The following is a 288,358-nucleotide window of genomic DNA, read 5'->3' on the forward strand; positions in this document are numbered from 1 at the left end:
TTTATGACGTTATGAAATATATTTGACTCCAGGGAAAATGTCAATGGAGAAGTATATTTACAATAAGTTGACCTTAGAAGTATCTATCTATACTAAAATATGTTTGAAATTAAACTTTCCTAAATCCGAAATATTTATGTTTTATCAACATTTTACAATTCTTTGGAGAAAAAACTATTTCTAGCAGACATTACTGTAATACCTGGCACAAGTACTTATATTTGTAAAACTTCTTTCAGAGTTGCCATTGGCATAAGGGCCTCAGAACAAATTTGAACGACATAGTTTGGGAAAGAGATGCCAACAAGTTAAAAGTAATTCACTCTTTGAAAGCTCATTTGTCACAATACTTTTAAGAGAAAGGGGTCCAAAAGAAAATCTCCATTTAATATTACCCATGGAAAATAAAATACCTTTAAGGCTAACTGCTCTCCACAATAAGCACTGGCTAACATTAGAACGCTAACAAATAGCCTTTTGGATGTATTGCTTGTATTGTTAAAATTATCTTCCCATCTAACATTTTCTGCAACCATGGTCTGTCCCTTGTAATAGTTAAAACTATTTTCTGTTTGACCAATTATAATCTATATAAAGCTCTTGGATAATCTATGTATAATTTTTACAAGTGGCCTAGCACATAAGGAACATTCAGTAGATATTGTGTATGTTGTTATTGTTGCATTGGAACGTCCATAGGAATAGATGGTATTCTCAGTGTTTCATAGCACCAGATTCTTCCTAAGAGAAACTGCATCCCAAGAGGGTCTGAGTGCAAACTCTCAGGTTACTGGTTTCTATTTTGCAAATAATTCATGCAAAATAATTCACTTCACAGAATTCATTTCTCCAATAATTTAGATACCAACAATAAATTTATGATAATTCAGGTAACAATTGTAAATATATGAGTTAATATCAATGCAACATCATTATATTTTTTCTTATTATAGAAAGTTATATACCTCATTGGTTTCAATCGAACCTAAACATAAACTATAGGCTTCAATGTTTTCTAAACTGCAATATATGAAATGATGATATCTGTTTAAGAACTATTTATGAGCATTTACTATGGTTGTTTGATTCTGATTGTGTCTGTATATGCGTGTGCAACTTTGGTAACTAACTTGTTGCCCCAGACATCTAGTAAGTGATGAAACCTTGGCTTCTTTCTGCCTCTTTCACCCAATTTTGACTTTCACTATTCATAGTCTTTAGGTGACCTCATCTTGATTCTTGCCTTTAAACTACCTCTTCTGTCCCAAGCTTAATCTGATAATTATCTCGTATTTTGACTAAATTATAAAAATATGATGACATTTAAATATGGTAAAGCAGGTATTATTCCCCGTTTTCACACTTAATCAAAAGGAAAATGAGTTATAAGATCTTATTTATAAAATCACTTCAGAAATTTAAAAAACAAATTAATATAATTACTCTTAAAATATATGTCCTATATCAGAGATCTGCAAACTTCTTTTGTAAAGAATTGGTTGTGGATATTTTAGGCTTTAGAGACTGTATATGGTCTCTCTTGCTGCTGCTCCTGTTTCTGCTTTGCTTATTCTTATTACTTTTTTTTTTCAACCATTTAAAAATATCCTGGGGGCTTCCCTGGTGGCGCAGTGGTTGAGAGTCCGCCTGCCAATGCAGCGGACACTGGTTCGTGCCCCGGTCCGGGAAGATCCCACATGCCGCGGAGCGGCTGGGCCCGTGAGCCATGGCCGCTGAGCCTGCGCGTCCGGAGCCTGTGCTCCGCAACGGGAGAGGCCACAGCGGTGAGAGGCCCGCGTACCGCAAAAGAAAAAAGTAATAATAAATAAAAATAAAAATATCCTGTAATTCAGCCCTTGATCTGTGTAGTTCACGAATCCTTGCCCATATATTATTGCTTCTTTTGCTGATTATTACATTTTGGACGTTAATTTTGAAAAAAAAAGAAACTTTATACTTAATAATCTGTTCTTTATTTAATAATAATAATTCTAAACCTCTATTAACATATATTCTGATAAATTATGAGAGATAACTTCTTTCTTGCGCTATTTCTGGCCTCCAATCCATCCATTTTTCAACATTAGGGAATGTGTCCTGGGGCACATGGGATCTCTCCACACTGACTGTGAAGTTGATTTTCTGTCTTTTATACTCTATTTAATATAAATGACAGCAATACAATATTTTTTAATTTATATAATTCAAGGTATTTTTATAAGCATAATATTACAAGGGCTTTATTTTTGAAAACATGGTAAATTTCTTATCTCTCAAATTCCTTTTCTTTGTCCTTAGGCAATTTAGTCATTAACTCCTCATTTTTAATCATGAATTGTTCATACTTAAACTTTCCCATCAGGCTAAGGTGAAAGGCAACATTAACATGTTCTCTTCCAGGAGTTCACATCTCATATTGTACACTTTGACTTCTAAGAAAATATCCTCTATGGATCACAAATGTAGAGGAGCAGCTATAAATCTAAAATTTTATGAGACGTAAAAGGGAAACAATTTAAAAAGAGGAAGTAAGGTGGACATAAGTTTTACAAAAATCAAGGCATAGTAAGTAAAAAATCAGAAGAGACTGGGACTAGAAACAACCATAATAAGCACAAAATGAAGAAAAAGAACTGTCAGGCATGAACTGTCAGATATGAGCGACATCGTCATTATGCTAGATCTTTTAAATGTATTATTCCATAAAATCATACATACAATATAAAGAAGGAATTTTTATTCCAGTTTTATAGGTAAAGACAAACTCACAGATCTTATTAAGGACAATAGGAATTAAACCCAAACTCTACTTGAGTCCAAAGTTCACAGAGTGTCCATATTTCTATATTATCTCTCAATTATACAAAACCCAGGAAAATTAATTTACATATTTTAGTTAATATGAATTAATTCATTATGAGTTTATTTTGTCAATTGTCTGAAAATAATTCCAAATTAGTTCTACATTATCAGAAGTATAATGAAGAGAATGAAAATTGGAAATGGTGCAGCCAATCCTCTAATTTTACGGTCAGGAACAAGCGAACAGCATGTTCAGTACAACTGATATTACTCGATGCCATCTCAAACACCCATTCACACAGCGTGGTCTTGATAAGTCCTTCTGACAACAATCCTTGTGCTAGGTACATAGTAGGTATCCTGATTGACTCATTTAAATCTTTGGTGCGGACAGAGCAACAGCAACTCTAGTCCCATTTGGTTACTCCCCTCCCTCTTTCTTCCTTCTTCATCTTCAAAGATCCCCTGATATTCACTGAAAGATCATTTTAGGGGAACGTAAACTGTAATAGATCAATTATAACACTGATAGATTATCATAACTCCAGTAGAGCACGCTGATGGGCAATGATGCGATTAAACTTCAGTACCTTCAGATATTCCTCTTTTTTTATTTTATAGTTTGGGAAATACCTCTGTAATATGTATTTGCACAATTGCATTCAGTATTGTAAAATGATTAATGCCTACTTAAATATGTAATTGACCTAGAATAGACATTGGCAAATATTTTATGGCTAAGATATAGAAATGGGATAATACATAGGTACAGACATACCTCGGACATGTTGGGACTTCGGCTCCAGACCACAATGAAGAGAATATCTCAATAAAACAGATCACACAAGTTTTTTGGTTTCCCAGTGCATACAAAAGTTATGTTTACACTATACTGTAGTCTATGAAGTCTGCAAGAGCATTGTCTAAAAAAACAATGTACATACTTTAATTAAAAATACTATATTGCTGAAGAATGCTAACCATCATCTGAGATTTCAGCGAGTCATAATTTTTTGCTGGTGGAGAATCTTGTCTTGATGTTGATGGCTGCTGACTGATCAGGTGGTTGCTAAAGGTTGAGGTGTCTGTGGCAATTTCTTAAAATAAGACAACAGAGACCTTTGCCATAACCTTTCATGGACGAGATATCTCTGTAGCCTGCAATGCCATTTGATAGCATTTATCCACAGTAAAACTTCTTTCAAAATTGAAGTCAATCCTCTCAAACCCTGCCTCTGCTTTGAGCAACTAAGTTTATGGAATAATCTAAATCCTTTGTTGCCATTTCAACAATCTTCACAGCATCTTCATCAGGAGTAGTTTCCATCTCAAGAAATCACTTTCTTTGCTCATCCATAAGAAGCAACTCGTCATCCATTCAAGTGTTATCATGAGATTGCAGCAATTCAGTCACATCTTCAGGGTCCACTTCTAATTCTAATTCTCTTGCTATTTCTACCACATCTGCAGTTACTTCTTCCACTGAAGTGTTGAACCCTCAAAGTCACCCATGAGGGTTGGGATCAACTTTTTCCAAACTGTATTAATGTTGATATTTTGACCTCTTCCTGTGAATCATGAATGTTCTTGATGGCAGCTACAATGGTGAATCCTCTCCAGAAGGTTTTCAATTTACTTTGCTCAGATCCATCATAGGAATCACTGTCTGTGGCAGCTATGGCCTTACAAAATATATTTCTTAAATAATAAGACTTGAAAGTCAAAATTTCTCTTTGATCCATGGGCTGAAGAACGGATGTTGTGTTAGCAGGCATGAAAACAACATTAATCTCATTGTACATCTCCATCAGAGCTCTTGGGTGACCAGATGCATTGTCACTGAGCAGTAATATTTTGAAAGGAATCTTTTCTTCTGAGCAGTAGGTCTCAACAAGGGACTTAAAATATTCAGTAAACCATGTTGTATAAACAGATGTGCTGTCATTCAGGTTTTGCTGTTCCATTTATACTCTGTCTGTACACAGACAGAGTAGCTTTAGCATAATTCTGAAGGGCCCTAGGATTTTCAGAACGGTAAATGGGCATTGGCTTCAACTTAAAGTCACCAGCTGCATTAGCCCCTAACAAGAGAGTCAGCCTGTCCTTTGAAGCTTTGAAGCCAGGCACTGACTTCTCTCTAGCTATGAAAGTTCTTGATGGCATCTTCTTCCAATATAAGGGTATTTTGTCTACATTGAAAATCTGCTGTTTAGTGTAGCCACCTTCATGGATTATCTTAACCTGATGTTCTGGATAACTTGCAGCAGTTTCTACATCAGCATTTGCTGTCTCGCCTTAGTACTTTATGGTATGGAGAGGCCTTGTTTCATTAAACCTCATGAACCAACCTCTGCTAGCCTCAAACTTCTCTTCTGAAACTTCCTCGCCTCTCTCAGTCTTCATAGAATTAAAGAGAGGTAGGGCCTTCTTCTGGATTAGGCTTTGCTTAACGGAAAGTTGTGGCTGGTCTGATCTTCTATCCAGACCACTGAACCTTTCTTCATATCAGCAATAAGCCTGTTTCACTTCCCTATCACTCCTGTGTTCACTGGAGGAGCACTTTTAATTTCCTTCAAGGACTTTTCCTTTGCCTTCACAAATTGGCTAACTGTTTGACACAAGAGGCCTAGCTTTCAGCCCTTCTCTGTTTTAACATGCTTTCCTCACTAAGCTTAATCATTTCTAGCTTTTGATTTAACGTGAGAGTGGTACGACTCTTCATTTCACTTGAACGCTTAGAGGCCATTGTAGGGTTATTGATTGGCCTACTTCCAATGTTTTTGTGTCTCAGGAAAGAGGGAGGCCTGAAAAGAGGGAGAGAGACCGGCAAAGGACTGGTCAGTGGCGCAGTCAGAACACACACATTTATTAAGTTCACTGTCTTATATGGGTGTGGTTCATGGTGCCCCAAAACAATTACAATAGTAACATCAGAGATCACTGATCACAGATGACCATAACAAATATAATAATAATAAAAAATTTAAAATATTGTGAGAATTACCAAACCGTGATGCAGAGACACAAAGTGAGCAAATACTGTTGGATAAATGGTGCCTGTAGACTTATTTGATGCAATGTTGCTGCACACGAAAAATTTGAAATTGAACTGAGAAACTGAAGAATTTCTAAAAAATGCAATGTCTGCGAAACGCAATATGACAAAACACACTAAAATGAGGTCTGTCTGTACTTATATGAACCGGTTTCCACAATTTCTTATTAATGAAATTAAAAAATAATAATAATTATTTTTTGAAACACAGATCCACTGAAAATAAAGAGATTCTTTTTAAGGAATATTTTACTTGGTTCAAAGTTAGTATTCCTTACCTTCAAGATTGATTGTGAGTGCTGTTAATGCTGATCTGTAGTGACAGTTTACACATTTCATCTTTGAAAATGCCTATTGCCCCAGATTGATACGGCCAAGTATTGATATCCATCTATAAGCATATGCTATCAATAAACCACATTCATTGCATGGTGGGCACTGATAGAACTCTATGAGAGTCTTCTCCTGAGAGTCTTGACAAGTGAGTTACAATTTCTTACTATTATCAATTATTCGATTCTCCAGTTGTCTCAGAGTTGCCCAGTGGGAACACCCTTCTCTTGACCCATCACTTTTTGAGCACTTCCTTGTTTCTGGTAAGAAATATATACATACCGTGAATTGCTTGTTCTTTCCATGCCTCATGCCCTGGAATCAAATCAGCCCTGTCTATAAGAAACCCTAATTTCTTTTGTTGGAGAATGTTATTTAGAAGATAAAAGTGGATATTAGCCAAGCTCATTGCTATTGGTGTGCATCTGCTACCAGGCCCTCTCTGCAAACAGAGCTAGAGAATGTGGATACACACACACATTTCATATATATATATATATATATATATATACACATATATATGTATATATATACACATAAGTATGTGTACATATAGGTATATGTATATATTTATATATAGATATATATAGGCATATGTGTATATCTATATATAGATATATATATATAACTATACAAAAAATATACACATTTACAGCTGAGGTATTTTCAACCATTTCTTTATACTGAAGACAAGCATTAAGAATACTTCCAATTCCTATCCAAATCCACAGTGCTCATTCATACTCAACACTTGTATGCATTGCGCAAAGATCACCACAATAAGTTACCATCTGTCACCATACGAAGCTATAATTTTTTTTCTCGTGATAATTTTTAAATTTTACTTGCTTAGCAACTTTCTTAGCAAATTTTCAGTACAATGATATTCATTACTCTTGCATTTATTTATTTTATAAATTGAATTATTAGTATATTTAATTATTAATATTTTTTCAAATCACCATCCACGTATTATTAATCTTCCATCAGCACCGCCAGTTCCTCCTCCCCAGGGACGTCTCGCCTTGCTCCAGCTGCAGGACACCAGGTTCTGCTGCCCCCTCATTTAGCTGCCTCCCCAGCCCTCGGGTTCTGACCCAGCTCGCTAGGCAGTCTCTGCTCCCCGACCCCCTTTCCTACAGGCAGGGCGTGAGAAGCAGGGTCAGGCTGCCCTCGTGTGGTCGACCTCCGCCACACACCCTTGCCTTCTGACATCCTCTAGTGGGTGTGTGTCTCACCTCACATCTTCTCTGAAATGTCACTCCAATACCCTCCCCTCCAGGAATGTTCTCTTCAACCCACCTAAACTCTGACATCGGTGCTGGGCTGCTTCACGCCATCCCCCAGATCCTAACGAACAAGGGCACCCATCGTGGAGATGCCCTTCTTCATCCTGCTTGGATCTAAACTCCCTAACAGGACATCCCCACCACAGCCCGGACAGCCGCCCTTCTAAGGACAGCCGCCCTTCTACACACACTCATCACCGCTTCGGCTCTGGGACCCCAGGCCAGGCTAGGTCTCACTCACTCTGCTCAGGCCGCCAGCTCCCCTCCCCTCCCCACTCCTTCCCTCCTCCCCAAGATGCCTACATGCTTTCCCCTATTTAAAAGATTGAATGTTTCAGGCACAGGAGAGAAGGGAAAGAGAAAAAGTTTAGCACAGTTTCAAAAGTATGAGTTCCCTAAAAGTTTTTTCAATCTATTGAATTTTCCCCTTTGCCTTTACATGTTTTCTTGGGAGAAGGAGGTGGAACGATTCTTATCTATTTTCAGGATTTCAACGATCTCTTAATTTACTAAATTTTCTCCTAACTAGCTTGTTCTGTAAGGCTTCATCCCTTAACCCTCAGATGTTAAATCTGAATGTCAGTTTCATATATATTCTGTGGATATCCCAGGCAAATCTCAACACTTTAAAACCTGTGATTCTGTGAGTCACCACTGACATGTGTGACATCATCTATTCCCACCCCTAGAGCATAAAGTGCTTCTTGTTTTACATGCATTCTAACCACATTTTTTCTCTTTTCCTACATGGAGTCTTCAATGGCTGGAAAATTGCCCAAAATGGCAAAATTGTTATTTATATCCAGATCTTAATGAGTTCTTAAAAAATACATATGTTGGTAATTGCTTTGAACATAGTAGATTCTCTCCTTATCTCCTGATGCTTCCTCCATCACATTTTAGCATTAGAGGTATTTAATTGCTTATAGCAACATGGACCCACGCAATTGACCCTTCACTCATGGTGTCTATGTTTTCTTTATCTTCCTCTCTCCCATTTATTTCTGCTAATTTTAAAGTCTAAAGTCAGCGATCACTTTCTTCAGAAGTTACCCTTGTAATTTGAGAATAATGCCGTTTCTATCTTTATATTTACTGCATTGTTTTAAAATGATTGTTCAGGTTTCTTTTCCCTAAGACTGTATTGTGAATTCCTTGAAACCGGGACCTTACCTAGACTGACCAGAGTAAAATCTTGGTTTGCAGTAGGTTCTGGATGAATACTTCGTAAGTAAACTGTTTTCTACTGTCCTTGACAAGCAGTATTTCTGTATTTTGTCATACTTGCCAGTTGGCCTGACTGACAGTTCAATACTTAACGATGAATTTAATCTTGGCTCAGGTTGGTCTGTTTTGCTACAGTGTATTTTCAAACTATCTCTTAGTGCTCCAAGTTCTGACTTGCAATTTTGTAAGCTCTGTACATGACCTCCTCACTTCCTCTATAAGTGACAGACGTACCTCGTATATAAACAAATGAATGAATGGTCTTATGTTATATCCCGTGAATCTGAAATAAATGGGTGTATTTTTAAGAGAGAGAGAAGGTATGTATTCTAGCATCTTGGTGGAATTTTAAACACTTAATTTCATTTTTGAAATAAGCATCTTACAAACAAGAACTACCTTTGCCACTTACTTTACATATAATACCATTTAATTTTCGTAACAAGTTTCTGAAGCTTTTACTATTATTACTGTTGTTTTTTAAATGAGAAAAACAAGCCTGGAGAGGTGAAGTGATTCGATCAGAATCGCACAATTATGATTCAAACTCAGAACTATCTGGATTTAAAGCTCGTGTTCTTAATTTACACTACTCCAGAAAACTCAGATGTATGAGGACAAAAAGCATGTGACTGGATTTGTGGATTTTTACTATTATTATTATTTCACATGACAGTTAATTTATTTATTAAGTAAACTAGTGTTGCCAGATTAGCAAATAAAAATAAAGAATGTCAAATTATATTACATGAAATATATTTCTACTAAAAATCGATTTGTTTTGTATATAAAATTCAAAATTAACTGTCATGCTGTATTTTATCTAGCAACCCTAAGATGGATACCAATAAATAAGCATGCTGAGAATTTGAGGAATATCCATTGTTGAATGGTGTCTGTGTATGAGACCTGGGCATTAGTTGGGCAGACACTTTTACATTGGTAAAAATGACTGAATCGTCTCAAATAGGGGTGTATGAAAGAAAGAAGGATAAGAAGAAGAAAAAAGAAATGATGGCAATTATACATGGAAGGAAGGAAGGAAAGAAGGAGGGAAGGGAGGGAGATAGAGAGGGAAGAAGAATGAAAATCAAAGAGAATAAAAAGAGACAAAAGAGAGATAAATGAAAGAGTATCATTGAAAATAAACATTAAAAATGCAGCTAGTGTTGACACTTAGAAATAATACTGTTTCTGAGTCCTCTGATCCCTCAAATGTTTAATAAATCATAAACTTGAAAAGATTTGGCCCATCTACAAACTGAAAATGAATCAAAACTCACACTTACGTTCTTTCCATCTCTCTCACCATTGTTGCTTATTTCAGTTAATGTCTTTCCTTGTTACACCATGTTACTTCTGCATCATTATTTGGATCACATCAATTCCCATCTTTGGCAGGAACTGAGGGTATGTTTATATGTCTTTTGTGTCCTTGGATCTCATCTTGAGGTCTTAAATGATTACTTGCACGGTGCTTTTCTGCTTAAAGCACAAGACATGTTGAGCAATTTTCTATATAATCATATCAAGATCATCTCCTTTACATCTTGTGGAAATTGCTAATAGTACTTTTCTTGCCATGTTAAAATCACAAATAACTTACTCTAAAATGCACTAACTGCTTCATACCCTGCTAACACAGGCCACAGAACAAATTTTTTAAGTTAATAACTTAGATCATTGAAAATATTTTTAAAGTTAATATTTACTTTATTAGAATTCATTGGTACCTTTCCCAATTTTTTTGTTTGAAAAAGAGCCTTATAAAGAAAGTTTAACATTTCTTATTATAATCAAAATATAGGTTATCTTCTTTTTTCTTTCTGAAAAAATAGATTTGTAATGGAATAATAGGTTAGTTATTTTTGCTTTATACTTAGATATATAATTATGACAGAGAGGCTACTAGAAAAATTTAGAAATTCAAGAAATTGAATTAAAAAGTCCTGTTATGCCTTCTTACGTGAATGTATTAAGATGATAATTCCAGAATTTCCACCAGCTGTGTGATGCCAGTTCACTCACTTAATACCTCTGGGGCTCTGTTTTTAGATCTAAGAATTAAGATTTTTAGGTAATTTTTTTCTACATTGTCTTCCCATGTCAATTAATTTTGGGATTTTTAAAGATACAATTTTTACATGTTTACACATTTTTTGTTTAATATAGTCGATGTAGATAATTTGGGGGTCTTACCTATATTAATTTTAGCTGTGAATTTACCCAGTGTATCTTAAGAGTAAAGCAAGCCACATTTAACAGAGAGCAGAGAGATCTTGGAGAAACTCTTTAAATTCCCCGGCTTTCAGTTCCTTCTCTTTAAGTAACTTTGGTTGTGGTGGAGTTAGACATTCAGGATGCCTTCTTGGGCCATAAATGAAATAGACAAAATATGTAGTTGCCAACTCACCGCTGTATTTGGTGATACATGGACTCAGTCATTAAATAGAAGCACAGCATGAAAGAAATGATGCACCCTGAGGAATGATCCATCACTGAGGTGACGCAGGCCACCTTAAATCTGAGGAAACGGCATTTTCAACAGTGAAATCGAATAAGCCTGAGGTTCATAAAATAACTGGAGGAAAGCCACGTAAACAAGGAGACGAGCAATTTAGACGTGGAAAACCTACGGATGCCGAAGCGTTCGTACACTGGCCAAGCAAAGAAAATCATTAGGTAGTATCATAAAACTTCCCCAACCCATAAAATGCTACTATTTTATTCCTACAAACAGCAATTTCACCCTTTTTTTTCTTGTGTATTTTACAGCATGGGATTCCTATATGGTGCCATCTACATTTAAATCTCGTTTCTTTAAAGATTTTTTTCTCATCTTTTATCTTTTGAAAATACTACAGCTCACAATGGAATAATCAGTGTTTCTGAAGCAAAAAATTCTCCGTTATATAAAGTGAAGCGTTTCAGAGCAAAAGAAAATGCCTGTTCAATATAAGATATCATTGTGATGTTTGGAATATAATAATGAACTCAATGTTTTAATGTCTACTGATTTATTCAATAATTGCCATATTTGTCTGGTGTTTTTTCAGGTATATTTTCCTCATTTGCTTTTGAGAGGGTTTGCCAAAGGTCCTCTCCCCTGATGTTTATACATCAGGTGGAAAATTACATACAAGATAGAAACAAGCAGGCTCTTTTTTCTTAAACAAATATTGAAAATATGTAGTATTTGATCAATTAATTTGTGAATCAAAAATAATAGTCCATGCTTTTGGATTACAATTCTGTACATTTTGAACAAGTATATCAAGTAAATGATAGATTAACAATAAAATAAAAGGAAGAGTTGAACTAAGTTTCTAATTACCAGCATATTCATTACCATTGTTAAATAACACATCACCACAACATTTAGCAGCTTAAAAACTGGACATTTTTGTCTCACAGATTTTGGTGGGTCAGGAATCCAGGAGCAATTTATCTGGGTGGTTCAGGCCCAGGGGCTCTCAGCAGGTTGCTGTTAAGCTTTCAGCTGGGGCTGGCTTTATATGAACCTTCACTGGGACTCAATAATCCACTTCCAAGCTCATGTGTGTGGCTATTGGCAGGCCTTAGTTCTTCATCTCTTAGGTGATTCCATAGACTGAGTAAACTGAGTAAACCTACAATGTGGCTCTTGGCTTCTCCCAGTGTCCTCCTGGGATGCCAATGTTAGTTTATTATATTTTTTGGATTAAGGTAGAAGTCTTAGAAACGATGGTGGCAGAAAAAACATCTGAGTGACTTGTGTACCTTATTTTCAGTGTCTTGGTAGCTATTGTACACATAACTTCATTGAAACTTTAACTCTTTGAGTCAAGATCTCCTATCATGTCAGTTTAAAAAAAAACAAACAAGAAAAACTTTACAAATACTCAACATCTACCTTGACACACTTGCTCAAAAGATTATTTCTTTCAGAAATATCCTCTTAGGTGAATATGTTTATTGCTATTAATTTCTTGCATAATTTCTTTGATATTTATTTATTTCATCCTATTCAATTTTTCATCTCTACTAGGTTCAAAAGAAGTAGGATTCATATTTTAAAATCTCACTAATTAAAAAATAATTTTCTCCAGATATTTACTCTGAAGATTTTTTTATTGTCAACATATAAACAATAGTCTCTTCAACAAATGGTGCTGGAATCACTGGATATCTGCATATAGAACAATTAACCCAGACACAGGCCTTACATTTTTTATAAAAATTAACTCAAAATTTCTCTTTTGTCATTTTACATCTATCAAAACCCATAGAATATACAAAACCAAGAGTAAACCCTGATGAAAACTATGGACTTTGGGTAATAATGAAGTGTCCATGTAGGTTCATCAATAACAACACATACACCACTTGGTGCTGCAGGATGTTGACAGTGGAGAGGCTGCATATGTGGGAGCTGGGGACACATGGGAACTCTCTGTGCTTTCTGCTCAATTTTGCTAAGACCCTAAAACAGCTCTAAAAATTAAGTTCTGTTTTAGAAAAGAAGCCCTCAATACTCAGTAGTGTACAACAATAAGCATTTATTTTCATGTATTTGAGGATTTTGTGCGGGGGGGCCCTGCTGATCACAGACATGCTTGCTTGAGCTGAGGCTGGGATGAGGGAGCTTACCTGAGGCCGTGCTGCTTCTCTCACCTTCCTCCTAAGACCACCTGGCTAGTCTGGGCATACGCTTCTCTTGGAGGTGACCAAACAATGAGAAGGGAAACAGAAACAATGCCATTTTGGCCCTGGGCACAGGACAGATAAGCTGTTATTTCCATCTTATTCTGTAGGCCAAATCAAATCAAATCACATTACTCAAATATCAGAATGGGGAGACACTGAAAAAGCATAGCAAAGTGTTGAAGAAATGGGGCCATGAATGCCATCTACCACTCAGCATGAGAGACAGATTAAAGAAATTCACTGCAAAAAATAAAACGGATTTGATCTAAATCTTCCTAGAATGGGTTATCTTAGTTCTGTTAAGTGAAAAATAGTTATCTTTAATAAAATTGCATATGAATAGCAAAAGATTACAATTTTAAATAACAAAGCCATAATATAAAATATTAGAAGCAAACCTCACTGACTTGAGGATATTAAATTATAATTTAAATATAAATCCTTAGAGACATCCCATGGTTATGTTTTTCTACATTTTTAAGAGAAAAATCTGTTAATATGTAGCCAAGAAAGGTAGAAATCTCTCAGTTCTGTCCAAAGAATGAATTATATTTTCTAATGACATTATGTTATGAGACCGTGAAATGTAATGCTCAAGAATTCTTTGTAAAGAAATATTTCTGTTAAAGGTCAGAGGATATATTAAAAGAGCTATAAGCAAAATATATAATATTTACATGAATGTTAATAAAAAAGAAGCAAATCTTCACTTATGTAGATTTGCATATTAGACAAGGAAAATTTTCAAATGGTTACTTTTTATGAATACGTGCAAAAATGAAAATATTTTTATTAGTCACCAAGTAGTTTAATAAAAATATTTTCAGTGTAATCATGAATTGGTGTGTTATTATAGCAAATGCATGAAGAAAAAAATTGTCTCTTAAATTTATAAAATAATTGATCAATTTCTTTAACAGGTGTTATCATAATTGTCAACGTTTAATAAAAATTGTAAATTTTGCCAAGAAATATAGTTAACATAATTTTTCTACAATAATCATGTAGTCATCTATTAATTTATTTATATTTATTTTATTACTGTTTTACTTTGATTTTTTTAATACAAGAAAGTGATAAAAATAAAAAATATGCAAGAATATTCAGTGAAAAATAAACCTCTCCTTGAAACTTGATGCCCTTGTATACAAGGCAACAATTGGGTTGGCCAATAAGTTCATTTGGGTTTTTTTTGTAACATCTTATGGAAAAACCTGTCTGAACTTTTTGACCAACCCAATACTTCCATATTATTTTTAGATTTATACATATACAAATATTTACATATATAAGTATTTGTAAACATGAAATTATAAAATACTTAAAAAGCTCTGCACTTTAGTTATCTTCTGTGAAAATATATATCTGGGAAACCATTTCAAGTCAGTACACAGACATTCACCTACATTCCTACAAACCATGCATTGATGTGTCCATTCTCCTACCTATAACTTTTTAAACTATATTCTATAAATCTTCAAAGATGAAATACATAGAGAAAATAATATCATGACATTAAATTCAATAATAAAGACATTTAAATGTCAGAGCATTTAGACTGCTTGTCTTAGAGAAAGTGCAAGAGACTAATTTTAAAATATTCATGTCTCAGAATTTGGCAAATCTGTGATCTGAGTGGTTAGGAAAGTTCATGAATTAGGATTATGAAGCAGAATTCTGTCACCAGTCTGGTAAATTAACCCATTGTTCTTGATGTTATTACACTTTGTCCAACCAACATTTTTAGATTTAGAACATTTCTCACCATTTCTCTTAATCATCAAGATTCTAGATAATAAACAACCTCTTTCTTGAGATGGAGGTAAAATTTTGGCAAAAAAAAAAAAAAAAATCAGCTAACGGCTGAAGACCTAAAACCCAACCTATTTCTCATCAATAATAACAGACACTCTTCACAGGGAAAAGCAGGGCACCTGAAGATTTCTTAACTTTACTTATTTTCTTTATTGTGTGTTAAGCTATTCCTGTTGTTGGCCAGTAGATTTAGGTATAAAATGTTGATGCTTAAAATCCATCTATGTGTACAATGTTGGTTCACATAATTCTTTAAAAAGTACACATTTGTTGTTATCATGTTGTGATGGACAACCTGTAAAATCGCTCACAATGACCCAGCCTCCTCTTATTCATGAACTTGTGTGATTGTCTCTTCTTGATTGTGGACTGGACCTGGTTACTTGCTTCTAATCAAGAGAATATGGCAAAAGTAATGAAATGTCATTTTAAATTAAATTTTAAAGGACTACTGCTTTCCTTTTGCTTCACCCACCTTCCACCCTTCCTCTTTCCCTTTCTCTTTATCCCTCTCTCCCTCACCTCACTCTGGAGGAAGCAAACTGCCATGTTGCAGGTAGTATTATACAATTATAGAAAAACAAGGACAGCAAAGAGCTGAATCTCATCAAAAAGCAAGGATTGACCTGAGTTCTGTCAACTGCCACTTCAGTGAAACTGGATCCTTCCTTGTTCGAGTCTGCAGCCTGGTGTGAGCCCCAAACCAGAGACACTCTGCTGTCACGTGACCCACAGAAACTATGAGATAATAAAGGCATTTTGTTTTAAGCCACTAACTTTTGAGGTAATCTGTGAGGTAATCACAGCAATAGACAACTAGTATACATGATAACAGGTGTTCTGACATTCTTTGGAAACAGTATATGAAAACCTGCAAAGTGACCATTTGATCGTGAGAAAAAAGTAAAATATAAAACAAATAAAATCATGTGTGACAAATCCAAATTAAAAATGCATGCTAATTTGAAAAAAAAAAGCAGACATACATTACAACACTTTTCAGTTAATTTAACTATTAGGGGGTAAAGTGAAGCAATTATTGAAGTCAACAGAGCTAGTAGGTCTTGCTGAAGCTTGTTTAATATCTTCTTAGTTTAATATCTATGAAAATCCAGAGAAATCCAAAACCAACAGCTAAAAATGCAGAAATAGTTGGATCAAAAATATGCCAGTTAGGATTCAATTTATAATACAGAAAAGTTCTTAAAAAAAAAAAAACAAAAAACTGGGAGTACTTCTCATTTACCAACTAAACTTAAAAATGTCCAAAAGATAGACTCCAATAACATCAGAATGTTTTGCTCTAAAAAAGTACAGTTTTTCATTAGTGACACTAAGTAATTTTTTTTTTGCTTATTAAAAACTCATTTACAATAGGTTCTTAGAAGGCAATGAAAAATAAACATAACTATTACACAATGTACAACATCCTTAAATTTTTTTTTGTAAGTTATACACAGAGAGAGATAAACCTGAGTATTTTCTTCTATGTGGAGCATTTGAAGCCATTTTTATTCATCTTGCATTATCCATCACACTAGCAACAGTTTGGAAGAAAGTTATAAATGACATTTGTTGAATATTTGTTGACTGAATTAATAAGCATACATACTCCCATTAAAGTTTATCTTTTCTTCTTTTTTAAGTGGGACTGGAAAGCTCATATTTCCTAAAAATATTTTTTTAAATACTGATTATACATATTAGTTCATCATTAATTGTTTTCCAGAATTGTTTTTGTCTTTTTATTGTGCTGATTTTTAAATGAGCCTACAGTAGGTAATATATGTAAAAGTTTTCACTTGATTTCCAAATCGGCACAATTTATCTATAATACATTTCGATTCTGGAAGGCAGCACCCTAACTTTTACATTTCCCTTACCTCACACTTCTTAACACAGATCATTTAGCAGTATGTTTTAACATAGTAAATGTTCCATAAAAGAGAATATATACACTGTTATCAGTAGACAATATAATCCAAAAAATTTCTTTTTGTGGTGTCATTCATAAATATTCTATCAAATAAACTTTTAGGTGACAATGAAATAAAAGTGGATGTGAGCAAACTAATACTTCTGGCTGGAAACAATCTAATATCTAATCTTTAATTATAATGAAATTGTTACTACATCTATTTTTATGTTTTTGCATCTTCCCTTGCTGGAACACCCTCTCCAAGGACCTAATGCATTGCTCTTCACACAATGAACAGTAAGTGTTTGTAAACCAGTCCACCCTAAGATGCTTCATCAAAAACCTAATTGCATTTTTGCCACCATACTGTCACCATTAAATTGAGTCCCAAGAAAAAAATGAGTGTAGCCTTAAGTGAAAGAAACGTTCTATAATTATCTGATAAACATGAACAAAACAGATTTCCAATTCTGTTTTTTCAGTCCTAAATTAGGTTTTGGTTCCTAATCTAATTTAGTATTCTATTTCAGTAGAAATTTTCAGGATAACATTTCAACTCTCTACTTTGCTGAGTCTATCAAGTCCCAATCTTATCTGTATAACAAAGACCAGACCTATTCGAGCACATCACAATTGGATAGGGCAGAATAATCTTTTCTTTTTGCTACTTGTCTACATGATAGCACCACTCAGTAGGGACCTAGTAATTCTAGTCATGCAGTGCATCCTCTTGTAATATGAAATTCAAATTCAAATTCAGGCAATGCTTTGATACAGCTAATCTGGCTGCGGTTGTAGAGACAGCTCCAGAATTAACCTACCAAGAATATTGTAACTTCACTTCTCTTCCAAATATTCAGTTATTCGTTTCTTCCATTTTATTGATAAAAACTATCCACTTGAGTGATACCTGAACTCAAATTTAATGTTTACACATGCACTGCCTTGAATAATATCTATTGACACCTCTTAAAGATATTTATTCAGTTTTCTAAAAACTCTGAATATTTGCAAATGTGACTGAATTTTATTCAACTATTTGAATTTCTAACTGTGGCATATTTAGGTTGTGTATTATGCATTTGCCAGTTTCCTTTTGGGGGATGTTCTCTGTTCTATTGTGTACAGTATTGGTAGGAAAATAGCTCTGGCTTACAGGATCCATTTTTCCTCTCTCCAGCATCCCCAGTACAGGTGAGCTGTATTGACCCATACTTGCTTGACCAAGCAGACTCTCTTTCTCCCAGGACTTCATAACTTGTGAAAGTAGCAAAAGGACCTGAATGAGATATGCAGGCCATTCATCACAGTAGAAGTGAAATGACCAGATTGTATCATTACAAACTTACCTGTACTATTTCCTGTTTCTTACACATTAGGAAAGTCCTGCCTAATCCTAAAACTAAAACTCCAAATCCTCATCTAGTTTTACTTCCTTGGTATATTGCTAATAATATCCACTTTCAGAGACACTAACTATTGAATTTAACCAAGAAACATAATTGATCTAGAATGTGGTTGTGAATCGTATATTTTAATGCAACAAATTTTCTATTTTTCTTCACTGTGAAGCAAATTTGAAATTGTGTGTCACATCTTGATAAGACAATGACACCTGCAAAAGGACACCTAAAATTTTGAGAATTTTACTGACATAATTTGAAATATATGATTAGGAGAAGAGTTAACATGATGGTAAATTAAGGGGAATAATTGTATATGAAAAAGGCCTAAAATGATATAAAATAGAATAAATTTTAAAAACTCACCTTGACATATATATTATAAAATAGGCTTGACATTATAATGTATACTAAAAATAAAGAGAGGTATGCTTGCAACTGGGATAATAGAAACAGGAAGATAGGGAGTTCAAAAATTATATAAGTGTATTAATATTTAAAAAACAAACTCAGCTTAATGAAGAACTTCCATTACCTTTTTTTTTCATTTTTTAAATTTGAGTATAGTTTATTTACCATGTTGTGATAGTTTCAAGTGTATAGCAAAGTGAATCAGTTATACATATACATATATCCACTCTTTCTTAGATTCTTTTCCCATATAGGCCATTACGGAGTACTGAGTAGAGTTCCCTGTGCTATACAGTAGGTTCTTATTAGTCATCTGTTTTATATATAGTAGTGTATATATGTCAATTCCAGTTTGCCAATTTACCACCCCCCCTTAGCCCCTGGTAACAATACAGTTGTTTTCTACATCTGTAACTCTATTTCTGTTTTGTAGATAAGTTTTAGATTCCACAAATAAGCAATATTTTTTTAGATTCCACAAATAAGCAATATCATATGATATTTTTCTTTCTCTGTCCGGCTTACTTCACTTAGTATGATCATCTCTCTAGTTCCATCCATGTTTCTGCAAATGGAATTATTTTGTTCTTTTTTATGGCTGAGTAATATTCCATTGTATATAGGTACCACTCCTTCTTTATCCATTCCTCTGTTAATGGACATTTAGGTTGCTTCCATGTCCTGGCTATTGTATATAGTGTTGCAATGAACACTGGCGTGCATGTATCTTTTCGAATTATGGTTTTCTCCAGATATAAGCCCAGGAGTGGGATTGCTGGATCATATGGTAGTTCTATTTTTAGTTTTTAAGGAACCTCCATACTATTTTCCACAGTGACTATACCAATTTACATTCCCACCAACAGTGGAGGAGGGTTCCCTTTTCTCCACACCCTCTCCAGCAATTACTGTTTGTAGATTTTTTGATGATAGACATTCTGACCTGTGTGAGGTGGTACCTCACTGTAGTTTTGATTTGCATTTCTCTAATAATTAGTGATGTTGAGCATCGTTTCATGTGCTTTTTGGCCATCTGTATGTCTTCTTTGGAGAAATGTCTTTTGACATCTTCTGTCCATTTTTTGATTGGGTTGTTCGTTTATTAATATACCTTTCTTCTTTTTACTCAGTTTTTGCTCCCTGACCTTAACAGAAATGTGTGTGTGTGTGTATAAATATGTAGAGGGAGTGTATATATCCACAATTCATATAAAATTAATTATTTAAATTAAGGTTTATGTTTTATTTACAATAAATGAATAGAACTATTTACAATATATTTGCATTTGCCCATGTTCGTGACATATGCTTTTTAAAAATCTTAACTTTGCAAAGTCTAGTTTCGCTTACATCTACTGTTGTTGTTCATGATTGTCTTCCTATTTCACTGTATAGAGAAAATACTTAAATATGCCCTATTAACAATTCAACATACAAATACTGTTACACACATTATGGATCAATTTTCTATGATACTGATATTTTAAAATTTGCTTAAACCTCAAATATTATTTCCTCATATGATGTTCTATGCAATTGCTCTAAACAATAAGGCTAATTTAAAAGATTAATTACCTAAGAATACAATTATGTCATATCATTTTTTTGAATTCATTGTGCCAAATGCAAAGGATGTTAGACTGAGTTGTGTTTTTTTTCTAACAAGCTTTTCTGGAATCAGGGAGAAATTTGTTAAGAAACAAGCTTCTAATAGAGTGATTTACAAATTATTTGTATATCACATCATTCCATATGATTAGTCAATGCTGCAGAAAATGTGGTTTCACTTCAAGTTATTATTCAACTTAAAGTAATTATTTAGATCTACATCTAGAATGTTTTAAATGTCACAACCCTTTTCTTGCTTAAAAAAATGAATGTAAAAACTAGAATTTCCCTAGCAGTGGGAAATATATGTATTGCAAAGTGGATTGAAATGGAGAACAGTGTTCAAACTGTTCCACTATACCAAAGCTGGCTTACTCGGCAGTAAACTTCTTCCACAAAAATCAATTGTGTGATAGAAGCTGGTTATGAATTAGAAAAAAGGAAAACATGTGTTTCTTCATACCAATAACTAATGGTTTATTTTTAAAACATTTCTAAGCAGTTTGAAGAATCATAGTGGTGTAAAAACACACAAACGAGACCATAGAATTTCTGTCTTTGAAATGCAACCGACTCTGTAGCACCCACCAAAAAATGATTTTCTGTTGTTCACTGTGTCAAATAAATAAAAAGAAAATGTCTTTTCCTACTGAAATAATTTTTTAGAGAATTAAGTATATCAAACACCTTATATTCATACTAAAAAAGCATCATTTTTCATTCTGTGCTCCTCAATATATAGGCATCTATTTAGGCTTATACAAATTTAGCTATATTTGAAAGTCTTTATCCTTGTGGCATATATGTAGTTAACTATTTTCAGTTATAATATGATTACTTATAAAAGCTCTTTATATTTTTGAATACAAACTCCTTATCAGAAATATAGTTTGCAAATATTTTCTTCCATTCTGTATGTTGTGTTTTCATTCTGTTGATGGTTTTCTTTGTGGTACAGAAGCTTTTTAATTTAATGTAGTTTCATTTGTATATTTTTGCTTTTTGTGTCATATCCAAAATATCATTGCCAAGATCAGTTTCAAGGAGCTTTTTCCCTATGTTTTCCTCTAGGTGTTTTATGGTTTCAGGTCTTACGTTTAAGTCTTTAATACATTTTGAGTTGATTTGTGTGCATAAAATAAAGATGTAAGGGTCCAATTTCATTCTTTTATTGTGGATCCAGTTTTCCCAACACCATCTATTGAAGAGATTATCCTTTCCCTATTGTGTATTCTTGGTGCCTTCATCAAAACCTTCTGCTATGAAGGTTAACCTTCTGCTATGAAGGTTAACCTTCTGCTATGAAGGTTATTTTTAAAAATTGGGCATGGCTGGGTTATATTAATCTTCTCCTAGTATCCCCCTCCTTATTTTATTTATATAGTTTTCCTACCTGAGGTAATAATAATAAATTCAACTATCTGGTACAGATCTTGTAATCAAACACAAAAAGACCCTATCAAAATTTTCACGTCTTTTTTTTTTTTTTGCTTTAGGAAAACTTTAAGTATAAGATTCAATTTTGGGGCTTCCCTGGTGGCGCAGTGGTTGAGAGTCCGCCTGCCAATGCAGGGGACACGGGTTTGTGTCCCGGTCCAGGAAGATCCCACATGCCGCAGAGCGGCTGGGCCCGTGAGCCAAGGCCGCTGAGCCTGCACGTCCGGAGCCTGTGCTCCACAACGGGAGAGGCCACAACAGTGAGAGGCCCGTGTACCGCAAAAAAAAAAAAAAAAAAAAAAAAAAAGATTCAACTTTGTTCCAGATTGGAGTTTAAATACAACTTCTGTAGATCTGTAGATCTTCTTTCTGGACTAGTATTTCTAAGAGATTATTGTGCCATGATGTGCTTTTTCTTTTTTCTAAGAAAAACCTCAAGGTGTATTTAGCTCATTTGGTTTTCATTTTTTTAGGGGAAAAGATCAAAAGAAATAGAATCTTTGTAAGTAGATGGGGAACTTAAGATGGAGAAAAATATATATAGCCGGAGAATTACATACAGTGGGCCTTGGGTTGCACACTCACAGATTCAACCAATAGCAGATCAAAACAATGAGATTTTAAATTAAAGAGCTTGCTCAGTATGTTAAAAAAAAAGATATAGCGGGCTTCCCTGGTGGCGCAGTGGTTGAGAGTACGCCTGCCGATGCAGGGGACGTGGGTTCGTGCCCCGGTCTGGGAGGATCCCGCATGCCGCAGGGCGGCTGGGCCCGCGGGCCGTGGCCGCTGGGTCTGCGCGTCCGGAGCCTGTGCTCTGCAGTGGGAGAGGCCGCAGCAGTGAGAGGCCCGCGTACCGCAAAAAAAAAAAAAAAAAAAAAAAAAAAAGATATAGCAATAACTTCAGTGGGTGCATTAGAAAGAGTAAAAGATGCTGTTGTTCATGTACATTATTTTTTTTTCTGACTGTAAGCATAGAAATACTAAGTATGAATGAAGCAGGATGTGTTTCCCTGGCTTTAATGTCAATTTCACTTTGCTTAATATGTGAGAAGAATTGAGGCTGGAACCTTAGGGGGAAGATGAAGTAGAATTGAGGTGTTCAAAAGCATAGGAAGTGAAGATCAGAAAGTATTTTAGTGCAGGCTCATATTTAATAAAATGCGAAAGAAAAAATGCATTAGAAAGGAACTGTAATAAAAGGGAAGATATTCTTCCAAGCTTATCCTCAATGATATCTACTTTTTAAGGATTCAAGTTAATGTAATTCAACCTGAAAAGAAATCTTTGCAGTATCTCAGGTGCCATTTTAAAGCATTACGGAGAAAAATATATTTTCTAAGGGATCTGATACACTCTACCTCTGAAAGCTCTTCTGCGCTGCCACTTGAGACTTTATTAGGTAACCCTGGGTCAGTCCAACCCCTAGGCCCTGGAAGGCTATCTTGACTCAAGGCTGACTTCAGTCAGAAGGAATTAAGAAGCCTTAGGTTGCTACCTCAGGTGAAATACTAAGTCATCCTTGCAGACGTTCAGGATGTCTTTGTTTCCTGATTCTGGTAATTGTTCTTAGGCTTTGTTTTGTTGTTAGCCATTTAATTGTGTGAGAGAAAACCTCATTTAAGTTATTACTCTTAAAATTTGCTCAGGCAGGGCTTCCCTGGCGGCGCAGTGGTTGAGCGTCCGCCTGCCGATGAAGGGGACACGGGTTCGTGCCCCGGTCCGGGAGGATCCCACATGCCGCAGAGCGGCTGGGCCCGTGAGCCATGGCTGCTGAGCCTGCGCATCTGGAGCCTGTGCTCCGCAACGGGAGAGGCCACGGTAGTGAGAGGCCCGCATACCGCAAAAAAAAAAAAAAAAAAAAAATTTGCTCAGGCACCCATTCTAACTTGAATTGTGTTCCTGACTATCTCTTGGAAAACTCTGAACTCTGAACTAATGACATGTGACTTAAGCCCTCCCACCTAGTGGACAAATGCCCGTGATGTTAAGTCTGAACCTATCTGTCTGGCTGTCCCTGCACTGTCTATTGTGTTATATCAAATAACATCCTACCTGTCTCCACTGACACCCTTGTATTTAACTCTTCTAGAACCGTGCTGATGCTATCTATGCAGAGTAAAACCTTTCTTCCCTCATCACGTACTCTTGAAACCATGATTTACTCTCAGGCAAGAGGATATCTGTGCCTGCTTCAATTTTCTATTTGCCATGTCTGCTCCTTTCTTGGTCTGAAATTTATAATTATGACCTAACTCCCAAGGGCACTCTTCAGAGTTACTAACCCAAGGGAACTAATTATGTTTCAAGTATGTATGTTAAAGAGGTGGAAATATTATGATGGTGCCAAGAATGTGAATGATGAAAGAAATTTAAAAAGTAAAATATCAAGTGTTACAAGAGAGAGAAAATTCTTATGTGTGTTCAAAGGAAGAAGAAGCTACATGTAATTAGGGGACGACAGGATGACAAAAGTTCTGAGGTAGAAATTTTATAACCAGGTCATATAAAACTATTCCAATAATGTTGATTTTTGAGTTTTATTTGGTAACACTAAAGTATGTGAAGCCAGAGTTCCTGATCCTAAATCTGCTCTCCTGTGTGATCTTTGCCAAGTAACTTAATACCACTTAGCATAATTTACTTTATCTACAAAATGGGTACTTACCCTAGAGTGTTGATAAATCAAATTAGTTACTATATTCATAAAAATTTAAAACTACCTAGGTATTAGTAATTATTGTCATCATCTCATTATTATCACCATCATTTTATTAAACAAAGTGGTAAAATAAGACTCTTAGAGACAAGAGGGGTTTTGTTTGTTTATAAAACAAGAGTTAAGGTGTGTTTGGAAAGAGACACAGAAGATAAAATAAATGGTAGAATATAGTGTGTTAAAAATAATTTTCAGTAGAAATGATAAAGTTGATACCAAATTACTTGAGCCTGGTTAATATATTAGTTTTTCTTACCTATTTGTTAGGAATGAAGAGGCACATACATGTTTGAGGAGAATGGAGACAGTTCAGTGTCCTGCTGAATTTTGCTGTGGTTAGCTTGGAAATTTCTTCAGAGGAATCGTACTTTAAATATTAAGTTTTGTGGATGGAGTCAAATGTTCTCAAGACATTAAGCTTTTACTCTAAGTGAAATTGTGATAAACATATTAATAAATTTATCCAAGGGTTTTCCTATGAATGAACAAAGAGGTAAGAAGCAAACAATTTTTAAAAATTAAAAATGTACAGAATCTTGAACATGATGGAGAAAAAAAGGAATTTATATAAAAAATATCATTTATATATTTGATCAAGGATCAAAAATAATAAGAATTGTCATTTATGAAGTTTACATCAACTTAAGCCATTCTGGCTTTCAACAATTGTCAGCTTCCTTTTGATGTCTCAGATAATTATAGGTAAGTGAAATTTTAGACCTTCTTAGTGATATATTATAATAAAAGTGTTAAGTATCCAATTTTGCCACAAAAAGTCATACAGCCTGTTTCCCATCTCCTGCAAAGATTTTTGTCTCTCTTCTTTTCTCTTCTTTTGTTGCTTCAAAATTTTACTTGAAGGCTTTATTGTGAGACAAATGCAACATATTCTGACAGCAGAATTAACTACCTTTCTAGTCAGATCAGTGATAAATCCTCCAGAGGCTGCAAGGAAGATCAAACCTAATGTACAGTCTGAAGATTCTACCCTCCACTCACCCAAATGCAGAGGTGTGAAAATAATCTTTATCAATTGCAAAACATGAACACTGCTATTCAATCCAATGACAAAGCATTTTTAACGTGCCTTATGAGAAGTAAAAGTCTCTTTAGTCAAGATTTAGGTAGCAGTATTTATTGCCTTATCAAACTCTAGAACAAGGGCTTCAGAATATGTAGTTCATAGTTAATTTGCAAACACAAAAATATGCACACATATCACTGTGAATACTGTGGTATTTTAACGTAATTTCCAGAAATTGCAACATTGTCTCATGTGGAAAAGGGCAGACAGGAAGAAACTAGACATAGAATGATAAGGAGAATATTACAATTATTTAGGTTAGAGTTAATAAGAGCTCCAAATTTGGGAGTGTTGGGGAGAGTACCGGTACAGAGCTCACTTGTAGGTGAGGGCTTACCTGGTGAGGGAAGTCTTCGTGTCCAAGAGTATCCTGCTATGTGGAGCTGGGCAACTAGAAATAGAAGGAAAAACAAATGAATAAGCAAAGACAGTTTGGAAAGTTAATGAGCTCAGCAAGCATCTGGAAAATGAGTCTATTTAGCCCACGAGGAATTCAGTGGTGTCACTTTTTTGTATCATAACACACCCCACAATAATATTTTTATCAAAATGTATCGCCAGTTTTTCTCACAGTATGGCAATAGTCCTAAATTATTTGACCCATATTGTTTGTTGATTTTGATCCAATTTCATTATTATTTCATTTATTTCTGGCAGCTATGCATCACACAGGAGTGGTGAAAAGAAATGCTTTCTTCCTCGATCTGGGCATACCTTTCCCTCAAGTGATTCCATTCTCTACACTGTAGACTGATCCACTGTGGTCCTTGGGTAAACTCTTTAACTTCATTACAAGGGTAGAGCAATACTTCTTTTTTTTAAACATCTTTATTGGAGTATAATTGCTTTACAATGTTGTGTTAGTTTCTGCTGTATAACAAAGTGAATCAGCTCTACATATACATATATCCCCATATCTCCTCCCTCTTGTGTCTCCCTCCCACCCTCCCTATCCCACCCCTCTAGGTGGTCGCAAAGCACCGAGCTGATCTCCCTGTGCTATGTGGCTGCTTCCCACTAGCTATCTATTTTACATTTGGTAGTGTATATATGTCCATGTCACTCTCTCACTTCGTCCCAGCTTACCCTTCCCCCTCCCTGTGTCCTCAAGTCCATTCTCCATAAAGTCGTCTTCTTTATTCCTGTTCTTCAGAACCTTTTTTTTTTAAGATCCCATATATATGTGTTAGCATACAGTATTTTTTTTCTCTTTCTGACTTACTTCACTCGGTATGACAGACTCTAGGTACATCCACCTCACTACAAATAACTCAATTTTGTTTCTTTTAATGGCTGAGTAATATTCCATTGCATATATGTGCCACATCTTCTTTATCCATTCATCTGTCGATGGACACTTAGGTTGCTTCCATGTCCTGGCTATTGTAAATAGAGCTGCAATGCACATTGTGGTACATGACTCTTTTTGAATTATGGTTTTCTCTGGGTATATGCCCAGTAGTGGGATTGCTGGGTCGTATGGTAGTTCTATTTTTAGTTTTTTAAGGAACTTCCACACTGTTCTCCATAGTGGCTGTATAAATTTACATTCCCACCAACAGTGCAAGAGGGTTCCCTTTTCTCCACATATGGTCTTTTAATAATATGTCTGAGGTTGGGTATTTTAAAGTAGGTGCACTTTGAATTTGAGGTTGAGTTGAATGCTGTAGAGCAATACTTTTGATAGATTTAACTCAACCTCAAATTCAAAGTGCACCTACTTTAAAATACCCAACCTCAGACATATTATTAAAAGACCATATTCTATAAGAAAGGGTTATTTTTCTAGATATAACTAGAACCTTCAGACAAAAAAGAAAACCAAGCAAAGCTAAGTATTTATTGAACAGTTACAATTTTTCCAGGTATTGGGCTAGATATATTAATATAATATTTAATCATCACAACAGGAATTAATATCCATCTTAAAGATGTGGAAGTAAAGTGTTAGATAAGATATACTGTCCAAGCTTACATTTTCTAAAAGTCACACTTATTTTTTGAAAAAAGTTTAGTTAATTGTGAGAAAATAAGTAAACTGGCTGAACAATGTTTATTTTAGAAAGAAAAATATTCAGGTTAGTAACATCATACATAAGTATTGAGAATCAACAAGAGTATTCTTCTTATTGGCAACAAGTTGGCTCAGAATCTAGTATAAATAGAATTCCCAGATAAGTGACCTTTTCTAATTTAATAAGAAAACATATATTATTTTTCTATTCTAATAGAATGGATACAAGGTCTCACACACACACACACACAAACAGATGAGATAAATATCAGATAGTAGATTTTATTATACATGAATGAATCCACTTTTTAGAGAATGTCTACTAAATTTTAAACTACACTGCAACATGTCTTTAAAATATTCTTTTGCTGACAGATGCATTTACTTTTATTATCAGTGAATGCCATTTGGGGAATTTTGAAAATAGTGAATGAAGTTAAGGGAAAGTGAAATTTTAAGGACAGGGATTTGAGTTTGCTGTTTTCTTTGAAAATTTTAGTTTATTAAATCTGACACATGGGGATGAAAAAGCAGTGAGAGAGACCATGGAGTGGAATATATCTGTAATGTTCATATTTTCTTTTGGAGATTCAAGCTTTTTTGTATTAAAAGTCTGTAAAGTCCCTTTTGAGGAAATTTTAAAAAGCACAATACCAAACTCCTTTCTTAAAAACTACTTAGAAGATTGTCAGTGGTTATTTTACTGTTTTGGATGGTTTGCTTCATAAAATCTAGAGCTATTGAGTACTGAAACGTTGCAAAATTAGCTTTTTAACAACATTATTGAGATTTAATTGACATAACATAAAATTCACCCATTGTAAATATATAATTCACCAAAATCCAGTATTAGAGTATTCTCATTACTCCTAAATGGTTCCCTCTATTCTGCTGTATTTGAATCAGGACCTGTGCCCATCAATGCTCCTCTCATCTCAGTGAGATGGAAACTCCACTTGAGGCCTTATGCTATCAGAGAGGCATTCCTTTTTTATTAGTAGTAGTAATATTATAATAGTTTAAAGAGGCTTCTGCAATAAATCATGTTATACTGTTACTCAAGTAGCAACAGACAGGGTTATAAAATCTGAACCAGAAACTAACAGAAGTGGAATATAATTGTCCTTCAGTATCCCCAGGGGTACTTGTCCCAAGCCCCACTCCACCCCCCAGATACCAAAATCCAGGCATGCTCAAGTTCTTACATAAAATGGCATAATATTTGCATATAATCTACACACATTCTCCCATATGCTTAACTTTAAATGATCTCTAGATTACTTATAATTCCTAATACAATGTAAATGACGTCAATGCTATGTAAATAGTTGTAAACATAATGTAAATGCTATGTAAATAACTATTTCCTGCTCACAGCAAATTTAAGTTTTATTTTTTGGAACTCTCTGGAATTTTTTTTAATATTTCCAATCCTCTGTTGGTTGAATTAGCAGATGCAGAACCAATGAATATGGAGAGTCAACTGTAATATGAAATAGAAAATAGAAAAATTTTAAACTTGTTGCCACTCTTTATATCAATTGATAGTTTAAATATAAAATTTTTACCTTCTCCTATTTAAAAATGAGTCCCCTGAAGTCACAGATAATTCCTTAAAAGAAAATAACTTCTTCTGTGTCCTTTAGAAAACTTATAATTTCAAAATGTACATAATATCTCTCTTCTTTCTATTGCTAAATTTTTTAGACATAAGCACTTCATTCATTTTGCATGGATAAAGTTGGGCTACTTATTTAGCACCTATAACCAGTATTTACTCTGTATATTTACAAGTTCTTATTTTTATTTTCTCAGTTGGCCCTTAATCCTCACATCTCAATGATAAATGGAACATAATTTTTCACTTGGTTCAAAGTCTCTCTTGTCTTTTGTGAGTAAAATAGTCAACATTTCTGACCATTTATCACTGGGCCCCCTAAAACAATAAGGAGTTACCGTGTTTCCTTTAAATGCATAGGCTTACTACAAATTGCTTTTGGAGTCAAGAGACAGAGGGAAAAAGATCTTCTTTCCTATAACGTAAGACTTCCACCAAGAAGCCAAAGTACATAAAATTTCCAGTGATTTCTTCAAAGCTTATTGTAACTCTTATGACATAATTGTCTGTATGAAGGTCAGATATGCTGTACCGTTCTTGTACAGCATGTTCTGTGTCTACATATTTCATTTGATGTAGACAATGCACAGTGAAATCTCATATTGCATGTATTTAAAATTGTATCTCCCTTGCTCATTATAGAAATAACTCTACTATTGATATGGAAAGAAATTCCCTTGCAGTACTACAGATTTCCAGAAAGTTACCAGGGTGAAAATTAGTCAAATTTTGTATTTGATACAATTCCACATTTGCAAAGTTTCCAACTCCTGCTCTTCTCTCTTTAATTCTCAAAATCCAGAAGCATTCAAAAGATTTCCTTGCCAAGGTGCTGCTTCTCAACTTTGTGCGTTCAGTTTCCCACTGCAAAGAAATGTGTCTTATGCTTTCTGTTCCTGCATCAATGTTTTTATATCCTCAGCTTTTGAATTTCCCTGGTCATATTAACCTCATGGTTATCACATACACATGGTACTTAAAAAAAATTCTACAGCAGATTGGACTTCCTCAAGGGGTAAAATGACAGTCCCTCAGCTCTGAGGTATGGAATGGAGGATGGGGATGGTTAATAAACTGCATGCCACACCCCTCATGATCATTACAGACAACGTATAGATATATACAAACCAAAGTTCCATCCACTTAGCTGATTAACTTTGTTATACAGCAGAAACTAACACAACATTGTAAAGCAATTATACTACAATAAAGATGTAAAAAAAATTTTTTTAATTAAAAAAATAAAAATAAGAAATGTGAACTTTGTGATTAAACATTCACAGAGATTTTTCTACTAACGGGGGTGAAGCACTTTCCTTCATTACGTGCTTTCCTTTAAAAAGCTCAGCTAGTTTATCTGCAATTTTAAGTTTAGAAAACATCCTTCTCTGAATAAACAAGCTATGATATCTCCTTTATTATTATATCCAAATATCCTTGGTATATAGTCACGTTTTGCTGAAAGTATACTAGGTAAAAGTTGGTTGAGAATTAACAAATTTCATTTAAAATATGAATCTAAATTTTAAAATCCGTTCTGCCATAGCCACAGTATTTCAACTCCCAGTGTATACATGACTGTTTGTATTTCTTATACAAAGAAGAATGCTTCCCTAAACCTAATGGAGCCCCTCTATTGAGTTAGTTTGTACACTAGGTGAACATCTTTCTTTGTCTTCAGGCTGTATCATTTACAGAGGAAAAATTGCTTAAAGCCTAAGTTGTTGTTTAAACTAAAGATAAGACAAACTTAAGTACATTGAAAAGGGAAAAGATTTGTTAAATTATATGTTACTAAACCAAAGCAAGGGAAACAGAATAAAATACCTATAATAAATTATTAGAAATTATACCTTTGTGCTTTTATATTAATTTAATGAACATTGTAAAAAGAAAGCTATTTTTGAAGTCTCTTCAAGTTTTGTAGATAATATTTCATTAGCCTATTTCTTGTAAAAATGTCTCTAAGAATTTTGAGATTATATATATCATAGGAGAGTTGCATAATATCATTACTTTAGTTCCATGATTATGTGTAGAATTTTTTTCTTTATTTTTTCCAGTTTCTCATTATACATGGTATAAATAAATCTATAACGTATAAAGCTCTTTTCAAGATTTCTCTGAGCAAAAATAACATATTGTTCACACAAAATTTTACACATAAATCCAATATATAAAAACTTAAATTGTATTTTTGCCGTTCACTTATTTCGTAACATTTACTTCTTTATAACATTATCAGAGAGAATGGTGAAGATCTTCTGTATGATAAATGTAACATTTAAAACTCTACCAAATACTTAAAATCTGAAACTATTAATTTATGGTGTTTAAACACTCATGGATACTTAAAATATAACTACGCTTTTCAAATGTTCAAATAATACAAATTAAGTGAATCAATTAAATACATCTCCACATTTAGTACATCACAATGTTTTAAAAATTATATACAAAAATAAAAAGCAAAACTTAAAAAAAAAAAAAGCAAAACTTAAAACTTATCTTTGACAATTCTCATGTATAATCTAAGTTATATACTGCATTTAGCTCTTTCTCATCAAGGCCAAAGAAATACATTGAAAATATCTAGACCACCTAGTAGTCAATTTGCACTGTAGATTGATCCATTGACATGTGGGAAAGAAATATTATGGTTTCTCTTTAATATTTCATTAATAATTTTTATTTGTTTTAAATTGTTTTATGATGTACATGATACCTAAATATTATCTTAAAATAGAGAAATATACAAATGATTTGTAAATAAGACTTTTCTATCTAAAATACTGTGATTCTCAAAAATATATCAATATGAATATATAAAAACTGAGCCACAAAGCATAGTTTTCTCTTGGCAGTTATATTATAAAAAAGAGTGAAATCATATGGGTATTTGGGCAAAGATGACACATAGTGTCCTTTGCAATTCTGAGATTCCATGATTCTTTACCCACAAATATTCTTATTTAAAGAGTATCATTGAATCTCTTTTAACCTGCAAACTTTAAGGCTACTGACAAACCAAATTAACTTTCTTTCCATAAAAACAAAATCCAGGGCTATACATAGTGTTTAAATATATATTTTCTTTATATTCCATACTTTCCTAGACGTTATTTTAAATGGGGTTACATTTTATGATTCTCACAAATATCTTATGAAACAAAAATACTGTCTATGATTTAGAGACCTGGAAATAGCCTTGAAAGAGACTGCTGTAGCAGAAACTAGTTGAGGCACCCCCATTATGTTAACCCTTAATCAGCTCTTATTCTTTTCAGCCATTCAACCAGTCTCCTATAGATGTTTTTTTTTTCCTTCTCTTTTTTGCTTAATTGAACTCTGATACTGATTGCCCTCTAGCTAAAATTGTACTATGCACCTGATGTTTACTTCTCCAAGACAGCACTCCCTAACACTCCTTTCCTTTGTGAGCATTATTCATTACAGAAAGAAGATCACGGAATTATAACCTTGAAGACCACCAGAACCTATTTGGGAACCACCTGACGCCAGCCCTAATGATCGCAATCAATGTCTCCAGGAGGAAACAAGAATGCAAGACTACTTCAGCCCCAATCCTAAGAGACCTAATTTCCACCCTGAAACTATAAGACCCCTTATTTCCAAGGAAGGGGGGCACAGTCTTGAAGGCATTAGCCTGCTGTGGCCCCCTTTGCCTGGCAAAGTTATAAAGCTACTCTTTTCTACTCTTCCAAAGCTCTGTCTCCAGGTTTCTATTTGGCACCGGTGAACAGAGGCTGGGTTTTCGGCAACAAGATTGAAGAGTTTTCCAAGGTTACCTTGATAGCAAGTACGGGTATCAGGATTTAAAACCATTTAGTGTTAGATAGCCTTAACCAGAGGGCAGACAGCAGAAGCAAGAAGAACTACAATCCAGCAGCCTGTGGAACAAAAACCACACTCACAGAGAGACAGACTAAATGAAAAGGCAGAGGGCTATGTACCAGTTGAAGGAACAAGATAAAACCCCAGAAAAACAACTAAATGAAGTGGAGATAGCATCCAGAAAAAGAATTCAGAATAATGATAGTGAAGATGATCCAGGATCTTGGAAAAAGAATAGAGGCAAAGATCGAGAAGATGAAAGAAATGTTTAACAAAGACCTAGAAGAATTAAAGAACAAAGAAACAGAGATGAACAATACAATAACTGAAATGAAAATTACACTAGAAGGAATCAATAGCAGAATAACTGAGGCAGAAGAACGGATACGTGACCTGGAATAAAGAATGGTGGAATTCACTGCTGCAGAACACAATAAAGAAAAAAGAATGAAAAGAAATGAAGACAGCCTAAGAGACCTCTGGGACAACATTAAACACAACAACATTTGCATTATAAGGGTCCCAGAAGGAGAAGAGAGAGAGAAAGGGCCCAAGAAAACATTTGAAGAGATTATAGTTGAAAACTTCCCTAACATGCGGAAGGGAATAGCCACCCAAGTCCAGGAAGCACACAGAGTCCCATATAGGATAAAGCCAAGGAGAAATACACTGAGACACATAGTAATCGAATTGGCAAAAATTAAACACAAAGAAAAATTATTGAAAGCAGCAAGGGAAAAATGGCAAATAACATACAAGGGAACTCCCATAAGGTTAACAGCTGATTTCTCAGCAGAAACTCTACAAGCTAGAAGGGAGTGGCATGATATACTTAAAGTGATGAAAGGGAAGAACCTACAACCAAGATTACTCTACCAGGCAAGGATCTCATTCAGATTTGATGGAGAAATCAAAAGCTTTACAGACAAGCAAAAGCTAAGAGAATTCAGCACCACCAAACCAGCTCTAAAACAAATGCTAAATGAACTTCCCTAAGTGGTAAAGACAAGAGAAGAAAAAGACCTACAAAAACAAACCCAAAACAATTAAGAAAATGGTCATAGGAACATACATATCAATAATTACCTTAAACGTGAATGGCTTAAAGGCTCCAACCAAAAGACACAGGCTTGCTAAATGGATGCAAAAACAAGACCCATATAAATGCTGTCTACAAGAAACCCACTTCAGACCTAGGGACACATACAAAAAGTGAAAGTGAGGTGATGGAAAAAGATATTCCATGCAAATGGAAATCGAAAGAAAGCTGGAGTAGCAATACTCATATCAGATAAAATAGAATTTGAAATAAAGGATGCTACAAGAGACAAGGAAGGACACTACATAATGATCAAGAGATCAATCCAAGAAGAAGATATAACAATTAAAAGTATATATGCACCCAACACAGGAGCACCTCAATACATAAGGCAACTGCTTACAGCTATAAAAGAGGAAATCGACAGTAACACAATAATAGTGGGGGACTTTAACACCTCACTTACACCAATGGACAGATCATCCAAAATGAAAATAAATAAGGAAACAGAAGCTTTAAATGACACAATAGACCAGATAGATTTAATTGATATTTATAGGACATTCCATCCAAAAACAGCAGATTACACTTTCTTTCAAGTGCGCATGGAACATTCTCCAGGATAGATCACATCTTGGGTCACAAATCAAGCCTCATTAAATTTAAGAAGATTGATATCATATCAGGCATCTTTTCTGACCACAAGGCTATGAGATTAGAAATGAGTTACAGGGAAAAAAACGTAAAACACACAAACACATGGAGGCTAAACAATATGTTACTAAATAACCAAGAGACCACTGAAGAAGTCAAAGAGAAAATCAAAAAATACCTACAGACAAATGACAATGACAAATGACAATGAAAACATGATGATCCAAAACCTATGGGATGCAGCAAAAGCAGTTCTAAGAGGGAAGTTTATAGCTATACAAGCCTACCTCAAGAAACAAGAAAAATCTCAAATAAACAATCTAATCTTACATCTAAAGGAACTACAGAAAGAAGAACAAACAAAACACACAGTTAGCTGAAGGAAAGAAATCATCAAGATCAGAGCAGAAATAAATGAAATAGAAACAAAGAAAACAATAGCAAAGATCAATAAAAGTAAAAGCTGGTCCTTTGAGAAGATAAAAATAAATGATAAACCATTAGACAGACTCAACAAGAAAACGAGGGAGAGGACTCAAATCAATAAAATTAGAAATGAAAAAGTAGAAGTTACAACAGACACCGAAAAAATACAAAGCATCCTAAGAGACTACTACAAGGAACTCTATGCCAATAAAATGGACAACCTGGAAGAAATGGACAAATTTTTAGTAAAGTATAACCTTCTAAGACTGAACCAGGAAGAAATAGAAAATATGAACAGACCAATCACAAGTAATGAAATTGAAACTGTGATTAAAAATCTTCCATCAACAGAAGTCCAGGACCAGATGGCTTCACAGGTGAATTCTATCAAACATTTAGAGAAGAGCTAACACCCATCCTTCTCAAACTCTTCCAAAAAATTGCAGAGGAAGGAACACTCCCAAACGAATTCTATGAGGCCACCATCACCCTGATACCAAAACCAAAGATACCACAAAAAAAGAAAATTACAGACCAATATCATTGATGAATATAGATGCAAAAATCCTCAACAAAATACTAGCAAACAGAATCCAACAGCACATTAAAAGGATCATACACCATGACCAAGTGGGATTTATTCCACTAATGCAAGGATTCTTCAATATACACAAATCAGTCAATATGATACACTATATTAACAAATTGAAGAATAAAAACCATATGATCATCTCAATAGATGCAGAAAAAGCTTTTGACAAATTTCTACACCTATTTATGATAAAAACTCTCCAGAAAGTGGGCATAGAGGGAACCCACCTCAACATAATAAAGGCCATATATGACAAACCCACAGGAAACATCATTCTTGACGGTGAAAAACTGCAAGCATTTCCCCTAAGATCAGGAACAAGACAAGGATGTCCACTCTCACCACTGTCATTCAACACAGTTTTGGAAGTCCTAGCCGTGGCAATCAGAGAGGAAAAAGAAATTAAAGGAAAACAAATTGGAAAAGAAGAAGTAAAATTGTCACTGTTTGCAGATGACATGATACTATACATAGAGAATATTAAAGGTGCCACCAGAAAACTACTAGAGCTAATCAATGACCTTGTAATGTTGCAGGATACAAAATTAATGCACAGAAGTCTCTTGTATTCCTATACACCAATGATGAAAAATCTGAAAGAGAAATTAAGGAAACACTCCCATTTACCATTGCAACAAAAAGAATAAAATACCTGGGAATAAACCTACCTAGGGAAACAAAAGACCTGTATGCAGAAAACTATAAGACACTGATGAAAGTAATTAAAGATGATACCAACAGATGGAGAGATATACCATGTTCTTGGACTGGAAGAATCAATATTGTGAAAATGACTATCCTACCGAAAGCAATCTATGGATGCAATGCAATCCCTATCCAATTACCAATGGCATTTTTTACAGAACTAGAACAAAAAATCTTAAAATTTGTATGGAGACACAAAAGACCCCAAATAGCCAAAGCAGTCTTGAGGGAAAAAAATGGAGCAGGAGGAATCAGACTCCCTGACTGCAGAGTACACTACAAAGCTATAGTAATCAAGACAATGTGGTACTGGCACAAAAACAGAAACATAGGTCAACGGAACAAGATAGAAAGCCCAGAGATAAACCCACACACCTATGGTCAACTAATCTATGACAACGGAGGCAAGTATATACAATGGAGAAAAGACAGTCTCTTCAATAAGTGGTGCTGGGAAAACTGGACAGCTACATGTAAAAGAATGAAATTAGAACACTCCCTAACACCATACACAAAAATAAACTCAAAATGGATTCGAGACCTAAATGTAAGGCCAGACACTATAAAACTCTTAGAGGAAAACATAGGAAGAACACTCTTTGATATAAATCACAGCAAGATCTTTTTTGATTCACCTCCTAGAGTAATGGAAATAAAAACACAAATAAACAAATGGGACCTAATGAAACGTAAAAGCTTTTGCACAGCAAAGGAAACCACAAATAAGATGAAAAGACACCCCTCAGAATGGGCGAAAATATTTGCAAATGAATCAACGGACAAAGGATTAATCTCCAAAATACATAAACAGCTCATGCAGCTCAATATTAAAAAAACAAACAACCCAATCCAAAAATGGGCAGAAGACCTAAATAGACATTTCTCCAAAGAAGACATACAGATGGCCAAGAAGCACATGAAAAACTGCTCAACATCACTAATTATTAGAGAAGTGCAAAATAAAACTACAATGAGGTATTACCTCACGCCAGTTAGGATGGGCATCATCAGAAAATCTACAAACAACAAACGCTGGAGAGGGTGTGGAGAAAAGGGACCCTCTTGCACTGTTGGTGGGAATGTAAAGTGATACAGCCACTATGGAGAACAGTATGGAGGTTCCTTAAAGAACTAAAAATAGAATTATCATATGATCCAGCATTCCCACTACTGGGCATATACTCAGAGAAAACCATAATTCAAAAATACACATGCACCCCAATGTTCATTGCAGCACTATTTACAATAGCCAGGACATGGAAGCAACCTAAATGCTCATTGACAGACGAATGTATAAAGAAGATGTGGTACATATATACAATGGAATATTACTCAGCCATAAAAAGGAACGAACTTGGGTCATTTGTAGACATGTGGATGGATCTAGAGACTATCATACAGAGTCAACTAAGTCAGAAAGAGAAAAACAAATATCATATATTAACGCATATATGTGGAACCTAGAAAAATGGTACAGATCAACCGGTTTGCAGGGCAGAAGTTGAGACACAGATGTAGAGAACAAACGTAAGGACACCAAGGTGGGAAAGCCACGGGGGGGTGGGGGTGGGGGGGGATGAATTGGGCAATTGGGATTGACATGTATACACTGATGTGTATAAAATTTATGACTAATAAGAACCTGCTGTATAAAAAAATAAATAAAATTAAAAAAAACCATTTAGGATTTCTTACACGGCCTTGCATTGTGCTACATTACATATAATTTAAAAATAATTCTAGTCACGTTTATTTTTCACTGATGTAGAGGGTTTGTAGATAGAGTACCCTTAATAATGTTTGTGACAGAAAATATCACTTTATCAGCCACATCAATCATTGAAAAAAAAGTGTAAAAGAAAAAAAAAAACACAACACTTCCCATCACAGCAAAGCTTACTGTTACCTAATGTTAAACTGTTCCTCCTGCATTTTCATATAGAAAATTACGGTATTTATAAGACTCTTTGTCTTCGGCTCTTTTACTTCAGGAGATTTGGGGAGATACAAACTATTTTCATCCATTTACAGTAGACAATTTATTTTAAGGATCATTTCTGGGAAGATGATTGTAACTCTAATTAAGTAGCTTGTCAGGAAAGCATTTGCCTTAACAGATCTGTTGCCATCATAATATCAGCCAGATGTAAAACTGACATGCTGAAATGTTTGTCCTGCGTTTTTATCACTGCCACATTTTTTCCTCTCTCGCTTTAATCTCCACCAGGTTTGTAATTTCAAGAAAGCAACAGTATATCACAGAAATAACTTTATCTAGAAAAATAATTACAATATATTTGCATTATCAAAAACCTAGAAAAAGAATTAATGATATTTAAAGATGTTTACAAGTTAAACTAAGATCTGATTAAAAGGCCAGGCTTTTTATAGTTGATAATCAACAGTTTTGTGGTTAATATTTTTAATTAAAGGAATCTAATTTATTCTACATAGCCTCATCATTATCCATATAGGTAGCTTACAGAATGTTTGATTTTTCTAAAGAAGTCGGATTATTCTCTCAATATTTTCTCCCTTTTACTGTAAAATTTGAAGGGACCAATGAATATTATGGAGGTCCAATATAAAACATTCTTGTTTTGCACCTCAATCCTGAATCATTTATAAGTAATAAAAAACAAACTCATAGGTACAACAGAAATATCAATTTTAATATTGTTAAATATGAACTGGAAATCATGGCTAGTAGTTTTCCTATAGCTAAACTCTCAGAATGCATATCAATGCCAAAGTGTCTTAAAATACCAAATTACTTCACAAAATGGAGCCAGCCCCTCACATGAAGAAGCAAAGTAGAATGTGTATTTACTTCAAGCAGCTTGATTCCCAAGGAGAAAAATGAAAGAGCCAAACTGAAAATATCCCAAATTTATGTCCCCCTCCCAATGTACCTAGCAGAATATTTACTCCTTTATTATGAAATTTCTTTTAAGCCAAAGGAAACATCAAGAATGGGGTTGCAGCACTATTCCCAACAGATATCTAAGTGCACTTTTTGTAAGGCCAAACTCTAAACGGCATCGACCTATTGACTTTCTCTTCCCTGTTCTATCCATCACCAGTGACAACTGCTTTCGAGTTCTGTGTCCTTTACTGTGTTAATAAAACTTGTTTGGAAATCATCAATTCAATCATTTATGTATGTATTTGCTTTAATCAGTTACCTCTGAAGATGAGATCGTTTTAAAATCATGTGATTAAAAAAAAAACAACAAGAAGAAAAAGCTATTAACTTTAGGCAAGGATGACTAAACTAAGAAGCCACTTTTAGAACAGTCTAAACTTGCCTTAAAAAACGATACACACACATTTATTTTTTTCTTTCTTTTAATCTCTATTTATCAACACCTACTAAGTATCATACCAAATGATATATGCTGTGAATTTTTGAGAATGCAAAAGGACAGCTTAACTATCTGACAGTTTCTTAAAACCTTCAACATACATCTGACATAAGATCTAGTCATTCATCTCTTAGAGAAATGTAAACATATGTTACTATAAAGACATTTAAACTTCTGTTCCTAGTTGTAGCTTTATTTACAATAAAGCGAAAACTAGAAACAACACATATGTCCGTCAGCCGGTGCGTGGATAAACAAATGGTGGTGTATCCATACAATATAATTCTACCCAGGACTGAAAAAGAATGAACTATTGATCCCAACATCAGAGATGTATGTCAAAGTTATTTTGTTGAGTGACAGAAGCCAGACATCAAATAATACATGCTATATGGTTTCATTTACAAAAAATTCTGTAAAATGCAAAGTAGTTTATACTTACTGAGCACAGATCAGTGGTTTCTTGGGGTGAGGTGGGATGAGGTTACAAAGGGCCATGAGTAAACAAGGGTGATGAATGTGTTCACCATCTTATTGTGAGAGTGGTTCAAGGATGTACACACGTCAAGCCTACCAAGTGGTGTACTTGAAAAAGATGCAGCTTATTGTATATCAATTCTACAACAACAAGGCAGTTTTCTAAAAAAGAAAAGCATTTCTGATAAAATTTCACACACTTTCAAAGTAAAAAAAGAAAGCTAAGATGTACATTCTCACTACTTTATTTCTATATTATATTGGAGAACACGGCCAGTGCAATAAGAAAAAAAAAAGGAAAAAATTATAAAATGAAATAGTAGACAGAGTATGGAAAGACAGAAGTAAATCTGTCTTTATTTATAATTATATAATGTACAAAGAAGGTACATATAATTTTTAAAAAGCTGAAAATTAGTTAAAAATATATCTCAGGAATTAAGAAAATAACAGCAAAAACAAAGCCAAAGAATGTATAAGGATGACTTAATATGAAATAATAAAATTTAAAATAAATAAATATGAAATTAAAACCAAAAATATGTAATAGTGTGGGTCCACAAAACCAAAAGTTTGTTTTTTAAAAACAACTCTAAATTTTACCAATAATCTATGGTAGTAATCATGAATATTAAGGGATAACAAAATCACGATTTTAGTCATGACAAATAGTTGAAACTACAGTTACTTAAATGCTTAAGAAATATTAAGGGGAGTTATGTACATTTTGACAATAAACTTGATCTTTTAAACAAAAGCAGACATTTTTGGAAAGAAAATCTCAATAAACATGAAGCCAGAGAACATAAAATTAAACTTTATGTTCTATAACTACTAAAGAAGCAATACTTTTCAAATACATTTCCTCAAGCAAAACATTCTTAGCACAAATGATTTTACCAAGAAGTTCTACCAAATGTGTGAAGAAACAATATTGCAATCTTACATAAACTTTACAGAGATGCAAGATGGCTTGGAAAGGTAGGTGACAAATGGAATATTTGATGAGCATTGCTGTGAATGCTATACAATTGAAAAGATTATTCCAGGTTGATTAAAAACATAAATGTGGAAACATAAAAATTATAAAACTTTTCAGAAGATAATATCTTACATGAAATTTAAAAAATGTTAATAGGTGGCACTTTGTCCCTAACAATCAATGCAGAATTAACAGGCTGAGGTAGCAGCTGAAGGCATTCTTGCCCACTACTTATCGGGAACTCTGAACAAAAGCCTGCTGGAAGCATGGTTAGGCCCAGGATGGCTATACTGTTTCTTCACTGCTCTCTTGGTTTTCAGCAGATTCAGAATTCCCCATATGCCATAGTCAGGCACAGGGGACCCATCAAAAAACTACAGACTCTTACATATAGAATGGATGGACAAGATCCTACTGTGTAGCACAGGGAACTATAGACAACATCCTGGGATAAACCATAATGGAAAAGAATATAAAAAAAAGAATGTCTATATGTGTATAACTGAGTCACTTTGCTCTTCAGCAGAAATTAACAAAACATTGTAAATTAACAATACCTCAATTAAAAAAAAAAAACTACAGACTCAAAGAGACATTATACAGGTGACTGGTTTTCAGAGCAAGATAACCTCATAGGTGTGGACAATAGTTAGGGCCAGAGTCATCAGCACCAGCGGCTTTGTCCCACACCTCACAGCAAGGACTGCTCTTTCCTAGTAAACTGTGTGCCATCCTGGGTTGGAGAAGGAGGTGTGGGGAAAACAGTACTAGAGGCAGTTCACGTCTAAACTGAGTAAATATTTATTTAAAAGTAACTGCCTTAAAGCAGAGTAGATGGTTATCATCATTTGTAAATGTAAAGTTATTCCAAACCCCATCATGAGACAGAATTAAATGACATGTTACAGGAAAAACTGTATGCACAGAAGTATTTCTATATACATATTTGTATTTCTATATACATGTACATCTATATGTAAATACAGTTACATACATATGTGTGTATCATATATATGGATATCAGATGTCTTTCTAGTGTACACATTTGTGTATGTATATATTATGTTTCCCCAAATCTCTAAAATCTTAACACTTATTACCTATGAATAGTACCTTATCAAACAGTTATCTTTATCTATACTGTTTATATTTTTAATATTTCCATAGATAGGTCATTTAATATTCCCACAGTTTATGATGAATAAAAAGTAAGTTCATTCAAATGCATTTAAACAACATAAAATACCTTACTATTTTTTTTTTGTTTCATTGTACATTTAAGTGTGATTTAATCATGTTGAGTATCAGTTATCTCTTAGAACTACTGAGGAATGAACAAAGTATGTTAATAGTTGGTAGAAGTGTTTGTGTGTTTCTGAGTATATATGCATTCAATTTTATGGAGATTATTTACAACAGGGATCTACTTACCTTGATTCCTTCTTTTGACAGTCATTGTTAATACAGCTTGATAATAAATGTGTTTAATCCCAAGTTGCACAGAGGATTTTGAGTAATAGTATATATATGACTTCCAGCTCCCAAACACAAACATAAATTCACAATATACGTTCATACACACACACACACACAAGTACAGTCATATTTCACATGGTAAGAAAGAAAGCAACAAATACATATTTGGAATTCTCAAAATATTTCAGAACATATACCTAAATAATGAATATAATAAACATATTAGAATATTCCGGGCTAGAAGGAAGAGACATACAGATCTTATTTATTTAATGAACATAAGTACACATGTTTAAATAATGAAGCACCTTAATCACTCTAGTCTCAGAAACTCAATACTAGAATATATAATGTGTCTCCTAGGGAAAAACACTGGAAAAAGTGGGTCACAAACTTTTGAAATATAATAAAGTGATCTTGAAATCTAAGACCTCTAGTAATCTGAGACGTTCATTGCTTTTATGCACTTGAATATTCTGTAATCTCGTTTAATCATTTTTCCTCTCTTCCTTTCTATAGTTTTTTTAAAATTTTATTTCTTCCCTGATATTTCTATTTCTGCTTCTATGTTCCTCTCTTGGTATCTCTTATTCATAATCCGCCAAGAGGAGGGAAATTAATGGTTCAGTTAGTGTTAGCCAAAATGTAGTTTGCCAAAGGGGGGCAACTTCCAAATTTTAGCTCTGTGTTTAGATCATCTGCATCACTACCCACAGTATCAAATTTTATTTTTTACCAGTAAGTGCCTCTTGGTCAGCACCTGAAGTGGGCTGAATACTAAAAGGTAACATATATTGGAATATGACCTTTGCATTCACTAAATCAACAATTATTTGTGAGAGTTTACAATATGCCTGACACTCTTTTAGGCAACTGGCATACATCAGTAAACGAACAAAATCTTCTAATTGTTTAGTTTAAATCTTTGCTGTCCGATGTGGTAGGCACTAGCCACATGTGATTTTATAAATTTAAATTGAATTAAATTAAATTAGAAATTCATTCCTCAGTCAAACTAGCATCATTCCAAGTGCTCAACAGCCACATGTGGTCAGCAGCTACCATATTGGACAGTACAGATTACAGCGTATTTTCATCATCATAGAAACTTCTGTTGTATAGGAAGGCAGTTGTCTAAGGGATAGGTTGCCAGCCTTCTGCATACTTGCCTATATGCAGTTGCCTTTAACTAGGATCAATGTCTACTCTACTGCTTAGTAAAAGTATCAGGGTTTTCACAACCATAGAAATTTAGATCAAAAACCACACTGAAGAAATTTCCTCTGAAGGAAGATGACTGTGAGTCTTATAAATTAAAAAGATTATATATTGCAAGTGTTTTTCAACATGTTATTATTAAACTCTTTTTTAAAACTCAATCTCTTGAAAACTGTCATTTCCTCTCATTAACTCTGGAATGTGGATGACTAAAATTCAGGATAAAATCACCTACTATCTGGGGACTAACGTACGTAATGATTTGAGCGTCAGAGAGGCTGTTTTCAGAATCTATTTCAATTAAGAAGGAAAATGTCGGACTAAATAACATACTCTACAGCATGGAAACCAAGGCCATCTAATTAAGGCCACCACAACAGACCACTCCAGAGAGCTTCATTCCAATCTTTCTTTTTATTAGTACTTGAAAACTTCCAATAAATGTTCTATTTTGTAATTGTATAATAGGATGGTGATAATATTTTCAATAATCTTTCAAAATAAAAATTTAAATACCTCTTCAAATTCATGAAGTATTCTACCAGGCACTTTTATTAAAATAAAATATCTGTTTTTTCTCAAGAAAAATTGTTTAAATCATTATAAGGATGATTAAATAACAAGTATTTGTAGAAACTGCATGTTAGAACGACTATTCTGTTTTCTTTGTTTTTCTTCTATAAAGATATATTTAGTTTGGATTATAATTCTTAGCAATATAGTGAATTTCCATGACCCCAAAAGAGGGTGAGCTAATATTGACAGCTGGCTTCCTTCATGAACACTTTGAGAAATCCACGGGAAGAATGAAAATGGGTCGTTCTTGTAGGTGAGGGAGAATTTTTCAGAACAAGATGTGGAAACTCACTGGTTAACTAGTGCTCATTCTAATCTACTGAGCTACAGAGCACAAGGATGAAGTGATTGCAATGGAAACACCATGCTTTTTAAAAACTTATCGTTACTTTGTGGAGGTATAAATCTTCGCTCTTTGCCTTGAGGAGATCCCTCACCTCCCACACCACTGCCCCTTCAGCTCTTCTAGAAGGCACAAACTGGGTCTGAGGACCAATTTCTCCTCTTTGTACATTTTGAGAAACAATTTATGATTGTAACTGCAACAGACGGAGAAAAAAATCTGAAAAACCAGACGAAGCAGATGGAATAAACAAAAATAATTATTTTCAATGTATCATGTAATATCAGAAAACGTGACCATGAATTACTTATGAACTAAAATTCAAAAAAGGTTAACAAAGCTCAGACCATGATTTCTGATCACATGACAATTTGAAAATAAAAATCAGAGGATAATTATAAATATTCATGTCTGAAAATGAGAAAATTCAAAATTAGTACAAAGTGAATTTAAAAAAATAAAACTTGGATAGAAAGAAATATAAATATGTATCAAAACCTTTGTACATCCTCAAACCCCAGGCACTGATGGCTTTACAGTGAACTTTAATGTATTCTCCTGGGAAAACAGCCCTGACCATATACAAGTTTTCTAAAAATAGAAAGATATAAAAGGCTAATACACTCACTTTATTAGGATACTGTAACTAACTAAAATATAATTAGAGCAGGAATGCCAGGATAATTTAGCCAAGAAAGAAAAGAAACAAAAAGAGAAAAAATACACTCACTTTCCATGTGATTTAACACATCAATGACCTTAAAGAGAAAACTGATATGGTAAGCTTAAAAAAAGAGAATGAGAAAATCATCTGGAAAAGTTCAACATCTATGTTTTATAAAAATTCTTGGAAGCCAACACTAAAAATAAACTTTCTTAACTTCATAAAATTGCACAGCAAAAAATCTACAATTATTTTCTACTTACTGAGAAAATCTGGGGTATGCTTGCCTCATTACATGACCATATTAAGATTCCCCTGTCACCACCATCACCATACTTGTCATTATGTTCCAGCACAGTTCTAATACCATGATCAATACAATATGACAGGAAATAAATTAAATGGATAATTTTAATAGTAAGGAAATAAAAGACATAACATATTTATTATTTGCAGATATATATTCTACTAGAACAACCAGTAGATTTTTCCCTTAAAGTTTTAGTTGCATTTTTCTATCATTGAATAGAATGAAAAATTCTAAGTCACCCATATTAGCACCCTTACTACATGTAATTGTTTTATGTATATATATAAAACACTGTGTATATATATATATACATGCACATATATGTGTATATTTATGTACATATAATTTTGCACCGATATGTATTTAATATTACCAGCAGCATTTTCCTTATATTGTATTCACAATAGTTATTTTAGTTTTTTATTTAAAAAAAATGTTTTCCTCCAGTTTTTTTTTTGAGATGTAATTGCTATACAGCACTGTATATATGTAAGGTGTACAGCATAATGATTTGACTTACATACATCATGAAATGATGACCACAGTAAGTTTAGTGAAACTTTACCACCTCATATATATACAAGATAAAAGAAAAAGAAACAATTTTTTTTTCTTGTGATAATTTTTAGGATTTACTCTCTTAACTTTTGGAGATAAGATACAGCAGAGTTAGTTATGTTAATCATGTTGCCCTTTACATCCCTAGTACCATACAAAGATAGTATATTATTCTTGACTATATTCCCCCTGCTGTACATTTCTTCCCCATGTCTCATATTTTGCAACTGGACTTTGTACCTCTTAATTTCCTTTGACTATTTCACTCATCCTTTTATCCCCTTCCACCTGTTTGTTTTCTGTATCTATGACACTGTTTCTGTTTTGTGTTTGTTCATTTGTTTTGTTTTTTAGATTCCAGGTGAAATCACACAGTATTTGTCTTTCTCTGTCTGACTTATTACACATAGCATAATACCATCTAGGTCTCATTTCCTACAGCCCTTTGGCTCTCCCATTAGCAAGCCCCACCAGCCTTCAAATTCAGAAGTTCTGGGGGCTTGTTTTCCCAGTGTAAGTCCCCTGGGTTGGAGAGCCTGATGTGAGGCTTGGACAGCTTTGCTCCTTAAGAAGAACTTCAGCAGTTAGGATTATCCCCTTGTTTGTGGGTCGGAGGTGTGGGTCTTGACTATAAAGCATCTCTGCCTCTTCTACCTGGCTTGTTGTAGTTCCTTTTTTATATGTTTAGCTGTGGAAAATCTTCTCCGCTGGTCTTCAAGTTGTTCCCATCAATAGTTGCTCTGTAAATAGTTGTAATGATGTACCCGCGGGAGGGAGGGAGCTCAGGGTCTTCCTACTCTGCCATCTTGGCCACATTCCATAAAAAAACAAGTGGATTTAACAGAAAAGTTCTATAGCTTCAATCCTCAAAGAAAGAATCAGAAGAGAGCCTGGAATGTATAAATGAGAGAATAAGCAGAAGTCTATTTTTTCTCTTGAAAACTGAAGAAGCTTGAAGAAGATGGGAGTGGAAATAGTTTTTGTAGAGACTGAGCCTGAGTTGATGATAAAAACATAGAAACATAATAAAACTGTAATATTGAAGCTTAGGTTGATGGTATTGTCTGGGGATTTTTGGTGAAACAAATATTTTAGTTGTGTGATTTTTTTTCTAACTGCTAATGGTAACCAGCGGGTCTAACGGTGATCAGGCTAATGGTGGGCATACATATTGGAAGATGTGCTAAGGGAATACAAGGAAAGGCTAAAGGACATGGTAGTTTGGTAGTTTGACAAAGGGTTATTTTAAAAAGTGAATCAAGAAATTTATGCTGGATAAAGAGAAAAAATACAGCAGAAATAAATTCCCAAAATAGTATATCTAAGCACATTATTTTCAAATTATAGAAAATCAAAGATAAAGAAAAATCCCTAAAAAAAGCCAGGAGTCAGGGGGAGAAACACCTTACTTACAGAGGAACAAAGGTAAAAATTACTTACAGCTTATCTTCAGAAAAACGTGCAAGCAAGAACAGAATAGAGTGAAATATTTAAAGTGTTGAGGAAAAAACCCCACCATATATGAGACCCAATTCATAGGGGAAAAGGAAATAAATTAATGGCCTAGAGGTTCTGATAATTTTGGCTAAAAGGTTTAGTGGAAATAATAATTTCTTTCACTGGAAGAAATGAGAAGTTGTGTTTGGAATGTGAGTGGTGAAAACTTAATAATCTAAACTCAATAATATTCTGAAGAAATAGAAATCTAAGTCAAGAATTTTAAATCCATGCCAACTATGAGAACAGTTGCTGACCTGCAGAAGTTGTTATGGGCTATTGTATACAACATTCATCAACTGAGAACATGCAGTAGCTGAGCTTAAGGACTATGATAAAATAATATGTCTTTATCCTTTAGAAGTCCTTGAATGGAAAACCATAATGACAAGATGAAATAATTTCACACAGGTTGTAAGGAATGGGAAAAATCAAATATATTGTTGATGAATGTGAATTGCCTCAGATAGGACTTTTTATATATGTCTTGGTACTTACTAACATGGAGCTCCTTTGGCTGTATTAAATGTTGTCTCCAAGCAAAAGATGTACTACATTTAAGATATGCATATGTTCTTTATATAACTTTACAGAAATAATCATTGTAATATGGTCATTTCATATTCCTACAGGATATAGTTCCCAAAAGAGCTCCATTTTGCATGTCATACTCATAACCTTTTACATTAAAACCTGCTTTTGCTAGGTGATTAGATGTGATCTGAGATGCTATATCAGAGCCAATGCAAGCTATCATAATTTTAAGGGAGAAGCTCACATTATGATATTATAGCCCCTATAAAACACATTTCTGTTTCTATTCTTTTCATTAAACATAATTCCTGAAAAATTGTAGAATTACCAAAAGAATTACAACTTACTTTTCAAAGAATATACCTTGTATGATACAATAACATGCTATGAACCTTTTGTGTTAATTACCTTAAAAATCTGAATTGAGGCATTCACCCTCTCTTCAAAGGATGCACAATTTCTTTATAGGTTTTCTTTTTTTAACTTTCTATAATCAAATTTACTTTCTCTGGCTTTTTCTCCTTCCCTTTACATGGATAACTTTTTTTTCAAGTTAGCCTCTGAATTAATTATTGAATGAAAGGAAGTGTTTTTTAAAAGAGATTTTCTAAATTCTTTCTCTTACAAATACCTTACCACTGTTCCAACATGGCTTGAATGCAGATAGAAAATGGAAAATGCTGTTTACCCTCACAGGGGGCAGTCGTTGATTTAGTGTAATTGTTACCACATGCTCTCAACTAGAAGGACAAATACATAAGCAGGACATAGTTCTTTTTTAATGATTTGTCTGTGCTCCGTTATTTGAAAAGTGGATTGCTTCATATTGAATTCAATGGCATACACTGTTAATGGCCTGCATTGTTTTCTTTTATTTAGAAACACAACCTACATCTTTGTGGGCAGCAATAAACTAAGTTAAAATGAAATAAAACAAAATAACGGGGAGAGTGAGTAACATATTTTATTCTTCCTTTCAAGTGTTTTATGGGTTGGTAATGACATTTGAGCTGCCTTTCAGTGGAACTTCTAAGAAAGCCCCTTAAGTGGGGTTTCCTGGGCAAGTCCCCTTTAATCCCTCCCTTTACTCTTTGATAACAGAGCTAATGGAAGGGATGCTGGAGAAGAGTTAAAGAAGAGCTGGATCAATGAAACTTCTGACACCTTGGACTGCCTAATTTCGTACCTTTTTTTCTTCCTTGAAAAAGCATATTTGTAAACTTCTATTTGTCACTATATTTTGGATGTTCTTACATGAAGCGGAATGGAATCCTACATGAAACAGTCTAAATAAGATAATTTCAGAAATAAGCAAGAAAATTTTTAAGGCCTATTTGTGAGAAAAAATTCCAAATTTTGAATATAACATGGACAATCAGAAAACCATAAAATGTAAAGCAAGTAAGGTTATCAAACTAAAAAATCTCAGGTCTTATAAAGTATCATATTTAATAACATAGATCACACCATGACTGTTTAAAAACACTTTTTGAAGATATATATATATATATATATATATTTTTTTTTTGCGGTACGCAGGGCTCTCACTGTTGTGGCCTCTCCCGTTGCGGAGCACAGGCTCCCGACGCGCAGGCTCAGCGGCCATGGCTCACGGGCCCAGCCGCTTCGCGGCATGTGGGATCTTCCCGGACCGGGGCACGAACCCGTGTCCCCTGCATTGGCAGGCGGACTCTCAACCACTGCGCCACCAGGGAAGCCCCAATTTATATATTTTTAAATGCCAATTATTACATGAAGCTAGAGATGGTTAATAACAGAATATTGGAGGCAGTAAAAAAAAAAAAAAGAATCTAAACAAATTTTTGAGCAAAAATACCAACAATATCTGCTTTTTTGGGTCATGATAATAATAGCTTCAGTATCAAGACATGTCCAGCCTCTGTAGCTGCCAGGATTCGAGGTAGAGGGCATGATGCACTTTGGCTTCCAGAGACAAATTTGGTCCCAATGGTGACCAGTAAAAACCATCATAACTACTCTATTGTCATGCCTACTCTATTGGACATAAAAATTTATGACATATTAAGGAGCAGAGGGAAAGAAGAATAGAACCCCTTCTAATTTGGACAAGGAGGGCTTGGAATTGTTATACTTTAGAATATTCATGCAAAATAAAACTGAACAAAAATGAAACTAAATATATAGATTAACTTTTTACCCACACCTGCTGTTGAGTGACCTGCCAAGAAATAGGAGAAGAAAAAAAAAGAAATAGTAAAGAAAAAAAACTCTCCTGTGCTTCCCTGGTGGCGCAGTGGTTGGCAGTCCGCCTGCCGATGCGGGGGACACGGGTTCGTGCCCTGGTCCGGGAAGATCCCACATGCTGCGGAGCGGCTGGGCCCGTGGGCCATGGCCGCTGAGCCTGCGCGTCCGGAGCCTGTGCTCCGCAGCGAGGTGGGGGGGCCGCAGCAGTGAGAGGCCCGCGTACCACAAAAAAAAAAACCTCTCCTATTCTCAAGCACTCAAATGCTAAAGTACTTAAAATAGATTTATTGTATTATTTTTATACTTGCAGCATGCAGTGTCTCATTAACTCATCTAATTAGCATCTTCTACTAATGAGGTCTAGATTAGGGACTTTCTTTTTATATGAACCAATTAGTTTTCATTTCTAACATGGACTGTTTCACTGAAACTGTATCTGGGCATTTTGAAAATTCTTATAATCACCAATGGGTATGTACTGATGTATCAAAGTATCATGCTGTACACTCTAAATATATACAATTTTTACTGTCAATTACATCTCAATAAACTTGGAAAAATGTGTAATTCTATTGGTAGCTACTATTTATCACAACGAACTATTATATTTTATCACGATAAAAAGATATACAAATATTTTAATTATATTCAAATCATGATTACAGATACGAAGCACATGATACTTTAATGGAATATTTAGCTCAATAATGCAAAAAGAATATGTTTCTACATATTCTTCATCCATTACAAAACATTCATATAGTTCTTAATTCTTCCTTTATAAATAAATCACGTTTGTTGTTACATTTGTATAAATAGATACATACAATTGAAATCATTTTGTATGAGTATTTATAGATTATTATTATTATTATTATAGCTTGAGTACTCCTCTATCTTTACCCCAGGAACCACATTCTATCTATAGCTTTACTGACCCATGAGAGAGGAAAAAAAACACAGCGGCTTTTTAAAGTTTCTATTATCGTATGGTTTGCTAAAAAAGGTTATATGGCCAAGCCTGTCGCCAATATTTCAGCTAAATATTCTGCATAGAAGAGCACAAAAATTTGGGGAACAATAATGCAATCTAGCTCATTTAGTGGATACATTTTAAAATCCTCAGCTAAATGTTAAACATCTTATTCAAATTGCCTGGGTTATTTATTACTTTCCCCAAACATATATCTATGTAAAGCTATAATAAAACTTAAGTTTCCATTCCATTGATAACTAAAGCAATGGCATCAGACTTTTAACGTACAATTGTTAATATGTTTGGGGTTATGCTTATTCGATTATGTGAGATCATGGTGCGCCTCTGTATTAATCTGCTCAGGCTGCCATAACAAAATACCATATACCAAGTGACTTAAACAACAGACGTTTTATTTTTCACAGTTCAGGAAGTAGGAAGTCAGAGATCACGGTGCCAGTATTGTCAGTTTCTGATGAGGTCTCTCTTTCTGGCTGGTTAGCAGCAACTATCTCCTAGTATACATGGAGGGAGAACAAGCCCTCTAATATTTCTTCCTATAAAGGCACTAATCCCATTAGACCAGAGCCCCACCTGCAAGACCCAAATTATCTCCCAAAGGCCTCCAAGTACCATCACATTGAAGGTTAGGCTTAAACATATGAATCTGAGGGGGGACACAAATACTCAGCCCATAAGAGCCTGCAACTTCTAATTCCATGCCTCCTTTTCCTTTTTGCTGCTTACTGTTTAAATCTTATTGTTGTAAGAAAATTCTATCTGAGTAGATGTCTCCGTTTGATGCTTTTGAAGTACTGATTTATTTTGAAGTCTTTATAATCGTAGTCTTCATTTTGATGTATTTGTGTCTGTGCATTGTTGCCCAGGAGCCATACCTGCTCTCAGTTCTCATTATGAGGACTCAACACTATTGTCAATGCTCTGGATTTCACCTCATTTGTGAAAGAAGTTGTGCTCTCTCCCTTAAAATATGGAGATGAGCCTAGATTATACAGGTGTGCCCAATGTAATCAGAAGGGTGCTTAAAAGTTCAGGAAGAAGACAGGAGAGAAAGTCAGAGGAAGATGTAACTATGGCAGAAAATCACAGAAAGAGGCAAAGTTGCTGCCTTTGAGATAAAGGAAGGGGCCCGCGATGCCTGGAATGTTGGGAGGCTTTAAAGGCTGGAAAGAACAAGAAAATGGATTCTTCCCTCCAGTGTCCAGAAAGGAACTCAGCCCTGCTGACACCTCAATTTTAGCTCAATGAAGCCTGTGTTGGACTTCTACTCTATGCAAGTATAAGATAATAAATATGTGTTATTTAAGCCACTGTGGTAATTGGTTACAGTAGTTATAAAAAACAAATACAAGTTTTCAGAAGGAAAAAATATAGCATTTCATATCTAGTTTTGGACACTTAGAGTATTTCTAAACCTGTGAATAACAGGTTACACTAATAAATTGTAATGTGTCCTATCACACCTACAGTGACAATAAACAGGAATTAATTCCATGTATAGGTGAAAATTGCATTTGGGAAATTATAACCAAAACAGTATGTACTAAATAAAAGTGTTCAAGCTAATTTTTTTGTCAATATCTTAGAAATTACTACTTTCTTGGATAATATTGAATATTATTTGCTGAGAGTGGGGAATGGAATGTCAAGTTAGTGCAGACAAGACAGTGATCAAATTATATCTATTAGAGGTGGATGGACCTAGAGTCTGTCATACAGAGTGGAGTAAGTCAGAAAGAGAAAAACAAATACCATATGCTAATACATATATATGGAATCTAAGAAAAAAAAAATGGTCATGAAGAACCTAGGGGCAGGATGGGAATAAAGGCGCAGACCTACTAGAGAATGGACTTGAGGGGAGAGGGAAGGGTAAGCTGGGACGAAGTGAGAGAGTGGCATGGACATATATACACTACCAAATGTAAAACCGATAGCTAGTGGGAAGCAGCCACATAGCACAGGGAGATCAGCTAGGTGCTTTGTGACCACCTAGAGGGGTGGGATAGGGAGGGTGGAAGGGAGGGAGACACAAGAGGGTAGAGATATGGGGATATACGTATATGTATACCTGATTCACTTTGTTATTAAAAAATTATATCTATTAATACTTTTATGGAATTAATGAATTTTGGTCATTATTTTCATGAAATACTTAGTAAGTAAAAACATTTTCACACTGTTATGAAACTACGGGAAACTACAGTTTAAAAGTGCAAAAGATTAATTTCATCCTTGAAAAGATAAAGTAGAAAATAACAGAGACATTCTATAAAATTATAGGTAACATTTAACTTGCTACAAAGAAGAAACAAAAAGAATGTAAGCCAAGATTAGCATGAAGCATAATTGGTATGGATAAAAAAGAGTCATAAAAATAAATTCAATAATCCTTAAAACAGAGATCATGGGACAATTTCACTATTGCACTCCTTTATTTTAAAATAATAAATTATAATAACTGTAAACATTTTAAAAGAGAAACTATGTAACAAACCACCAACAATTACCCAGAGTTAAGGAGAAAGATTTAATCATATTTATTCATCTACCTTTTAAAAATTTTTCTAATGTACATTAAAATAAGTCTCAGATATCAAAGTCATTTCACCCTTACAAACTTAATAAGCATATCTGATAAATATAGATACTGTTTTATAAAATCACAATCCACATTCACAAATACAAAAATAATGACTCTGATATCAACTAATGACTCCAAAATAAAATTTCCCTATTCATCTACCAAATTCATATTTTTAGTTTTTTAATTTAAATTAGAATTCAAATGAGTGCCACACATAAATTTTGCTATTATGTCTCTTAAGTCCCCTTTAATTTAGAGCTAATGCATCCCAATTTTAATACGTTATTAATTAATAAAATGGATGCACGTTATCTTGCAGAATGTCTTAAATTCTTTGTTTCTTTTGCTTCCTTGTGCTGTCATTAATTAGTTCTCCCCCCCGACCACTTTGTTTGGTAAATGAAAGCTAGCTCTAGAAGCTTGATTAAGCTCAAATGGTATTAGATGCTCCACATTACATCATATCAATGACACAAGGTCTAGTTATTGGACATTTAATGAAGTTAAGATTGATCTGTGGCTCATATGGTGATATTATAGTTCCTCCATTAGAAAGATCTCCTAAAGTATTTCTATACTAGTTTTATAAATTGATGACTCTTCCCTGAATCACAGATTCCACTAAAGAATTATTCCTTTCACAATTGTTAGCTAAAACTCCGTTTATAAAGAGAATTTCTCATCAACTAGGGCAACTGCCCTGAAATAGATTTCATACAAAGATTGAATAAATTGTTAATTCTTTTATTTTGCTTGACAATATTCAGGGCAAGGAATTTTTGCCTCAGATATTATCAGTAGTGTCCAATCTTACCCTTTTTGTTTTGGTGGGGGGGTGGTGGTGAAGGTATGGTAGATTGCTTTATTGATCTCATTAATTCCTCTTTCTCCTACAAGAAAAATGTAAACATACACCATTTGCTAATTGATTTACAGTGTCTCCCAGTATACAACATATATTTTCCCCTCAATAACAAACTTGGCTCTGTAACTTATTTTGGTCACTGAATGTATGAAAACTTTACTGTCCAAATAGAACTTTATTATCATATGAATTAGCTGAATCTCTTGTGTTACTATCTTCTATAATGAGATAAGCATGTCATATAGGGGCTACACCTTCTTCCTCAGCTCTAAAACGTGAAGACATCTGAAGCAGAGCCCAGCAAAGCCCACCTGAGCTGAAATGAGCTGCACAGATTTCCTCTCTACCAGCTGCAGCCAATCCACAGGCACACAGCCAGACACATCAACCACTAGTTCGGGAGAGTGACCCACCCATATAGGGTTAGTTTATAGACCACCGTATTAGGAAACCTATTTATGCCTATCCCTTTGAGAGCAAATGTCTGGGGCATGACTTCAAGAAGCTAACTTCAGTGAATCAAGATGGTAGCGTGGGAAGCCACAGAGTTCACGTCTCCCCACAACTAGGGCTCCTGCTGGATGATGGTGGGGGACCCTGATGCCAAAGGACACAGGAAGAACCCCCAAGTGAACCGGTAGGATGTGGGGGAACTGAGAGGGGAGGAGAAGTGGAGGCCAGACAGGACCAGTGCCCCTGAGGGGTGGCTGGGCAGGGAGGGTTTCCATGCTTGGAGGGACCCTCAGGGGCTCAGATCAGGGGGAGCGGGTCCAGCGTTTCCCCTGCCCAATGGACCAGGGAAGTCTGCCCAGCTCTCAGGCCAGGTCCTACGCCCTCAGAGGTCCCCTCCAGGCTGCGTTGGTACTAGGCAGTAGGAGGGAGGCCAGGGTAGAACAGGAGAGGCAGGCGGGAGGGGCCCTCCAGGAGCAGGAGAGGTGCGGAGGGTGTTTGCTCCACCCACTTGGGCACAGGGAGCCTGCTGGACTCCCAGGTGGGGTCCACCACCCTCTGGGCCCCTTCTGTCCTGTTGAGCCTAAGCCCCACCCCACACAAACCCCCGGTCTTTGCCAGCCTTGTGGGTCATAAGCATAGGCCCTGCCCCACCCAAACCTCACCCTGCTTAGGCCCTGCCCTCCGCAGGCAAGGGCTTTTCCTCTGTTTTTTTTTCTCCTCCTCTTTTTTACTATTGTGGTTCTGTTTTACCTTCCAGTTGTTGTTTCATCTATATTTATATTTTTTCTAACATAGCTGTTAATTTCCTAGTCTAATCTTATTTTTTACTTTGTTATTGTTCTGTTTTTATTTTATTTATTTATTTTTTGATGCTCTGTGTAGCTTGCAGGATCTTGGTTCATGAGCTGGGGGGTCCGGCCGAAGCTGCTGCAGTGGGAGCTCCAAGTTCGAACCACTGGACTTACTTCTAGAGAAGCTCAGACTCCAGGGAATAGTCATCGGAGTGACGTCTCACGGAAGTCCTCACCTCAGCACCAAGACCCAGCTCTAACCAACAGCCTACAAACTGCAGTGTTGGAAGCCTCAGGCCAAACAACCAGTAAGACAAGAACACAACCCATTCATTAGAAAAAGGAAAAAGAAAAAATGAGATGGCAAAAAAATATGTTGCAGATGAAGGAGCAAGGTAAAACCCTACAAGACCAAATAAATGAAGAGGAAGTAGGCAATCTACCTGAAAAAGAATTCAGAGTAATGATAGTAAAGCTGATCCAGAATCTCGGAAATGGAATGGAGGCACAGATTGAGAAAATACAAGAAATGTTTAACAAAGATCTAGAAGAACTAAAGAACAAACAAACAGAGATGAACAACACAATAACTGAAATGAAAAATACATTAGAAGGAATCAATAACAGAATAACTGAGGCAGAACAAATAAGTGAGCTGGAAGACAAAAAGGTGGAAATAACTGCTGAGGAGCAGAATAAAGAAAAAAGAATAAAAAGAATTGAAGGCAATCTCAGAGACCTCTGGGACAACACTAAACGCACCAACATTTGAATTATAGGGGTCCCAGAAGAAAAAGGGAAAAAGAAAGGGTCTGAGAAAATACAGAGATTAGAGTGGAAAACTTCCCTAACATGGGAAAGGAAATAGTCACCCAAGTCCAGGAAGCACAGAGAGTCCCGACAGGATAAATCCTTGAAGAAACACACCAAGACACATATTAATCAAACTAACAAAAATTAAATTCAAAGAAAAAATATTAAAAGCAGCAAGGGAAAAACAAAAAATAACATACAACGGAATCCCCATAAAGTTATCAGCTGATTTTTCAGCAGAAACTCTGCAGGCCAGATGGGAGTGGCAGGATATACTTAAAGTGATGAAAGAGAAAAACCTAAAACCAAGATTACCCAGCAAGGATCTTATTCAGATTCGATGGAGAAATCAAAAGCTTTTCAGACAAGCAAAAGCTAAGAGGATTCAGCACCACCAAACCAGCTCTACAACAAATGCTAAAAAAAACTTCTCTAGGCGGAAAACACAAGAGAAGAAAAAGACCCACAAAAATAAACCCAAAACAATTAAGAAAATGGTAATAGGAATATACACATCAATATTACTTTGAATGTCAATGAGTTAAATGCCCCAACCAAAAGACACAGACTGGTTGAATGGATACAAAAACAAGACCCATATATATGGTGTCTACAAGAGACCCACTTCAGAGCTAGGGACACATACAGATGGAAAGTGAAGGGATGGGAAAAGATATTCCATGCAAATCAAAATCAAAAGAAAGCAGGAGTAGCAATACTCATATCAGATAAAATAGACTTTAAAACAAAGACTGTTACAAGATATAAGGAAGGACACTACATAATGATCAAGGGATCAATCCAAGAAGAAGATATAACAATTATAAATGTTTATGCATCCAACACAGGAGCACCTCAATACATAAGGAAAATGCTAACAACAGTGAAAGGGGAAATTGACATAACACAATAATAGTAGTGGACTTAGTGGACTTTAACACCCCACTTACACCAATGGAGAGATCATCCAAACAGAAAATAAATAAGGAAACACAAGATTGAAATGACACAATAGAACGAATAGATTTTATTGATATTTATAGAACATTCTACCTGAGAGTGGCAGAATACACTTTTTTCTCAAGTGCACATGGAACAGTCTACAGGATAGATCACACCTTGGGTCAAAAATCAAGCCTCAGAATATTTAAGAAAATGGAAATCGTATCAAACATCTTTTCCTACCACAATGGTATGAGATTAGAAATAAATTACAGGAAAAAAACTGTAAAAAACACAAATGCATGGAGCTAAACAGTGCGCTACTAAATAACCAAGAGATCACTGCAAGAAATCAAAGAAGAAATAAAAAAATACATAGACACAAATGACAAGGAAAACACAATGACCCAAAACCTGTGGGACAGAGCAAAAGCAGTTCTAAGAGGGAAGTTTATAAGCAATTCAATCTCACCTCAAGTAACAAGAAAAATCTCAAATAAACAATCTAACCCTACACCTAAAGCAACTAGAGAAAGAAGAAAAAAGAAAACCCAAAGTCAGTAGAAGGAAAGAAATCATAAAGATCAGAGCAGAAATAAATGAAATAGAAACAAAGAAACCAATATCAAAGATCAATAAAACTAAAAGTTGCTTCTTGAAAAGATAAACAAAATTGATAAACCCTTAGCCAGACTCATCAAGAAAAAAAGGGAGAGGACCCAAATCAGTAAAATTAGAAATGAAAAGGAGGAAATCACAACTGACACCACAGAAAGGATTATAAGAGACTACTACAAACAACTATATGTCAATAAAGTGGACAACCATGAAGTAATGGACAAATTCTTGGAAAGTTACAAGAAGAACCAAGAAGAATTAGAAAATATAAACAGATGAATCACAAGTAATCTAATTGAAACTGTGATTAAAAATCTTCCAACAAACAAAAGTCCAGGACCAGATGGCTTCACAGGTGAATTCTATCAAACATTTAGAGAAGAGCTAATACCCATCCTTCTCAAACTCTTCCAAAAAATTGCAGAGGGAGGAACACTCCCAAATTCACAGAGCCACCCTCACCCTGATACCAAAACCAGAAAAAGATATCACAAAAAAAGAAAATTATAGCGCAATACCACTGATGAACACAGAGGCAAAGTCCTAAACAAAATACTAGCAAACAGAATCCAACAATACATTAAAAGGATCATACACCATGATCAATTGAGATTTAGCCCAGGGATGCAAGGATTCTTCAATATACACAAATGAATGTGATACAAAATATTAACAAATTAAGGAATAAAAACCATATGATCATCTCAATAGATGCAGAAAAAGCTTTTGACAAAATTTAACACCCATTTATGATAAAAACTCTCCCAGAAAATGGGCATAGAGGGAAACTACCTCAACATAATTACCTACCATAAATGACAAACCCACAGCGAACATCATACTCAATGGTGAAAAACTGAAAGCATTTCTACTAAGATCAGGAACAAGACAAGGATGTCCACTCTCACCACTATTATTCAATATAGTTTTGGAAGTCCTAGTCACGGCAATCAGAGAATAAAAAGAAATAAAAGGAATACAAAGTGGAAAAAAGAAGTAAAACTGTCACTGTTTGCAGATGACATGATACTATATATAGAGAATGCTAAAGATGAGACCAGAAAACTACTAGAACTAATCAGTGAATCTGGTAAGGTTGCAGGATACAAAATTAATGCACAGAAATTTCTTGCATTCCTATGCACTAAGAATGAAAAATCAGAAAGAGAAATTAAAGAGACACTCCCATTTACCATTGCAACAAAAAGTAAAAAATACCTAGGAATAAACCTACCTAAGGAGGTGAAAGACCTGTATGCAGAAAACTATAAGACACGGATGAAAGTTATTAAAGATGATACAAACAGATGGAGAGATATACCATGTTCTTCATTGGAAGAATCAATATTGTAAAAATGACTATACTACCCAAAGCAATCTACAGATTCAATGCAATCCCTATCAAACTACCAATGGCATTCTTCACAGATTAGAACAAAAAATTTTACAATTCATATGGAAACACAAAAAACCCGAATAGCCAAAGCAATCTTGAGAAAGAAAAATGGAGCTGGAGGAATCAGGCTCCCCGAGTTCAAACTATGCTACAAATCTATAGTAATCAAGACAGTATGGTACTGGCACAAAACAGAAATATAGAACAGTGGTACAGGATAGAAAGTCCAGAGATAAACTCATGCACATATGATCACCTAATTTACAACAAAGGAGGCAAGAAAATACATGGAGAAAAGACAGCCTCTTCAATAAGTGGTGCTGGGAAAACTGGACAGCCACATGTAAAAGAGTGAAATTAGAACACTCTCAAATACCATACACAAAAATAAACTCAAAATGCATTAGAGACCTAAATGTAAGGTCAGACACTATAAAACTCTTAGAGGAAAACATAGGCAGAACACTCTATGGCATAAATCACAGCAAGATCCTTTTTGACCCATCTCCTAGAGAAAGGGAAATAAAAACAAAAATAAACAAATGGGACCTAATGAGACTTAAAAGCTTTTGCACAGCAAAGGTAACTGTAAACAAGATGAAAAGACAACCCTCAGAATGGGAGAAAATATTTGCAAATGAAACAATGGACAAAGGATTAATCTCCAAAATATACAAGCAGCTCATGCAGCTCAATATCAAAAAAACAAACAATTCAATTAAAAAATGGGCAGAAGACCTAAATAGACATTTCACCAAAGAAGAGATACAGATGGCCAAGAGGCACATAAAAAGATGCTCAACATCACTAATTATTAGAGCAATGCAAATCCAAACTACAATGAGGTATCACCTCACACCAGTCAGAATGGCCATTATCAAAAGAATCTAGAAGCAATAAATGCTGGAAAGGGTGTGGTAAAAAAGGAAACCTCCTGCACTGTTGGTGGAAATGTAAATTGATACAATCACTATGGAGGACAGTATGGAGGTTCCTTAAAAAACTAAAAATAGAACTACCATATGACCCAGCAATACCACTCCTGGGCACATACCCAGAGAAAACCATAATTCAGAAAGAGTCATGTACCACAATGTTCATCGCAGCACTATTTACAATAGCCAGGACATGGAACCAACCTAAATGTCTATCAACAGATGAATGGATAAAGAAGATGTGGCACATATATACAATTGAATATTACTCAGCCATAAAAAGAAACGAAACTGAGTTTTTTGTAGTGAGGTGGATGGACCTAGAGTCTATCAAACAGAGTGAAGTAAGTCAGAAAGAGAAAAACAAATACCATATGCTAACACATATATATGGAATCAAAAAAAAAATGGTACTGATGAACCTAGTGGCAAGGCAGGAATAAAGATGTAGACATAGAGAATGGACTTGAAGACACAGGTGGTGGGAGGAGGAAGCTGGGGCAAAGTGAGAGTGGCATGGACTCTACACTACCAAATGTAAAATAGTTAGCTAGTGGGAAGCAGCCGCAGAGCACAGGGAGATCAGCTCGGTGCTTTGCGATGACCTAGAGGGGTGGTATAGGGAGGGTGGGATGGAGGCTCAAGAGGGAGGGGATATGGGGATACAGGTATGCATATGGCTGATTCACTTTGTTGTACAAGAGAAACTAACACGGTATTGTGAAGCAGTTATACTCCAATAATGATCTATTAAAAAAAAAAAAGCAGCTAACTTCATAGGCTACACTTTGGTTTTCCAAGTTTGCACTCTTTTCTTAGGTCTGGGTCACATGACTGGGTCTTGCTTTTTGCTTGCCAATAGATTTGCTCTGATTTATTATTAGCTATTAATGACGTTTCCAAAACATAAGAATTTAAATTGATCCTCATTATAACAATGGAATCCAACAGTGTTTATTAATTACTGAGTGATGTGCCAGTATATTATTTGGAAATTTGTATGTGTTTGATCAATAACCAAAAAAGTTCGTATTACAACATTTCAGACTAGGGTCTTCAGAAAAATTTATTGGCATTTTGCCAATTATAAAATTTAACAAATTAAACTTTGACTTTGAAGTATGCTACAATGCTCATAGTTATTCTCTCTTTGTCCTTGGCCTCTCAAAGATGAACGCACAGCTATGATGCCAGTGCTCAGAAGTTCATAGGATGAGAGAGTGACAGCATAGGAGTGAAATAGTGCAACAGAGCATCCATTATTTTGACTGCCTTTTATAATTACTAAGAAGTTAATTCTGGGATGGACTCTGCCAGAATGACAAATAATAAAATAATCCTAGAAAATTTTAATATTATGTTAACGTACTTGTTGCTGATGTTGGCAATTGAACATCTTTAATTACGTAAAACACTGCCATTAACACGTTTAAGATTTTTCATCTCTAAAAATATTACTTAATATATTAATTGTTTTAATTTCCTTAACTACTGTCTTGAAGGGAACTTTTTCTTTTCTTAATTAAAATTTAAATTGATTTCAAGAGAGAATGGTTATATTGAGTATAGAACTGATTTAATTACTTAGCAGTTTTACGTGTGGATTATAGTCCTGCTTTAGACCATATATCAAAATAGTATCACATCCTTCTGTCTTAAAAGAGTAAATCACCAACAAAATTGTACACAATCTAAATTCAGTGTAGTATTTGTAATAATTTACAGTTTTTGAATCATGTTATATACATTTTAAATAAGAAAGGAAGAATTAATAGAAATGCAAAAAATAATTTTTGACATGAGAGAATAATTTTTCCAACCATCCATGCAGCTACTGGAAATAACTTTAAAAAAATTTTTGCTTCAAAGATAAATATGTTGAATGAGTGAAGTATGTAAATAAATCTGGTGAAACAATTTGGAAGTGATTGCTTTTGTCTGGATGGATATGAAAATATACTATGAAGAGGCAAGATGGGAGGAGAAAAACAAAACTACAGAAAATAGGATTGTGAGAAGAATTTTTGTTTGTTTGTTTTTTGTTTGTTGGTTTTTTTGTTTGTTTTTCTGAGGGGAGGAATGGATAGAGCGGGACTGGCTCAAAATCTGAGGGACTTTTATCACTAGTAAAATTTAGCAGAACATATTTCAGCAAAAGGTATGAATACCAATAATGAGAAATTAATTTCATGTAAGTGGAATGGCAGATCATATAGAGGTAGTACAAGAATAAATTTTATAATATTTCTAATGAATTTGCCTTCATATTGACAGAAGGAATCTCTAAAGTAGAAGATATTAAACAATGAAAATTTAATTGTCTGCAAGGGTTATACAATATGAGAATATATACAGTTGGAATTTGTGAAATCTTCCATGTGAAGTAAAGCTGATCTAAGCTGGAAAGTAAAACTTTTTATACTTTTTCGCTATCATTATCAATATTTTTAAGTTTTTGGAATGACATTATATAAGGGTAAATCTATTTTGTACAATTAGAATTAATAATAGGAAAACTACTTTTTTGCATTGGCTGTGAGGATTTAACAAAAAAATATATTTATTTACTCTGAGCTTATGAAATTATGACAACTGTGCTGTGTGTGATTATTTTATGAAAATAAGATGATGTCCCATACTATATGTTTAACTTGCTAGGATATATATTACTCAATCACATTTAAGGATGAAACAGTCTAGAAACAGAGTTTAAATTATGGATTTTTAAGGTTATGCTAAGCATTGCAATGTGGTACTAACCTTTTACACAGATGGAATTAAGTCTGTCTGCCATTTCAGCACCTGCCCTTCAGGGTGTTTATATCTGATATTTAAAGCAGAAGTAAATGCAGAAAGGAAATTTCATATAGAATAACCAATAAATATGTGTAAAAATTCAACTCTATAACTAAAATCCCATTACATATCTATTTAATCTTATTTTGAAGGAAATGCTTTTTTTCCTAGAGCAATAAAATGCTACATTTAAAATCAATCTGTGCGTAACCCACCAACATGGATTAAAACTCTAGCTTGTGTGACATTTTTAGCAGACTGTACAAAGTGGAAATGTCACCTTTTCTTTTGGGTGAAAGTCTTTTGGCTTTGCCTAGAATAAAATATACAGAGTTTAACATTAGCTTTAAAAACGAAAAATTCTCTGTTAACCTAAAAGTTCACCAAAATGTTAAGTCTGCAAAACTATTACTAAATAACAGAATGTCTAAGGGTGTATCCTTGGCCAAAGACGATAATTCTATTTCTTTGTTTCTTATTTTTCATTTGAGGAGTAATCCGAATAAACCAAAAATAATTTTCCTAAGACTATGTATGAAAATCTTCATAAACTACATTGTGTATCCACTCACCAATTTCCTTTGAAGTGTCATTTTGAAAGTTAAAGATCTATGATTCTTGAGTATACCAAGTCTACTGACGGGACCAAAGTAAATTAGAAGATGAATGTTACAGAGATCCTGATGTCTTGGCACTTCCTTTATGAACTTTTATATGCTGATGAGATGATTTCCCGCGGCCTTGAAGCCTTCAACTGGTTTTACTGATACATAGGTTAAAAGAGTATTTTATTACAGGATATTTGACATCTGTGTATCATGAGATAGAAGGATATTTTCAGTGAACTCAATAATTAATCTATTATGGTAAGAGTTTATTTGAAAAAAATGTATACATTGTCATAGGTATGACAATTTTGTAGTTTTTAAAATAAACATCAAGAATATGATTTTGAGATTATTCAATAAAGTATTATTTTTAGGACAAGGGAAAATATTGTCCAGGATCTAGGACTTAAACCAAATAGCTGACATAAAAAAAATCATAAAAACAGAGGAATGATACATATTCTTACAACAATGTATTCTGTAAATTTAAAGGAAAAAAAGAGTCCAATTTTGATAGTTTAAAAACATGCCTTCTTTCTGTGGGTAATTAGAAATGAATATTCAGACGATCTATATCAGTGTGAAGAGAGAGGAATCACTATTTAAAATTGCCTTTATACTTGTATCTTCATTCAAATATAAAAAAAAAATTAGAAATGCCATATAGTCTTAACTTAAGGATATGGTATGTGTGACAAGGATATAGCCTTAAATTAATCCCTTTTGTCTAAAATAATCATCTTAAATTTTAGCTTTCACATTTATGCTTAGTTAAAAAAATAATTCTCCTTTCCAGGCTTTTACATAGTTTGAGTAATTCTGACCCTAATAGTTATAAAACTTCGATAGGACAGTTTTGAGGGACATAAGCAAAGTATACCTGAAAGACTTCAGTAAAGCAAAATCCATAATTGAATATTCATCTACTCAGTGTTAATAATTCCACTTGTAATTTTAATTACAAAGGAAAATAAATTTCCTGAATTAGAATATACAACATGGCACACACAGAAAGAAAAAGCTTATACTAAACTGAGTCAAGTTAATAGGAAAAGCTTTATTTTGTGACAGTGATTATTAAAGCTTATTCCATTTTTTGATATATTTGAGGACATGTATAAAATGTAAATTTTATATTCATACCAAAATATCTTAGCAAAACCACGTAACAAATTAAATTTTAAAATCTCACGAAAAACCAGAAGTCAAAAAAGAATGTCATACACATACATACAAAATAATTGTTATAAGATTTGTGAAAGGTCTATGTGGCAGCTTCTAAAATAACTCCCAATGATCTTTGCCACCTGGGGTGGGTGTGTGAAACGCTTTCCTCTTGAATGTGTGCTATACTTTGCATTGCTTCTAAGCAGAATAATAAAAGTGATGAGATATCAAGTTACCAAAATACTGTGACTTAAATCCCTTGCCATCTCTTGCTCACTCTTGTCCTCTTATATGCTTCCTCTAATGGACATCAGCTGACATGTGGTGAGTGATCCTATGAGAAGGCTCCAGCCAGTGAGAAACTGAGGTCCTCAGTCAAACAACGTATGAGTAACTGTCAACAGTCACTTGGATGATCTTGGAAGTTCTCCCAGTTGACCCTCAAGATGATTGCAATCTTGATTGATACCTTAACTGCAGCTTTGTGAGACTCAGGGCCATAGGACCTAGCTAAGCCACATCCAGGTTCCTGAGCATAGAAAGTATGAGCTAATAAATATTTGTTTTAATAATACATGAAATTTTGGGAATATTTGTTCTGCAGGCATAGAAAATCAATCTAATCTTCCTAAACACAAAAGCAAAATAAAGAAGATAAAGCTCAGACATAAAACATTAAATCATGTATATATTAAGAATGACAAAATAAAACACTTGGAAAAACATACTCTTCATAAACATGTAAAATGTTAATATTCTTATATAACAACCTCTTAAAATCTTAAAAACACAGAATATCTTATGATAATGGTAAAAATGTATATATTACTTATGTATATGCAAATATATCTGTCCAATAAAAACACAAAGGAAGTTATATCTTATTAATAATAAAATCAATTAACAAATTTGATAACTTTTTAAAGATTTAATTTTTTTAGAACAGTTTTAGGTTCACAGCAAAATTGAAAGGTAGAAATATTTCCCATTAGCCCCTGTGCCCACACATGCACAGCCTCCCCCATTATCAACATCCTCCACCAAAGTGGTACATTTGTTATAATTGATGAATGTACATTGACACATCATAATCACTCAAACTCTGTTTACATTAGGGTTCATTCTTGGTATATTTTATAGGTTTGGACAATGAATGAGAGTTCCTATTGCTCCACATCCTTGCTAGCATTTCATGTTCTGGATTTTGGCCATTCTAATAGGTGTAGAGTGATATTTCACTGTTGTTTTTATTTGTGTTTCCCTGATGACATATGATGTGAAGCATCTTTTCATATACTTATTTGCCATCTGTATATCTTCTTTGGTGAGGCATCTGTTAAGGTCTTTGGCTCATTTAGTAATTGGCTTGTTTTCTTGTTGTTGAGCTTTAAGGGTTCTTTGCATATTTTGGATAATAGTCCTTTATCAGATGTGCCTTTTCAAATGAGGCCTTTCTTTTGCATTCCAGTAGGTGTCGCTATAGCAGAAGATTTTGGTTTCTCTTATCTCTTTCTTTTCTCTTATCAAAAACTGCCTCAAATTTTGAGAGTCTGCACTTTCCACCCTCCACCCGTCTCTGTCAGAGGTGTTGCCCCAACCCCTCTTCATAGCTTCTTTTGCCTCCAGGGGTTTTGGTGTCTTACTGCTACCAAGGTCGCTGACCTTGTTGCCTGGGGCACTGGGATGGTAGGTTCTCCAGCTGCCTCTGGGATTTCCTATGTCACAATCTCTGCTGTCACAGGGGAGGGAAACAGTGGGGCGAAGACAGGGTCATGTGGGCACCTCTCCAGTGCCCAGTGTTGCAAGTCTCTGCCACTGCACAGGGGGCAGGTAGAAGGCCAGAGTGGCAAGCAGAGCACCTTAGCAGCTGGAGGACAGGGTCCCAGGCCCCAGTGCAACTACTGCCTGTTGCCCCAGATGTTCCTATGGCTGGGAGGCCTGGATTGTATGTATGTACCAACTCCCCTGCTGTTACCCGTTCTCTGAGGCTTTGAGCCTGGGGGAATATGATATTTTTTCTTTCATAAGAAACTCACAGAAAGATTTTTCAATTCATCAGAAAAGTCCATGAATACCAAGTATTAAAACCAAGGCAGAGACAAGTGATCGACAACAGTTCAGCAAGTTCAGCAACATTCTTTTGCTTTATATTCGAGATGTGCTGCCTGTAGCATAAATTAGTTTCAAACCTTTGAGTTTTTGTCCTTGTACTTTAAATAAGTGGTAACTGTAATATTTATGCCTTGCCTTATCTGCATAAGTGTAAGCTATGACAATTAAGGAACACTCTGCAAATAACTACCTCAGTTAAGGCTTCTGTTTACTAATTTGGGGGTCTTTAAAAGAGGATGGAAGAAATTAGGTTTTAAAATAAGATGTGTAAAATATGCCATTGTACATTTATTGAAATTTCCAATTGCTTATTTAAGTTTAAAATGCACTAATAACTGACACTATACTAAGAACATGTGATTTTATCTTAATCATCCTGAAGAAGCCATTAAGACATCTGTCATTGCACTGTGTTGAATTTTTTTATTTATCTTATTGTCTCTCTCACTATAATATGAGCTCAGTGAATCCAGGTAGTAGGCTACATTAGTATTTTTATTGTCAGTAGATCCATGGCATATATAATACTTATAATTAACTTTTTTGCTCAAATAACTTAAAATAAAGAGGGTGAGAAGATTATAAAGATGATACATAACTAGGAAAGTAAAAAATATTATTTTTATACTTTAAAGTACAGTAAAAGTTTTTAGGGCACATACATGCTTTAGTCTAGATTGATCAATCATTTCAGACTTGAGTGCTAGAAAGTTAATTTTGATTCTCTCCCATTAGTATTTACATTTGCCTAAAGCAAAAGATAAAGTTATTTTTAGTAAGAAAAAATATACTATATCCAAAGGCTAAATCATTAATATTGCATTTGACAGTTTCACATTCAGAAATGAACTTAATGTGTTTACATTCACGTATCTTCTTTTCAGTCCACCCTATACTGAGAAGTCTGAGCCCAACCCCAGAAAGTCTATTGTAATCGACTATACAGATTTGTTCTCTCTGGGTTAACACCAAAGTAGATTCCCAAAGTGAAATTTTCTTCTCTTTTGTAATACCTTTTTTTATATTGAGATGAATCATTGTGTAACTATGACAGACAATAATCATAGGTGGAGGAAATGGCTGGCTAAGGACAGGTGCCATGATGTTTTCTGGCAGTACAGGAAAATGTACATTTGACATACTCAAGAAAATGACACTGATTGAAGTGTTCTCTTCATTTAGCCATATTTGTCTGTTGTATAATTTCATGTGTTGATAAATGATCAGTCAGTGTCAACAGTAAAGAAAGATTATTAGCATATATATGAATTGAGCCAAAGCTAATTATGTTGAAATGAAAAACTCAGATATTTTGATATTAGTATTTTCAGAGTGTAGTTAAAAATGAGAAAAAAATCTTCAGATAAAGATAAGTCATTAAAGGCATATCTATTCCTGCTCTTTTCCCTAAAGTCAATTAAAAAACAAAAAAAGGAAAATCAGAGAAGAAAATTCAGCCTCAGTGAAAAGACAGTTACAACTATACAAATTATTAAAAAAAATCTGTCATAGATAGTGAAATTTGGGCAAAGTTTTTTAGATAGGTAAAAAAAGACACACATTTCTACAGAGATTGACTGCAAGTATGTGTGCAATGAATGCATCCTGAGAGCCCAATCATCAAGGTCTTAACATGAATCAACAAAATCCTGAACCCAGGGCAATGTAGGAGTATCACTATCACCTTCTCACACAGCAGAATAACAAATGAGGACCAATTTGCAGCAGACTGTGTGCTGCCTCCTCAGCAATGATTTTCAACTTTCCTCTCCTTTTGAAAAACTTTTAAGGGTCCTGAAATATAGACAGATATATATCACAATTCCTAACTGGCCATTGTAAAATCCAGTCAGCTAAAGATCAGTAAGTCTTAAATCTCCCTAAGCTTTTTAACATTTTGGAATTCATTTTGAGCTAAACATACCTGAGTTGAGTCCATGGTAAACGTGATATGAATGTATTCTCAGGCAACAGGCTTAACTGTCCAAGCTTCAGTAAAGAAAACAAACACAGATCAACAAAAGGGAAACACAAATCACTGAGTGAATAAAGGAAACAAATGAATTTTTAGAGCCAAAATAAAATAGAATGCAAGCTAAGATTGATTTAAATTCCCAAAGAAATAACTTTGTCAATGCCTAAAACTACTTGTGTTTTGCCAAAGCAGGAGGACTTTCAGCCAGAATTTAAGAGCTTTCTAGCATTGATATCCTCCTCCTTACTTACACACTTCTTTTCTAGCACTCAATTGCACACTCAGAGATGTGGGTCTGATGGAAGTTCTTCTAATGCATATTGAGCTTTTACTTTGGGCTCTAATCTGTTTCTGTCACTTTAAAAGCAATCTCTAACTCTTTCTCTTCTGCTTCCTTATGGCTCTCACTCTCATTTCATTCAGGTTACACTCATTCTTCACATCATCAGAAAGTACTTACTTCATCATGCTACTTAAATGAATAACCATCACACTTTCCTTTTGGCCTATTTTATGTTCTCTTCATAGAATATTCATGACAATAATTCTATACATAAATGTAAGTTTTATGAGATCAGGGTCTTTCTCTTATTCATTGGTGTATCACAGGCACTATTTATTTCCCTCCCTGGGAAAAATTATTTTAAGCAGAAATGGTAATACATGTGATCCAGTTATAATAAAAATATATGTGACTATTAAAGAATCTGATGTAATAAGATACTGATAAAAAAGACCAAGTTGAGTGATTTGCTTAAACATATCATATTTTGGAGGGCAATAATTGAAGAGTGATTTTATTACTTTTGTTTATAATATAGAAGAACAGAAAATGATAAAATTACTGTGACAGAGTGACTGATTTTACAAAAAAGAGACAGTTCTACTATTAGAGGGAAGAAAATTACCAAAAGAAGCCATCTTTGATGTAATTTATCATGAAGACATAGATGAATACTGGAAAGAGTGTGAGAGAAAGTACTTCAAAAGAATGAGGTAAGATTTTTTTCCTAATGGATTAAACACATTTACTTGATATTCTTGAATAAATTGTCAAGTTCACTTTATGCTGCCAGTCAACTCTTGATTATTCATGTTATTTTAAGAACACATCAGCACATAAAGGCAAAGTTTAACGTGGGAGTAGTTGTCGGTTATAATTGATGCACAGAGAGAGTGGAGGGAAGTCTGGCCATGATGAGTAATGGGGCAGAGACAATTGATCACTGTTGATCATACTGAAGACTGGTTGTCTGGAGAAAATCTTCAATCCTCAGTCTTCATTATTTAGGCATGGCTAATCAGAAGTTGATTAATTTAGATAATCTAATGTCTACATTTTAATTCATACCAAAATATGAAAACTTTTCTGTGCCAGGCACAATCATTGGTAAGGAAATGATCTACAGCTTGCATGGGCATTAGAGTCTAGTGAGTGAAAGAGAACAATTAGGTAATTACTCAAAGAATTGTTAGGGTCATTCTGAGATGCTAACCACTAGTGCCTATAATAATATATTTATGACTGAAATTGACTAAAAGATGCATTCATTTCAACAAATATTTTAAAATCTGCTTCTTACGTGCGTAATTTAAATTTTGAACACACCCAAACCAACTAATATTCAATGAGTTCATTCTAGGTGAAATTATTATATTAATTAGAGAATAAGATAAAAGAAACAAGAAAATCAAAGTTATCTCAAGAAGAGTTAATAAATTAATTTTATAGGGGTTTCCCTGGTGGCGCAGTGGTTAAGAATCCACCTGCCAATCCAGTAGACCAGGTTCGAGCCCTGGTCCAGGAAGATCTCACATGCCATGGAGCAACTAAGCCTGTGTGCCATAACTACTGAGCCTGCGCTCTAGAGCCCGTGAGCCACAACTACTGAGCCCACGTGCCACAACTACTGAAGCCCGTGTGCCCTAGAGCCCGTGCTCTGCAACAAGAGAAGCCACTGCAATGAGAGGCCTATACACTGCAACGAAGAGTAGCCCCTGCTCGCCGCATCTAGAGAAAGCCTGTGCACAGCAACAAAGACCCAACAGAGCCAAAAATAAATAAATAAATAAAAATGAATTAATTTTATAAAGAGAGAAAAAACTGCATTACATTATATGTGCTTCCTCCATCTTATTTATGGAAGTGGTGATAGGCACATTATTTTTATTCTCTCTTCTGTTAGGTATTAATGTGGGCGTTTTATGAAAAGCTTTTTACATTTTTTTCATTTTTATTTTTAAACACAACCAGTTTCTAAAGAGAGGTTTGAGGTCACCAATTCATTGTATATATTTTGAAGTTATTCTAGATTATTTAATACTTATTAAACTATTAGAGTATATAATTTTAATTCAAAATATATTTTTACCATGCAGAATGGAATTAATTTAGTATAACAATTACTGATTATAATATCAAACAGAGTGGCACTGAGAGGGCATAATTTTCTTTTAATCATACTGTGAACATAGGTTCTTGGCCACCTTTCCAAAGTTATCAGTTTTATCTGTTTTATTTGATTGTCCTAATTAGCACAGGAGAATATTCTAGGGTATTTTATTTGAAAAACAAATAATTATCATTGATCTCATGCTCCCTCAAGCATTCATAGGCATAGTCAAGTTCTAGTATCTGGGGAGGCAAGCCTCGGAGCAGAGTCTAGGAAGCCTGCATAGCTGGTTGATAGAAAACTTAATGCAAAAAAATGTTTTCCATCTTGACTTCAGTTGTATATTTCACAATGCTCCTTTTAACATCACTTTACAAACTCTTAATAATGATCATTTCAAAATATTACATTAAAACCATAGTTAGAGATGTAGTGATTCCAAGTGGTATTTACACTAATGTGTACACTTGGTGCATATTTATGCTTTGTGTATTGTTCAGCATGTATGTTGTACCTCAATAAATGGTTCATTTAAAAATGAGGAATCAAAAAGAGTTTTAATTATACCTAAGAACACGAAAGTAAAACTAAGAATAGTTGTACAATTAAATAAAATCAGGGGGCATAAGTCAAGAGAGAAGAAATATATAAATTTATGTTCATAATAAAGAATTACTGGATAATCTCTAAACTTACAGAGACTATTTCTAATAAAATATAGCTCATTTATAATACAAGCCTTTCTAATTTTAAATTTATAATAAAATCACATAATTAAGAAAAGGAAGTACAATGTAAAACATTTAAAGAACAAAGAACTAGAAATTATAAGATAAAATAATAATAATGAGATACAGAAATAGTATTACACATATCTATCATAGTTACATATGGGTGTGAGAATGGACTAAACTCACATACTTAAAGAAAAATAGCTATCTGATTTAATAACAAAATAAAATATGACTTTAAATTATATAAAAGCAACAGATCTAAAATAAAGGCATTTAGAAGACTGAAAAAAAGAGGAAATAAAAACTACATATGCAGAGTTAACACAAATCAGTTTATCAGGGATCCCAATTTTCTATCAGAGACATTTAAGTGCATCTGGAAATTATTAACGTATATTAATATAAATCTTTAAAATGCTAAAGGATCAAATTCACAATGAAGATATACTAAATAACATCAATATTTACAATGAAAATGAGTGCTAGGTAAACTGTGCATTAAAATTAGACTTTGATATGTCACTAGTAATGAACGTTTTACCAAACTATACAACGTTAATATAAGGTTATATTTGAGGCCTTTAAAAATCTTCCAAAAGATATGCACCAAAAGACATTGCAATTCAAGAGACAACAAGCAGCTTGGTCCATTATTGTTTAGCTCTTCCTCATTTATAATTGAAATATTCTTAGCTTTGCAATTTGAAACAACATAGGGTTAATCTACTCTCCTTCTCACAGGTCATGCCTATTTCCATGGCTGTTATTGACACAATAACCAATGAATATGTGTGGAGGGAAGGAAGGAAGGACGGAAGGAGGGAAGGAAGAGATGGCAGCTAAGTATTTAAACATTTTTCACACCTTGCCTTGAACTGTGTCTTCTAAGTGTGTAGTTATTTTGAGTGTCTGTGTGATGTGTATTTCTCATCTCTTTAATTTGCACTGTTACCCTAAATGCTCTTTAGGATTGAAGTTCAAAATTTTTGTGGAGTGTTTACTATGAACTCTGGACCATGTGAAGTTCAAAGATTTAAAGATAAATAGCATGTTTTCTATTAACATGCAAAATCCTCTTGGGGTTGTTTTATACCACATGGATTGCTGTTAGGTGATTATTTTCTGTGATGTTGTTTATACTACATTAATGCAAACAAGATTATGTCTGCTATTTTAGCATCTGCTTTAAATGATTGACTCATTAAACTTTCCAACAACTGATACCACTAGATCCTGACATCATTTTCCACTGTTTTGTTGTTAATCATATCTCTCATCTACTGCCATGTAATCTTGTTTTAAAACATATATTAAAGGTTTTTAATAATCATTACTAAACTTTAAAGCTTTTATTTTATCCAGCATTATATTTTTGAAACATTTTAAATCCAATTCTGTAAATCTAATAACATAATAATAATAATGATATTTACTCTTTTAGTTTTCTGTTACAAAAAGGATTAAGCATTCATTAATTGCTTTCATCCAAAGTATTATTAAGGGTTTTAAAATTGGCAAAATATAAAATATGCTATTCCATTAAATATCCCATCTTTTTGAGCCATGTGCCCACAGAGCTACCACAGAGCCCAGCTGAATGGTAGGGAAGGCTTGTCAATATCCTGGTTGAGAGCTGCCCCTCTCCCACAAACATCATAGACTCTAACAGAACTTTTTATGAAAAAAAATGTTCTATATCTATTCTCTCCAATATAGTATAATACAGTTGCATGTGTCTGTTGAACACTTAAAATATAGCCAGTGAGAAAATTAATTTAATTTTATTTGATTATAGCTAATTTAAATATACACTTCAATAGCCATATTGTATAGCAGGGGTCCCCAACGCCCCGGGGCCATGGAATGCTATCGGTCCGCGGCCTGTTAGGAACCGGGCCGCACAGCAGGAGGTGAGTGGCGGGCAAGAGAGTGAAGCTTCATCTGCCGCTCCCCATTGCTCCCCATCGATCGCATTACTGCCTGAACCATCCCCCACCCCATCCGTGGAAAAACTGTCTTCCATGAAACCGGTCCTTCGTGCCGAAAATGTTGGGGACCAATGGTATAGAGCAGTTCCACAATATTGGCATGTAAAAAGTGACACAATATAGTGAGTTTTATGAGCAGTTTACAAATACTTTTGGAAACAAAGTGAAAAAGTATGTTTTTATGAATCCAAATTAATACAGCTCTACCTGTACATATTATGAGTGGATAACTCTGGATGATGGGAATTATGGTGATTTTCTTTTTTCGTGTAAAATTGGAATATGTTACATACATATGTTATAGACATATTTACTCAGAGAATGATCACTAGTTTCTTTTAATGGAATGACAGATATAAGAATAGAAGATGACTGTCAAGATTTTCTGACTGAATGGGTACATGGTTCAAATGAGTATGATTATTCAAATTATAATTACAAAACTCTAATCATATGTATGTGTCAAAGATAGAAATTTCAAGTCTACAGGAGGAGCTGGAAGAATAATAATTTTATATGGATGTTTTGAATTTGAAATTCTTCATGGTTATGAAGAAACGCAAAGTGTTGATCATCATTCCAGATTGATATACCACAGCCATGTGTACACCAGTTAATTCTGAAGAATAATAGTTACTGATACAGTTGACCCTTGAACAACAAATGGTACCAAAACCAGCAGATGCTTAAGTCCCATTGTTAGTCCTCCATATCTGTGGTTCTGTATCCATGGATTCAGCCAACCACAGATCGTGTAGTACTGTATATTGAAAAAAATCTGCACATGAGTGGACCCACACAGTTCAAACCCATGTTGTTCAAGGGTCCACTGTATATTGATCACCCATTATTTGTTAGACACTGATCCAAATTTTTTACCTATTTTGTCTCCAAGGCAGGCATATTACTGCCCCTTTCTTTTAAATAGATGAGGAAACCGAGGGGGTTAATAAACTTTCCAAAGTTCATAGAGATAAAACTGGGATTTAAATGCAGGGAGTCTAGCCAACTTTAAGAGCCCATACTTCTAACCACTATACTATATAACCTCGCATAGGTAGTAACCTACATATGTATATAACCTATATTATTATGTAACCTTATATATGAAGGCTCTATGCAAATGAACAAAAAAAAAAGAGCACTGTGACAAAGGGAGAGATTTATGCAGGGAAAAAGTAGGAAACAAAAAAGGATAGTTGGAGTTCAGATGAGAATTTAGAGATGCATGTGTTAAATGAGACTAAGAAAGTATGACAACAGTAGGTGTTAAAAATACAAGGCTACGTATTGAACTGATACATCTTGGCATGTTAATAAACCCATGGAAAAAGACCTGTGTTATATTTTAGGATTAACTAGGATTAGTGTAGCAGTTAAGAAAAATGAGATAGCATACCCAAATGTTTGCATAAGTCGATGAAATTAAATGCAAAAATAATCAGTAAAAATAGCATTGAAAACACATTCAAGGACATGTGTTATGCTTCACCAAACAAAAACAAGGCATTTCCATAATGTGAGCATAATGAGAGCATCACAGAAGCATTTATTTAGTCTGTTAGCAAATACTTACTAACTAGGGATATCAATATGTATAGAATTTTATTTTGTTTTATTTAAGTTAATTTTCTTATATATGAAAACAAAAATTAAATTGTAACATTCAAAATTTTTGTGCAGTGCATTTGCACTGCTAAATTTTATGGAGCAAAATATTCCAGAAATCATACAAATTTAACTTTCTATTTTTAGTTTTATAACAAAGAAAATGGTAATTTATAATATTCATTGTTTGGAGCAGATAGATAAGGATTTCAATATATATTTTTAGTTTTTAAGTGATGAAATAAAGTAAATATATGGGAGAAATTTGAGAATTTCTCATTGATATTTTATATAGAGTGTCAGTTTTCTAAAGTCTGCTCAGACCCTGCTTTAAAAATCCTTGTCAAAAAATGGCAACATCTGATTCATCATGATGTTGGTATCAGTTGATTGTCTTTTCTTATTCAAGTGGTGATTTTCTTGTTTCTTTTTATGACATGATTTTTAAAAATCGTATCTTAGATGTCTGATCTATTATGTTAAGACTCCCTTAGTTCTATTTAAATCTTTTACGTTAGCAGATAGTCGCCCTGTTTTGGTTCAGTTTGTTAGTCTTGGCCTAGTTTGGGGACTGTGGGTGCAATGGCAGTTTAATTTTCAGAATCTTTATAGTGCTATTTTGGTCTACTTGGCTTATCTGGTGCCATGTGGCTCCCACCAGGTTGTAGAGAAGGAAAGCACAGAGTTTATTGCAGGCCCAAGCAAGGAGAATAAGCAGCTCATGCTCAAAAGATTCTGAATACCCTGATGGCTTTTAAGAAAGGGTTTTTAAAGACAAAGTGAGGGAGAGGGTCATGGGGTATGTGTTTAGCTTGTGCATAATTCTGATTGGTGGGTGGTGAGGTAACCATGTGAGGTCAGAGGAGTCAGCATTATTAATCTTCAGGCTCCAGCCAGTCTGGGGGTCATGTGTTAATGGTCAGCATGAGTTAAGGTCCTCCACCTGGTGGAAGTTTTAGTATCTGCAAAATAACTAGTGGATGTGGCTCAGTATATTATATATAGCCTTTGAGGAGGAACTACAAATCCTTGACTTTGTTTTATGGCTAAACTATTATTATTTGTCTTCTTTTCCACTGTGTCTATATTTTCTCATTTCTCTAATTAAGTTTGCTTTTTGGAATTCAGGGAAGGCCTAGGAGGCTAAAGCTTTTCTACAAACAAGAGATGGGGGACATGGCTGCGGAGAGAGGGGTTTGTCCGCAGGAAGGCCTGCAGGGTCCTGCTTGGTTTCAATATCAACAATCTTACTGGAATTGTTTTCTGTATGTGGTTTGAATTAGAGGACAAGAATTCAACTTTTAAACATGGCTACCCATTTGATTTAGTCACACTTATTGAGAACAAAATCAATATCTTACTGTTGCACAATACTGCAGTGTTATATTTTATCATAAAACACACAATGGGCTTTCCAGATAACCCCTTCCCAGTTTAAGAGAAGTAATATTATCACTAATTTGAAATCTCTTTGGATCTATCCCTGACTGCAACCTTTATTTTCCTTTGCTGTTTTATAAATAATGTCTATGCTGAATTTTGCATTTATCATTTCCTTTATTTTCATTAAAGTCTATGATATATATTTATTTTCTTAAGCAGTATTATACTTTCCAGGGTTTCTAATCTAACAAATTATGAGAACAGAATCTTATGAATATTTGAAAATATATTTTTCAGTTAAAAGTTATGTAAATACAAACATATTTAAGCATTCCCTTAATTATACTAGTAATACAATGATAATGTTATTCACCTATCCTTATAAAGCTTTAGATTCAGATGCATATATTAATATTTCAATATCATTAAGTGACTAATAATGACTATTTTAAAAATTAAAAAGGATGGCATAAATGTCACATAAAAAGGAAAATGACACAAATCAATAATAAGGAAATTCTTTTTGTAGTATATTGCAAATATAGCCATTAATTTCCCCTCCTCTTACTTTGTTGGTACTTTTTCAATATGACACTGTAGCTCCTCATAAAAAGGGTGGAGTCTTTTTAATTAACTGTTGAATCTGCACTTGACCATGTGACTTGCTTTGACTAATGGGATAATAGTTAATATGATGGAAGGAATGGCTTAAAAATTCTTGTTCATTTGGGTTTGCTCTCTCTTGCTGATCTTGGGATCATTGATATATCAGAAGAACCCCTTACAGCTTCCCAGGGGAGCCCAGGGCAAACTACTGACCCATGGAATCCTCAGATATATAAATGGCCTATTTTTTAAGTTACCAAATTAAAAATGTTTTTTTACTCTGCAAAATATAGCTGACAAAATTTCCCACAAATGGTATAGACTATTTATCCCGCAAACCTATCTCCTACAAAATACTTAAATACTTGATAAATATAGCAATGTATATACTTTGAAATATATAAATGGACTTGCAAGAAAGGAGGGGAAATTATGAGACCAAAAGAGTAGGATGAAGACAAACAGAGAATGCAAGTCAGCCAAAGCCAACACCTACTACGAGGGAATTTGAAGATCTCAAGGAATTCAGTGGTTTACTTTTTGTTTGTTTGTTTGTTTGTTTTTTACAGTCTTACCTTTTGATTTTATTTATTTTTATTGAGGTATAGTTGATTTAAAATGTTGTGTTAGTTTCAGGTATACAGCAAAGTGATTGAGTTATATATGTATATACATATATATAATATATATAATGTGTATATATATATTCTTTTTCAGATTCTTTTCCCTTATAGGTTATTACAAAATATTGACTATAGTTCCCTGTGCTGTACAGTAGGTCCTTGTTGGTTATCTATTTTATATATATTAGTATGTATGTTAATCTCAAACTTCTAATTTATCCCTACCCCCCGCCTTTCCCCTTTGGTACCATAACAAACCATCAGTTTGTTTTCTATGTCTGTGGGTCTATTTCTGTTTTGTATATAAGTTCATTTGTATCAATTTTTTAGATTCTACATATAAGTGATAAGATATGATGTTTGTCTTTGTCTGGCTTACTTCACTTAATATGATATTCTCTAGGTCTATCCATGTTGCTGCAAATGGCATTATTTCATTCTTTTTTATGGCTGAGTAATATTCCATTGTATATATATATATACCACATCTTTATCCATTCATTTGTCGATGGACATTTAGGTTGTTTCCATGTCTTGGCTATTGTGAATAATGCTGCAATAAACACTGCTGTGCTTGTATCTTTTTGCATTATGGTTTTCTCTGGATATATGCCCAGAAGTGGGATTGCAGAAGCACACAGTAGCTCTATTTTTAGTTTTTTAAGGAACCTCCATACTGTTCTCCATAGTGGCTCTACTAATTTACATTCCCACCAACAGTGTAGGAGGGTTCCCTTTTCTCCACACCCTCTCCAGCATTTATTATTTTTAGACTTTTTGATGATGGCCATCCACAGGAGACAATCTACAAGCACTTGAGCATGCAATATGGAGGACGGTTTTAGTGCAGAGTGACCAAGCATAAAACTGAATTCCCAAAGATCTGTACCTTCAATGAAAGATAAACTAAATTATAGTCCTCCTTTGGGAGATGTGACACCTCTGAGAATTCATAACTCCGGCTGGTTTTCACATAGGATTTGATTTGTATTACATATTATGGTGTAAGTAATTACAAACTTAGATATGACTTTAGTACCAAGTGGCTTAGTGCCCTCATGTGTCTCACAGAACCAAAAAAAGCTCTCTATCAATAAATTTAGCCTAAAACCAAATCTTATGGTAACATGTAAAATAACAGTGAATATGACTTCAGCAACTTAGTCTATGAAAAATCAAGAAGAAGGAAATATGACTGAGAGTCAGAAGACAATCAAACAACAGAATCAGACTCATGAAGAATCCCTATATTGGAACCATCAGTTATAGGATATATTTATGCTTATCATAATTAAAAAATTAAAAAAAAAATGGAGGTAATAAAAAACAGAAGCAAGGCATTAAAAGACTATTAAATATAGGCATGGATATTTGAAAAAATAAAATTTCAGAAATAAAATACTAAAGTTAAAATGAATAAAAATAAAAGTAATAAAAATTAAAATCTTGTGACCTTGTGCAGAAGGCTTTGGTTCCTCAGCAAGGAATTAAGCTGAGGACCCCTGGCCCATTTGCAAATCTTTATCTTGATTAATTTGTATAAACTCCCCAAGAGATTTCAGGTCAAGGGTGTCATTGAAATCTCTGCCTCTTGGCTTTTTAAATTTCTCCAAACTTGGATACAGTGAACAAAACTGGGAATCTTTAATGTTGGGGAATGAGAAAGAGTCCTTTTGGTAGTGCTGTAGGAATACCTCGTGTTAATCTTACCAATGTCAGTATCATATATGAACCAGTGAATGGAGTCATGAACCAAACCAGCAATGGCTGGTTGAGGCTTCCTCACATCTCATCACTCTGACACTGATTTTTCCATCTTTCTCTAGCCTTTATAAGAACCCTTGTGATAATGTTGCACTAACCAGGAAAATTCAGGATAATCCCTCCAGTTCAAAGTCATTTTATTAGCAAACTTAATTCTATCTGAAGCCTTAATTCTCCCTCACCATGTAACATAACATATTCACAAATTCTAGGGATTAAGACGGGAACATCTGAGGAGTTGGGGAGGCCATTATTCTGCCTACAGCATACAGGAAGGGACTAACAGTGAGTTCTAGGTAAAGAAAGGCCAGGCATTATGAGTCATTTAAACTGAAGCACCTGACATCTACTTTAGTTAACACAATAATAATACAATTTCAAAATAATAAACGAATTCACTCTTTTTGAGGTACAGAATCATGGCTCCTATTTATTATGAGAACTCTACTGTTAAAAATAAGAAAAATGGCACAGTAAAATTTGATTTGGTTCAATAATTTATTAATGTGTTCTATGAATTTCATTCAAGATAGGCCATTTGGAAATGAATTTAGTTGTTTAAACACTGGATAATTATCATTCGCAGGACCTTCAATTCCAGGGGCCCTAAAGGTCTCTGTGGCTTTTCTTCTTGCTAAAGAGGCTATGCTAATCACCTCTGGTGATTCAGAGCAGAACAAGAATGAATTAAAGCCCAGCTATTTTTGATATTAGTGGAAATAGTGTGATGATTCAGAAATAAATAATCCATAGTACTTTTGGATGGAGTGATAAATATGTTCGGTTGAAATAAGAGTTCTGAATAGGAAAAAAGAAAAACTTTATAGTGAAGGGTAAAACTTATAGGAGAAAACATCCTTTTAAATTGAACTTGTGACCAAGACAGAGTAATAAATAGAAGACTGAAAAAATAAAAATATTCAAATACAAAAAGCAATTAAACCTATATCCTGAAAAAAAGAGGAAAGAATACAAACATAATGTTTAAGCATAAGATCAGACATCCTGTAAGAATCACAGATATGTGTGGAACTAACAATCCAATTTAAATTCTTTCCTGGAAGAAAAAAATCTTTTTACTAGAAATTTTTAGTAAATGTAAAATAATGTACATATAGATTAGAACAGGTAGCTTTAATACAACATAACTTAAAGTAGATTTTTAAAAAGGTAATATTAAAATCCCTCATAAATTTAAGTTACAAAGAGATGGTGAAACGTGCAGAGTATATCCTGCAAATTTGAGAATTTATACTCAGTGGATATTGTTTGACCACAAAACTTTTCAATATTACCATGGCTTGGACTCTAAGGTGGGAAGACAGTTTACTATCAGTTTCAAGGATAGTATATGATTTTCTTTTATTCTATTGTGTATCTAAATAAGTGTACTCATGTATATTACTGCCTTTAATATTTCTTGGATTTTAAATTGATTAATTTACCTTTTCAAATATTCAACATATACACCATTAATTCTCTTTGTAACTCAACTTTGATAGAACATTATAAATTATGTCAGGCATAGTTTAGTACTGTAATAATTAAATAATTCTGAACCATATACACATTAACTACTTTTGATGAATGATATTCAGCTCTTGGTGACATTTATAGCTGGTGTACTGCATTTTTATATTAAAATTACATTATCCAGTCACTAATTTAAAATATTTTATCTTGGTAATTTTTTGAATATCAGTATGATTTTTCTAATACTTTTCTCATGAAAAAAATAATTCATAGCTTAAAATTATTATCTCATTGAAAAGTTTCTGATGTATTTATAAATGGCAGATAATATTATGAACTATACTCACTGAAATCCATTAGAGGTTTCTACTTCCATATAAACCAGCTATAACCCTGATCGGTTTTGTTGATTCAGCATATGTTTCCAAGTAATATTTAATAATAAAATGTGGAGAATTTTCCCATTTTTACAAATTAAAAGTAATATGAAAATACTTACAATAAACACAAATCAATATAAACATAATTATTAGTTTAATTCACCTAAGAACTCACATTTCCTAGTTAGTGAGAAAAGACACATTTTTTCCTAGATAAAGATGTAGTGTAAAGAATTGTTTTCTTTAATAGACACCGTAATTAACTAAATGATTTTGGCTTTCTGAGGTTTTGGCAAACTTTTAAAAAATAATTGCCTGAGTATCAGATTCAAATATCCAAGCAGTCATATATATAGAAATAAGAAGAAAAGTTCTAATGACTACATGGATATTGATCTGGGGATCAATTTCCAAAATATCCTGTTAGAATGCATACAAGATGCATAATTTGAAACTCCTTTGAATCAAGGAAATGAGGGACTGTATAAAACTAAAGTCCTTTTTCAGAAAAGAACATTGCTTTTCAAAATGTCACCAGCCCCAAATAAAACGTACTATTAGTTTGTTAATTAGATATCTTTAGAAGAATAAAATTAAGGAAATAGAAAGGCTAAATGTGATGGCAATCGAGATACATACACACACATGAATGCACACACATACAAACACACACACACACACACACACACACACAGGATGACGCATTAAGCAAATAAGCAATTCTGGATGAGACTACAGTGAGTACTTCTTGGTGGCTAGAAAACATTTTAAAAGGATCTGGTGTGAGTACTCAGAGAAAAAAGGGAGACAAAATAGAATGAAGATAGAAGTACCTTTATTCAAAAAAATTTTTTAATTTTGCTCAAATCTCACTCTATACTTTAGTATTCATTCATTAGTTTGTGTTTAGTACATTGTTATAAAAAATGACTAAGAAATAATTAAACACATCTGGAAGGATAACTCTTCTCTATTTGAAGTTGTATTTGAGGTTGAAATAAAGCATTATTTTGCATAGGTGAAACAAATATTTCTTTAAAAATTACTAAAATCGGTTCATAAATAGTTAGTTTGGGAATAGGATAATTTTTTCCAATAGTTGATATGGAAAACATCAAGAGGGTAACCCCATATCTTTCTCTTTTCTCTCTGTTCGATCTCTCTGACCTTGAGTGACTAAAAATAGCTGCAGGATCAGAGCCAAACATCTTCTATAAAGAGGGACCAGAATACTAGAATCCTAATGTAAGAAATTAATCATTAGAGTGAACCTATTAGCTATTAATTAGAAATTATGCATTAGGGTGGGAAAATTCCTTATCACTCAAGTTCCTAAAGAGATGAATCTGATATTTCGATACATTATAACTGTGTTTGATTTTGTAATTGATAAAAGTATTTGTATTTTCCATTGGAATGATGAAAGAATGAACTTAGTTTTTGTTTTGTTTTTGTCAATGGAATCAATCTCTTTTTTATTATTTTAACATCTTGATACTATAAAATCTACTTATATCCCTGAATCACCCACAGTTAAACAAAACATTTGTTAGACATATAATATTTTTATTAGTCTAGCAAGATATCATGCAAATATCAGATGTCAATAAATGTTTTTTAATGAATGAACAGATTAATGAACAAATGAACCAAATTTCATAATAGACTTTAAGTGTTACTACACTGTTGTCTAAATATTATTTCTTCGAATACATAAAAGGAACAACCAGAAAAAATAAACCTATGATATCTACTTCATAAATCACTAGAAAACATAAATATCTAAAAGAGAAACATCATAAAATAGAAAAAACAAAGTAATCCTAACAAAATAATAATAATGAGGCAGCAGGCAAAACAAATATTTTGACTGGGGCAACCTTGATTTTCATAAGTTGTTAAAACGTAAGTCAATTATTTAAACTGTACTAAAAATTGGTCACAAAGTATGCACAAAGATTATTTGAGAAACAATAGTCATGCCAACAAACCAAAACATACCCCCAAATTTTGGGTGGAAATATTAATGTCAGAAAAAGTAAAGACCAGAGCAAGTCAATGTTGGATCAAGATCTCTTTTGAGAAACAAGGGGTGAAATGATTGATGCAGTGCAATTAAAGCTGACTGTACTAAATTATTGCATATCCAGGTTTGACATGGATTTCCACAAGCAAAATAACAGAGACATTGGAATCATATTTGTCACTTTATTAGTACACTGTAGAAAATGGGGAATTCACTTAAATCATATCACAGCTTTTTAGCAGTTCTTCATTTTCCTATTTAGCAACACTGGTATAGATTTAAGCTTAATAATTGTAAGGTTAACAAAAGCCTTGTAATTTGCATTATGGACAAAACGATAATAGAGGTTTACAATATAAGAATGTTATTTTTTTCCACATCTTTAGTGGAGTGTAAATGTTTTACAATGTTGTGTTAGTTCCTGCTGTACAACAAAGTGAATCAGCTATATGTATACATATATCCCCGTATCTCCTCCCTCTTGTGTCTCCCTCCCACCCTCCCTATCCCATCCCTCTAGGTGGTCACAAAGCATGGATTGATCTCCTTGTGCTATGCAGCAGCTTCCCACTAGCCATCCATTTTACATTTGGTATGTCAATGCTACTCTCTCACTTCATCATGTTATTTTCTTGAATGACAAATTGTTACAAAATTTCTTTCATAAGACTTGTACATTTTTACTGTATGTTTGTATACAATGTATTTTCCATTTTTTACAATTATCATCAAAGAAACAAAACTGTAACAATTTATATATATGTATACATACATATATATATTTACACACACACCTATATACATATAATTATATGCTTGATTTTGTGGAAATAAGATAGATTTTTAAAGGTATTTTTTTATTTTATTTTTTTTTGCGGTACGCAGGCCTCTCAATTCTGTGGCCTCTCCCGTTGCGGAGCACAGGCTCTGGATGCGCAGGCTCAGCGGCCATGGCTCACGGGCCCAGCCGCTCCTCAGCATGTGGGATCTTCCCGGACTGGGGCACAAACCCGTGTCCCCTGCATCAGCAGGCGGACTCTCAACAACTGCACCACCAGGGAAGCCCTAAAGGTATTTTTGATAAATATTTGAATAGTGTATACCAAACTGACACAAGTTGCTGAAAAAATAGGATCAATACTTATTTCTACCTCTCAGCTCATTGAGTCAACTCTTTTTTGTTGCTGTTCAATGTTTTTCATTTTTGTACCTACTAAACATTAAGCAAACTCTTAAAAATTGAGACAAAAGCCTAAGCGCCTTCATATTTCAGTATTTTTCTTGACAAAAGATAATTTAGCGGTACAGCAGTGTCTCCTCTGGCACATAGGCTAGTGGGATTTACAACAGAAGATTCCTAACTTTAATAGGCTGCTTACTTCAGATCAGTCAGTGATTTGTTTTCCTGTTACAAGTTTTCCTCAGTGATATTGTACAGGAGCATCTCACTTCTTCAAAATTACTGAGGAAAGAAACTTAAACCTATTTTAAGACTCTGAAAGAAGGCTGAAGTTTTTCTTCACTTTAAGTGCAAGTCAAGAAGAGTTTTTGTATGTGAATCATTATTAAATCTGTACTTTTTCAAAGAGAAGAAGAGGATCTATTTTCTTTTCACTCTTAAGTGAAGATTTGAAAAATTCTGTTATCAAACACTAGAGAGCAAACTTTCCAAAGTGTAAAAAATTTGATGCTAATCTCTTTTACTGCCTTCCAAATTTTACATACTAAACAGGGAAATCAATTCCTTACCGCTCAAGGGTTACTTCTAAATTGAATAGCAATAAACCCCTGTGGAACTAACAAAATAATTTTATGTCACTGTTCTTTTAGACATATAGACTATCTATCTTCTTCTTTAAATAATGGAAATGCTAATAAATTTTCCCTGGATTTACTTTAGCTTTGCAAGTGACCAGTTTGAGGGCCTCCCACAACTAAAATAGCTATGTGGTTCCTTAAAAATTTTAGCATTTTCCTTAGTTTCTGACATAATGTAGTATTTGTAATAGTTCTTCCTGAATGAGAAATGATCTAATCTCAAAATCCTTTACTAATAACGTAGTCTATGTGCTCAATCCTTTACTAGTAATGCAGTCTCTATGAACTCAAAGAGAAAATGCTATTTTATATCATACTGCATAGTACTTATTAAGTATAATGAATAAATTATATAGTTATGATTTATACATATTTAGTTTATTTATAAATATATTCATATCCTCTTTTTAAGGTAATTACTATATTGTATTATTTTCCTGTAACAAGCTGAAGGTTGATAAGCAATCAGACCCTGCTGCACTGCCAGTTACTGCAATAACATTTAAACAACAAACTTTCTCTCAGAAACATAATTTAATAGTAACAATCAACATAAATTGAAATGACAACATATTAAGATCCAAATATTATTTTTTTAAAAAACTGAAGAGTTAATTCTTTAGACAAAATTTGCCCTCTAAATTTGGCTTTTGCGGTAATAATGGCTCCAATAAAAATAACAAAAGAAGTTATAAGTAAAATATGACATAGATTGAATAAAGAATCAATCAACCAGATTTAATTTTATTTTTAAATGGAAAAATTCATGCCAAAAATGTGTCAATGAAATAGGAATCAATAAATCACATAAATGGAATTTTGCTAGAAAGGAGTTTTTCAACAAATGTATATCAATATCAAAAACCATAATTCACAAAGAGTCATGTACCACAATGTTCACCGCAGCACTATTTACAATAGCCAGGACATGGAAGTAACCTAAGTGTTCATCGACAGATGAATGGATAAAGAAGATGTGGCACATATACACAATGGAATGTTACTCAGCCATAAAAAGAAACGAAATTGAGTTATTTGTAGTGAGGTGGATGAACCTAGAGTCTGTCATACAGAGTGACTCACTGGTCTTTGGCACAGGTGACCAAACTGGCTGTTCCAGAAACAGAGACTGCGCAGATCAACATTTGAGAGACCGCAAAGATGCACAACATAAAAACCCTAACTATCAACCAACCAACCAAACACAAAACACATACAATTGAAAGAACCAGGCATAGATGTGTAACATCTCTTGGACTTTGTTTTATTCAAAACAACACCACAAAACATAGACCTACTCACAAAAACTCTCCTCATTAAAGTTACCACCCCCTATCGTTTTGGGTGTAAACTACTAGTGCCCTTTGAAAATATTAGCATATGTGTTATTTTTTTAAATGAAAAGTATAATATACAGAGAGAGTCATGAGTTTCTACTTCTTATTCTGCACAAATGATTTGTTAATATGTTTTACAACATGGTTTCTATATCAATACGTATAGATCTGTCTCACAAATTGCTTTTGCAATTAATTTTATTTCCTGTTAAGGCAGACCTTCATTAGTCTTCCTAATTGATTTTTAATTAAACATTTTATTTTGGAATAATTATAGATTCACATGCAGTTGTAAGAAATAAGACACAGATATCCCTACCATTGACACAGTTTTCCCCAAAGGTAACATCTTTCAGTAACCCTGTGGCTACTGTTTTATAGCCATACACACCTCACTTCCTTCCTGCCCCTACTCCCGCCTTAGGCCCTGGCAACCTGTAATCTCCTCTCCATTCTATAATTTCATCATTTCAAGAAATGTTATGGATAAATGGAATAATACAGTATGTAACGATGTAGAATTATTAGTTTTAATGCAGCATAATTCTATGGAGTTTATTAGGAGTTTTGTAGGTATCAGATTGTTGAAGGTCTGCATTTACCAGTTTGTTTACCCATTCATTTGTTGAAGTGATTCCAGATTTTGGCTATTACAAATAAATGTGCTATGAATATGTATGAAATATTTTTGTGTGAATATAAGTTTTCATTTACCTGTGATAAGTGTGCAATGGCCAGATCATATGACAGTTACATGTTCAGTTTTTTTTAAGAAACTGTCCAGTTGTCTTCCACAGCGGCTATTCCCATGTACAATATGAAAATGATCCAATTTCTCTGCATCCTGACCTGCATTTTGTATCACTTTAAAAAAACATTAGCCATTCTGATAAGAAAGTTGTGTAGTTATATTTAATTGTGCTTTTAATTTGTATTTCTTTGAACGGCTGATGGTGAATTTCTTCCAAGTGTTTACTTGCCATGTGCACAGACTTGTGATTGTTAATTTTACGTATCAACTTGACTAAGCCATGGTACCAAGATATTTGATCAAAGACCAGTTTAGGTAACACTGAAGGTATTTTTACATGAGATTAAAATTTAAATCAGTAGACTTTGAAAGAAGCAAATTACCCTTCACAATGTGGATGGATCTCTTCCACTTCGCTGAAGTTTAAAAAAAAGTGAGGTCTCTTGAGGAAGACAGGATTCTGCCTCCAGAACAACTTTGGACCCCAGTTGTAATAATATCAACCTCTTCCCTGGATCTCCAGTCTGCCAGTCTGCCCTGCAGATTGTGTCTGCACTTGTCAGGCCCCAGAATCACACGAGACAATTCCTTACAATAGTTCTCATTCTCTCTCTCTGTCTCTGTCTCTCTCTCTCTCTTCCTCTCATATACACATACTACTGTTTCTATTTCTCTGGAGAACCCTGAGTAATACAGTTCTCCTCAGTGACATATCTGTACTCTGCCCATTTCCTAATCATTCAACTGTTGAGTTTTTAATATATCCTATAAACAATTTGCTGTAGAATTGTAGTTTGCAACATTTTCCCCAGGATGTAACTCATCTTATCATCTATCTATCAGGATATTGTGCTGTTTTATTGATGAAATCCAACTTATCAAAACAACGACAACAACAAAACCCAAACTCTTAACCCAGAATTCCATATCTAGTAAAACTACCCTTCATATGAAGACAAAATAAAACCTTCTGTAGATAAATAAAACATGAGTAAGTTTCCAGCCATCAGAGCTGAACTGCAAATAACAGTAAATAGGTAATTTGAGATAAATTAGACCAAATAGAACGTTAGGTGTAGGAAGAAATGAAGGGCATGCAAAACTGTAAATATAATCCTGTGTTGTGTTGTCTTTAATGTACATAGATGTAATATACATGAAAACTATTGCACAAAGGATGAGGGCACTTAATTGTACATATCTGTAGCAAGACTTTTACATTTTATGTACTAGATCAAGGGGGACTGTAATAGGTTAAGGGCACATTTTAAAAAATTTACTTCTCATATTAAAGTATTGTTGATTTAGAATATCATATTCATTTCAGGTATAATATAGTGATCCAATATTTTTTTATAGATTTTACTCCATTTAAAGTTATTATAAAATATTGGCTATATTCAAAGGATTAATTCTTTAATCCCTAGAGAAATAACTAAAAAGTGTAAAGAGGTATAGGTAAAAAGTCAATAGAATAAATAAACTAGAATAGTTTTTCAAAAACCAGTAGATAACTCAAGAAAGAACCCAACAGTAGGACAAGAAGGATCAGTAGAGAGGATTGGGGAAGTAGCAAGTAGTAAGATAGAACTCAGTCAAACAATTTATATTAATTTTGTTTACAATTAATGATCTAAATATTCCAAGTGAGAGGAAGTTAGGTTGAATTCAAAACAAGACCAAAGCATATGCTCTCTACAGGGTCATAATTTGAATTTAAAACACTGATAGAATAAAAGAAAATGATGGAAAGAGATTTATCAAACAACAGTAAATGTAAGAAAATGGTAGGGTTATAAAAATAGTGGAAATATTAAGTATCAAGACAAAGACTATCACAGAAGATGATAAAAGTTTCAAATGTCAGGAAGATATAAATTCCTGGTGATTTACATGGTAACAGAATTTTTAAAATAAATAAATCAAAAGCTCACAGAAATTAAAGCAATAGGGTTAAATCCAAAAGCATAGTTGGAGATTTTGACAAACATCTCTCTGGAATTGATAACTAGACAAAAAGCAGTAATGATTTGGAAGGTATAAAAACAGTCAGTAAATTACCCTGACTGGTTTTACAAAATGCTATACCTAATAATTACAGAATATTTATTCCTCACTCAGACTTTTCATCAAAATAAGCCATATGCACCAGTCTCAATAGTTTCAAAGACAGAAATATTAAAAAGTATATTCTGACCATACTGGTCTTAAAATAATAATTAATTATAAAAGGCATTTAGAAATGTCCCATATATTTGGAAATTTTAAAAATCATCTGTAAAGAACTCATGGATTAAAAAAAAGTAATCACAGGGGTAATTATAAAATATTTTGAAATTAATTATGTTAAAATCTCAATGTATCTAAATTTGTGGAATAGAATTAAAGCAGTGATTAGAGAGAAACTTATAAATGCTCATATTTTAAAAGAGTAGAAATAAATCATCTGTCATAAAAAGAGTAGAAATAAATCATCTGTCATAAAAAGTAAAAGTTGAGTAATTTATATCTGATGCAATTAGTAAGAAGGATAATAATAGTGATAAGAGCACAAATAAAAGAGAAAGTGGAACAGTAATAGTAGAATTAACAAAGAACAGGTACATTAACAAGATGATGTGAAAGAAAGAGAAGGAGCAAGTGAGAGGATAAAAATTACCTACATCAGAAATGAAAGAAAGAATATCAATACTGATCATCCCACAGACAATGAAAGGTAAAAAAGATTTTCATGTACAACCCTATGCCAAGAAATTGGACCATCTCCCTGAAAAATCACAACTTACCACACTTGTCACAGAATTGCCCTCTCCCAATTAAAGAAGTTAAATTTGTTAGAAACATTACTACAAGGAAAACTCGAGACCCATATGCTTTCACAGCTGAGTTCTCTCAAACACGTTTGGAAGAACTGATAGCAACCATATACTATATCTTTCATAAAATAGAGAAGAAGAAAAATTCCAAACTTAGGGAGGCAGAATAACACTGATATGAAAACAAGAATATTAAGGGTTGAATTGCATCCCACAAAAGGTATGCTGAAGTCCTAACTCCTAGTACCTTTGAATGTGACCTAATTTGGAAACAGGGTCTTTGCAGGTGTAATCAAGTTAGTCTGAGGTTATACTGATTAGGATGGTCCTTAATCCACAGAACTTGTCTCCCTATAAGAAGAGGAGAAGACACAGACTCATGAAGAGAGAAGACCACGTGACCAGGGAGGCAGCAATGGAAGACCAATGTAGAATCACGAGCACTTGAGTCAGAAACGTCAATCATTTCACTGTGAAATTTAATCTTTATTAAATACAAATGGTGATGAAATGGCAACAGTAGAGGAGGAGAGGGTGAAAACATATAGACACAGAGTATCAATAGTGAAAGTTCTCTGAAAATGGAGGAGTCCAAGAGATGCAGGTTAGTATAATTATGATGACAATAACTAGCATTTATTGAAAACTTTATATATGCTTAACACTGTATAAACAAGCAGCAAAATCATTAAAACGTTCAATGAGGCCACTTTATTTTGCACAAATTAACAAATAATTAGGTAATGAACTAATAAAACCAACAAATAGCTGTTGGTTTTTGGTCATGGTGAATTCATTCAAATTCATGTACTTTCATTCCTTGAAATGTCTGGAATCAAAACATTTCTAAAGCTGTATTTGACAAAAAAAATACATTAATTGAGATTTATTTGAGTTTGTTCAAATATTAAAAATTGATTTAAATTTTTTGGGGGGGAATCATAAATGAAATCTATTTTCATACTATCATAAGATCCTTTAAAAGTTTTTCCCAGTGGTATCACATATGTAAAGTATAAACAGCTACAACAGGGTAAAAAGCATCCTGTATTTTAGTTTTTACAAATTCTACAGCAAGAGGCAGGAGAGTGGAAGAATGTATAAGTTGAAGTTACTTATATTTTTGAGTCCTTGTTTCTTCTTGAAAGTGATGCCAAAATATTATAAATTTCTCAAAAGACCATTTTATAATAAGGAATTCTTGTATTTACCTATAAAAATCCAGTGTCAGATACGTAATCTCTTGTACTGAACATCAGAAAGACGAGATGTGCTGTCAGACAGTACCTGTGATGGTGAGGATGAATGGAAAAAAGTCTCTTGGGCTTTTTTCGTCAGTTATTTCCAAGTTTTTCTTAGTTGTATCTGACAGTGTTATAAATCCATTCATCTTGTTAAAGCTTTTGTGGAAACTAACTTGTTAAAACTACTACTTGACTTTGATAAGTAAAAGGGTAGTAATGCTTTATAACAGCCTTTTATTTCAAAACATGATGCACTTTGTCAATTTTTGAATAATGACTTTGTGGTCTTGGATTTATGATTAACTCATCATGTTCATTGACAGGTTATTGTATTTTGGAGGTGCAGAGATGTCCATGATATTCTGAGCTGCTGTAATTGATCAAAACTTCTTAAAGGGAAAGAAAAAATATTCTTTTGATAAAATGCAATGTTAAAAAATATAGTCACTCTATGGTGACTGGCCCCCCCCTTTTTTTTTTTTACTTCTCTGCTTTTATTCTGCAAAGAAAGGGATAGTAGCAGCTTTTACTCTAAATGATTTAGAATTAGCCACATAATTCTTATGCAGAAACATTATTTAAAGAATAATTCTTTCCCCTCCCTAAATATACCAAATTTCTATTACAAGGTATGTAAAATTTTACAGTATTTTAAATCTTATGTTTTACAAATTATACGAATCAAGTATTTTACTAGCATCAGATAAATATCAAGTACGTCCCAAACCTGCTGATAAACCATGTTGAGAAACAAGTATCTCTCTGGACTTCTCACTGGTAAACAGAGGCTGTAGGCAACATGGACTGAAGCGAAGAAAAAGCGTAGTATCCAAGCAGTTTTCTACCTGTAACCAGGCCTCCAACCAAGGTGGAAATCTCCTGTACTTGGTGCCTTAATAAAGCTGATAAGCAGCTGCCAGGAGACCTGTCAGGTAGACCAGGGACAGCAAAGTAATGGCAACTATAGGCAAGGTTTTATTCACAATCTCAATAGGAATCTTGTAAAAGTCACTCTGCTGGTTTCTAGCATATGGATGAATCACACCTCGGACAAAAGAATAACGAAAGAAAAACGTGGCCAGGCTACCACCACTGGCCCTCTCCAGAGAGTAAACAGTCGCAGGGGTAAATTTTCCATCTCCCTAGCTGATGAGAATGATCCCAAGTCAATGGGAATTAAATTCAACTGACCGGCAAGTTCAATAACCTGCTGTCAAGCTTGAATGTTGTTGCTGCACAGATAAACCTGCCGGCTGGCAGCCTTAGGTCCTAACTGAAGTGCCCAAGCTGAGACAACATTAAATCCTTTCACAATCAAGGAGTCCAGGAATAATGAAGCCAAATACTCCACATTGGATTCTGGGTATTGGTTTATCCTCATGTTATTGCTCACATCAATCAAGGATTTTACCCATAAGCAGATGTCTCAGGTCCCACCGGGAGATGTAATGTTCTCCATGTATGGCAACATATATTATATTTATTTTTATTAGAGCATCTTCATGGTGAGTGACATCTACTACATGAGGAAAAAATTCAGAAGCAAACTTAGGATTTCTGCTTCCTATGACCACATGATAGCCACATCTAATAAGTCAAATGGTCAGGGATTTAGCAAAATCCCCACTTCCAATTACACCTACAGAGACTTTCTTTGCACCTTTGATACCACTTACGCCATTAGGCAAAAAAGTTTCGCTAAGGTTCTTGGGGTTTTCCATCATAGAGATCGATTCCATGATACGGACTCTTCCAAGATCACCACGGATATCCTGAGAATCTTGTTCAAACGCAGATTCTGATTCAGTAGGTCTGGAGAGAGGCCCGAGATTCTGCACTTCTGATAAGGTGGTGCCGATGCTACCATGGGCCCCTCTTTGAACAGCAAAGCTCTCCGCGCCCTCTGCGGGGGGCAGAGGTGGGTCTAGCAGCTCCCCTGGAGCAGTGCCGACTCCCCCGGGGCCTCCCCAGGGGCCTCCCAGGGCTCTTCGGCCTAGAGACCCTCCCCCGGCCCACGGCTGGCGGCTTCCCCACCTCCGACTGGCCCCTTTCTATAATGCCCCCTGTCAGTCTCTCCCTTCTTCCTGGGTCACATCAGAAAACTAGATGACAGCACTTCAGAAGCGGTCCCACTGCTGCTGCTGCTGCCACTCAGAGGATGTGAAAAATGTACAGCCAGTAGTTTGGCTCAAGCAGCGGGAGGTAAAGGGTGCATTTTCAATGCAGTGATGAGGCAACAACAAACTCTATAGCAGATGAAATGACTATTTTATGGACATGCAATGGAAAAAAGTAATATTTAAGGGGGAAAGATAAAACAAGACAGAGAAAGCGACAGTATTAAAAGAATGGAATCAAGCACAAAGACAATTTCTGTGGCTGAAAAACTTGACAAGCAATTCAGGAAATATCTGGAAAGTCCCATCCCTGGAAGCATTGCTCTATAGCTGTGTTCTCCTCTCTTGCTGCTGTGGTCATCAGTTTTAGAAAACAGTTCTTTGTGAATATTTTTATGTTCCCTACCAACTAGTTCCTGCCCCACTGGGTGACATTCTAAACTGGCCTCTGTACAAGGAGGGCAAGGAGATACCAAAGAAAGAGGCAGACCACTCCAAATTGGTAGGTGGCAATTTAATAAGCAAGGGGAACTTACATACTTGTCTTGAGCAGCTTCAGGATGAGTAGATCTCCACACCCATCTGTCAGAATCTTAAATGTTCATACAGAGGCCTTAACAGGGTTTGGTCATTTACTATACTGTCCTAATTAGGAACCTAATTAAACTTAAAAGTTTTTGCACAGCAAAGGAAACAATAAACAAAATGAAAAGACAACCTAAGAAGGGGAGAAAATATTTGCAAATGATGCTACCAACAAGGGATTAATTTCCAAAAATATTAACAGCTCATATAGCTCAATATCAAAAAAACAAACAACCCAATCAAAAAATGGACAGAAGACCTAAATAGACATTTCTCCAAGAATACATACAGATGGACAAAAGGCACATGAAAAGATGCTCAAAATCGATAATTATTACATAAATACAAATCAAAACTACGATGAGCTATCACCTCACACCAGTCAAATGGCCATCATCAAAAAGTCTACAAATAATAAATGCTGGAGAGGCTGTGGAGAAAAGGGAACCCTCCTACACTGTTGGTGGGAATGTAAATTGGTACAGCCACTATGGAGAACAGTATGGAGGTTCCTTAAAAAACTAGAAATAGAATTATCATATGAACCAGCAATCCCACTCCTGGTCTTATATCCTGAAAAGATGAAAACTCTAATTTGAAAAGATACATCACCCCAATGTTCATAGCAGCACTATTTACAATAGCCAAGATGTGAAAGCCACCTAAATATCCATCGACAAAGGAGTGGATAAAGAAGATGTGGTACATATACAGAATGTAATAGAATATTACTCAGCCATAAAAAAGAATGAAATAATACCATTTGCAGCAATATGGATGAACCTAGAGATTATCATACTAAGTGAAGTAAGTCATACAGAGAAAGACAAATATATGATAGCAATCATACGTGGAGTCTAAAAAAAATGATACAAATGAACTTACTGACAAAACAGAAACAGACTCACAGACATAGAAAACAAACTAATGGTTACCAAAGGGGAAAGGGGGGGAAATAAATTAGGAGTTTGGGATTAACATATACATACTTTATACATAAAATATATAAATGACAAGGACCTACTCTATAGCACAGGGAACTACATTCAATATCTTTTAATAACCTATAATGGAAAAGAATCTGAAAAATTATATATATATATATATATATATATATATGAATCATCTTGCTGTACACCTGAAATTTACCGAACATACTAAATCAACTATACTTCAATTTGTAGAAAAAGTTCATATAGAGGCCCTAATGGGGTTTGGTCATGTATTACATGGTCTAGATGATCCCAATGCCTTACTCTCTCAAGGCTGTGTCCTTGAAACAGTCCCTAGTGCGGGAATGGTGGGAAGAAGGTACATTCCAAGATAGTGGATAGGGTGAGGAGCCTCCTATTGCCTGGGTCCAACTAGTGGGTCAACTGCCAGTCACAGCATTTTGGTGACCTCCTCCAACAGTTGTTCACTCTTAGACCTGAAATTTATGTTACAGTATGATCTAGTAGCTTAAGGTAACCTCCGAAACCACCTTATGTCTCATTTCTATGGCTGAGGTAACACCAATCACTTTGCCTTGTGTGTGCTTCACCCATTTTCATCCAATCAACTCCCACTCAGCCTCTAGGATTCAGCCCGCCTGTCCCTCCAGAGGTCTTCTGAGGCCAGATTTCAGTGTTCTTATTTCTGACTCCAGAACATAATATTATTTTACTAATTACACAAATTTTACTGTATACATACAAATAATTTTACTATATGCATTTTTTAAAGTTGCTCTTGCTTATTGAACTCCACTTCCCTACAAAACCTCCTTGTTGAATTTACAGTACTTAGCACATTTCCTAGAACAAGGTAGCATTCCATAAGTATTTGTGAATTCACCATTTAAACTAAATAGCCTATTACGAGCAATTTTATGAATGAATACACTTACTAAAATTCAAACTCAAATGATTGAATGTAGTTACATTACATTTTTTCTCTTTTCATTTTATAACAGGCAAGCAAATACACCTAATCACCGTGGAGATCTCTAGTTAGATTGTGACTTCATTTCAGAGAACTGCAGTCATCACTTGAATGTGTTCAGTACACCTCTAAAAGACACATACTTGCTATTAAGTTAGAAGCATTTGATCTCAGAAAATGCAAAGACTACTGTGAAAGTCATTTGTAAGAACGGTTCAAACTGCCCAAAACATATTTCAAGTATATTTGCTTTCATAAGACCTGTCAAACTCTACATGGATTATATTTTACTTATTACAAGTATTTTTCATAGTAGAAATATGATTGTAAAGGGGATTTCATTGTAATTATTTTAATTTTATCTTATACACATAATGTGTCTATGTACTTATATGTTATAGTAATAAAGCACACAATGTGATATGTACTACATATACATCTCAGGAAAAGCTATGCTTCTGAAGTAGGCCGATTATTCTATTCCCTGTGACTGAATATGACTCTGAATATATTCTATGATTAGTTATCCATTTCTTATTAAGTGAAAATAGAAGACTAAACTTGGATCTAAGATGGAAAATACAACCCATAGGCTGAAATTTTATTATAACAAATATAAGATGCCTTAGTTTAATCGGTAATATGACAACAAGTGTTTTCAGATAAATAGCTAGGTACAAGTACTGGGGTATAAAAGTAAGTTAGATACAAAGGTGAAAATGAGAAGAAGTTCACGATTTGTGGAAAAGGTAAAGCTGAAAATGACTACAATACTATATGATTTATGCTACCATTAAATTAAATGAGGGGTGATACTTGCTGTAGAATGGATGAGCTAGAAAATTCTATTTTGCCTGAAATTCACTATGGGCAAGACCTGATAAAGTCATATTCATCTCCAGATAAGTCATATTTATTCAAGTTGTACCTTCTCTCCAAAATCAAATCCTTTTTGGCTGTATTAAGTGTTCCTATTTTTTCTAGGTTGAATTAAGTCTTCTTAATTTTTCCTAAGCTTTTCAAGTATCAGTTAGACCAAGGTATAGTAATTTTGTAATAGATTTTAGTTACAAGCCTGTCTCTTTCACCAGATAAAAGATTGGCTGGGTAATATCAGAGTATTATATATTGTGCATGCTCTATTTCCATTACTCAGCACAGTATTAGGGTTTTTTCACAATGTTCTCAGAATAATTTCAAATCTTTAGGATTGAGAAATTAATAAAGATTCCTAGTCTCCTAAAATTTTCTTACAATTATTGTCACAAATTATAAATTACCGCAAAATCCGCAACACAGCATTGACTCTTGATTGTCTGAAGAACAAATTATACTCAGCGTTGAAACATAAGTTTTAAAAAAAATCCTACAACTAACCAGAAATCATCTATGACGAACACTTTATAAAGATTTCCATTGAGTTTTTCACAGAAAAACTACCAAATCTCCTAGGATGTGATTAGACAAAAGTAGAAATACCACTTCCAAAGCTAAACTAGTTTATACAATTAAGTTCTAAGAAAAAGTAGAAGAAATTGTTATCCTGAAAAATATTTTTCTTATTATTATGTTTCATCACATATAAATTTTTTCTTTTTTGGAAATTATTTTTTAAGGAATAAATGTAGGTGTCTTTTTTCTAAAATATCACATATAATTTATTTCATTTTTTTCTTTTTATATCTATCCAAATTTTATCCTAAATTACTAAGACATTGTGAGAGTCAGATTTGTTTATCTAAATATTAATGTTTTTGTTGTTAATGAATTCTCATTTCCATTCTTATAATTTTAATAATCTTCTCAAGATCATAATGCAAAACTATTCATTTTAACTTACTCAGCCTATGTATTTATTGACATTTTACTTTCATACTGAATCCTTTCTTTCTATTTATCCTATATTTGCATATATAAGGCTTAAATTATATATCAAAACTTTTATTTATACCTATACCTTTGAAGCATAATGCATGTGGATGAACAAGTCAGATTAAAGAAAGCACTGTAAATGTACTGTCTTGATCATGTAAGAGTTAACAATTTCACATTGTTATATGTTATTTATGATATGTACTTATTTACAGGGCATCAAAAATAAGCTTGACTATTCTCTAAAAACACAGTGGAAGGTAATAAAGCATTTTCCACTAGATTTTGATTTTATCAGAATGTAAGCTATTTTAGAAAAAGGTCCTGATTAAAGCTCTTATATTAGATTGTTCAAGTATTCTTGCAAAAACTGTAATGCTGGTTTGTCAAGGAGATTCTTATCTTTCAAGAGCCAAGAATGTTGATAAATGAATTCTTACTTAGGACCAAAAGCAAAAACTGGAAAACAAACTATGCGAGAAAAATTCTCTAACTATACATGGTATAAACAACCCTGAGGGATGGAAATTATCCTCTCTATATTCTAGTTGAATTATAAATAAAATTGTGTATCACAATATTTACAGTATCTTCAGCCAGATTCACTGCTTTTTTGTTTACACTACCTGAGCATTCTGTGTACGCTCTGTATATTTATGACAGAACCCAATTTATGTGTTTAGTTCCTCAGCTGTGTTTTTGCATCATAATTACAAATAAGGTTTAATATTTAGCAAATTTGCTTAATAAATGTAAAAACAAACAAAAAAAACCCCTAAAGCTATACAACTGTATAGAAATTAAATTTCTGAATGTTAGCATTTGGTTTGAAAATTTCTTAAAGGAAGCATTAAAGAAATTTATAATTTACCAAATTATTTGATACATATATTCTTATTTAGCGAAAGTTTCATATTGGTAACAGAAACATGTAGAAATGATCAATAATCATTTATGCTACAGCTCCATTTTGTCGGTTCATATTATTTCATATACTGTTGTGTTGCTAATGAGTGTGAAGGCAAGAGTTAAATGATTTAATTAAACCGAATTTTAAACTCCTACTTCTGTTTAATGCAACATCCGCCTATTTCAACCTAGAAAAAAATTTGTTCTATGATAGAGTTGTCCTTTATGTATGGAATAACATCACCATTGTAATTCTTGGTCAATACGTCTTGACGCTGATCTAAGACTTAGACTCCATTCCCTACACCGTTCAAATACTCCTCAGGTTTCTATTTAGAGTTCAATAAAGTGACTGAGGTAACAGAAATCACTTGCTCAGGTTGAAGTTTTCAAATTTTCCACTTGGAAAATCTTTGCGCACATCTTAATGTACTGTTGGAGGAAATTAATGTTCTCCATGCCTGCTAATTTATATATAAATTATCTAGTTTGGAAACTATCCTTTATGTAATGGTCTATCTCCACACCCCCTGTCAATATTCTCCAGTTTCAGTGCACTTGGTTTACTCATCATGTCACCTCTCGTCAACTCCTTGTTACATTGTCGTTCTCGTATACTCTTATCCAAAGCCCAATTTGCCAATAAGATCTTTTTTTTTAAAAGGGAGAAAAAACTATTTTTATATCCTAATATATTCAAAATGGGTTTCAAATATAACATTGTTATGAAAGAATGCATACAATTTCAATTTTCATTTTATTTGTCTGCAAGGTCAGCTTCTATTGACGACTCCTGCCTTTCCCTAGAGCTCTGGCTCTCTTCCCTCGTCCCATGGCACCAGATGCCTCTGGTGTTCTTGTTAACTCTGAGATAGCCTTTCTTGGTATCCCCTATTCTTCAATCCAAGCCAAGAACTGTTTCTATTCTAATTGTTACGATTTCAAGTCATTATTATGCCACTCTTGAATTACTACAATTCTTTCATGACTATTCTCCTTGTCTCTGGCATTTTCCCTCTCTGAAATCATATCCTCTTAGCGACTTTTCTTGTAACTGTGTGTATACCTTAGCTTAGCACTTATGACACAGTATTATAATTGCCAACTCACTTGTCTTTTATACATCTAGACAGTAAATTCATCAAAAGCGGGAATATCTTCTTCAGCGCTATATTACTAGTTCATTGTAAAATGTGTGAAACATATTATATTATAAGCAAAAGATATGTTTTTCAATAAATAGCTTCCTTGATCTGCTGTTTAAGTTGCCACCTTGTGTTTGTCAATGCTTTCACCATCACATTTCTCAGAATACCATAATTACCAATTGCTTCCACTGATTAATCAACCACAAACTTTTACCATGCACCACAGATTTTTGTACCTATCATCATAATGAACTTATTCTCCCAGAAACTGTTAATGTTGTAATGTTACTATTAACTAACCATTCTCTCTATAGTTCATTGTTAATACGCAGAGAGCAGAATAAATGTACATCTTCCCCAAACCAATTTCAACACGCGTTGAGGTAGCACACATATTGGGTTATATTTCCTTCTAGGCTCTTAAACATAAAGAGATTAAGTCACTAATTAATGAATGAATTAATTCAATATATAGTTATTGAAATCCTGCTATGGGATAAGAACTTACATAAGAGCTGAGGCTAGAGAAGTGGGTAAATGTAATCCCCATTAAAACTGGATTACAGTTAGAATATATGGATATAGGTCAAATAATTAAAGAAAAATACATCTGATAAAGAGGGAAGAGCAGGATGCATTGGGGGCATAAAAAAAAAGAGACAAACTAGTTTAGAAGATGGGAGGAAAGTAGAAAATCATGAAGCTGAGGAAATTAGTGAAGAGTGAAGACAACTATTTAAAGGAGTAAGATCTGAAGCTTAGAAACCTGAATGAAAGACTGGATAAGATGCAACTACTGGTGGATGGAATAAGAGAAAAGCGTAATTGTGAGGGGGAGCATTAAAGCAAAGTCTTTCATTTGGGATGGGTTGCGTTTTGAGATGCTGGTGAAATACCCAATTGGTTAGTTCTAAGAAAGAGTCAACTATAAGGACATGAGGCTCAAAAATTAGATGTGGACTACAGAAATAGATGTGTGAGACTTCAATATAAGAAGACAATAGGCTACACGGGAGTAAATGCCATTGTCTATGGAAGGTTTAAAGAGTGAAAGTTCTAAGGCCTTGACTGTAGCATTGATGTTCCCTCAACATTAACCAAAAAGCAAAGGAGAAGAAGCCTATAAAAGAATGTGATACGCAGCCAGAGACAGATGGAAAGCCAGGTGAATAAAACTTTCCAGGACCAAAGGAAAGACATGTTTAGAGAAGGAGGTCAACGGGTCTAATACTTTCGGGGTCAAATGTGTATGAAATAAAAATTGTCCACTGGATCCCTCGGCATAGATTTAATGAAACCTGTTTTGTTTAAATAAAGAGAATAAAAGCCAGGAAGTTATAAGTTGATTACAGATGGTTGAGGAAGGGGGGAAAAAAGTAAATGTGAACATTTTTTGAAGACATGTGGCTGTTAAAAGGAGAATGGGAGAGACTGGAGCCTGTGGGGATGCTGAGGAAAGTGCCAATAAAGGGAAACATGTGGAAAACATAATTGGGAAAGGAGGTAACTGAAATGCTTAGGTCACTCAAAGGACAGACTGGAATGAGTGTTACACTAGAATCGGGAGAAGAGAATCTTATTCCACTACAACCGATAAGAACTAGGAAAGAATAATTACTGTAGGTTTGCATATTTAATGGCAGAAAATGGAAAACAAACCAACAAAAGAAACTTTTCATATTTTTAGAATTTTCTATGGAAATATGGCGGCTTAATTATTGGCCATATTTTTGGAAAAGAATGCAATTAAGGTGGAAGGATTTGAGAATTTGAGAGGAGAAAGCAGGAGATAGTTGATAAGTTTAATAAGACTGTTGTAATGTGTGGAGATTATAGGTAATACTGCAGCGTAAATTCATAGAAGTTGCGAAAATTTCTTCATTAGCACTGAATAGGTCAATGATGAACGTAGTTTTAGTCATGGTTTTGTTTTGCTAGTTCTTTACAATAGTAAGCAGTGGGTAAATTGAGATTACTGTTTAGGTGAACTAATGATTGCTGTGTTGTACTGTAAATTCTAAACTGGTTATGTTCTTTTATTCCTCTAAATTCTAAAGTAATTCTTTTTCATCAGGGCTAATTACTCATGACCTTGCATTTTTAATTTTTTGGTTGAAAGCTATTTTACACAGGGTAAACATGTACATATATTGATTTCCACTGTGATGAGTTTCAACATATTCATTCAACTGTGTAAACCATACTGCTATCAAAATATAGAAAATTCTTATTGGCCTCGAAAGGCCCTTCATGGAACTTCTCTTTTCATCTCCTCCACAGGAGACTTCTACTGTGTGCATTTCTATCAAAATAGATTGGTTTGGTGGTGCTCCAATGTTTCATAAAAATGGAATCTTACAGAATGTACTCATTTGTATTTGCTTCTTTCACTCCTTATGATGACTAGGATATTCATCCACATCACTTCATTGATCAGTAGTTTGTTTATATTCCTAAGTGGTACTACACTGTAGGATTATACCACAATTTGTTTATCCATTCTTTGTTAGTTGACATTAGGGTAATTTCCAATTACTGGCTATTACATGTAAAAATGCTGCAAATATACTTGTGCCTGCCTTTGGATTTCTCTTTTCATTTTTCTTGTGTAAATACTTAGGAGTGGAACTGCTAGGTCATAAAATTATTATAGTTTAATTAAAGAAGGTGCCGCCAAAGTTTTTTTCCCAAAGTGATTGTACTATTTTAAGCCTCTGTTAGCAATGTATGGAGAGTTCCCGTTGTTCCACATTCTTATCAAATACATTTGTTGTCACTGTTTTTACCATTTTATTGGGGTTTTTGTCTTCCTCTATTTTTGATTTACCGGATGTCTGAATATCTTCATTTATTTTGCAAAGAAGTTCTTGTGTGTATATACATGTATATGTATAATATATACTAATATGCATGTAATAATTTATTTTGGAAAGAAATACTTGTGTATATATATACACACATATAATAATAGTAGTAGTAGTAATAATAACGATTATTATTATTATACTTCTAAGGCTTCCATAACAAAATACCACAGACAGTGTGGCTTAAACAACAGAAATTTGTCTCTCAAAATTCTGGAGGCTAGAAGTCCAAGTTCAAGGGGTCAGCAGTTTTGGCTTCTCCTTAGACCACTCTCCTTGCCCCCACCTTATTGCTATGTTCTCATGTCGACTTTTCTCTAAGTACACACATCCCTCTCTCTCTCTCTTCTTATAAACATCCCAGTCATATTGAATTAGAGCCTCACCCTTATATCCTTCTTTAACCTTTATTAACTCTTTAAAACCCCATCTCCAAATATAGTCAAATTGGGGGGTTACAGCTTCAACATATAAATTTTGGAAAGACAATCCAATATATGCATAATGGCCTGATTGTGTGTGTGTGTACACACACACACACACATAAATAAATATATGTGCATGTGTGTATATATATATTTTATATATATATATATATATATGATATTTCCCCATCTTGGTCTGTCAGTTCATTTTGTTAAAAGTATCTTTCGACAGACAGAAGATTTTAATTTTGAAGGAATCCAATCTGTGCTTTTTAAAAAATTGTATATTTTCTGGGTCCAATTAAAGAAATATTTGTCCACTTGGGACTTCCCTGGTGGTGCAGTGGTTAAGAATCCACCTGCCAATGCAGGGGAAATGGGTTCGATCCCTGGTCTGGGAAGATCCCACATGCCACAGAGCAACTAAGCCCATGCACCACAACTACTGAGCCTGCGCTCTAGAGCCTGTGAGCCACAAGTACTGAGCCTGTGTGCTGCAACTACTGAAGCCGGCGTGCCTAGAGCCCATGCTCCACAACAAGAGAAGCCACTGCAATGAGAAGCCTGCACAGCGCAATGAAGAGTAGACCCCGCTCACCGCAACTAGAGAGAAAAGCCCGCGTGCAGGAAGACCCAACACAGCCCCCAAAAAACATACAATTGCTCAAAAAAAGAAAAATACTTTGTCCACTCAAAATCTGAGAAAATATTCTCCCATGTTTTCTTCTAGGAACTTTATATTTGTGTTTATATTTATCTCACTGATTCGTCTCAAGTTAATTTTTGATGTATGGAGTGAGATAAGTGACAAATTTCAACTTTTTAATATGTTTATAAGTTGTTCCAGCCATTTGTTTCAAAGACTTTCCATTTTCCTTTAGTTTACTTTGAGGAGATTTTTAAAAATATTATTGACAATTTACGTGTCTGTTCATATAAATATCTTCTGTACTTTTCTATCCTCATGTTCATACCACACTCTTTTGGTTAATGTGAAAATAGAGTAACTCACAATCAATTAGTGTATGTCTTTTAAATTGACTTTTTAATGATCATTTGGCTATCCAATACTTTTTAAATGTAAGACATATTTTATTATTTATTTTAAAATGAATTTTATTTTAGTATAATTTAAACACATACCATTTAGAAAACACCAAGGAAAATTTATGTACAAAAGTTGATGCTATTGCATTTGGATAAAGTTGACGAGTTCCTCCTACTCACTTAGCCCAGGAAATACCACCAAGGAAACCTAATATATTGGAATAGATGTTGTGGAGTTTGGCCCCCAGTTTGATAGCTCTCAGAGTTAACCTGAAGTTGTCAATGATTAGAACTAGATGGGAAATTTCATTGGTTCCCCTGAAACTGTTTAGACTCCTTACACATATTCTATCTATTTTTTAAGCAGACTGTCATTTCCTAGGTCCAAATATTCTGGAATAGTCTGCAGTGCTAATCTTGCAAACAAAATATCAATCCCTAAGCTATCAAAACACAGTTTGATAACTGGCACAAATGCCTCAACAGCTCCTAAATCTTTCACTTCTTCCTGTAATTTCAATTTATAGAATGAGGTGAAAAAGTCACTTCAATCAATCTCTCTTGGTGCAACACACAACACATCAATATTGGTAACTTTTGTATATATTCCTAATCTGTAAGATCCAAGTGTAAAAATATTTTCCTCCAACATTTTCAATCACAGATTGTGGAAGATTCTTGCTTTCATGGATTTCTTGTATTCACTCTTTTACCAGGTTACATTTTCCAAAGTTAAAGTCTTGCATTATTGTTCCTGTTACTCTTCAAAAACCCCAAAGGGCTTTGGAATCTCAATTAGTTTCTGTGTAAGTCTGAAGTCAGTCTCCTTTTGGGTCCACTAAACTGATAGCACAGAACGCTGTAGTGCTTCTGTAGTGGCTGTGTTTGTTCTGATTCCTGTGTTGTTACTGGAAATGATATCATCTCCAGCGCAGGCACCACGCAGTCACTTCCCCAGTACAACAGTTGTCACCGAGGACCTGGACACGATGCACTGAGCTAAAAAGGAGGGAGGGGGTTCTGCCTCTGCCCTGAGTCCAACTGCTAAATATAAGATATATTTTAAATGCATCTTGTCAATTTCTGCAAAATGACTACCAGACTTTGGAGGTGAATATTTTGGGAAAAAGGACATCTTACAAATTTGAGTCTTCCTATTTATGAAGATTGATCCATCTTTTCATTTGTCTTTTTTTTTTTTTCCTTTCAATGGTTTTGGGAGGTTTTAAACATAGAGTTCCTACAACTTTTGATACATTTAAACCCAAGTATTCTATTTCCTGATCTTGTTTTAATGGGAAATGTTTTTTTATTATTATTCTAGAACAAGAAATTTTGTAGTTATATAAAAATGAAATAGATTGTATATTTACCTCATATGCAAAAATTTTAATACAATAATTTCTTAGTTTTTGTAGGGTTTTTTTTGTTTATAACTTAGAATTTTCTATAATCTTATCACTGCAAATAGAAATAGTTTTACTTTTACTTTCTAATTCTTGTAAAATTCTTTATTTTTTCATTACATAAGGTCTTCAGTCTTAAGAGGTAGGAACAGACATTCTACCTTGTTCTCAGTTTTAAGTTGAAAATATAGAGTCTCTGAAAATGAAAAGTTATCTTATGTGAGGCTTTTTTTTCTTAGTTGCTGATTATCTGATTGAGGGGTTCACGTCTATTCTAATTTTTACTTTTTAGCTTAAATGTGTGTTTAATTCTGTTAAAGATTTTTTATTCAAATATTTGAATAATATTCAAACATTTATTCAAATGTTTGAATATTACTCAAATATTCAAACATCTATTCCAATATATTAGGTTTCCTTGGTGGTATTTCCTGGGCTAAGTGAGTAGCAGGAACTCGTCAACTTTATCCAAATGCAATAGCATCAACTTTTGTACATAAATTTTCCTTGGTGTTTTCTAATAATCTAATTTACTTTTCTGTTTCTATATATTTTCATTTCCTAAACATTTCATATAAAAAAGTAATACAGAGCCTGCTGAGCTCCCAGGCTGATCTGCTGCCCTCCAAAGCCCCCTCCAGGTAGCGTGGGTCCTTGGGGGCAGAACAGGAGAGGCAGGCAGGAGGGGCCCTCCAGGAGGAGTGGGTGAGGAGTGGAGGGCGATTGCCCTGCCCACTCCAGCACGGGCAGCCTGCTGAGCTCCCAGGCTGGTGCCTTGCCCTCCAAGGGCCCTCCCTCCCACCCCAGCCACATTGGTCCTGGGGGCATAGGAGTGAGGCTGGGGAGATCAGGAGAAGCAGGCAGGAGGGGCCTGCCTGGACATCAGGAGGAGCAGGAGAGAAGAAGAGGGCCTTTGCTCCACCAACCCAAGCACAGGAGACCTGCTGGGCAGAGGTCTTCTGTCCTCTTCTGTCCTCTGAGACAAGGGATGGGGGGCACGCCTGGGACACTTCTGTCCCTTAAGCCTAAGCCCCACCTCCCACAGCCCCCAGGGCTTTTCCAGACGTGTGGGTCCTGAGCATAGGCCCCAACCATGACCCAAATCTCACACTTGTTTAGGCCCCACCCTCCACAGCCAAGGACTTCCCCCCCTTTTTATTCTTCTTTTCCCTCTTCCTCTTTTTTACTATTGTGGTACTGATGTACCTTCTAGTTGTTGACTCATCTACATTTTTATATTTATATTCTTTCTAACATATCTGTTAGTTTCCTAGTCTAATTTTGTTTTTTACTTTGTTATTGTTCTTTTTTTTTGCCACCCCACGTAGCTTGTGGCATTGTGGTTCATGAGACCGGGTTCAGGCAGAAGCTCCTGCAGTGGGAGCTCCAAGTCTGAACCACTGGACTAACAGAGAACCTCAAAACCCAGGGAATATTCATCAGAATGAGGTCTCACAGAGGTCCTCATCTCAGCACCAAGACCCAGCTCTACCTAATAGCCTATAAACTCCAGTGTTGGGAGCCTCAGGCCAAACAACTAGTAAAACAGGAACACAATGCCACTCCTAAAAAAGAAAAACAATGAGATGGCAAAAAAAAAAAGTCACAGATGAAGCAGCAAGGTAAGCACCTAAAAGACCAAATAAATGAAGAGGAAATAGGCAATCTACCTGAAAAAGAATTCAGAGTAATGATAGTAAACATGATCCTGAATCTCAGAAATAGAATGGAAGCATGGACTGACAAATAACAAGAAATGTTTAACAAAGATCTAGAAGTACTAAAGAACATACAAATCAGATGAAAAACACAATAACTGAAATGAAAAATACACTAGAAAGAATCAATAACAAAATAAATGAGGCAGAAGAACGAATAAGTGAGTTGGAAGATGAAATGGTGGAAATAACTGCCAAGGAGCACAATAAACATAAAAGAATGAAAAGAATTGAAGACAATCTCAGAGACCTCTGGGACAACACTAAACACAACAACATTCAAATTATAGGGTTCCCAGAAGAAGAACAGAAAAAGGGATGGTCTAAGAAAACATTTGAAGAGATTATAGTTGAAAACTTCCCCATGATGGGAAACAAAATAGTCACCCAGGTCCAGGAAGCACAGAGAGTCCCATACAGGATAAACCCAAGGAGAAACACACCGAGACACATAGTAATCAAATTGGCAAAAATTAAAGACAAAGAAAAATTATTGAAAGCAGCAAGGGAAAAACGACAAATAACATACAAGGGAACTCCCATAAGGTTAACAGCTGATTTCTCAGCAGAAACTCTACAAGCCAGAAGGGAGTGGCATGATATACTTAAAGTAATGAAAGGGAAAAACCTACAACCAAGATCACTCTACCCGGCAAGGATCTCATTCAGATTCGATGGAGAAATCAAAAGCTTTACAGACAAGCAAAAGCTAAGAGAATTCAGCACCACCAAAACAGCTCTACAACAGATGCTAAAGGAACTTCTCTAAGTGGGAAACACAGGAGAAGAAAAGCATCTACAAAAACAAACCCGAAACAATTAAGAAAATGGTCATAGGAACATACATATCGATAATTACCTTGAACGTGAATGGATTAAATGCTCCAAACAAAAGACACAGGCTTGCTGAATGGATACAAAAACAAGACCCACATATATGCTCTCTACAAGGGACCCACTTCAGACCTAGGGACACATACAGACTGAAACTGAAGATATTCCACACAAAACGAAATCAAAAGAAAGCTGGACTAGCAATACTCATATAAGATAAAATAGACTTTAAAATAAAGATTGTTACAAGAGATAAGGAGGGACACTACATAATGATCAAAGAATCAATCCAAGGAGATATAACAATTATAAATGTTTATGCACCCAACATAGGAGCACCTCAATACATAAGGCAACTGCTAACAACTGTGAAAGGAGAAATCAACAGGTACACAATAATAGTAGAGGACTTTAACACCCCACTTACATTAATGGACAGATGATCCAAATAGAAAATAAATAAGGAAATACAAGCTTAAAATGACACAATAAACTAGATTGATCTGATTGATATTTATAGATCATTCCACCCCAAAGTGGCAGAATACACTTTCTTCTCAAGTGCACATGGGACATTCTCCAGGATAGATCATATCTTGGGTCACAAATAAAGCAACAGATGATTTAAGAAAATGGAAATCATATCAAGCATCTTTTCTGACCACAACGCTATGAGATTGGAAATCAATTATAGCAAAAAACTGTAAAAAACAAAAATATATGGAGGCTAAACAGTATGCTATTAAATAACCAAGAAATCACTGAAGAAATCAAAGAAGAAATTAAAAAATACATAGAAACAAATGTCAAAGAAAACAAGATGACCCAAAACCTATGGGATGCAGTAAAAGCAGTTCTAAGAGGGAAGTTCATAGCAATTCAATCTCACCTCAAGAAACAAGAAGTCTCAAATAAACAACCTAACCCTACACCTAAAACAGCTAGAGAAAGAACAAAGAAAACCCAAAGTCAGTAGAAGGAAAGAAATCTTAAAATCAGAGCAGAAATAAATGGAATAGAAACAAAGAAAACAATAGCAAAGATCAATAAAACTAAAAGCTGGTTCTTTGAGAAGATAAACAAAATTGATAAACTCTTAGCCAGACTTATCAAGAAAAAAAGGTAGAGAATGCAAATCAATAAAATTAGAAATGAAAAAGGAGAAATCACAACTGGCATTGCAGAAATACAAAGGATTATAAGAGACTACTACAAACCACTCTATGCCAATAAAATGGCCAACCATGAAGAAACAGACAAGTTCTCAGAAGGTACAATTTTCCAAAACAGAAGCAGGAAGAATTAGAAAATATAAACAAACCAATCACAAGTAATGAAATTGAAACTGTGATGAAAAATCTTCCAACAAACAGAAGCCCAGGATCAGATGGCTTCACAGGTGAATTCTATCAAACGTTTAGAGAAGAGCTAACACCCATCCTTCTCAAACTCTTCCAAAAAATTGCAGAGGGTGGAACACGCCCAAATTCATTCTACGAAGCCACCATCACCCTGACAGCAAAACCAGAAATAGGTATCATAATAAAAAGAAAGTTATAGGCCAATATCACTGATGAACATAGATGCAAAAATCCTGAACAAAATATGAGCAAAAAGAATCCAACAGCACATTAAAAGGATCATATACCATGATCAGTGGGATTCATCCCAGGGATGAAAGGATTCTTCAATATATGCAAATCAACCAATGTGACACACCACATTAACCAATTAAGGAATAAAAACCATATGATCATCTTAATAAATGCAGAAAAAGCTTTTGACAAAATTCAACACAAATTTATGATAAAATACTCTCCAGAAAATAGGCATAGATGAAAATTACCTCAACATAAAAAAGGCCATATAAGACAAACTCACTGCAAGCATCATACTCAAGGGTGAAAAAATAAATACATTTCCAATGAGATCAGGAACAAGACAAGGATGTTAACTCTCACCACTATTTTTTTAAATTTTTTTAATTTAATTTTATTTATTTTTTTATACAACAGGTTCTTATTAGTCATCAAGTTTATACACATCAATGTATACAAGTCAATCCCAATCGCCCAATTCATCACACCACCATCCCCACCCCCCCACGGCTTCCCCCCTTGGTGTCCATACGTTTGTTCTCTACATCTGTGTCTCAACTTCTGCTCTGCAACCCGGTTCACCTGTACCATTTTTCTAGGTTCCACATATATGCATTAATATACGATATTTCTTTTTCTCTTTCTGACTTAGTTCACTCTGCATGACAGTCTCTAGATCCATCCACATCTCTACAAATGACCCAATATCATTCCTTTTTATGGATGAGTAATATTGCACTGTATATATGTACCACATCTTCTTTATCCATTTGTCTGTCAATGGGCATTTAGGTTGCTTCCATGACCTGGCTATTGTAAATAGTGCTGCAATGAACATTGGGGTGCATGTGTCTTTTTGAATTATGGTTTTCTCTGGGTATATGCCCAGTAGTGGGATTGTTGGATCATATGATAATTCTATTTTTAGTTTTTTAAGGAACCTCCATATTGTTCTCCATAGTGGATGTACCAATTTACATTCCCACCAACAGTGCAAGAGGGGTCGTTTTCTCCACACCCTCTCCAGCATTTGTTGTTTGTAGATTTTCTGATGATGCCCATTCTACTTGGGGTGAGGTGATACCTCATTGTAGTTTTGATTTCCATTTCTCTAATAGTTAGTGATGTTGAGCAGTTTTTCATGTGCTTCTTGGCCATCTGTATGTCTTCTTTGGGGAAATGTCTATTTAGGTCTTCTACCCATTTTTGGATTGGGTTGTTTGTTTCTTTAATATAGAGCTGCATGAGCTGTTTATATATTCTGGAGATTAATCATTTGTCAGTTGACTCATTAGCAAATATTTTCTCCCATTCTGAGAGTTGTCTTTTCATCCTGTTTATGGATTCCTTTGTTGTGCAAAAGTTTTTAAGTTTCATTAGGTCCCATTTGTTTATTTTTGTTTTCATTTCCATTACTCTAGGAGGTGGATCAAAAAAGATCTTGCTGTGGTTTATGTCAAAGAGTGTTCTTCCTATGTTTTTCTTAAGAGTTTTATACTGTCTGATCTTAAATTTAGGTCTCAAATCCATTTTGAGTTTATTTTTGTGGATGGTGTTAGGGAGTGTTCTAATTTCAGTCTTTTACATGTAGCTGTCCAGTTTTCCCAGCACCACTTACTGAAGAGACTGTCTTTTCTCCACTGTATATCTTTGCCTCCTTTGTCATAGATTAGTTGACCACAGGTGTTTAAGTTTATCTCTGGGCTTTCAATCTTGTTCCATTAATCTATGTTTCTGTTTTTGTGCCAGTACCATATTATCTTGATTACTGTAGCTTAATAGTATAGTCTGCAGTCAGGGAGTCTAATTCCTCCTGCTCCATTTTTTTCCCTCAAGACTGCTTTGGCTATTCGGGGTCTTTTGTGTCTCCATACAAATTTTAACAAGATTTGTTCTACTTCCATAAAAAATGCCATTGGTAACTTGATAGGGATTGCATTGAATCTGTAGATTGCTTTGGGAAGTAGAGTCATTTTCACAGTACTGATTCTTCCAATCCAAGAACATGGTATATCTCTCTATCTGTTGGTATCATCTGTAATTTCTTTCATCAGTGTCTTATAGTTTTCTGCATACAGGTCTTTTGTCTCCCTAGGTAGGTTTATTCCTAGGTATTTTATTCTTTTTGCTGCAATGGTAAATGGGAGTGTTTCGTTAATTTCTCTTCCAGATTTTTCATCATTAGTGTATAGCAATGCAAGAGATTTCTGTGCATTAACTTTGTATCCTGCAACTTTACCAAATTCACAGCTTAGCTCTAGTAGTTTCCTGGTGGCATTTTTAGGATTCTCTATGTATAGTATCATGTCATCTGCAAACAGTGACAGTTTTACTTCTTTTCTGATTTGGATTCCTTTTATTTCTTTTTTTTCTCTGATTGCCATGGCTAAACTATGTTGAGTAATAGTGCTAAGAGTGGACATCCTTGTCTTGTTCCTAATCTTAGAGGAAATGCTTTCAGTTTTTCACCATTGAGGTTGATGTTTGCTATGGGTTTGTTGTATATGGCCTTTATTATGTTGAGGTAGGTTCCCACTATGCCCACTTTCTGGAGAGTTTTTATCATAAATGGGAGTTGAATTTTGTCAAAAGCTTTATCTGCATCTATTGAGATGATCATATGGTTTTTATTCTTCAATTTGTTAATATGTGTATCCCATTGATTGATTTGCATATATTGAAGAATCCTTGCATCCCTGGGATAAATCTGACTTGATCATGGTGTATGATCCTTTTAATGTGTTGTTGGATTCTGTTTGCTAGTATTCTGTTGAGGATATTTGCATCTATATTCATCAGTGATATTGGTCTGTAATTTTCTTTTTGTAGTATCTTTGTCTGGTTTTGGTATCAGGGTGATGGTGGCCTCATAGAATGTGTTTGGGAGTGTTCCTTCTTCTGCAATTTTTTGGAAGAGTTTGAGAAGGATGGGTGTTAGCGCTTCTCTAAATGTTTGATAGAATTCACCTGTGAAGTCATCTGGTCTTGGACTTTTGTTTGTTGGAAGATTTTTAATCACAGTTTCAATTTCATTACTTGTGATTGGTCTGTTCATATTTTCTATTTCTTCCTGGTTCAGTCTTGGAAGGTTACACCTTTCTAAGAATTTGTCCATTTCTTGCAGGTTGTCCATTTTATTGGCATAGAGTTGCTTGTAGTAGTCTCTTAGGATGCTTTGTATTTCTACGGTGTTTGTTGTAACTTTTTCTTTTTCATTTATAGTTTTATTGATTTGAGTCCTCTGCTTTTTTTTTCCTTGATGAGTCTGGCTAATGGTTTACCAATTTGGTTTATCTTCTCAAAGAACCAGTTTTGAGTTTTATTGATCTTTGCTATTGTTTCTATTTCATTTATTTCTGCTCTGATCTTGATGATTTCTTTCCTTCTGCTAACTTTGGGTTTTGTTTGTTCTTCTTTCTCTAGTTCCTTTAGGTGTAACTTTAGATTGTTTATTTGAGATTTTTCTTGTTTCTTGAGGTGGGCTTGTATAGCCATAAACTTGCCTCTTAGAACTGCTTTTGCTGCATCCTGTAGGTTTTGGATCATCGTGTTTTCATTGTCATTTGTCTCCAGGTATTTTTTGATTTCCTCTTTGATGTCTTCAGTGATCTCTTGGTTATATACTAACGTATTGTTTAGCCTCCATGTGTTTGTGTTTTTTACGTTTTTTTTCCTGTAATGCACTTCTAATCTCATAGCGTTGTGGTCAGAATAGATGCTTGATATGACTTCAATTTTCTTAAATTTACTGAGGCTTGATTTGTTACCCAAGATGTGATCTATCCTGGAGAATGTTCCAGGCGCACTTGAGAAGAAAGTGTAATCTGCTGTTTTTGGATGGAATGTCCTATAAATATCATTAAATCTATCTGGTCTATTGTGTCATTTAAAGCTTCTGTTTCCTTATTTATTTTCATTTTGGATGATCTGTCCGTTGGTGTAAGTGAGGTGTTAAAGTCCCCCACTATTATTGTGTTACTGTCGATTTCCTCTTTTATAGCTGTTAGTAGTTGCCTTATGTATTGTGGTGCTCCTATGTTGGGTGCATATATATTTATAATGTTATATCTTCTTTCTGGATTGATCCCTTGATCGTTATGTAGTATCCTTCCTTGTCTCTTCTGACATTCTTTATTTTAAAGTGTATTTTATCTGATATGAGTATTGCTACTCCAACTTTCTTTTGATTTCCATTTTCATGGAATATCTTTTTCCATCACTTCACTTTCAGTCTGTATGTGTCCCTAGGTCTGAAGTGGGTCTCTAGTAGACAGCATATATATGTGTCTTGGTTTTGTATCCATTCAGCAAGCCTGTATCTTTTGGTTACAGCATTTAATCCATTCACGTTTAAGGTAATTATCGATATGTATGTTCCTATGAACATTTTCTTAATTGTTTTGCGTTTGTTTTTCTAGGTGCTTTTCGCTTTTGCTTGTCTGTAAAGCTTTTGATTTCTCCATCGAATCTGAATGAGATCCTTGCCAGGTAGAGTAATCTTGGTTGTAGGTTCTTCCCTTTCATCACTTTAAGTATATCATGCCACTCTCTTCTGGCTTGTAGAGTTTCTGCTGAGAAATCAGCTGTTAACCTTATGGGAGTTCCCTTGTATGTTATTTGTTGTTTTTCCCTTGCTGATTTCAATAATTTTTCTTTGTCTTTAGTTTTTACCAATTTGATTACTATGTGTCTTGGCATGTTTCTCCTTGGGTTTATCCTGTATGGGACTCACTGCACTTCCTGGACTTGTGTGGCTATTTCCTTTCCCATGTTACGGAAGTTTTCAACTATAATCTCTTCAAATACTTTCTCTGGTCCTTTCTCTCTCTCCTCCTTCTGTGATCCCTATAATGCGAATGTTGTTGTGTTTAATGTTGTCCCAGAGGTCTTAGGCTGTCTTCAATTCTTTTCATTCTTTTTTCTTTATTCCGTTCTGCAGCAGTGAATTCCACCATTCTGTCTTGCAGGTCGCTTATCTGTTCTTCTGCCTCAGTTATTCTGCTATTGATTCCTTCTAGTGCAGTTTTCATTTCAGTTATTATATTGTTCATCTCTGTTTGTTTGTTCTTTAATTCTTCTAGGTGTTTGTTCTTTAATTCTTCTAGGTCTTTGTTAAACATTTCTTGCGTCTTCTTGATCTTTGCCTCCATTCTTTTTCCGAGGTCCTGGGTCATCTTCACTATCATTATTCTGAATTCTTTTTCTGGAAGGTTGCCTATCTCCACTTCATTTAGTTGTTTTTCTGGGGTTTTATCTTGTTCCTTCATCGGGTACATAGCCCTCTGCCTTTTCATCTTGTTTATCTTTTTGTGAATGTGGTTTTTGTTCCACAGGCTGCAGGTTTGTAGTTCTTGCTTCTGTTGTCTGCCCTCTGGTGGATGAGGCTATCTAAGAGGCTTGTGTAATTTTCCTGATGGGAGGGACTGGTGGTGGGTAGAGCTGACTGTTGCTCTGGTGGGCGGAGCTCAGTAAAGCTTTAATCCACTTGACTGCTGATGAGTGGGGCTGGGTTCCCTCCCTGTTGGTTGTTTGGCCTGAAGCAACACAACACTGGAGCCTGCCTGGGCTTTTTGGTGGGGCTAGTGACAGACTCTGGGAGGGCTCATGCCAAGGAGTACTTCCCAGAACTTCTGCTGCCATTGTCCTTGTCCCCACAGTGAGCCACAGCCACCCCCTGCCTCTGCAGGAGACCCTCCAACACTTGCAGGTAGGTCTGGTTCAGTCTCCCCTGGGATCACTGCTCCTTCCCCTGGGTCCCAATGTGCACACTACTTTGTGTGTGTCCTCCAACTGTGAAGTCTCTGTTTCCCCCAGTCCTGTCAAAGTCCTGCAATCAAAACCCACTAGGCTTCAAAGTCTGATTCCCTGGGAATTCCTCCTCCTGTTGCCAGACCCCCAGTTTTTGAAGCCTGATGTGGGGCTGAGAAACTTCACTCTAGTGGGTAGACTTCTGTGGTATAAGTGTTCTCCAGTCTGTGAGTCACCCACCCAGCAATTATGGGATTTGATCTCACTGTGACTGCGCCTCTCCTACCATCTCATTGTGGTTTCTCCTTTGTCTTTGGATGTGGGGTATCTTTTTTGATGAGTTCCAGTGTCTTCCTGTAGATGATTCTCCAGCAGCTAGTTGTGATTCTGGTGTTCTCACAAGAGGGAGTGAGAGCACGTCCTTCTACTCCACCATTAACCTCCATGTCTTTGCATGGGACACTCCCGCTGTCCCCAAAGCCTTGTCTCCTCTTTTGCAATTAACTGATTCCTATTAATGCTTTAAGAGTCTGGCTTCATTTCCTTAACTCTCACCACTATTATTCAACATAGTTTTGGAAGTTATAGCCACACAAATCAGAGAAGAAAAAGAAATAAAATAATACAAATTGTAAAAGAGGAAGTAAAACTGTCAGTGTTTGCCGAAGACGTGACACTATACATAAAAATCCTAAAGATGTCACCAGAAAACTACTAGAACTAATCAATAAATTTGGCAAAGTTGCAGGATACAAAATTGATGCACAGAAATCTCTGGCATTCCTACACACCAACAACGAAAAATCAGAAAGAGAAATTAAGGAAACACTCCCATTTACCATTGCAAAAAAAAAAAGAATAAAATACGTAGGAATAAACTTGCCTAAGGAGGTGAAAGCCTTGTACTCACAAAACTATAGAACACTGATGAAAGAAATCAAAGGTGACATAAACAGATGGAGAAATATACCATGTTCTTGGATTGGGAGAATCAATACTGTGAAAATGACTACATTACCCAAAGCAATCTACAGATTCAATGCAATCCCTGTCAAACTACCAATGGCAGTCTTCACAGAATTAGAACAAAAAGTCTTGAAATTCCTGTGGAAACAAAAAAGACCCCGAATAGCCAAAGCAATCTTGAGAAAGAAAACCAGAGTTGCAGGAATCACGTTCCCCAACTTCAAACTATACCACAGAGCTACAGTAATCAAGACAGTATGGTATTGGCACAAAAACAGAAATATACATCAGTGGAACAGGATAGAAAGCCCAGAGATAAATCCATACAAATATGGGGACCTAATTTATGACAAAAGAGGCAAGAACATACAATGGAGAAAAGACAGCTTCTTCAATAAGTGGTGCTGGGAAAACTGGACAGCTACATGTAAAAGAATGAAATTAGAACACTAACACCATACACAAAAAAAAACTCAAAATGGATTAAAGACTCAGATGTAAGACCAGACACTGTAAAGCTTTTAGAGGAAAACAGGAAAAACACACTTTGACATAAACCACAGCAAGATCTTTCTTGACCAACCTCCTAGAGTAACAGAAATAAAGACAAAAATAAACAAATGGGGCTTAATTAAACTTAAAAGCTTTTGCACAGCAAAGGGAATCATAAACAAGACAAAAAGACAACCCTCAGAATGGGAGAAGATATTTGCAAATGAAACAACAAAGGATTAATCTCCAAAATATACAAACAGCTCATGGATCTCAATATCAAAAAAACAAACAATCCAGTTAAAAAATGGGTAGAAGACCTAAATAGACATTTCACCAAGGAAGACATACAGATGGCCAACAGGAATATGAAAAGATGCTCAGCATCACTAATTATTAGAGAACTGTAAATCAAAACTACAGTGAGGTATCACCTCACGCTGGTAAGAATGACCATTATCAAAAAAGCTAGAAACAATAAATGCTGGAAAGGGTGGGATGAAAGGGAACCCTCCTACACTGTTGGTGGGAATGTAAATTGATACAACCACTATGGAAAACAGTATGGCGATTCCTTAAAAAACTAAAAATAGAACTACCATACGATCCAGCAATCCCACTACTGGGCCTATACCCTGAGAAAACCATAATCCAAAAAGAGATATGCACCACAATGTTCATTGCAACACTATTTACAATAGCCAGGATATGGAACCAACCTAAATGTCCATTGACAGTTGAATATGGCACATATATACAATGGAATATTACTCAGCCATAAAAAGAAATGAAATTGAATTATTCGTAGTGATGTGGAGGGACCTAGAGTCTGTCATACAGGGTGAAGTAAGTCAGAAAGACAAAATCAAATACCGTATGCTAATGCATATATACAGAATCTAAAAAAAAAAAAAAGTGGTGCTGATGAACCTAGTTGCAGGGCAGGAATAAAGAGGTATACCTAGAGAATGGACTTGATGACATGGGTTGGGAGGGCAAAGCTGTGGTGAAGTGAGATTAGTATCGACATATATACACTACTGAATGTAAAATAGTTGGCTGGTGTGAAGCAGCATCATAGCACATGGAGATCAACTCGATGCTTTGCGAAGACCTAAAGGGGTGGGATAGGGAGGATGGGATGGAGGCTCAAGAGGGAGAGGATACGGGGACATGTGTATGCGTATAGCTGATTCGCTTTGTTGTGCAAAAGAAACTAACAATGTATTGTGAAGCAATTATACTCCAATAAAGATCTAGTAAAAAAAAATAAAGTAATACAATATACAGTCACTTATGCCTGGTTTGTTTTAGCTGAGCATAATAAGGTTCAGCCACATCATAGCATGTATCTGTAGTTAATTCCTTTTTATTGCTCAATACCACCCCATTCTATGTATACCATATTTTGTCTATCTAGTCACAAAGTGTATGTCACTTAGGTTGTTTCCAAGATTTGTTATTATGAATAATGCTGCAAAGACCATCCATATGCAAGTCTCTGTGTGGAAACATATACCATTTCTCTTGAGCTTACAACCCCTGGTGTGGCTGAATTGCTAGGTCATGTTAAAAATTATGCTTACTATTCTAAGAAACTGCAAAAATGTTTTCTAAAGTGCATCATTTTACATTACCACCAGCAATGCATGAGCATTCTCTTTTCTTCACATACTCTTCAACATATGTAGTTATCTGTCTTTTCATTCTTTTTTACATATTGCTGGAAAGAATTTGATAGCAGTTTTGTCCAGAATTTTAATTATATTTTCATAAGAGATACTGTAATTTTCTCTTTTTGTAATATCCTTTAATATTTTCACTTCCATGATTTTCTCACTTTGTAAAATTAACACAAAAGTGTTCTTTTTCCCCTCTATTTTCTAAAAAAGATTCTGTGAGAGAAGTACTTGTGATGCCACTTGGGGGCAGGAGTTTTCTATAAGTAGAGTTTTTCTCTCTTTTTTTTTTTTTCCATAGCTATAGGACTATTCAGATTTTATATTATTCCTGAGGAATATTTGGTCGTCTTTATCTTTAAAGGAATTTTTCCTTTTTATTTAAGATGCCCAGTTTATTGTCATGCAACTGTTTGTGAGAGTCTCTGATACTTATTTTATTGTGTGATATGTAGGCTATCTTCTCTTTCATTCTTGATACTGATAATTTATATTTCCCCACTCTTTTCTTTGAGCACTCTAGCTAGGATTTTATTTTTGCATACTTTTTTTTCAAATAATAAAATTTGTTTCATTGATTTTTCCTGTTTCTCTTCTCTTTTCTATTCATTTGATTTCCTCTTTTACCTTTAGTATGTATTATCTTCTAAATAATTTGGCTTTAATTTGCTGTTTGTTTTCTAGCTTAAGGGGAAAACAGATAACTTATTCAAGAATTTTCTTCATTTTAATGTCATTATTTAAAGTTATAAATTTGTCTCTAACTCACTTTTAACACTATCCAACAACTTGTGACACTGTTTTTGTATTACCATTTGCTAAAAATAATACATTACTATATTATAATTTTTATTACCCATGGATATGAGCTGTTTAATTTGCATATATTTGGGGTTTTCATTCAGATATTTTTATTTATTTCTAATTTACAGAAATATTTATAGTGTTTCAATAATTTAAAGTTTATTCAGGCTTTTTTGTGGTGGAGCATATGGTCTAAATTGGTAAATATGCCTCATGCACTTGAAAACACTATATATTTTTCAGTTGTTGAAGTATAATATTGCACAGATATCAATTAAAATGGTTGTTTTTGTGGCTTTCTAAATAATACCATTTTTGTTTAATTTTTCAATCAATTTTTGAGAGAGGACTTTAAAATCTCCATCTGAGATTTTGTCTTTACCTTTATTTGTCACAGTTTTTTTCCTTCCTCTATTTTTGTGCTATTATTATTATTATTATTTGCAGTATGCGGGCCTCTCACTGTTGTGCCCTCTCCCGTTGTGGAGCACAGGCTCCGGACGCACAGGCTCAGCGGCCATGGCTCATGGGCCCAGCCACTCCGCGGCATGTGGGATCTTCCCGGACCGGGGCACGAACCCGTGTCCCCTGCATTGGCAGGCAGACTCCCAACCACTGTATCACCAAGGAAGCCCTGTGCTATTATTAAATTAATACACATCTGGATATATTAGCACTTTTCTATGTTATTAAGGTGATAAAGTAACTTTTTTTGAAGTGCATGCAGTGAAGTAGTTTAAGTAGAGTGCACAGTGCTTGTCATGTAAAAGGTGCTGAATAAATCATTTTTTATTGAAGTATAGTTGCTGTACAATATTATACAAGTTACAGGTGTACGACAGTGATTTACAATTTTTAAAGGTTATACTCCATTCATAGTTATCGTAAAATATTGACTCTATTCCCAACAACGCACAACATATTCTTGTAGCTCATCCCGCACCTAACAGTTTGTATCTCCTACTCCTTTCCCGTAACTTTTTTATCATTAAGAAAAATACATTTTTATCTCCATTAGCATTTCTTGTCTTGAGATCTGTTTTAACTAGTATCATCATAGCTTCATAACAATTTCTGCATCCATTTATTTGTGCTACTGTTGGCAGAAATTTTACTTCAACTTAGGTTATAAAATTCTACAATATATATACAATGGAATATTACTCAGCCATTTAAAAGAATGAAATAACACCATTTGCAGCAACATGGGTGGACCTAGAGATTGTCATACTGAGTGAAGTAAGTCAGATAGAGAAAGAAAAATATATTGCTTATAAGCAGAATCTAAAAATAAATGATACAAAGAACTTACAAAACAGAAACAGACTCACAGACTTAGAGAACAAACTTATGGTTACCAGTGGGGAAGGGATAGTTAGGAAGTTTGGGATTGACATGTACATACTGCTATATTTAAAATGGATAACCAACAAGGACCTACTGTATAGCACAGGGAATTCTGCTCAATATTATGTAACAACCTAAATGGGAAAAGAATTTGAAAAAGAATAGATACATGTATATATATAATTGAATCACTTTGCTGTACCCCTGAAACTATCACAACATTGTTAATCAACTATACTCCAATGTAAAATAAAAAGTTAAAAAAAAATCTACAACACATTGCTATTGTTTTTTGTTTCTTTAAAGAGTCAACTATCTATTAAACTTAAAACTGGATAAAAGTATTTTACACTTTCCCATTTAGTTATAATTTATATTGTTCTACATTCCTCTGTATAGATCTATGTTTCTATGTGATACAATTTGCCTTTGGTCTATAGTACTTTGTCTTCCTTCCTTCCTTCCTTCCTTCCTTCCTTCTTTCCTTCCTCCCTTCCTCTCTCTCTCTCTCTCTCTAGATTTTTCTTCTTTCTTTCTTTCTTTCTGCAGGTTTGCTAGTAAAAATGTTTTATAATCGTTTGTTTATCTCCAAGTCTTTGTTTCACTTTCATTTATCAAGCATGTTTTCTCCTGATAAAGCTATACAGTCTGCCATTTTTTTTAAAGACGTCATCCTATTGTCTGTTAACCTTGTGTACTGTTTCTATTTAGAAATCAGTGGAATTTTTTGGTTTTTCTTTATATGTAAATTGATTTTGGGGTGTTTCTGCTTTGTGTTCTGATTGCCTTTTAAATTTCCTATTTACACTGGTTTTCACTGACTTAGGTATGATCTACCTAAGGTTATTTTTCTTTTTGTCTTGCTTTGGGTTTGTTGTTTTGTTGATATATGAGTTAATATTATTTCATAAAATTTGAAAAATGTGTGCATTAGTTCTTCTAACATTTATTTCTGCTTTGATTTTTATCTTCTTTTTTTTTCTTTTTTCCCCTATTCCTCTGCGCTTCAGCTTAGACAGCTTCTCTTGACCTATCTTCAAATTTTAACTAATCTTTTCTTTTGCAGTATTCAATCTGTCTTTAAATTCCTCTATTATGTTATATATGTTTCAGTTCTAGACTTTTTATCTTTCTCCTTATATTCTTTATAGTTATCAGTAGAAAATTTTCATTGGTTCCATTACATCCATTATTTACATTAAATCTTTAGACATGTTTATAATAGCATTTTCTAAACCCTTAACTTAAAACTCCAACATAAAGTTGTTTCTGAGTCTATATTTATTATTTATTTATTTATTTAATTCCTAGTTGGTAAAATTTTATTGCTTCTTCACAACTCTTGGAACTATTTTAATTGTATTCCAGATGTTATGAATGCTGTCTTGTAAAGAATCTGAGTTTTCTTTTCTTCTCTTAAAAGTAAATTATGGTGTAAATATAATATAAATATAAGTAGCTAAGAGGAAAAATATACTAACAAATGACTAAAGCAAAAAAATTTTGAATGGTTAAAAATGTCATATATACAACATTTATTAATACGTAGATACTAGCAATTAAATTATTATAGAAAGAAAAATTTAAAAAGAAAAATTGTTTTAAATGTTGAATCTAAGAGTATAGATTTTTAACCAACTATCTCAGCAATGTATATGAGTAGATATTTCTCATCTTTTTAAGTGTTTTGTTGTTCTAACTTGATTTCAAGCTCTTTGAGGACTATAATATTTGCTTAGCTGTGCTTAAAAACCCAAGAATATATTCCTTAATAGTAAGTTAGTAACACTTGGTACAGATCACTAAACTATAATTATTAGAGAAATATGATAGCTATGTAAGTGAATTCTTGGAGTGAAATAAACAATGATGGGATTTATTTGAGCTAGAAAAGCTCATTACACATGAAAGTTATAATTCAGCTATCCAAGAATAAGAGTCTCAGACCCTCACTAAGTTACTTAGGTTCCTTGTGTCTTGTAAAATGTCTCTTTCCTCAATATTTCATAATCATTTGATGATAACTATGTATATATTGTTGACTAGGGATATTAAGAATGTTTATGAGATATTATTTAAAGGCAAAGCATAATGAGATAACTAGATAACTAATGGAGATATTATGAAGTTATATTTTTGACTGTATTTTGAATAAGCACTTTGAACTAAGAATCATGACAGCTGTAGTTGGCAGTAAACTGTAGGATCCAAAAGAGGGTATCTATCCTAGGGGTGTATGTGTACATTTGTGTGTGTATCCTAATTGTATTATGTCATTTATAAAGTAAAATTCAATTGTAATGATCAAAGAATATTCAATTTAAGGATTAATATTTAATTTATTTGAAAAATATGTGAAAAAATGATAAAAATTATAGTTGATAGTATCTTTTATATAGATTCAGTAAAAATAAATTCAATTATGAATATTTTAAAGTCTGGATATATCTACCTACATTTTCTAGTTATTGTTTAATGGCCAGGAATTGTACTTATCATGTTCTATTTAGCATTTCAATTTTGGTTATCTAGCTTTCATTAGTAAAGTAAGTCCGACTTTTATTGCTCTGAAATTTCTTGTTGGAAAAAGTTACATGTGGGTATTGATTTTTCTTCATGCAAGTTCTAATTGCTTATTTCCTGCACCAGTTGATATAAATTGTTCATTAATGATTTTTTGTTCCTTCTTTGCATCACTGATTAGTGATTTGTGTCTCAGATAAGTTCAAAATAACATGGCTTAAAATAAAGACCTGATTACTCAGCCATAAAAAGGAACAAAATTGGGTCATTTGTTGAGATGTGGATGGATCTAGAGACTGTCATACAGAGTGAAGTAAGTCAGAAAGAGAAAAACAAATATCGTATATTAACGCATATATGTGGAACCTAGAAAAACGGTACAGATGAACCGGTTTGCAGGGCAGAAATTGAGACACAGATGTAGAGAAGAAACGTATGGACACCAAGTGGGGAAAGCGGCAGGGGGTTGGAGGTGGGATGAATTGGGCGATTGGGATTGACATGTATACACTGATGTGTATAAAATTGATGACTAATAAGAACCTGCTGTATAAAGAAATAAAATAAAATTCAAGAATTAAAAAAATAAATAAAAATAAATAAAAAATAAAGACTTGAAAGTAATGCTCAGTTTTACTAAGTCTGTGTTTTTTGAAAACAAGATTTAGATGTAAATAAATGGGGGGAAAAAACTGGTAAATTATTACTACCTCTTTACATGAAAAAAAAAAAAAACCTCTCTCTCTCTTTCTCCAACCCCCCTTTCTCCTTCTTCTCCTTTCTTCTACTTTAGGCCTGACAAATATCACCATGCCCTCCTATTGGGGAAGCTAGTAAAGTACTCTTGTTCAGGCTTCAGAGGCGGCACTAGGCCTCTCTCTGATCGGACAATGACGTTGAAGCTGGCTGCGTGTCTAACTGCTGAGCTACACCCAGGCCAGCAGGGGTGGCGAAAGTTTGCACTGTAAACCACTAGATAAGACAGAGAGTAAGTCATGGGACTTCTCGCACCTTGAGGGTCTGGCCAGCCCCCGGGGATCAAGAACATTCCAAGACTTACGGGTTAAGACCTAGGCATTTATGACAGCAACCAGAGCTGCAAATTTGCACATAGGCTGATTGTTATCAGCCTGCGGCCTGGTGCTAAAAGCTGGGCTCCTTCGAGTGGCAAACGTTAAGTCTCACCTGTGGGATGGACGTACCATCCGGGACCTTCCCAACTGGGACTCCAGATTGATGTTCAAGGGACTTCCCAGCACTGCTTGGATCTGGATGTAGGTGCTTCCTCAATTCGGTGATGTATAAACCTCTGTCTTTACTATTCTTTCTTAGTTAGTTATACTATTCTTCTCTTTATTAGTATACTGTAATATTTGTTAATTCAATAAACTCTCTCTAAATTCTTGTTTAACTGAGTGTAGAGTGGTTACTTTGCCAGCGAATGCTATGAACCTTGAAACTGAAAGTAAGGCTTTCGGCAAAACACCTCCACAAGGTGGAAGGCTACTGTACCCATACAGTGGAAATATTCTTACAACACATCCTTGCTTCTCTTCCTCTGTGAATCAGAAAAGCTCTATGATCTGAAGTTTACTAGATACATAGAGAAATTCTAGATATGTAGAATTACTTTCTACATTCATTTCAAAACCTAACTTTCAAAATTATTATCTCACACCAACAAATAATAATTTGACTTTCAAAACACAACAGTAAGCTAGTAAGTCTAGTCACTAGTATACCCTTTCTTGAAGCACCAACTATTTGACACAGTGAAGGAAAGTCCCAGAACTAAATGACTTAGAGTGGATAAACACAAAAATCTGAGGAAACATTTTCAAAATAATTATAACTATCGTACATAAAGAAACATATAATCAAATGAATATATCACCATAAATACCATATAAGTGTACATTTCAGTGTGGTGCTTATGTATTCAAGCTATCTTCCTTTGATAATTATTGAACTGATAGGTATGGGCTAGAGTCTGCTGAAGCTCCTTTTAAATTCATTTCAGTTTAGGTATTTTTCTTTTGATTATTAAGTCCTTTAGTTGTGTTTCCTAAATGTTGGCAGGTTTTTGTCTCATATTTCTAAAATAGTCCTAAAATCTACAATCAACACATATCTGGATAACATAACTTAACAAAATTGGCCAAAGAGAGAAAACACTTTCTGTGTTGTCCTAAAACCATTATTACTAACAATTTTTAAAGAATCGTATCCATATATATTTTACAGTCAATGAACATTAGTTAAATTATTATTGTGCTGAATAAAAATATTACATACTGCATGATTCCTTTGATATAGTATTACATTCTCAAAGTGACAAAACCATACTGACGGACATTGATCAGTGGTTGCCAGTGGTTAGTTTGGAGAGAAGGTGTGACTGTAAAGGGAAAGCACAAGCGAGCTTTGTAGTGATGGGAACTGTTCTGTGTCCTGATTATGGTGTTAGTTACACAAATCTATACATGTGTTAAGTTCTATGGAACTGTACACCATAAATATACATCTATGATGTAGAATAATTTAAATAATTAGTATAGTAAAATTTCTTTGTTATATTTACTTTCATTTAGGTCATTCATTTTTATGTCAATAAACAGAAACATAAAAATAATCTAAACATCAGTGAAAGAAGAAAAATATAAAACAGGTGGAATCATAACAGAAAGATTATTGAGGCAAATATAATTATTGAAAATTTATGATGTGTCAGACAATTTGCTAGATGTTCAATATTAAAGTGCTTGTGTGTGTGTGTGTGTGTGTGTGTGTGTGTGTGTGTGTTGGTGTACAGAGAGATAATTAAATCTAATTAATCTGTAGCTTTGGCATTTTTCAATTTAAATATAACAAGCTTGAGATGAAGAGCAGTTTTAAGTTTAGCAAATTCTGATTTGCTTAAAATATCCATGCAAGGTTTGACTATTGGCATACATCATACTTGATTTGAGCCTGCTTTTATTTCTAGATACTGCAACTATTCCCTCTATACGTAACAAATCTGTAGCTATTGCTAGCTTATTTTGAAACCTCAAAGGAACAATCACATCTTATCCGTGGCAACAGTAACTTGGAAACATACCATTTAACAGGTAAACCACAGACGAGCAACATTTGTTAAAAATTCAGAATCTCAGGCCTCAGCTCAGACATGTTAAATCAGAATCTATATTTACACAGATAGCCAGTGGTTTGTCTGCATAATAAAGTTAGAGAATATGGACCTAGGTTAACCTGTAGTTCTATAAATTTGGCAACCAAATAATAACTGATGGTCATGGCTCTACCTGCAAAATGGACTTGTTTCTCTCCATTACATGCCAAAATTTTCTTTGAGAAACTGTCATCATGTCCTACTTGATCTAATTCAATTAAAACTATTTAGTGATACCATTTCCACTTACCTTCTCTTCAAACATTGCTCTGTCAAGCAGCAGCCAGAGTGATCTTTTCTAAAAAGAAAAGGTCATGCAATTCTGAATAATATTTCAAAAATCCCCACACATTTCTGTTCTAGTCATCTACTTCTGCATAACAAATCATCCAACAACATAGTGGTATAAAACCACCACCATTTTATTACAAAGATTCTTGGTTCAGAATTTCAAAAAGCACATAGCATAAACACTTCTTCAATTCTTTATGATATCTGGGCTTTCATTCTGGGTGACTGAAAGAGCTACAGGTGTTCTGCATGGCTGGAGACTAGGACAACCGGGTCTGTAGCATCCATTTTTGTGGTATTTTCCTCACACACATATCTAGTGCCTGAGCAAGGATGGTGGAAGGACTGGACAGCAGGATGGTACCAGCGTACACAAACTTCTGACACAGTAACTAAGAGTTGCAAGAGCAAATGTTCCCAGTGGCCAAGGCAGATACTGCACAACCATTTATGACCTAGTTATGGTCATGGAAGTCTCATAGAGTCACTTCCACTATATTGGTAAAAGGAGTCACAAGTCTGGCCATATTTAACAGGAGTGGCTGTAAATCCTACTTCAGTATTAGAGGAGTGTCAAAGAACACCTATCAAGTTTTAAAACGATCACAGTACACCTTCTGGACAAAAATTTTTTATAGTCTTCCCAAATGAAAAATGCACTTGCCTTTCCCCAGACCTCAAATAGTTGTACTCCTTTTTTAAGTAATATTATCATTAAGTGAAATCCAGAATAAAAGGGATTGAAATGTGTAAGCTTGCTTTCTGCAGAAAGAAGCATGGAGACTTTTAATCTTACAAAATGTCTTCTTTTAGTCCAAGCTGATAAAATTCTTATAAGAATGTTTTGGGTCTCTTAAGTATCGGTTAGACTCCATCAGACACACGTCACTCATACAAATCTTTTAAGATACTCCCTTCTCCATCTTGATCTCCTTTGAAGCTTCTCTGCAACACAACCCTTAAGATTTGCAGAAGCTCTCTTGTTTAGTGAAGTGGATTTAAAAATCATGACAACATTCATAGAAGACCTTTTGTCTATTTAAAAATATTTTTGGGACAACACCTTAAATCTTTACAAGGTCTTAAAAAGAGTTTTATTTATTGTGCATTCAATTTTTACCCTGAGAACACATTTTCCTGACAATAACCTCGATTTTCCATTTACCCTGTGACCAATAAAACACTAAGATCTACCAGTAATATTTCTAAGATAAGCTAAAGTGGAATTTCTGATAGAAATATCATGGATAAAATTGTCTACACAGAAAACCTAAAATATAAACCTAAAACCTAAAATATAAATTTTTGCATGATATCAAAAGCTATTTGAATATAAACTAGGCCTTACAAAATACAAGAGGCATACATAAACCACATATAATACATATACATATAGAATTTAAAAGGCAGTAAATTTAAGAAACTACATGAGGGCTTATACTAACTGAGAAAGGGAGTCACTGCATGTGATTTGGAGATAAAGGCTGACATAACTTGGAGATAAAGGCTGACTGAACAACGTGAAATATCTGAGGAAAATTTACAATATCAACACTATGCCAAAAATTCCCTAGTGATTCCATTTCTTGTTTCAGACACAAATTGGACCCAAAATTAGCATATTCTGATTTCCCCATTTCTGTGTTTTTATTTTTTATTTATTTACTTTTTTAACACCTTTATTGGAGTATAATTGCTTTACAATGGTGTGTGAGTTTCTGCTTTATAACAAAGTGAATCAGTTATACATATACATAGATTCCCATATCTCTTCCTTCTTGCATCTCCCTCCCTCCCACCCTCCCTGTCCCACCCATCTAGGTGGTCACAAAGCATTGAGCTGATCTCCCAGTACCATGTGGTTGCTTCCCACTAACTATCTATTTTACATTTGGTAGTGTATATATGTCCATGCCACTCTCTCACTTCATCCCAGTTTACACTTCCCTCCCTGTGTCCTCAAGTCCATTCTCTACGTCTGCGTCCTTATACCTGTCCTGCCCATAGGTTTGTCAGAACCTTTTTTTTTCTTAGATTCCAAATATATGTGTCAGCATACAGTATTGTTTTTCTCTTTCTGACTTACTTCACTCTGTATGACAGACTCTAGGTCCATCCACCTCACTACAAATAACTCAATTTCGTTTCTTTTTATGGCTGAGTAATATTGCCTTGCATATATGTGCCACATCTTCTTTATCCATTCACCTGTCCATGGACACTTAGGTTGCTTCCATGCCCTGGCTATTATAAATAGTGCTGCAATGAACATTGTGGTATATGACTCGTTTTGAATTATGGTTTTCTCAGGGTATAGGCCCAGTACTGGGATTCCTGGGTCATATGGTAGTTCTATTTTTAGTTTTTTAAGAAAGCTCCATACTGTTCTCCATAGGGACTGTATCAATTTACATTCCCACCAAAGTTCAAGATGGTTCCCCTTTCTCCACACCCTCTCCAGCATTTATTGTTTGTAGATTTCCTGATGATGGCCATTTCTTCCCGGTTTGAGGTGATACCTCATGGTAGTTTTGATGTGCATTACTCTAATAACTAGTGATGTTGAGCATCTTTTCATGTGTTTGTTGGCCATCTGTGTATCTTCTTTGGAAAAATGTCTATTTAGGTCTTCGGCCCATTTTTGGATTGGGTTGTTTGTTTTTTTGATATTGACCTGCATGAGCTGCATGTGTATTTTGGAGATAAATCCTTTGTCATTTGCTTCATTTGCAAATATTTTCTCCCATTCTGAGGGTTGTCTTTCCATCTTGTTTATGGTTTCCTTTGCTGTGCAAAAGCTTTTAAGTTTCATTACATCCCATTTTTAAATTTTTGTTTTTACTTCCATTTCTCTAGGAGGTGGCTCAAAAAGGATCTTGCTGTGATTTATGCCATAGGGTGTTCTGCCAATGTTTTCCTTTAAGAGTTTTATAGTGTCTGGCCTTACACTTAGGTCTTTAATCCATTTTGAGTTTATTTTTGTGAATGGTGTTAGGGAGTGTTCTAATTTCATTCCTTTACATGTAGCGAACTAGTTTTCCCAGCGCCACTTATTGAAGACACTATCTTTTCTCCATTGTATATTCTTGCCTCTGTTATCAAAGATAAGGTGATCATCTGTGCGTGAGTTTATCTCTGGCCTTTCTATCTTGTTCAATTGATCTATATTTCTGTTTTTGTGCCAGTACCATACTGTTTTGATTACTGTAGCTTTGTAGTATAGTCTACTGAAATATAGACTGTAGTATATACTGTAGTATAGTCTCCCTGAAGTCAGGGAGCCTGATTCCTCCAGCTCTGTTTTTCATTCTCAAGATAGCGTTGGCTATTCAGGGTCTTTTGTGTTTCCACACAAATTGTGAAAATTTTTTTCTATTCTGTGAAAAATGCCATTGGAGTTTCATAGGGATTGCATTGAATCTGTAGATTGCTTTAGATAATATAGTCATTTTCACAATATTGATTTTTCCAATCCAAGAACATGGTATATCTCTCCATCTGTTGGTATCATCTTTAATTTCTTCCATCAGTGTCTTATAGTTTTCTGCAAACAGGTTTTGTCTCCTTAGGTAGGTTTGTTCCTAGGTATATTGTTCTTTTTGTTGCAGTGGTAACAGGTTGTCCATTTCATTGGCATAGAGTTGCTTGTAGTAATCTCTCATGATCTTTTGTATTTCTGCAGTGTCAGTTGTTACTTTTCCTTTTTCATTTCTAATTCTATTGATTTGAGTCTTCCTCCTTGTTTTCTTGATGAGTCTGGCTAAGGGTTTATCAATTTTGTTTATCTTCTTGAAGAACCTGCTTTTAGTTTTATTGATCTTTGCTATTGTTTCCTTCATTTCTTTTTCATTTATTTCTGATCTGATATTTATAATTTCTTTCCTTCTGCTAACTTAGGGTTTTGGTTGTTCTTTCTCTAATTGCTTTAGGTGTAAAGTTAGGCTGTTTATTTGAGAGTTTTCTTGTTTCTTGAGGTAGGACTGTATTGCTATAAACTTCCCTCTTAGAACTGCTTTTGCTGCATCCCATAAGTTTTTGGCCATCGTGTTTTCATTGCCATTTGTTTCTAGGTATTTTTTGATTTTCTCTTTGATTTCTTCAGTGATGTCTTGGTAATTTAGTATCGTATTGTTTAGCTGCCATGTGTTTGTATTTTTCACAGTTTTTTTCCTGTAATTGATATCTAGTCTCAGAGCATTGTGGTCGGAAGAGATACTTGATATGATTTCAATTTTCTTAAATTTACCAAGGCTTGATTTGTGACCCAAGATATGATCTATCCTGGAGAATGTTCCATGAGCTCTTGAGAAGAACGTATATTCTGTTGTTTTTGGATAGAATGTGCTATAGATATCAATTAAGTCCATCTTGTTTACTGTGTCATTTAAAGCTTGTGTTTCCTTATTTATTTTCACTTTGGATGACCTGTCCATTGGTGGGAGTGGGGTGTTAAAGTCCCCTTCTATTATTGTGTTACTGTCAATTTCCCCTTTTATGTCTGTTAGCATTTGCCTTATGTATTGAGGTGCTCCTATGTCAGGTGCATAAATATTTAAAATTGTTATATCTTCTTCTTGGATTGATCCCTTGATCATCATGTAGTGTCCTTCTTTGTCTCTTGTAATAGTCTTCATTTTAAAGTCTATTTTGTCTGATATGAGAATTGCTACTCCAGCTTTCTTTTGATTTCCATTTGCATGGAATATCTTTTTCCATCCCCTCACTTTCAGTCTGTATGTGTCCCTAGGTCTGAAGTGTGTCTCTTGTAGACAACATATATATGGATCTTGTTTTTTGATCCATTCAGCTGGTCTATGTCTTTTGGTTGGATCATTTAATCCAATTACATTTAAGGTAGTTATCAATATGTATGTTCCTTATACCATTCTCTTAATTGTTTTGGGTTTGTTATTGTAGGTCTTTTCCTTCTCTTGTGTTTCCCGCCTAGAGAAGTTCCATTAGCATTTGTTGTAAAGCTGGTTTGGTGGTGCTGAATTCTCTTAACTTTTGTTTGTCTGTAAAGGCTTTAATTTCTCTAATCTGAATGAGATCCTTGCTGGGTAATGTTGGTTGTATGTTTTTCCCTTTCATCACTTTAAATATGTCCTGCCACTCCCTTCTGGCTTGCAGAGTTTCTGCTGAAAGATCAGCTGTTAATCTTATGGGGATTCCTTTGTATGTTATTTGTTGTTTTTCCCTTGTTACTTTTAATATTTTTTCTTTGGATTTAATTTTTGATAGTTTGATTAATATTTGTCTTGGCATGTTTTTCCTTGGATTTATCGTCTATGGGACTCTCTGCACTTCCTGGATACGATTATTTTGTTTCCCATATTAGGGAAGTTTTCAACTATAATCTCTTCTAATATTTTTGCAGACCCTTTCTTTTTGTCTTATTCTTTTGGGACCCCTATTATTCGAATGTTGGTGCATTTAATGTTTTCCCAGAGGTCTCTGAGACTGTCCTCAATCCCTTTCATTGTTTTTTCTCTATTCTGCTCTGTGGTAATAATTTCCACTATTTTATCTTCCAGGTCACTTATCCGTTCTTCTGTGTCAGGTATTCTGCTATTGATTCCTTCTAGAGAATTTTTAATTTCATTTATTGTGTTGTTCACCATAGATTTTTTTGCTCTTTAGTTCTTCTAGGTACTTGTTAAATGTTTCTTGTATTTTCTCCATTCTATTTCCAAGATTTTGGATCATCTTTACTATCATTACTCTGAATTCCTTTTCAGGTAGACTGCCTATTTCCTCTTCATTTGTTTTGTCTGGTGGGTTTTTACCTTGCTCCTTCATCTTCTGTGTGTTTCTCTGTCTTCTCATTTTGCTTAACTTACTGTGTTTGGGGTCTCCTTTTTGCAGGCTACAGGTTCATAGTTCCCATTGTTTTTGGTGTCTGCCCCCAGTGGCTAAGGCTGGTTCAGTGGGTTGTGTAGGCTTCTTGGTGGAGGGGACTGGTGCCTGTGTTCTGGTGGACGAGGCTGGGTCTTGTCTTTCTGGTGGGCAGGACTAGGTCCATGGTGTGTTTTGGGGTGTCTGTGAACGTACTGTGATTTTAGGCAACCTTTCTGCTAATGGGTGGCATTGTGTTCCTGTCTTGCTAGTTGATTGGGGGGTTCTGGCTGACTCAGGCTGGGGGGACCGAGGGGTATGGAATGCAGGATGAGCCTGTGGCGGCAGAGGCCATTGTGACATTGCAACATGCTGAGGTGTGCCATGTGTTCTCCCGGAGGAAGTTGTCCCCTGATCACGGGACCCTGGCAGTGGCGGGCTGCACAAACTCCCGAGAGGGGAGGTGTGGATAGTGACCCATGCTTGCACACAGGCTTCTTGGTGGCTGCAGCAGCAGCCTTAGTGTTTCATGCTGTCTCTGGTGTCCCTTCTGATAGCCACGGCTCGTGCCCATCTCTGGAGCTCTTTTAGGTGGGCTCTGAATCTCTTCTCCTCATGCACCCCGAAACAATGTTCTCTTGAATCTTAGGCAGTTCCACACTTTTTCCCAGACTCCCTCCTGGCTAGCTCTGGCACACTAGTCCCCTTCAGGCTGTGTTCATGCAGCCAACCCCAGTCCTCTCCATGGGATCTGACCTCCGAAGCCTGAGCCTCAGCTCCCAGCCCCCACCCGCCCCGGTGGGTAAGCAGACAAGCCTCTCGGGCTGGTGAGTGCTGGTCAGCACCAATCTTCTGTGCGGGAATCTCTCTGCTTTGCCTTCCACACCCCTGTTGCTGCGCTCTCCTCCGTGGCTCCGAAGCTTCCCCCACCCACCCACACCCCAGTCTCTGCCAGTGGAGGGACTTCCTAGTGTGTGGAAACTTTGCCTCCTTCACAGCTCCCTCCCAGAGGTGCAGGTCCCATCCCTATTCTTTTGCCTCTGTTTTTTCATTTTTATTTTGCCCTACCCAGGTACATGGGGCGTTTTTTGCCTTCTGTGAAATTTGAGTTCTTCTGACAACGTTCAGTAAGTGTTCTGTAGGAGCTGTTCCTCATGTAGCTGTATTTTTGATGTATTTTTGGGGAAGAAGGTGATCTCCACGTCTTACTCCTCCACCATCTTGAAGGTCCTCTCCCATTTCTGTGTTTATAAATGAATAACTTTACCCCTCTTGGCTTCTGTTTCCCAAATCAACCTCAAACCTCATCCTACTGTTCTTGAAACAATGTGGCTCTGTATTCCTTTTATTTTAAGCTATATTATACTTAAAGTTTTGATACAAAATTTGACAATTATTTCTTTGCTATATTTTTATGTGATATGCTTTCATGTTTATTCCAACTTTATATAATTATACACCATGAAAACAGTTGGCAAAAGAACCATAATGATGAATATTTCAATGCTGATCTTGATCTTAAGATCTGCAACAAATTTATCTTATAAATTTGCACTTAATTTATCTTACTATATAAGATTGAGTAATAAATTAGTAAGCAAGTAAAATATATTATTCGCATAAAACACCAGTACTAATGCTATTCATGATAGACATCTTTCTCAGCCCCACCAAGTTATAAACACTGAAACACCTCCACTCAGCAGGTTAAGTGTGATATACACAGTAAGTAAATTTTGACCAATTTGACATTGTTAGGATTCTTCAATCTGCAAAAATCTAGAGTTGATTTTGTTGCTCTTATACTGGAAAAACTAGAGGTGTATATTTTGAGAAGGCAAATAAGTGATGAATTCAAGAAATGCTCTAGCTAAAGCACTGGTATCAAGAGGGCCTGGTAATGCTCCATCATAAGATGCACCATTTTCCTTCCCTAGATTTTGTTGTATCCTTCATTTAGTCCAAATATACCTTAATTTCCATCAGTAGATGGACCCATGTTTTAATCCTGACCTCTAAGTTGGCTATTGGCTATGTCCCAACCAGGAAGTTTTCTCCTTTTATTGTAAAACATATTGATTACAGGATTACAAACATGAATTGGATTTTACATTCTTTCTTAAATATAATTCTAAAATATTAAAAAAAATTATAATGAAATATATTGTAAAACATATTGATTACAGGATTACAAACATGAATTGCATTTTACATTCTTTCTTAAATATAATTCTAAAATATTAAAAAAAATATAATGAACTAAAGAGAACACAAAACTTGTTTACTTGGATAAAAAACAGGGAAGTAGGAAAAGAGAATTTCTGTAGACCACTACCCTTCTAATGCATTATTTTGCTTAGGCTGTATCTTCTTGTTGTATGTAAATACAAGACTTACATATTTGATTAATTATTTCATTACCAAAATTCTCCTTATTATGAAAACGCTTAAGTATTTAAATTCAGGATGATGAAATAATAAAAGAGATGATGACAAAAGTATAAAGTGTCTTCAATGAACTTCATACAAAAATAGAACACTAAGATCTCAAGAGCTATAGTCAGAGACAGCCAGTGTTATCTCCATGAAGTATTAACAAAATAATGTCCTTCTTGACTTTCAGTCCATGGGTTTTTTTTACAGGTTTTTTCAAAGACAAACTATTCTTCTTTAATTAAAAAAATAAATTAACTGTATTTAGTTGCAATTACACAGTTAAATGAATGGAATGGAGATATAGGTGGAAGATGAGCAAAAAGGAAAGAGAGAAATGCCATTGTGATCTGTTTTATAAATGTGCATTTACAGCTCCAAAGGAACAAAGAACAGGTAACTAGCAATTGTGGGAAGGTTTTGGCATTTGTCTTTTCCTGAAATATATTTCTGTAATGAACAAAAAAATTGAAATAATCTAATACTTTTCAAGCTGTGTTAAAATTAAGAAACGCTCACATTACGATTTGGTATAACAGAATAATAATTAAAGATTTATCTTCAAGCAAATGCAGCAACCATGAAGTCTTAGAATTGCTGAGTTTGGGGTGTCTCAAGCAACGTAATTGCCAACTAACACTAGTCAGGATATCATTCAAGAACTACAGTATTCTGCTTTTACATATCCCATATGCTTTCCAAAATGTCCAATGTTGTATAAATATACTAAAAACATGTTTAATGTTATGTTTTTAACACATTCTTTTCTGTAAATATGCAGTATTAAATTTATAATTGTAAGAAATGCCAAATGAACAGACTGAATATTGCAAAACTCAATCATTGCAATGACTGAATTTTACAACTGAAATCAACAAGAGAGAATATTGTCAAAAAAGAATTAACTAAAGATACTGTATTTGTATAAAGCTGATATTATGAAATGCCAGGTCTCTTGAAGTCTGATTTTCATTTGGTTTGTGAACATTAACATATTTGTTTAAACACATTACCAATTTAAATATAACCAGTGTAGTTGTTAATGCTGTTATTATTACCCTGTAAATTTATAACTGTGTACTTATAAATTTTCATATTCAAAGAGTAAACATTTAAGAAATAAAAGAAAATCCACATAAATATATGTGCTTTTTGAAAATTGAAAAATAAACAAAATTAAACATACAGTTACCTGTGAGGAACAGGAGGAAACAAGATGGGGAGGACATGAATAGAAATTAGACTGCTCTGAATGTACCACATTTTGTAGAATTAATTTTATAAGTAGGTAAATGTTTTACATAATAATCACTCAATGTTAAAATTTATAAAGTAATTCCTAAAAATCAAAAGGTAAATAAGAGGAATAAACCCAACTTTTTGAGCTGTTTCTGCAGCCATTCCTCACAATGAAGAATTACGTAAATTGCCTTTAAATTCAATAATTTGATAGTAATTTCCTAGTGAGATATTTCTCTATGGACCAAAAGACCCTGAAAAAAAACTTGCAACTATCAAGTCTGATTATAGAGTAATTCGTATTTTTAATAATATTTTCTTCTGAAGCTATTAACATCATATATGTATATACCAACAGGATGAAACAAGTAATTCATCATGACGATGTTATTAGGAACCCAGATTTTTACCTTAAGGTAAAATAGATGCAACTATAAAATAAATAATTTAAGAAAAAACAAAAATCCTGAATTCTTATTTGAATTTCAAACATCATTTAAACTCATAGTATAATAATAGACACACATAATTTCTTGTTTTATCCATTAAAAATATGTAGAGGACCTCCCTGGTGGCGCAGTGGTTAAGAATCCACCTGCATTAACAGGTTTGATCCCTGTTCCGGGAAGATCCCACTTGCCGCGGAGCAACTAAGCCCGTGTGCCACAACTACTGAGCCTGTGCTCTAGAGCCTGCATGCCACAATTACTGAGCCCACACGCCACAACTACTGAAGCCTGCATCACTAGAGCCCATGTTCCGCAACAAGAGAAGCCACCACTGTGAGAAGCCTGTGCACCACAATGAAGAGTAGCCCCTGCTCACCACAACTAGAGAAAGCCTGCATGCAGCAACAAAGACCCTACACAGCCAAAAAATTAAAAAAAAATATGTAGAAACAATAATCAATAATTTAGAACAGTAGAATAAGCAGCTCATATTGTGATCTCTAAATATAATTTTCCACTAAAAGCATTTTTTGGTATAATGACTAATTTCAGAACTGAGGCAGAAAAAGTACAAAATGAGACTGGAACATATTGTCTTAGTAAAGTAAAAGGAAGCTATCAAAGACTGATATTATTACGGGGAAAATAAGTTCAGAGTTAAAGATACATATTAAAGTTAAGTAAGGACTAATGTGAGCTAATTTTAAGAAGTTTCTACAGGCTGAAATTGGATAATTTGAGGACCAGTAAGCAATATACCTGACATGGATTGAAAAACATCAGATATGTTCTTAATGACATAAAAAATAAAATGAACAAAATAAAAATTAAAAAGTACAAATTCTATTGCTCTCCACTGGAGAAAGCTAGAGAATAAATCTATTATTTTGAAAACTGTTCAGTAAATTAAAACAATAAGTATTTAACATGCTTTTCATGTGTAAACTGTGTTCTGATAAGTTAAACATTTGATGATATGAAATTTCTCATTCTGAAAGTATTCCAGATGAAAAGTGAGGAAGGAATCATGGAGTAAGAAAAGCACCATTTGCAACATCAAGTGAAATAATGGATCTAGACAATGATCAGCACTGACTGCTAACTTCACAGAAAAATTACTTTCCCATAAACAATGAAACAATGACAGGAAACATACACCAGCTCCTAGGAAGTGGTCTTGCTTAAAAATTGAACCAAAACCTAGTCAAATCTCTAAATCTAAAAACTATTGTTTATAGGAAAACAAAAGGAGAGAGGAGTGTGCTAAATAACATCTTGGGAATACATCCACTAAAATCAAGAATATGGATGACTCAAATTTGCATTCATTATGCTCAATCACATTTCTTTGGAAAAAGCAAGTCATATGGCAAAGCACAATGACATCACACAGTGAACTACTTTTGGCCCATGAAAAGGACGTGCACGTTCTAGGAGTAATAGATAATTATAGTGAATGACATTTTCTACCATTTCCATTTCTGGTCACTGCATAATTGTGAGCAGAATTCATGTAGATTTATTTGGAAAAACATCATGTCAAATCTACACTGCTACAAAATATCAAATATCCTGGTAGCTACTGAACCAGGGAAGGTTATCATCTAAAATATTCCAATGGTTCTCAAAAATGGGTGATCATAAAAATCACCTTGGAAGCTGAGATATGATTCTGAATATGATAGAGATTATTTCAAAAGTTAATAATATTATGCAGACAGCATTGAGAATCTTAACTTTTTTTGAGAAGAGGAAATGAAGATATACAAAGGTTATAAAGGAGCATATTTCTCTGAGTTAGGGCTAGCTTAAATGTACACATAAAAGAGCATAAAGGACTTACCAAATTTAACGAAAATGGCAGACCTTTAGCCTGAAGTTTTATAAAGTTTCTCAAGTCTGAGTATAAAATTATCTTATAAGTATTCAGACCATATAAAGGTGTTAAAAAGAATGTAAATCAAAGGAGTGTGGACTTAACTGCAACAGAAAGGATAGAAGACAATGATATATTATGTACCATTTATCAAAAGGAAAGAGCTATGATCCAATGATCATATAGTCAAGGAAAAGTGTTTAAATGCCAGCACAATATGAAGATATTTTGGAAATGCAAGAAATTTGAAATGACATAATCTAATGCAAATGCTTATGAAATCACAGTAAATGAATGACAATGAAAACTGAAAAAGGCTTCACAGAGCTGTGTTATAAGAAATTGGTCTGGATCTAAGTGAAGAGGTAGATACAAGCAGAAATTGGATTAATTTCTTGAGTTGTAAAGATTCTTTTGTGTTTTACCAAATTTTCTGTAGTTCAGTAATGGAATACAAAGCCATGTATAGATACAAGAATGAACAGTAGTTTGTTTTCATAGGAAATGTTTTAATATTGAAAACCTTACCCAAAATATTTTGAGATACCAGCTAATGTGAAATTTTTGTAGTATATTGTATGTGTGCTCAAACTAAACTCCTTTTTCTACCCTTGTCATTGGCAAATTAATTATTTTTCTCCTAATGTATGTAAGTTTTTTTTTATGCTAACGGAGAAAGCTGCTATAGGCAAGTCCATCTTTTACTGTGTAACATAATTCAAGTAACTGTAACTAGTTCGGAGAGTAATATAATATGTAATTACTTATGGAACAGATCCAAATTATGTACCTAGCTATAAGAAATCAGATAAGAGCAGAAAGTACTAAGTGGTAAAAGGATGGCTACACACAAAATGAAGTTCATCAGTATATCTGTTAAGAAATGAAAAAAAGAAAAGAAAATTAACCACCTAAAATTCCCTTGAAAAATAAAGCATAATGAAGGAGTGTGTTTGAACTTTGAACTAGATATCCTTTAACACGGTGCATTGAAAGTGTCATGTTGAACCAGCCAAGGATAATCTGCTCCCTGACACCTGGTGACAAATTAACCCCTCAAAGTGAGGGGCAGGTTCTTACTACCTTGATCACATGAAAGGTAAGGACGAACAAAATATATTTTAGGAATGAACCAGTTTATTGAAACTTTCACATAAGTGAGAAGAAGCGAGCAGAGAAACAGAAAGCAAAGATATAAGTAAAAATGTAGAATGAAAGTCAACCACTGGAGCACAAAGTGCTAGTAACCTACCAAGTCTGTGTGTCCAGGGATGGAAAAGTCCAGTTGTTGCGGGAGACCAGTCTTCTCAAGTAGGCACTCAAGCGGGTCCAGATTACTGCTGGGTCCCCAACGATGAAGTGAAGACCATCCACTTGGGTAGAACCTCTGGTGTCCAATGTCTTGGCGAGTGGATCCTCAGAAGGAGACGGAGTCACAGCCAGATGTGTCTCAAATTGACAGTCCCAGCTCACCCATATGTATAGTCCCAGGAGGCCGTTATTCCCAAGACTCGATGTTCAGTTTGGGAGGGGAGAGTTTCTAATGCCGACCATGTCTGCTCAGGTCAACTTGGCAGGAGATCCCCAAAATGTCCATTTTTGGAGGGAAAGATTTTTAGTGCCAACTTTCTCTTCACAGATGTTATCTCAGACAACTTGTGAGGAGACTGCCCCCAAATATCTGTCTCTTCTTATCAGCATGTGCAAATCAATCTTGGCTTGGTTACAGCAAGAACTAAAAGTGAGACCTCCCGAGGCATGGAGTCAGTCTCCCGTCAAGGCTTTATTTCATGCCTGATGGGACTGACAGCATGCCTCAAAGGGCTCCTTCATGTTTTATGATTTATGAGTTTATATTATTTATGAGTTTTATTGTACGTGTATTTATTATCTATATGTAAGAATCACACCAAGAAATCACACAGTAACAGAAGGAAAACCAAAAAACAAGTATAGACTTTTCTGTAATTATGAGCCTTTATTTCATGAAATGCAAATACTAATTTTCAATGATAGTAACTAAAAAAGATTAAGAATCTGTATGACATTAGGCAATATTTTATATTTTTAGTTTGCTTTTTATTCAATTTGGCACATGGTAAATATTATCTTGGTTTAATATAAATGAGAAATAAGAGGCAGGAGGCAAAAAATAAATAAATCAACGATCATATCCAAATCCTAAAAGTATTAATCTCACATTAAATCATAAGTTAAGATAAACTATGATTAAAATAGAATTGCCTATGTGTTATATAATGCAGGCATACTTGACGAATTTCTACCATTCCTATCTTTAAGAACTACCAGCAGATTCCTGTGAGGAATTATTACCTCAAAGTGACAGGTGCAAGAGACCAAAGAGTGTCAGAAAGAGAATTCAAACCAGCAAAAATGAAACGCTGCAACGTACCACAGATTCAAGGGAGATATTTCTTCCTATTTCTGACTTTCTCAATCAAACCTTTCCATTCTGCCACTCTCATAAGCCCCATTTCTAAGATTTACTTCAGTTATATGTTTCAAGCTAAGATGACAAAAGTATTTACAGAGTGATTTTTCATAACACTACCACTAGAAAAAGAACATTAGATACTACTCTCAAATGTGTGTACAATTTCATGAGAGATATCTAAGCTCTTTAGAAACACACGTCTGTTACTTTTATAACATGGAAGACATATATTTTCCTGAAGTGTCATATTATAGCTGACACTATTTTACAATATAGTTATATCATAGTGTGAACATAACTTATGAGGCACCTGGGCAAGAGTTCTCACTAAACTTTTCTATAAGCCCTAGAAGTTATCACTTAAAAATATCAGAGAATAAAAGTATTTCTGTTGAAAAGAAAATGAATGAAAACAATAATTGTTCAGTATTCTATGAACTATTTATTTGAACACATTCTCATCATTGATAACTTATATTTCAGTTGTTACATCTCCTGACCTATGCGCAATCATTAACTTAGATCCACTCAAATAACTAAAATTAAAGACATGAGAAATACAAAAGTATAAGATTATAAAAAATAGCTCAAATGTGTATTAAATGTATATTTTTAAGGAGAACTTAAATAAATTCTAATATGGTATTTTCTTTGTACTGTGACAACTAATTTTTAAAGATTTTTTTAAAGGGCTTTATTTCTTTACAGTAGCTTTAGGTTCAACAAAACTGAGAAGGTATAGCTATGTCCCATTAGTCCCTGACTCCACACGTGCATAGCCTCCCCCATTAACAGCATCCACGGCCAAAGTTGCAACATTGATACAACTGATGAACCTACACTGACACATCATAATTACCTGAAATCTATAATTTACGTTAGGGTACACTCTTAGTGTCGTGCATTCTATTCATTTGGCCAAAGGTATAGTGACATGTATCCACCATCATGATTTCATGCAGAGTATTTTCACTGCCCTAAAAATTCTCTGTGACCCACCTATTCTTACCCTCAACCCCTGTCAAATGCTGATCTTTTTACTATCCATAATTTTGCATTTTTCAGAATGTTATACAGTTGGAATCATAGAGTATGTAGTCTTTTCAGGTTGGCTTCTTTCACCTAGTGCATTTAAGCTTCCTCCCTGTGTATTCATGGCTTGATAGCTCATTTCTTTTTAGTGTTGAATAATATATCATTGTCTGGATGTACCACAGTTTGTTTATCCATTCACCTACTGAAGGACATCTTAGTTGCTTCCAAGTTTGGGCTATTACGAATAAAGCTGCTATAAATATCCACGTGCAGGGTTTTGTGTGGAATTAAGCTTTTAGTTTCTTTGGGTAAGTACCAAAAACTGTGATTGCTGGATCTTATGGTAAGAGTATACGTAGTTTTGTAAGAAACCACCAAAAATTTTAAATTAATTTTTTCAATGTATTTTTACTACAATTTTTAGGCAATTGTGATGAGCTGAGTAAAATTGAGGCAACATGTAAATAGTTAATATACCAACAAACAAATGAAGTGCAATGTCAGGGACTTTGGACATCCTGCCTGAGGTGGGCTAGGTAATATGTTGCATTTATATGTTCTTTATTTTGTGTGTAAATGGCTTATGAAAGCAATGTGTTTAATAACTGGTCACTACCTAGTGATTCTTGAAAAGAAAATAAAGTGATTTTGTGGAAAAGCCTTTCAGATAGATGCCTGACTCTGGGAGTTTTGATTTTGTTTTCCTTATTATTTTATAAATGAAGTTTTAATTAATTTGAGGATGGAGAAGAAAATGGAATCTTCTTTATAAATGATGAATAATCTCTTAACATAAGACTTTAATCCATAATAATCATCTCAATTGAGAACGTGTTGTTTTCCTGAAATGTCCTTTTAAAGACAGATTGGAATGTGTAGATTTAATTTACTTAGTGAATTAGAGTAGGAAGGATTCATGAAACAAAAGGCAAAAAGGACATTCTCACTTTTATTGTGAATATTAATACTTTATAGGAAATATAGCAGACTTTTCCAGAAGCAAACTTCTGACCAGGTAGCCTCTCAGAATTTTAGAAAAGAAATCTCTATTTCTTATTTTTTAAAAACAAATATGGAATGATAAGTTTGGTGAGAATGAATATGACTTTGTGGTAATTATTGCTGTAGTTTAATCACTAGTATTATTTTGCAACTATAGAAATTCTGTGAAAAATTAGTAATCCTGTTGATCATTAAAAATCATGTTATTAGCAATCCATATTTTATCTAGATACAGTTTAATCACTGTAATACAGAAATTATTTCTACTCCATATTAATATCCTTTTTTTAAAAAAAGAGAACATATGGTCCAGATTCCACTTTTTTAGCCAGCACATTAACTCAAATTGAATTTCCTGTTCTTTTTGCTCCTTATTTCTTATTCCTAGATCCTCAATTTCCTAGAGTAGAAGTTTTGTTTTCTTCTTTCTTGAAATCCTAAAGATATTAAATTTACCTCTTAATGGAGTTCATCATGGTGTGCCATTTGTTGTATTTTGTTTAGGTTCTCATGAGAAGCATTTGACCATGTAACAATGTCACTGAAATCTACTATGGTTGAAATGGTTTGTGTAAGATAGATTAAGAATAGAACATATTAACAGTTGAATTCTCTAAACTTTTATTAAGACGTTAAACTGTTAATAAAACAATATAGAAAGGTTTACCATTTCCACTTCAGGTGGTATTTATGATATACCTTGCAGGCTTGGGGGGAAAAAATGACAGTTTTAATAGAAGGTAAATTGGAAACATAAACTAGTCATGTACTAAAAGACTGTTTTACTTGCTGACTTTGTAGATCAATCAGAGGCCTATGGAAACAAACCCCAAGAGCAAGATGAGTGCAATATAGTGCTATTCCTTTTGTGAAAGCACTCCTGGCTTGTTAATAATGGAGAGAATGGTATCTTGCAAGCTGACCAGTCAAGCATTGAAGAAGAATGACTCAATACATTTAAAAAATCTGTGCAGTTTCTCTCCAATTATTTTTAATGTGCCTTTTGACAAATCGTCAGGAGTGAAAGTTAGCAGACTTTACTTTTATGACCATTCCATTTTGCATCCTGTCAAGTGATGAGTAGCATGGCTCAGAATAGGATAAGTGCAGTGAAGAAAAAGGTTTGCCAGGGAGAATTTATGATGACAGGGCATATATTTTTCTGACAGAAAGCAAATGTGAAAGGTGGTTTGAATCACAATTAAAATGTCTTCTTAGTGCATATGGGCAACATGAACTACTGTTGGAAACAGAATTTGAATAAAAGGAAAACATAACATTTATAATACTTAGAAGTGTGAATGTCTAAAAGCCCATTGATTATCAGAGCAATTTTAATTTACCTTGTGTACACAGATTTTTGTACTTAATCATGGAAGATTTTACATATATGCACACACATTTAGACACTAATATTGGAATATAATTCACTGTCATAGTAATTTTGGTATATTTATTTGTTAGAAAGTGAGACATTTTAGAAAAGATATTTACAAAAACTTACATGATTTTCGCTCGTATGTATCACATTACATTGACAACTATTTGAAAAGACGAATAAAATGGTCATTTAAAAGTGACAGGGAATATGATCATAAATACAAGGAAGAGTCAAGATGTTGCCACTTTTCACGTCAGATCTATTAAGTACGGAGAGCATGTTTTTGTTTTCTCCTTTGCAGCTAAACCTTTAATTTCCTTCTTGTTCCTTACTCATAAACAATTCCAAGCTCTACTGTAACAATAACTTCTTATTCATTGTTTTATAACACCAGCCTATCATACAAAAATATCAATTACTGTTTCATCAAAATATTTCCTTTCTGAAGATTTCATAGTGATCCTTAACTGCTTATATTATTACCTAAATCCTTCCAGGACTTCATGATTATCTACAAAACATTTCAATTCCAGCCATGCTTTACCCACTTCATTTAGTGTCTTCATCCTAAATAATAATATGATTATATTGCTATATAAAACATAACAATACGTAATCTGTTATAGATATGTGTATGTAAATTACAGAAAATATAGAAAAAGTTCTCAATAATGTTTGTATTACATTATTATTTACCTATGAAAAATTAGATAAAATCTAAAATTTTGGATAAAAAAATGAGAGAAAGATAAATTAAAGTGCACAAATTAAATAACTGTTGCATAGTTATTGCATATGATTGTAGAAAAGAACAACAACAAAAAACTCTGAAAAACCTAAGTAGGGAGGGTCATCACCAAAATGACAATGTAAGTCATTCCTGATTTGCTCCCCTTCACAAGAAGAACAACTAACAACTATTCAAGAACAAGACAAAACTGAGAGACTCCTAGAACATGGGGGTGACTGAAGCACCAAGGCAGACTGCATGAAAAAACTAAGAGAAGCAGCTATACACTAACTGTCCCTCCCCCAGGCCAGCATGGCACCATGCAGAGAGGTCTTCCCTGAGCCTCTAGTTCCTCCAGTGGCAAAAGAGAACCCACGGGGACAACTAGCACCCCCAGCACTGTGGGTTGCTTTGCAGGATCCCCTACTCTGATCTTGCTCCATGGAGATTTCAGGGAAATATGCTGGGTTCAACTACTGGGAATCTGAATGTGACAGAGATGGGGGGATGGGCCTGCAACAAGCACATGAATCGTAGCAGACAGAGTTCATAACTGCAGTGGCCAAGTAATAAGCCCAATCAGAGTTTGCTCACCTGCAGAACTCCCTCCTATGCTCAGAGATAGAACTGTTGCCTCATCCCCAAATAGACCATATTAGCAGACCTTAACTACACAAGGACATTACCAGCAGACAAAACCAAAAAACACAAACTGAGCTGACTGGTGAAGAACTGTCTGTAAAAGTAAACTTGTAAAGTCTGGAACAGAAGTCCGATTACTCAATTGTGCAGATACCAGCATAAGAAATGAGAGATCACAAAAAAATCAGGTGAATATGACACAACCAAAGGAAACCAATAAAGCTCCAATAACTGACCTAAGCGGAAGAATTCATTAGAGAGTTTCAAAAGTAGACTTGACTATGCATAAGAAAGACTCAGCAACTGGAGGAAAGGACATTGGAAATTACTCAGAGGACCAAAAAGATAAAACAATGAAAAAGAGTGAAGAAAGCCTACAGGAATTATGGGACACAGTCAACAATATTCACATAATGAGAATTCTAGAAGGAGAAGGAAAAGAGGAAGGGACAGAAAGTATATTTAAAGCAATAATGATTGAAAATTTCCAGAGCCTAGGGAGACAAATGGACATCCAGATCCATGTGGCCCAAATGGCCTCAAATAGGTTAAACCCAAATAGTGCTTATAGGGAGACATATTATAATTAAATTGTCAAAAGTCAAAGACAAAGAAAGGATTTTAAGAGAAGCAGGAGAAAAGAGAGAATTTACACACAAGGAAACCCCCATTAGACTACTGGTGGATTTCTCAACAGAAACTTCAGGATAGGAGAGAACTGGTTGAGATACTCAAAATACTGAAAGAAAATAACTATCACCCAAAATTCTATACTCAATGAAACTGTCTTTCAGAAATGAAGGAGGGATAAAGACTTTTCCAAGCAAACAAAATCTGAGGCAGTTCATTACCACCAGACCTGTCTTATAAGAAATGCTAAAGGAAGCTCTTTGAGTGAAAGAAAAAGAATGGTCATTACATCATTAAAAAAACTGGTAATTATGAATATATACTCATAATTAGATTCTGCAATATGGTAATAGTTGTACATAATTTACTTACAACTCTGGTTTGAAAGTTTAAAAAAAGTAGTAAAAATAATCATAACTACAATAATCTATTATTAGTTATTCAATATAAAAACATGTAAATTATAATGGCAATAACCTAAAATTTAAGGGAGAAGACAAATAAAAGTGTAAAGTTTACAAATTCTATTGAAGTTAAGTTGTTATCAGTTTAAAAATAGGGTGTTATAAGATTAAGATAGTTTATGTAGGCATCATGGTAACCATAAGGGATAATGTAGTAATTATACAAAAGAACACAATAAAGAATTCAAAGCATACTACAAAAACAGAAATATAGATCAGTGGAACAGGATAGAAAGCCCAGAGATAAGCCCACGCACCTATGGTCAACTAATCTATGACAAAGGAGGCAAGGATATATAAAGGAGAAAAGACAGCCTCTTCAATAAGTGGTTCTGGGAATACTGGAGAGTCACATGTAAAAGAGTGAAATTAGAACACTCCCTAACACCATACACAAAAATAAACTCAAAATGGATTAAAGACCTAAATGTAAGGCCAGACACTATCAAACTCATAGAGGAAAACATAGGCAGAATACTCTATGACATAAATCACAGCAAGATCCTTTTTGACCCACCTCCTAGAGAAATGGAAATAAAAACAAAAATAAACAAATGGGACCTAATGAAACTTCAAAGCTTTTGAACAGCAAAGGAAACCATAAACAATGAAAAGACAACCCTCAGAATGGGAGAAAATATTTGCAAATGAAGCAACTGACAAAGGATTAATCTCCAAAATTTACAAGCAGCTGATGCAGCTCAATATCAAAAAAACAAACAACCCAATCCAAAAATGGGCAGAAGACATAAACAGACATTTCTCCAAAGAAGATATACAGATTGCCAACAAACACATGAAAGGATGCTCAACATCACTAATCATTAGAGAAATGCAAATCAAAACTACAATGAGGTGTCACTTCATACAAGTCAGAATGGCCATCATCAAAAAATCTACAAACAATAAATGCTGGAGAGGGTGTGGAGAAAAGGGAACCCTCTTGCACTGTTGGTAGGAATGAAAATTGATACAGCCACTATGGAGAACAGTATGGAGCTTCCATAAAAAACTGAAAATAGAACTACCATACGACCCAGCAATCCCACTACTGGACATATACTCTGAGAAAACCATAATTCAAAAAGAGTCAAGTACCACAATATTCATTGTAGCTTTATTTACAATAGCCAGGAAATGGAGGAAAATTAATGTCCATTGACAGATGAATGGATAAAGAAGATGTGGCACATATATACAAGGCAATATTACTCAGCCATAAAAAGGAATGAAACTGAGTCATTTGCTGAGATGTGGATGGATCTAGAGACTGTCATACAGAGTGAAGTCAGAAAAACAAATATCGTATATTAACGCATATACGTGGAATCTGGAAAAATGGTACAGATGAACCAGTTTGCATGGCAGAAATAGAGAAAAAGATGTAGAGAACAAACATATGGACACCAAGGGGGGGGGATGCTGGGGGTGGGTGGGATGAATTGGGAGATTGGGATTGACATATATACACTAATATGTGTAAAATAGATAACTAATAAGAACGTCTGTATAAAAAAATAAAATAAAATTCAAAAAAAAAAAAGAATTCATAGAATACTGGTAACAAAAGACACTAAAACACACAACAAAAGACAGCAGGATAAGAAACAAGGAACGAAGGATCAACAAAACAACCAGAAAACAATTAACAAAACAGCAATAATAAGTCTTAACCTATCAATAATTATGTTAAACATAAATGGATTATATTCTCCAATTAGAAGTCACAGAATGACTGAATGGATAACAAAACAAAGATTCAACAATGTGCTGCTTATTGGAGACTAACTTTAGTGTTAAAAGACACACATAGACTGAGCATAAAGGGTTGGAAAAAGAAAACCAAAAATCAAGAGATAACTAACGCTAGCATGGATGGAGAAAAGGGAGCCCTCCTGCACTGTTGGTGGGACTGTAAATTGATACAGCCACTATGGACGATAGTATGGAGGATCCTCAAAAAGCTAATGACAGAACTACCATTTGATCTCACCATTCCAATTCTGGAAAGATATCCAAAGGAAATGAAAACACTAACTTGAAAAAATATCTACACCCCCATGTTCATAGCAGCATTGTTTATAATGGCCAAGACAGGGGAACAATCTAAGTGTCCATCAGTAGTTGAATGGAAAAAAATCTTGTGGTATATATGTGTAAAAATGAGGAAATCCTACCATTTGTGACAACATGGGTGAAACTTGAAGGCATTATGCTAAGTGAAACAAGTCAGACAGAAAAAGACAAATACTGTATGACCTCCCTTATATGTGGAATCTAAAAAAACAGGAAAAAAAACAAAACCCAAAAAATCCCAAACTCATAGAAAAAAGAAATCAGACTTGTGGTTATCAGAGGTAGAGGGTGGGGGGATGGTGAATTATTAATAGATAAAGGTGGTCCAAAGTACAAACTTCCAGTTATAAGATAAATAAGTACTAGGGATATAATGTACACCACAATAATGATAATGAACACTGATATAGAGGGAAGTCAAGAGTGTAAATCCTAAGAGTTCTCATCACAAGGAGAATTTTTTTCTTTTTTTTCTTGTATCTATATGAAAAGATGCATGTTAGCTGAAAGTATTGTGGTAATCATTTCACAATATTTATAACTCAAACCATCATTCTGTATGCTTTAAAATTATAGTAACGTATATTAATTATTTCTCAATAAAATTGGGAAAAAAGAAAAAAAAGTAAAAAATAAACTTATTTTAAAATATTGATAATATCATGGAATAAAAGACATATATATATTTATGTATATGGAGGCGGAGAGAGAGCAAGAGATTAGAAGCATCAAGAACAAGTGAAAATAAGTTATCAGGGTTTCAATGGAAATCTGCTCCTTGTACTACGCTTGGAAAGAAAGTGGCCCATTCAACTTCAGCCATTTTGGTTTTTTTACTCAAATGATAGTCATTTTCTAGGGACAGAGCATTTGAATGTCTCAGTTGGTTCACATACCTGAGGACAGTATGAAGGGGGAGGAAATCAGACTGTCATTTTAATGGAGAGTTCCATCAAGATGGTAAGAAATAGGAGGTTATTATGCAAAAGCAAATTAGAGATACTCCTAAAAAGAAGGATCAGAAAAGCTTTCTGGGCAGGCAAAAATAAGAATATGAGGTACATATTAAATTATAAATAACACAATAATGAGTTATACTATAGTAATTTAAGACAACCTGCTATGTGGAATGGGCTAAAGCTACAAGCTGATAAAACTAAGATTTCTGGAAAACTATTGTAGGAACACAGATTTCCACATATAATAACAAAGTGTTCCCTAGCAGTTTAAGTATAAGGTGGTACATTATCATTTTTCACAATTTGGAGAATTCTCTTTAACTGGGAAAATTCAAACAGGTGGGTGGCCATAGAGAACCATTTATAATAGCTAATATTTTAAAAATTCTAAATGTATATTAAGCACAACACAAATCTTTTTATATGCATTTTCTCATGCAGTCTTCACAGAAATCCTATGACATAGGGTTATTACTCTGCTCATTTTGCAAATGATGATCTTAAATTCAAAGTAGTTAATTTTCTTTTGATTACTTAGCTAGGAAGAAATCCTGTTCAATCTGAATCAAATGACTTGACCTAAATCCTATTTGCACAAATGAGTAAAGGAAGTCCCTTCTTCAAGGGCTTTCCACAAAGTTCAACATAAAGATGCAACTCTCTGACTCTCTATCCAGAAACGCAATTTCACTAACCATTTTCTATTATGGTAATAATCCACAATGACCTCCAGTATCCCTTAAAAGAAAAATTCACATATTTAAAAAATACAAATACGGCTTCTAAAAATAAATATTATCCTTGAATTCAATTAAAAATAGTAACAGTAGATAAGAAGAAGAGGATCATGGTCAGGCAACTTAGTTTTATTTATGAGTTTGAATCCATAATCTTATGAACTAGTACATGGTACAGAGCATATACTCCTGTAGCCAAGATCATTAACTTATTAAACACTAAATATTTGAACTTTACTTAGAAAACTAAACCTAGCTGCTTAAAACAGTAGACAAATATAGATTCAAATTGTTTTCTAATGTTTTGTCTACTGCAACTAGCAAATCTAAATCATTTTTTCCAGTTCCAGTATTATTATATCACATAACAGCTTGTGAAATGGTTAAGGTCTTAAGAACAAAGCCCTCTTGTATATTTGACACTGATGAAGAGAACGGAAATAGATCATAAGTCAATGAAACAGATCGTTGTCTATGGTACATTGGACAATGCAAGGGCTTTGAAATTGCATAAACATAGGTTTGTGTCCTGAGAGTAACTCTTATTAATTTGGGAAATTTAATTTGACTTTCTGGGTCTGGATGTCCTCATCTCTAATACTGAAATGAAGATGAACATCTCAGTGTGCTAGAGCAAACTAAAGGTATAATAATTATAAAGCATAGAAGATAGTACATAAAGATACCCAATATACATTAGTCATTATTTTTATCATTATAATTATTATCATATAAACAGAAAAGATTAGAATTGTTAGAATAAATTCTGGGCATTTCTCACACAATTGGTCATATCAGATATTCTACAAGATGAGAGGCCTACCCATTTTTTTAAGGAAGTGGGATTCTATCATATTTTTTCTAATTTACCATTTAATTGATTCAGTGTCTATTATAGAATAGTCATGTACATTAATCTGAGATCACCTCAAAACCTTCATGCTAAAGTTACTTTTATTCTTTTTCATGAATCAGCTTTATTTTTAAATAATGTTGAGAAAACAAGCAAATTATAGATTTAAAAGTCTGAGGGCTTTCCTTAGGTCCTTGTGTATTACAAATAAGAAAAACTTTAAAGACAACTATGTTTTTTTAATGTGGTTGTTATATTTTATTTTCCAAGTAACACTGATTAAAAATATTTACACACCTACTTTTAAGTCCACAGTTTAGCACTCTTATTTGTATGGCTGTAAAAGTTACAGCACAAGATCTTTCCATTAAGGATTGGGGAAAAAGATTCATTCAAAACAAAGCCTGATATATTATATACATGTTTTCCTCTGCACTTTATTTTAAATGCATTAATTTTTAAATGATGCTCATCTTGTTTTCATCTGGTGGTAAAATGCTAGTGCAACTTTTCATCAAAACAAAGTTTACCACAGATATAAATGAATTTTCCCAATTGAAAATGGCCCATCAGCTGCCATTAAATGAAATTTCTCAATCTAACTTAAGTGAAAAAGAATTGGTAGCTGTCATTGTAAGAAAAATATAAAGTACTATAGCATCACCTACATTTCCCCTTACAACACAAACTTTGAAAGAACCAGAGACGCTTTATAGAAGTTTAGTTGATTTTGAAAAGGCACATGGGTGTGGATGGTTTTTTTAAAACATTCTAGAAATTTGCCACGACTACTCTGTTTCTGTTGCAGAGATGACATCTGTGACTATCAGGGTAGACAAGAGTGTTGTTCAAACTAAAGAAAGCCAGAATCCAAAATTTAACTGCACAGTAACAATGCACTTTTCTTCAAGCAGCCTTGTGTTTCCTATATATTCAAATGTTCTAACATGCATTAGAATACATAAACGTGTATTCTAATGATTTTATGTTTGATTTTACAATATGGAAAAAAATAAACTTGAGGAAGGACATGATTGGGGAAAGAGAGAAGGGAGAACCCTTACCACAGTGAAAATAGATACATTCATACCCAACTATATAATAAGAATATAATCCATTTCAGTTTTCCAGAAATATACTTCTCAAAGCTTCCCATTCACTTATGGGAAAGATCCCTCCTCTGTGGCATCAAGTGGGAAAAACCAGCTGGTTTCAATAGAAACAGTTTAGTACAACAGGAAAGAGCTTAACTTTGGTCCACATGTTTGTTAGCTTAAGGACAGTCCCACTGCCCATCATCAGTTCAAAAACTCAACACGTAAATTTAAAAATATATTAATTTGTTATTTCATTCTAAAACTGGCAGAGGTGTTGTTCTCATTTCCTGCCTTAAAGACAACTTTTGAAAACTTTTATATATATATAAAATATATATATAGCACATATACGGTGCTACCAGGCTTTGAAACTATGTATTTACATTCTTAAAGCCCCAGAAAATATTTTTCAAAACTTCCTACATTTTTTAAGAAAAAAAATTTCTTAAAATTTATATATGTAATTTTAAAATTCAGTCATATTTAATGTAAAAGTGCATAGCTCGTTACAAAAAAAACTAGAGATTTTCAAGAGTATCTGTACATTAAATATACTAATATATTACAAAAATATTTTAATTAAGGATTAATACTTGCTAGATATAAAAGAACATTGGATAAATTTTAAAATATCTAAATATAATAAATTTGAAAGAAAGTTAAGCATATAAAGACACATTTGTTCAGTTACTGAATTCATTTTAGGAAACTGAAGACAATCAGACTTTTCTCAGTATAATCTCTGGCTTTTGAAGGAAAATGATTTTTTTTTTTGTCGTGGCATCATATTTGTATTGGTAAGAATACATCCTACGGCAGATCACCTCAAGATGGAAACCCCTGACTTCGCCACCAAAGAGAAGAAAATTATTTTCCAAAGTTCATGTTGTCTTGAAAGCAGAACCCACTTCATGGCTGTGTGACCTGGGCAGTTGCATGGGACCTTGTTGTCAGAAAGGCCCCATGCTTAGTTTAAAGCTTGGTTGTCACTGTCTTGAAATTATTTATAATTTTTGAACAAGTGCCCCCATAATTTATTTTGCTGGTCCTGATTGATAGTATTGGATGTGCTACACGTAGATGTATTTTAAAATCCAAATGACGTGTATCATTTCAATTTTGTAAAAAGCAGAAAAAAACTGATTTTAAAAGCAAATTATTAGACATATCCTTTGGAAAACAGCCATTGGTAAAATTATATATTTATATACTTTAAACACTGCCCAAAGCCATATGATTATGAAGTTCATAGAAGAGATTTTATAGTATTCTGGCTAACATCAAATATGTATCTGATTTTGCCTGCTTAGAAGGAAAAACAGAAGTGCTTTCACGACCTAAGGGAACACATGTGTTGCAGGAAACATTAGCTATTGATATTTCAGACTAAGAACTAAATTACTTATTTATGATACCAAGTTGGCTCTCATGAGAATCAGGATATGCAAATACATTTTTCTTAGTAAAAAAATAAGGTCAGGTTTGTTTGTTTACACATGCTTTGGAAAGAGTGATATTGATGATTGTTTTAGAGCTGATAAAGACATAGGCACAGACCTTATAAGATATCTGAGGACATGTAAAAAGGGAAAAGCATTAGAGCAAGCAATAGATAAATCTACATTTCTATGTTTCTGAAGTATAGTAATTACATTTTAAAGATTTCTCATTTATCCCATTTATTGTATATGGACATAAATACAAGTTTTCTGTGATAGTCACAAGCTGTCATTTACACATTGGTCTGTCTCTATTTTCTATTTTCAGACAGACTGAAATCTCTTGAAAGTAGTATCCAGGCAAAGGGGTTTCTTACTTGTTTTTGCCTTCTCTGAAAATGGCTGTCTTGATATACCCAGTCAGGCGTAATTCAGCCAATGTGGGTACTTACATAAAAATAACTAGAATAGTTCTTAAACTGCTGGTGTTGCCATGATGAAAAAATGTATTGAGAAACAGTGAACCCACATTATGGCATAAGAACTAAATATATTTTACCATAAAACTCTCTTAAGCGTGCATATCCTGATAATAAATGTATTTTAAATATTTACTACATGCCAGATAAATTTTTGAGTGTTTTATACGGATTATCTCTCTTAATCATTTGGTATGTGCAATAAAATCTCGAGAGAATATAGCGATGCTCCACTTCTGTAACAAATTTTCAATGTCTGTTCTGCAAGGACTTAGAAAATTTAGCCAGCATATTAAAAAAAAAGATAACTAGCTTTTTTTCCTTTGGTTTCAATTCTATATACTTGAGGATTTCTCATTATGTCACAATATGACTTCTCTTCCAGAATCACTAATTTTTTTTCATGACCATTTATTATATCAAATACTTTAGATACATTATCTTGCAACAATATTGTGAGTTAGACACTGTTACCTAATTTTATGTGTAAGAAAACCGAGGGTCTGAGTGTTTAAATATGCGGTGGAGCTGGCTTTAGATGTGAGTTCTGTCTGATTCAATGGCCTTTGTTCTTAGGCCTGCTACAAAGGCCTGCTGTAGGATCTAATGTCGTAATGTTAAGTAATTAGCTCAGACCAGAAAATCTGACTGCTTTTTCAAATAATGAGAATTAATGTTAAAAGATCACAACATTATGGCATAAAACCTACTGTTACTTATATGTGTGTGTGAGAATAATCAACGTTAGACTAATAGATTTTATTACTTATTAATATGTTAGATTACTGAATTTCTTTACAAGGCATCCATCATGGTCACTATCACTAGTGGCTGACTTTAAAAGATACACAGTCCAGGTATTTAAGAAACACAGAATACTATTTTATTCTGGTCAGTTGTACAGAAATGGCTGTGAATCTTGGTGGTCCTTATATCCTTCAGACATAGGTGTAAGCAAAAGCCTGTAATATGTCTTCTTTTTTTTTTCCTATTTCTTGGCCATCCTGTGAGGCATGTGGGATCTTAGGTCCCCCACCAGGGATCAAACCCGTGCCCCTTGCAGTGGAAGCGTGGTGTCTTAACCACTGGACCGCCAGGGAAATCCTCTGTCTTTTCCTTTAGATTGTATTCTGTCCTTCACTTGGTTTGTCTAGGGCAGAGACACCACCCAACCGGGTGATGCCTAGAGACTCAGCTTACTTCATTTAACATATAAGAGAGAAAAAAAGTAGCAAAAAAATGTACACGGTGACCCAGTTATTGCTTTAATTTTTTTCTTTCATTAATAAAACGACGCCTCGCTCTCTTTAATGACATCATTTTTTTCTTGACTCACGCTATGTTTTCCCCTAAGTGAGGCAGGAGAGGCTTAAGGTTTCCAAAGAGGCCAAAGTTTGGATATATGCTTCTTCCCCTCAAATAGAGTGGAGACAGGAAGCAGATACACACATGCCCACAAATTTTCCTCTAGGATAACACAGACCTATCTTCATTTGGAAGACAACTTTTTTCGTTTAACATTTTTAAATTTCATGATATGAAAAACTACAAGTTTTATTTCTAACTTGAATTTATTAATGTGAGATGTATTATGAGAATATGTTTTTCAAACACTCTCTTAAGCATGCATATCCTGACAATAAATATATTTTAAATATTTACTATAATACTAAGAATAATACTTATTATTATTGATTTAATATAATATGTATATGTACACATTTACATATTCACTGAAGAAAACCCAGTTAGAAAATAAAGTTGTCTATGTAAATTGTATACCTGTAGTTCTTTAAAATATATATATAAACCATTACTTCAAAGTACTCAATTTTAATACCATATTCTGTGCTTTTTATGGTGAAATATTAACCACTGCTGGAGTTTATATTTTTCTTTGATAATGTTACCTTTCCTCCAAACCCACTGAAATATCACATTTACTTATATGGTTGATATTGAGTAATAAACCTAAAAGTAATATACTTTTCCTTTTAAAAGAGTATATAAACTATGTTTACTTGTGTGAAAAGGAAAGGCAGAGCTTGTATTATTACATTATATTACTATGCTCTCCATGTTACTTTAGACCTAGGTGGAGTGGGAATTAGCATTTCTGGGGTCAGAAAATGAGATCCAACGTGCGGTAAGGGTGCACTGCTAAATATATGAATGAAATATTGCTTTCTCTTCAGAATGATCTGAAGAAAATGAGCTGGTACCATGTATCTGGGACAAATATGGACATCTGCCCCAAAGATGAACTCTGTTACCTTTCTGAGCTTGCATTCAGACCCACCGTATACATCATTCACTAAGTACACATGTTATAAGTATAGCTTGTACTGGGCAGCTTAACGGTGGACATCCCAATTGTTAAAAAACCGCTGCTATTTGAAGTTAATGAATCAAGATTTATTTTAAATAATTTCAATTTTGCTTCAAGTCTTTAAAGGTACACTATATATTCTATGTACATATTTTTAAAGAAAAGCTATACTTTCACTTAAATACATATTTTAATAGAAATCTAATGGGTACAGATTTCTGTGGAATTCATTTTTCCTAGCAGACCAGAAGAAGAAAAGGTGATTTTATTTCAAAAATGTTTCAATGAAATGAAAAATGGAACTAGAAACTGTTATGCTACCACAACTGTACAGAAGCAGGGTGAATAATTTCCTGTGCATTATTCTGCCTCGGTTCCACGGGGCACAGCAGTCATCAATTCAAAACAGGAAATAACCAAAGATTGCAAAAAGGGCTGAAAACTACAAGAAGTCAGATAGGCAGGCAGAATTTAATTATCCAAATTAGAACTTAACCAGAACACCAAGGTAAGGCTCTGCAGGTTGGGGAAAGCATTGCTATGAGAATGAGTTCCTCTGATGTTAATAAGAAATCCTTCAACCATTGCTCATTTCATAAAGCCTGGTTAAGACTGAAACCCACCAACAGAAATCAAACATTATACCAATCTCGTGATCGCCTTCTTAACTAAAATAGCCCTTGAACGCTGAATGTCACTTTTTTCATGAATAAATTCTTTTGACAAAATAAGACGTAGAAATTACATAAATATATACCCTTAATAAACACGGAGACAGCATGTTTGTACACTTAATATATTTCACTCTTTAATAATATGTACATAGTTTTTATTCCTTCACATAGACAATGAAAGGAAAAATTGCAATGCCCTCCCTGCCATGCAATCTTCATGGCAATAATCCTCTAATATCATGCTATATTAGTGTTGGGGTGAGGCAAAAATGTGCTCTTCAGTTTTTGTACCCCTTAGCAATAAGTATATAAAATTATTCCATTTTCAATATGAACTCACTGAATGCAAATCAATGTTGCTGCTAGGAAAACATAAAGAGAATAGTAATGTATGCCTGGATCATAGAGATTATAAACTGAATCTCAATAAAGTTAAACCTGAAAGTTAAGTGAGTCTACAGAGGAATAGGGCATTGAAATGATAACAGTTTCTACCTCCTCAATAATCTAAGTACTAAATGAAAATTGCAAGATTCCCTATATTTGCCTTCATATATTCTACACATGAATAACAACACATATAGGGACAAAACACACACATACACACACTCAGGCTCACACATACACATGTAGGTTCACCCACTCATTATAAACTATGAGCTGAAATTCACCCCACTGTAAGTTACAATACAGTTTGTAATTTCCAGAGAAGAAAAGTAAGCTGAGTGAGTTTTTCTGCCTGGATATTTGACTGAGGTCTGTATTCTTTAAGGTGACTTGATTGCGACCCATTTAGTTGCTATATCTATTCCATCCATTGTCACTTCACTTTTCAGCACACACACACACACACACACACAGACACGTCAATGTACATGCACTGTACATAAATAACTCCTTTTTACAATAGAGTTATAAGTCATATTTGACCTGCCACACATGACTTAATATCCCATTATTCTAAAGTTTATAGGACAAATTACTGTTCATGAAAACAGCCATTATTACATGCTTCAACAATATAAAACAAGTGAGAATGAAAACAATTAAATTATATTCACAAAATCAACTCAAGGCAGTAGCATGGGCTATGTACTAAAACATAGTGTCATTCCTGAAAATTTTAGAGATTTCAGGTAAATGCATGGACATACCAAGGGTAGGAGAAGTGCAGTATGCCAAGCAATACATGCCAACACATTTTTTGGTGGCATCTAAATAAGAAGTCTAGTAGACTCCAATAATAAGTAACCTGGTAATGTACTACTACTCTCTGTGCATGAATATAACGTTTAAGGAATCCTTTGATAACTTATTAGATTACTAGCATTTGAATGGAAGCTGATAATTGCTGACAATGCTACTACAAAAAAAAAAAAAAAAAAGTATCGTTCAACAAGAGGGCCAAATTGTCTTGGGAACGTTTCCTACCCCTTTACTGCTTAGCTCATTTCTAAAGCCCTCTAGATCTTGGTTCGCCTATCCTATGTGGAAATTTGTGTCAGGAGAGCCAAAGCATATATTCAGGAAAATTATTTCATACTTGAACAAGTCAAAGAGAGAAGAAACAAATGTGTTCAAGACTTCACTTTATCCAGTACCTCTGAGCATGAGACTACTACAGGAATAACTGGGATTGAGGATTTATTCCATTCTATCCAATCAACTGGAAGCCTTTAGATTCCCATTTGGCTATTTTGAAGCACTGCTAGATGGAGAGATGGGATGTATTGATCATTTTCAACCCAGTTTGTGTTTATAAACTATTAATATCAATATGTTAGGTCTACCCAGTTGAGTCACACATCAACTAGAGAATTCATTCCTCTTGTTTGTAGAAGATGACGATGAGAACAAAAATGGAACCAGAAATTTGTCTTTAGTAGAGATTCTTTCATATCAAAAAGGAAAAGTGGGGAAAACATTACCCCTTATATTCTCCTTTGTTTTCTTCTCTGTTGCTATGAGAGCTAACCTTTAAAGCCAAATTGTGATCAGGATTGTGTCTACTGATGTCTAACTTCTTAAAGCCATTTGCCTAACACCACCCACTTCTCCTTTATCTATTTTCCTGCTATTGCTGGTTAGCAAAGTATTATTTGACACAAAAAGGCTTCAGAAAGGGCCCAACTGGTATACTAGTAAAAATAATTTCAAAGTTACACAGTGCCCAAGGCTGAAATTTTACCCATTTTTTTCCCTTTACAAATTATCACCAGTGATGTTGTTCACTATATCTCATATGATTCTCAGTTCAATTAAATGACAATATTAAGAGATTCCATTGATATAAGAGAAGCAATATGGAGATGCTCTGTAAAATCTCTCATCAACACTCTAACATCTGAGGTAAATTTGGAAGAGTATATCATAAAGAAGAAGGTATGTGTCTGAAATTTTAGAGAAAACAGATGCCTAAATATGTGGAAAATAAACAAGTGCATATATTTGAGGGCCATAAAGAGACCTTCCAGAAGCTAGAAGGAAGGATGTTGATAACAGTTTAGAAGCAAGGGACATTGAAGCCAATTAGGCATGGCTAAATGAGGTCAGATACGACTGTTACAGAATAAAAGGCCGTGAATTTTACCACAAAGAAAAGCCATTGAATTTTGCTAAAAGGAGTGACCATACTTTTGCCAGCAGAATTAAATGTTATCAAGGTGAGTTACTCCATCCTCAGGATAAAGCAGATGCTCTAGAACTAGTTAAGACATATACTATAATAGCAGACAAGCTTGATTATAATAGCAGACAAGCTTGATTAGCAGGACAAATCAAGGGTCCTGATTCATACTTCATGAATGAAACAAGGAAGCAAAATTAGGGATACCTGCCCTCTTAGCCATTGCTAGGACAGCCAGTGTACAGTCCAAGGAATGATTGGTCATTAGAATCCTTGGGATTTCATTATTAATACCAGAAAATCAATTAGCATGAATAAAGTAATAAAAATTGAATAGATCACATCAAATAGACAAACGTATCCAGTTTCCAGAGGCTAATTTTAATATGAGTCAGAGGAAGAAGACAGTTTGTGGGATCCTTTTATCATAATAGCCATTGAAATCCTAACAGACATAAACATGGATACAATTGGCCAACATAACCAACAACTGATAGAGCTCACTATTCAAAACATGTATGGCAGGTTTATTAAATGTTTGAGAATCCAAGAGAGATTTAGATGTCTGAGCCCAAGAGAACTTACACTGTGGTTTGGCTCCCATATAGATGGACCTGCTAGGAGGACCCCTACCAAACTGCAAATTGTGCAATACACCCAATACAGCAGTGACAGATGTAAAAAGGGAGCTCAGTTTTGTCAGAACAAGAATTTATACGCCCTATATATGAGACTGTGATATTCCAGTCTGGACTGTTTGAAACATAAATGTGATTTGGAGTCTTAAAATGATTTTTGAGAGTTAAATGTCCCAATGCCAATTGCTCCTGTGGTGACCCTGAGACCTTACCAAAGGTGGGGTCTTGGGCACAATTTTTTGTACTCCTGATATGACTACTGCATGCATGATCATTTCAACTCAGAGATGTCAGTACAGAACTACATTCAAGTAAGCAGGGAGCCAAAGGCACATATATACAATTGAAAATTAGCCATAAAAAGAAATGAAATTGTTATTTGTAGTGAGGTGGATGGACCTAGAGTCTGTCATACAGAGTGAAGTAAGTCAGAAAGAGAAAAACAAATACCATGTGCTAACACATATATATGGAATCTAAAAAAAAAAAAAAAAAATTGGTTCTGAAGAACCTAGGGGCAGGACAAGAATAAAGACGCAGACGTAGAGAATGGACTTGAGGACACAGGGATGGGGAAGGGTAAGCTGGGACGAATTGAGAGAGTGGCATGGACATATATACACGATCAAATGTAAAACAGACAGCTAGTGGGAAGGAGCCACATAGCAGAGGGAGATCAGCTCAGGGCTTTGTGTCCACCTAGAGGGGTGGGATAGGGAGGGTGGGAGGCAGACGCAACAGGGAGGAGATATGGGGATATATGTATACGTATAGCTGATTCACTTTGTTATAAAGCAGAAACTAACCCACTATTGTAAAGCAATTATACTCCAATAAAGAGGTTAAAAAAACCCAAAAAGACTGCATGAAGTGAAAGTACTCCAGCTTGTTGATAACCTCCTGTTAAGGTCCATATCAGAGAATGAAAATCAGAAATTAAACCAGATATTTCCAGGACTTTAAACAAGAGGAAGAGAGCTTGATTTATTCAGATTATAACATCATATTGAAAGTCTAACTTTCTCCAACAGGTCACATTTGTGTGGTCATAGCTTAGGCCAGGAAACTTCAGGATTCTAATATCATTCCTTGTGTCTTAACTGGCTAGAATTATCACTCTTGGTGTTTAAACCAGCTCAATACTTATCTCATCTTGTTCACAGCAATTACTAAGGCTAGTTTGAGAATAATTAGCTGAAAGGGAACACATTATGTAGTTCAAACAAAGTTTCAGTTTTTCATAATGAAGGAGAACCTTCTCATCTCTATTTGGTGAAAACTCTTTTAAAAACTTAGTTGATTTACAATAGTATATTAGTTTCAGGTTACAACATAGTGATTCAATATTTTTATAAACTCTCCTCCATTTAAAGTTATTATAAAATATTGTCTGTATTCCCTGTGTTGTACAATACATCCTTGTATCTTATTTGTTTTATACACAATAATTTGTATCTCTTAATCCCATACCCTACCTTGCCCCTCCCCCACTAATTTGTTCTCTATATCTGTGAGCCTGTTTCTGTTTTGTTATACATATTTGTTTTAGTTTTTAGAATCCTCTTATAGGTGATGACATACAGTATTTGCCTTTCTCTGACTTATTTCACTAAGCATAATAGCCCACAACTGGCCTGAGGCAGATGCCTTGTAAGAATTCAGCAACGTGGACATGAAGCGTGGGTGGTGTGGAAAACTGTGAGCTCCTTATTACTGGAGATAACTAGAATTCTTGGGAAGGAGACAGAATATTTAAAAGCAGCTACACCATTTATTGCTCTGATTATTTTTGGAAGAGCAGAGCTCATAAGCACAAGTCATTTTCAATGGTTTTGCACATGGTTTCTATATTTGGCACTCCAGAGCTTTCTCTGAGACTGTGAGTTAGAAACCTGAGCAGGAAGGCTAATGATTCAAGGCATGCTGCATGAATGAGTTCTTATCCCAGCAAAGACATCTCATTCCTTTATCAAGCGGAAAACCAAACTAGTTTTAGAAGCAGATGTCATATGGTATACTGAGAGTACCTATTTAATAGAAGTATAAGATTTTCCAAAATCCAGTTAAAAATAAGTATGAAAGAAATCCAATTTCTGTCAGTTCAGATTTATGAGACTGCAGGGAACTCTAGGTTGCTGCTTTCCTCTTGCAACCCAGAGCTGCCAATTTACAAATGCCTCAGAGAGGAGAATCCGGCTGGGAAGGGCTGGCTCTTCCCACTAGGCTTTCCTTTTTCCAGGATCTTGCCCCACTGAATCCATGATGCCTTGACTGCTTTTCCCTAACTGCCAGTAGCCAGCTTTGTTTGCTTATTGTCTTATTTTAATCCAGACTTCAAAGATTTTCTCTGTGGGAGAGTTAATCTAATACAAACTACTCCATTATGAAACAATACAGAATTGGAATTCTTAGTGCAATCTCACTTGAAATTCTTTTTTGTAAGGAAAATTGAGCATTTTTTCATATATTTATGTAGCCTTTACATTTACTTTTCTTTCAACTGTGTGCTCATATCAATTGAGTATTTTCTGCTTGGTTGTTTATTTTTTCTTTATTGACTTTCAGAAACTTTATGTATTGAGAAATCAAGGCTTTTTCCTGAAGCATGAGCTGCAAGTTTGCTTTTTGCTTTTGCCCATTTTTCATTTATTATTTTGTCTTTTGAGTTGCACTTTTTTCTCCATCTCTCTGATACCCCTGTGCAAAAGTGTTGGAAGTGCTTGTTTTCTGTGCTGAACCTATTTTTTTTTCCCTTCATGGCTCCTGGATTTTGACTGATAGCTAGAAATGTCTTCTCCAATCCAAATTAGAAAACGTCATTCTTATATTCTATAGTTTTTATGGTTTATTTTTGTTTTATGTTTTGATAGTGATCAATTGGAACTTTTCTTGATTATGGTAAGAGGTATGGATCCAAATAATTTTTTTTCTTAATGTTTATCCTGTTGTCCCAACACGATGTTTAAATACAAAAATTTCCAACTCGTTTGAATTAATACATTTTGCTATACTAACTTCTCTAATTATTTGGGTTTGCTTGGACAATTTTTCATTCTATTCCATTTTAAAAAAATCTATGCCTGTTGGCAAAAGAGCTTTTCATAATGAAAGCTTATTTACTTATCTTTAAAAATCTGGTAGTGCTAGACTCTATCATTTCACTTATTTTATACATTTTTATGGCTATTTCAATTAAAAAAAATATTGAAGTATAGTTGACTTACAATATTGTACAGCAAAGTGATTCAGTTATATATATTCTTTTTCATATTCTTTTCCATTATGGTTTATTAAAGGGTATTGAATATAGTTCCCTGTGCTCTACAAGGTCCTACAACAAGTAGGACCCATGTTGTTTATGACTATTTTTTTTTTTTTAAATCTAAACTCTAGTGCCTATTAGCCTTCTTGAAAAGAAAATGAAAAATCAGTATTAGGATTGTATTAAATATATATATAGTAGACTGCCATCTTAACAATACTGAGTTTCCCTCCATAAATACTGGTGTGTTTTTGTATTACTTATTTCATTTTTGTGCAGAACTTTTAAAAAATCTTACAAAATAAAATCAATAGTCATTTATAGCTTCTGAATCAGGAATCATACTTTGTAAAATTTTACTGATTGTGCTATCTCATAGATATAAAATTTTGTAGTAACATGATAGAATTTAAATTTTATTCTCTGATACGTGTAATTTTTTAATATAAATGAGGAGGTAGGTATTTACCTGCTTTTCAAATTACTTTTAGGTGTCCTCACATCATTTATTGAATATTTATTGACCTCCTCCATCACTCCCCACATCTCATCCTCTACTATTGAAAAGTATCAGGAAATACTCTTTACCTCTTAAATGGCAAACATAATTCAATCAAAATAATGACTTCTCATCATTGTATCATGCCTCTCATTATGAAATATTTGTACCTTTACACCTTTTAATCTCTTCTGATTCAGTATTAAAAATACACAGAGGGCTTCCCTGGTAGCGCAGTGGTTGAGAGTCCACCTGACGATGCAGGGGACACGGGTACGTGCCCCGGTCTGGGAAGATCCCACATGCCGCGGAGTGGCTGGGCCCGTGAGCCATGGCTGCTGAGCCTGCGCGTCCGGAGCCTGTGCTCCGCAACGGGAGAGGCCACAACAGTGAGAGGCCCGCGTACCGCAAAAAAAAAAAAAAAAAAAAAAAAAAAAGAAAAGAAAAAGAAAAAAAATACACAGAGACATTTAGAAGACAAGCTAAAGACTGCGAGAAAATATTTGCAAAAGATATATTTGATAAAGGACTGTTATCCCAGATATACTGAAAGACAGTTTGGTGGTTTCTTATAAAACTAAAAATAGTCTTACCATATGGTTGAGCAAACATTCTACTTAGTATAGACTGAGAAGTATGCCCACACAAAGACCTGCTCACTGATGTTTATAGCAGCTTTATTCATAATTGCCAAAAGTTAAGAGCAACCAAGATGTCCATCAGTTGGTGAATAAATAAACTGTAGTAATCAAGAAAATACAAAAATCAGAGGTTGCCAAAGGTTATGGTAGAGGGAAGGATGGTTAGAGTGCAGATTTTTAGGTTAGTGACTCTATTCTATTCTATCTGATACTAAAATGGTGGACACATGTCATTATACATTTGTTCAAACACACAGAATGTACACCAAGAGTAAACCCTAATGTAGAGTATGGCCTCTGAGTAAGAGTAATGATGCATCAATACAGGTTCATCCATTGTAACAAATGTACCACTCCAGTGTGGGATGTTGATATGAGGGACCCTGTGTGTGTGTGGTGGCAGGAGGTACATGGGAACTCTCTGTACTTTCTGCTCAATTTTTCTGTGAATGTAAAACGGCTCTAAAAAATAAATTCTATTTAAAAACACATACACAGACACACATATTGACGGTAATACAAAGTCAATATACAAAATCTAATCTATCATGTTTCTGCATACTAGCAATGAACAGTTAGACATTTTTAGAAAGTGGTACCATTTATATTATAGCCAAATACATGGAATGCCAAGAATGAAATAGTTATTGATAAAATAAATAAATGTTATGATGGTAGGAAACAGGTTTCTCATAATTAAAAAATAAAATTACTGTACAAATATGGACAGCTAAACTTACTACAGTGAACAATGTGGTATCGGATTGATATTGGGTGTAATGATATGTCTACGCTTATAAGTGTATTTGTGAGTTGTGTGCGCACACATACATCTATATCTAAATACATAAAACATATCCATGTACATAGGTATGTTCTCAACCTCTGTCCTCTGAGATGATCTGATACACCTAATGAGCAAGGTGGGGGAAGAGGTGCAGAGGTGAGAAGTAGTCATATACAGGCAGATTGATAGAATAAGTTAATATGTGACTATAATGGAAGCTAAAGTTAGAAAAGAGGTTTTGTCTTTCTGGCTTTAGTTTGTTCTCTCAGCAGTTTTGTGAAGAATCACTGTCATACCAGTGTTTGACTTCATTGTCTTCCTGTCACATAGATTTGATGTTGACAAGCCTCTGTACTTGGAATTGGTCAGTTCCAAGGATGCATTATTAGGTCATAGGCCTAAGGGCTGGTATTTCCTCTGTGTAAATACATATTGCTAATAGTCAAAGTTCACATTTAATAATGACTTTTTCTTTTGATCCTAAAGTTCTAATGCATGGCTTTATGGGACTCCTAGCCTCTTTTCTGCCACTGAGTATATAACTGATATGGAGCCTAAGGACTCTTACATCTGGAAAATTTGCTTCACACCAAAGACTGGTCCGATAATTGAGGCTCTGCTGGTCTGATAATTAGAGTCCTGTGTTTGCCTCCCTGTGAGATCTCCTTTTTCAAACTACATACTCCAGTATTCCTTGACACAGGCAACCCATAGAAGAGATACTACTATTTCTAACAAGAAAATGTGGAATTAAATGGCAACTCTAGAGTTTATCTGTTGAAGGAGGATGATAACAAAACTGTGCTTGCCCTATTTAAGTCACTGTATTTTTACTTGCTGCAAGGGAACATTACAAATATATGTAAAAGTACACTGTGAAATCCAAAACTTTAAGTTAATATTATTTAGGACATTAAAACATCGTAATTTATAAATGTGTGCCCTAGTTAATTCATCATAACGTGCTTTGCTAAATATTAGAATCAGTTTTTCTATCAGTTAAGGTATCCAAAAGTTTAAAGGTCAATCAGGCTTTTGATATGTAAAGTATTTATTGTGTACATATAAGATATTCTGTGAATGATAATACTTCTCCTGTCAAGTTACAGAAAGATTCATTATTTTTCTGATCTCTTTACTCAGTATTCTGGGCAAAAATGCATGGGCACCTAATGAGCTGAGTTGATTTTTCCCTGAATGCAAATTTAGGTATTTTATAATAACTCTCTGGTTCAAATATTTTTTTAAAAAGGCAAAGCTATTGAACTATTACCATATTATATATAAAGAATAAATATTAGAGACAAAAACACGTTGAACATCTAAATGTGCTATTTCCTGCATGGTGTAGACACAGTCCTTTAAGCTCTCTGAGTTTTATTTTCTCAATTGTCTTCTTTAGAGGTAAGGTATCAGATTCAAATGACATTTTAAAATTTGAAATGGCTGTGTTGTGACAAGACCAAATTGTTATATAAACATGTAATAAAGTATAAAATAAAATATGTTGGTAGAAGTTAGGGCAGCCATCTTGAAGCAAAATAGGAAGCATATGTTAAGAATGGCAGAACAAAAGTAGAAGCAGCTCTATTCCCTGATGACGGAGAGCTGTCAGATCTAGCTTGGTTTGCCCATGAAGACATTTTCAAAACAGAAAAATAAGTTTCTTATTGTTAAGTCATTGTCATTAGGTGGACAAAGCATATGAACAACTGTTTTATGAAGGACTCAGTATAATGAAATTTGCAAAACCTGCTGGCCAGACATTTTGATATAGACCCAAACATGTATATATGTGCCTAAAGATGCCCTGAAAAAATGTGGAATATTCACCAAATTATTTGATGTTACATAAACATCATGTAAGATGTTTATAAGAGTACATTATATTATACTCTTATTTTGTGTCACCAGCTATGACAAAAGCTTAGAGGAACTAACTTGCCACTAGGAAAAAAGTATTAACAACTGTGCTTGACTGTTTATCTATTCATTTGTTCACTTAGAAATACTTATTAAGTGTCTACTTTATGCTGGGCACTATTCAAGCTGGTATGGATGTATAGGTAAAGAAGACAGATTCTGTATACTCATGACATTTAAATACTATTAGGAAAAAAGAGTGAAATGTAGGCAAGCATATGATGATCTTAAATTATCAACCTAAATATATAATGTAATGTGCCTGAGAGCGCTGTAGGAAGTTACCTTAGAATAGGTTGTTAGGAAAGAGTTCTCTATGATGATAATGGCTCACCTAGGAACTTAATGAGGAGGGATGTTTCAAATGAAAATTGGTGGGGCCAAAGATGGAGTTTTCTGGGTAAAAGAAAGAGCATGGAAACAGTATGTTCAAAGTTTGGTATCAGAAAGTCATCAAGTTAAAGATAACCCAAAAGAGTAAAAAGGTTGAACTAGTTGTATACCCAAAGAGAAAACGGAAAAGTTTCTTTTTTTTAATAAACAAGTATTTCTATATCTATAGCAAAGCTGATAGTTAAAATCGACAAAAAATGTTGTTAGCAATATTTTCAAACAATTGCATTAACAAACAAACCTGCCTAAAATTCACTCTTAATTTTTGTTTTTGCTGAAATTGAGGAAGTAAAGCCCTCCGTTTACAAAAAATTGTGGAATGGCACATGTATTCGGTAGACTTTAGAATTTAAACAACCACTTCCTTCTTATTGAAACAAAGTGTTTATCTGTTACTCTAGGCACTTACTTTAAGTATGAAGTAAAATATAATATGATAAAAGTAATAAGTTTGGAGTATTATGAAGGAAGAACAAACAACAGAAAGAGCCAAAATACAGGTACATAAAATAATACTTTCTCCTCATTACTTTTGTAAATAATATATATAAACAGATATTCTTAATAGTCCTGGAGGCATTAAAAAATTGAATTTCAAGTTAAAAAGGTCCCCAGAAAGATATCTCCAGATACAAATGGCTTTACTTGAAAATTCTAATAAACATTTAAGAAAATTTAACATTAGTTTTATATAACTCTTCCAGAAACAGGAGTAAACAGCACTTAATTCATTTTCTGAGGCCTTGTATTACTCTCATACCAAAACCAGACAAAAGCAGAAAAGAAAAGAAAGAAAAAAAGGAAACTACACACTAATATCTCTCATATGAAGATTTGCAAAATCTTCAACATAATATTAGCAAACTGAATATAACACTGCATAAAAAAGAACTGCAGGGGGACGAGGGGAAGATGGCAGAAGAGTAAGACGCGGAGATCACCTTCCTCCCCACAGATATAAATACATCTACACGTGGAACAACTCCTACAGAATACCTACTGAACGCTGGCAGAAGACCTCAGACCTCCCAAAAGGCAAGAAAGTCCCCACTACCTGGGTAGGGCAAAGAAAAAAGAATAAACAGAGACAAAAGGATAGGGACGGGACCTGCACCAGTGGGAGGGAGCTGTGAAGGAGGAAAGGTTTCCACACAGTAGAAGCCCCTTCGCGGGCGGAGACTGCGGGTGGCGGAGGGGGAAGCTTCGAGGCCGCGAAGAGGAGTAAAGCAACAGGGGTGCGGGTGGCAAAGCAGAGAGATTCCCGCACAGAGGATCGGTGCCGACCGGCACTCACCAGCGCGAGAGGCTTGTCTGCTCACCCACCAGGGCGGGCGGGGCTGGGAGCTGAGGCTCGGGCTTCGGTCAGAGAGCAAGGAGAGGGCTGGGGTTGGCGGCATGAACACAGCCTGCAGGCGGTTAGTGCACCACGGCTAGATGGGAGGGAGTCCGGGGAAAAGTCTGGACCTGACGAAGAGGTAAGAGACTTTTTCTTCCCTCTTTGTTTCCTGGTGCGTGAGGAGAGGGGATTCAGAGCGCTGCTTAAAGGAGCTCCAGAGACGGGCGCGAGCCGCGGCTAAAAGCACGGAGGCCAGAGACGGGCATAAGACGCTAAGGCTGCTGCTGCCGCCACCAAGAAGCCTGTGTGCGAGCACAGGTCACTATCCACACCTCGTTTCCGCGAACCTGGGCAGCCCGCCACTGCCAGGGTCCCGGGATCTAGGGACAACTACCCCAGGAGAACGCACGGCGTGCCTCAGGCTGGTGCAATGTCACAGCAGCCTCTGCTGCCGCAGGCTCATCCCGCACTCCGTACCCCTCCCTCTCCCTGGCCTGAGTGAGCCAGAGTCCCCGAAGCAGCTGCTAGTTTAACCCTGTCCTGTCTGAGCGAAGAACAGACGCCCTCCAGTGACCTACACGCAGAGGCGGGGCCAAATCCAAAGCTGAGCCCCGGGGAGCTGTGAGAACAAAGAAGAGAAAGGGAAATCTCTCCCAGCAGCCTCAGAAGCAGTGGATTAAAGCTCCACAATCAACTTGATGTACCCTGCATCTGTGGAATACATGAATAGACAAGGAATCATCCCAAATTGAGGAGGTGGACTTTGAGAGCAAGATTTATGATTTTTTCCCCTTTTCATCTTCTTGTGAGTGTGTATGTGTATGCTTCTGTGTGAGATTTTCTCTGTATAACTTTGCTTCCACCATTTGTCCTACGGTTCTATCCGTCCATTTTTTGTTGTTGTTGTTTGTTTGTTTTTTAAAAAACTTTTTTTCTTAATAATTATTTTTTATTTTAATAACTTTATTTTATTTAATCTTACTTTTTTTAATTTTATCTTCTTTCTTTCATGCCTCTGAGGTGGGAGAGCCAACTTCAGGACTGGTCCACAAGAGATCTCCAAGCTCCACATAATATCAAATGGTGAAAATCTGCCAGTGATCTCCATCTCAACACCAGCACCCAGCTTCACTCAACGACCAGCAAGCTACAGTGCTGGACACCCTATACCAAACAACTAGCAAGACAGGAACACAACATTACCCATTATGTCTGCCTAAAATCATACTAAGTCCACAGACACCTAAAAACACACCACCAGACGTGGACCTGCCCACCAGAAAGACAAGATCCAGCATCATCCACCAGAACACAGGCACTTGTCCTCTCCACCAGGAAGCCTACACAACGCACTGAAACAACTTCAGCTACTGGGGACAGACACTAAAAACAAAGGGAACTACGAACCTGCAGCTTGCAAAAAGAGACCCCAAACACAGTAAGATAAGCAAAATGAGAAGACAGAAAAACACACAGCAGATGAAGGAGCAAGATAAAAACCCACCAGACCTAACAAATGAAGAGGAAATAGGCACTCTACCTGAAAAATAATTCATAATAATGATAGTAAAGATGATCCAAAATCTTGGAAATAGAAGAGACAAAATGCAAGAAACATTTAACAAGGACCTAGAAGAACTAAAGATGAAACAAGCAATGATGAACAACACAATAAGTGAAATTTAAAACACTCTGGATGGGATCAATAGCAGAATAACTGAGGCAGAAGAACAGATCAGTGACCTGGAAGATAAAATAGTGGAAATAACTACTGCAGAACAGAATAAAGAAAAAAGAATGAAAAGAACTGAGGACAGTTTCAGAGACCTCTGGGACAACATTAAACACATCAACATTCGAATTATAGGGGTTCCAGAGGAGGAGAAAAAGAAAGGGACTGAGAAAATATTTGAAGAGATTATAGTTGAAAACTTCCCTCATATGGGAAAGGAAATAGTTAATCAAGTCCAGGAAGCACAGAAAGTCCCATAGAGGATAAATCCAAGGAGAAATACGCCAAGACACATATTAATCAAACTGTCAAAAATTAAATACAAAGAAAACATATTAAAAGCAGCAAGGGAAAAACAACAAATAACACACAAGAGAATCCCCATAAGGTTAACAGCTGATCTTTCAGCAGAATCTCTGCAAGCCAGAAGGGAGTGGCAGGACATATTTAAAGTGATGAAGGAGAAAAACCTGCAACCAAGATTACTCTACCCAGCAAGGATCTCATTCAGATTTGATGGAGAAATTAAAACCTTTACAGACAAGCAAAAGCTGCGAGAGTTCAGCACCACCAAACCAGCTTTACAACAAATGCTAAAGGAACTTCTCTAGGCAAGAAACACAAGAGAAGGAAAAGACGTACAATAACAAACCCAAAACAATTAAGAAAATGGGAATAGGAACATACATATCGATAATTACCTTAAATGTAAATGGACTAAATGCTCCCACCAAAAGACACAGACTGGCTGAATGGATACAAAAACAAGACCCATATATATGCTGTCTACAAGAGACCCACTTCAGATCTAGAGACACATACAGACTGAAAGTAAGGGGATGGAAAAAGATATTCCATGCAAATGGAAACCAAAAGAAAGCTGGAGTAGCAATTCTCATATCAGACAAATAGACTTTAAAATAAAGACTATTACAAGAGACAAGAAGGACACTACATAATGATCAAGGGATCGATCCAAGAAGAAGATATAACAACTGTAAATATTTATGCACCCAACATAGGAGCACCTCAATACATAAGGCAAATACTAACAGCCATAAAACGGGAAATCGACACTAACACATTCATAGTAGGGGACTTTAACAGCCCACTTTCACCAATGGACAGATCATCCAAAATGAAAATAAATAAGGAAACATAAGCTTTAAATGATACATTAAACAAGATGGACTTAATTGATATTTATAGGACCTTCCATCCAAAAACAACAGAATACACATTTTTCTCAAGTGCACATGGAACATTCTCCAGGATACATCATATCTTGGGTCACAAATCAAGTCTTGGTAAATTTAAGATAATTGAAATTGTATCCAGTATCTTTTCCGGCCACAACGCTATGAGACTAGATATCAGTTACAGGAAAAGATCTGTAAAAACTACAAACACATGGAGTCTAAACAATACACTACTTAATAACGAAGTGATCACTGAAGAAATCAAGGAGGAAATAAAAAAATACCTAGAAACAAATGACAATGGAGACATGATGACCCAAAGCCTATGGGATGCAGCAAAAGCAGTTCTAAGAGGGAATTTTATAGGAATATAATCCTACCTTAAGAAACAGGAATCATCTCGAATAAACAACCTAACCTTGCACCTAAAGCATTTGGAGAAAGAAGAACAAAAAACCCCCAAAGTTAGCAGAACGAAAGAAATCATAAAAATCAGATCAGAAATAAATGAAGAAGAAACGAAGGAAACGATAGCAAAGATCAATAAAAAAAAAAGCTGGTTCTTTGAGAAAATAAACAAAATTGATAAACCATTAGGCAGACTCATCAAGAAAAAAATGGGAGAAGACTCAAATCAATAGAATTAGGAATGAAAAAGAAGCAGTAACAACGGACACTGCAGAAATACAAAAGATCATGAGAGATTACTACAAGCAACTCTATGCCAATAAAATGGACCACCTGGAAGAAATGGACAAATTCTTAGAAATGCACAACCTGCCAAGACTGAATCAGGACGAAATAGAAAATATGAACAGACCAATCACAAGCACTGAAATTGAAATTGTGATTAAAAATCTTCCAACAAACAAAAGCCCAGGACCAGATGGCTTCACAGGCGAATTCTATCAAACATTTAGAGAAGAGCTAACACCTATCCTTCTCAAACTCTTCCAAAATATAGCAGAGGAAGGAACACTCCCAAACTCATTCTACAAGGCCACCATCACCTTGATACCCAAACCAGACAAGGATGTCACAAAGAAAGAAAACTACAGGTCAATATTGCTGATGAACATAGATGCAAAAATCCTCAACAAAATACTAGCAAACAGAATCGAACAGCACATTAAAAGGATAATACACCATGATCAAGTGGGATTTATTCCAGGAATGCAAGGATTCTTCAATATACGCAAATCAATCAACGTGATACACCATATTAACAAATTGAAGGAGAAAAAACATATGATCATCTCAATACATGCAGAGAAAGCTTTTAACAAAATTCAACACCCATTTATGATAAAAACCCTGCAGAAAGTAGGCACAGAGGGAACTTTCCTCAACATAATAAAGGCCATATATGACAAACGAACAGCAAACATCATTCTCAATGGTGAAAACCTGAAAGCATTTCCACTAAGATCAGGAACAAGACAAGGTTGCCCACTCTCACCACTCTTACTCAACATAGTTTTGGAAGTTTTAGCCACAGCAATCAGAGAAGAAAAGGAAATAAAAGGAATCCAAATAGGGAAAGAAGAAGTAAAGCTGTCACTGTTTGCAGGTGACATGATACTATACATAGAGAATCCTAAAGATGCTACCAGAAGCTAGAGCTAATCAATGAATTTGGTAAAGTGGCAGGATACAAAATTAATGCACAGAAATCTCTGGCATTCCTATACACTAATGATGAAAAATCTGAAAGTGAAATCAAGAAAACACTCCCATTTACCACTGCCACAAAAAGAATAAAATATCTAGGAATAAACCTACCTAAGGAGACAAAAGACCTGTATGCAGAAAATTATAAGACACTGATGAAAGAAATTAAAGATGATACAAATAGATGTAGAGATATACCATGTTCTTGGATTGGAAGAATCAACATTGTGAAAATGACTCTATTACCCAAAGCAATCTACAGATTCAATGCAATCCCTATCAAACTACCACTGGCATTTTTCATAGAACTAGAACAAAAATTTTTACAATTTGTATGGAAACACAAAAGACCCCGAATAGCCAAAGCAATCTTGAGAACGAAAAACAGAGTGGAGGAATCAGGCTCTCGGACTTCAGACTATACTACAAAGCTACAGTAATTAAGACAGTATGGTACTGGCACAAAAACAGAAAGATAGATCAATGGAACAGGATAGAAAGCCCAGAGATAAGCCCACGGACATATGGTCACCTTACCTTTGATAAAGGAGGCAGGAATGTACAGTGGAGAAAGGACAGCCTCTTCAATAAGTGGTGCTGGGAAAACTGGATAGGTACATGTAAAATTATGAGATTACATCACTCCCTAACACCATACAGAAAAATAAGCTCAAAATGGATTAAAGACCTAAATGTAAGGCCAGAAACTATCTAACTCTTAGAGGAAAACTAGGCAGAACACTGTATGACATAAATCACAGCAAGATCCTTTTGGACCCACCTCCTAGAGAAATGGAAATAAAAACAAAAATAAACAAATGGGACCTAATGAAACTTCAAAGCTTTTGCACAGCAAAGAAAACCATAAACAAGACCAAAAGACAACCCTCAGAATGGGAGAAAATATGTGCAAATGAAGCAACTGACAAAGGATTAATCTCCAAAATTTATAAGCAGCTCATGCAGCTCAATAACAAAAAACCAAACAACCCAATCCAAAAATGGGCACAAGACCTAAATAGACATTTCTCCAAAGAAGATATACAGACTGCCAACAAACACATGAAAGAATGCTCAACATCGTTAATCATTAGAGAAATGCAAATCAAAACTACAATGAGATATCATCTCACACCGGTCAGAATGGCCATCATAAAAATATCTAGAAACAATAAATGCTGGAGAGGGTGTGGAGAAAAGGGAACACTCTTGCACTGCTGGTGGGAATGTGAATTGGTACAGCCACTATGGAGAACAGTATGGAGGTTCCTTAAAAATCTACAAATAGAACTACCATATGACCCAGCAATCCCACTACTGGGTATATACCCTGAGAAAACTGTAATTCAAAAAGAGTCATGTACCAAAATGTTCATTGCAACTCTATTTACAATAGCCCGGAGACGGAAACAACCTAAGTGTCCATCATCAGATTAATGGATGAAGAAGATGTGGCACATATATACAATGGAATATTACTCAGCCATAAAAAGAAACGAAATTGAGCTATTTGTAATGAGGTGGATGGACCTAGAGTCTGTCATACAGAGTGAAGTAAGTCAGAAAGAGAAAGATAAATACCGTATGCTAACACATATACATGGAATTTAAGAAAAAAAAAATGTCATGAAGAACCTAGGGGTAAGACAGGAATAAAGACACAGACCTACTAGAGAATGGACTTGAGGATATGGGGAGGGGGAAGGGTAATCTGTGACAAAGCGAGAGAGAGGCATGGACATATATACACCACCAAACGTAAGGCAGATAGCTAGTGGGAAGCAGCCACATAGCACAGAGAGATTAGCTTGGTGCTTTGTGACCGCCTGGAGGGGTGGGATAGGGGTGGGTGGGAGGCTGACGCAAGAGTGAAGAGATATGTGATCATATGTATATGTATAACTGATTTACCTTGTTATAAAGCAGAAACTAACACACCATTGTAAAGCAATTATACTCCAATAAAGATGTTAAAAAAAACAAAGGAAGAAAAAAAATAAAAAGAAATAAAGTTATTAAAATAAAATATTTTAATAAATTATTAAAGATAAAAAATTGAAAATTAAAAAAGAAAAAAAAAGAAGAGAGCCACCAAACCAAAAAACAAATCCACCAATGATAAGAAGTGCTAAAAACTATACAAAAAAAAAAAAAGAAAGACAGAATCCTAGGAGAAATGGTAAAAGCAAAGCTATACAGACAAAATCACACAAAGAAGCATACACATACACACAAAAAAAAGGAAAAAAATATATATCTATATATTAAAAGAAAAAGGAAGCGAGCAACCAAATCAATAAACAAATCTACCAATGATAATAAACTCTAAATTCTAAAGTAAGAAAAATATAAAACCAGAAACCAGTCAGTCACATACAGCAAACCCCAAGTGTGCAATTGCGCCCAAAGTCCACCGCCTCAGTTGGGGGATGATTCGTTGTCTATTCAGGTATTCCACAGATGCAGGCACATCAAGTTGATTGTGGAGATTTAATCTGCTGCTCCTGAGAGAGATTTCCCTTTCTCTTCTTCATTCGCACAGCTCCTGGGGTTTAGCTTTGGATTTGGCCCGCCTCTGCGTGTAGGTTGCCTGAGGGTGTGTGCTCCAGCCCAGACAGGACAGGGTTAAAGGCGCAGCTGATTAAGGGACTGTGGCTCACTCAGACCGGGGGGAGGGCGGGGTACAGAATGCGGGGCGAGCCTGCGGCGGCAGAGGCCAACATGACGTTCCAACAGCCTGAGGCGCGCCGTGCGTTCTCCTGGGGAAGTTTTCCCTGGATCACGAGACCCTGGCAGTGGCGGGCTGCACAGCCTCCAAGGAGGGGAGGTTTGGATAGTGACCTGTGCTCACACACAGGCTTCCTGGTGGCTGCAGCAGCAGGCTTAGCGTTTCATGCCCGTCTCTGGTGTCCGTGCTGATAGCCATGGCTCGCACCCATGTCGGGAGCTTGTTTAGGCGGTAATCTGAATTCCCTCTCCTCGCGCACCCCAAAACAATGGTCTCTTACCTCTTAGGCAAGTCCAGACATTTTCCTGGACTCCCTTCCAGCTAGCTGTGGTGCACTAGCCCCCTTCAGGCTGTGTTCACGCAGCCAACCCCAGTCCTCTCCCTGGGATCTGACCTCCGAAGCTGAAGCCTCACCTCCAGGCCCCCACCTGTCCCAGCGGGTGAGCAGACAAGCCTCTCAGGCTGGTGAGTGGTGGTCAGCACTGATCCTCTGTGCGGGAATCTCTCCGCTTTGCCCTCTGCAACCCTGTTGCTGCATTCTCCTTCATGGCTCTGAAGCTTCCCCCCACCCACCCACTCCCCGTCTCCACCAGTGAAGGGGCTGCCTAGTGTGTTGAAACTTTTCCTGCTTCACAGTTCCCTCCCCGAGGTGCAGGTCCTGTCCCTATTGTTTTGTCTCTGTTTTTTCTTTTGCCCTACCCAGGTACGTGGGGAGTTTTTTGCCTTTTGGGAAGTCTGAGGTCTTCTGCCAGCATTCAGTAGGTGTTCTGTAGGAGTTGTTCCACGTGTAGATGTATTTCTGTTGTATTTGTGGGGAGGAAGGTGATCTCCACGTCTTACTCCTCTGCCATCTTGAAGGTCTCTAGCTTAGTGAAATTTTCAATCATGTTTTTTATAACTTTTACAGAGTATTTTATTTGCATCAACATTGTTTTAATTATTATATAAAATATTAAAGAAAATAAATAACTTAAAATGGCTGTTTTGAAATATCTCTAAATGTTATGTGAATCTTTCTTTAATAAATCTTAAATGCATCCAACATTTACAGGTACTAGATTTAAAAGACTATAGAGAGCATGGAAAGGCAAGCAACAGATTGAGAGAAGATATTTGCAAAATACATATTTGACAAGGATTCATACATAGCACTTACATAAAAAGTATTTTCAACTCTGTAAGAAAAAGACAAAAATTCAATGGAAAAATGAGCAAAAGACTTGAATAGCCACTAAGCAAAAGAAGATATCCTATTGGCCATAAACATAGGAAAAGTGTTCAACCCCATGAGTTATCAGGGAAATACAAAATGAAGCTATAATGAAAACACTGTAAACACCCACCAGAACATGGGAAGAAAATAGCTGAACAAAACCAAATATTGGTAATGATGGAACCACTGGATCATTCACACATTTCTGGTGAGAAATTAAATTGGTACAACCACTGTAGGGAAACTTTTGGCAGTATCTATTAAACATTTTCATACATGCTGTATATGCTATGATGCAGCAATCTCCCTCCTGGGAGTGTACCTGAGCAACATGCACATATACCTGTGCCAAAAAGCATACACAAGCATGTTCATGGCAATATTACTCACAACAGTAATATCACCTGATAGCAACCCAAATGCAAGCAACTATTAAATGGGATGAATAAATTAAAAGATAGTCAATGAAATTCCATACGGCAAAGAAAAAGCACACAGTAGTGATATAAGGAACAACATGAATGAATCTCACAAACAGGATGATAAATGCAAGGAAGGAGATGCTGAAGAGTGCATGATGTCTAATTCTATTTATATAAAATGGATAAGCTCCTTCACAGTGATAATAGAAATTAGGGTGGTTCCCACAGATGGTAGTAACTGCAAAGGAGTATGAAGGGGACTTCCAAAATGCTATTAATACTTCTTTATTGATCTGAGTGGTGGTTTCATGAGTGTTTTCAGTTTACAAAAATTTGTTGGTCAAGTTATCTTATTTTGCTAAATCCCCATTTAAATCTTCCTCATATTTTTCTGCTGAAATGTCTTTTTCTTACAGATTTGAGGAAGTTATTTATGTAAATACCATGTATGAGTTTTTTGTCAAATATATATTTTGCAAATAAAATATATATTTGTAAAATATATTTATGATTAATATTTTCTCAATTTGTTGCTTATCTTTCCACATCCTTAATAATGCTTTAAGTCTAGCACTTAGAATTTTCGTATGCATTTTCATAAAAACCAAAAACTTAGAGACACTTCACAATATCCTAACATTTCTAAACTCTTGTGTAGGTGTGTTAAATTAAATTTAAAGATTTATTCATTAAAAAAGAAACCAATATTTATATAAAAATGTACACAGCTAAGCTCAGTTAACTTTCAGAATAAGTCCTCATTATATGGTACATTAGTGGACAGCTTTAGAATTGTTTTAATAAAAGTTGATGTTCTAGTTTTAGAACAACTAATTGAAGTTAATTAGCAAACTATATGTAACTGACATGGCAGTCATAACTATTGATTAAAGTTGATAGTACATAACTTGAATTGATTTAGAAAAATATTGTTTATTTAATGGATATGAGTGATAGTGACTTAATTTAGAAAGAGTTATCCAGCCTAACTATGGAAAAGACTTGGTTTTATAAGTGGATTTTAGTGATAACTTAAATCTGATGTAGCCTCTATTTCTCTTTTCTGCTCCTGTCTGATTGTTAGTTACTTCTCTGCATTTCAGAATATAGGGGGTGGCTGCCAACAGCCTCCAAAACACATGTTCAACATCTTCTCTAATCAGTAAAAATATCTTTTTCCCTGCTCCTCTGGAAAAAAAATTAAGAAGAATTAATTTGTCTTTGTTTAGGTGGTTATTGCTGGATAAAACAACTGTGACTACAACATCAGTGTTATGTTAATAATAGCTAAAAGGACAGTTTTGAATAGAGGAAGGAACTGTCCTCAGTGTAGTGTGTGGTGTACTGTTCCAACAGCATAGTTTCAAGAATAAATGGGACATTGTGTATACAGAAAAACAGTAGATGCTCACTAAAGATGCCAGACAAAATGTGTGTGTACACATATTTAAACCACATAGATGTATATATATTTATTATTTTGGAAATTCTGCATGTTTTCCTCCTATAAAATGACTTTTGTATCATTTAATTTCCTTGTAAGAATCTACACTTAACTAAAATGCATAAATATATGTAGAAACTTACATAATTATGCATTAAGCCGGCATCAAAATCACATCATATAAGAATTATCTTCCTCATTAGAACCATGATAATGAGGATCTTGCCACTAACTGCTGTTCAAAGTGTATGAGTGAGATCAATATATTGAACGCAAATGGCAGTCAATGGGTAAGAGACCATTTTTTTTTTGGATGACAATATAGTTATTATACACTATAATTGGAATTGAGTTTTCATAGATTAACTTATTGACATTAAATCCAAACTTCAAGAACAATTATCTAACATTACAGAAACTTTCAAAAACATCATTTCAGCAATGTAATTACCATTTAATTTCAGAAATTTCAAGAAAATTCATGCTAGTCATTAATGATCACAGCTGTATAACAAAATATTTTAGATTATATTAATCAATGTACTATAAGTATCAGTTTTCTTAATCAAATGGAATCAACAATGCTTTAGATAATTTAAAATGATACATATGTGTTTTGTTAGTATAGATTTTGTTATTCTAATATTTGAATATATATGCTAAATGCAAATTGCAAATTTCCTTCTTTAGGAGGAAATTATATATATATATTTTTCTATATATATCTATAAACACATATATATCTACATAAACATATATTATTTTTCTCAAAATTAGCCCACTAAAATATCCAAATCAGGTTTGTTGAGGTATAATTTATGTACAATAAACATTAACCTTTTTACCATAAGATTTTTGATCTATTCTGTATCTATTCTGTATTGTTACTACCACCACAATCATGATATTGAATAGTTCCCTCAATCCACAAATTTAATTAGTGCCTTGATCATGTTCCCATAAAAGAGAGAGATAATAATGGCAGACACTGACACATGAACTGAGATAAAAATACGCTGAGTCAAATCCTACAGAGAGAACCATGCACATGCTGTTTCTTTTTTATTTTGTTGAGGTTAATATGCATACACAAAAAGTCACCCTCATAGTGTAAATTCTAGGAGGTTTGAAAAACATACAGCCATGTAATCACCACTATAAAGATATAGGACAGTTCCATCGTCTCTCCCAAATCACTGATTTCCTTTTGCTGTCAACACATCTGGCCAGCCCAGCCCTTTGCAACCCTGATTTCTGTTCTGCCTTTATAAATGTGCCTTTGTCAAAAGATCATATAACTAGAATCAGAGGCATTTAAGATTTTTCCATGTTGTTTCATGTGTCAGCAGTTAGTTTCTTTTTATTAATGACTACTACTCCATTGTATAATATATAACTCCATGTGTCCACCATTATAGTACCATACACTCTCCCTAGCATTTGATATTGACAATGTTACGGATTTTGGCTATTCTAACATATGTGCAGGGGTATCTCTTGCTTTAATTTGCATTTCCATGATGACATATGATGTAGAGTATCTTTTCATATGCTATTTGCCATCTATATATCTTTTTTAGTGAGGTTTCTGTTAAGGTTTTTGACCTAATTTTAATCAGGTTGTTTGTTTTCTTATAGTCAAGTTTTAAGATTTCTTTGTATATTTTGCATAACAGTCCTTTATAAAATATGTCTTTCACAAAGATTTTCTTCTATTCTGTGGCTTGTCTTTTCATTCTGTTGATGGTGACTTTTCCATGGGAAAAGTTTTTAATTTTAATGAAGTCCAGCTTATTAATTCTTTCTTTCATGGATTGGTGCCTTTGGTGTTGTATCTAGAAAGTCATCAGCAAACTCAGCATCATCCAGATTGTCTACATTATCTTCTAGAACTTTTTGCATTTTACATTTATGTCTATATCATTATGAAATTCTCTACCTTTGCCCATAAGTCTAATTTATGATATTAATATGTCTCATCCAGCCTACTTATTCTTTCTTTTTGCATAGTGTATCTTTTTTCTATCCATTACATTAAAATAAATTCATATTTAATGTGTATCTATTTCAGATCTTTTCAAATAGTTGTGTTGCTCTTTTTCATCTACTCTGATAATCTCTTAACTGGAGTTTAAGCTCATTAATAGCTGATGTAATTATTGTACAGCTATAGTTAAGTCTAAAATGTTGCTATTCAGTTTTTTTGCCCAGTCGTTTTCTGCTTTGTTCCTCTCACTGCCTTCTTTCTCACTGCCTTTTTTAAAGAATACACAACATTACACAAACACTTACATACATATATAGAAATTTATTTAGGATTCCATTTTAATCTAATGGTCTCTTTAAACTTTTTTATTGGGGTATAATTTATTTACAATGTTGTGTTAGTTTCAGGTGTACAGCAAAGTGAATCTGTTATAGAAATACATATATCCACTCTTTTTTAGATTCTTTTCCCATATAGGCCATTAAAGAGCATTGAGTAGAGTTCCCTGTACTAAACAATAGGTGCTTATTAGTTATGTATTTTATAAATGGTAGTGTGTATATGTCAATCCCAATCTTCCAATTTATCCCTACCTCCCTTACCCCAGTGTAACTGTAAGTTTATTTTCTACATCTGTAACTCTACTTCCGTTTTGTGGATAAGTTCATTTGTAGCCTTTTTTAGATTCCACATATAAGCAATATCATATGATATTTGTCTTTCTCTGTCTGACTTACTTCACTTACTATGAGAATCTCTAGGTCCATCCACGTTGCTTCAAAAAGCACATGAAAAGATGCTCAACATCACTAATTATTAGAGAAAGGCAAATCAAAACTACAATGAGGTATCACCTCACACTCGTCAGAATGGCCATCATCAAAAAGTCTACAAATAATAAATGCTGGAGAAGGTGTGGAGAAGAGGGAACCCTCCTACACTGTGGTGGGAATGCAAACTGGTACAGCCGCTATGGAGGACGGTAAGGAAGTTTCTTAAAAAACTAAAACTACAGCTACCATATGATCCAGCAATCCCACTCCTGGGCATATATCCAGAGAAAACCATAATTCGAAAAGATACAGGCACCCCAATGTTCGTTGCAGCACTATTCACAATAGCCAGGACATGGAAGCAACCTAAATGTCCATCAACAGAGGAGTGGATAAAGAAGATGTGGTACATATATACAGTGGAATACTTTCAGCCATAATCTAATGGTCTTTTACATTTTTTCTATTTATTTTATGAATTATAATACAAAACCCTATATTTTCATATTTTTAAGTAAAATTTAAATAAAATGTAAGAGCTTTGCAACTATATAATTTTACTACTCTTCTCCCCTATCCTTATGCTAGTTGCCATATGTATTGCACCTATATAAGTTATAAACCCCACAATGCAATGTAATAGATTTTCCTTTAAATGGTCATATGTATATTAAGGAAATTAAAATGAAATACAGTTTTATACTCAACCACATATTTATGATATCTCTTCCTTTTAATTTACCCTTAAATCTTTGAGTTTCCATATCGTATCACTCAGTTACATTCAGAAGAACTTATTTGAACAGTCCTGAGAAATTCACTAGATTATTATTTACTGAAGATCTCATAGCTTGGTAAAGACTGCAGCTGCATCTAACTGCCTTGATCACAAGTTTCTGAATTCCAAACTATCCTTCATTTATACATAATTTCTCACTGATCTGGATCAGTAGGGTTAATATACTTTAAATACAGTATTTAAATCTCTTAAGGACCAATGCATGTGAGGAATATACAGACACAAAATTCGATGTGCATGGGCAAGGATTGACTTTTAAGATATTTCATTAAATACCTATGTCTACTAAATATGTTAACCATTTTTTCATAACTTATTTTTTCCCAGTAATGGTAATAAGATAGCACAATACCTATTGGTTTATTCCTTTCTTCATAATTTAGACATCATGTAACTCAAATGAACTGGCAGGAAAAGTTGATGACTTCCTTTTTGCCCCTCCACTCTTTTTTCCTAACCTTCACTTCTACTTATGACATTACACTTTAAATCAATTTGTGTAAAGGGAGAGTTAGGGCTAAAAGCCAGAGATAAGATATATCTTATTTAACATTTCAAAAGCAAGACAATAAATTCCTATACCTGAGAACTACAAAAAGAACTTCAACTCAAGAAGGATAATGAAAAGACTCTTCAAAGTAGTCACATAAAGAGCCATAGAAATATAGAAAATATATTAAAGCAAACCCAATCTCGAAGTTGGAGAAATGCAATTCGGAGACCAGAACAACACACCACTAGATCTGCCTTAGATAAAACAAATTTACATTACAAAAGTATATTACTTAAATGCATAGACAGTTATTTAAACAATTTTGTGTACATTTTAAATTTCTGAATATTAATGACTTTTATGGGCTCAAAATGGCCTAATATTGGAAGTGATATAAGGGTGTAAAACTTGTTTACAAAAAATAATCTGTAAGATGAATACTGTGAGTCCCAGGGTTGATTTACTAACTTAATATTTAAAATATTATGACTGACCAAACAGATTTAACATATAACACACAGAAAAGAAAGAGAATTATTCATGACAAATCTATATGTAAATAGAGATATTTTTCCTCTAAGCAAGAATGAAATTCACTGATATTAAAACTGTCTACTATTGTAATAAATAAGTGAAATTCATTTCTTTGATAACCCAGGAGAGAAAAAAAGAACTGTAAACAATATCTATGCTACTAAATTAAAACTCCTTTGAAAAGATCCCAAACCACACTCAATGTTGTCATCTTCAATCTTGTGTAGTGTTCAGAAGCTAAAACAATTCTTATAACATGACATATATTTTTATTTTGTGACTATGCACATGTACTTCAGTTTTATTGTGTTGTCAAATTGTATCTAATACAGGAAGACAATTTTTAAAAATCTTTATATTAGTGTTGAAAACTTTAATTTCCACTGTGTAAGTTAAGATGTGGCACATATATACAATGGAATATTACTCAGCCATAAAAAGAAATGAAATTGAGTTATTTGTAGTGAGGTGGATGGACCTAGAGTCTGTCATACAGAGTGAAGTAAGTCAGAAAGAGAAAAACAAATAACGTATGCTAACACATATATATGGAATCTAAAAAAAAAAAGAAAATGGTTCTGATGAACCTAGGGGCAGGATAGGAATAAAAACGCAGACGTAGAGAATGGACTTGAGGACATGGGGAGGGGGAAGGGGTAAGCTGGGATGAAGTGAGAGAGTGGCATGGACATATATACACTACCAAATATAAAACAGATAGCTAGTGGGAAGCAGCTGCATAGCACAGGGAGATCAGCTCGGTGCTTTGTGACCACCTAGAGGGGTGGGATAGGGAGGGTGGGAGGGAAACACAAGAGGGAGGAGATATGGGGATATATGTATACGTATAGCTGATTCACTTTGCTATAAAGCAGAAACTAACAAACCATTGTAAAGCAACTATACTCTAATAAAGATGTTAAAAAAAAATTGAAAACTTACCTACTTCTTCAACATCCCCTATTTCGAGCCTCTGATGCATTTTTTCCATTGCACTAAAATCACCTAGTATACGATTATTTCCTCTATTATCTCAGAAAAACTTGGGTTACATTAGCAGATGAAGTTTATCTATCTATTCTTTTAGCTTCTGTATTCCCCAACATTGGTACAGAGCAAGTACTCAATTAATATGTGACAAAGTATTCCATGTTTCAACATTTGTACACCAGTCCTAGTCTAAATTCCATTTTTCTCTCCTTAACTGTGGGAGTAGCCTCTTAACTGAGATTCCTGTATCTAACCTTACCTGCCTTGCATCAGTTTCAAGTACATACCTTTCCTGTATCTTTATCCTTTATCCCACTTGAATGATTTTAAAAGCTAAAACTAAACATTATACTTTTCAAACACTATAACAGTTTTTAAAAATTCAAGTTCCATCGCTTTTAGCTTGAAATCCTTCCATGATTTCCCATTGCCCTTTAATATACTTTTCAAGAATCCTTAATATGTTTTACAAAGTCCTGTATTATTTGAACTCTGCCTTTTCTCATTCCAATTCCATCTTCTCTCTCTGCGCTCCAGCTACATCAGCATCTTTTATTTCTTCTTACCTCAGCACCCTTGAATTCCCTTCCTATTCCTATTCTCTCTGCATGCTTTCTCTATTTAACTCTTGAGCAACCTTCAGTTGTCTGCTTAATTGTCACTTCCTAGGCAAAGGTTATCCTAACACTCCTTAACCTCATCTTCCACACACTCTCTCTTGTCTGACTGTATCATGTGTGAAAGGAACAGAGTGAATACTCCTGACATCTTTGTGCTTTTGGATACCCTACCAAATTATTTTTCAGGAGAAGATTCAAAACTTCCTTGAAATGGCTTTTTCTGGTAAATATTATTTTAGTTTTAGAAAAAATATATAAATGAATTTTTTAAGGAGGTTATTTCAGGTTAGTTGAAAGAGAGGTAAAGTAACATCTTCTGAGATTGGAGTACTAATCATTTTCCTATTTGGTGGAGACAGAAGTCCTCGGAATAGGAGTTATTACTATCAGAGTATGGGAGCCAATTTTCCTGGAGTGGAGAGTGTCATGGCTACAGGAAGCTTCTTTGAGAAAGTGGCCCTTTTTTTTTTTTTTTTTGCTGCTTAATGTTTGAAAATTAGGTAAATTGAGAATAGGAAGGGCTTTTATAGTTGAAAGACAATAATAAGTAACACACAGAGGAAGGTGTCAGGAATATGTTCAGGGGGCTTTGAGGAAACCACTGACTTGATCCAAGTTCATTGTTTAATATAAAATTTAGATAGAGAGTTGAACAAGTGGTAAGGGCTCCTATTGTGATTGTTTAGGCAACAAAAACATTTTATAGGATCCTGGTCAATGTACTGACAGGGTGACAATGGTCTTCCAATATCTGTCCACTATTCCAGAGGAGTTGAAAGGAGACTAGAGAAAACGTGAGCAGAAGTGAAACAACCTCAATAACTCGATAACTAGCTGATGGACTGTCTAGACCAGGATAGTGACAGTAAGAATGGAAAATAATGCAAAATCTATGAAGCAATTTGAAATAAAATTTGATACAATTTAGATGTAGAAGATATAAATGTGTATGAAGACAATAACTGTTGTAGCTCTACATAAGGATTCAGAATAATAGCTAAGAGAGACAAAGGAGTATATGATAATAATTATACTAAGGGTCTTCCAGAATACCAGTTAAATCAAATTGTGATAAGAATGAGAATTGTCATTTTGCTATTTGACAGAATGTTTTAATAGAGGAAAAAATACAAGCTGGTTCCAGATATTTGCTTCTCCCTGTCTCTATGACCTTGAATAAAATATAATTTCTCAAAACTTCAAGCTAAAATAATAGTTTCTATAAGTATTATTTTAGTTTTTGGACTTATTTTGTTTTCTATTATGCAGAACAAATAATTTAGAATCTTAAGAAATCTATTCCAAACTTTTTACTTGTTCAGTTTTAAGTTGCCATTATTATGATTGCTACGGTTTGATATTCCTTAAAAAAGTTAGTTTGAAGTAAAGTAAAATACAAAGAGAGGATAAAATTATCATTTATTTATGAACTCCCTCCAAAGTTATAAAGAACTGATTAATGTTTAAGGGGCTGCAAAAGGAGACTTAACAAAAGAACTCTTATTTGTAAAGGAATGAGACATTTTGGGTTGTCGGTGCATATCTCTTACACAGGAAATACATCAACTCTAAAATATAAGTTAAATTTGAAATAAGTTAACAGCTGTTAACCACATTTGTTGAAGTGTTTAAGATGTTATTTGTTGAAATAATTTAAATCCTTGTAATTAGCTGGTAATAAAGCTAGAAAATTTAAGGGTAGCCACTGTAGAATGAAATGCAAAGAACACTGAAAAGATTGTACCTTTCACTGCTGCATCTCCTCCTAATGTCCTTGTTGAATGTAAAAAAATAATTTAACATAACATTAGGTTTTATGGTATTATAAAAAATATATGAGAGGCTTGTTCCAGTTTTATAAAAATTAGCTCACGTTGTACATTTCTACAAGGGGCACTGATTATGCACACTTCAGACTCCAGAAGACAAAATGTGGGTCCCTTCAGCCTGCTTGCTGCTTTCAGCATTTGAACTGGCTGAGTTTCAAATTAGAAAAATAAATAAAACATGAAGCATAAATAAGGAGTGTTAATGAAAACTACATAACTAATGGGACTAATCTAAAAGACTCTTTTCAGGAAGAGTTTTCACAGGTTAAAAAGCAAAATATGAAAAAAAGGAAGAGTCAGTCTTTGAGGATAAGAGTAACGTTTCTCTTATTTAGCTAAACTGTAATACGGGAAAAACCCTGGAATATATTATATTTCATATTGTATTCTATATAAAACTATTATTTTAAGAACATAGGCAAGAAAAATCAGCAGCAAATGCTTAGATGTCTATTTAAGAGCTAAACTATGTGCCGTGAGATGTAATGTTACATAGCAATTTTAAGTAGTAACCTATGAATCATGAGGTCCTTGTTTTTCGAATACAAAACTAGATTGAAATTGAGGATTTGAAAGCATGAAAAGTAGACAGTATTTAGAATATGTGATTATGAGCAACAAAATGTCCAAGAGTACTTTTTGTAAATTCAGAAATCTGCAAGTTAATGGGTAAATTATATTTTGAAAATCAGTTATCTGAGATACAATACTAGCATACTCTGAAAACTGTCTAGTTTCTCATAGAAATATCTCTATTTCATCCTTGAACTCTTGTTTCTTTTCGGTAAATACATGTAACAACAATTTAAAGTGGATTTCATCCTCAGGATTTTGATAATTTGAATACCACCTTCACTTTGGAATATGTGTCAAGATATTTACATCAACAAAGTTATTTTAAAATATATAAAAATAATTATGCAGTGCAGGGTATTTCCATTAATGTAAAGGAGACATATATATATATATATATATATATATATATATAGAACTGACATAATCATATTCCCAAGTATTCAAGACTAACATATATTCTCTTCCTAGTCATGACAATTTAAGAAATTTAAAATTATATGTTTAACATTATGCCAATTTAGCATGGTTCTTTTTTTTATGTTTATCTGCAATATTTTTCAGACCTGATTCCTAAATTAATCACAGGGTAGGGTTTCAGTCATTTGACCCTTTTCAGAGCATTTTCACTTTGAAATTCTGTAACAAAATTATTGGGTTTTAGCACATTTTCAGCATGAAAATCAACACCTCTTCTTCCTGCCTCAGAACATAAAAAGTGAATTACTGATTATACCAACAGTGAATATTAAAATTCAAGCACACTTGTCACCAACATTTCTCAGAGAAGTTCTGATACACAAAAAACATAGTGAGGTTTAAAAATAATGGCAGCTACTTCTCTTTATTCACCACCATATGACAATTGTGTAAACATGATTTGCATTTCATTCGGCTTCCCATCCTTGAAAATGTGCAATAATTTATAATTCTCAATATCTTTACATTATTTCTATATTTACAAATAGAGTGTATTTCTTAGTGATTGTTATTAAAATATGTAAATTTTGTAGAATTCCAATTTGCATAAAATGTAACTCATTTTACATAAATTTCATACCACTGGTGTTGAAGCCTTCAGAAGTCCTTCTGTAAGACATCACATGAGCACATGAAAGGGAAGAACTTTAAAAACACAACCTTACTGTAAAATATTTTAACTAAAGAATGTAAACAGAAATCAAAAGAGCCCCAGGGCTTCCCTGGTGGTGCAGTGGTTGAGAGTCTGCCTGCTGATGCAGAGAACACCGGTTCATGCACCGGTCCAGGAAGATCCCATGTGCCGCGGAGCGGCTAGGCCCGTGAGCCATGGCCGCTGAGCCTGCGCGTCCGGAACCTGTGCTCCGCAACGGGAGAGGCCACAACAGTGAGAGGCCCGTGTACCGGAAAAAAAAAAAAAAAAAAGCCCCAAACACTAACTTTGATCCATAGCTAACTCCCTTAGCTAACATAATTCTTTAAAAAACAGTATTTTCTATAAATCAGGACTAAGATTAAGACAAGGAATAGAAAAAATAACACACATGGGAAAGATGCAAAGGTTACAGTAGTTGCAAAGTTCTCCCAGCTTTTATCCCTAAACTATAATTTCTAATTTTTCTTTAGGTCTGTGCTGGGAAATCCTATGATCCTTTTACCTTTTGCATTTATTGTTCACAGCAGGGCTTATCAAAATTCCCCCTCTAATGCCTTCACTTAAGACAGAAGTCTTGCTCTTGGCTGGTGTCTCATTCTATCATGTAGACCTAAAAATACAATCTTCTCAAATCTGTGCTTTTTTCGGAAGTGAATAATTTGCTGAGTTTTGCAGCTTCATAGCTTGTGCCATCCATTTCTTCATTCCAATTCTTTCAGACTATAACCATAATTTCATTACAGATGTGCACAGTCTGGAAAAGCATTCTGGCCAGGTTCCTTGAAAACCTCACTTGAGGGATACCATATCTAAGTGCAGCATCCTTTCATCCTCACTATGTACCCGAGGATGGAAAGACCCACAACTGACAACTTCTGGAACTGTTTATTAAGTCTCTGGACCAGAAATTCCAGTGATTTGGAAGGTGCTTTTTTCCAAAGTGTAATTCAAAATGCAGCGTTTAGTTACCTACTTTTTGGTAAACGCTTATTCAGAAAAAAAATGCCAGAGGCAGAAGCTTCATAGGATTTTCCAGTGGCTTCTTCAAAGTAAGTATGAAATTCTTGTCTTGGATAAAGGTTGTAAGAACTTTGCAAACTACTGTAATCATTGGACACAGCAGTTTGAGCATTAGAGTTTGTACCTCTTTTCTCCCCCAAACCCATTGAGAAATGTTAAATATTTCCTAAGAAGAATAAATCCTTCAAGAAGCTGATAATTGGAATATTTGTATATATGGATGTGGGTAAATCAGTGGGCTATTATGAAAGACCAAAGTCAGATGAGGGATAAAAAAGTTGAGCTATTGTACTGTAGAATATTTATAGTTTTGAAAATGATTGCCTGAAGAACTAAGAACAGAAATGTTAAAAGTCAGTAAACTGAGAAATTGGACTTGACTCTGGATCACAGGTGGGAAAGAGAGTGGGGAACGTTTATTTTCCACTTTTTATCCTTCCAGTCTATTAAAAAATTCAGTTCTAAACATGAACATATGCATAAGTTTAGAATACTTATAATATATATATTTGCCTTTTAAGTCTTGTTTTTTTGAGAAAGGAAAAAGTTATTTCAAGTGCAAATAGGTATAAAATAAAAGCCTGTTATCTACCAGATACACAATTATCAATTACGCTTCCAATATTTTAAATATACTTACAGGATTAACATCACAGCCTATTTGACCACTATATGCCATCCTGCCTTTTCTTCCCTGGAGACACCTATAATTCTGCAGTAGGTGTGCACCGTTCATGTCCACTTTTCTGCACTGCCAACATCCATATGTGCTTTTATAAAGAGTACGTATCATTGCTTCACAAATTTAAAACCTTTACTCCAACTTTCCTTTCACTGACATTTTCCCATTTAAAAAATTTAAAAATATTTACTTATGTTTATGAACAGTTCACATTTTCCGTCTGTGAATAGTTGTTCATATCCTTTGCCAATTTTCTATTTTTTTTTAACTTATGGATCTGCAAGAAGTCCTAATACATTCTGGATAATTGCTAAATGTTTGCTAAAAGCTCTGAAAAAAATCCTATCCCAGTCTGGAGCTTGCCTTTTATCTCTGTTTTACTAGTCCTTTGCCCTAGAAGGGCAAGAAGTCAAATTTATTGATCTTTTCCTTGTTTGTGTTTTCATGTCTTTATTCTTTCATCTTCCTTACCTCATATCATACTAGTGTTATCTAACATTTTAGAAAATATTTTAAAGCTTTGCTTCTCACAGAAAGATCTCTAGTCCATTCAGAGTTTCTTTTTCTTGCATAGCATAAGTAATGATCTATTACTTATGCAAATGAAGAACCATTTGTCTGACCACTATTTTATGAGTCTGTGCTTTCCTCACTGATGTGCACTATTTTCTCAGTCATTTATCAGTTTCCCATACCTGTTTGTTCTATGTGCCCATAGACATGATGACTTAATATCTGGCAGGAAAACTACCTCTTCTTATGTTCAAAATCAATTCAGCTCTTTATGACTCCATATATTTCTATATCAATATTTTTTAATTCTATGAAAATAAAATTAGGATTTTGTTTGAAAATGCATTGAGTGTTAGATATTAATACTACAAATAATTACATTTTATAATTCTGAGTCTTCAAAATCCAACATATATTGTTATTGCCATCTACTTTGTATTGTTTTTACGGTCTTCAAAAGAGTTCTCTAAACTATTCCAGTGAGTATGCACATATTTTGTTAGTCATGGATTTTTTTTACATAAATGTGCTATTTTTATATTAATTTTTATTAATATAGTACCACTGCGGCACTATATAAGTAAATGATCATTTAATATCTTTATTTTGATCACAACAGTATTTCTTTTATTTTCGTTTTTTTTCATTTTATTTTTGCTGTGTTGGGTCTTCGTTTCTGTGCGAGGGCTTTCTCTAGTTGTGGTAAGCAGAGGCCACTCTTCATTGCGGTGTGCGGGCCTCTCACTATCGCGGCCTCTCTTGTTGCGGAGCACAGGCTCCAGATGCGCAGGCTCAGTAGTTGTGGCTCACGGGCCTAGGTGCTCCGCGGCATGTGGGATCCTCCCAGACCAGGGCTCGAACCCGTGTCCCCTGCATTAGCAGGCAGGCTCTCAACCACTGCGCCACCAGGGAAGCCCACAACAGAATTTCTACAAGATCTTCCAACCGTTTATAATTGTAAGGTTCAAATGACCTTGTCCAGACATGATTTTTATTTTTATTTTTTAAAAATAAAATTATTTATTTATTTTTGGCTGCATTAGATCTTCGTTCTACAAGTGGGCTTTCTCTAGTTGCGGTGAGTAGGGGCTACTCTTCATTGCAGGACGCAGGCTTCTCATTGTGGTGGCTTCTCTTGTTGCAGAGCATGGGCTCTAGGTACGTGAGATTCAATAGTTGTGGCGTCCAGGCTCAGTAGTTGTGGCTCATGAACGCTACAGCGAAGTCTCAGTGGTTGTGGCACATGGGCCTAGCTGTTCCGTGGCATGTGGGATCTTCATGGACCAGAGATCAAACCCGTGTCCCCTGCATTGGCAGGTGGATTCTTAACTACTATGCCAACAGGGAAGTCCCTGGCCATGTTTTTTAAAATGGCAATGCCATGCCAACATTCCGCAGTTCTCTCCTTTACTTTCTTTTTCTCCATAGCACTAAACATGATATAAAACCTATAAATTTTGCTTATGTTTTTTACACAAAAATACAATCTCCATGAGAGAAGAGCACTTTGGCTATTTTATTATTATACTGAGTCTTAGAATAGCATCTAGCCCACAAATGGGGCTCAGAAAATATTTGTAAAGGATGAATGAATGAATAATTGAAAATTATTGAATCTAGGTATTCTCAGAAAAATGTTGAGGAGGACCTTCAAGATGATGGAGGAGTAAGACGTGGCGACCACCTTCCTCTCCACAAATACATCAAAAATACATCTACATGTGGAACAACTCCTACAGAACACCTACTGAATGCTGGCAGAAGACCTCAGACCTCCAAAAAGGCAAGAAACTCCCCATGTACCCAGGTAGGGTGAAAGAAAAAAGAAAAAACAGAGACAAAAGAATAGGGATGGGACCTGCCCCTCTGGGAGGGATCTGTGAAGGAGGAAAGGTTTCCACACACCAGGAAGCCCCTTCGTGGGTGGAGACTGTGGGTGGTGGGTGGGAGAAGCTTCGGAGCCACAGAGAAGAGTGCAGCAACAGGGGTGCAGAGGGCAAAGCGGGGAGATTCCAACATAGAGGATCAGTGCCGACCAGCACTCACCAGCCCGAGAAGCTTGTCTGCTCACCCGTCGGGACGGGGGAGGGTCTGGGAGCTGAGGCTACAGGTTTGGAGGTCGGATCGCAGGGAGAGGACTGGGGTTGGCTGCGTGAACACAGCCTTCAGGGGGCTACTGCACCACAGCTGGCCGGGAGGGAGTCTAGGAAAAGGTCTGGAACTGCGGAAGAGGCAAGAGACCATTGTTTCAGGGCGCAATAGGAGAGGGAATGCAGAGCACCGCCTAAATGAGCTCCAGAAATGGGCACAAGCCATGGCTATCAGCACGGACACCAGAGACAGCCATGAGACGCTAAGGCTGCTGCTGCAGCCACCAAGAAGCCTGTGTGCGAGCACAGGTCACTATCCACACCTCCCCTCCTGGGAGCCTGTGCAACCCACCACTGCCAGGGTCCTGTGATCCAGGGACAACTTCCCCGGGAGAACACATGGCGCGTCTCAGGCTGTTGCAATGTCACGCCGGCCTCTGCCGCTGCAGGCTCACCCGCATTCTGTACCCCAACCTTCCCCAGGCCTGAGAGAGCCAGAGGCCCATAATCAGCCACTCCTTTAACACTGTCCTGTCTGGGTGGAGAACAGACACCAGAGAGCGACCTACATGCAGAGAGACAGGGCGAAATCCAAAACTGAACCACAGGAGCTGTGCAAACAAAGAAGAGAAGAGGAAATGTCTCCATGCAACCTCAGGAGCAGTGGATTAAATCTCCACAATCAACTTGATGTACCCTGCATCTGCGGAATACCTGAATAGACAACGAATCATCCCAAAATTGAGGCAGTGGACAATGGGAGCAACTTAGACTTGGGGTTTCCTGTATGTGACTGACAAGTTTCTGATATTCATGTTTATCTTAGTGTAGTTTTTAGCTCTTGTTATCATTGGTGGCGAAAATGGTATAATTTTTATCTTTTGTCAACGTTATTTTATTGACCACATACTACTGTAAAAATAATTTAACACCCCAAAATATGTGAAGCAGGGTTTTATGAAATACTAGGAGTTTTCAGGGGAACCCACAATTTTGGATTAAAGAGTCTAAACTCAGAAGGAAACTTGCAGAATGGGGGTGAAATTCTCCAGTAGAAAAAGTGGACCTGTTCTTAACACTTTCTTCTGTCTGATTTGTAGATGCTGAAAATGGGGACATGTCAGTTTGGACATTAAGTAGGATTCTTTTCTTCCAATCAAGTCTCATCTACCTTTAAATTTTGGAACCGAAATTGTTGGTGAAGTGATTAAACAAATGCAAAATAAATAGTCACTCACATTTTAAAGTATTGATAAAGTAATTAAACAAATGTGATATAGTCACATCACATTTTAAAGTTTCATATCTTAACATTAAAAGGAATGGTTCTGTTATTATGTGAATTGCAGAAATTTCTGAATCTAGAAAGAACACACCTAGTTCCATTTGTACTCTACCCGTTTTTCACAAAATATCCTCAGAAAACATTTGACTTCTTCCTAAAATCACACATCTCTAACAATGTAGGTGAGTTGCATATCTTCAATTTATTGATATAAAGTAGTAGTTTTCAGAGAGGATTTCCTGCCATTTCGCTGCCTTGGCATGTGGTAAATTCTTTAGAACATCTCCATTTCCTCTCCTTCCGCCCCCTCCTTGCCCCCCACCACAGACACTACAGTTGCAGAATAACCTCTGGAAATAGTAACTTGGTGAGGATCACAATCTTTAAGTGCATGGTTCTCTCGGTAACACTAGTAGAACTCAATGTGAAAATAGGTCGTTAACATGGACTCAGTGAATTAGAGTCGACCCTTGAACGAAGCGGGTTTGAAATGTGCAGGTCAACTTACACGCAGATATTTTTCAATAGTAAATGCAACAGTACTACACAGTCTGTGGTTGGTTTAGTCCTTGGATGTGGAGGGCCAACTACACATCATATGTGGATTAACCCCTGTGTTCAAAGGTCAGCTGTAATTCTTTTCTTTTCTTTCATTATCACAAGCTTACGTTGTTCACTCACTGTGTGCCAGGCTATATAAAAAGCTATGGGTAGAGAGAAATATCTTTCTTCAAGGGATTAAGTGGCTGGTATGGAAGAAATGGTTAGTAAGCAAGTGTAAAAATGGTTTGATAAGCGCTATGATACGACTGAGTATGGCAGGAAGAAAAAAGAAAACAGTAATCAAGTCTAACATAGAGAAAAGAAACATACATAGAAAAATGTAATTATTGAAATAAATCTGCTTTCATCATAATAGAGGTCTAAATTTCAGGAAATCATTTCAAACAAAAGAAAAGGAAATTGAGAAAAAAAATCAACAAAATATAAAGGTGTGAAACAACTTGGTCTGCTCATGAAAATACAAGTAGTTCAATATTCTGGACTATATGTGTACTAGTTCTCTATGGCTGCCGCAACAAATTATCACAAATGTAATGACTTAACACAGATTCCTAATCTTACAGTTCTGTAGATGAGAAATCCAACATGGGTTTCACTGAGCTGAAATTATGGTGTCTGCAGGACTGCATTCCTTTATAAAGGCTCTATGGCATAATTTTTTTCTTTACCTTTTCCTGCTTCCAACGACCCGCACATTTCTTGGCTCTTGGTCAACAACATTGAGCCTCTTTGACCACTCTACGGTAGGCACCTTTCCTCTCATTCTTCTCTTCTGGCTCTCTTCCATATCTAAGGACACTTGTGATTACATTGGGCCCACTGGATGATCCAGCCTCACCTCCCTATCTCACAATCATATCTCAAAATCATATTAGCAAAGTCCCTTTTGCCATCTTAAGTAACATATTTGCAGATCCCAAAGATTCGACATGGACATTCTTGGAGGGACATTATCCTGCCACCACAGTAGGTTATGAAGGTTATGAGGGGAACCACAGGGAGAGATGAAACTGACGACTAGAATCTGACCATGTAATGCAGATTTAAATGTACTATGTCAGTGAGAAGCCACTGATATGACATTGACATGATTATTTCATATTGGAAAAGTTCAGTCTACAAGGTATATGGTAGAGAAATGAGAGGACAAGAGAAGGAAGGCAACAACAAAAAGGATTTAGACAAAACAGCTGAGAAATGATAAAAACTTTAATTAAAGCAGGAACAATGGACAGGAGAGGAGAGAAGGTAATAGAGTCAACAGATGTTAGGAATGTAAAATTTACAAAACTTGGTCCCTGATTGGAAATGTTCGATGGTAAAATAATGTGTACAGATACTTGGTTTGGGTGATAAGGTGGAGATAGGTTTAGTGTAGGAGGGGGAAAACTGGGTGACCAATGATGAATCCACATTAATGTCAGGTTATAGGCACTAAGATACCTCCATGGGTGGATATCCATTTTTTGAAATTTGTTTCATGAATGAGGCCTTAGAAACTAAGTGTGAGCTGGGGATTCAAATGCGTAAGATAGTACCTTGGCCTAATATGACCACTCAGGGTGGTCATGGAGAAGAAGAAAAAGACAGCACCAAGAGAGAAGTTAGCTGAATAGGTAAATGGGCTGCATATATTAAGCAAAAGTATAAAAGATGGGTCTGGAGATTCCTTTACTCACTGTAAAAGAAATTCAGCAGTTTGAGGCACCTTGACCTAACACAGTATTGGTTTTCACTAGCATGTGAATAATTAAATAGATTTATGCCACGTGATGGAAGGTACTATGACAAACTCTTTCTCTCTGATACTGGTTAATGTCACACATTCATAACATGATTCCCTTATTTGTGAACATCAGAGACAAATGTCCTGAGGCTCTGATTCCAAATACAGAATTTACTGGCTTTGCAGTCCTTGAGAAAAATCACTTAATCTTTCAAAGGCTCTGTTTTTCTTCTATAAACTAGGGATAATAACCCCTACACTAAAGGATTAAAGATAATGTATGTAAAGAGCACTTGGCATGCTGCCTGATCCATAGGAGATAGCCAGTGATTAAATGTGGTTTTATTGTTCCCCTTATTATTGTTTGACTTCCAAAGCAACATGTTGGTGTGAGTTTCCACTGTTTCATCGATGAGTGGCATATCCGAACTGACAGGTGAATGCTCCTGAGTGTGTAATTCCTGTTTTCCTTATTCTAGAGAACAAGTGATCTCTAGTGCCTGCCCTGATTTGAAGCTTGTCATCTCAGGAACACATAATGATACTTCCTAAATGAAAAGACCTCCACGAATATTGATTTACATAATCAAAAGAAACTATTTCGAGTCTTAAAAATGACCACTCTGTGTCAAACAATCATTGATACTCTTTTAAATTACAGCATTTGAGGTCAAAGACAGTTTTGCAAGGTAAGCAGCACAGCTTTTGTTCAGTCAATGATTCTTTCTGTAAAGCTGCAATTTTAATGCATGCCTAAAGGTAAGCATATGTTTTCAGTAATCCTGCATGTTTATTAAATTTTTCACTGCTAGGTAAATGAAGGCAGTAAAGGATGTTGGAACATCACAAACAAGAGCTCACCTAAGAGACCACCACTAGCCTTAAAGCTAGAATACAAGACACATCAAAGCCATTCAGGATAGAATTACAGGGAACATAATTGCTAATATCAAATGGTTAGCTTCCCCCAAGGTAGTGGCCACTTTTGAAAAGTCCATTTAGTCAAGTGATTACGAATCATCTATGAAGTCCATCAAATCTGATTTTGAATGTCAAATATGTTACTTATAAGGCATGTAATTTACATAAAAATGTCCAAGTCTCAATTTCCTTATCAGTTAAATAGAAACAATAACACTTAGCTTCAGAAACACCTAAAACTAGCCCAGCCCTTAACATATAGAAGATACTCCATAAGGATTTCCCGTTTTTATATAAACTTTTAAAGGTATTTCTTTGCTGAGGGAAGCTGACATTCCTTTGTGGATTGCTTATCAGGAATTCTGTCTGAAAATGAAGAAAGTTGGAGGATTGGAGGACTTAATGGGAAAATAAAACTAAAATGGGAAAATAAAAGACAGTATTTCTGATACCAACGCCATAAAGAAGAGTTAATGTGCTAATAACTGTAATATTTTTCTACTAATTGAAGGAAAAAATGCTAGGTCTACTGTTAGCAGTAATTTGTTTTTCTAAATAGATGGCTCCTTTAAATACACTGCATATGGTCATTTAAAGATATCACTATTTTTTTTGTTTGTTTGTTTTTCTTGCGGTATGCGGGCCTCTCACTGTTGTGGCCTCTCCCGTTGCGGAGCACAGGCTCTGGACGCGTAGGTTCAGCGGCCATGGCTCACGGGCCCAGCCGCTCCGCGGCATGTGGGATCTTCCCGGACCGGGGCACGAACCCGTGTCCCCTGCATCGGCAGGCGGACTCTCAACCACTGCGCCACCAGGGAAGCCCCCTAAAGATATCACAATATTAAAATATCTTAAGTCTTCCAATTGGCAAATTGTTTTAAGATTAGTTCTGTAGAAAAATATGTATATGTACAGCATCAATCTTTCATAATATATGAAACAGAATGTTTTACATATGTTTAGGTTAAAATGAAAAATATGTAAGAGTATTTGTCATTTTTAATAAAAAAGGTTGTTGATTTCATAATTATAATATTGAGCAGTTTCTCATGTGGTCAAACTATTGTTAAAATTATATTTGTTTTCCAATGACAATAAGAAGTACTACCAAATTGAACATTGACTTGTAAAAGAAGAAAAGAAAATTCTTAAACTGCTTTAATTATACCTTTGAAAAGATAATTATGATTTAGTTATTCCATATTCATTTCAAGGTTTAGCCCTGCTACCATAGTGAGATACATAATTATTTTTATGCTGGAATTTATAGTAATAATGAGAAGGACTCAAGAGAGAGAAGGTATAAGAATTATAATTCTATTTTTGAATCTTCCTGTGGGAATTTTTCAAAGCTTTTACTAAAATGGTACTTTTCAGGGGTTAACAATCATTTTCAAACATTTAAATTAATTTCCACATGCAATTAAAAGAAAGACTATGCACTGGGCATAGCTACTTATCCTCTGCAGCCCAGCTCTGATCTGTTCAACATAGAAATGAAGTATTGGAGAAACTCTAGGAAAAAAGGAAGATTTTGCATCTGATAGAATATATTGATACTTAAGTAATTACCATTTTTCTTAGCATATATTTATGTAAGTAAAAATTTTACATAGTTTTACATAAGTAAAATGTTCCTAAACAATTATAATAAACATTTATTTTAATTGGCCCCATTATGGTATTTCTGCCACCACTGCCATACAGGTTATCTATTGTGCTGGTAATAGTGTTTTTCCACTATTTAACAAAAACATTGCTGAATCAGGTCCACCCAATTAATTTACATGTTAATAGCTGCCTTATTAGAATATATAACATGCAGTAGTTTAAAACATAACACATTTGGAATAATGTTCTCTACTACATGGAAAATGTATTCAAAACCTCATTTAAGAAAAAACACCATTATAAAGAAAATAAATCCTAAAAGGGCAAACTATACTTTTTTAGAAACATCATTTAAAAATATTTGTGTAAAGTAGGTAGCCACCAGGAGACTGCTGATCAGTAGTGTTCATACTACTGGATAACAGTGGAATTGTAGTAAATTTCTTTAGTGCGTTCTGCTATATTTAAGATAGAGCTAGTTATTTACTTCACAATAAATATTTATGATAATAATAGTATATTTTTGTAAGTTGAAAATAAAGTGTCTGTTGATAAACTTGAATGATACAGATCCCCTAAAACAAGTGAAATTACGTCAAGAAGTTAAGTAGTTGCGGATACTCTCTGTGCATGCCATGCCATCACAACCCTGGAGCTCCATGGGATGGGCTTAAGACTTGTGGACTGCATGCGTCACAGTTCAATTTCTCCTTATATCCAAAACTGTTCCCTTGAGTTTCCCATGAGTTTTAATTCTGAAAGCCCTCCTAATAAACTTCTTGTGGGAAAATTTTCATTTCAGAGTCTGTTTCTTAGGGAACACAACCTGAAGAAGATACAGTTCTTTTCAGAAATAGACCTTATTTTTAATTGTCATTTAAAGTAATTTTAACATGCCATCAGGAAATAATCGTAATTTTGAACTTTAATTTTAAATAATTGCTAGCTTTTACTTAATGCCGTGGGTTATTTGCCAGACATAAAGCAAATATAAAAACTAGTAAAGCATAAAAACTGTACATCACCTGAATGCTGAAAGCAATTATTTCTTAAGAATATATTAGTTGTTTGACTTTAAAATAAAGAATGCTACAAGAGACAAGGAAGAACACTACGTAATGATCAAGGGATCAATCCAAGAAGAAGATATAACAATTAAAAATATACATGCACCCAACATAGGAGCACCTCAATACATAAGGCAACTGCTAACAGCTATAAAAGAGGAAATCGACAGTAACACAATAATAGTGGGGGACTTTAACACCTCACTTACACCAATGGACAGATCATCCAAAATGAAAATAAATAAGAAAACAGAAGCTTTAAATGACACAACAGTCCAGAGAGATTTAATTGATATTTATAGGACATTCCACCCAAAAACAGCAGATTACACTTTCTTCACAAGTGTGCACGTAACATTCTCCAGGATAGATCATATCTTGGGTCACAAATCAAGCCTCAGTAAATTTAAGAAAACTGAAATCATATCAAGCATCTTTTCTGACCCCAACACTATGAGATTAGAAATGAATTACAGGGAAAAAAACGTAAAAAACACAAACACATGGAGGCTAAACAATACGTTACTAAATAACCAAGAGATCACTGAAGAAATCAAAGAAGAAATCAAAAAATATCTAGAGACAAATGACAATGAAAACACGATGATCCATAACCTATGGGATGCAGCAAAAGCAGTTCTAAGAGGGAAGTTTATGGCTATACAAGCCTACCTCAAGAAACAAGAAAAATCTCAAATAAACAATGTAACCTTACACCTAAAGGAACTAGAGAAAGAAAAACAAAACCCAAAGTTAGGAGAAGGAAAGAAATGACCAAGATCAGAGCAGAAATAAATGAAATAAAAACAAAGAAAACAATAGCAAAGATCAATAAAACAAAAAGCTGGTTCTTTGAGAAGATAAACAAAATTTATAACCATTAGCCAGACTGATCAAGAAAAAGAGGGAGAGGACTCAAATCAATAAAATTAGAAATGAAAAAGGAGAAGTTACAACAGACACTGCAGAAATACAAAGCATCCTAAGAGATTACTACAAGCAACTCTATGCCAATAAAATGGACAACCTGGAAGAAACGGACAAATTCTTAGAAAGGTACAACCTTCCAAGACTGAACCAGGAAGAAACAGAAAATATAAACAGACCAATCACAAGTACTGAAATTGAAACTGTGATTAAATATCTTCCAACAAACAAAAGTCCAGGACCAGATGGCTTCACAGGTGAATTCTATCAAATATTTAGAGAAGAGCTGACACCCATCTGTCTCAAACTCTTCCAAAAAACTGCAGGGGAAGGAAAACTCCCAAACTCATTCTAGGAGGCCACCATCACCCTGATACCAAAACCAGACAAAGATACTACAAAAAAAGAAAATTACAGACCAATATCACCGATGAATATAGATGCAAAAATCCTCAACAAAATACTAGGAAACAGAATGCAACAAAACATTAAAAGGATCATACACCATGATCAAGTGGGATTTATCCCAGGGATGCAAGGATTCTTCAATATACGCATTCAATCAATGTGATACAGCATATTAACAAATTGAAGAATAAAAACCGTATGATCATCTCAATAGATGCAGAAAAAGCTTTGGACAAAATTCAGCACCCACTTATGATAAAAACTCTCCAGAAATTGGGCATAGAGGGAACCTACCGCAACATAATAAAGGCCATATATGACAAACGAACAGCAAACATCATTCTCAATGGTGAAAAACTGAAAGCGTTTCCTCTAAGATCAGGAAAAAGACAAGGATGTCCACTCCCACCACTATTATTCAACATAGTTTTGGAAGTCCTAGCCATGGCAATCAGAGACGACAAAGAAATAAAAGGAATACAAATTGGAAAAGAAGAAGTAAAACTGTCACTGTTTGCAGATGACATGATACTATACATAGAAAATCCTAAAGATGCCACCAGAAAACTACTTGAACTAAGAAATGAATTTGGTAATGTTGCAGGATACAAAATTAATGCACAGAAATCTCTTGCATTCCTACACACTTTTCAGAAATATCTGAAAGAGAAATTAAGGAAACACTCCCATTTACCATTGCAACAAAAAGAATAAAATACCTAGGAATAAACCTACCTAGGAAGACAAATGACCTGTATGCAGAAAACGATAAGACACTGATGAAAGAAATTAAAGATGATACCAACAGATGGAGAGATATACCATGTTCTTGGATTGGAAGAATCAACATTGTGAAAATGACTATACTACCCAAACAATCTACAGATTCAATGCAATCCCTATCAAATTACCAATGGCAGTTTTTACAGAACTAGAACAAAAAATCTTAAAATTTGTATGGAGACACAAAAGACCCCGAATAGCCAAAGCAGTCTTGAGGGAAGAAAACGGAGCTGGAGGAATCTGACTCTCCGATTTCAGACCATACTACAAAGGTACAATAAGCAAGACAATATGGTACTGGCACAAAAACAGAAATATAGATCAATGGAACAGGATAGAAAGCCCAGAGATAAACCCACACACATATGATCAACGAATCTATGACAAAAGAGGCAATGATACACAATGGGGAAAAGACAGTCTCTTCAATAAGTGGTGCTGGGAAAACTGGACAGCTACATGTAAAAGAATGAAATTAGAACACTCCCTAACAGCATACACAAAAATAAACTCAAAATGAATTAGAGTCCTAAATGTAAGACCAGAAACTGTAAACTCGTAGAGGAAAACATAGGAAGAACACTCCTTGACATAAACCATAGCAAGGTCCTCTCTGATCCACCTCCTAGAGAAATGGAAATAAAAAACAAAATAAACAAATGGGACCTAATGAACTTGAAAGCTTTTGCACCGCAAAGGAAACCATAAACAAGACGAAAAGACAACCCTCAGAATAGGAGAAAATATTTGCAAACGTATCAACGGACAAAGGATTAATCTCCAAAATATATAAACAGCTCATGCAGCTCAATATTTAAAAAACAAACAACCCAATCCAAAAATGGGCAGAAGACCTAAATAGACATTTCTCCAAATAAGACATACAGATGGCCAAGAGGCACATGAAAATCTGCTCTAATTGTTAGAGAAATGCAAATCAAAACTACAATGAGCTATCACCTCACACCGGTTAGAATGGGTATCATCAGAAAATCTACAAACAACAAATGCTGGAGAGGGTGTGGAGAAAATGGAACCCTCTTGCACTGTTGGTGGGAATGTAAATTGGTACAGCCACTATGGAGAACAGTATGGAGGTTCCTTAAAAAAACTAACAATAGAATTACCATATGATCCAGCAATCCCACTACTGGGCATATACCCAGAGAAAAGAATTCAAAAGGACACATGCACCCAATGTTCATTGCAGCACTATTTACAATAAGCAGGTCATGGAAGCAACCTATATTCCCATCAACAGACGAATGGATAAAGACATGTGGTACATATATACAATGGAATATTACTCAGCCATAAAAATGAACAAAATGGGGTCATTTGTAAGAGATGTGGATGCATCTAGAGACTATCATACAGAGTGAAGTAAGTCAGAAAGAGAAAAACAAATATTGTATATTAATGCATATATGTGGAACCTTGAAAATGGTACAGATGAACAGGTTTGCAGAGCAGAAATTGAGATACGGAAGTAGAGAAAAAACGTATGGACACCAAGGGGGGAAAGTGGTGGCGGTGGGGGGTGGGATGAATTGGGAGATTGGGATTGACATATATACATTGATGTGCATAAAATCGATGTCTAATAAGAACCTGCTGTATAAAAAAATAAATAAAGTTAAAATAAAATAAAATAAGAGGTAGACAGGATTTGACTGATGCGCTATAGTTTGCCAAGTCCTGATCCAGATAATCCATATAAAAAATATCTATCTATCTGTATATATATATGTATACATAAAAACTTTAGTTTGTATCCTGTTTTCCAAAATAGTGGCTGAATTGTCTTTAATTTGCTTAATCTTTCACTGAATAACAACAGTAAAGGCAAAAACACCAACAACAGCAGTAGCATAATAAAAACAAATAGTACCAATCAGTGAACACTTTTTGTGTAAAGGGCCAAACCTTAAGCACCATATACATTTTTTAAGAAAACTGAAACCTCCTCCAGATTCTATAAGTTTAATTATATGTTCACCTCCAGCTACAGATGAGAAAAGAAACTACAGATTTTACCCTTACCAAGTGTGACAACTAACATATGGTGAAGGCTGATCTTGACCTGGTATTTCAGCCCCAGCACTCATGTCTTTAATCACTCCACTATAATGTTTCCATTTCCTCTTTTCTGAAATGGAGGTATTATAATATGTACATGAAGGGATGACTGTGAGGATTGCCTAAGGTGGTATCTACAAAAACATGTATCAAATATACTGTGGTTTGGAGTTAGTGTCTATTTTCCCTCTCTACTACCTTTAACGTCAAATATTCAGAAACATCATTATAAACTTGGGTTAACTTGGTTGTAGTATAGTTTTATCATCAGACCCTAATCACCTGCAAGTGTATGGTTTCCCTTCGAGTAGATGTCCTGAGGGTTTAGCTATTTTCAAGAGCATTGTTTCTTTGTTTATTAAAAATTATATTAGGGCTATTTGCTCAAGAGATTTATATTTTCATGTATATTGTCTGATAAAATGTGTACAAAAATTATTTTTTATGATGCACTAGGCTGCTGAACTGAGGCTTCTGTGTGTAGTTAGTACGTTTATTCACAAAATCTCTACTGGTTATTGAATTGTAAACTAATTGTGATTTTACTAGAAAAGGCTCTAAGCCAATACAATATGTTCTATAGGTCAACTAGATGAATTTCAGAATGAAAATTTTGATAAATCTATTTTGGCTACAGAGTTGTTTTTTCCTGTATTCCTGGATCTTGAAATGCTGTACTTGTAAATATTTTTAATTAAATGGAATTAGAAAGGAATAAAATCATGTTAAATGTGCAATAAGACAATGATGAATGAATAAAATGGCTCTTAAATATGAATTTCCTCTCTTTACTCAGTTGGATTAATTCCAAATTCTTATCTCGTGGAGATGGCTTACATAAACAACAAGAAAACAGGAAATTATAATAGCATCTGAGAACTATGAAATTCTAATTTCAAGCATTTTAACATGTTACATAGGAAGTTTAAATTTTGCATGTGATATAATAGTTGCTGCTGTATTTTGTCAGAATATTTTATTCATTGTCATAACTCGATTCTTTATGTATAGCAAGAAGCAAGAAGTCTAACTTGCAAAACAAAATATCTTACAGAAATTTTTCTGAACTTTATTTTTTACTGTTATTATTTTTTCTCCCCAAAATGTTGCTTTTCTAATAAAACCCTATGAAACTTCTCAAGAATACAATAAAGATATTATCCTGTCAAGAGAACATTTGGGTGCAATCCAAATCATTATGTTTAGGATTTATAATATGAACTAATTCAGAGTAGTACATTAAACCCTTTAAAAGAAGGCAAATAAAAAAGAAAATAAAACAAGGCAAATAAAGGTTATAAAGCAGGATTCAATTTTAAGGCATGACATCAAGAAATGATTGATTTTAATTATTTTGGAAGAACATTATCAGTTGTTTAAATGTACTTCTTCAAATGTATTAAGCTAAGGAGAAATATATTTTTCTAAAGATGTAAAAAAGTTATAAGGCTCAGTCAAATCACCTATCAGCAATAAATCTTGCATCAGTTTTACACTCACCAAAAATTGGTTTTATGAACCTGTTCTTTGCTATGATGCCTTTGGATTTAAGGAGGAAAAACACAGAATACACCTACATGTGTTTCATTTTATTAATGTAAATTAAATACTTGATTAAATCCTTTGCATAATTTTCCATTACACAATGCTCCTCATACCACAACACTTTCATAGCTTAAGGTCAGGAAAGAGTTTATTTCGTTTTACAAATAGCTGGACTTCCTTTCATTAGGTATAGAGAGAGCCAGGTGAGAATTTGATTTATAAATATGTGGAGTTCAGAGGAAAGTCTGTTCTCTACTATGTTGATTTTGTCAGGGGACAATTCTCTGCGGTGTCACTACATGTTGTGTGACAGCTTTTTTCTTGGACTATCTTTTCAAAAATGTCTGTAGAGCAAAGAACCCTGGAAAAAGAGATAGTATCTCCCTCTTGGGCAAAGGGCAGATTTTTTGTTTCCTGACCAGGATAATAAGAATAATATCTTTCTCCCGAGCAAAGGTTGTGCAGGTTTTCCAGCAGCCTCTGTATAAGATGGGGGTTTCCTAAGCCCCGGAATTCCTCTCCTAAGACAATATCTTTTTGGGAAAGCCTCCTCTTGGGCCACTACTCGTCATGCCCATGGATCCTTGGGGACAAGGGGAATTGATGTCAGCATGCAGTTCTGCTTGTCTGGAGTAATAACGTCCTTTGTCTTTTACTCGGGAGTCTCTGGTATTCTACCAGTGTTTATGACACTGTGGCAAGTGAACAAATCTCACAGTTTTCAGTTTTTGATAAACTTCTGTCTTCAACACCTCTTCTTGGTCTTGAAAACACTGTTTTTTAAAAAAATTTTACATCCTCCTAAATCTCTTTTGGAAGTAGGTCACTTATAAATAAATGTAATTTCAGTGCCAACTGTAGTATCATATCTAAAAAGCCTTCTCAGAGTTTATCTGAATCCCATGGCTTATTATCTCATGAACTTTAAATTCCTGCATCTTAGAGGGGAAAAAACAGCACACAAGGTCTGTTCTCTTTGAACTCTGCAAATATAATTTGATATTTTAAGCTAATTAACGATCATCAAGTTGAAAGTCTCAGAAGAAAGAAAATCTGGGTTCAAATTCTAGGTTTGCAACTTGTTTTATTTTGGGAAATTAACTCAGTTTCACTGTACATCAATTTCCTTATCAGTAATTAAGTGATAATAAATCTGTTCATTCTCTGTATATCAATACCCACTTCGTTGTGTTACTAGGATTTTATAAACTGATACATAAACGTTTTCTTGTAAAAGAGTCTCTTTCAAATGGTAAGTATTCAAAATTTTAATTATTAATAATTCAGTAATTTATCATTAGCACAGTAGTTGGGTAGAAGAAAAATAACAATCTAAAATTAAAACTGTAATTTATGCTTTGTTGGAAATATCTTTCCCAACAGATATTTCTTTGATGGTTGTAATGTTCATATTCCGGGTTGTCCTATGCCGTAGCCATTAGCTACTTGCTACTAACTACCAAGAACTGACTTTTTTGTTGTATATACTGTTAATTAATTCAAATTTAAATAGCAACATTTGCCTAGTGGCTACTGAAATGAACAGCTCAACTTTAGACTCTGCATCTACATCATTCACATTCTTTTGTACTGTGATTTATTTTCAATACAGATTTTGAAATTTTGCATAATACATAAAGTAAATTTTGAGCAAAATATGGGAAGATGTTAAAAACTGATATAATGGGTACTGGACTTATAAGTTTGTTGTATTATTTTCTCTACTCTTCTGTAATCTTGTAACTTTTTAAAGAAATAGCTACTGTATGTTCTTCAGTGTTCTAAGGTATTGACATAGTTCATACACCTGCAAAATATAAATCTGTAATTTTGTCCTTCACTTACAGTAACCTATGAGGAACAACGGTTAAAATATGACCAGGAAGAGTATGCACTGTTATTAGGTAGAACACAATTGAATATATAAAAAGAGACATTAAATTGCTTTTGGGGGACCAGAGATTTCTGCTATAGAGCAAGAATCTTTGTTGTTGATAATGAGGTAGTTTTAAGAATTGTTGAGGGAAGCAGAAAGATAAAAAAGGGGGCAAAATAAATTGAGAGGAGGTGACAATCAGAAGTAAGAAGACATCTGGAGTCAAATTTTAGAAAGACAAATGTCTCATAGCAGTTTTAAGTTCAATGCTTCACTGAGCAGCCATTTATAATGACTCATCACGCTTCCTCCTGATACTGCAGTGAAAAATCCACTTTGCCTACAATGCATGAATATGGGGAGGAGAGCTTGGGCAGAGACATACTGAGATCATTAAAATACTGTCCTAAAAGCAAAATAAAAAAGGATAAATTAAAATAAAATAATTAAAAGAAATAAATTCATTGGTGAATTAGTTGGTCAGTCAAATGTTTTAAACAGCAATGCTAGTCGGCAAATTGATCCTTAGTAAATTAAGAGTTTTCAATTTTTTATCAGTTGAAAATGGAAATGTGCAGAATTCCAGTGGCTGATTTTCAAGAGAAAGAAAGTACCTGGAAAACAAGATTTTTCCTTAAAACAAATATGATGCCTTTATTTTGAATTCAGCTATCTGTTCTATTCAATATGAATATATTGCTATGTATTCAAAAAGTAGATTAGGATGGTAATTTATATACTAATTTATAACTCGATAGTGAGCTAACAAAAATCAATGGTGGTATAATCCAAAAAGCCCAAGGAAGGGGCACTTACAACCATAGAAAATATGTAATTTACTACAAAACAGAAGAATATTGGACAGAAGTAGTTATATATGTGTGTCAATTTTTTTCCCTCTTTCTTATTCCTGTTTATAAAATACCCTACAATGTGGTATCATTCTGTCTGTGATTTTGAGGGACATATTGTTGTAATGAATGCCATGAAATGAATGCAGTAGACTGTTATGTGTAATCAAAAGTGAAAGAGGTGACTTTCGGCTGAATTATTCAGGGAAGACTAGGTGTAATTGGTAGCTTTTGGGCTGGAAGTTAGAGCTCAGGTAGTGTTTTGGCACATGGAAATCACATAAATGATCTGAGAGTGTAGAAATATAAGGGGAGGACAAAGAATTCCCAAATCTACATTATTATATAATAAATGTATCCATATACAGGTAGAACTAGTCTCTTTTCCTCCTTTACTTCAAGTATCTGAGTTAATAAGTTAATATTTTTCTGAAGAAGCCTACTTTATATCTGTGAATGCACCAATTTTGTAGCTGAGTAAAGCATCCTGTATGGGAAATTCTTCTGTGTAACTGCTGCACAACACAAAGGGCTTTATAGTTGCAATTTTCCTGTAAAATGTTGGATGAGGAAATTCGTCATATCCACAAATCTCACTGAATGTTGTTAAATAAGCTTTAGTTAGTAATACTTTGTGGCAATGTTTATGAACACTTTAAAATTCAATGGTATAATTACATATGTTGCTCTGTGATTGTCTAGGAAACAAACGGTACAATGCCAAAACAGTTTTTGTGATAAATGCTTCTCAAATGGCCAGGCTGTTCAGAAAAACTCACACATATTTTCCCTTAAGAATATAATAAAAATTAGCAGAAATATGGAAAATTCTAAGTACTGATATATGGTAAGTTTACTTACAATACTAAAAGCTCATACATGTAATTTATGAATAGTATTCAAAAGAATTATTCTAAGCTATTTAGAAAAAACATTTGTAAAACTTTCAGATATTGACAATAATACATGTAGACCATATAAATAGGTATAAATTTTACTGCAAAAAAAATGTATGAAAAAAGAATAAGAGGTAAGTAAGAAAAAAATGCCCCAAATAATAAACAATAAATATGTCAGTTTGGAAGGTGTTCCTATGTTAATCCACACGCATTTTTTAAAAAAATAGTATAGCACTTCTAATTAACATTCAAGACAGCAGAGTAATTTTCCCTGTTCTTTCCTCAAACACTGGTAAATAAGTGTAAAAGGATTTTTTTTTTCAGGTGAAATCTCACAGGGAGCAAGAAAAAGGGAAAAAATATGACAGAAATCCAATTTTCAAAGCTGAAAGGCAGAAGGATGTATGCTAACTGCAATTAACAAACGCAAAATACGAAAACAAAACTGTTTTCAGAAGAACTGGAAATATGCAAGGTTAAAGAATGGACAATATCAGACATTTAAAAAAGTGATGTCAGTGTGGATCTAAAACAGAAGTAGCTAAAAGTCTTTTGAAAAAATATTTAGATCTAAAGGCTTTGTAGGCCCTCCTTCACCATGACAGAAACGTGGTATACTTTCTTTGAAAAGAAAAAAAAAGCAAAAAAAAAAGCAATTCTAAGTCTATCTATATAAGACTGTGAGGTACATGGCCCTTCCCCTCACTGGATGCCATGACAGTGAGAGCCAGTGTTATTCTAGACACAGGAAAATGAAATGTTTTTCTCTGGTTAATCTGAGCAGCCTGAGCACAAAGACAAGAACACTTAAAAGTTCAGAGTCAACCAAATAAATATTTCATTCAGTTGTCCTGTGGTAAAGAGGTAAAGCCTGTTAGCCACCAAGCCAAATCAACAGACACAAAGAAATCCTGAATCATTTTGTGGATACCATGATCAATGGATCACCAAGCATTTGAGGAACATCCGTAAGAGGGAAGACTGAGACTAGCAAACAGAACCTGGAGGAAACTTAGGCAATATCCTTAGGAGAAGAAGGACAATTATCCTTAGAGAGAAAATGTATTACACCCGTGAAAGAAGAAATGAATGGCACACAAAATGAAACAAATTCAAAATATGAAGATCAGAAATTAAAACACACACACACACACACACACACACACACATACACATATGAGATAGGAAGACTAAGATTTTTAATCAGTTCATGAAATCCATCATAAACCATAGTCTTAGAAAGGAAGAAGAGTAAAAGTAGAAAGAAAAGTTTACAGTAAATATTTATTAGAAACAAAGGATAAGTGTTTCCAGATGAAAAAGACTTTCTATTTCAAATATTTCATTTAAAAAATATGCACACAAAGGCAAGCCATTGTGAAATTAAAGAATAAAAGGGGCAAAGAAAAGATACTAAAAGCCTTCAGAAAGGAGGAAAAAAGTCCACATGAAAAGAACAGAGGGCTTCCCTGGTGGCGCAGCGGTTGAGAGTCCACCTGCCGATGCAGGGGACACAAGTTTGTGCCCCGGTCCGGGAAGATCCCACATGCCGCGGAGCGGCTGGGCCCATGAGCCATGGCCGCTGAGCCTGCGCGTCCGGAGCCTGTGCTCCGCAACGGGAAAGGCCACAACAGTGAGAGGCCCGTGTACCGCCAAAAAAAAAAAAAGAACAGAAATTAGAACAACATCCAACTTCTTGTGAACCCAGGAGTCTGAACAAATGTTTTCAAAATTTTTAGTGGCAAATAGTTTTCCTTCTAAATTTGACGTGCAAAAATATCACCTATGAACTATAAATTTAGATAATCAACATAGTCCAGAACAATATGCCTGTGTGGGGGAAGCCACTGAAGAAAGCATTTCACTAAAATGTGGAACCAAATAAAAAAGGAAAATGTAAATTCCATATAAGGAATTTACAGAGGATGAATTCCAAGGGTAATAATGAAAGAGAGGTGTGCAACAGGCCTAGAGCACGTCCCATCCAGCCCCAGCAATGCAAAGGGATCCAGGACATTTATATTTTCACAAATTGGGAGCATGTATCCTGCTGGTGGTAGTTTAGGATTCAGTTAGCAAGAAACACAAAGAGAACAAAACAACAAAAATGAAGCAATTTTCAATAACTACTGTAAAAACAAAAAATACAATCAGGTATACTACAGGCTCAGTTGTAAGTAAAATATCATATAGCCATAATAATGTAAACACTAATACACAATCTAATGAAAATAATGCTATAAATTTATTGGTGGATATATTGTGTGTGTATTTACATATAAGGAAGTGTGAATTGGATGTTTCTCCTCTGTAATAGAGAATATTCAATAATACATTAAAATTAACAAATATGATAGGTATGATATGTTTATTATTCTATAATTTACAAGTGACTGTCATTTTTCAATATTCAATAAATTGTTGTTTAGTATTTTTTTTAAATCCTCAGTAATTTTAATAGATTCTTCATTACTCAAAATTATTAAAGATCCATAATGATATTACTATGATGATGAAAATGTTAGTGATAGTGCTGCTGTATTTAAAATGGATAACCAACAAGGACCTACTCTACAGCACTGGGAACTCGGCTCAATACTATGTAACAACCTAAATGGAAAAATGTAGAACTGAATCACTTTGCCATACACCTGAACCTATCACAACATTGTTAATCAGTTATACTCCAATATAAAATAAAAAGTTTTAAAAAAAAGAAAATTTGGTGATAGTTTCTAAGATTTCTTGACCACCCCTTAGTAAATTACTTGAAAACTGTGACATAATGAAACATTGTAGTTTTCTTTGCTTGGTTCAAAAACAAGAGAAAGATTTGGTTGTTATAAAGAATAATGATGTTTGCAAGAGATTCTTAAACAAGAGCAAAAAGAGAGAAGGTGAAGAAAGTAGAAATAATAAGGCCTTGATATCAATGATGCATTAGTGAGTGAGATAACATATTTTAATTTCTTTCCATGGTAGAGTATAGGAAACTTATTCTAGTCTGTACATCATTTGAATTCAGGAAATATTATATATTATTTAGGATGTCTGCTTGGGTTTCAACTTATTACTCTTAAACTTATCCCCATTCTCAGAGTTAGGGTTCATGCCTTTACTATAGTCCATGACTTTCCCCCCCGTCTACAAATTATTCTCCTGTGTCTAGAATAAGATGGGCTGTCACTGCCAAGGCATCTGGTGAGCAGAAGGGCCATGTGCCTCAGACGTCTATACGTAGACTTAGTTGCTTTTTTTATTCCAAAAAGATAGAAAAGGGACACTTGAACCATTTTAGCCTCCCATCACAACAGGGTTTTACTCTTTTCTAGTACTAATTTTAACTTCCCTAGTTTACCTAGTTAGGATTTCCTGAAATTCATAGCACAGTAGAAAATTCCATTTAAATAATTAAGTAATTCTGGTTCCTTAAGGAGGCATCCATTTTGAACATTACATTTAGAATTTTTAAACTAGGCACAGGATTTATTGTTTAGATAAAATATAGCATTTAGGAAACGTTTTCTGCTAAATTTGGTCTATTCTAGACAACGCATTAATCAAAATAATAATGTATTGATAACAATACATTGTTATATGTCACCTGTGCTTGAGTAAAGGTGAGAATTTTGTGGTGATAATCAGGAAGTAGTGCATGACTTATCCACAAGTCCAATTTAAAGTTAGAAAAAAATACCAAAATTGTTCAAATTACCAGCTGCCTATAAAGGAAAAAAAAAAAAGGGGTAAATAAGGTAAATTAATACATAAAAAACAAATCAGAGGAGCAAGACATCTCAGTAGGGAATGCTAGTAGAGCTTGGTTCTGTGGAGAGAAGTTAGCTGGCAGTTATGATAGTGAAAAAATACCATAGCCAATTTAATCAACTTTAATAAGCTGTGGTTAATAAGCAAATATGGATTTGGGATAGAATTGTGTTGCATAACGGGGAAAAATAAGCCCAGTTATATATATACTATAATGCTACAATATTGGCATTAGTCATGCATAATGTTAAAACAATAATAGTGATAAAATACATAAAACTACTGAACTCAGCTGGCAATACAGATACTAGACTGGCATAATTTAATTGAATTAACAATAGTTATCAGGATAAAACCACTAGATTTTTGTGTTGAGCAACTGATTTAAATCTAAGGGAAGTGAACAGTGAAGCTGAGGCCTGGAGTGTCTCAGTTGGTACAAGGTTCAAACTTCCCCAATAAGAACAAATTGTTAGTAGGTTCTGGTACAAAATCTAAGGAAGGCAGAAGCAGGGGAAATGCAAGTAGAAATGATATATAACTTTTCCTCATTTTTCCTTTTGAATCTTTCTCTTTGTTCTTAATTGCCATATATTCTAAAATACTCCCCAATTAAAATTTCCCCAATATTTTACACTCTTCCTTTTCCTAAATATTCACAGGAAAGAGCAATTCACCTTGCTCTTATGTTCTGCTTCTGCCCTATGAACAACTTTCTTTTCCAGTAAAGCTTCTACCACCATGTTTTTCTAAGTAGTAACTATGATACCTTCCTAATTATTTCTTGCCTTAGATCAAGTGCAACCTCTATGTCTGGGCCACCTTAGAAGAGAGTATGCAATATAGCATGGCACAACAGTGCAGTGTGATGGAAACACTGTCTCAAACCTAAAGTGAACAAAACTACTTTGCATAATGAGATTTACAACATCGTTTGGGAACAAAACTAGCATTTCTATTAAATGAGGAAGTATTTTGATAGAAATTTTTGTGTTTATTTCTAAATTTTAGCCCAGTTTTGGATTTTTGGAAAAATTAAGAATACAGTGGAAGAAGTCCTATATACCCTGAACTCAGTTTCCTCTATTATTAACATCTTACATTTACATCTTACATGGTACATTTTATATAGTTAATAAGCTAATATTGATACATTACTAATTAAAGTCTATATTTGATTCAAATTTCTTTATTTTTTTTAAGTCAATGTGATTTTTCTGTTCCAAGAACCCATCCAGGATAATATCGTTTAGTTGTCGTGTCTCCTTAGGGTCCTCTGAACTGTGACAGCTTCTCAGATTTACCTTGTCTTTGATGACCTTGACAGTATTGAGGAGTACTGGTGAGGTATTTTATAGAATGCCCCTTATTCTTCAAAATATTTTCCAATATTTTTCTCATGATTAGACTGGAGTTATGTGTTTCAAGGAGGAAGACCAGAGGTGTAAAGTGCCATTTTCATCACATCCTATCAGAGGCAAATACTATCAGCATGACTTGTTACAGGTGATGTATTGATAAGATTTAGATGGGAGTAAAACCTCTCCTGGAAACCTAGTTATTTGCCTTTCTTGGTTGACTATCAATGAAGTCGGGTAAAATTATTTTTAACCCGATAACAAGATATACTTTTGTTTCCAGAAAAACAAGAATTTTCTAAATATTCTTTGGTCCTATAAACGTTTCTACAAAAATATATATCTTTGAAATGGTCTGTTTCGAATTCTGTGATTAAGATAAGCTTGAAATAATAGTAGGAACACAAGTAGTTAGAGCCTCAGGGCTCATCTTCTGTATGAGGGTATATGCCAAGCCCTTAGAAAAACTGGACTTCCCTTTTTAAACCCCTTTGCCTCTCCTGGCGTTGAGGAAAGGAAAAAGAAAATTAGAATGTAACTAAAATGCAGTCAGTAGAATATACAAGCAGGTAAAGCTGGACTCTCAGTGAAATGTGAGCTACAAATAGACTTATTCAACCACTGAAGACAGCGATAACATTTGCTACCCTGCCATTTGGCAGTGGCTGGAGACAAAAATCTCCTTAAAAAATTTGAAGCCACAATTTCCACTAACATGAATTTGCAACCCAAATTCATAATCACTAGGTAGTCTGTAAAATATCAAAGAAAAAAATATAGTTTAAGGTGATCCTGGAGGAAGGCTTCTGGATATTTGAAGAAAATGGCAGCTGTCTCGTCTCATTCTACCTTTTCTGTAGTTCCACCAAAACATTACAAACTATTAATAGGACAAGCACAGGTACACAAAATGATGCTTTCATTATAATCTGTAGACAATAAATGTCCCAAATTCAAAATAACTCCAAGCAAACCAATGATTCCTAGGAAGTACCACCTTTGTTCCTGCCCTAATGCAGGGGTTTGTGATGAGCAAGTGTGTGGAGGAAAAGGTCATGAGAAACAGAAAAGGGGGAGGTAATACATTTGATCTAAAACCACTACCAGGAAGAGTAAACCTGACCTAAGTCTGGAAGTACTAGAAGTGTATGCCACAAGTCAGGGCTAACCAACCCGAATGGATTGACACTTGGAACCAGATGACTCTTTCTTGGGGGGAAGTGGGGGCTGGCTGTGCATTGTAGAATGTTTGGCAGCATCCCTGGCCTCTACCAAGTAGAACACATTAGTAGCAAAATTCTGCCCCTCCCCCCCTGCCCCCAGGGGTTTTTACAACCAAAAAATGTTTCTAGACCTTGTACAATGCCCCTTTTGAGACAAAACTGTCCCTCCCTTCCCAATTGAGAAACACTGATATAAATGGAATGAAATTATAATCTATTAATTTGAAGTGTCAATCTTTAAAAAGCATAGTTTCTGTGACATTATAAAGAAGAAAATAGATGAAGTGGTACTTTTTGACATTTAGTTGGTTGAGAAGGAAATAATTAAAAGGGGTAAACATAAGGTCTCTCATGACAATAAAGAGCCATAATTCAGAGAACACAGTCTCTTTTATTATCTTTAAAGAAAATCATATTCACTAAAAAATCTGGATTTTGCTACCCTGTGAGAAGTAAATTTCATTAAACTGGGTATCCTGTATACCACCCAAAATTGACCAAAATGAAATAAATCCATGAACAATCTTTTTAAATGCAACATAATATACCTGAAGGAATGAAACTTTCTCCCTGAATAAAATCACCATAAAACAAAAGACTGCACTCAAATTGAATAATCTTATTCAGTTCCTTTAGATACAATACTATATAATTATATATAAATATATACTCAGGATAGGGAAAATCACCTTGAGTCAGAAAAAAAAGGGAACAAAATCAAATAAGGAAGAAATGAAAAAAAAGTTGATTAAACTCAAGAAAGAAGTGAAAGGAAAAGAGACTGTGATCTTCCTTTTTCAGACTCTGTATTACCTCTCAAGGCACTCAGGAAAAAAAATACGAAACTCTCACTAATAAAGACTAAATTAAATTGCAAGACAGAATAGACTAATGGAAATTTAATAAAGGGCATTGAAGAAAAGCAAGAAGACAACTAAGAGAATAAAATGAGATAAAGAAGGAAGTAAACATTTCTGTATTGAATCCTACTGCACACATGGACCATACAATTCCCTTTTCAGAAAGACATCCCAATGCGTCATCCATTTAGTTCAGGGTTTTACAACCTTGGCCATACTAACATTTTGGACCAGACAATTCTTTGCTGGGGGAAGTGTGGTAACCCTGTGCAGTGCAGGGTGTTTAGCAACACTCCTGGCCTCTAACCATTAGATGCCAGTAGCACACCCTCCCCAGGTGACAACCAAAATATCTCCAGATGTTGGAAAACGTCCTGAGATTGGGGGGAGGGGTAATCATTCTTAGCTGATAACTATGGATTTAGCACATGCAGGATGAAATAACTTGCCTTACTAGATGTCAAAGATTAGAAAATTAAACAATGCTGTATAGTCAACAGAACTATGAATGATATTAGAAGAACAGAAACAGAACTAAACATATGGAACATTGTTTTATGACAAATTGGCATTGCAGAATGGGGGGAAATGTTTCTTAACGAATGGATTAATGTCAACTGCTTATACCTATTTGATAAAACAGGGAATTGTATGCCATCCTTTTCCCTATCCATAAAATTTTAATCCCAAATAACTAAATCATTAATATGAAAGAATAAATTACAATAAAATTGTAAAAGGCAAAATAGAATAATATCATGAATCAAGATAGGGAAATACTTCTAAGATATAAAATATCGACTACAAATGGTAAGATTGACAACATTTGATCACAGCTAAATAACTAACCCTTGTTCATATAAAGATACAATAATGGAAATTAAGGATCAGGCCACTAAAATGTGAGATAACATTATATAGATAGATTAGACAGGTTAGATAAATGGATGATAGATTGATTGATAGACAATAGATAAAGACATAGATATCCTGACAGATAATAAAAAACAACAAATCAGAACACAGAAAGTCCTTCTTTGGAGCAATAAGAAATACTGACTATGCAAAAGCAAAACAAGAGAAACACTAAAATAGCTAAAAAGAACAAAAGAATGGCTGATAAATATTTGAGGAGATAAAAAACCTAATCAATAGTCTGGGAAATGCAAACAAAACCAGAAAATATCAAGTATTGGTAGGGTGTGGAAATAGGATCACATATATTTTTATTGGAATTTAATTGGAATAATCACTTCTGGAAATAATTTGGGATTTTTCAGAAACATTGAGGTAAAGCTCTACCTGAAACCTAAAATGTTTAGCTGAAACCTAAAGTGTTTCAGCTAAACACTGAGGAATGCTGAAGGACCGATTTTTTTTTTTTTGACCAATCTCAGTTAAACATTGTTCCACACTGTTGTTCCTAACCCCTCTTGCTAATCCTAGAAACTAATACCTGATAAAACCTTAATTCCTGCCTTGAAAGCCCATCATCCTATCACATGACAAATACAACCTGAATTACCCATAATTCCCGAGATTTTGAAGAGTGAGCAAGCCATAAAATCAACCTGATTATGACCTTAGCTTGTCTAACCTACAAATTCTTCAGAACACATGCTGTCTGACACAGCAGTATTCTAAAGCTGTTTTTACCTTGCAGTGTTCTTAATAAAGGGGTGAGCTAACCACTTTGGCTTGGGTTTTCTTCTTCAATATTTATGATCCAGAAATATTACTTTTTATGCACTCAAAAAACGCTCTTATGTTCAAAAGAAAAAAAAATCATTGTAAAATAATATTTATTGTGGTTTTGTTTCTCATGGCCCAACTGAAGGAAATATGTGTTATTCAAGAGTAAAATAGATAAATTGTGTTATGTTCATAAAATGGAACACTACCCAGAAGTTAAAAAAAAAAAAAAAAGGCAAACATGAATAGTTCTTTTTAGGTATGCTAAATTGGGATAAAACACTGAGTGAAAAATCAATCACAGAAAAATACCTATGCTATATATAGTTTAAAACAATACCAAACTAAACAATATATGACCACGGAAACCAGCATACATGGGGAAAAATAAAGAAAAGCAATGAGATTATAAACATAAAATTTGAATAATGTTTTCTACTGTGGGGCTGGGAAAGGGATGGGGTCAGGAAGGGAGATGTAAGTGATATTTCAAAGATAACAATTACATTCTATTTCTTAAGATAGCGCCTTTGCATTTTGTTCTCTACATCCCATATCATTCATAAATATTTGTAAATCTACTCTATATTTAAGAAACATTTGCAACCAAACTAACAAATTAAGAAGAAGAAAGTTATGTAAAGAGAGTTTAAAAAGAAGGAAAAAAAGAGAGGAAGAAGAACAGTACTTCAAATAATTTTGTGGATTTAAAAAAAAAAAGTGATAACCTCTGGGAAAATCTTTTAAAGCACAGTCATCACTTTATGTCTTTTTGCAACATCAGCATTTGCTTCCTAAGCTTCATCTTATTCTTCAAAGGGCAATTCATGGTCAAGACCTATTAAAAGTGTCCATGAAACTCTATGTCCTAGAACTCCCTTACTGTTAAAAAAAAAAAAAAAAAGTCTTACAAAGCTGTCATATTTGATGCCTTTTTCATGTTTTCTAATATATGATGGACTTCATGTTTAACTAGTTTCCAGACTCGGGAGTGTTAAAGAGATTCCATTATATAAAGAATTCTGTTTATATGCAATACTGATTAGAGATAATTCAACTGACAGAGATTTATTTATAACAATTTAAAATGAAAAATAATTTTGTCTTTAGACATTTAAGGCTTTTCAGTTTTAATACGACCTACAGTAATCCAGTTGGATAGCTTCTCACTCAGAATGGAGTAAAATCTCCTGAGTAAATGTATTATCCTAAGGCAGTACCACTACTATTAAATGCTGCATTTTGCCATTACCAAAATGGATTAGAAGCATGAAATCTTTCTTTATTATAAGCAATAAAAGCAATTTGCCTGAACCTATTACAATATGTCTAATTTATTAACCATACCTTGAAGTACAATATGCTTAATAATTTACACTTTTGAACTACTTCTATATGTCTTTTACTTTTTAAAGAGAAACATAACTGCGAGCATATGGACAAGTCATTATTCTAATTAGAAAAATACTGAAGGCTTAGAGTTCATTCAACAAATCAATATTTAATTAGCAATGTGCCAAACTGCAGATACCAGTTACTATAGTATATGTTACTAAAATGAGATGTTCGTTTATCATTGATGTAGCCGTGAAGACTAGGTCACAGAGATCCAAATAAAAATGGAATTAAGTACCCACATGGCACTGGCAGACAGCCAAAACACCTCTTCTATGTGACCTCAATAATGGAAACACGTCATCAGATTTGTAAACAAAGCATTTCATCTTTTGTCATTTTTATAGTTGGCTTGTATATGTGACTGAAAGGAGCTTAACAGTGGTAAAATCACAGAGCAGAGTTTCACTGACTTCTATTAATTCAGATATTTATTTTTTTAATAGTCTAAGCTTTTAATAAAAAAAAGGCATTCATAAGAAATTTTAGTTTTTGTGTTCTTTATGTGCTTTAATGCATTTACATGATTACTACAGATAACGAAAGCTATTACTTCTCTTAACCTTGAAAAATGAATTAACATTAATATCAGGTGAATTTCCCAGCATGGTGCAAGTCAGATATAAAAAGTAAACAATAAAAAGAAAAGAAAAATAAAGAAATGCTCATAATTTGTGAAGTACATAGAAGGAATACTGATTACATCAATATTCTGGTAGTCTCATTTTATATTAAACATACTTCTTTAGAAATAGTGTAAGCTAATATGTGCATCCAAAATGTATATATATTTATTGTAGTTAAATATAACAATTAATAATCAATGAATACATTTACTGAATACTAGTACTGTGCTGATTTATATATGAGGTACTGAATTTACATATAAACTATTCTCTAACTTCTGATATAAACTATTCTCTAACTTCTGATATGTTAATATGATAGAATGCTATACAGAAGTTTGTTTTTAAAAAAGTAAAAGTTAATGTACTAAATAGGAATAAAATGTTGAAATATGTAATTGAAATACAGAAATCAGAGTTTGAGCTAAGTATTTTTTTATTTGAAATATAAAAGTATCCAAGTAACTGATAATACAAATATTAATCTGAATGAGGTGACTTAAAGTGCCTTAATGTTTGAGAGACAAGATACAAATAAGATGAACACATGCATAATATTTCATATAGGAGGTCATATTCAATCTAGCAGTAAAGGAAAGTTTGATTTAGATATGCAAAGGGCATTCTGTGACATGGGAGAACACAAATTAAGATATTTAGTGTGAGAAGTGATTATGAACTTAGGGAATATTAATTGCATGATGTGCCAAAATTAAAACACAGAAAATAATTAAATAATTAAATAGAAAACTTGTGCTGTGGAAAGAGAGAATTTGATGTTGATAGAAGAGAAATCAATATTTTTATCAGAAAAGCTCAAACCAGTATGGTCTTTAAAGGTGTTGTTGAAAATTAAAAATAAGCCTTATACTAGCTATATACCAACATTCAATAAGACTGTGCTTATTGATCTCCTTTTTAAATTAATGTAGCCATGTATTCCTCAATGCACTTAAAAGTACCTTTAATGAATATTTTCATAAGCATTGTTTAGTTTAAGAAAAGAGCATCAAAGTCCACAGAGTCAATAAACAAAGACAGGAAAGCCAAAAGATAAGAAAAATCTATTTGTATAGCAGTTAAGAGTGTGATCTTTAGGGCAAGATTTGAATTTTTGTCACCACTTCCTGGTTGTGTGACCTTGACTAACTTATCCATTATGTTTCCAAATTTATCAAATGCATGTAATAATAGCATTTATTTCAAAATGTTTTTGAATTATAGTCATTAAAATACTTATGGTATCTATAACAATATCTGTTAAAGAATGAATTCTCAATAAATATTGACATATTGTTTCATGTTCTTCATTTTCACAAGGTTTGGCTAAACTAAGCCAGAAAGGTTGACATATTTCAACATTATACAGAAGGTTTTATCATAAAATAGCTGCCATTATCTTTTGCAATTACTAAGGGTTTTCAAGCAATAGGTTTTTAAGATTTTTAAATGGAAAATTGAGATGCCTGTCTATCTATCTCTGTCTCTATCTCTATCTCCATATTTTATCCTAGGTAACCAGGTTAAAAATTTCAAGGGAATTGAGGAATTTGAAACAGCTACTGTGGAGAATATTGTAAAGAGCTAATTAGGGAACAACTGCAGTGTCAGAAAGCATTAAGAACCCCTTTCATGATGTACTAAGAATGTATAATGACTACAACCTGTGCTGGTGCATTACTGCATTATTTTCTTCAGCACTCATCAATATGTGTGTGTGTGTGTGTGTGTGTGTGTGTGTGTGTGTGTGTGTGTGTGTGTGTGTGTGTGTGTGTGTGTGTGTGTGTGTGTGTGTGTGTGTCTATGTGTGTGTTTTTAAAGGCAGAAAACTGCATTGATCCAAGTTTGGGATATTACCTGCTGCTGGGCTAGAAGAAAATGTGTAAGTGCATATTGAAAGTGAATCTAGATAGGGAAGAACGTGTAAATGGAGTCAGCAGAGAGCCATAAAGTACCTTATAGGTTTAAAAAAAAAAAGTGGATTTAATTAAGTGAAGGAAAAGAAATTATCATTGCATAAAAATAAACATTTCTTATGTTAACACACTGAGATTTCCAGGTTAACATCCTATAGGAGCTACCATTACACAAAGTAATTTGTAATGTTCCTCATTTGCATAAAATTGTATATATAGTTGTTAAACTAGAGAAACTTGATCAGCACTGAGAACAAAAAACTCAATAAATGGAACTTATTATTTTGAGTAAAATTTTTTTTAAAAAAATCTATAAGTATCATTGTATTATAGACCACATAATGAGAAATGTGTTGAAATACAACCATACTTAAAGATACCTACTTTTGATAGCTTGTTGGCTGATTTGGAGTCACAGCTCTAAATGTCCCCGGTTGGACTGTAAACCTGAATGATATCCATAACTAATTTTTAGACATAAAATTATAGGTTTACATATCACTGGAGTGGACCCATGCAATTATTAACCCAAGTAGAACCTATTATTTTATACAGACTAATGTCACAATTTCACCACTGACTTTGGAAATTTTCCATAATATTTACTTACTCTAGAAGACAAATGATCAAATTGTATATATAAGCATCTAAGTACAAAGAAAAGGGAACTTTGAAAATTTGTATAATATTGAAGAATAAAACTACAATAATTTCTGTAAAAAACATTTGATATAGAGTAAATCACCGTGAACTAGACTTTTATTTTTAACAGTATTCCATATATCTTTTATAGCGTGTCTGTAAGTTTTTAAGGGACTTAACTGTAGGGATTCCAACAGCCAATGTCTTTTGAGGACTAAGCTTATGGAATATAGTCCATTGTTCTGTGGTCCTGATAAGTCACTCAACAGTTATCTGACACAAAGATACCACATCCAAAAAACAAAACAGGGCTATAAATCTCTTCCTCTGCAGGATGTTTGAGAAAAATATATAAGATAATTTATTAAGATTTCTTCCTACAGTTTCTGGTACAGATTAAAAATATGACAGCTATAATTATTTTCTACCACATGTTAATTTTATATACTGCTATAATTTTTATTAAAAAGTACAATTTAATACGAATTATAAACATATCACATTCTAAGTACAAAAATATGGAAAAAGTTTGACTATAAGAGATGGCAGTTTCCCTCAGTCATTTGCCATTGTCACTGTAGTGAAAAACAGAACGAGTATTTTCTATCAGAAGAGTTGTATTCTTGATTTTTTTCAGGGCTGCAACATCTAGACATTTTGCACAAGAAAGGCTGATACTATTTTTATGGAGGAAAAAACCTTATACTTCATAAACCATGTTCTGAAGTAGAGAGCTATGTTCTTTTTCTCCTCGAAACAATACACTTTGTCTACTGTTAAAAGTGCTTTTGGGGCTTCTCTGCTGGCGCAGTGGTTGAGGGTCTGCCTGCCGATGCAGGGGACACGGGTTCGTGCCCCGGTCCGGGAGGAACCCACATGCCACGGAGCGGCTTGGCCCGTGAGCCATGGCTGCTGAGCCTGCGTGTCCGGAGCCTGTGCTCCGCAACGGGAGAGGCCACAACAGTGAGAGGCCCGCGTAGCAAAAAAAAAAAAAAAAAAATGCTTTTGAAAACCAGATTTGCACAACACACCTGAGAATTTTTAAAATATATTCTACAGGGTAATAAAATATGTGACTTCTGTTTATTGTTGAGTTCCTTAAACACAGACATATTTCGGCAAGTAGAGGATTGTAGTTTGAAACTGAGCCATCAATTGATTAATAATTTTGGTACCACAAAAGATTATGTGCAGATAATAATGTAAGACATTGTATTTAAAATATTTTATTTAAACAAATGTAAGGAGCATCTATAGAATATATGCATGTCCCACTAATTCACTTAGTTTTTAAAAGAGATGTTCTTAGAAACTTGCTTTTTTCACTAAGGAATTCTCTTATATGGCTCTTTTTTACAGGAATCCTTGAAATTAACGTACTTCAATCTCTCAATTTACGTAATTGAGGAGGAATTTTGACACATCAAATGCATTTTAAAATGAATCTCTGCCACACAGAACAGCTTCCGTGCTAAGAATTTACTGTCAGCTATAGTAAAAGATATTATTTTTGAAATTTTATGATCAGAGATTTCTGGTTCAAAATGACAGCTGGTTTGCAGGCCCCAAGGGAGCCTTCCACAACTATTCATTAAATACTGATGGAGATACAGTGAAATATTTTTAAAACCCTTAGCAGCCTTCTATAGTAATTCTGACAGATAACCTAATATTGGTGTCTTGTATGAATTGACACTAATATGAGATAGTTAAGAGTTAGATGGAGGAAAAGCAGAAAGACATAGAGCCAGGCTTTAACGCATAGATTAAATCCCTAATCTTCTAAAAGCCTATTTTAGAAGCGTTAAGCTGTTCCATAATTCTACCACCACTGATCAACTAACTGAGACACAGACTCTCTGACAAGAGGAGACCCTCTCTGAAACACTGGTTTGGAGCTGTTCCCTGAGACGGAGATTTCAAATCACTGCTAATAACTGGAAGAACACAGGAAAAAACAGGTGACGGCAAAGTGCATTGTGAGGAGAGTGGTACCTCGCACAGGTAAATTGCTGTTAAGTAAGGGCAAAGAAAACATTACCTGGTCGCAGTGCTGGCTGACGAGTGCAGTTCTCAGTGTACAACATTGGCTCAGTTCTTTGGCTTGATACCAGAAAACCTGGAAACAATGTTGGGAAAAACACTTAATCAAAGTAGAGCACGGCCAGAAGATGAAGAATTGCCAGAAATAGGGAATTGGACTAGGAACTGCACACCAACCTTCCCTTCTGTTACAGATTTGAAAATAGAATCTGGAAATGGTGCCAGTTAACAGGAAGTGAAATTCAAGGTCAATTCCTTCATCTTACCTATTAAGACAAGAGCTGTATAGACCTTCCCATATAGCGGATGAATGTGAAGAAAAGCAACAACATGGACATTATGAAAAAAATACTGTGAAGCAAGGGAAACTGAGAAATGGCATAATAACAAATAAACTTACTGCTGGTTCTAGATAAAAATACTGAAAATGTACACAGATGTGACTAGAATCAAAAAGGTAAATGCATGCCTCATAATTTATTAATCTCTGTGTATAAAAGGATATTCAATAGAATATTTAAAGAGATAACAACAAATTTAAAGAATCAGAAATGCAAATTTCAACAAATATGAGTGATGAACTCACTGATAATCACATTAATAAAAACTATAATAGTAACAAGAAACTATTTTTCCTATTATTTTGAGAAAAAATGTTTTTAAAAGGTAATATCCACTGTTGATGAAACATGGAAAATTAGATAATTTCATGCATTGTAGTGTGACAGCTAAATTCTACAATCATCTTTATTTGGCTGCATGCAAATTTCAAATGTACAAACACTTAAACATGAAACCTTAGTTCTCAAAACCTTTCCAATATTAATACCTGCTAGAAATGTGTAATCAGAACTGGCCAACAGAACTTTCAGTTGGTGGAAATGTTCTATGTCTTGTCTGTCTGATATCATGGCCTCTAGCAAGATGTGGTTACTGAGCACTTGAAACTTAGCTCCTGTGCTGAGAACCTGAACTCTTAGTTTTATTTTATAAGAAACATATTTCAATTTAAAAGGCTACATATGCCAGTGGCTACCATATTTGACAGGGCAGATATAAAATACTGTATGAAGCTTGAGAATATTTATTGAAACATTTTTGCAATGACAAAATAACTGAAACAACCTAAACATTCACAAATATGACATGTTAGTACATATACAAGCAAATTAATGAGGTTGATCTTTATAGATCCACATTAAATAGGAGTCCCAGGGACTTCCCTGGTGGCGCAGTGGTTAAGAATCCACCTGCCAATGCAGGGGACACGGGATAGATCCCTGGTCCGAGAAGATCCCACATGCCACAGAGCAACTTAGCCCATGCGCCACAGCTACTGAAGCCCACGCCTAGAGCCCATGCTCTGCAACAAGAGAAGCCACTACAATGAGAACCCTGCACACTGCAACGAACAGTAGCCCCTGCTCTTTGCAACTGGAGAAAGCCTGTGCACAGCAATGAAGACCCAACACAGCCAAAAATAAAACAAACAAATAAATTTATTAAAAAAAAATAGGAGTCTCAAATATAATAAAATTAAAAAAAAATAGTAACATAAAAACACAGTAAGTGGGCTGCCCTGCTAGCGCAGAGGTTAAGAAACCACCTGCCAATGCAGAGGACACAGGTTCAAGCCCTGGTCCAGGAAAATCCCACATGCCGTGGAGCAACTAAGCCCGTGCGCCACAGCTGCTGAGCTTGTGCTCTAGAGCCTGCGAGCCACAACTACTGAAGCCTGTGCGTCTAGAGCCTGTGCTGCACAACAAGAGAAGCCATCTCAATGAGAAACCCATGCACTGCAACAAAGAGTCGCCCCTGCTCTCTACAGCTAGAGAAAGCCCGAACGCAGCAAGAAAGACCCAATGCAGCCCAAAATAAATAAATTAATTAATTTTAAAAAAACCAACAGTAAGCACTACAAAATATCAGCTATTATTATATCAGAAATTGTACAAATTTAGGTATCTAATTTATTTATACATATATGTATATATATGCAAAATAAGCACCAAATAATATTCTTAATTTCTGGATATGTGATTTAAGGAAGAAAAAGTGCTATTCAATTTTTTATTTATTCAATTATGTCTCAACTGATTTTTTACTTTTAATTAATTGAATTTTATATAGTTTCTAACACATAGCAATTATGTTCTTATAAATAAACTATTGGATTTATGAGTAAGGCCCAAAATTAAATAATTTAAATATTTAATTTTATTTAACAAGACAGAAGATGAAGAATACAACAAGATGAAAGAAAGCAGATCAAATTAATACAGATGAAAGTGGAAGTTAATGGCAAAAAAATGAAGCTATCAAAAAATACAAAACAATGGGTGGATCTTTTAAATCAACTACAAAACAGGTAAACGACATCAAGGAAAAGAGAGAAATGAAAAGTAAACAATAATATAAATGAATTAGAGAAAAATTACAGTTATGGAGAACTTTGAATGAAACTGAATACAGAAAATATTAATGAAATGATTACAACACTAACTGAAATCTCAAAATTGTCAGGCAGTATACAAAGGTGTAAACACATGCTGAGGAACGGAATTGGAATTATGACTGAAATCTCCCCAAATCAAAAAACTCTGGGGTTTCTGCTTACTCTTTTGAACTAGGACCAGAGTAGTCACAGACTGCATTTCCTGACAAAAGGGAAAAAAATAAATGTATCGAACTGGATGCCTTTATACTGGCCTAGAGAATTTCTTTATAATTTTAACTGGTTTGGTTAGAGGGAATTCAGTTCTCAAATATAAAATTACCCCTGGCTACCTCTAAGGGTACAGAAGCACAGAAAGTGATAGTAATATGTAAAAACCTGATAAATATCTATAGAGATCTAGGACAACCAAGTTCTTTGAAAAGCCAATTATGAAGCAGTTAATGAACCAATCAGCCAGACAAATTTTTCCTCTTTTAGCTAATCGGGGAAAAAAAGTGGTCTATATTGCAAGGATTGTTAAAGCGTTCTCTTAATTTAAATGATAGGTCGTGCTATTAATTTTAAAGATTTTTTTTCTGACAGGATAAATTTATGCATGGCACAGAGTAAAGAGCAGACTGTAGGTTTAACCTGCTGACCCAAGGAAATAGTCACCCAAGTCCAGGAAGCACAGAGAGTCCCAAGCAGGATAAAACCCAAGGAGAAACACACAAGACACAAAGCAATCAAATTGACAAAAATTAAAGACAAAGAAAAATTATTGAAAGCAAAAGGGGAAAAACAACAAGTAACTTACAAGGGAACTGCCACAGGGTTAACAGCTGATTTCTCAGCAGAAACTCTACAAGCCAGAAGAGAGTGGCACGATATTTTAAAGTGATGGAAGAACCTACAACAAAGATACTCTGCCTGGCAAGGATCTCATTCAGATTTGACAGAGAAATCAAAAGCTCTACAGACAAGCAAAAGCTAAGAGAATTCACCACCACCAAACCAGCTCTACAACAAATGCTAAAGGAACTTCTCTAAGTGGGAAACACAAGAAGGAAAAGACTACAATAACAAACCCAAAATAATCAAGAAAATGGTCGTAGGAGCATACATATCGATAATTACCTTAAATGTGAATGGATTAAACGCTCCAACCAAAAGACACAGGCTTCTTGAATGGATACAAAAACAAAACCCATCTATATGCTGTCTACAAGAGACCCACTTCAGACCTAGGGACACATACAGACTGAAAGTGAAGGGATGGAAAAAGATAATCCATGCAAATGGAAATCAAAAGAAAGCTGGAGTAGCAATACTCATATCAGATAAAGTAGACTTTAAAACAAAGAATGTTACAAGAAACAAGGAAGGACACTACATAATGATCAAGGCATCTATCCAAGAAGAAGATATAACAATTATAAATATATATGCAAGTTCGGTCCTGTGCCACCGTCCTGCGCCAGCCTTACAGTCTTCCTCCCTGCACAGCCTGTGAGCAACAGCCCTTCCCTTGCCCTTGACTGGGCCTCTAGAGCAAGGACGTGCTGCACGAAAGGAAATCTGAGGCACAGAGAAGTTAACTGCCTGTCTGGTCCAATACCACAGACTACCGTGTGGCTGACAGGGTCTTGGTGCTCTGGCCGGGTGTCAGACCTGAGCCTCTGAGGTGGGAGAGCCGAGTTCAGGACATTTGTCCACCAGAGACTTCCCAGCTCCATGTAATATCAAATGGCGAAAGCTCTCCCAGAGATCTCCATCTCAACACTAAGACCCAGCTCCACTCAACGATTAGCAAGCTACAGTGCTGGACACCCTATGCCAAACAACTAGCAAGACAGGAACTACAATTTTACCTTATGATTGGCAATGAGTAAGGACATACAAGCAAAAGTACCCAAAAGAGACTAAACCTTTGTAGCAGGCACACAATTTTGCTGTCCAGCATTCATCCCACATCTGCCAGGCTAACTGTACCTTGGGGATATCCCTTGGTATCTCTCCTCTCGTTTGAAACAAAGCTATTTCAGTGACATTCATTCCAATCTCAGAATCAGTGCCAAGGTCTCAATTAAACACTTGGCCTCAGGGACTGTTATATAACCCAATTCAGCCATGGCTAATTTTGAAGATGTTTAGTGGGAATCTGGGAGAGAAAATTCTTCACTCTCCTCACTGTGGTTTCAGGAGTGAAATATTCTCTTCCCACTGGACCTGAGCAAGAAAGTTTTAGCCCACAGAAGCTCTTAGCAGCTAACTGCTGAAGTAATCATGGTGAAAGGCAGAGAGGAAAACTGGAAAGAAACTATGCCTTTTATAAAACCTTCATCAGCCAGGTAACTTCTTACCTGACTTAACTTTTGGTTTTCTATTTGTGTAAGCCAATCAATCACCGTTATGCTTTAAGCTGGTTAAATTAGGTTTTTGTAAGTATATTTGCAAACCTGTAGTAACTTGCAAATAAAATAATTCTGAATGACACACATTTCCTGTTTCTTTGATCTATACATATATATCTTTCTTTAAATAGCAGATACAGGCCTTTAATTTAGTTAGCAAGCAAAAGCAATGATTTAAGAATGAACAGAAGAAGTGTAAACTCCTTAGTAACGGTTTTCATTTGCTGCACATCACTTAAAAGTCTTTTATTGTGTAAGTTTTTCCTACTTTATTAACTTTAACTTAATTTTTTAATGACGTGTTAACAGTGGTTATCACTTCAACAATTTTTTTTAATGGTCAAAATGGTAAATTTTATGTTACGTACGTTTTGTCACACAAAAAAATTTTCAAAATAAAAATTTTCCTAAAGAGTTGATAACAGAAAAGTAGGGAGGGCTGAGCATCGGCCTTGGGGACTTAAGGGTTGAAAAGAAACTTGCAGATGTCCTTTTAGTTGACTTTAAATAGAGAAAGGACACTGGGGTGTGGCGTCCCTGGTGGGTTTCCTTTTCCCTCCCCTAAACTCCGAGCCCAGGCGTCCATCGCTTCCCACCACCCTCACTGTTCTGCACACTGACCTCAGCTGGACCACCAGATGGGACCCCTGCTGGCCTGGGGCCTGCGAGTGATGGGGGCCGGGATGCCTGCAGTCCCCCAGTAGCGGTGGTCCCCAGCCCCAAGAAGGATGTGACCCTTTCACAGGCAACTAGCTGGGTCCGCATGGACTCTCCAGCTGCTCCATCTCCACAGTGGCGGGAACGTGGGAAGCTGAGAGTCCACGTGCATCCTCCAACGTCACAGGTCACACCCCTCGACGTCACAGGTCACATCCTCTGCTGCCCCAGGCCACGTCATGACCTCTGACTTCGCAGGGCACGCTCACTGGCGGCATTATGTCCTTACGGACCCCTGTAGGCAGGCATCCGCGTTTCCCCGCCGTGTCGTGCTTAAGGCCATGGAGTGTGGTGCTTCCGCGAGGAAGCTGGTCCTGATGCTGGCGGGTTCCCTGTGCAGGTGCCTGGTGGGGGCTGAGAGGGCCTTTTCCACCATCCTGCATTCAACTCGGGCAGCAGCTCCCTGGAGGGAGACACACCCACGGGTGAGTCCCGGTGACCCCTGCGCCACACGTAGATTGTCCTTGGAAATGGACTCTGAGCCCAGCTCAGATCCCAGATGTGCTGGGCCAATGTCTGTTATTTGCTCTGGATCCCGTGATTGGGACGAGGTTCCCTGGCCTCCCATCTCTGGGAGGCTGACCCTGGACCACACTTGGTCCTGCCATCGTTCTGAGCAGGCAGCTGCTGTGGGGGACGATCAGGAGGGGGCAAGCTGGAAAAACAAATGGTCGGACGCCAGAGTGACCGTGTTTCTCCCTTTTTCCTGCTCACCTGGGGAAGGTGTGTCTCCTGGAACCTGAACGCAGGCAGGTGAGTTTCCTGTGCTCTCCTCTGCCTAGTGGCTGGGTTGGGTGACACCGGCCATAAATTCACATTTCTCATTAAGACCCACTGTGTCTGTTTCAAACAGTAGCCTCAGAAAAACACAAAAGGCATACAACAACTAGTGGATACATTTCACATTTCAACAAATATCTCTGAGTGCTGTTTGTGTCAGGCCTTGTTCTTAGCCCCAGGGATACAGTAGTGAACAAGGATGAAACCCCGTCCTTTTCAGCATGAGTGTGTGGAGGAGGGGAGACAAACAAAAACGCATCAACAATTACCTAAATAGACATTTCTACAAAGAAGACATACAGATGCTCAACATCACTAATCATTAGAGAAATGCAAATCAAAACTACAGTGAGGTATCACCTCACTCTGGTCAAAATGGGCATCATCAGATAATCTACAAACAACAAATGCTGGAGAGGGTGTGGAGAATAGGGATACAGCCACTATGGAGAACAGTATGGAGGTTCCTTAAAAAACTAACAATAGAATTACCATATGACCCAGCAATCCCACTACTGGGCATATACCCAGAGAAAACCATAATTCAGAAAGACACATGTGCCCCAATGTTCACTGCAGCACTATTTACAATAGCCAGGACATGAACGCAACCTAAATGTCCATCAACAGAGGAATGGATAAAGAAGATGTGGCACATATATACAATGGAATATTACTCAGCCATAAAAAAGAATGAAACTGGGTCATTTGTAGAGATGTGGATGGACCTAGAGACTGTCATACAGAGTGACGTTAAGTCAGAAAGAGAAAAACAAATATTGTATATTAATGCATATATGTGGAATCTAGAAAAATGGTATAGATGGTCTTATTGGCAAAGCAGAAATAAAGACACAGATGTAGAGAACAAACGTATGGACACCAGGGCAAGGGGATGAATTGGGAGATGGGTATTAACATATATACACTATTGATACTATGTATAAAATAGACAACTAATGAGAACCTACTGTATAGCACAGGGAACTATACTCAATGCTCTGCGGTGACCTAAATGGGAAGCAAATCCAAAGAAGAGGGGACATATGTGTATGTATAGCTGATTCATTTTGCTATACAGTAGAAACTAACACAACATTGTAAAGGAACTATACTCCAATAAAAATTTTTTTAAAAAGTGCTGTGTCACAGATGGTGATGCATGCTATAAAAACAATGTAGGGAAGGCAGAAGGGAGAACTGGCAGTAAGGAGGATTGATTTTAATTAGTGTGATACAAAAGGCCATACTAGTTAAATAGTGTTCTAGTAAAACACATGTCGTGTACTGCCCATATCCCTGAATTCTCAGATTTTTTTTTTCTGAAGTAATGCTGTTATCTTGCTAAGAAGGGTATTATATGTAACACTATTGGTTTTTCTATTTACTTGATGTTACAAAATGTGCTGTGTATCAACAAGAAATAAATTATATATGTATTACTCCAAAGAACATTGATAATTTATGAATTTCTATTAGTCCCATTTTACTCTATTTTATTGTACTTGAGAGCTGTGACCTATCTAGAGATTTCAGATAAATTAAGCTAATTAAAGTATGGAAATAGAAGGGGGATAATGGCATACATGTAAATTGCTTAATGCAAATTTAAATTAATGAGTAAAGCAAATTTAGAAGTGCCCTGTTTTTATACAATTAATACACTGTTGTCTCTTTGCCAGTACAGTCAAGTCACAATTATCATATCCATAGAAAGTGTTTTTTGAAATTTGACTTTTATACATTTTAATATTTAGAGGTTCAGGATAATTTTAATAGAAATAATTTCTTTCCAATTTTTCTGATGGACTGGTAGTTTATCTTAGGGTTATACATTATAAAACTTACATTGTTAAATATCAATGTTTATTTTTAGTGAAATCACTTTGTAGTTTTGGTATTTTTGTCTGTAGCACACACACAGACACACATATGCCTAAGATATTAATTTTATTATATAAACACATAATTAGTAAAGTAGGGAAATGCAAAAAGAAAGGTGTGGAATAAAATAAACAAATTAATGCTGATTAAAAAGCACATGGAGGAAAATGAAGATAAGAACAATGGCAAGCTAAGAATTAAAGATATATTTAGATGTTTCCTTGGATACTTAAGTGTATCCAAGGAAACACACATACATATGTGCATACATACATACATACACACAAACATGTACATCATTTAAATACATTGTCATAGTCTGTGTTTCTATTAGTAGAGTTTTTTTCTGGCTTTATTGAGGTAAAATTGACAAATAAAAATTTTATATATTTAAGGTGAATAACATGATATAATATGTATACATCGTGGAATAATTACCACAGTCAACATAGTTAACACATCTTTCACCTCACACAGTTACTATTCTTTGCGTGTGTGTGTGTGTGTGTGTGTGTGTGTTTGTGTGTGGTGAGAATACTCAAGATCTACTCTCTCAGCAGATTTCAAGTATACAATATAGTATTATGAACTATAGTCACCATGCCGTACATTAAACCCCCTGAACTTATTCATCTCATACTGAGAGTTGGTACCCTTTGACCAACATTTCCACATTTCCTCCATCCACCAGTTTCTGGCAACCACAATTGTATGAGTTTAGCTTCTTTAGATTCCACACATAAGTGAGATCATACAGTATTTGTCTTTCTCTGTCTTCCTTATTTCACTTAGCATAATGTCCGCCAGGTTCATCCACATTGTTGTAAATGGCAGAATATTTTTTTCATGGCTGAATAATATTCCACTGTATATATGTATACTACATTTTCTTTATCCATTCATCTGCTGTTGGACACTTAGGTCTTGTCCATATCTTGACTACTGTGATTAATACAGCAATGAATATGGGAGTATAGACATATCTTGGATACCTAGATTTCATTTCTTTTGGATATATACCCAGAAGTAGGATTGCTGGATCATATGGTCATTTTACTTTTACTTTTTAAGACATCTCCATACTGTATTCCATAGTGGCTGTATCAATTTACATTCACATCAACAGAGTGCAGGGTTCCTTATCTCCATACCCTCATCTGCGCTTGTTATCTCTTGTCTTCCTGATAATAGCTATCATAACAGGTGTTAGGATTTTGCTTTGACTTGCATTTCCCTGATGATTAGTGATGGTGAGCACCTTTTCATATACCTCTTGGCCATTTTTATGGCTTTGGAAAAATGTCTAGTTGGGTCCTTTGCCCTTTAAAAATCGGATTATTTGTGGTTTTGCTATTGAGTTGTATGAGTTACTTACATATTTTACCTATTAACCTTTATCAGATATATGGTTTGCAAATGTTTTCTCCCAATACATATGTTGCTTTTTTATTTTTTGTTGATTGTTTCCTTTCCTGTACAGAAGCCTCTTAGTTTGATGTAGTATCATTTGTTTATTTTTGCTTTTGCTGCCTGTGTTTTTTTTGTTTTGTTTTGTTTTTTGCGGTACGCGGGCCTCTCACTCTTGTGGCCTCTTCCGTTGTGGAGCACAGGCTCCAGATGCGCAGGCTCAGCGGCCATGGCTCACGGGCCTAGCCGCTCCGCGGCATGTGGGATCTTCCCGGACCGGGGCACGAACCCGTGTCCCCTGCATCGGCAGGTGGACTCTCAACCACTGCGCCACCAGAGAAGCCCTGCTGCCTGTGTTTTTAATGTCATATCCAAAAATCATTACCAAGATCAAAATCAAGGAGCTTTTTCTCCATGTTTTCTTCTAAGAGTTTTATGATTTCAGATTTTACATTTAAGTCTTTAATCCATTTAGAGTTTAGTTTTGTGCATACTGTAAGACAAGGGTCCAATTTCATTATTGTGTGTGAATATTCAGGTTTCCCAACACCATTTATTGAAGAGACCATCATTTTCTCCTTGTGTATTCCAAACTGGAAAGGAAGAAGTTAAATAGTCCCTGTTTGTAGATTATGTATATTGAAAACCCTAAAGACTAAACACACACACACACACACACACACACACACACACACACACACACACTGTTAGAACTAAAAAATGAATTTGGTAAAGTTGCAGGATACAAAACTAACATACAAAAACATCAGCCACATTTCTACATACATACAATGAGCTATCAAAAAGAAATTAAGCAAACGATGTCATTTATAATAGCAGCAAAAAAGAATAAAATACTTAGGAATAAATTTAACTAAGGAGGTGAAATATCTATACACTGAAAGCTACAAGACTTTAATGAGAGAAACTGAAGACACAAAAAAATGGAAAGATATCCCATGTTCATGGATTAGAAGAATTAACATTGTTAAAATGCCCATAGTACCCAAAGCAATGTACAGATTCAATGCAATCCTTATCAAAATTCAATGGCATTTTTCACAGAAATAGAAAAACAATCCTAAAGGTTTTATATAACCACAAAACCAAGCAATCTTGAGAAAGAAGAACAAAGCTGGAGACATCACACCTCCTGATTTCAAACTACATGTCCAGACTTTAGCTAAGCAACAACATGGTAGCTGCCTTGGCATCCATTTTGTTTGGCCAAGCAGCCTGCAGTGACCTTAAACTGGCACTAGCCCCCTTCTGCAAGCACATTACCTAGGTAGCAGCCTGCAGAGTCACAAGCAAATGTAAGTTCCTGATATGACATCCCAGCAGTCCTTCTGATCAACAATATCCCCTGCTTCTCAGAGCCTTCCCTTTATGTGCTCTTTAGATAAGACCCCCATTGGGCTTACCAAAACCCTGCTCTTTGGTTTGAATTGACCAATCTGGCCTTAGCAGGGGAACCCCGAAGCACTCCACTCATAGACACTAATCAAGTCACATGCCCCAGGTCTGCACTCTGCCTTGACCTCCCAGTGCAGCCCCTGGAGGTGAGTGAGGTACTTCTCTATTTCAGTTCCTCCTGTGGTCTGTTGTTGAACCATGGCTCACCTTCTCTGAAACCCTGTGCTCCACTTACATGTTAATTTGACAAATTTATAACACTCTCTTACAAAGCTACAGTAGTCAAAATACTACGGTACTGGTATAAAAACAGAAACCTAGACCAATGGAACAATAGAAAGCCCAGAAATAAACTCATGAATATGTGGTCAACTACTCTTTAACAAGGGTGCCAACAATATTAGTATTAGTAGAGTTTTTGAATTAAAGAAAATAAACTTAGGTAAACAATATTAGATCAAGAATTACTGAACTCTGAGACTTTGTTTCCATTAGCTTTTAATCTATATTCTTATACCCCTGTGAGTTTTCATTACAAGCAAGGAAATTTATCACAAGCCTATGTGATTCCCATATTTTTTGTCATGAACTTTTAAAAAAATAACATGCTGTCAATCCATTTGTAAATTCAAACACCTTCAAAACTTCTTCCAAAATCATCAACCAAATTATACTTTTGAAATTGTACCTACACTTGCCAATCACTTCTTAACGAATCATGTAGTTGGTTATCAGGTTAGTATATTCTCTATTTCACCCTGATTACAGTAATAGTTTTAAGTGCCAAGAATTCTCTGTAGTTTGCATTGCTTTAACTCATAGCTGTCTGTCAGTTAATTATGATTGTCTCATCACCATTTTAAGTTTTATAGTAATTTCTAATTAAAAATAGTTTTAATGTTTTTCTCTATTCCATAAATTGTCTGTTTCCTGTAAATTAAGAACCAGATTAATCACTACAGATAACTGTGGTAGACTTTCTTTTGAAGGTAGGAAGGTCTTTCCCAGTTAGATTGTAGATTTATATCAAATTATTACTTTTATCAAATTATTTTTATCAATAAAATGAAATATGTCTTCTCTCCTATGAAGAAGAACTCATATAAACCTGAAAATGATATGGTAGTATTTTGTTTCTACTTTGTAATTACTCTGCTTATATTATCCTAACCTTGTGTTATCTTTACTATTCCTATCCAGGAATGAAATATAATTTTAACATCAAAAGCCATACACCATTGTCTGAATTGTTTTTCCCATTATGACTAAAATATTTGAAGATATGAAAATGCTTTGGGGTCAAAATCCTAATAAAAGTCAAATAGTTTAGGTTTTTTCCTATACAATGCCAGTATACCTGAATGACAAATATAATATTTAGATAATTTAAATAATTTCAAAGTATCTACTCTTTTGTGACTCTCTACATATTTGCCTTTCTGAAAAGAAAACATATGAATTAAACAGTTCATATTTTTGCTGCTTTTTGAAATACTGTGTTACCATTGCTCATCTGTAAAATAGTAATAATGATTTTGATCTTATTTGACCATAGTTAGTATTTCCTTTATTCAATTAAGATATTTTACTTAAAATATTTTTCTTTCTCTTAAGGCCCTATTTTTCATGCATTTTGGTTTTAAGTTACATTAACATAAGTTTACAGGCAGTTGGTAACATTGTAAATTGATTTTAAAAGGCAAATGATGTTTCTTTTTGATTCATCAGTATTTAAATACTGAAAAAATACTTATTATTTGGTAAATTAACTGGCATTGCTTACTTTGTAAAATTTACATTCCATTTTTTTCACACATTGAGGGAAATCACACTTGAACTTGATAAAATGACCTATTCATTGTAAACTTTACATTTAGCTATGAGATTCAAATGCATTCAAACATATACTACCTTGAGGCCTTAAGGAGAAAAAACATTTTGCTAAATATAAAGACATCAATTATCCCATGAATAATGTTTGATGTATATTTCAGTGATGGCCATATTTATTCTGTCTGCTTACTATCTGTAAGTTCTCATCCTTCATTGACAATCATTCATTAAATTACTTATATTCTGTTAAATATTTTGAACATGCTGAATGACTTAAAGGCCTACAGAGTATTGAAGTAAGGTAAAGAAAGCCTAAATTCAGACAGAATTTTACTGACTTAAGCTAAAAGACTATACTTAAAAAGACATTTTACTTTTTATTAGTCTCTTTCAACATCTTCAAGAAGACTTTGCAAAATGGCTTTTGTACATTATGAAGTTGAATAGTACTTATTTTATTATAGGTCTCTACAGTCAAGGAGAGAGCCTTTTAATTTTCTTTGTTGACAGACCTGAAGCCAGAATTCAAATAAACAGAAAGGGCTTCTTCCTATGACTGATAGAAAAAAAGAAAAACAAAAACTAAGTAACATAGAAACAGTGTATGTACTCTGGAAACTGGGGTAAATGAGAAACAAAACCAGAAAGTCAATCACTATTTTTAAACATCTAGTCAAGGGGATGATGAGACTCACAAAGCACAAATTACTATCATAAACAGAGAGGAGCTCACTTAAGACATGGTTCTTCAGATGATGACAGGGTAAAAGAAATATCTACAAATCAATTTAAATTGTTTTTATTTTCTGATGATGGCTTGAGACAGAGCCCAGGCTACTTGTATGACGCTTGTAAAGATGGCACAGTCAGTAAAACATTGATCTCTGACTTCTCTACCTTCCTTTGGTTCAGTTAATAGGCCAGGTTTACAAATCAGAGGGACTTTAGCTTATTCAGTTTTTAATAACTATGTATCATTATTCCAGTGTTAACAAAGAAAGGTATAATCCCTATGAAAGTAAGTTACTTTTAGGTCAACTGGTTTTAGTAGTGAGCTTGTGGTTTGAACCAAGGCTGTGTCACATCAAACCTCATGCTAACATCCTATCAGACCATAGCATCAATTTCCAGAATTCCAGGGTAGAAATGAGAATTTGGTCACTGCTAATCATACACTACATTAACATGAATCCTGTTTTGATGCACAAGAAAACCTCAAAGGGTTTTAGAACACTCATTCTTCTTTTTTATAAATTTATTTATTTTATTTAATTACCTGAAATTACATTACATACAGCACATACTGAGAACAGTACCCCCAAGGCATTGCTTGTATTTTAACTAAATGACCTTGGAATAAAAATAGTCACAAATCTACAGTAGACACTTGTCATTTCATGGTACATTAAGGAAGTTTCTGACAGAATTCTAATACCTTTGTTCATGTGAGACTGTGTTATGGAACATATATATATCACTTGATTTCCCAAAACGTCTAAAAGTATATTTTATATTAAAATCTTAAAACTTATACATATTTATGACAGCAATATTGGTAATTGCATACAAAATCAAAGGAAATTCTTTTTATTTCTCCTAGTCATAGCAGCCAGGAAAATATATACCTTTAATATATGAACATGTAAATATATCTCCTTCTAGTAATTATATTTATACCTATATTTATATTTATAGATATATATGCAAAATTAATTCTGGGACACATATCTCATTTATTACCAAGTTTATTTTACTTATTTTAATATATTTATCTTATTTAGATATTTTTCAAAACTATTTTCTTTATTATATATTCATATTTATCCTTATTTTGTGTTCATTTATACAGTATCTAGTTAAATATACTTGTTTGTGGGATATTCAGGGGTTTTTTCTAATATTCCTACTATAAATTCTACATTGAACAATAAACTTGCATATAAATGAATTTTTTTAATCACAAAGAGAAGATAAATACAATCCTAAGGATTATTACTGATCCCAGAATTATTAAAGCAGAAAATTTTATCAAAAATAGGAAAATATATTTAAATAGTAAAGGATATGCATACAAGAGAGCACGATCAATATGCAAGCATAAATCTTAAATAACTGTCAGGTGAGTGCTGCATTTCAAATACTTTGCCAGGTGATTAAAATTTCGCTTGGCAAGTTTCAAAAGCACCTGGTAGAAGATGCTAAAGATGGAAACCAGACACACTTCACACTTTCTATCTGAATTTGTTGAAGTGCATTTCAGTGAAATGTAGAAATGAAGTAGAAATCTCACATAGCTGCTTGCTATGCAGTGGATAAGTAAAAATATAAATGGCAGAACCTCAGGAGGTGCAATGCACTTCAAATTGAGTGCAGGGTCTGCATGTGTGGAAAATGGCGAGGTCTGACCCAGTATTTTTTAAAGCTTACCTTACATCCTATAAAAACTCAGAAATTTTATCATATGGAAAAAGAACTTCCTTTTTCTATAGCATTTCATTTAAAAACCTACCATCTCAGTTCCTCACTTAAGAACATTTGCAAAACTTATCTACTAGAACAGTAATATCTACAATATTTATAAGTAAATATTTGATTTTTGAAAAAAAAAGACTTTAGTCCTCAAGAAGACATAGAAATGTTCTTACTTGTGTCCAACAGTTCCATTTCATGGTCGTTCGTCCAAATATATGTTTTGATTTTATTTTATTTTTATATAATATGAATCATTGATGTCTAAGGAAAATATATTCGAATTAATTTGTGTATAAATTTTAGTACTGGGATTTTACATTTCAGTTATGATATTGTATGGTTTTCAGAAAAGCAATTATGTTTTATCTCATTATTTTCACACAACCCTGTGAAGTAAGCAGTTATTATTATCCCCTTGGAATGGTTAAAATAATTGTAACCAAAAAACGTTTTATGTGACTGAGTCAAAGTTAAACAACTTGTAAGCAGTGGATGGGAGACATAAAAGTGGTTTTCTGGGGAATTCCGTGTCAGCCCAGTGGTTAGGACTCGGTGTTTTCACTGCCCAGGGCCAAGGTTCAATCCCTGGCGGCCAAAAAAAATAAAAAAATGGTTTTCTGGCCACTATTCTTATGCTATTTCTTGCAAACACTTGAGTCAAGAAAAACTAAGTTCTGTCAAAAAAAAAAAAAAAAGAAGAATAAAGCCAAGGAAGATATGAATGGTTTTTTAAACTATCATTTTATATTCTTAGCACATTTTATATAAATGCCTAATAAGGCAAAAAATCCAGAGGGTATAGCTTTAGTTAAATATTTTAGATGTTTGTATATTTAAAAAGCTGAGCATTAGAGAAATCAGGTGAGATAATTACCTTTATAATCAAGTACCTATATATGTGACATTGATTTGTGGCAATAAACTACATGTCAAAATTAATTTATACATTTAATTTAAATGTTCTGGATAGAACACAAGGCTCTCAAGAGATTTCATATAATTTAAAAAGTGTATAACTTGGTAATAAAATGGCATACTTAATATTTGTAAACTAATACAAAAAATTGATAAAGCCAGAAAATGGTAGATGATTGACACATGCATCACATAAGGGTTCTTTATAAATAAAACAATGTAAAATTGTTGAGAGTAGGGAAAAAAATGCATGAGCATCAGTAGGCAAATCAGCTTGCACGGGATTGCTGTAAAGGGCTTGATGTCTCAGCATTTCTCCTCTTGGTGGAAAGAGACCTATTCTCGAATTAAAGCTCGCTAAACAGGTAAAGGTTGAACTTTTCAGCTGCAAAGTAGGTATAGGAATTGCTCCCTGCTTTTACTAAGAGAAGCAGTAAAATTTTACTACACACATCACCAATTGGGCTTTCCAGCATTAAATACCAGAGAGTCTATTGTGTGGCTGTGTGCAATATAAATGAGGGCTGGAGAGGGAAGCGGTAAATAGGCATCTCAAATTGTTCACAGGAAGATGTATAATCAAAAGTAGTAAAGCACCTGTTTTTCTTTGATGAGGTTTCTGACTTATTGATATTTCAACTTTCACATGACAAAAGCACTCTATGTTAAAGGAATGGAAAGAAAGGGTTGAATGAAAATTAGAAAAGTAAAAATTGGCGTTTGTAATGGCTGGGCCAGACGTATAAAATCATTAGTTTTATCCCAGCGACAGAATTTTATGGAAAACAATAAAAACTACATAAAAGATTGCTGATAGAATCACTTTACTCTCTATTAGCATTAGTTTAGATGTGTATGAGAGTGAATATGCACCAGGGAGAAGAAAGTATGGAGAACTGTTTTTTTTTTTTGACCATTAAGTTAATGGAGCTGATAAATGGAATTGTAACATTGACACTAAGTGACAGTCTTGTTCGTTTAAAATCTGCTGTTTCATTCTAGTTACTTCAACCTTGAATTTCTAATGTGTGCAGCTATTACATTTAATAGTTGTGTTTGGTGATTTTATGAGATTCCAAAGAATAATAAAAGAAATGCCACTTCCGCCTGAGCAAAGAAAGTTAAAACACATTAGTGAAATTTCAAATCTGTATCTACATATAATCGTTAATTTATTTAAAATAAAATCCATTTGATTTTTCATGCTGAAGATGAGAAAGAACAGTGCCATGTAGCCAGTGAAGGGGACTTATTTCTTCCTGTATTTAGAGAACCAAAGTAAAGAATGAAATCATTTTTTGTTTTCACATAATTGTTCTTTTCCTGGGAGGCCAAAACATATCCATGAGTATTTTCCTGGAGAGAGAAACTTGGTCCTTTTCTATAACTTTTCATATGTAAACCTAACATCCATTAAAAAAATAGTAACTAATACTTATGGTCTATATATATTTAAATGAAGAAAATTTAACCACATGATTTAGAAAGAGTACAAATAAAATTTTCTTTGTCAGTAGTCTTGGAAATGTGTTGTTTGACATGAAGGATAAGGACTGGAGTTCTCTGTTAGATCTACTTGAATTCCAGTCAAATTATTGAATTAGGCATGTATGTTTTTGAGAAATTTAAAATCTTTATCATACTTTTATATCTCCATACATTTTTGAAAATAAGATTGTAACTTTTAATAACATTAATAAAAATTTAGTGCCAGATATTTTTTACAGGGAAAATTAATTATAAATCCAGGGAAAAAATTTCATGGATTTTTATATTAGAAAAAGAACAACTCTGGCTTAAAAAAATGAGATATGTTCAAAAGAAAATGAGGAAGGAAGGAAGAGAAGGAGGGAGGGAGGGAGGGAGAAAAAGGAAGGAAGGAAGGGACAAATATATCAAAAGCTAACCTTGAAATTGTGCAATAGTAAGTATAGGTTACTCTTTTTTAATTATAAATTTTAGAAGATTCAAGTTCTTAAAAATATAAAGCCGACTAAAAAAGTAAATAAACAAACTCGGAACAGCTATAACCAAAAACTGCATCTTCCATACCAAAAAAAACAATAGACCAAAGGATTACTTCTGTAAAATTATCGTGTTCGTAAATGCTTGATTGGGGCGGGGGGCAAGGGGGCAAGGGAGGAGTTATTTCTAATTTACATCCACATCTAGAAGGGAATATTGAAACTCGATCCAACTGTTGTGACTGAAAGTAAATAGGCTACACAACAAACATTTTATAAAGTGCAACATTAAATAAATACAAGCTAATGCTGGTACAGTTGATTTATAAGTAAAACTTCAAATTGATTTATACTGTAATTGTCTTTTTTTTCAAAGAACAATTTTCAATTAGTTGTAGTCCTTGATTGTAAAACTAACTAGCATCAACAGATGATTTTACAACTTGGCTATATTTATCGATGAATAAGTGACTCTGGGTGTGTAGCTTGCCCCTGTTTTGAAGAGTGCTCCTCTGCGGTGCTTTTGTTTAGAATCTCTCAGCTGGACAGTCAACATGTGAAAAATAGATGCCAAGACAGTGTCTAATCTTACTTTCATTTAATCATTCATTTATTTATATATTCATCTATTTATACACTTCCAGCATGAATCCATAAGGATTTGAGGGGAAGAATTTTAACTAGTCTTTCTATTACATTTTGCTGTATAACAACTCCAAAACATAGAGGTGTAATACAACAATGATTTTAATTTTCTTACGTGATTCCTTAGCATGGGCTGAGATCAGCTGGGCTGCCATTGTGGTGTGGCTACGTCAGGCTGGAGGGTAGAGACTAGAATCAGCTGGCTTGCTGAAATGACTAGTGTATTGCTTTGAATAGTGCCCCCTGCCAAGTTCACGTCTGCCCACAACCTCAGAAGGCGACCTGTTTGGAAATAGGGTCATTACAGATACACTTAGTTGATAAGATCAGACCAGATTAGGGTCGCTCCTAAATCCAAAAACTGGTGTCTTTATAAGAGAAAGGAAAGAGGTTCATACACAGAGACACAGAGGAGACACACAGGGAAGAGTACCACGTGAAGATGGAGACAGAGGTTGAAATGAGCTGTGTAACAGCCAAGGATGGCCGGTAACCACCATAAACTAGGATTCTCCCTCCAAGCCTCCAGAAGGGAGCAACCCCACTGACGCTTGATTTCACATGTCCAGCCTCCAGAACTGTGAGAGAGTAGGTTTCTGTTGTTTTAAGCCACACAGTTTATGGCACCCTGTTGCTGCAGCTCTAGGAAACTAATACAATGAGTCATCTCTTTCTCTCTTCATGTAGTTCAGCATCACTCCCTCCCTCCCTTTCATGTGGCTTCACCACCATGTCTCTCTACATGGCCTCTGCAGCTAGACAGATAAACTTCCCCCATGCTTGCTCAGGGTGCCCAAGAGCCCAAAGCAGAAGCTGTCAGGGTTATAAAGGCTGAGAACTCAAAGGAACATAGTGTTATTTTGCCTAAATTTGATAAATTCAAGAAAATCTCAGGTCACACCCAGATCTGTAGGAGACTGTAGAAGAGATGAGCACCAACAGTTCTATGTTTCATTAGTGGCCTCCAGTGTCAACAGTGTAATAGTCTCCCTCACACAGTTAAAGATAACAAATGTCAATCGGGTGGTATGGATTAATATATGTTGTAAAACTTCAAGGTTTTATATCAGAATAAGAAACAGTCATGCTGTGAGACAGAAGAACTCACAATTTAGCAAAATTTCCTTCGTACTATTCCATATCTTATTAGTATCTATTAAAATGAAAACTTTTTATTTGTTACACCCATATGGAATCTCCAAAATTTTGACTAGTAGCGACCAAGGACAAGTCAAGTTGTATTGCTTTTGTCTTAATCATTCACATCTGACTTGAGAGCCCTTTAGTAACTAGACCAAAATTAATGCAAACATAAAAGCTGTTAAGTTCTAAGAATTTCCTTAACATCTCAATTGAGAAAGTCCATCGCTGGTTAACTATACAATGTGGAACTTTACAGTAGAGTGTAAAGATGACACTTAAAGATCATTTCCTTGCCTTCTTGAAGCTATTAGATGCAACAGGCGATACCCAAGAGAACAAATATCTAACAAAATTCCAATAGCAATAACTATGATGAAAAGTACAGCAGAGTAAGTTATGCAAATTTCATTAGAGTTCACAAAAGTGTTTTCTGAGATGATAATTTGAGCAGAGATATGAATTAGCTAAGAGAATAAGCCACTGGAAGATTTGGGAGAAGCTGCAGGTGGAGAAAATAGTGAGAACAAAGGCAAACAGATAAGAAGGATCCAGTAGCAATTTCAAGAATTTGGGCAGCAACATTTCAATAGTTTTAATTGTGTCCAAAGATTGTCATTTCTATCATGCCTTACTCTTTTCTGATGTGCCAAAGCCACACTGGCTCAGCTAAAGCTGCTATACAAATCCTTGTCAATTAGCTTACCATTTAACAGTATCTTCCAAAGGCACTAGATTTTTTTGATGGCTTTTAAATCTTGGCTGCCACAAAACATTTACTTCTTTAAAGATTTCTTGGCAAAAATTGAGGCACTGCTCCAGTGAAGTTACCCTCACAACTCAGAATCAACTGAAAGAAATCTTATGTGTGCCTCCAAAGCCGATGATTTATTTCAATTTCATATATAAGATCCCAAATAAAGGTACCTAGAATTTTTTGGAAGCTCATAAATTACTGAAGTATAAGACCTATCATAGGACTTCCTTGGTGGCACAGTGGTTAAGAATCTGCCTGCTAACACAGGGGACACGGGTTCAAGCCCCAGTCTGGGAGAATCCCACGTGCCACAGAGCAACTAAGCCCATGCACCACAACTATGGAGTCTGCGCTCTAGAGCCCGTGAACCACAACTACTGAAGCCCACATGCCTAGAGCCCGTGCTCCACAACAAGAGAAGACACTGCAATGAGAAGCCCACGCACCGCAACTAGAAAAAGCTCATGGACAGCAAGGAAGACCCAACGCAGACAAAAATAAATAAATAAATTCATTTAAAAAAAAGATTAAAAAAAACTATCATAAAAGTTGGATAAAATTCTAGTTCAAAACCATTACAGCTCTAAAATATGTTCTTGACCTGACCACCTCATTAAGTAGAATTACATTTCACAGAGATATATAAATACCTTTTTCTACAAAGTATTTACTCACCAATGGGCATTACTGAGCTTATTTTGCCAACATTAAAATGGTTAAGAGGAAAACATCCAACAACTACAAGTACATTTTACTGTCACTTTTGTCAAGAAGAAACATATTTGCCTCAACAATTATTTCACTTTCTTTTATGTGGTGGTCACTATTCCAAGTGCTTTGGTATTTTATGTGTTCATTTGATTAGTTTCCCCACAGAGTTCCCCTTACTTTCTGCCCCAACTTTAGTGCCTTCTGATCACTGAAATTATCGTGGCAAACTACAGTTCCCATGCTTGGAAAATTGCCCAATAAGCAGCAGCAGAGGCTCCAAAGCCTGGATTAAAATTAAAGACAAAGAAAAACTATTGAAAGCAGCAAGAGAAAAATGACAAATAACATACAAGGGAACTCCCATAAGGTTAACAGCTGATTTCTCAGCACAAACTCCACAAGCCAGAAGGGAGTGGCATGATATGCTTAAAGTGATGAAAGAGAAGCACCTACAACCAAGATTACTCTACCAAGCAAGGATCTCATTCAGATTCCACGGAGAAACCAAAAGCTTTACAGACAAGCAAAAGCAAAGAGAATTCAGCACCACCAAACCAGCTCTACAACAAATGCTAAACGAACTTCTCTAAGTAGGAAACACAAGAGAAGTAAAGGACCTAAAAAACAAACCCAAAACAATCAATAAAATGGTCATAGGAACATACATATCGAAAATTACCTTAAACGTGAATGGATAAATACCCCAACCAAAAGACATAGGCTCGCTGAATGGATACAAAAACAAGACCCATACATATGCTGTCTACAAGAGACCCACATCAGACCTAGGGACACATAAAGACTGAAAGTGAGAGGATGGAAAAAGATATTCCATGCAAATGGAAATCAAAAGAAAGCTGAAGTAGCAATACTTATATCAGATAAAACAGACTTTAAAGTAAAGAATGTTAGAAGAGACAAGGAGGGATACTACATAATGATCAAGGGATCAATCCAAGAAGAAGATATAACAATTATAAATATATATGCACCCAACATAGGAGCACCTCAACACATAAGGCAACTGCTAACAGCTCTAAAAGAGGAAAACGACAGTAACACAATAATACTGGGGGACATTAACACCTCACTAACACCAATGGACAGATCATCCAAAATGAAAATAAATAAGGAAAGAGAAGCTTTAAAGGACACAATAGACCAGACAGATTTAATTGATATTTATAGGACATTCCATCCAAAAACAGCAGATTACACTTTCTTCTCAAGTGGGCACGGAACATTCTCCAGGATAGATCACATCTTGGGTCACAAATCAAGCCTCAGTAAATTTAAGAAACTTGAATTCTTTTCTGACCACAAGGCTATGAGATTAGAAATGAACTACACGGAAAAAATGTAAAAAACACAAACACATGGAGGCTAAACAAAACGTTACTAAATAACCAGAGATCATTGAAAAATTCAAAGAGGAAATCAAGAAATACCAAGAGACAAATGACAATAAAAACACGACAATCCAAAACCTATGGGATGCAGCACAAGCAGTTCTAAGAGGGAAGTTTATAGCTATACAAGCCTACCTCAAGAAACAAGAAAAATCTCAAATAAACAATCTAACCTTACCCCTAAAAGAACTAGAGAAAGAAGAACAAACAAAACCCGAAGTTAGCAGAAGGAAAGAAATCATCAAAATCAGAGGAGAAATAAATGAAGTAGAAACAAAGAAAACAATAGCAAAGATCAATAAAACTAAAAGCTGGTTCTTTGAGAAAATAAACAAATTGATAAACCATTAGCCAGGCTTATCAAGAAAAAGAGGGAGAGGACTGAAATCAATAAAATTAAAAATGAAAAAGGAGAAGTTACAACAGACACTGCAGAAATACAAAGTATCCTAAGAGACTACTACAAGCAACTCTATGCCAATAAAATGGACAAGAAATGGACAAACTTTTAGAAAGGTATAAGCTTCCAAGACTGAACCAGGAAGAAATAGAAAATATGAACAGACCAATCACAAGTAATGAAATTGAAACTGTGATTAAAAATCTTCCAACAAACAAAAGTCCAGACCAGATGGCTTCACAAGTGAATTCTGTCAAACATTTAGAGAAGCGCTAACACCCATCCTTCTCAAACTCTTCCAAAAAATTGCAGAGGAAGGAACACTCCCAAATGAATTCTATGAGGCTCCCATCATCCTGATACCAAAACCAGACAAAGATACTACAAAAAGGGAAAATTACAGACCAATATCACTGATGAATATAGATGCAAAAATCCTCAACAGAATACTAGCAAACAGAATCCAACAACACATTAAAAGGATCATACACTATGATAAAGTGGGATTTATCCTAGGGATGCAAGGATTCTTCAATATACACAAATGAATCAATGTGATATACCATATTAACAAACTGAAGAAGAAAAACCATATGATAATCTCAATAAATGCAGAAAAAGCTTTTGACAAAATTCAACACCCATTTATAAAAAAAACTGCAGAAAGTGGGCATAGAGCGAATCTACCTCGACATAATAAAGGCCACATATGACAAACCCACAGAAAACATCATTCTTAATGGTGAAAAACTGAAGGCATTTCCTCTAAGATCAGGAACAAGACAAGGATGTCCACTCTCACCACTAATATTCAACATAGTTTTGGAAGTCCTAGCCATGGCAATCAGAGACGAAAAAGAAATAAAAGGAATACAAATTGGAAAAGAAGAAGTAAACTGTCACTGTTTGCAGATGACATGATACCATACATAGAGAATCCTAAAAATGCCACCAGAAAACTACTAGAGCTAATCAGTGAACTTGGTAAAGTAGCAGGATGCAAAATTAACGCACAGAAATCCCTTGCATTCCTCTACACTAATGAGGAAAAATCTGAAAGAGAAATTAAGGAAACACTCCCACTTACCATTGCAACAAAAAGAATAAAATACCTAGGAATAAACCTACCTTGGGAGACAAAAGACCTGTATGCAGGAAACTATAAGACACTGATGAAAGAAATTAAAGATGATACCAACAGATGGAGAGATATACCATGTTCTTGCATTGGAAGAATCAATATTGTGAAAATGACTATACTATCCAAAGCAATCTACCAATCCAATGCAATCCCTATCAAATTACCAATGGCATTTTTTACAGAACTAGAACAAAATATCTTAAAATTTGTATGGAGACACAAAAGACCCCAAGTAGCCAAAGCAGTCTTGAGGGAAAAAAGCGGAGCTGAAGGAATCAGACTCCCTGACTTCAGACTATACTACAAAGCTATGGTAATCAAGACAATATGGTACTGTCATAAAAACAGAAATATAGATCAATGGAACAAGATAGAAAGCCCAGGGATAAACCCACGCACCTATGGTCAGCTAATCTATGACAGAGGAGGCAAGGATATACAATGGAAAAAAGACGGTCTCTTCAATAAATGGTGCTGGGAAAACTGGACAGCTACATGTAAAAGAATGAAATTAGAACACTCCTGAACACCATACACAAAAATAAACTCAAGATGGATTAGAGACCTAAATGTAAGGCCGGACACTATAAAACTCTTAGAGGAAAACACAGGAAGAACACTCTTTGACATAAATTACTGCAAGATATTTTTTTGATCCACCTCCTAGAGTAATGGAAATAAAAACAAAAATAAACAAATGAGACCTAATGAAACTTCAAAGCTTTTGCACAGCAAAGGAAACCATAAACAAGACGAAAAGACAACCCTCAGAATGGGAGAAAATATTTGCAAATGAATCAACAGACAAAGGATTAATCTCCAAAATATATAAACAGCTAATGCAGCTCAATATTAAAAAAACAAACAACCCAATCCAAAAATGGGCAGAAGACCTAAATAGACATTTCTCCAAAGAAGACATACAGATGGCCAAGAAGCACATGAAAAGCTGCTCAGATCACTAATTTTAGAGACATGCAAATCAAAACTACAATGAGGTATCATCTCACACCAGTTAGATTGGGCATCATCAGAAAATCTACAAACAAAAAACGCTGGAGAGGGTGTGGAGAAATGGGAACCCTCTTGCATTGTTGGTGGAAATGTAAATTGATACAGCCACTATGGAGAACAGTATGGATGTTCCTTAAAAACTAAAAATAAAATTACCATATGATCCAGCAGTCCCACTACTGGGCATATACCCAGAGAAAACCATAATTCAAAAAGACACATGCACCCCAATATTCACTGCAACACTACTTACAATAGCCAGGTTATGGAAGCAACCTAAATGCCCACTGACAGACGAATGGATAAAGAAAATGTGGTACATATATACAGTGGAATATTACTCAGCCATAAAAAGGAATGAGACTGGGTCATTTGTTGAGATGTCAATGGATCTAGAGACTGTCATACAGAGTGAAGTAAGTCAGAAAGAGAAAAACAAATATCGTATATTAACACATATATGTGGAACCTAGAAAAATGGTACAGATGAACAGGCTGGATTCTTTTAACTTCTCCTTTCGTGTAGCATACACTTAGATATTCTGTTTGTATTCACTTGAATGTAAGCCCAAAGGAATTACGAAACCTTGAGATGAAAAATTTTGCCATCTCTTTAACGTTGTAGAAGAGATATAGAAAATGCACACACACATATATAAAATTATAGAATTTATTACTCTTTTATAAAATGAATATAGTGATTGCTTTGGGACATAAGTGGAGAAAATTACACTCATATTTTAAAACTTTAACAATATTCGTGGGATTTTTGACTTTGAAACCTGTACTCTGTGAATGAAGGGATCATCTGTCATACACTTCTACTGCTCTAAGACCCAGTTTTAAGGATTAAATTAATATTGAATGAAATGCCCTACTTTATTTAGGCAAATATATTTATTTTGTTGGAATGGAAGAATGATATATTCTAACCTTTGCTTCTGCTTTTCCAAGATGAGAAAAATCATAACAGTATTAGGACGGGAAATGTGTACCTTCTCTGTGGTTTGTTATACCAAATCTGAAGTTTGTTATACCAAATCTGAAGTTTAAACTTTTGTGAACAGACCTCTAAATTGTTGGTATATATTATTTAAAATATTTTTACTATTGGCTATCAACCAAAAAATGAAATGAAAATATAAAGAAAAACCATGTATCAATCCCTCAAATATACGAAATCATATCAATTATTTCAGATCTTTTTTGGTACGAAACAAACATTATGGAAAATTGAAGCCCCAATATCAACCCCTTTCCTAAATCTTTCTCTCAGAGGAAAGCATTCTCCTAAATTTGGTGTTTATGAGTCCCATTTTTTTAATCCTTTGACTACATTATATGTTCTCTTAAGCTATATTTAATATTACTTTACACATTTTTGAAATATATATTATTTTTAAAAACTTTGCCTGGGTGAAGTACAGGATGTCCAGGGGTTAATGGATATGTTAATTACTGAAGAAAAGAAGTATTTTTCCTCAAATTTCATGTACTTATGTTGGCATACACCTTTACTAAAATGTTCTCTATTTTGTACAATGTAGTGTATAATTTATTAACTTCTTCCTGTTCTTTTACTACTTGATATATTTGTTTAATCCTACTATATTCAGTATAAAAATGACAGTAATGCCCAGAGATGTAGAGATGAGAATTTTGCCTTTTCTGCAAGGTTGCTAGAATTCTTAGAGTGTGCAGATATGTACAGACTTTCTTTGTTGGTGTCACTCAAGCACCCATTTTCAGAAATTAAAAGAAAATCCCAAACTCCATATAAAGGAATACTATAGAATGCATAATGCCACTGACATGGAAGATAGATTCTTAGTAGCCTGGAGCAATGAAAGAAATAATGCATAAAAATAAGAAAGAGTCTTTTATATTTTTCCTAAATTGCCTAACTTTGTTTTTATGAACCATATTTTTAATCACAGGGCTTGTTAGTATTGAATACTAGTTATTTTAAAGTTTTTGAATCAATATGTATAATTGTATCAGTAAATGCAAACAAATTAACATTAAACTCATCTGTTTGAGGAAAAAAATCTTCAATTCCAATCATTTTTTTATGAGCATTGTTTCACCCTATTATGAAGAAAAGAGGCACTTGGTGGCCGGATTGCATTGCCATGGGACAATTCTAGTTAACTAGTCTTAATCAGTGAATCAATATGAAAATAATACAATTCATATTTTTTTGATTTCTCTGATATATTAAGTAATGTATTCACACACAAATGCTAATATATATCAAAAAACATGATTGAATATACAGACATTCCTACATTTTGAATAGGTTTCAAACAAGAATAGTTTTACATGTAGAAGGTTTTTTAAAAATATTTTTCCCCCACCCATGTTCATCTAGCCAACATTTATTCATCCTTTAATCTTTACTATAATGCTTTAGTAATAATATGAGAGTGATGGTCAGTTTCTCAGTGTCAGACATCTAGTCAGTGTCCCTAAGAACAGTTTTTTGGAATAGTGCCAGTTTGTAATGGAGTTAATAATGTAATACAATAAAATAGGCTTTTTACAAAGGTTAATGACTTCAGTTAAGAGGAGTAACTTTTTTTAATATACTGAGCATATGACCTTTGATTTTTATTATTGTTTTTTTAAAAAATTTGTAGTAAATATTAATGGTAGTAGATATAAATGGTGTATATATATATATATAATTTCAGAAATTTAGAGGACAATTTATTGCATTCTTCTATTACTATGAAGTATTTTGGTTTAAAGATCATGAGATGCAAATGCAACAAAAGAGTAGAAGAAAAATAATCTTATTTTAACTGGTATGAACAACTTGTATCACTGAATTATCACATGGAGAATGACTCAGTATCTTCGTATCTCACAGAGAACGTTACATAAATATGAAATATCCACTGTCATGTTAAACCATTTGCAATTATATTTTTACTGTTGTGTAACCTAGCCTATGTTCTCTTCTATTTCTTCTACTAAGGTATAATTGATATTTAACTTTATATTAGTTTCAGGTGTACAATATAATGATTCAACATTTGTATATATTGCAAAATGATTACCACAATCAATAAGTCGTTAACATCCATCACCATAGTTACAAATTTTTTTCTTGTTTGAGAACTTTTAAGATATACTCTCTTAATAAATAATATATATATTTTTTAATAATATATTTTATAGTGCTTCTAGGCAACATATTTAAGGAAAAGATATAAAAAATAACTTAGAGAAGCATGTTTCCATGTTAGAGGGAAAATAGATTTTGTGAAAAAGTGTTTTGAAATATATTCAAAATTTGCTGTCAACTTACTTATTAGCTTTTTCTTTCCACACTGTTCTTCAACACATAGCTGATGAACATACCTATTCAGAAAGAAAAAGTGATAAAAGGAATCAACTAACAATTTATGAGTGTTACCAAAGTATAGATAGGAAAGAAAAAAGCATACATAAAATGAGCCGCATAGAAATAACTAATCCAAGGATAAACATAGAATTTCAGATGTAGTTCTCTAAGACCTCAAAGCAATTAGCCTCTGGTCTTAAAAACTACACATCTTTCCTTAAAAGACTAAAAATAGAATTACCATATGACCTAGCCATCCCATTACTGGGCATATACCCAGAGAAAATCATAATTCAAAAAGACACATGCACCCCAATGTTCATTGCAGCACTATTTACAATAGCCAGGTCACGGAAGCAACCTAAATGTCCATCGACAGATGAATGGATAAAGAAGATGTGGTACATATATACAATGGAATATTACTCAGTCATAAAAAGGAATGAAATTGGGTCATTTGTAGAGACATAGATGTATCTAGAGACTGTCATACAGAGTGAAGTTAAGTCAGAAAGAGAAAAACAAATATCGTATATTAATTCATATATGTGGAATCTAGAAAATGGTACAGATGAACCACTTTGGAAGGCAGAAATAGAGACACAGATGTAGAGAACAAATATATGGACACCAAGGGGACAAGCGGGGGGAGAGGGATGAACTGGGAGATTGGGATTGACATATATACACTAATATGTATAAAATAGATAAGTAATAAGAACCTGCTGTATAAAAAATAAAATAAAATTGAAAAAATATATATACATCTAATCAAATAAGTGGTAAATTAACAGGAGGAAGTAAAATGTGAGTTAACGACAAAATAATGAGAAAAACAGACTCATTATAAATGTAAAATGCAAATTAGATGTCATAAAATGTACAATTTTATGACATCTCTGAATAGAGAAATAATGTAAATTGAAAGATAGACACCTAAATATCACATGAAACAGATGGAAACTAACATACACAAGTATCAATGGAAAGGTGCTGATGAAATGGATAGGGAACAAATAAAATGCATGTATCATTTCTTAGTGATGGAATCCTGTCTAAAATGATAAATGAAAAGGAATTAAAAATGAAAAATATGTGATTTGAAATGACTGGGATTAAGAATTAAACACATTTTCATAAACTGTGCCTAAATGATTGATATTGCTTACTACAGAAAATGTAAGTTCACTAATATATGAAAAATTATTTAAAGTAAGCAAAATTTTGTTGTTTGGTAACATGGACTTGGAAATCTACTTGATAATATCCTCATCTTTTATAATAGTCAATTAAAATGTTTAAAAATGGTAAATCAGAGGCTAAGTTACAGATTGGTAAAGTTGGAGATAGATATTAAAACCTGCATCTGTATATTTTGAGTGCTGAAAGGAACATAATAAAATATAAAGAATACTGTATGTTAAAAAGTAGAAAAAGTCAAGATAAGAAAAATGAGGAGTTCTGGAAGGAGTATAATTCAAAATGCGGTGTTCTAAGTAAGCCCAATTAAAAAGACATTTCAACAAAAAAGTGAAAGTGATGGTCAAGGTAGCAATGCAGATATCCAGAGGAAGAACACCCCAGAGGCACAAATAGCTGTTGGGGCAAAATGTATTCATTGTAAGCACTGTGGGTTTTATTATTATTTGTTTTTAATCTTTTGGCTGTGCTGCACGGCATGTGGGATCTTAGTTCCCCGACCAGATTTTGAACCTGTGCCTCCTGCATTGGCAGCACAGTCTTAACCACTGTACTGCCAGGGAAGTCCCTGTGGGTTTTAATTTAAAAGAAATAGAGAACAATTAGCATTTTTTTATTTCATAAATGATCTGATCTAGTTTGAGCTTTAACAAATCACTCAAATCATATTTTTGAAAATATTTGTAAATAAGCAAAGGTTAAAGCTTAGAGACAAGTTCTGAGGACCTTTCAATTAACCAGAAGAGAAACAATAGTGAAATAGAACATAATGGACAGTGGAGGTGCTGAGAAGTGGTTTAGTTTATGCATATGTTTGAATGTAAAGCCAATAAGATTTTCTGATGGACTGAAAGCAAGGTGAAAGTAAGAGAAAGGCATCAAAGATAATACCAAGGCATGTGGCTTGAGTAAATGGAAGGGTAGACTTACCAATGGCTGAGATGGTGAAAATGTTTTCTGAGCAGTTTTTGCTTGAGAATTCAGGAATTAAATTTAGAACATATAAAAATTTTAGATGTTTGTTACAAATGCTGTGTGGTAATGACAATTACATTGAAAATGCAAAACTGAAATTCAAGGGACGTGTCCAGAGTGGAGATGTTGGAAGGATTTGGAAGGATTAAAGATATATATTTAATTTAAAGCTGTGACAATGCATGAGTTCTATAAGGGAGTCAGTAAAAACAGAGAACAGTAGAGAAAAAAAAATTTTTAAAGAGAGAAGAGAAAATTTTCAAGGAGTGAGTCCTGGTGTGTCAAAAGTAGAGAAGGGGAAGAATTATTGCCAGAGAGAATGAGAAGAAATACTGGCAAGTGGGTAGGAGGAAAATCAGATGACTATGATGCCCTGAAGACCAAATGAAGAAAGTGTTTCAGAGAAAGTATATCACAGTCTTCTGATTATTCAGGTAAAATGAGTATGTTCAATTGACCATGAGGTTTCGCACCATTGAGATCATTTGTAACTTAAAATATCTTTTTGCTAAAGTGGTAGAGTTGAAAACGTTTACAGTAAGGTGAAGAGAAAATTGGGTCAGAGGAATTCAACATAGTGAATATAGATAGAGTCTCTAATGCAATCTGATGTAAAGGGAATGAGAGAAATAAGAGAAATAGAACCAAATAAAGTCAACTGATCTTTGACAGAGGAGAAAAGGCAACGAAATGGAGCCAAGATAGCCTTTTCAACAAATAGTGCTGGAACAACTGGATATCCAAATGCAGAAAAAGAAAAATTGAATCTACATACAGACTTTATACTTTTCACAAAATTAACTCGAATTCCAAACCTAAAATGTAAAACATAAAACTATGAAAATCCTAGAAGATATCGTAGGAGAAAACCTAGATGACCTTAGTTATGGCTTATGACTTTTAAGATACAATACCAAAGGCACAATCCATGAAAGAAGTAATTGGTAAGCTGGACTTTACTAAAATTAAAAATTTCTACTTTGTGAAAGACAATTTCAAGGGAATGCGAAGACAAGCCATAGACAAAGAAAGAATATTTTCAGAAGACATATGTGATAAAGGACTATTATTCAAAATATATAAAGAACTCTTAAAACTCAATAATAAGAAAACAAGCAACCTGATTAAAAAATGGGGACGGAGCTTCAAGATGGCGGAAGACTAAGACGTGGAGATCACCTTCCTCCCCACAAATACATCATAAATACATCTACTTGTGGAACACCTCCTACAGAATACCTACTGAACGCTGGAAGAAGACCTCAGACCTCCCAAAAGGCAAGGAAGTCCCCACGTACCTGGGTAGGGAAAAGAAAAAGGAGACAAAAGAATAGGGACGGGACCTGCACCAGTGGGAGGGAGCCATGAAGGAGGAAAGGTTCCCACACACTAAAAGCCCCTTCGCAGGCGGAGACTGTGCATGGTGGAGCGGGGGAAGAAGCTTCAGAGCCACGGAGGAGAGCGCAGCAACAGGGGTGCGGAGGGCAAAGCAGAGAGGTTCCCGCACAGAGGATCAGTGCCGACCAGCACTCACCAGCCCGAGAGGCTTGTCTACTCACCCGCCGGGCCGGGCGGGGGCTGGGAGCTGAGACTCCGGCTTCGGAGGTCGGATCCCAGAGAGAGGACTGGGGTTGGCTGTGTGAACACAGCCTGAAGGGGGCTAGTGCGCCACGGCTAGCCGGGAGGGAGTCCGGGAAAAGGTCTGGAGCTGCCAAAGAAGCAGGAGACATTTTCTTGCCTCTTTATTTCCTGGTGCGCGAGAGGGGATTCAGAGCGCCGCTTAAAGGAGCTCCAGAGACGGGCGCGAGCCGTGGCTATCAGCGCGGACACCAGAGACGGGCATGAGACGCTAAGGCTGCTGCTGCCTCCACCAAGAAGCCTGTGTGCGAGCACAGGTCACTCTCCACATCTCCCCTCCCCAGCCCGCTACTGCCAGGGCCCCGTGATCCAGGGACAACTTCCCCGGGAGAATGCACAATGCACGGCGCGCCTCAGGCTGGTGCAACGTTACGCTGGCCTCTGCCGCCGCAGGCACGTCCCGCACTCCATGCCCCTCCCTCCCTCCGGCCTGAGTGAGCCAAGGCCCCCGAATCAGCGGCTCCTCTAACCCCGTCCTGTCTGAGAGAAGAACAGATGCCCTAAGGCGACCTACACGCAGAGGAGGGGCCAAATCCAAAGCTGAACCCCGGTAACTCTGCGAACAAAGAAGAGAAATCTCTCCCAGCAGCCTCAGGAGCAGCGGCTTAAATCTCCACAATCAACGTGAGATACCCTGCATCTGCGGAATACCTGAATAGACAACGAATGATCGCAAATTTAGGAAGTGGCCTTTGGGAGCAATGATATATATTTTTTTCCCTTTTTCTCTTTTTGTGAGTGTGTATGTGTATGCTTCTGTGTGTGCATTTGTATAGCTTTGCTTTTACTAATTGTCCCAGGGTTGTTTTTTATTACTTAAAAATTTTTTTTCTTAATAATTATTATTTATTTTAATAACTTTCTTTTCTTTCTTTTCTTTCTTTCTCTTTCTTTCTCTCTTTCTTTCTTTTCTTTCTTTCTTTCTTCCCCTCCCTCCCTCTCCCTCTCTCTCTCTCTCTTTCTTTCTTTCTTTCTCTTTTTTCTCCCTTTTATTCTGAGCTGTGTGGAGGACAGGCTCTTGGTGCTCCAGCCAGGTGTCAGGGCTGGGCCACTGAGGTGGGAGAGCCAAGTTCAGGACACTGGTCCGCAAGAGACCTTCCAGCTCCATGTAATATCAAACGGCGAAAATCTCCCAGAGATCTCCATCTCAACACCAAGACCCAGCTCCATTCAACGATCAGCAAGCTACAGTGCTGGACACCCTGTGCCAAATAACTAGCAAGGCAGCAACACAACCCCATACATTAGCAGAGAGGCTGCCGAAAATCATAATAAGGCCACACATACCCCAAAACACACCACCAGACATGGACCTGCCCACCAGAAAGACAAGATCTAGCCTCAACCACCAGAACACAGGCACTAGTCCCCTCCACCAGGAAGCCTACACACCCACTGAACCAAGCTTAGCCACTGGGGGCAGACACCAAAAACAATGGGAACTATGAACCCACAGCCTGCGATAAGGAGAACCCAAACACAGGAAGCTAAGCAAAATGAGAAGACAGGGAAACACAGAGCAGATGAAGGAGCAAGGTAAAAACCCACCAGACCTAACAAATGAAGAGACTATAGTTGAAAACTTCCCTAATATGGGAAAGGAAATAGTTAATCAAGTCCAGGAAGCACAGAGAGTCCCATACAGGATAAATCCAAGGAGAAACACACCAAGACACATATTAATCAAACTATCAAAAATTAAATACAAAGAACAAATATTAAAAGCAGCAAGGGAAAAACAAGTAACACATAAGGGAATCCCCATAAGGTTAACAGCTAACCTTTCAGCAGAAACTCTGCAAACCAGAAGGGAGTGGCAGGACATATTTAAAGTGATGAAAGAGAAAAACCTACAACCAAGATTACTCTACCCAGCAAGGATCTCATTCAGATTCCACGGAGAAATTAAAAGCTTTACAGAAAAGCAAAGGCTAAGAGAATTCAGCACCACCAAAACAGGTTTACAACAAATGCTAAAGGAACTTCTCTAGGCAGGAAACACAAGAGAAGGAAAAGACCTACAGTAATAACCCCAAAACAAGTAAGAAAATGGTAATAGGAACATACATATCGAAAACTACCTTAAATGTAAATGGATTAAATGCTCCAACCAAAAGACATAGACTGGCTGAATGGATACAGAAACAACACCCGTATATATGCTGTCTACAAGAGACCCACTTCGAGCTAGGGACACATACAGACTGAAACTGAGGGAATGGAAAATGATATTCCATGCAAATGGAAATCAAAAGAAAGCTGCAGTAGCAATTCTCATATCAGACAAAATAGACTTTAAAACAAAGACTATTACAAGAGACAAAGAAGGACACTACATAATGATCAAGGGATTGATCCAAGAAGAAGGTATAACAATTGTAAATATTTATGCACCCAACGTAGGAGCACCTCAATACATAAGGCATGTGCTAAAGCCATAAAAGGGGAAATCGACAGTAACACATTCATTGTAGGGGGCTTTAACACCCCATTTTCACCAATGGACAGATCATCCAAAATGAAAATAAATAAGGAAACACAAGCTTTAAATGATACATTAAACAAGATGGACTTAATTGATGTTTATAGGACATTTCCATCCAAAAACAACAGAATACACATTCTTCTCAAGTGCTCATGGAACATTCTCCAGGATACATCATATCTTGGGTCACAAATCAAGCCTTGGTAAATTAAAGAAAATTGAAATCGTATCAAGTATCTTTTCCGACCACAATGCTATGAGACTAGATATCAATTACAGGAAAAAATATATAAGAAAAATGGGCCGAAGACATTAACATACATCTCACCAAAAGGTATACAGATGGTAAATAAGTATATGAAAAGATGCTCTACATCATATGTCATCAGGGAAATGAACATTTAAACAACAATAAGCTACTATTTATTAGAGTGGGCTAAATCTGGAACACTGACAACACCAAATATAGGCAACTATGTGGAACAACAGGAACTCTCATTCATTGCTGGCAAAATAGTGCACCCATTTTGGAAGACACTTAGACAGTTTCTCAGCAAAACTTAACGTACCCTTTCCCTATGATCCAGCAATCGCACTCCTTAGATTTTATCTAAAGGAGTGGAAAACATGCCCACACAAAAACCTGCACATTGATGTTAACAGCAGCTTTATTCATAATTGCCAAAACTTGCAAGCAACCAAGATGCCCATCAGTAGGTGAATGGGTTAATAAGCTGTAGTACACATAGATGCAATGAAAAGACACAGAGGAAACTTCAATGCATATTACTAAATGAAAGAAACCAATCTGAAAAACCTATACACTATATGGTTCCAACTAAATATATGATATTCTGGAGAAAGCAAAATTATGGAGACAGTAAAAAGACCAGTGGTTTCTAGGGGCTGGGGTAGGAGGGACGAATAGGCAGACCACAGAGAACTTCTGTGGCAATGAAAGTACCCTGTGTGATATCATAATGATGGATTCACTGTACTGTACATTTGTCTAAATGTAATAGACAAACAGAATGTAGACATTAGAATGTAATGTAATAGACAAATAGAATGTAATGTTCCCCAAAAGTGAACACTAATGTAAACTGTGAACTTTGGGTGATTCTGATGTGTCAGTGTAGGTTCATCAATTGTAACAGATGTACCACTCTGATAGGGGATGTTGATAATGAGGGATGCTATGCATGTATGAGGGGCTGGAGTATATGGGAATTCTCTGTCCCCCTCTCAATTTGCTGTGAACCTAAAACTATATACTTGGAAAAATAGTCTTAAAAATAGATTTTAAAAAATGCTGACCAACATAGCCTTAATATTTCTCTAAGCTTGACTAAACTTCAGACAGACTTCTTCCTGCCTCTGGCCCATGACCTCCCTCCTACTCTGGCCCATACAAAATCCGGATATCCTCACCACAGGGGTCCCTCCCCTCTCTAATCTTGGACCATTTGCCTTAGAAAACTTGAAAACGTCTCTGCCTCTTTGAGATGTGAATCTTTTAAAAAAGTATCTTACCAGTTTTACAACCCAGGACTGTCTTTCTCTAGGACCTGGAATGGTCATCGTTAAGGATGCTAGCATTCCTATGTCCTAGTCTCTGTGGGAGATTAGGAGCCTAACTTCAGTGTGCATCTTGCTCAGAGTTATAAAATTACCTCCCGTCAGGAAGATAGGCCAATAAGCAAACACAGATGGCCTAAGATTCCCTGAACTCCACTCTTAAAAATTCTCCAGCCCTACTTTTTTAAGGAGTTGAATTCAGACTGTGTTATGTACTCTCTAGTCTCTTGCAAGAGCCTCCAATAAAATCTTCCATACCTGTTTAACTCTACAAATTTTGCTTTAACAATACTTAGTGTCACTTTTGTTTTAGGAAATGAGAGTTTCATGAAAGAAGTGTAGGATGGAAAATACAGATGAATAATACTGATTAGAAATAAACTGTATTACACCAATAATGAAAAATCTAAAAGAGAAATTAAGGAAACACTACCATTTACCATTGTAACAAAAAGAATAAAATACCTAGGAATAAACCTACCTTGGGAGACAAAAGACCTGTATGCAGAAAACTATAAGACACTGATGAAAGAAATTAAAGATGATACAAACAGATGGAAAGATATACCATGTTCTTGGATTGGAAGAATCAACATTGTGAAAATGACTACACTACCCAAAGCAACCTACAGATTCAACACAATCCCTATCAAACTACCAATGACATTTTTCACAGAACTAGAACAAAAAATTTCACAATTTGTATGGAAACACAAAAAACCCTGAATAGCCAAAGCAGTCTTGAGAAAGAAAAACAGAGCTGGAGGAATCAGGCTCCCTGATTTCAAACTACACTACAAAGTTACAGTAATCAGGACAGTATGGTATTGACACAAAAACAGAAATATAGGTCAATGGGACAGGATAGAAAGCCCAGAGATAAACCCACACACATATGGCCACCTTATCTTTGATAAAGGAGGCAAGAATATACAATGGAGAAAAGAGAGCCTCTTCAAAAAGTGGTGCTGGGAAAACTGGACAGCTACATGTAGAAGAATGAAATTAGAACACTCCCTAACACCATACAAAAAAATTAACTCAAAATGGATTAAAGGCCTAAATGTAAGGCCAGACACTATAAAACTCTTAGAGGAACACATAGGTAGAGAAAAACACTCCATGACATAAATCACAGCAAGATCCTTTTAGACCCATCTCCTAGAGAAATGGAAATAAAAACAAAAATATATAAATGGGACCTAATGAAACTTAAAAGCTTTTGCACAGCAAAGGAAAACATAAACAAGATGAAAAGACAACCCTCAGAATGGGAGAAAATATTTGCAAATGAAGCAATTGACAAAGGATTAATCTCCAAAATATACAAGCAGCTCATGCAGCTCAATATCAAAAAAATAAACAACCCAATCCAAAAATGGGCAGAAGAACTAAATAGACATTTCTCCAAAGAAGGTATACAGATAGACAACAAACACATGAAAGGATGCTCAATATCACTAATCATTAGAGAAATGCAAATCAAAACTACAATGAGGTATCACCTCGCACCAGTCACAATGGCCATCATCAAAAAATCTACAAACAAATGCTGGAGAGGGTGTGGAGCAAAGGGAACCCTCCTGCATTGTTGGTAGGAATGTAAATTTATACAGCCCCTATAAAGAACAGTATGGAGGTTCCTTAAAAAACTAAAAATAGAACTACCATATGACCCAGCAGTCCCACTACTGGGTGTATACCCTGAGAAAACCATAATTCAAAAAGAGTCATGTACCATAATGTTCATTGCAGCTCTATTTACAATAGCCAGGACATGGAATCATTCTAAGTGTCCATCGACAGGTGAATGGATAAAGAAAATGTGGCACATATATACAATGGAATATTACTCAGCCATAAAAAGAAATGAAATTGAGTTATTTGTAGTGAGGTGGATGGACCTAGAGTCTGTCGTACAGAGTGAAGTAAGTCAGAAAAAGAAGAACAAATACCGTATCTTAACATATATATATATATATATATATATATATATAGAATCTAAAAAAAAAATGTTCTGAAAAAACTAGGGGCAGGACAGGGATAAAGACGCAGACATAGAGAATGGATTTTAGGACACGGGGAGGGAGAAGGGTAAGCTGGGACAAAGTGAGAGAGTGGCATGGACATATATACACTACCAAATGTAAAACAGATGGCTAGTGGGAAGCAGCCGCATGGCACAGGGAGATCAGCTCGGTACTTTGTGACCACCAAGAGGGGTGGGATAGGGAGGGTGGGAGGGAAACACAAGAGGGAGGAGATGTAGGGATATATGTATATGTATAGCTGATTTACTTTGTTATAAAGCAGAAGCTAACACACCATTGCAAAGCAATTATACTCTAATAAAGATGTTAAAAAAAATAAACTTTATTAGTCATCCTTTTTGTTTTCTTCAAAATGTCCTTAAGCGTGGATCTATACAAATTTCAATTCTAAAACTAGATATAATCGCTTAAAAAGGTTGGACTAACAAAAATTCTTCTTTACCACAATTGGAATTGGATTGTGGCAAGTGTATTCATTTTAATACTTCTGATATAATACGTAATCATTGGCATTTGCCCTGCGTATAAAGGAAGTATCTTGGACTAAAAATCAATAATAGCAGTTTTGAAAATCATTTTCTATTGATGAGATTCTGCTTCCAGAATAAGACTTAGCCCACAAGTTGAAACTTTATAGTTACATGGAAACAGTTCACAATTACTGTAATTTAGAATTTAACTCACATTCAAATTGAAATGGGAGGAAAAATAAATCCCTGTATGAAACTGTTCTCACTGTATGTGTTTTGAAGCTTGTTCTAAAATGTGAAATCAACATTGCTATTCTAGTCACAGCAAAGCACTTTTCCAAATGTCGTATTAAACTCATAACTTGGAGAATGACAAGGCTTGCTAATGTGATTGTTCTTTCCTCATAATAAAGGCAAAAATTGCCAGCGCTTCTGAACTTAAAATAAGATGTGATTGGAGTTAGATGAATTACTTCTGATGAATATGTATTTGAAGTGATTATGTTTAAAGATATGTATCTGTCAGTATACTTTATTTCGATTTTAACCTGTATTTAGCAGACTAGATTTTTACTTTGAATATCCTCATATTAACTTTCTTGATATCAAAGTTGCTGCAGAGTTACATTTTAAAGAAAAGTTTGACACAATATTTGGTTTAAACTAAAAAGGTTTTGGCTGTCTTTTTCTAGTTTTTGCTATTTACTTGCATCATGCTCAGATACTCTTTGTCACTCCAGTCCCTATTTCTTTGACTTGCTTTTAGAACACCATAATGTGTTTTTCTCTTTGCTTTTAGCGAAATGGTTGATAGAAAACAAAATTGATGGATATTTCATGAAACATTTTAGCTACATAAAACAGACTCCAATTTTTTTGAAGTAAATTATAATAGACTATTTACAATAGACATTTGCTACCATCTCTCAGCTACACCTACAACTATCATGCTAGGACATAACAATTTTCTTAACAAATTATGATATTGATATGTATGAGAAGTTTTAGGCAAGTGATGTAAGACATTTTGAAGTTGGAACATTTGAAAAAAATAGAAGCATTTTAGTCTAGGAAGTTAGGTTTTCAAAGAAATGTTTTTGCATATAATTTTAACTTCTCTTCAGTAAATACTGAGTGAATGACTAATATTTTTTCTTCATTGCCCCCCTCTTTTAAAATTATTCCATTTTTTTGCTTTTTTCTCCACCACGTCACTGAAATGACCTTGCTCAGATCATTAAATCAAATAGACATTTTTCAATTTTCCCTTAACTTGGCTTCTTTAGCAACATTCCAAATATTTCTTGTTTTTTAAATGCTTTTTGCATTCAGTTCCTCAGTTATTTTTCATACTTTACCAGTTTATCCTAAATTATATCTTTTGCTGAGCTAAAATAGTCTACCTTAAATGAATGTTGTGTTTTTTTATGGAATGAAAGTTTTTTTTTTTAACATCTTTATTGGAGTATAATTGCTTTAAAATGGTGTGTTAATTTCTGCTTTATAACAAAGTGAATCAGCTATACATATACATATATCCCCATATGTCCTCCCTCTTGCGTCTCCCTCCCACTCTCCCTATCCCACCCCTCTAGGTGGTCACAAATGGCCTTAGGGCATTTTCTACTCTTACTGTTCACTTTCTCCCTAGTCGATTTTCTCCCAAGAATAGTCAACATCAGAATCACCGAGGAAGAACTGAAAACCTGCATATTTTGAGACACCTCCACACAGATTTACTAGTAAATGACAAAACAATGTGGACTGTCTCCATAGCTCTTGGAGTGGATATAGGAGGCAGTACTGTCAGAGTAATAGAAACCTAGGCTCTAGCCTTCAACCTACAGAAATGACTGGGGAAGGAGATCATGCCCAGAATTTCACCTGACCCATGATAAAGACAAATTTGAACTTCAAAATTTCTACCAAGTATAATACATGTGACTATTAAGAATTTCCAGTTTTCTTCACAGAAAAGATATTTTGTTGGAGCTGATTTTTTTGTATACACACGTTTTTATTATGCTAGAAAAGCATGCAATAATTTCATTATTCAGAGCTGTATCTATTCTGAGTAGAAGGTCATGTTTATATATGTTTAGAAAAACACATCTTCCTTAATGAGGATCATTCATATACTTTTCTGAGATTTGTACTATTTATCTTTGTAAATATTTCTCTCTCTGTATGAGTATATTGCGGTAACACTCTCACACTTATGATTAAGTGATAAAGTGATATCTTTATCCCACCCTGGACCAGGAGCTATAATGAACAAGCAACAAATCTGTATTGGAAAAATCACACTGCTCCCTCTTGGTGAAGAAATCCCTATTGTGGAAGACAGTAATGAAAAGGAAATCTACTTTGGTTTTAGGGACTACAAACTCAGTTCACACATGAAAAAATATCCCTATGGTCAGAACTTTCTCACCATTTATCACGTCACACAGCTGCCTGGTATGAAATCCTTATTCACTTGATCTATGCCAGCTATATGTCACTTTCTGGTCTCAGCCACCTCAACATCTTAACAGTCAGGGAACAGACTTTATCTTCAATATCTTTTTCCAACATTTCTAATTTTTTAAACAATGAAGCCTGAAACCATTACCACATCAGTGAATTTCTCAAAAATTTGATGAAGGCTATTATGGAAGCTCTGAGGATGATATGATTAGGTGGTGGGTAGTCAGCCTGTTTATAATGAATCTACTCCAGCATTACTATTTGCTGGATATTTGAATTTTTTGATCTATGACATTATTAAAAGGAATTTCTAGTTACTCACCTTTTAAAATAGTGGCCATCATTGGGTCCCAGAGGCTGAAGCTAGCACAATGGGCTAAAACTTTTTGGTATATGCATTCACATCAAAAAATGTAGTCTGATGGAAAATTATGTTGCTTCTTCTTTTCTTGACAATCATACAAATATGTTTATGCATACACTGAGGTTAGCCCAACATCTATCGCTGCCTTTTATACCAGAGATATTTACCAGTTGGAAAACTGGGGCATAGGGATCAAAGAGAAAGTAAAAGCATAGGTGTTGCAGAAGTGTCACATGGTTGAAGAGATAAAATTGGCAGTGAATGTCTACCAAGTGAGTAAACGTAGGAGCAATCAAATTCAAGGAGAAAAGAGGCCTGTAGAGGAACAGGCCCCACATTCTGTGACACTTTCCCCCTCAATACATTTAATAACCCCTAAGCTTGGCAATCAAGAGACCTTGATTCCAAGCAGAACACGGTAGCTAGGGTGCTAGTCACTCGACAGTGTTTTTGGCAGTCTCATCGACTGAGGAAACACACTTTAAAAATGTCCAAGAAGGAGTGCCCCCCAGCAAATATCCTTGACTTCAATTAAAACTCCAGAAAGGCTGTACATTAGAATTATAGTCGAATGGTCGAGCCCTCTTCAAAACTAAATTTTCACATGAATCAATTCAATCACTGCTTAGGTAAAATAAATCTTAATCTACTATAATTACCTGTAGAAAAATGTTAATTCCTCTCTGCAGGAAGATACACTTATTAAGAACTTCTACATTTTTAAAATATGCAATTCCAGTCATTCAGTAAAAAATAAACAAGCAGGCTGATAAACAAGACCAAATGACAAAAGAAGAGTTCTTAACAGATGTTTTCGAATAACTAAGTCAGATAAACCCAGAAAATCATTTCTTACAATTATAAAATATATCAGACTTTATTCTTTTCAAAGTACTTTCTTTCAGTTATCTGATTTCATCTATGCAATAGTCCTGTATGCTTGGTGGGGCCGACAACAGAAACAGACCCAGGAGTTATCAGATGGGATCTTTAAAACAACGGTGATTAATTTATTCACAGAATATAAGTGATGAGGAGAAAAATTACTCCCAGAAGTCTGTACTCTACATTATGTGACAGAAATTTTAGAAAGGCAAAAGGAAATCATAAAACTTAATAAACAGATTAATGTGATAGTATTCAAGACAGCAGCAGGTAATAATAGTGATGTGGAAGAGTGGGCAGAAGTAAATATCCACAATGATGAGACAAAAACAAGTATAAAAAATACATAAAAGAGCATGAGACTCATATAGCAAATTGTTTTTAAAAAAGGTTTAGTGCCCATGTAACTGGAATCCCTCAATGAGAGAAGAGACAACGACAGAGATGCTGTTTTAAGAAATTATACACACATACACTTGAAAGGATGATGTACATATAGACTTAGTCTGTATTAAAAACCACAAATAGGATAAATAAAAAGAAAAATCAGGCATAGCAGAGGAATAAAAAAGACTTAAGGCCCAGAAAAAAATATTAAAAGCAAGGACAGAAAAATATATATATTACCATCAAAGTAACAAAGATAAAACCACAGTAAAAGGGTCAATAGAAACACTGAAAGTCAGAAAACAATAACTTTTTAAAATGCAAAAAAAATTCTTCAAAATGAAATTAAAATAAATTTTAGAGAAGCTAAAATTAAATTTAACATGAACTAACCATTGTTATAAAAATAATTAAAGAAATACTTCAAGATAAAAAGTGGTTCTGAATGGAAAATAACAGAGAAAATGTTACAAATGTTAAATATACAAAATGTTAAATATTTGTGTGACTCTAAATAAATATTGACTATGTAAATAGCACTTATTTGGCCTTGAAGTTTAACATGTTGGTTAAATTAAGATAATGGAAAAAAGACAATTTCCGTCCACCTACTTAACTTCTGAACCTTTGAGATACAGTTATAACCCTATTTTAATAACCTTCTCTGCTAATTATAACAACTGCCTCACTTCTTATTCAATTTTGATTGAATGATTAGTTTTATTGTTATGATCAATATTTTCCTACCTCTTTGGATGCTTCATAATCTTTTTTTTAAAACAATTTTATTTAGGTATGGTTGACAAAAAATAGCTGTACATATTTATTGTATACAACTTGATGAGTTTGGAGATAAGTATACATTTGTAAAACCATCAGCATATTCTATGTCATAAACATATCCATCATTTCTAAAAGTGTCTTCTCATCTTCCTTTGTTATTATTATCATTATTTTGTGATAAGAATACCTAATATAAGATTTATCCTCGGGGCTTCCCTGGTGGTGCAGTGGTTGAGAGTCCGCCTGCTGATGCAGGGGACATGGGTTCGTGCCCCGGTCCGGGAGGATCCCACATGCCGCGGACCGGCTGGGCCCGTGAGCCGTGGCCGCTGAGCCCGCGCGTCCGGAGCTTGTGCTCCGCAACGGGAGAGGCCACAACAGTGAGAGGCCCAAGTACAGCAAAAAAAAAAAAAAAAAAAAAAAGATTTATCCTCTTAGCAACTTTTTAATTATACAATATTTTGCACTATAGGCAGTAATCTGTACAAAAGATCGCTAGGACTTATTCATTTTGTATAACTGATACTTAGTATCCTTTGCTTCATACTCATTTCCCCCTCCCCCAAATCTCTGGCAACCACCATTTTACTATCTGCTTCTATGAGTTTGACTATATTAGATTCCTCAGATAAGTGGTACCATGTAGTATATGTACTTCTATGTCTGACTTATTTCACTAAGCATAAAATAATTCAGGGTCATCTATGTTGTCAAAAATGGCAGGATTTCCTTCTTTTTTGAAGCTGAAAAATATTTCATTTCATGTATATATGACATCTTCTTTATCCATTCATCCATGACATCTTCTTTATCCATTCATCCATTGATGGGTATTTAGATTGCTTCCATGCCTTGGGTATGGAGAATAAGGCTGCAGTAAACATAGAAGTGCAGATACCCCTTTGAGATCCTGATTTCAATTCCTTTGGGTATATATTCAGAAGTGGGATTGCTGAATCATACAGTAGTTCTATTTTCAATTTTTTGGGGAGCTTTCATTCCTTTTTCATAGTGACTGCACCAATTTACATTCCTACCAACTGTACACAAGGGTCCCCAAAAACACTTATCTCCTGTCTTTTTGATGATAGCCATCTTAACAGGTATGAGCTGATATCTCACTGTGGCTTTGATTTGCATTTTTCGTGATGAAGAGTGATGGTGAGCACTTTTTCATGTCCTTGTTGGACATGTGTATGTCTTCTTTGTAAAAATGTTTATTCAGATCCTTTGCCCCTTTTAAAATTAGGTTATTAGGTGTTTTGTGGGGTTTTGTTTGTTTTTGTTTCTGTTTTGCTATTGAGTTGTAGGAATTTCTTACATACTTTGGATGTTAGCCCTTAATCAAATACATGGCTTGCAAATATCGTCTCCCATTCCAATGACTGCCTTTTAATTTTGTTGATTGTTTCCTTTGTTATGCAGAAGATTTTTAGTTTGACATAGCCCTGCTTGTCTCTTTTTGCTTTAGTTGCCTATGCTTTGGGTGTCATATCCAAGAAATCACTGTCAACACCAACATCAAGAAGCTTTTCCTCTATCTTTTATTCTAAGAGTTTTATGATTTTAGGTATTACGTTTAACTCTTTAGTTTATTTTGTGTTAATTTTTGTGAATGTTGCCAATAATGATCCAATTTTGTTCCTTTAAATGTGGATATCCAGTTTTCCTGGCATTATTTATTGACAAGACCATTCTTTCTCCGTTGTGTATTCTTGACATTCTTGTCAAAGATAAGTTGAGCACAATGTGTGGACTTATTTCTGGGCCCTCTATTCTGCTCCACTGATCTACATGTTGGTTTTTACACCAACACTGTACTGTTTTTATTACTGCAACTTTATAATATATTTGGAAATAAGCGGGTGTGATACCACCTGCTTCATTCTTCTTGCTTAAAATTGCTTTGTTTATTCAGGGTTTTTTATGGTGCAATATAAATTTTAGGATTTTTTTAATATTCTGTAAAAAATGGCACTGGAATTTTGATAGGGATTAATTCAATCTGTAGATCACTTCAAGTAGTATGGACATTTTAATGATATTAATTCTTTTAATCCATGAACCTGGGATGTTTTTACAGTTATTTGTGTCTGCTTTAATTTCTTTTTTCAGTGTTTCATAGTTTTCAATGTACAAGATTTTCACATACTCAGTTAACTTTATTCCTAAGTACTTTATTCTTTTACATGCTATCAAAAATAAGGGTTTGGATAGTTCATTTTGATGTACAAAAATGTACTGATTTTTTATATTTCTTTGTATGCTACAACTTTATGGAATTCTTTTATTAGCTATAACAGTGTGTGTGGGGGGGTGGGGGGTGGGTGTGGGTGTGGGTATCAGTGTCGTCATTAAGGTTTTCTATATGTAAGATCATGTCACCTGCCAACAGATAATTTTACTTCTTCCTTCCTAATTTCCAGGCCTTTTATTTCTTTTTCTTGCCTTAATACTCTGGCTAGGACTTCCATTACTATGCTGAACAAAAGTGGCAACATTGGGCATAAGAACAAACTAAAAAATTAGCAGACAAAAGAAAACATAATGAAGATTAAAGCAGAAATAAATGAAATACAGAATAGAAAAACAATAGGAAAAAATCATCAAAACTAAGCAGTGTTTTTTTTTTTTAAAAAGATAAATGAAATCAACAAACCCTTAGCTAGACTAACCAAGAAAAAAAGAAAAGACTCAAGTAAATAAAATGAGAAATAAATTAAAACATTACAATGGATGCCACCGAAATTTAAGGTATTATAAGGGACTACTATAAACAATTATACACCAACAAACTGGACAACCTAGAATAAATGGGTAATTTCCTAGAAATTATAACCTGCCAAGACTGAATCAAGAAGAAATGAAAAGTCTTAACAGTAAGGAGATTGAATCAGTAATCAAAAATTTCTCACAAAGAAAAGCCACAACCAAATGGCTTCATGGGTGTATTTTACCAAAGATTTAAAGAAGAAATAATAACAAAGCTTCTTAAACTCTTACAAAGAATAGAAGAGGGAACTTCCAAACACATTTTATGAGGTCAGCATCACCTTGAAGCCAAAGTTATCAAGTCATGAAAAGACACAGAGGGGCCTTAAATGCACATTACTAGTTGAAAGAAGCCAAGCTGAAAAGGCTACATACTCTATGATTCAAATTATATGACATTCCGGAAAAGGCAAAATTACGGAGATGTAAAAAAAAATCAGTGGTTGCCAGGAATTGAGAGAAGGGAGAAGTAGCACAAAGGGTTTTCAGGGCAGTGAAAATATTCTTTATGATACTATAATGATGGGTACATGTGTTTATATTTGTCCAAATGCATAGAATGTACAACACAAGAGTGAACACTAATTTAAACTATGGACTTTGCATGATTATGATGTGTCAATGTCAGTTCATCAATTGTGACAAATGTCCCAGTCTAGTGGGGGATGTTGATAATGGGGGAGGCTATGCATGTGTGGTGCACAAGGATATATGGGAAATCTCTATTTTCCTTTCAATTTTGCTGTGAACCTAAAACTTCTCTACTTTTTGTAAAGTCTTTTAAAAACCCCAACAAATCAGGTATAGAGGAAAGTTACCTCAACACAGTAGAGTCATATGAAAAGTCTACCATTAACACCATATTCAATGGTGAAAAACTGATTTTCCTCTAACATCTGGATGCCTCGTAATCTTTTATTGGTTACCAGATATCATTAATTATACGTTGTTGGGTACTGAGTATTTTTGTATTTCTTTAATCAATTCCTTACTTTTCTTCTGAGTTGTAGTTAATTTATTTGGAAACAATTTGATCCTGTTAGGTACTACAGAGCAGTTCTAAGTATTCTCTTATCAAGCAGGATGTTTTTAGTACTTCTAACCTGAATTATAAATATTTCTAGACTGACTGGTGGGAATGGGCCCTGTTCCCAGCCCTGTGTAGTACAGGTATTGTTCCTTATAGTCCCTGGTTTCTCCATCCTGGCACTATTTATATTTTGATCTGGAATTCTATAATGTGGAGCTAGTGGTAGTCCTGTGCATTGTAGGATATTTAGTAGCAACACCGGCCCCTATGGACTAGAAGTCAATAGCACCACCCCAGTCATGCCAACCGAAAATGTCTCCAGACATTGATAAATGTTCCCTAGGGTGCAAACTACCCCTGATTAAGAAGCACTGATCGGGCTTCCCTGGTGGCGCAGTGGTTAAGAATCCGCCTGCCAATGCAGGGGACACAGGCTCCAGCCCTGGTCTGGGAAGATCCCACATGCTGCAGAGCAACTAAGCCCGTGCGCCACCACCACTACTGAGCCTGTACTCTAGAGCCCGCGAGCCACAACTACTGAAGCCCGCGCACCTAGAGCCTGTGCTCTGCAAGGAGAGAAGCCACCACAATGAGAAGCCCGCGCACCGCAACGAAATAAATAAATTTACTTAAAAAAAAAAAAGCAGCACTGTTCTAATTCTCCCTAGCCTCCGGCCATACATAGCTTTCTCCCATGCGTGCACTGAGCACCATTCTTTTGAATTCTTGTTGGAGCCCTTCTGCAAATGTCCAGGGTTCTTTCTTGGTATAGCTCTCTCCAATCAGAATCAGAGAATTTTCCTATGGATTCTAGATGCCTTGGACTCCCCTGACTCATAGCTTTATCTCCTTAATTTAGGGAGTATGCTGGTCTCTGCCTCAACTTCCTCTTCCTATCCCACAGCCTGATAAGCTCGGACAGCTGTAACACACATTGTTTTCTTCCCCAAATGTCTCAGGAAACATTATCCTTTATTGCCAGATGACCAGTGTCTCAAAAAACACTGTATTTTGTTTTATGTCTGTTGTTCTTGTTTTCAGGTAGGAAGGAAAAATCTGATACTCTTTTACTCCAGAGAAGTTGGAAGTTAAAGTCCCTCAACAAGTTAAACTTGTTTATTTTAATATAAAATGAAAGAGTTTGTGGATCCACATACATCCTGAAAGTTTTAATTTTTACTATGCTCTGTTAAATCCAAATGTAGGTTAACTCTGGAGTAATGGGCACCCGAAGATATCCTAATCCCTGGAACCTATAAATGTTGCTTTATGAGAAAAAGGGGTCATTGCAGATGTGATTAAATTAAGCATTGACATGGCAAGATTAACCTGGATTATCCGAGTGGACCCTAAATCCAATTACAGGCATCCTTAATAAGAGAGACGCAGGAGGAGATTTCATACACTGAGGCAATGTGACCAGGAAGGCAGAGATTGGAGTGATGCAACCAAAAGTCAAGGAATGCTGACGGCCACCAGAAGCGGAAGACAAGAAATGAAGTCTCCTTGACAGCCTCCAAAAGGAGTGAAGCCCTGCAGTACCTCGATTTCAGCTCAGTGAAACTGATGTCAGACTTCCGGCTTCCAGAGCTGTCAGAGAATACACTTCTGGTGTTTTAAGTCACCAAGTTTGTGGTGAATTGTTACAGCATACACAGGAAACTAATATAGTCACCAATAAACAATAATTAAAATACACACAGCAAATGGAACAACTGATGGGCTGAAAGGAGGGCTAAAGGAGAAAAAATGTGAAACAAATTCTAAGATCAAGACTTGAAATGCAAATTTATGAGCAGCCTGTTTCTCGGGCAAATATTTTTCACAGTTTTGCCCCATGCTTGGAATTGGCCGCCCTGGGAGAAAAGATACTGTAGAACGGTCAGCTCTTCATTCTGTGGTTTCCTCATTTAAGATGTTAGCCCTTCTAATGTTGCTGACCTCAGCAATTTTCTAATGATTACTATATATCAATTATATGCATATACACACACGCATATATATGTATATATATATGCGTGTGTGTATGGCTGTACATTGGTTTTGCTAATGCATTAACCAAATAAGCATTCAGTATTAAAGTTGTAAATTTTATTATCCAAGAAAATCTTCCTGAAATAAATATATTCAAATGGAAGGTGAGTCACTATGTATTTTCTCAAGTTACCTAAAAATCTAGGGACTTGCTTGGCGGTCCAATGGTTAAGACTCTGCCCTTCCACTGCAGGGGGCACAGGTTCGATCCCTGGTCAGGAACTGAGATCCCGCATACTGATACCGCATGGTGTGGCCAAAAAGAAAAAGTCTAAATAAATTTATAGAATGATGATCAAGACTAACTAACATACAGATATGGGTTATCAAGATTACTACTTTCATTTCCTCAAGAAAAATAATTCATTCTAACTACATTATTTTTTTAAGTTATTTTTCATAAGGACTTTTTGAGTTAATAGAGACAGAGGGAATTATTCAACAAGTTAGATAATGAATCTTTACACATTAAGAGACATAGAAGAATGGGGTGAGTTTCATCTACAGATTAATTCTTTTTTTAAATAAGAATCTAAGAATTTGAGATGTTGTAAACCAAAAGATAATTTGAATTGTCAATAAGTGTAACAACATAATTAATAACTTAATAATCAACTAAGTGTACTATAGGTTCGTAAAGACATCTTATTGAAATAAAATGTGCAAAATATTTATACTACGTTATCCCATCATAAAATGCAGTCATATGTTTAGTCAAAGTCTGTTAACTTTATGGCCTTTTAATATTTATAAACAATCCACTTGTAAAGTTATTTATATCTCAGTTTCATGCTGTCATGGTCTCTCTTCTAAGACTTCATTGAAAAATAGAGATATGGGTGGGAGGGGGACGCAAGAGGGAGGAGATATGGGGATATATGTATATGTATAACTGATTCACTTTGTTATAAAGCAGAAACTAACACATCATTGTAAAGCAATTATACTCCAGTAAAGATGTTAAAAAAAGTTAAAAAATATTGCTCATTACCAAGGAGTATGGCATCTTTGTTTCAGTTTGAGCAGTCAGCTTCTGTTAAGTTAAGGCACACTGCTAGGTTAATTCCCCTGAGACTAAGTACTTTCTTATGTTTCTTATATTACATTATATATTATACTACAGACATATGATAAACAATTTATGAACTGGCACTTATCCATGGAACCTACTTGTCCAGGGACTTCACTCTAGTGAAAACTGAACTGAGAATCATGTTTTCAACCAGAAGAAAATGCCACTTAAAGAAGGTAGTTAGACAGTTTGCCACATTTGTAGTGTCATAGATATCACATGCCTTGAAATAACTTAACTTATTGAAGACAGTTGGTGTGGTCTAATGATATGTACTTCAATACTGATTGTTCTGAGAGATCAATGTGGCTCAGACAATGATCTGAAATTGGCAGTGAGGAGTTAGGAATGTAGCTGTCTCATCACAAGCCCAATTTAAGAGCGGTGTGGGAGGAACAAAAAAGCAGTCCCTTGAGAGACTTTCAGCCAAAGCAGTGTTCTCAAGGGAGATACATATTTCAATCAGATATATATAGATGCTGAAAGAAACAGAGAGGAGGCTCAAGATATAACATACTTTAATTACATCAGCAGTAAATGTTTTGGAGTTGGGAAAGGGTGCATGTGGGGTTAGATTACGGAATGTATGGAACTATGTAGAAATGGAAGAGATGGGTCATGAGCGACATCCCGGGAGTTTGGGATTTCTTGTGGTCACTGACAGAACAGAGATGAAAGTGGTAAGGGGTTGTGTCCTGACTGTTTCTTAGGCAGACTGGGGTGGCTGTGGCTGAGAATATTTTTTTGTTTGTCACTGGGGGCATGTGTTAGCAACTCCGTGTTCCCTTCTTCATTCTTGCCTCAGGAAGGGCAGTGTAGCAAGGAACACATAAAGTTCAGGAGTCTGGTCCTCATTCCTGCGGATGGTGTTTTAGAAACAGAAAAATGTTTCTGGGACTGTAATGAGCTCTGCACGTCCTTTACTCCTGTCTATGCCCTCAGGCACAAGAGGCAGACTTACCACGTAGAGCTTCATAATTATATGAGTTATTTATTGGTGATATTTATTTATTGATAATTATTTATTGGTGATAATTATTTATTGGTGATAACATAGTAGTTTAATATTGTTGAAGTTTAATGTTTTTGAAGTTTTGTTTATCATTTTAAGAATGCTTATGCTCATTAGCAGAGAACTAGCATTTTATTTAGCAGAGAAGTCCAAGAAAACTTAATATTTAAATAATGGTTTGCAGATCTAGAACAAAATGGTACCAGGAATCATTATTTACTCAGAATATTTTTTTCCTTCTTCTTGATCTTGTACAATAAAATGTTACCTAAAGAATTATACGGGGCTTCCCTGGTGGTGCTGTAGTTAAGAATCCGCCTGCCAATGCAGGGGACACGGGTTCAAGCCCTGGTCCGGGAAGATCCCACATGCCACGGAGCAACTAAGCCCGTGCGCCACAACTACTGAAGCCCGGTGCGCCTAGAGCCCGTGCTACACAACAAGAGAAGCCACCGCAATGAGAAGCCTGCTCGCCACAACTAAGAGTAGCCTCTGCTCACCGCAACTAGAGAAAGCCCGCGTGCAGCAATGAAGACCCAACGCAGCCAAAAATTAATTAATTAATTAAATCTAAAAAAAGAAGAATTATATGGGTGGGACTTCCCTAGTGGAGCAGTGGTTAACAATCAGCCGGCCAATGCAGTGGACACGGGTTGGAGCCCTGATCCAGGAAGATCCCACATGCCGTGGAGCAACTAATCCCCTGCACCACGACTACTGAAGCCTGTGCACCTAGAGCCCATGCTCTGCAACAAAAGAAGCCACCACAACGAGACGCTCATGCACAGCAATGAAGACCCAACATAGACAAAAAAATTAATAAATAAGTAAATTTAGAATTATATGGGTTAGGACCTGATTCAAATAAAAGGAATATAAATAAGCGTTCTGAAGGAAAGAAATGCATAGAAAACACAAAAGACAGTGAACTTTTCCGTACTGTGTAAACAGCATTGAGAATGAGTTTTGAGTATGGTACATGAATACTACTACTCAGCCCTCTTCCTTTCCAGATACTGGGGTCTTTCTTCATGAAAACTGAGATCACAAGATTCGTTTTTAAACACAGGCAAGTTGAAGAGTTCAAGATGATTCCGTGCTACCTTTTCCAGATAATACCTAAATGCTTTGAAAAGGTAAGATTTAATGGATGTTTACTATCTCAGGAAAAAAAATTACCCTTTCTTACTATTCCAAACATGAAGTGAAATAAAACAGTAGAAAGATAAATAAAATCTACTAAGCAACTGCTTGAAATCTAGTTTTAAATGTATTTTGTAGTATAATCTGAATATCAGTATAGTTTTTTTTAAGAAAAATGAGTCCACCGACATGAGAAAAAAAATGTCAAGAAAATCTGTTTCCATACCATATAAATCCTTACTCAAAAGCTTCTCTTGTTTAGCTTCTCCAAGCTTTCCTTCTTCCCATATCTACTTTGTCCAGTAGGAAGAGTTTTCTATTCAATGACTATACCCATTTTTCATTTTTTCTTCTGCTTAGATATAAATATGTGTTATAACCAACAAGTTCAGTCCATAGTCCTATGGTCTGTAAGCTATTTGCTTAATCCTATTATTTCACAAAGAAAGCCAATCTGTATCATTGTTTGCATTTTATTTTCTTCTGTGGCACAGGAAATTTGGAGAAATAAATTGTTCTTATTCTCAAACAACTTTCAATTAAGTTGGGGAAACAGAGCATGAACATATGTACTGGTGGCATATTATTGTTGATCTACGTTATTTTTAAAAGCCTAATATTGTTTAAGAATCTTTTTTTAAAAAGTTTTACTCTCCATGAGAGTTAAAGGCAAAAAAATATTAGAAGTCAGAGAAAAATAAGTCCCTTTGAAATAAAACAGGAAGTAGATAACAGATGCCAGTAGAGTGTATTCCTTCCTTCTTCATTTAACAAACTTTTAATTTAGCATGTAACCTGTGCCACACTCTACTCAAGGTTCCAGGGAAATACTTCAGGGTTAACAGGACATAGTCTCTGTCCTCATGAAACTTAAAAGTTGCTGAGATTTAGATGAGAAATACGCATGTAAATTACAAGAGAGAGAACAAATAAAAGTACAGAAAAGTGGAGGTAAATACATTATTTGGGAAAATAACAAATAACAATAAAGCCATGGTGTACTTACTACCTTAGACAAATATGATTAATCTGAAATAAGATTGGAGAGAGCCAGTCAGGAAAGACTCTGAAGGAAATTAAGAACAAGCTGAAATCATACATTTTTTCCATAGGCTATGGGGCAGTGTGTAGAGTTTTTCAGCAGAACACTGACATACCAAGTAAGTTTTGAAGAAAAATGAGTAGCCTATAAGATGAACACAAGGAAAGAAAGATTGGAAGTGGCAGAGTTAGGACAGTCTGTGGGTACCTGTGATTTATTCCTACAGAAGGTGGTACCTCTGAACATAGAAAGGAAAAGATGAAAACTTGAGTAAGAGGAAGGAAAATAACATGTATTGTTCATGTAGGATATGTGTGTGTCATGTGTGAACCTACTTAATCCTCATAAAAACATTTCATTGCATTTTAAGCATGAACTGCACTAACTAAACTGAACAAGGTTAAAATTTTTCTTGAAGAGACAGAGTTGAGATCCAAACCTAGGTTTATGTGAATAAAACATTCATGAGTAGGCATGGCAAATAAGCATATGAGGAGATGCTTAATTAGGGAAATAAAAATTAAATCCACTGTGAGGTACCACGATATACCCAAGAGAATGGCAGAAAGGAAAGAAAGGAAGAAAGGAAAGGAGGAGAGAGAAAGAAAGAAAGGGCAAAGGAAAGGAAGAAATGAAAATAAAGAGAAGCAAACTGTAAATGCTAACTGCTAGGGACATTTTGAAGCATCTGGTGTCAACGCAAAAAGAACATCCTCTTTGGAAAATGGTTTGGCAGTGTCTTAAAAAGTTAAGTGTACTTTTATCATATGGTTCAGCAATCCAATACTCATAAGTATTTGCCCAAGCGAAATAAAGACGTATGCCTACATGAAAGCCTGCATACCAATGATTATTGCAGGTTTATTCATAATTGTCAAAACCTGAAAACAAACAAAATATCCATCAACTTATGAATAAAGAAAATGTGATGTATTTACTTAATAGAATACTACGTAGCAGTGTAAAGGAATGAAATACTGACACATTAAAAAATGTAAAAAGTGTACATGGGGGACATCTCAAAAGCATCTTGCTAAGTTAAGGAAACCAGTCACACAAGACATTTAATGATTACATTTATACAAGTTTCTGCAAAAGGCAAAAGTATAGGGACAGAAAACAGATCAGTGGTTGCCAAAGGCTGGGAATGGGAAAAGAGGTTTATTTATAAAGATGTGAGATTATTTTGAGGGATGATGAGAATATTCTCTCTCTTGGTTCTGGAGGGAGTTTACATGACTTTATACAGTTTTGAAAGTTCTTAGGATTGTACACATAAAAAAGGGAAATTTACTGTACCTAAATTATTGCTCTGTAAAAAAACTACAAAAATTCCATGAGTATGCCTTGCAGAGTGGTGGATAATAAAGATGAGTTTTGGGGAAAGGCCTCCAGCTATTAATATCTATAGGACTTCGGGAGTGAAAGGTTTAGGAGTGTCTTTTGACTATTTTTTACAACTTAAAATACTTAACTCTTATGTGATTTAGTTTCTTCATCTTTGAAATAAGAATTCAAGCATTCCTTTGCTCATCCAATATTTTCTGAGCTCCTACTATTTTGAGATATATATTTTCATACTAGAAACAAATCAGTGAGAAAATGACTCAATCCCCAATCGTTGGCCCTCTTGGAACCTTCCGTGTATTGAGTGCAAATAGAAAATAAAATAACAGTAAGAGCACCTAATCCATAGAACTATTATTACGGTTAATAATTACTATATATTTAACTTAATATGGATCTATATGCATATTACATATTAAGTGCAATTATGTACTGTTATTTTGTAAGTGGCTTTATTATTTGCTCAAGGACAAATGTACTAACGTCAAGCCAAAGTAGAATGCCTGGCTGTCATCATTCTGTGAGACAAGTGATAGGGTACGAGTGCAGGCAGAGTGGAGGTCTTATTTTTCCTGTCTTCAGCTGTCTTAACGCCTTTGTTTCTGAGTACAAACTCTGGTTTAATGCCTCCAAGCCTTCTTATAGTGTGAAATGCGATCATGACGTGGAAGTGGAGGTGAGGGTGGAATCTCAGGGCGCTACAGTGCCGCAGTTTCTTATACAGGTTTAGAATCTGCCCTCTTTCCCACTTTCGTTTTTTTTTTTTTTTTTTGCGGTATGCGGGCCTCCCACTGCTGTGGCCTCTCCCGCCGCGGAGCACAGGCTCCGGACGCGCAGGCCCAGCGGCCATGGCCCAAGGGCCCAGCTGCTCCGCGGCATGTGGGATCCTCCCAGACCGGGGCACAAACCCATGTCCCCCGCATCGGCAGGCGGACTCCCAACCACTGCGCCACCAGGGAAGCCCCTCCACTTTCACACCAGTTCTTGAAACCTTTCCAAGTTCTGTGATGGGAACTGGTGTTTTCAGGGATCCCCCTTTGCCAGCATGGGTTGACATGATAAATTAATAACCATTTGTTGCTTTTGTCTCCTTTTCTCTCTTTGTGGGTTTATGCTCTTTTCTCCCTTTACTGTCACTTAAGTGAGCATTTAAGAGGTGTATTAGTTTGGTAGGGCTGCCATAGCAAAGTGCTGCTGACTAGGTGGCGTAAGTAACAGAAATATATTTTCTCACAATTCTGGAGGCTATAAGTCTGAAATGAAGATGTAAGTAGGACTCCTTTCTTCTGAGGCCTCTCTTTTTGGCTTGTAGTTGGCTGTCTTCTCCCTCTATCTTCACATGGTCTTCCCTCTGTCTATTTTAATCTTCTCTCTTATAAAGACACTGGTCAGGGCTTCCCTGGTGACGCAGTGGTTGAGAGTCCGCCTGCCGATGCAGGGGACGCGGGTTCGTGCCCCGGTCTGGGAGGATTCCACATGCCACGGAGCGGCTGGGCCCATGAGCCATGGCCGCTGAGCCTGTGCGTCCGGAGCCTGTGCTCCGCAACGGGAGAGGCCCGTGTACGGCAAAAAAAAAAAAAAAAAAAAAAAGACACTGGTCATATTGGATCAGGGCCCACAAGTATGACCTCATTTTAACTTAATTACCTCTTTAAAGAACCTATCTCCAAATAAGTCATATTCTGAAGGTTTAGGACTTCAGCATATGAATTTTGAGCGATAAAATTCAGTCCATAACAGGAAGTATTTAAAACCAGTTATTTCAATCAGGAAAACTCTATGGGGCATTTTACATATTTACTGTATATAAATGAGAAAATAAACAGGCCATCTCATACTGATTAAACAGATCCAGAGATGTTTTTTATTAAATTGGATTTCTCATATAACCTAAAAATAGCTATGTTCCTTATAAACTAAGAGATATTTGTAGCAACTTTTAATCTGAAACTTAGTGATCTATGCTTGACATTAATGTCATTACTTCTCTGAAGTCTTATAGATAACATTGAATTATGGAAACTCTATACCTTAAATAAGTATTTCTTAAGTGAATAAATGAATAAACAACCTAGAATATCTGAGCCATTTTGGGCTACAAATGCTGCCTGTATTCTACTCAAACATGTAAAATTAACTCACAAGTAATTACACATGTGCCTCCTCTTCGGGTCAGAACCCCTTTAAAATAACAGAAAGGTGATTTTTAAAGAGATAAAGATTATAGAATAACACAAGTCAATAAAGATGTATCAACCAAACATTTAGAAGTCAGAAGAAAAATAAAATAGGAAGATTGACTACCTGACGTCAAGACTTTCTATGAAGCTAGAGAAACTAAATACTTGAATGAAAAACCCTACTGGTAATTAATACTTGTGGGTCTTACAAAAATGTTGCCAACCTTTTCCCATGCCACCCTAGATAAGTGGTTCTCCACTGGGGGTGATGTTGCTCCCAGGTGATATATGGCTAAGTCTAGAAGCGTTTTTTTAATACAACTGAGGGGATGCTACTGACATCCAATGGGTATAAACTAGAGATGATGCTAAAACATCTCACAGTGCACAGGACAGCCCCTCTACAACAAAGTATACCCAGTTAAACATGCCAATAGTGCTGCTGTTGAGAAATTCCGTGCTAGATAAATCTCACCACTTCACATGAACTTTTAATGGCTCTTACTGCCTCACTCTTAAATATAAATTTGGTATTGGAGGGAAGCTATAGGAGAGAGATAAAAGCAAACAAATTCAAGAAAACAGTAATTCGGAGAGAAAATAATAATTCTGGGTATTAATATCTTAATGGGGGTAGGAGTGATGAGCAATAACTACTTCGCCTGTCAATATCAAACTAATTGAGAAATAACTCTGAGAGTTGGCAAATAGAAGATTAAAGTGTCATCTTTGTTACTGATAGATAAAACTATTCCTGGGCACTTCAACTTATATTCATAGGCAAGTGTGCTTCTTAATACAGATCTCAGAATTATCCAAACACGGCAACAAATACCAGTGCTGGATCCAAGCCCCCTCACCTCTGCCTCTAAGGGGCAGAGCTTGTGCCTGGAACACAGCAATGTGTGATCTAGACAGTCAACTTGATTCCAAGAGACAGAAAAAAGGAGGGCGCAGACTAATACATGCTCATTTTTACCTTTGAAACTCACAATTTGGTTTTCAAAATTCACCTGCCCTGGCTTATTACATTGTGGTTAGGAGGCTGAGAGATATCAGGTGTTTTATGGTAAGGGTTTCCTAACTCACAGAAGAAATCATCAAGAGAGGTGAAGAAACATTCTCCCAAACAAAGAAATGAGAAGAAAACATTTTTTAAAATGTAATATACTGTAGAGAAATTAGAAGGTCTTGGTATTTATATAAAAAATAACGTAACATTAAAAGAAACATCTGAGAATATAAGTTTTTAAAAATTAAAAATACATGAAATAAAAATAATCATTGGAAGCCTTAAAAGACAGAGTTAAAGAAAGGCCACATGAAGGAAAAAAAAAATATGGAAAATAAAAGCCTTAAGAAAAATGGGAGATGAACTCAGGGAACTTAACAGGCAATTGTTACCTGCACCAGAATGAGAACACAGAGAAACCTGCTGCGGAAGCATGGAAATAAAGAAATAACAACCCTGTGAATAGCATACGTCTCCAAGTAAAAGGCTGCCCAAGCGAAGACAATAAAAATCAACCAGTTGTAGAACACTAATTTGAAATTTCAGAATCTCAGGGAAAAAGAGTAGATTATACTGTGTTTTCAGATTGAACACTGTTATTACATATTTTATATATATATATGTACATACACACACACAAATATATATATGTAAATATACATATACATATGTATATATGTTGTATATATGGAGAACAAGGTAGTGCAGAAGTGCCTAATCCTCCACTACCATAATAGTAAGTCAAAACAGTACACCTAAATCTGAAAAATCAAGTAATAGAAATATGGAGGCAAAGCCCGGATAAAGAGTTCAAAGAGTTAAAACAGATTCTGGGAATCCAGATTAGAGGTTGCAGGAAGTTGAGGAAGAAGAATGCTGGGGTTTTTTGTAAGCCATCATGAATATGCTATGAGAAAAAACTATATACGTGCATTACTTTTTTAAATTACAAGATATTTATCTTTGTATTGTTAATTGATTATATAGAGGTTATATAAATCCTTCTGAAATCCTAAACAGTGGCATTAAGTATACCAGTACATACTAAATTTTTTGTATACTAGAAATAGTTATATGCTATTCTTAATTGGATGAACAAAGGAATGCTTGAATTCTTATTTCAAAGATGAAGAAACTAAATCACATAAGAGTTAAGTATTTTAAGCTGTAAAAAATAGTCAAAAGACACTCCTAAACCTTTCACTCCCGAAGTCCTATAGATATTAATAGCTGGAGGCCTTTCCCTAAAACTCATCTTTATTATCCACCACTCTGCAAGGCATACTCATGGAATTTTTGTAGTTTTTTTACAGAGCAATAATTTAGGTACAGTAAATTTCCCTTTTTTATGTGTACAATCCTAAGAACTTTCAAAACTATGAAGTCATGTAAACTCCCTCCAGAACCAAGAGAGAGAATATTCTCATCATCCCTCAAAATAATCTCACATCTTTATAAATAAACCTCTTTTCCCATTCTCATACCATATACAAAAAAAACACCTCAAGATGGATTAAAGACTTAAATGTAATACCTGAAACCATCAGAATCCTAGAAGAAAACATAGGCAGTATGCGCTTTGACATTGGTCTTAGCAATATTTTTTGGATCTGTTTCTTTGGGCAAGGGAAACAAAAGCAAAAGTAAACAAAAAGGACTACATCAAACTAAAAAGCTTTTGCACAGCAAAGGAAACTGTCAGCAAAACAAAAAGGCAGTCTACTGAATGGGACAAGATATTTGCAAATGATATAGCTGATAAGGAGTTAAAATCTGAAATATAAAGAATTCATACAACTCCATACCAAGAAAA

General features: G+C 34.9%; 1 long non-coding RNA gene and 2 pseudogenes across 2 annotated transcripts; all 3 read right to left on the reverse strand.

Annotated features, from left to right (window-relative positions):
- Positions 1–1,692: 1,692 nt before the first annotated feature.
- LOC138842940 (uncharacterized) lies at positions 1,693–227,939 on the reverse strand. 2 transcript variants are annotated; one of them, XR_011377944.1, is made up of 7 exons: positions 227,810–227,939; positions 128,340–128,387; positions 26,122–26,175; positions 13,336–13,454; positions 11,120–11,230; positions 9,996–10,188; positions 1,693–5,606 (listed from the first exon to the last, which is right to left on the reverse strand). It is a non-coding gene; the product is annotated as an uncharacterized lncRNA (long non-coding RNA). The 2 variants fall into 2 exon arrangements; XR_011377945.1 differs by lacking the exon at positions 128,340–128,387.
- On the reverse strand, positions 93,571–94,651 carry LOC115867720 (metalloreductase STEAP2 pseudogene; annotated as a pseudogene).
- Positions 105,877–106,726, reverse strand: LOC115867721 (poly(A) polymerase alpha pseudogene; annotated as a pseudogene).
- Positions 227,940–288,358: the final 60,419 nt, after the last annotated feature.

This window comes from Globicephala melas, chromosome 1, assembly GCF_963455315.2.
Source record: "Globicephala melas chromosome 1, mGloMel1.2, whole genome shotgun sequence".
In the NCBI taxonomy this organism is placed as follows: domain Eukaryota; kingdom Metazoa; phylum Chordata; class Mammalia; order Artiodactyla; family Delphinidae; genus Globicephala; species Globicephala melas.